Source organism: Populus alba, chromosome 14, assembly GCF_005239225.2.
Source record: "Populus alba chromosome 14, ASM523922v2, whole genome shotgun sequence".
Taxonomy (NCBI): domain Eukaryota; kingdom Viridiplantae; phylum Streptophyta; class Magnoliopsida; order Malpighiales; family Salicaceae; genus Populus; species Populus alba.
In genome coordinates, this window is record NC_133297.1 from 14,090,863 (window position 1) to 14,379,220 (window position 288,358).

The 288,358-nt window shown below is 32.2% G+C and overlaps 20 protein-coding genes and 6 non-coding genes across 34 annotated transcripts; 15 read left to right on the forward strand and 11 right to left on the reverse strand.

The window, feature by feature from the left end:
- Positions 1-839: 839 nt before the first annotated feature.
- Positions 840-12,412, reverse strand: LOC118040657 (kinesin-like protein KIN-12B). Of its 2 annotated transcripts, XM_035047652.2 has the most exons (18): positions 11,904-12,412; positions 11,209-11,346; positions 11,030-11,113; positions 10,806-10,931; positions 10,657-10,716; positions 10,514-10,567; positions 10,340-10,432; positions 9,159-9,254; positions 8,717-8,862; positions 7,415-7,564; positions 7,203-7,332; positions 6,770-7,124; positions 5,906-6,660; positions 5,705-5,803; positions 5,471-5,623; positions 4,599-5,399; positions 3,459-3,778; positions 840-1,435 (listed from the first exon to the last, which is right to left on the reverse strand). In XM_035047652.2, the coding sequence occupies exons 1-17, from the start codon at positions 12,216-12,218 to the stop codon at positions 3,464-3,466; spliced, it is 3,870 nt and encodes a 1,289-aa protein (XP_034903543.1). In that variant the 5' UTR covers positions 12,219-12,412; the 3' UTR covers positions 840-1,435; positions 3,459-3,463. The 2 variants fall into 2 exon arrangements, with proteins under 2 accessions (XP_034903543.1, XP_034903538.1); XM_035047647.2 differs by lacking the exon at positions 840-1,435 and having other exon boundaries at positions 3,303-3,778.
- Positions 12,413-20,253: 7,841 nt separating this feature from the next.
- On the forward strand, positions 20,254-37,856 carry LOC118040648 (stromal processing peptidase, chloroplastic). The gene is made up of 26 exons (XM_035047637.2): positions 20,254-20,537; positions 20,638-20,836; positions 21,008-21,260; positions 22,546-22,787; positions 23,942-24,140; positions 25,189-25,236; positions 25,393-25,500; positions 25,590-25,778; positions 25,889-26,188; positions 27,806-27,907; positions 28,434-28,568; positions 28,908-29,132; positions 29,696-29,899; positions 30,024-30,194; positions 30,571-30,720; positions 31,762-31,899; positions 32,043-32,270; positions 32,359-32,511; positions 33,112-33,238; positions 34,374-34,506; positions 35,015-35,135; positions 35,222-35,302; positions 35,622-35,723; positions 35,832-35,982; positions 36,294-36,440; positions 37,443-37,856. Exons 2-25 carry the CDS (start codon positions 20,646-20,648, stop codon positions 36,380-36,382), a joined length of 3,840 nt encoding a protein of 1,279 aa, XP_034903528.1. The 5' UTR covers positions 20,254-20,537; positions 20,638-20,645; the 3' UTR covers positions 36,383-36,440; positions 37,443-37,856.
- Positions 37,857-39,285: 1,429 nt separating this feature from the next.
- Positions 39,286-39,702, forward strand: LOC118040640 (cysteine proteinase inhibitor B). Its single transcript, XM_073404601.1, has one exon. It carries the CDS (start codon positions 39,286-39,288, stop codon positions 39,700-39,702), a length of 417 nt encoding a protein of 138 aa, XP_073260702.1.
- A 5,997-nt stretch (positions 39,703-45,699) lies between these two features.
- On the reverse strand, positions 45,700-49,269 carry LOC118040630 (peptidyl-prolyl cis-trans isomerase FKBP62). Of its 2 annotated transcripts, XM_073404258.1 has the most exons (13): positions 48,858-49,267; positions 48,672-48,758; positions 48,041-48,301; positions 47,871-47,945; positions 47,705-47,785; positions 47,432-47,626; positions 47,243-47,332; positions 46,958-47,133; positions 46,738-46,860; positions 46,501-46,647; positions 46,284-46,412; positions 46,047-46,166; positions 45,700-45,943 (listed from the first exon to the last, which is right to left on the reverse strand). In XM_073404258.1, exons 1-13 carry the CDS (start codon positions 49,054-49,056, stop codon positions 45,893-45,895), a joined length of 1,734 nt encoding a protein of 577 aa, XP_073260359.1. In that variant the 5' UTR covers positions 49,057-49,267; the 3' UTR covers positions 45,700-45,892. The 2 variants fall into 2 exon arrangements, with proteins under 2 accessions (XP_073260359.1, XP_073260358.1); XM_073404257.1 differs by having other exon boundaries at positions 45,700-46,166; positions 48,858-49,269.
- A 7,738-nt stretch (positions 49,270-57,007) lies between these two features.
- Positions 57,008-59,095, reverse strand: LOC118040620 (pentatricopeptide repeat-containing protein At4g14190, chloroplastic). Its single transcript, XM_035047594.2, has 2 exons — positions 58,677-59,095; positions 57,008-58,579 (listed from the first exon to the last, which is right to left on the reverse strand). Exons 1-2 carry the CDS (start codon positions 59,010-59,012, stop codon positions 57,440-57,442), a joined length of 1,476 nt encoding a protein of 491 aa, XP_034903485.1. The 5' UTR covers positions 59,013-59,095; the 3' UTR covers positions 57,008-57,439.
- Positions 59,096-62,698: 3,603 nt separating this feature from the next.
- On the forward strand, positions 62,699-74,723 carry LOC118040604 (importin beta-like SAD2). 2 transcript variants are annotated; one of them, XM_035047578.2, is made up of 22 exons: positions 62,699-63,002; positions 63,090-63,225; positions 63,320-63,407; positions 63,668-63,817; positions 64,651-64,813; positions 65,467-65,651; positions 65,738-65,911; positions 66,795-66,940; positions 67,404-67,527; positions 67,612-67,792; positions 67,988-68,147; positions 68,225-68,266; positions 68,518-68,636; positions 68,720-68,918; positions 69,513-69,644; positions 69,904-70,007; positions 70,164-70,343; positions 71,710-71,849; positions 71,985-72,124; positions 72,237-72,397; positions 73,595-73,721; positions 73,825-74,723. In XM_035047578.2, the coding sequence occupies exons 1-22, from the start codon at positions 62,913-62,915 to the stop codon at positions 73,983-73,985; spliced, it is 3,102 nt and encodes a 1,033-aa protein (XP_034903469.1). In that variant the 5' UTR covers positions 62,699-62,912; the 3' UTR covers positions 73,986-74,723. The 2 variants fall into 2 exon arrangements, with proteins under 2 accessions (XP_034903469.1, XP_034903474.1); XM_035047583.2 differs by having other exon boundaries at positions 72,240-72,397.
- Positions 74,724-84,673: 9,950 nt separating this feature from the next.
- Positions 84,674-87,319, forward strand: LOC118040595 (probable pectinesterase/pectinesterase inhibitor 35). Its single transcript, XM_035047570.1, has 2 exons — positions 84,674-85,800; positions 86,474-87,319. The coding sequence occupies exons 1-2, from the start codon at positions 84,738-84,740 to the stop codon at positions 87,145-87,147; spliced, it is 1,737 nt and encodes a 578-aa protein (XP_034903461.1). The 5' UTR covers positions 84,674-84,737; the 3' UTR covers positions 87,148-87,319.
- Positions 87,320-93,009: 5,690 nt separating this feature from the next.
- LOC118040588 (transcription factor IBH1) lies at positions 93,010-93,516 on the forward strand. The gene has a single exon (XM_035047559.2). It carries the CDS (start codon positions 93,010-93,012, stop codon positions 93,514-93,516), a length of 507 nt encoding a protein of 168 aa, XP_034903450.1.
- Positions 93,517-100,329: 6,813 nt separating this feature from the next.
- LOC118040567 (signal peptide peptidase-like 3) lies at positions 100,330-109,735 on the reverse strand. Its single transcript, XM_035047536.2, has 14 exons — positions 109,410-109,735; positions 109,139-109,297; positions 108,831-108,942; positions 108,605-108,724; positions 108,012-108,169; positions 106,159-106,338; positions 105,092-105,126; positions 104,825-104,981; positions 104,152-104,205; positions 103,955-104,047; positions 102,116-102,258; positions 101,529-101,599; positions 100,758-100,841; positions 100,330-100,644 (listed from the first exon to the last, which is right to left on the reverse strand). Exons 1-14 carry the CDS (start codon positions 109,551-109,553, stop codon positions 100,544-100,546), a joined length of 1,611 nt encoding a protein of 536 aa, XP_034903427.1. The 5' UTR covers positions 109,554-109,735; the 3' UTR covers positions 100,330-100,543.
- A 6,842-nt stretch (positions 109,736-116,577) lies between these two features.
- Positions 116,578-121,346, forward strand: LOC118040560 (protein CMS1). Its single transcript, XM_035047524.2, has 6 exons — positions 116,578-116,867; positions 116,944-117,139; positions 117,278-117,350; positions 120,530-120,579; positions 120,860-120,973; positions 121,105-121,346. Exons 1-6 carry the CDS (start codon positions 116,606-116,608, stop codon positions 121,247-121,249), a joined length of 840 nt encoding a protein of 279 aa, XP_034903415.1. The 5' UTR covers positions 116,578-116,605; the 3' UTR covers positions 121,250-121,346.
- LOC118041754 (small nucleolar RNA Z122) lies at positions 117,945-118,028 on the forward strand. Its single transcript, XR_004686368.1, has one exon. It is a non-coding gene; the product is annotated as a small nucleolar RNA Z122 (small nucleolar RNA).
- LOC118041749 (small nucleolar RNA Z122) lies at positions 118,197-118,280 on the forward strand. Its single transcript, XR_004686367.1, has one exon. It is a non-coding gene; the product is annotated as a small nucleolar RNA Z122 (small nucleolar RNA).
- Positions 118,449-118,532, forward strand: LOC118041742 (small nucleolar RNA Z122). Its single transcript, XR_004686366.1, has one exon. It is a non-coding gene; the product is annotated as a small nucleolar RNA Z122 (small nucleolar RNA).
- LOC118041767 (small nucleolar RNA Z122) lies at positions 118,735-118,811 on the forward strand. The gene has a single exon (XR_004686370.1). It is a non-coding gene; the product is annotated as a small nucleolar RNA Z122 (small nucleolar RNA).
- Positions 119,122-119,202, forward strand: LOC118041761 (small nucleolar RNA Z122). The gene has a single exon (XR_004686369.1). It is a non-coding gene; the product is annotated as a small nucleolar RNA Z122 (small nucleolar RNA).
- LOC118041738 (small nucleolar RNA Z122) lies at positions 119,570-119,647 on the forward strand. The gene has a single exon (XR_004686365.1). It is a non-coding gene; the product is annotated as a small nucleolar RNA Z122 (small nucleolar RNA).
- Positions 121,347-132,577: 11,231 nt separating the features above from the next.
- Positions 132,578-134,695, forward strand: LOC118040551 (pirin-like protein). The gene is made up of 7 exons (XM_035047513.2): positions 132,578-132,897; positions 133,044-133,093; positions 133,178-133,216; positions 133,304-133,332; positions 133,416-133,478; positions 133,597-133,700; positions 133,855-134,695. The coding sequence occupies exons 1-7, from the start codon at positions 132,689-132,691 to the stop codon at positions 134,336-134,338; spliced, it is 978 nt and encodes a 325-aa protein (XP_034903404.1). The 5' UTR covers positions 132,578-132,688; the 3' UTR covers positions 134,339-134,695.
- A 2,391-nt stretch (positions 134,696-137,086) lies between these two features.
- Positions 137,087-141,147, reverse strand: LOC118040542 (ras-related protein RABA5e). Its single transcript, XM_035047511.2, has 2 exons — positions 140,692-141,147; positions 137,087-137,749 (listed from the first exon to the last, which is right to left on the reverse strand). The coding sequence occupies exons 1-2, from the start codon at positions 141,023-141,025 to the stop codon at positions 137,430-137,432; spliced, it is 654 nt and encodes a 217-aa protein (XP_034903402.1). The 5' UTR covers positions 141,026-141,147; the 3' UTR covers positions 137,087-137,429.
- A 3,595-nt stretch (positions 141,148-144,742) lies between these two features.
- LOC118040532 (transcription factor bHLH128) lies at positions 144,743-152,634 on the reverse strand. The gene is made up of 6 exons (XM_035047503.2): positions 151,983-152,634; positions 148,536-148,855; positions 147,838-147,969; positions 145,508-145,573; positions 145,356-145,424; positions 144,743-145,187 (listed from the first exon to the last, which is right to left on the reverse strand). Exons 1-6 carry the CDS (start codon positions 152,365-152,367, stop codon positions 145,131-145,133), a joined length of 1,029 nt encoding a protein of 342 aa, XP_034903394.1. The 5' UTR covers positions 152,368-152,634; the 3' UTR covers positions 144,743-145,130.
- Positions 152,635-170,833: 18,199 nt separating this feature from the next.
- LOC118049884 (galactolipase DONGLE, chloroplastic) lies at positions 170,834-172,126 on the reverse strand. The gene has a single exon (XM_035060081.1). It carries the CDS (start codon positions 172,124-172,126, stop codon positions 170,834-170,836), a length of 1,293 nt encoding a protein of 430 aa, XP_034915972.1.
- A 14,447-nt stretch (positions 172,127-186,573) lies between these two features.
- LOC118040513 (uncharacterized) lies at positions 186,574-201,086 on the reverse strand. 3 transcript variants are annotated; one of them, XM_035047483.2, is made up of 15 exons: positions 200,394-201,086; positions 199,140-199,278; positions 197,877-198,090; positions 197,690-197,790; positions 195,575-195,696; positions 195,369-195,460; positions 194,474-194,579; positions 191,133-191,287; positions 189,935-190,062; positions 188,529-188,653; positions 188,021-188,118; positions 187,680-187,921; positions 187,199-187,580; positions 187,042-187,113; positions 186,574-186,947 (listed from the first exon to the last, which is right to left on the reverse strand). In XM_035047483.2, exons 1-15 carry the CDS (start codon positions 200,682-200,684, stop codon positions 186,923-186,925), a joined length of 2,292 nt encoding a protein of 763 aa, XP_034903374.1. In that variant the 5' UTR covers positions 200,685-201,086; the 3' UTR covers positions 186,574-186,922. The 3 variants fall into 3 exon arrangements, with proteins under 3 accessions (XP_034903374.1, XP_034903382.1, XP_034903371.1); XM_035047491.2 differs by having other exon boundaries at positions 195,402-195,460; positions 197,877-198,096; XM_035047480.2 differs by having other exon boundaries at positions 197,877-198,096; positions 200,394-201,085.
- Positions 201,087-214,169: 13,083 nt separating this feature from the next.
- LOC118040493 (vesicle transport protein GOT1) lies at positions 214,170-217,017 on the reverse strand. Of its 2 annotated transcripts, XM_073404321.1 has the most exons (8): positions 216,879-217,017; positions 216,708-216,762; positions 216,531-216,622; positions 216,346-216,426; positions 215,388-215,485; positions 215,224-215,299; positions 214,797-214,830; positions 214,170-214,574 (listed from the first exon to the last, which is right to left on the reverse strand). In XM_073404321.1, exons 2-7 carry the CDS (start codon positions 216,733-216,735, stop codon positions 214,810-214,812), a joined length of 396 nt encoding a protein of 131 aa, XP_073260422.1. In that variant the 5' UTR covers positions 216,736-216,762; positions 216,879-217,017; the 3' UTR covers positions 214,170-214,574; positions 214,797-214,809. The 2 variants fall into 2 exon arrangements, with proteins under 2 accessions (XP_073260422.1, XP_034903358.1); XM_035047467.2 differs by lacking the exon at positions 214,797-214,830 and having other exon boundaries at positions 214,201-214,574.
- A 22,981-nt stretch (positions 217,018-239,998) lies between these two features.
- LOC118040482 (uncharacterized) lies at positions 239,999-244,323 on the forward strand. Of its 2 annotated transcripts, XM_073404719.1 has the most exons (4): positions 239,999-241,688; positions 242,190-242,807; positions 242,856-243,775; positions 243,887-244,323. In XM_073404719.1, exons 1-3 carry the CDS (start codon positions 240,125-240,127, stop codon positions 243,740-243,742), a joined length of 3,069 nt encoding a protein of 1,022 aa, XP_073260820.1. In that variant the 5' UTR covers positions 239,999-240,124; the 3' UTR covers positions 243,743-243,775; positions 243,887-244,323. The 2 variants fall into 2 exon arrangements, with proteins under 2 accessions (XP_073260820.1, XP_034903338.1); XM_035047447.2 differs by having other exon boundaries at positions 242,190-243,775.
- A 2,108-nt stretch (positions 244,324-246,431) lies between these two features.
- LOC118040470 (mitochondrial import inner membrane translocase subunit PAM16 like 2) lies at positions 246,432-252,245 on the reverse strand. Of its 2 annotated transcripts, XM_035047435.2 has the most exons (6): positions 252,050-252,245; positions 251,074-251,196; positions 250,524-250,611; positions 247,517-247,650; positions 247,333-247,438; positions 246,432-246,610 (listed from the first exon to the last, which is right to left on the reverse strand). In XM_035047435.2, the coding sequence occupies exons 3-6, from the start codon at positions 250,579-250,581 to the stop codon at positions 246,459-246,461; spliced, it is 450 nt and encodes a 149-aa protein (XP_034903326.2). In that variant the 5' UTR covers positions 250,582-250,611; positions 251,074-251,196; positions 252,050-252,245; the 3' UTR covers positions 246,432-246,458. The 2 variants fall into 2 exon arrangements, with proteins under 2 accessions (XP_034903326.2, XP_034903317.2); XM_035047426.2 differs by lacking the exon at positions 251,074-251,196 and having other exon boundaries at positions 252,050-252,240.
- Positions 252,246-261,459: 9,214 nt separating this feature from the next.
- LOC118040459 (clathrin interactor EPSIN 2) lies at positions 261,460-268,916 on the forward strand. The gene is made up of 14 exons (XM_035047414.2): positions 261,460-261,754; positions 262,086-262,173; positions 262,284-262,335; positions 262,583-262,662; positions 262,745-262,823; positions 263,061-263,144; positions 263,241-263,386; positions 263,634-263,963; positions 264,650-264,685; positions 264,776-264,880; positions 264,971-265,173; positions 265,924-266,147; positions 267,032-267,932; positions 268,057-268,916. Exons 2-14 carry the CDS (start codon positions 262,139-262,141, stop codon positions 268,518-268,520), a joined length of 2,739 nt encoding a protein of 912 aa, XP_034903305.1. The 5' UTR covers positions 261,460-261,754; positions 262,086-262,138; the 3' UTR covers positions 268,521-268,916.
- Positions 268,917-278,684: 9,768 nt separating this feature from the next.
- LOC118040444 (uncharacterized) lies at positions 278,685-285,450 on the reverse strand. Its single transcript, XM_035047395.2, has 11 exons — positions 284,916-285,450; positions 284,672-284,766; positions 284,219-284,276; positions 283,384-283,578; positions 282,882-282,958; positions 282,219-282,301; positions 281,933-281,984; positions 281,474-281,542; positions 280,538-280,624; positions 280,375-280,436; positions 278,685-279,221 (listed from the first exon to the last, which is right to left on the reverse strand). The coding sequence occupies exons 1-11, from the start codon at positions 285,031-285,033 to the stop codon at positions 278,987-278,989; spliced, it is 1,131 nt and encodes a 376-aa protein (XP_034903286.1). The 5' UTR covers positions 285,034-285,450; the 3' UTR covers positions 278,685-278,986.
- Between the last annotated feature and the right edge of the window lie 2,908 nt (positions 285,451-288,358).

The window sequence follows — 288,358 nt, forward strand, 5'->3', positions numbered from 1 at the left end:
CCCTAAGTAGGTGTATAAGATGTGTGAAAAGGGATGATAGTTATTCCAAATAAAACGAGAATACACTCAAACCCTGCTTTTCTCCCTTTTCGGCTACACTTTTTTCTTGTTTTTTTAATGGGAGAATTTGAGGAGCATCGAATGCACAGGTTGGCAGGAGTGAAGTTCTGACTTGGCTGAGGAATGAAGAGTCAGACTGGGCTTTACAATCTCATTTCTCATCTACTTGATTTAATATATATATATATATATATATATATATATATATATATATATATATATATATATATATAAAACTGGAAAGGGAAATCTTTATATGGATAAGTGGAAGAATTAAGTAGTGGAGTAGATAGAGGCCCCATGGAGGAGGATACACGCAACTTTGTAAGGCTGTCAATAAAATCAAATTTCCATACAGCAACAGAAAGCAATCTACACTGTCATCCTTCTCTGGCAAACATGATCTTAACTGGTTTGAGCATTAATATGTTCATACTAGAGATTAAGATCGAATGCCAAGTTGAGTGTAGTTGATGAAGGCCATGCTTTTAAAACTAATGAATGATTTCTCAAGGCCTGCACAAACCCATATTTTTTTACCAAAAAACAATTCGAGCTCAAGTTAATTTGCATTCAATCTATGACTCAAATCTTAGACTAGATGAACTCTCGAGTATGATTTTATAACTATAACATATACAATAAATATGTCTTTCCTTGTCACTTAGTCATATTTAAAAAACTTTCTATAAATTTATAACCCAAATCTTAGATTAGATCGACTCTCGAGTAGGGTATTATAATTATAACATATGCAATAGAAATATCTTCTATTGTCACTTAATCATACTTGAGAAATTTTTATTTAATCTGCAACTCAAATCTTGGACTCGACGGACTATCGAATAGGGTTTCATTACTATGACGTATATAATAGAGTTACCTTCCCTTGTCACTTAATCAAACTTGAAAAAAATGGTGGAAAGCCATCAGAAACAGAATTATTAGACTAGGATGGCAATGTGTAGAGAAAACCAGCCTTAACATATAACAGGAGGGATAGTTGAGTTAACCAGGAGATCTTTTTTGGCTGATTGGTCAAATAAAAGACAGGAGCAAGGATCAACAAGAAAGATTGCAGAAATAAATGGTGCCAAGAAAGTAGCTGATATGTGCCTGAATTTCCGGTATCAGATGGATAGCGACGTCCAAGCAAATCATGTGATGAAATCTCGTAGGACATTTTAACCAGATTGATGCTTAGTAGTGCGCTGGGCTGGATAGATAGAAAGCAATTGGATGCAGTGTTTTTCCCATTTATTCAAGTCAAATCATCTCCCTTCGACATCAAATTTCAAATGATTAATGCCAGAGATTGAGAGGTTTCTCTTTTCCACAAGCGAAACTCCAAGAGTTAGCAGAAAACGACACTTTCCTGCAAAACCAGATAGTTTGGTGAAATTGCATCCTTAGATTCCCTCGCTGTTGTGTAGCCTCTTATCATCATCTCATCGCTAGTAAAATTAGCTGTATGTATAATTAACTAAAATAAGTGGTTACATGAACACCAGCACTTCAAATAATATTTAGGGTTGATATATAGTTAAAGAATTGTCACTTAATTGGGTTTTTCCTCCCCTCTCTCTCTCTGTATGTTTGTATTTTCTGATTTTCAACTAGTTTTTTTTAATTGTTGTCGCAATATCTCATTAATAACGTTAATCATAAATACTACTTATGTTTGGTGTTGGTGTTGGTGTTCATGTCAATCATTTAAGGGATACTTGGACACTTTATTGTGTAAAATAAAAAGGCCGGACAACTAATTGAATAAAATTAAAAATCAAATACTCAATTGTAAGAGTCATAAAAATTTAGGCACTCAAAATTACTTTACCCTTTTTCTTTAACTAGATAACAAACACATTACTAGTGCATAAATCAAGTCTCTACAGCACCTAAGATTGAGCTTTCACTGGTAAATCTTGTGATGTTTTCATGGAACAGCATGCATGGAGCTTTTTCTAATGAAAAGAAAATGATTTTCTTCGCTTAAGGATTGACATGATCTGACGCAAAAGTTGTGGGGCAAAAAATAAATAAAAAAAGAAGTCCTTCAAGCATCCCTATGGTTAGGAGAGATTGATGGAATGTGTTTGTTTATGTGGGGTTATTATTAATGATCATCAGGGGGGGTCCAATTACCAGGCTGTCAGTCATTCTCTCATGGGATTTTCATCCCTAATGTCTTCCTTTCGCTTTATGTCTCTTTCTTCAATCTAAAGAAGCACTTGGCTTTAACTTCGGTAGGTATAACCTTTGATGGAGGAGGAGGTGGTGGCGGTGGAGAACAGAAGCTATAATTTTGTTTCACCAAACATAACCATCGACCCCCAATCTTCCGAACTACTTTATGCTAGCCTAAAAGGTTATATAATATACTAGCCTAGAACACGATTCATCTTTTCAGAGTCAATTTGACGAGGCTATAGAGGTCTGAAACTCAAGTTTGCTTTCCAAAGCAAATACAAAAATGAGAGGGGTATAAGAGGTTTGTTTCCAAGCAGTTCCAAAAGGGAAATATCTCTGCGTATCTTTAATGGTAAATGTTATCCAGACGTCACTTTCAGACCCACTTCCCCCTCCTCAGATTGTAATCCTATCCAATCCTGTAGAAATGCATGGATTCGGATGCTGCTTGTTCCATCCGTTCTGGTTTAGAAATGGACCACGAGTATGGATAGATTCATGTCAGAGAGAAGACAAGGCCACAAGCTTCTTGTTTTTTTATGGTCTCCATGATATGATAGACTCCTCCCTCCAGCACTACCATGAAGGCTGCCTAAGTTGAAAGTAATGGCGGACTGCCTGTCTGCTTTTGCCTTTCGTATACTCAAAGGGACAACGGACATACTTCTCTGATCCAGTTAAAGATTGCCTCCTATCCTCTTGACATCCAAACCAAGAAAATAAATGATCTAAAAAGCTTGACTACATCATTATAGTTTCTTCCGATGCCTACTGTCCCTGCAGCAGGGGTCCACCGTGTCCAAAACATCCGAAACTCCCATTTGAATACAAAATAACAGTCTCCTTCCTTTCTTCCTTTCCTACGGCGTGTGTCCATGCGAGTCTTACGCCTTGACACCGGTCTGTGTTGACCGAACATATATATGTGCCTAAGTCATCATTACGGATGCCGGTTCTAGAAGGGATTTAGTTTCGATGAGCTAAAACGGGTCCTAGGAGGATCCTTACTGCATATTATGTGCCTACGTATGAATAAGAAATGCATGGAGGTGTGAATAAAAAGAATATATTCATTCAACTCTTGTGAACTTGCAAGGATCCGAATGGAATACAAGGCCCAGTATGAGAGCCGAGAGGTTGGCCCTCACAAATGGCAAAAACTAGCAGTACAAGTTTGGCTATATCACATAACAGTTAGTAATACGTACACTTTTTATATGTTGCATCGATCATAACCGGAAAACCATGATGAGGGTTCTGCGAGTTTTGACAATTCACCATCTTTGGCTTTATAAAATGGCTCAAACTCCTCTCTCCATTGCTGATCGCCTTCGCCAAGAGCCTCACCTGCATCATACTTGGGCATATTACAATCATCATTGTGAGCAGGTCGTATTGCTTCTTTGGGCAAACGAGACTCTGCCACTAGCTCCTTTAGAGAACTGATCTCGTTTTCATGTTTTCTCTTCAGCTTATTGATCTGTTTATTTGCCTTTACAGCTTCTTGCTCTGCCTCCATAGCTCGCCTCTGCCAAGAATTTTCAAGTTGAATAATGGTTAGTTCCATAATCGAAGTTCATGACTCAAGGTAGAAACTGGATTCTGGAAAATAAATGAAGTTCTGATTGGTACATGCAAACTATAGAGCACGAGACAAGACACATTGCTGATCAGCATTAATCAAGTGTACAAGTTTCCCCAACAGGAGGCGGTTTTGAAGCTTCATTTAGCTGAACAACACGCACAGGTGTTGAAAAGCCAAATATTGTTGAATTTGCAGGGGTCTAAAACAGATTCCACAAGTTCAAAATTATGCAATAATTCAAAATGTTGACGAGACAATCATATGAGTTTGGCATTCACGCTCAAAATGAAAACCTTGATCAAGTATTGAAGTAAAAGGAACAATTAGCAACTTGAGTAGGCAAATGAAGAACTAATGTAGCTTACTGCTCACCCTATTTAGTTCGTTTAGAGCTAGAGCACAATCATCAGTTAAAAGTGCAAAAGGTTTATGTGCATCATTTATGGTGTTAAAGGCATAATGAGTGTGAAAGTTCTTTTATCAGCATGGAAACAAGGTGCATAAAAACAATTTGATTTTTTACCATTTAGCCAAAAAAAATAATAATAATTGGAATGACATGACCATGTCAGTCAGGCACAATAAACCCAGAAAAGGTGATATGACTACTTGTAGCATCTTCTAAACCTTCCTTTACTTGTTTCCGTAAGCACGTGAAGTGAGACTTTCAGACTAGAGGATGTATCGCCCAGGGAATGATAAGAAAAATGATCTTAACAAAGAATACTAGAGTATCAAAATGTGGGACTGATTTGGCACTGACCTCAGCAACAACAACAGCTTCTTCTGCTTCTTTCAACCTCACCAGCAATTCACCTGCAGCTTGTACAGCTTCAGCAGTATCTCTCAGTTGAGCCTGAAGTCCCCTGCTTTCATCTCTAAAATATCGCCTCTCCTTTTCTCTTTCAGCTTTCAATGCAGAAATTTCAGCAGCAAGTGCATTTATGAACTTGGATTCGGCACCCCTAACTCCAGCTTTAGAAGCTGCTTTCTTGACATCATTTATTCCTTCTTGAATCTGCCTGTGCCTTGCAAGTAATTGAATATGTTTTTCTTCAAGATCTGCGTACTGTTCAAGCATGCGTGCATGTCCCTCCATGGCCATTTGCATTGCTTCATTCAGCTCTTCTGCACATTTCTTCTCTGTATCTAATTCCTGCTTCAATTTCTCATTTAGTGCTCTGTTAGCATCAAGTTCAGTTCTCAATTCTTCAGCAAGAGAAATCCACTTGCTCTCAGCCTCCATCCAGCGCATTCTCTCCATTTCAAGTTTCTCATCGGGACTCTCCTCAGTTGATTCCTGGATTGTATTAAGAGGGGGAGCCAAACTGGGCTCACATGTATAGGTCAATTTCAAAAGTGAATTTCTTTTTAGAGCAGATGGGGAAGAAGAGTCTATATAGTACTGTAACTGGCTTCTTAAATCTTGAATCTCTTCCAACAAGACTTCCTTTTCACCCAAATCATAGAAGTTTCGATAATGTTCTAGCTCATCCTGAACTCTTTTCAGCTCAATATTTGTCCTTGAAACTTCAGGGTGGTTCTCGTATTTCTCTTTCAAAAGCTGTAAATAAAAAATTATAAATATCTAAAAACTAATGAGTATATTTTAAAATCTGAGTAAAACAGCCATACCTCATGCTCATGCATGAGTGCTGCTAACTCTTCCTCCATGAAATCCTTAGAAGGTAAAACACCGTCCATAAGGCTCTCAAGCCGAAGAATTTTATCTTCCCTTGTCTGCCCTATTATGGCATTGCACTCTCTCTCATGCTTGTATTGCTGAACCTGTAAACAATGGCCAAGAAATCATTTCAGCAGTTCAAGAAAATAATGACTACATTGCTGTTGTCCAAAGTCACTACCTACCAGACGGTTGAGCTGCGTTATCTCAGAAGCTTGTTTGGCACAAAACTCTTCCAGGGCCATTTCTCTCCTGATGGCTCCTGCCAAAACCTTCTCCACTGCCTGTTTGTTAAAGAAACAATAAAATGTTATCCAGCCCGTTCACAAAAATAGGGAAGCACAATCATTAAAACCAAAACATCAAGATGAAGCTATCAAATGTACCTTCGGAACTTGCTTTTTGGGTTTATCATTGGACTCCGAGCCATCAACAGGTACTAACTGCAGATTGCTTTCATCTGCATCTTTCACCTCTAGTTGTGTTTTAGTTTTGCAATTTGCACACAACAATACTGTTTCTGATATCTCATAATCTTGAGGAAAAGTTTGCACGCCCACATCAACTCTGTCAACAAGCAGAATCGGCTTAGATTCTTCAGGCTTATAGGAAAATCTGAAGGAAGATCGCCTCAATACAGAACTCCTGCAATGACTATCAATAATTTCCATGCCACGATGAAGGCTGGCCGCTAAATGTTCAGTTGATGCAAGGACACTCTTACTGGTTTGAGGAATTAGAGCAGTTGAAGGTTCAGATTTTGCAGAAGATATACAGTTCTCTGGTCCTGACTTGCTTTCATCCTTGGAATCTTTCTGGGAAGCAGTTAACATTGATGAAGTCCGCAAACTTTTCCTGCTGACGTTGAGTCTAGGCGAAACACTTGGAGTTGGAGATTTAAGAATAGGGGACACTTCAGAAGGAACTACACTGAGGCTTGAAGGAGACACACAATTCCCTATCTCTTCTTGAGAACCATTAGGTTCGTCTGTGGTGGAAATGCTAGTGGAAAATCCACTTTGGGAACCGGAAGTGCAGGAGGACCTGACCTCCACCATTTTGTTTGGTGATTCTTCTGTTATCAATTTACTGACGGAGGACCTAAGAGTCCCTTTCTCCTCAGCTGGCTCCTCGCAAGATTCTGCATCAGGTGTGTCAACAAGTAAATCGGACTGGACTTTCTAGTATTTGTAACTGTTCATGTAAATCCATAAAATCACAACAAATATTAGTATTAATGTTGGAAAAACCTGATGTGTTGTTTCTAGCAGGTTCAGCACAACCCGAAATCAGAATTTCATGTTTTTCAGCTTGTTCAGGTATTGTTTCTTCCATGTCGACATCTGAATCCTCAGTACCTTGGTCTATGATAGATCTGCCTTCATCAACATAATTTTGATATGTTGTGCCTGCTGGTCCCAGACCTACTTGAATGCAGAGCTTTTCAACAGCTCCCTCGTCAATTTCCATCATCTCATCACCATCTTCATCTACTTGAGGTAATCGAGGAAGTGGATGGATAAGGCTTTTCAATATATTCAAACTTTTACGGGGATCCCAACCTGTTGGATTGTTGCTATTTGCTTTCACTCGGTGCAATTCATCCTGTTGCATTCATCCAGAGTCATGCATGTGCAACTATTGATGACACAAAAAAATTAATAATTGAAAATAAGAGTCTACCCTTAGCTGCCGTATTACTTCTCGCAAGTGATTCACATCATCCTCCATCTCCTCATTAACGACAGCCTTGTTCTTGACTGCCTTAGCCCGCTGTGCAAATCGCAATGTGCTAAAAGTTTCACTCTTACAACTGCATTGTTGATTCACATGAACTTCCATTATGAGAGAGAGAGAGAGAGAGAGAGAGAGACAGCAGTGTTTGCATTGTTTACCTTTGTGCTGGAGAAATAGCACACAACATAGCTAGTTTGGCATTTCCACCGAGTGATTCTTGCAATAAAAACGTTAACCTGGAGTCTCGATAAGGTATATGCCTTTGCTTTCCTGTCTGAGAAACCTCTGCAAGAATGTTTATCAAGTTCCTGCAAATATAATAAGTGGTCACAATTAAATGGAAATGTCTGTTGATGCATGGTTGGATGAACATGTTCATTAGAAATTGCACCTATAACGAAGCTCAAACTCATTTTCTGATGACCATCAAAAACACATCATTGAACAGATTGACAGAACAAAAAATGCTATCAGGAATTTTATCATTTAGCTGGAATCCCAAAAGCAGCCAAATAGATTATTCCCTAATCATATGTATTTGATGATTCTGCTATGTATACTGCATTTTGCTCTTAACTTCTACCCCCAGACCATCCTACATAATTCTTTTAAGCACTCTACAAACTACCGGTCTTGTTTCTACACTGCACTTCTTTGTTGTTGTTTTTTTTTTATCAACAAAGAAAATCCAGGCTGAGCTTTAGACAAAGCAAATTTTCATTAACATTAATTTCTCAAAAAAAAAAAGGTGTACAATTAGAGAGAAAGACTGCTAGCTAATGCTAACTATTTTCAACCCAATTTGGATGGCATTTTTTCACTCTGTCAATTTGATTGTTTATTTTAAAACCAACAGTTTAGTTATGGATTTGCTACAGATAGATTTTCAAAATTTCAGAATTTCTAAAAATCATAAAACTGAGCAGGACAGACTCCAAACCAAATCAAATGAGATCTCCTTTCTTTTAGTGATTTACTTAATCCTCGCATAGATTTGACCTGGTTCTTTTGTATTTAGAGAAAAAATCATAATAATTAATTTGGATGGTCCACAGTTTAGAGCACGGGCATTACAATCAGCTTGTCCTTGCATTGATAAGTCTTTTCTTTGAAAGTTTGAACATAACAATAAGCTATCAGTTCCTTTATTAAGTTTGTTCTTTATCATGAACCAAAACCTTTTTCATATGTGTGTATAAAATTTCCCATATGATCTATGTATCTGCTTCACATGGTAGCATAACAACATCCATGAGCAACAATTCTTTATAGAGAGTTTTTCTCTTTAATTTGTAGGTGAACTAACTTCGAACAACTTTTCAGAGGTAGTTCATACTAATATCTTTACAAGTCACAATTGTAGTACTAAATTAAAAGCTCAAACAAGTGATTTTACAGCAACTTGAAACTCAGCACATAAAAAAAAAAAAAGCAGTAAATGAGATAAGATAGGACCATACCCAAGCTGTGAGAGAGATCGGTTAATATTCCCTGCTTCCTTCAACCGATCCCCGGCGGCTCCAGTTAACTTCTGTCTCTCTGATCCAGCAAGATCAACAAGATTTATTCTACTTGTTTTCAAGCTGTTCATTCCACCTGCCATGCTCTATAAGATAATAGTTTAGTTTATTTAGAATCCCTCCAGCAGAAAATGCAAGACAAAATCAACAAAGAAGAAGCATGTTCATGAACCAAATATTACCAAACTTCACAATATACAAACGTTTTTAGCAGGCCAATATATTTTGGAGGAAAATAGAGTTTGAATCACACCTAGAGATTCAGAATCTTCTACCAGAAAGGGAAACACCAATAAAAGGAATGAAAACCTGACAACATACTTCATTCAATAGGATGAAGAATAAATAGCATTGATGCATATATGAGTAGTGAAAGTCTTACCTTGCACCGGGATTCAACAACACAAGTGAAAACACTATGTGAACGGGAACTCTCTGTATTTATACTGGTTGCACCAGTCCTCCTGTTGGACAGTCCCTGCAGAATTTATTTAGCAGCCATAAACACAACGCTTGGCTTCATTTTGAAAAAAAATAGAATTTCAAACTAGGAAAAAGACTTCAACAAGAACATGAAGTAATTCCTCCTTAAATATAAGACTGAAAGCAGTGATGAAGGTAAATAACAAACAGACTACAGTAAGATGTTTCTGTGCATGTCTTCAAGGGATCAAAAAACAAAAACTTGATAGTAGATATTGACAACTAGTCTTACATTGTGCACTGTAAGAACAATGCCATCAACAATTTATCTCCAAATCCCTTTTAAGAATGATAAAGCAAACCCACATTCATTTCTTAATAAAAACATTTTTTTACTGAAATTCAACTATTTTTCCAAATTCATTACTTCCTTGTTAATTCTTTCTCCTCAAAAGCAGACTTCCCTGCATAAGATGGCAGTAAAATGCAACAACATTCAAAAAACTTCTAAAGCCCCATGCATTTAAGATTTTGAAATTACCTGTTATAATCTATGGATTTCAGCCATTTTTCCTTTTCTGTTTTCACTCCAGGATGTAATTAGAAGTGAAGATGATTTTCATCCTCCTAAAAGAGTTGAAAAATTAAACCAGTTCTGGGACATTAAAACCACCATGGTCTGTAATTGAATCATTCTCTTCCTTATTTATGCTCTAGAACAAAAGGGACACAAGAGTTGTTCTTGCTCTAGCCATGTGTTTACAGTGAGGAGATCAACAAAATTCATAAGAGATCCTTGCTAGTCAAGAAACTATCTAAAGAGAAAAAAAAATAGCGGAAAAAATATCAGCGGAAAGACTCCCAAACTTTACAGTCTAAACTGACAACAAATCTTCACTTTGCTACTGTATAAAGCGAAGTCAACCTCAACATTTTTTTTCCATGGGAGCCTTAAAACTTGTCTCTGGGAACTACTATGCCACAATCAATATTTGTGAACTTCATATCAATTTGTGTAAGAGCAGTGCTTATAACAGCATGTTTATCTCAGTACAACATGTAAAGTAGTCTAAACATGTTTAATATTATACTTCACGAACATTCATGTTTCTTCATAGCAGAAGGAAATTGAAATCCAACCTTTATCAGGAGCTGAGTCACATCTTTCATTGTAAATACATACTCCTCTTTGAGATTTTCAACATAAACACCAGTTTGCATGTCTTCTCTTATCTGGAAAAGAAACAAGACTGACTAAGAAAACCATTTTTTATTTATTAAGGGCAGATTAAGATTCAAAATTTTCCTGTTTACCTGCAGGTTTCTTTGACTTGGATCCAGCAAATCTGTTATTTGTTCATTATAGATCTGCAAAAATTAGTTGAATAATCAACTGGTGTAAAATACAAGGCTAAACAAGCCAAGTGTACCAAAAGAAGCTTTTAGAATTACTTAACCTCAAGAAAAGAACAGCGACACTGATACTTAAGTTGTTTGTCAGTGTGCTTAATTTGCTCCTGCGAAGGAAAAAAGAGCACTGACAGTTATAATCTTCAACACAAGACAATCTTCAATCAGCTTGAAAATGAAAAGAATAAGTCTTCACCTCACTTATACGGTCAAAGAGTCGCTGAAAGACTCGGGGGGTCAAACCTTGTTCATCACTTGATAAAGTTTCATCTGACAACACATTGGCTGGGCCCCACATTGTGTATGTCTTTCCACTCCCAGTCTGAGCAATACAGTTTCAAGAGTAGAAAGAGCTGGGAACATCATCTTATGCAATATAAAAGAAAAGGCGGGAACTAACAGTACTAATTGGGAAGTTACCTGTCCATACGCGAATACAGAACTGTTAAACCCAGCAAGACAATTCTCCACAAGAGGGGCTCCTACAAGTTGGAACATGTCTAGCTGTGGAAAAAAATATCCAAGAAAACTTAAATGAGTATTTGATTACAGTGATCATCAATTAGTACACTGCAAAGGAACACAGATAGAGATCATACCTGGGTGGCCCCCGTATCGGCCACTGAGTCAAAAGTGAAGGTCTGTCCATTGATTGACAAAGAATTATTAGATATCTTCTGAACTATTGTCTCTCCTTCCTCCTCGTCCTTTTTTAAAGGCCGCATTCGTACTACTACCTGAGACATTTTTAATATTGTAACACTATGCTGCCGAAAACTGTTTAAATCTCAAATTCAACATGTAACCCAAGAAAATGAAAAGAATAAAGGGTGGTGATCCTAATGCAAATATTCTTACTCTTCCTTTGGCTAATAACAGATTATACTACATAAATTCCAGCCCAATCCGTTCCATCGTACGATTTGGAAGCGAATTCAAGCCGTTTCTCATCAGCCAAAAATTTGAAAATAAGTGAAATCAATCTTAAAACAAGTTTTTAACAATAAAACACTCAGATTTATAATCATAGATACCTTAAGAACACAATAAAAAAATAGAGAGCTAAAATTCTATTTAGTGGAATCAAGTAAAGTATTGTTTATAAAAAAATTATATAAAATTAACAGAAATATATAAAAAAATATTTCCATTCAGTTTCAGTTTCCAAACAGATATGTATAGAAACCTAAAATCGAAAAATAGCAATTAATTCAACTGAAACCAAAATTTTCTCAGTAACCAAACCAGAAACAAAAACCTAGGCGGTATTATTTATTTAGTAATAATAAATTACCTTGACGCCGGAATCGGAGAGCGAATTCTCCGGAAAAGCCTCGATACTAAGCTTGCGCTTGAGAGGATTTGAAGACGGAGGCCGCGGAGGCAAGGGACTCTTCAACTTGGCGGAAGCAGTAGACGGCGAAGGCTTTAGATCGGAAGTAATAGAGTTCGGATCCAGAGGCGGAGCGTTCTCTTTAGAAGATTTGGCCCTCCGCGAAGGCGATTGCGAGGGTTTCGTCTTGTGAGAGCTAGGGTTTGGTGACTGCTCATTGAGTGTTGTTGCTGCTTCTCTCAAGACCGGGTTCTTAGGTAGCATAAAGTGCTTCATCACTAAAGTTCTTAGAGAGAGAGAGTCAGTGAGTTCCGGTTTGGGCAGAGTAGCGAGAGAGGAGGAAGAGAGAAAAGAAGGGAGAGGGAGAAATGTAGCCGTTAGAGGAGGAGTTCGAATTTCTTTTTTTCTGGTTTCTTAAGAGAGGGAGGGGATGATTTTTGAATTTTGTTGGATCCAGAGCGTTGAAAGGGTGGGGATCCTAGGCACATATGACTAGCCTATTATGAATTATTTGTACGGTGCAGATGGTGGCCCCGTAACTTGATTCGTTTTTATGGATCCATGTCGAGATTTTGCATTTCTATGTTATCGAGAATAATATATAAAAGAATTTATTAATTTTTTAAAAAATATATTGGGTCAATATAAATGCTGTTCTTTTGAAATCATTCTAATAAAAATATAATTTTGATTAACATATAAGCTACCTTAAAAATAACTTTTCATAAAAAATAAAATCAAGATTCATATATTATATATTTGTGGTATATATATCTAATTTTTATTGATTTAAATATAAGTATAAAATAGAAATGTATAAACTATTATAATCTAACTTTTCTATGGTGTAATATATTATATTCATTTTCTCATAAATAAATAGTTCGCTAGAACTCGTTCCATTAAAAAATAGAACTTGGTTTAATATAAATTATAATTAGAATTTCTCAACGTTATTATATTTCGACTAGACAATTAATATTTTTTTTAATAAAAGGGGATTAAAATGTTATTCAAGGTTGTAAATATATTATATTAGTGAGAAAAAAATGTTTAGTTTATCATATAACAAAAGAATATAAAATATATATAAATATAATATTATTCAAGAAAAGTCTATAATGCATATAATTTTAAATTTATAATCATGCAAAATTAAAACTTATTTTTAACATAAATATAATAAAAAAATACTAGTATATTCAAACTTGAAATTAATGTAAGATAATAGTTCTAGCATGCATGTTAATAATATAATTAATTATGTTTAAATTAAAATTAAGAATGGTATGTACTTGTTAAAATACATTAAATTAATGAATATTTTGTTGTTGTGAATGATAAATTATTTGTCCTTAAGACTTTATTACTTTTCACTTGTGCAATTACAATATTTGCATTATATCTTTCAAGATTTCAACAACATCATATTGGTCTAGATGCATTTTTAAACTAAGGTTTTTGAACCAAAGTAAAATAATTTAATTATCTCTTAACAAAGTGAACCAAAACTCTAGACTTTTGGGAGGAAAGTAAAAGCATAAAAAGGAGAAGAAAAGCACCAAAAATAAGGTGATAAATAATATGTAAAAATCTAAAAATACATTTTTTTAAAAACTCTTTATTCACCTTTTTTTTTATAGAGGATTCTATAAGCTAAAAGTTGAAAAATTAATTCTGATAATAATCAAAATTAATTCCCACATTATGAATCTTTGATTAGCTATTATAAATTAAGAATTAAATTTGAATATAATGGGCTTAAATCTATATTTTTTAGTTAAAAAAAAAACTATCCAGATTTGCAAACAAAAGATTTTTAACATTCATGAGCTGAACTAGATAAATAATGGGTTGACCTAAGTCCAAGTTTCAATTGGCAAAAAAATATATTTTTATGGCCCGAAATATTATTTCACAATAAACTCAAACTCATATAAAATCTGCCTTAAAGACTAAGCACAAGTCAAGTAGTTGCGTGTATATATGAGTTTAAACTCAAAGCTCATTTTTCTTATAGCCCCCCCTCTAAAAGTTTGAGTGTCTTTTGAGCTCAATTTTAACTTTTCAACTACTTACTTTATAAACATTGGTTGTTTCTTTCCATTGTGAGATATAGGTTTTTTATAGGGTTTTTGGCCAAAACATGCAAACTAAAAGTTTTTTTAAATCAATTTCTCATTCACTTATAAATTACTTAAATCATGTTAATGTTTTTTTAAGATAGATTGTAAGAATCAAGGTTGGGGTTGAACAGAGAACATCTAGCCTACAATCAAGCAAGATCATTCCAAATCAATTCTATATAATTTTGTAACTACTGCATTGTTTAGAAAGATTTGTGACTGATGTTTAAGTTCAGTATAGTAAATAGCTTTTCTTTAATTATGTATATAAGTCAATTCTTATTGCATCAATAGAATGTGAAAATATACATTGAAGAATAACAATGTTATTTGTTTTATATGATATCAGAACATCCATTCTCGAAATAGCATATGATCCCAACTATGTCGTATTCCTCAAGTCATCTATACTTAACACTCATCTCATTTCCAGCAATAATAAACAACTTATTGCCATCAATATCATTGCCCAAATCAATGAAAAGCTAACACCATCCACTTCCCCTCAATGGCATGCTTAATTTGAAGCTCTTCTTATTGGTTATGATTTGATTAACTATGTTAACATCACATCTTTTTACTCTTATTTATTTGCACTACAACTACCAAACTAAACATAACCCATTGGGTTTAACAGGATAAACTTATCCTCAATGCCATCATTGCCTTTACACCTCTCATAATTACATCAATTATAAAAACATCACATGAGGCTTGGAAAAAATTAAAAACACTATTTTGTTAGCTATAAAAGAACACAGGTTATGCAACTTGAGGAGGAACTCACTTTGATTCAATGTGGAAATCAGTTAATCTTTGACTGCTTGCATACTGTAAAGGCTTTGGCGAATGAAATCACCATCATCAATCATCCAATTTTTTATGACGATTTAACCCTCTATTTCTTAATTGGGCTGAGGCCTAATTTTCCATGAGATGGTTGCACCGATTAGAGCATAAGAGAAATCACTAGTGTTTAATGAATTGCCCGACCTTTTGGTAGGTCACGAATCCTATTTGCAGCGTTTAGAGGCTATTATAAAAAGAATTGGCCTCCATGTAATCAAAGCCAAAGTCATGCCCGCCAATTAAATGGTCATTAGGGTGATCGACATCGCTTCAATGATGGGTTTTCCAAACCCAATAACAATAAAAAAAACGTTACACATCGCGTTGCCAACTTTGTGAGCAAATAAGTCATATCGCAAAGTATTGTCCTCAACTATAATCCAATGATTTCATAGCCAACTATGTGACCTCTTGTAATAAAAAAAAAATTACAACACGGCTCATAAACTTAGCGGCCTCTCACAATATAATAGATGATCTTACAAAATTTTCCATACACTTTGAATATGATGATACTGATAAAGTAATTCTTGGTGATGGTTTAGGTTTGTCTATGTCACATATTGACTATTTAGAATTACACACACCAAAACACACCTTTATCTTATGTGATACTCTTTGTGTTCCAACCTTTTTCAAAAATCTAATTTCAATTCATCATTTTACTAAGCAAAATAATGTTGTTGTTGAATTTCACCCATTTCAATTCTTTGTGAAGGACGGGATCACATAGGCGCTTATACTTCAATGAGCATGTGGAAATGGTGTTTACACTTTTTTCAGAATTAATGATGTCCTTTCCCCTATAAAATGGTAGCTAATGTGTATGAACAAACCTCAATTGATGGGCAACATAAGGATCCTTAAGCACTTATCTCTTTGAATAGTTCAACATTTTGTAAAGAATTTTTCTCTTCTTGTTACCAAAACAAGAATTATCTCTCAATTGTATAGTTCATGCTCCATTAAAAAAACACATTAACAACTTTTTCTTGCCAATAGTCTTCAAAGTCATGTACTGATTGAACTTATTCACACTATTGTTTGGGGACCTATACATTATATTAGAATCAATGGATTTTATTATTACCTTATTTTGGTTGACCACTTCACAAAATACATATGATTTTATCCAATGGCTACAAAATCTAGGGTGTCTACCATTTTTCCTCGCTTTAAATTTTTTGTAAAAACAAACTTCCAAACCAAAACAAAAAAATTATACTTTGATAATGGTGGTTAATTCATTGCTTTAAAATCTCTTTTATGGTATTGGTTATTATACTACTGCTCGCCCCCCCCAACACCATTTAACAAAATGGTGTTTTCAAATATCATTATTGTCACCTTATTTTGGTTGACCACTTCACAAAATACATATGATTTTATCCAATGGCTACAAAATCTAGGGTGTCTACCATTTTTCCTCGCTTTAAATTTTTTGTAAAAACAAACTTCCAAACCAAAACAAAAAAATTGTACTTTGATAATGGTGGTTAATTCATTGCTTTAAAATCTCTTTTATAGTATTGGTTATTATACTACTGCTCCCCCCCCCACACCATTTAACAAAATGGTGTTTTCAAATATCATTATTGTCATGTTGTAGAAATGGGTCTCACTTTTCTCCATGATGAATCATAATCTTTTTCATGTTATCCACATGCCTTCCAAACATCCTACTATCTAATCAATAAGCAACCCACTCCTCTTCTTTAAAACATTTCTTCTTTTAAAGCTTTGTTTTGGTCAAAAACCAAATTACCTTAAATTAAGAAAATTTAGGTGTCTTTGTTATCCATTTGCCCAACCTTACAACACTCATAAAATACAACCTAAATCCACACCTTTTTTGTTTCTCATGTATTTTCAAACACAAAATGCTTATAAATATCTTGACCTTAAAACTCATAAGATTTACATTTCTAGATATGTGTTATTCGATGAACCAAAATATACAAGTATTGTGTCTTTTTCTAAACAAAAAGGCCGCACACTAGAACCCTACAATGTTCCTCTATTCTTCAATTCCCAAGTCATGCCAGTGCCATCATCCACATCGTCTTCCCTATTGTCCTCATCCACGACTTTGGAAGGTGTAACCATTGTTGAAGCATCCTTCTCAGGTAATCTTGTCAACCCCCTCTCCATTCTTTTTCTAATTTAGATGTAAAGTAATATATCTCCTCTCTTTTATTCTATTTATTTAGTTTGTTTTAAATAACAATCACTTTGTATACATTTAGTTTTTGAAGAGATTGTTCTAAATTATCTATAATTTTTCATTTTTATGTTTTGTATAAATATATAAAAAAAATTTTGGTAATATTTCTAATATGTGTAACCTTATATAATATTGTTTTCCATTTTATTTTGTTCAAACAATTTCATGTGTATCTATTTCTATTATCATTTGATTAAGTAAAAATTTAATCTTAACAAACAAAGTCATTAAACACATTTAGGTCAAAAACCAGTGTTACAAGGTTAAATATTTTGATATATATATGTCTCTTAATTTTTATATTTCCATCTTTATTTATCATTAATGATATTTTATTTATTTATCTACACATATAATTCTAGATTTATTTGATTACATGTATGCATAGACTTTTTAATTTACACTTTAAAAAAATGATGTACAAAAATGCGTCATAAAAGCTTGCATACCTAATTGTTTTACATCAACACAGTTTCATTATCTTTTGTCAAATCAAGCATCAATCAAGGGAAAAAAATTCCCGAGGCATTGTGAGAAGTCTATATCTAGGCAAACAAAATAAACTACAAAATCAAATCTTAAATAAAATTAACGTGAATTGATCAAATTATATAAAAAAAGATGAGTGGCTAAAAGGAAAAAAAACATAAACTTTTCGCCTTATCATACAAATAAGTCCTTGATATTAGAAAAAAAAGGTATTGAATATTTGTCTAAGCTTTAAATTTAGTCCCCTAAACTCTAATTATCTTAAATAAGTGAAATTGAATTTTATTCTACAAAACCGAGCATTAATTAAATGTAAAAACATTTTTCTAATACCATGAGATCCTCATATACAAGTATGAAAAACAAATCATCAAGACCAATCATAAATCAAAAAATTGTTAAATGACCAAATAAGAAGAAAAAGATTAAGGGATCAAAGTGTAAAAAACCCTAGAAACCAAAAAAAAAAAAACACGGTTATAATTGATAGTGTTTCTTCTCATGGGCTATAGTTAAACAATGAGCTTTTTAAGTTTTTGTTAATTGGTTTGAAAAGGTAAAATGTTTGAAAAGATAACTACAACAATGAATAACACAGCGAGATTATAGAATAACAAAAAAGAAAAGGAAAACAAGGTGGAAAAATGTTGATCCTCGCATCTTTCGAATAAGGCGTTACTTTCATCGTAAATACAAGAGAAAAATGAAAATGAAAAGGAGCTGTGAGACCTGTTAAAGGAACAATAGTAAATAATTTTCTGAATGACGGAGCGTTCTTATTTTTATCTTTTAAAAATAAATATTTTTTTTTCTTTGAAATAAAATATTTTTGATGTTTTTTAGAGTGTTTTGATATATTGATATAAAAAATATTTTTTAAAAAATAAAAAAAAATTATTTTAATGTATTTCCAAGCAAAAAATTTAAAAAAATAACCATGTTATTATATTCCTAAACAAAACATAAGTTAAGATGCTAGAATATGTATTAATACCAAGAAAAAAGAAGAAGATATATTTAGTGCTTGTTTGAGATTGTGGTAGTGATAACGGTTCAAAGTATTTTTCACTTAGAAATACATCAAAACAAAATTTTTTTATTTTTTTAAAATTATTTTTGACATCAACATATCAAACGATATGAAAACGTAAAAGAAAATTTCATTTTAAGCAAAAAAATGTTTTTCAAAATTTTTCAGAACACAATTTGAACCACACTTCCAAAAACTCTCTTATCCTATCCTCAAATTATCATCAAACTCTCATCCAAACCCCTAAATAAAAACTTTTATGGCTAGTAAACCCTTGCCTTAAAATTTATGACTTTAAAATTATTAAATACGAGGACCTATTTATATGATAAAAAACTTCAATGGTCAATGTAATTGGATACCATTTGATAGATGAAGTACTCATTTCAAGGTTGTTTTTGTTCGGGGACCTAAATAAAAATCATGTGATTTTCAGGAGACAAACTTTCCTGATAATAATTAATATAGTCTAAATACCTCTAACAATAAAAAAACATACACCCACATATCAAGTACATGCAAAATAAACATCAACTAGTTACATGATTCGCGCGATGCTGCGAGTCATTTTTTTTGCATAAAAAATATATACAAAAACTAAGATTTAAAAGTCTTGGATTTTTCTGCAAAGCTATACCCAAGAATCCTGGGTTTGGCTGCATCACCTGACCTAAGAGTAATATTTATAATATTAATAATAATATTAAACTTGCATGACCCAAGTTTAAGTAAGCTTGACTGCAACACCGGACCCAAAAATATTGGATGTGGGTCTGGCTATAAGACCGTGTTATAAAAGTGTGATAATTAAATATATTAATTAAAAAAAATAAAGAAAAAAATCAACAGGAAGAAAAAAACTAATGAAGAAAAATACAAAATATTTGAATTAATTGGGTTAACCATTTAAATCAGGTTATCTCGTAAAACCTGTGATTCGCGTCATGAAAGTTTGATGATTAAATAGAACAAAAAAATTGACGGGTTTACCTAGAATTAACTAGGTTAACCCATCAAACCGGGTTAACCCGTCAAGCTCAGGATATGTGTCATGAAACTCTAATAATTAAATAGAAAAAAATTTAACTTTAACAAACTAAACTAAATGAAAAAATTAATTAAAAAAATTTAGGTTAACTCGTCAAATCAGGTTAACCCATCAGACCCAAAATTCGTATCATGAAAAATCTGATAACTTAATAAAAAAATTTAACATTAACAAATCAAATCAAACAAAAAAAATTCATTAAAAAAACAAAAAAATATTAAAAAGAAAAAAACAATTATATAATATAATATAATAATAATTATTATAATATAATATATTAATAAGTGAAGATATTAAACATGAGAAAATGAAAGATGTGGAAAAGCTACACTAATTTTCCCACGTCTTTTAAGTATTATTTAATATTCAAAAAGGTTAAGACCAAGATATAATTTCTGAATCTATAGGGACTAATCTGTTCATTATTAAGAGAATAGTGACGGAGCTATAATTTACTCACCCGAGGGAAAAAAAAAATCTACAAAAACTTCCCAGAAAAGACAGCAGATGCGGCCAGGTCGTCGAATGGAACTAAACTCCAAACTCCTAGCTATAAAATCTTTGCATGAAAAAAGAAATCAGCCCTTCACCACAAAAAATAATAATAATAAAATACTCTAATAAGTAGTAATACCCTAGAAAAAAAAAGAAAAAAAGAATAGAGGGAGCCAGAGCATTCCTTTAAGAGACACAGAACCACCCCAGCCCACCCCTAGGGAAAAAAAAAAAAATCTCAATCGGAGACTCCAAAAGGGATAAAAAGGAGTTGGAGAGTGAAAGACCTGTCAATCAATCAATCCTCTTCAGTGGGCAGCATACCATACGATAGGTATATCTCTCTGTTTCTAACTGCTATGGACTCTGAATTTTGTTCACTGTTGTTTTGCCGCGAATTCTGTAACTTTATCATTATTTTGTTTTATATACAGGTTTAGTCATGGCAGCTACAGCTGCCTCAAGTTCTGTATTGATGATGAACGTGCCTCAAACCCGTGCACCCCTTACTCCTCCTAAAGATGATACTCTCTCAAGGAAGAACCGGATAAACCTAATTCAGCCTCGTCGTTTCCCTTTGATTCGATTCCACCCCAACCATCATCAATCTTGGAATTCCGTTTCCTCCAAAAGGTAATCAACCGTTTCGATCCATTTCTTGGAACTTGAACTGTTATGTGCTGTTGAGATTTTACACTTTGTTACGATTTCGAGGTATTTGATGATGATGAGTTTATGCTTGTGAACATGTTTGCTTTGTTATCTGAAGAACAATCCTTTTCTTTTGTTTATGTTTTTTTTAAGGTGGTCACACGAGATTGCTACGGGTGGATCACGCTCTCTTAGAAAGAAGAATAATGCTTTGAAACAATGTAGTTCGTCTCTCGGCGAGAGAGTGGTCGGGGCATCTTTTCCAGAACAATTTAAGTGCATGTCTTGCTCCTTTAACCGTCGTAGAAGCCACTATAGCATCAAAGGATCTACACCAACTATACCAAGAGCCTTTGTTGATAAGTCTGCTTTTAATTTGTCTGGCCATTCACTTGATACTGCTTCTGTAAGTAAATTGCTCCCACACCGATTGTTGATGACCATCTGCCCTATTTTGAGGCATCAAAATGTTTTGTTTTTCCCTTCTAGTTGAATGAAGAAGGCTGTATTAAAAGGTCCAAAACTAGGAAAATAAAGCGTCTTATTGCTTGGAAAAATAGAGCTCTTTAGTTTCATTGAGTATCATTTATAGAGAACATTTAAGATCCCCCCAGAGTGGCACAAAAAGAAAACAAAATGCTGCTGTGTCCCACATCAGCTGCTTGAAAAAAAGAGGTCTTTGAGAATTTTTGCTTGTTGAGAACTTTTCAGTTTTTTAGATTTTTTTGGAAACAGAAAGTTGTAGAGAATATGTTTATCAATCCAAATAAAAATAGTTTTTTTTTTGGGAAATCGTGTTTTCTATGACACATTTGAGATTTCTATCCTCCTAGTGTTCTATGGTGGGTTAGGCTCGGACGATTGAGGATTTTAGGGCTTGGATTAAAGAGAAATGAAAGTACGGTTTGCCTATCGAATTGGGAATGCATATAAAGGGCTACTAGCTTCATTCTCTTAGATTCTCTGGGAATCACACCTAGAAAGAGAATAAACCTAAGCATCACATCCAGGATTCTTATAAATCACACCGAAAAGCGATTGCATAGCACAATCATGGAAGCATAATTGCTGGAAATTTAATCCATGAATCCTTCTTCTTCATATTGAAATATTACATAGCTAATGACTTTATATAGAGTTCCTAATACTCTCACTCCATGAAGGACGTGAACTCCTAAACAATAAAAAATAAAAATTACAATACCTATTAGGTTCATCTTGCATTAGTTCCCAGGAAAGAAAATGAACATAAGACTTTGCATCAGGCACTTGGTTCTGTGGCTTTATTCTTTTATACTATATCTATTAAAATTCAGTGGCATATGCATAAGTTAATTGATAAGAATTAAAAGGTTAATCCATCAAAAAAAAAAAAAGAAAGAAAAAGAAAAAGAAAAAGAAAAAGAAAAAGAAGAGGATTAAAGTAAGCAATTCGGGCTGGCTTGGATTGGTACAAATCTATTTGGGGAAGTTCATGCCATGTTTGAGCTTACTGTAATTGTTCTTTAGACTAGCTCTAAGCCAACAATCATAAGCTTTCACCTGCTCAATTGGAGCATAGGTTTTGCTTGGTGCTCTTACTGTTACTAGAGTGCATTCACTGTTATCTTAATGATTTGTTGTAGTCTTTTTACGCTAATGATGTATGCATGTTCTTCTGGATGGCTGATTGTTGTCTGCATAATTTCCAGGTGAAGCATGTTCATGTCCCATGTACATCGATGGGTCCAAATGAGCCACATGCAGCAAGTATAGGCTGCCCAGATGGTATTCTTGAGAGACAAGATTCTGATTTATTAGATTCGGAATTAGAAAGGGCAAGACTATTTGAGTTTTTGCATTCTGAACTTCCATGTCACCCAAAGTTGCACAGAGGGCAACTGAAAAATGGACTCCGTTATCTTATTCTACCAAATAAAGTTCCACCAAACAGGTATAGTTCATGCACTCCTGTCTGGTTTATGCTTTTCATTGTGTTTGCAAGGCATGCCACTTTAAGATTTCTAAATACTTATGGTTATTTTAAAAGATGGTGACTGCATGATAGTAGATGCTTGATCTATAGTTCATTCAAAAAACTTATATTCACTTCTTATAGCAGCTTAAAATATCATTAGACATTCCATTACATTTTATTTACCGTATGTCCTTATGAAATGATGTGTGAGAGGATCTGATGGTGACATTTGGGGCATGATTCAGAGGCGAACTCCTCAACACATGAAGGAAAAGATAAACCATAAATAAAAATTCATAATAAATAATATAACCTAGTGCCCTTCCTCAGAATCATTGAACAATAAGCATCTTTTTTTTATAAAAATAACTCTTCCATTAACATCAATTTAGGAAATAATCTTCTATCAGTGTGATATTAAAGATTAGTTTCAATATCAATAGGTAATTCCAAGACTTGTGCTTTTTGAGGAATTGGTTTGCTCCATGTATGCTTGACCATAGATGCTTTTCTAAAGTTCTCCATATGTTCATTCTCCTGTGATGCTGACAACTAACTTATTGTCTAAACCTTTTCTTCAAATGAGATGTGATTGCCATTTGGTGTTTTACTTGTGGAAATCTAATGGATTAAAAATGTGAAATATGTTAGCATGTCCAACAAAAACTTCTACTATGGCTATACATTAACTTCAATATCTCACAAGAGCAAAGCTAACGTTACAAGGAGCGTAAGGTAAAGCATATTGAATTCATGAACCTGTTGAAGTATATGGTAGTTACTGGGTTATGATACTAAATTAGTTCAGTGAATTTCACTTTAGCTTACCAAATGATATTGGAACTTATTACTGAATATTAGATTCTTGTTGCACAAAAGATGTGTAGTAATGGAATTTGCAAAATCATATTTGCTTTTTTTTTTTTTTCCTTCGCATTCTAAATCTAGAGAGGCTTGAAATCTTTTCTTGTTGTTCGTACCCTAAGTTTTTTTTTCCCCATCTAGTGAGTTATATATAGAAAGAGAGGATACTATCCATAATTGAGGCTTTTAATTTAGAAGGTGATACTTGGTGTGGTCAATACTCACTGTTCGTTCTCTCATATACAAACTAATTTTCAATTTGTTAGGTTTGAGGCACACATGGAAGTTCATGCAGGATCAATAGATGAGGAAGATGATGAGCAAGGAATTGCACATATGATTGAACATGTTGCATTCCTTGGAAGTAAGAAACGCGAGAAACTTCTTGGAACAGGTGCCCGATCTAATGCTTACACTGATTTCCACCATACAGTTTTCCACATTCATTCACCAACTAGTACAAAGGTTTGTCACATTTCTCAATTTTTGCTTACACTAACACTTGATTTAATTAATGGTTTTAATTTGGGCTCTTGACACTTTTGAAGTTCCAGTTGTTTCCCTTCACTCTGTTGTGTGTTTTTCTCATGATATATTTTTTTTTATCTGTTTTTTTCCTTGCAGTACTATGCTAACTTTTGATAGGTTCAAGAAAGTAAACAAGTAGAGTTTGAATATAAATAATTCTATGCCATGATGGATTAATATGAAAAAATAAAATCCATCTAGAGATTCAATGTGCTTATATAGCGGAAAAAGAAAAAGAAAAGTTAAAATGATATAAGGCACTGACTACAAATGCAAAGATGGTTTATACTAGAGTTGATATCTTATATATGAGCAAAAAGCAGTTAACACTACAAAGCAAGGATTACAACTACAAAACAAGGAATATATGCATGCATCAGACACTGCACAACAGTCATGTATACACATAGAAGACATTTTAACGGCAAGCACAAACCTGTTTGTTTGTGTGTGTGCATTTGCAGATTTGCTTCATCTGATTCTTATCAAGTTGCTCTGTTAATATATTTTGCATCTGCTGGAAGGAAAAAGGACTTCAGAACATGCACCCAATGCATCAAACTAAAGTTATATTTGCACATTGAAAACACTTTAAATCTTATTGTTCAATTTATCCTTTGCATGGCATAGTGTGCATTAAGCATTTGATGAAGTTACAAAAGCAAAAAAAATGTACTTTGGATAAGTTTCATTATTTTTGTGGTATGCTTGAATTCTAGTGGAGTTGCAAAGAGTTATGTAGACCCAATATGGTATACATGTAATGCTATAAAAATTAGTATCCACGCAACATGTTGAGAGGATTAAGGAGATATGTTAGCATGTCTTGTGATACAATATCTTCCTATGTGCCTATTGTAATTGTATTCTTGTAGTATAAACTACCTTATCTTTACATCTTGGTTTCTTTTGCTTGCTTCTTAAACTAGTACTTTTTTATTAAATTCAACATTTGGTATTTATTGATGCAAATGGTGCTTGCCAGGATGCTGATGGAGATCTACTCCCCTCTGTGTTGGATGCCTTGAATGAGGTACAAATAAAGAAATTGGTCGTGTATTTGAGATGCTTCCCTTAGTTTGGTAAAAATATATTTGTCAAGAAGACAAATGTTAGCTATCATGATGGCCTGTGGAATAAAGATGTGACGATTTGTGTTTTTATTTAACGTGTTTGTTTCATTGAACAGATAGCTTTCCACCCAAGTTTCCTTGCTTCTCGAGTTGAAAAGGAAAGGCGCGCTATACTTTCAGAACTACAAATGATGAATACTATAGAATATCGTGTTGACTGCCAGGTACAGACTCAATGGTGCCTGTATGTTGAACTAGTTAATGTTTGAATATTTCTGCTTATTGATGTTTGATGCTTTTCTTTTAAATGTAGCTGTTACAACATCTACATTCAGAAAACAAGCTTAGCAAAAGGTTCCCGATTGGACTGGAAGAGCAGATTAAGAAGTGGGATGCAGATAAAATTAGGAAATTTCATGAGCGTTGGTACTTCCCGGCAAATGCAACTCTTTACATTGTTGGTGACATTGATAACATTTCAAAGGCAGTTCACCAGATTGAAGTATGCCCAAAACTTTGTTGATCGTAATTTGTAGTAATTAAATAGTGTCTGGCTTAGTAACTTGGGTATCTTTCTTGAAAAAAGGACTATAATTACTTCTTGCTATGCAGAATGTCTTTGGACAAACTGGTCTGGAAACTGAGACAGTTTCTGCTCCTTCTCCAAGTGCATTTGGTGCAATGGCTAGTTTTCTTGTTCCTAAACTCTCAGTTGGTCTCCCTGGAAGTTCATCCCGTGAAAAATCATCTAGTTCTCTTGACCAATCTAAAATCATTAAAAAGGAAAGGCATGCAATTCGTCCTCCTGTGGAGCATTATTGGTCTCTCCCTGGAAGCAATGCAAATCTGAAGCCACCACAGATATTTCAGCACGAGTTTCTTCAGAATTTCTCAATTAATATGTTCTGCAAGGTATGGACAATAAGAGTAGCACCAACATTATGCAGTGTGCTGGTTGTTGTGCTGATGTTCTCGTTTTATTTTATCCTCCTATTTATAGGGGTGATGATTACTTTTGCTTACATCTCACCACGTTCTAACTTCAGTAAAAAGCATCATTTTATCTGCATAATACTGTTTCTGCCATCATGCACAAGTTGTGATGCCAAACAGTAAAATTGAAGAGTTGTTGGCTGTAGAGAATCTAGTCCAAATTAATACTCGAGATTCTAGTGACTGGGAAAGGGAATCTTGGCAGACAGTGAATCTATTGAGTTGTGTTTCTTTTTGGTTGTTTAATATATATTACCTTTGATGTTAGAAGAATAGCCAGACTTTTAACAAGGAAGGACTTCATTTGCATTGGTTTGATGCTTTACTCGAGACAGTGCTATGACTGGATCAATTTTGCATCATTTAAGAAACTCGTTTGACTGTATGTTTTGATTTGAAGTTTTAATATTTGGCTCTTAGGTCCCCTTGTTAAGTTTTAACATTTCATTTGGAATGTTTTTGAAGGAATGAATTGAATTCTACAAAATGGCAGTCTGAGTTGAAATAAAGACTTCCCATGTTACTTTTAATAGATTAGAAACAAAAAAAAGTGTATGTTTTGAATTTTGTAATGGGCCACTTTAAGTCAATTCATGAGTGACTAATCACATGAAAGTCAATTCAAATTGATTCTCATGGGAATTCTTTTTGCAATTTGTTTCATGATTTTGATTCCAAGCTGGGTTTTGTGAAAATTAAGAAGACTGTTGCTTATCCCAACAGACAATTCCTGACCTATAAAGAACAAAGTTCACTGTGAACATGTATAAAATCTTCAACACCAAAAGATATATAATCTTTGAATTTTTTTTTCAAGGTTTTCTAAGTTTGTTTCATGAGTTGTTTTTTCAGTAGCAAATGGCATCACTCTTGAAATTGGTCTCTTGATGGTTTCTAACTCCCCTTTGATAACCCAAGTTTACATGTATTAGTGTTGTGGAATTGCCAATTATTGTTGATTTCTTACAAGGCATGCCATGGATTTATGGCTATTATAGAGAACTACCTGTCAACTCCTTACAGAGGACACAAACTCAAGATTCTATTCATTCATACACGTGTCATATTTCAAACTGATGCCTGATATATCGATAACATTCTCTGTAATGCTGTTTGAAAGGGTAGTATTGTTTTCACATCTTAGTCAAAGGAAAATAATAATTGGTTACTAATAACCTAGCCTTCCCATGCTATTGTTTCTGTAACCCTTAACCGCTTTTCATGGTATGCTGTGTTGAAGAACATTTTTGTGTTCCCATAAACATAAAAACATGAATATTTTCTCTGGTTTCCTCAATGCAATTTAAGAGCTTCCCCAAATCTGGTTTGTCTTGAACACTTACAGTTAAATGCTGTTAAATTCTTTATCTGCATGAAGAAACTCATGCTTCCCTGTTTGGTTATATGTTTCTCCTGATAGTCTTGCCTAGTATTTTATGTTCTACATACAGAAATATTAGCCTTTGGAACGTGGGTTTAATTCCTTGTTTATTTTTTTGGTTTGGGATTGACATCATTCTCTGGATTTTTCTGCAGATTCCGGTGAGCAAAGTCCAAACATATGGTGACTTGCGTAATGTTTTGATGAAGAGAATTTTTCTATCTGCACTGCACTTCCGGATTAATACAAGATACAAGGTTTGTGCTTGTTATATTATATTTTTAAGCCTTTTGTTGTGCTTGTTTCTTCTGTTTCCTATCCTATTCTTTGCCATTTAATCTATGATTGGTTTGGCCTTTAATTAATTTCTCCATAAATATCAGTTTTAATGTATTGTGTCGCTTTATTTCCTTGTTTGTTTGGGCACTGCCTTTTAATGGCTTTTAAATGGGAGTTTAAAAATTGAAAATGAGTTTGGCTCCTTGTAAACACAGATTATGAATGGTGATGGTTTTATTGCTGACAATGCTTTAAAGTTTCTTCTAATTATTGATCATGAATTTAGCTATACTTTTGCCTAAATGGGCAGCATGAAAGTCTCTGCAAATTTATCAATTAAAATTTGAACCCAAATATATAGCAATTCTGCAGACTGCTGGTAAAAAATATGGAAGTTGGTGAATTGTCTATATCAGGCTGAATTCTGTTCTTGTAGTTCCACATCACCTAGTTTGATTAGCCCTCCCAAAGTGTTTTTTTTTTTTAATTTTTTGAAATTTTCAGAGTTCAAATCCACCATTCACTTCAGTTGAATTGGATCATAGCGATTCTGGAAGGGAAGGATGCACTGTCACAACTCTTACAGTAACTGCAGAACCCAAGAATTGGCAAAATGCAATTAAAGTTGCTGTTCAAGAGGTTCGTATCTTTCTGTTCTTACTGTCCTCACTCTTCATTATATAGGTAATGCAATTTCATTTAATATTTTTTTTTTCTATTTCCATTCTTCATTTTATTTCCCCTTATTTGCTAAATGCAGAACAGGCATTCTTTTGTTTGATAAGATTACATTAGCAGTTGCAACTATTAATAGTAGTCTTTGGTACGGAATGCATCTATTTGTGTATGTAAAAGATTCTAGAGACAGAAAGCACTGTGTCTTATTTGATACTGCTACTAATTCTCTTCAATTACATTCAGATCCTTTTCCTTTTCTTATTATTCGTTACAATATTTTATAGATTATGTTTAATGCAGGTTCGAAGGCTTAAAGAATTTGGTGTCACAAAAGGTGAATTAAATCGCTACATGGATGCTCTTCTAAAAGATAGCGAACATCTGGCAGCCATGATTGATAATGTGTCATCTGTTGATAATTTGGAATTTATTATGGAGAGTGATGCTCTTGGCCATACTGTGATGGATCAGAGACAGGGACATGAGAGTCTGTTTGCTGTTGCTGGAACAGTCACACTTGAAGAAGTAATTTTCACCCATAGTGACCCTAACTATTATTGCCTGTTGTGCCACACAAGTAACATGAGTGTGCTCATAATCCAGGAAGCCATAACTTCATTCATTGTCATAAGAGCTTATATTTTTTGTTGACTCTTACTGTCATATTTTATCCCTGCATCTTTTCAGCATGTAGCTTGAAATTGCTTTAGAATCACCATGCTATTATTGGTAAAGTGATTGATATGGAGCCATAGTTAGTATTGTGCCATAATCCAATATACTAGATAATTTTTCTAATGGTTTGATGCTTCACAAATTTTCCATTACCATTTATCAGATGCCTTGATTTCTTGTCTTCAACTTGAATTTGTATGTTGATGAGGTTTTCTAGGAGAAATATTTGTGGTTATGTTTGTTCTGAAGGTGATATTTTCCTTTGGGTAGTAGATGCTTATTGAATGTAATGCTTGTTTGCATAGACTAGTGTGCTTTTTGAAGTTGATAATGAGGATTGTTTTTTTATATACTATTTTGTTTGTGAAATTTATTTTTTTCATGACTTTTTCTAATTATCCTCTCTCTCATAGGTCAATTCTATTGGTGCCAAGTTATTAGAATTTATCTCTGATTTTGGAAAACCGACTGCACCAATTCCTGCAGCAATTGTTGCATGTGTTCCTACGAAAGTGTATTTTGATGGATTGGGTGAAACTGAGTTCAAGATATCATCAAGTGAGATTATAGCTGCCATAAAATCAGGATTGGAGGAAGCAATTGAGGCTGAGCCAGAGGTGTCCACATGGAACTTAGCATGCTTTATTCTTTCAACTGTTATTTGTTTTTGCATTCTTATACATAAAGCCACTATTGAAATAAAGTTCATTGGCAAGTTCAATTATTTGATTTTATGTGCAGCTTGAAGTGCCAAAGGAACTGATAACTTCAACACAGTTAGAGGAGTTACGACTACGACTCACGCCGTCCTTTATCCCTTTAGTTCCAGATGCAGATTACATGAAATTGCACGACCCAGAAACAGGCATCACTCAGTGTCGTCTTTCAAATGGAATTGCTGTAAATTACAAGGTATCCTTGTGCATGTTTTTATTCAGCTGGTTGCTCCGTTAGGCTGATATGTTTTGATGTTTCTGTAATATGCAATTGGAATTGGGTTCCTATTGTGTTTCCAATTCCTAGCAATTATACAAGTAATCCCTAATAGCCATCTGTTGTTGTAGTGTAACAGCGTTTGTGGTATTTCATTTTGAAGACATGTTGTATTTCGAGTTTACTCTTCACTGCAAAGCAAAACAATACTTCTTGTCTGCTCCATTTTCATCCTCATGTTTTGCAACTTGATGGAAGTATGATGATAAAAAAACCTGATGGATATATAATGAGAATATGCTTAAATATATCACCAACAAATTCATTTGTAGTTTAAGCCCATGCTGCTGTACAGATATCCAAAAGTGAATCCCGAGGAGGTGTCATGCGGCTAATTGTGGGTGGGGGCCGAGCAGCTGAAAGTTCTGAGTCAAAAGGAGCAGTTGTTGTGGGTGTTCGAACCCTCAGTGAGGGTGGTCGTGTTGGCAACTTTTCAAGAGAACAGGTTAGTGTAGTATTATATGTTATGTTTCTTTTTAAAATCAAATATTAGAAAGTACTCCATTGTGCTGGTTAGGCTATTAATTCTGAAATGAATTATGAATGTAAAAAATGTAAGTCATCAATATCATTATTACTAGTGGTGCTTGTCATCAATTTTCTATGATTAAAATTTTCAATTTTCATCCGAAAGATCTGCTGTACAAAACTCAGTTTAAATGGTAGTGCATGCTGGTTGTTTGAGACTTGAGGAAACCTTGGACAATCGTTTTGCCAAAGGAAATTGAACAGTTATGGTCCTATTAGATTACGGTCTTGGAATGGAGAATTTGGAGACAGCCCTACCCTTTATTGTTTTTGATGTAGAGCGTGCACTTACAAGAGTTGAACACATACCTTTGTTGTTGCAAAATTCCTCTAGACTTTTACAGCTTTGTGAAGCGAGATTGGGAAAATCATCAGGAAACTATGTAGCTGTTTAGATAGACATTTCAAGAAGATTATCCAAACCATAAAAAATAAAAAAATGGATGGTTGGGATTTAGAAACAACTGAACTTCAGGTGACAATTTTGCTTAGGGATGTTATCAGGTTACATATATACTCTATTTTCTAGAGAACAGATTTTTTTGAATTGTGGCGATCATTTTTTCAGTAAATTAGCTTTGATAAGGAATCATTTGCAGATGAGGTTTTGTTGCAGTTGTATATTTAATGATGAAGAATTTGGAGGGAAAACTTATGTATAACGTGTATTGTGTATATAATATGCTTGCATTTAAGAAAATTAGAGTTTGTAAACAACAGACTAGGAAAGTTCATTATGAGTATGAGAAGTTAATATTCTAAAGATAGAATTGTGGTCAAAATCTTAATTTATTAGGTTTGAATGTGTAATGCATGATGGGTTTTCAAATTTATAGAACTGCCACAACATTATGTTAAGTCAGTTGCAAGTTTACATGCAATCATATTTTTTATGCATGTTGGGAAGTTTTCTCAGCTATTTATTTTATCCTTGTAACGGTGCAATATGCTTCTCCAGGTAGAACTTTTTTGTGTGAATCACCTGATAAATTGCTCTTTGGAGTCAACTGAGGAATTTATTTGTATGGAGTTCCGCTTTACTCTGCGAGACAATGGGATGCGAGCAGCATTTGAGTTGCTTCATATGGTGCTTGAGGTAACCCAATCAACAACCAAAATATGCTAATTTGTAAATGTTTGGTGTTTCATTTCTAGGCATTGTTTTGGTTGCTTTTAATGGGTGCCACATTCTTGACTTCTGATACTGATATTTTGATACATGAAATTACTGAATCCCAGCATAGCGTTTGGCTGGATGATGCATTGGACAGAGCCAGGCAACTATACTTGTCATATTACCGGTCTATTCCCAAAAGCTTAGAACGTGCAACTGCTCACAAGCTCATGACAGCAATGTTGAATGGGGATGAGCGATTTATTGAGCCAACCCCACAATCATTACAAAATCTAACACTGAAATCTGTAAAGGATGCAGTGATGAATCAGTTTGTTGGTGGAAACATGGAGGTGTGTGATTATCTACTTGTTAATCCTGCATATCACATGTGGATACAAATATTTCATCACATAAAAATTGCATGCCTTAATTGTTCAGGTCAGTATTGTTGGGGATTTCTCGGAGGAGGAGATTGAGTCTTGCATTATTGATTACCTGGGCACAGTTAGAGCAACAAGAGATTTTGATCGCGAACAAGAATTCAATCCTGTCATGTTTCGACCATCGCCATCTGATTTGCAGTTTCAACAAGTAAGGATCAAAACATTTTATGTAACTTGAAAATTCTCGCATTTGAGAATTAAAATGTCAGGAATCTCCCTGAAGATTATTGTTAGTAGGGTTGAAATGAGCTGAGCTTGCCAACAACACTGCTCAGCTTGTTTGTAAAACAAGGCTTGTTTTAGAATTAAGGCTGAACCAAACAAGCATGGACTTGACCTGCTCAGCTTAAGAGCCTATCTATACAGATAAGAACCTCAATTCAGTCCTATGTTTTGACTTGTTGGAGATTAACAGCAAGTGAATTAAATAAGTTATGTTGAGTTGCCCATGTCAGAGTTCCAAAATTGAGCTTGCAGAGGCTGGTCAATAAAACATGCCAGTTAACGTGTGCGGAGCCTGTCCTTGAGCTGGCTTGTTGGAGCTCAATTTGAGCTTGAGCAAGTTTGAGCATTTGATCAATGTGACCTAGCTAATCCTGCAAGCATGTAGTAATTGGCTCGGCTCGGCTGAAGCCCTAACTTGTACCAGATATCCTAGTTTGGTTTTTTCTTTTTTAAGTTTATGGAAGTAACATGTGTCATTTTATATTTATATGATAATAGTTCCTAAAGTATGTCTCTTAAGCAGGTCTTTTTGAAGGATACTGATGAGAGAGCATGTGCATATATTGCTGGTCCTGCACCAAATCGTTGGGGTTTCACTGTTGATGGAAAAGACCTATTTGAGTCGATGAGTGGCATTTCAGTTACAGCTGGTGAGTTTTCTTTCTATAAGTAGAACTAATAAATTTGCTGCATGCATTTTGATTCTTGGAAACCTTCTTAAGAATTAGTAAATTTGCTTCTTGAAAGACTTCTCAAGAGTTGCAAGGGCATAATGGAATGAATTAAGAAATAAAAAAAGGGAAGAACTGTGTTGCAAATGCTTGGATAAGTTGTTGTCAGGAAGGATGGGGATAGGAAAGTATTCCTTTATTCTTTGTGGTGTCATGCTTCAGGTGCTTTTAGGGGAGTTTCTTTAGCTGATATTCAGCAGAATTGGGCTGCTCATTTATGATATTCATTTTGCTTTATTATTTTGAAGGATTACTTATTCTCCATCAAGCTTTTGTAGTTTTTTTGCCATTAATACATTCTTCTCTTATTTTAAAAAAAATATATATATTTGGGAAAAGTCCTTCATGTTTTACCCTTTATCACTTTTCTTGTAATCTTGTCCTGTATTCACCTGCTTATTTATTTTCCATCCTGAAATTTTGTCACTGAACAAGGATAGCCGAATAGCCTACCAGGGTAGCTGTTTTTAAGATGGAATTGTTTTAATATCTCTTCTAAAACCTGTATGTAAAATTAATGGTCATATATAATCATGTAAATAGGATATCTGTCTTAGTTAATTCACTGCATTTTTAATACAATATTCTTCGAGGACCTGCAAGAAATGTTGCTCACTTTCCAGAAGGCATGGATTGTACGAGTAACCAATCGGTTTGGTTTCCAATCTGTCTACTGAATTTTCATGTTGCATTTCTTTTGGATTGAAAACTGTTGATGTAGTCTGCTAACAGAAGATGGTGGTTGACAAGTTAATATAAAATGTATTATTCAGGTTTACCTTTCTTTGTGAATATTGTCTGTTTCTCACTTACCCGTTAACCCCTAATAAACTGAAGTATGACTCGTAGGCGGTGTTTGGGAACGCAGTTTCGTTTCCCAAAAATTTGATTTTTTTTTTTTAATGTTTTCAGATCTTTTTAATATGCTGATATTAAATATAATTTTTTTTTTTTAAAAAAAAAATTATTTTGATGCATTTTCGAGCGAAGAGCACTTTGAACTGCAACCGCTACCACTCCTAAACACCCCTGATAGCTGGCCAATGCTTTGCAGATGCACAACCAAATTCTGACCCACAGCAGATAGACAGTAAGGATGTCCAGAAGGATAAGCAAGGAAAACTTCGCAGTCATCCTCTTTTTTTTGGCATAACAATGGGGCTACTGGCTGAGATCATAAATTCAAGGTAATTTTTCTGACTAACAGTGCTTAGGAAGCACATGCATCTATATGATATCACTGCATATTTTAGCAATTCACCATCATGCATTCATCAACACGTGATATTCTGTTTCTTGCACGTGAAAGCATTCATCTAGAATAGCACCCGAGGGCATTTAGTCCAGTTGTTTTGTACTCTGTAAAACAGCTTCTCCCTAGGGATGAGGGGCCTTGCCACCCTAAACACAAACAAGTAGAGAAGTGTGTATTCATTTAATGCTACAAAAGTATTTTGGAAAGCTATTAAAGTTTTTACTATTGTACCATGGATGCTCTGTGCATTTTACTCTTTGTCAACACTTCTTTCAAATCTCGAGCACAGATTAATAATTTTCTGAAGGAGCCTTTCTTGAAGCAAGATGGGACAGTAATCTTTTAGTTTTGAATTATGCAGCCTGAATCTGAATTATTTGTAGCTACCATAGCTATGAATTATTATTTTTTTCTTTCAGCAATATCTCTGTTTTGTGCAGGCTTTTTACCACAGTCAGGGATTCTCTTGGGTTGACATATGATGTATCGTTTGAGTTAAGCCTGTTTGATAGGCTTAAGCTTGGATGGTATGTGGTATCAGTAACATCAACTCCAGGCAAGGTGGGGTTCATTTCCCTATATTTTCATCTAATAATCTATTTGTCTGTTCTGACTTACTCACTAGCTTTGGCTCTATTGACATGCAGGTACATAAAGCGGTTGATGCATGCAAAAGTGTTCTTAGAGGGTTGCATAGCAACAAGGTTGCCCAGAGAGAGTTAGACAGGGTTAGATATTATACAACTACTTGAATAATCTTTTTTGTTTTCTGTGATTGACAGCATTTGACTCGGGACATAGGATTCTAATCCATTGAAGCAAACATGTTTAATGGAAATAATAAAAAACTTTTCCAGATGTTTGTTGTTGTTACCCTTGTTAACAGCTTTTGCTTTAATTAACTTGTCAGCTGGGTTTTATTTTTCCTTATTTTGTCTTATTAGGGAATATCTAATTGTATAATGCGGTGGGGTTATCTTTTATATATGCTTGTATCTTATGTTTTCATGGATGTGTACATTTCTTTTTAACACTTTGCAATTACAGGCAAAACGTACGCTGCTAATGAGACATGAAACTGAGATTAAGTCCAATGCCTATTGGCTTGGATTGCTTGCTCATTTGCAAGCCTCTTCTGTTCCGAGAAAGGTAAAAAAGAATTATCTTTGAAGCTTAATTTTCCATCCTTCAGTTCTTGTCTTCTAACTAGAGAGTATCAACTGCATATGACCTGTTCTATTCGGTTTTGGGGTTCAGGACGTCTCATGCATTAAAGATCTTACTTCACTATATGAAGCGGCAACTATTGAGGACATATACGCTGCATATGAACAGTTGAAAGTAGATGAGGATTCTCTGTATTCATGCATTGGGGTTGCTGGGGCACAAGCTGGAGAGGAGATTAATGGTAAGTAACCATAGTCCACCGTCAAATGTTTCCTCATATCTAAAGTGTATTAGCACATTAATTTATATTTTAGCTGTTATCTCATTTTTCTTGGACATTCTGCACGAGGAACATCATGTCTTGTTTTTCCATTTCATTTTTGGCTTTTCAGTGGGCATATTTTCTATTAAATGCTTGCATCTGTCTCCTTTTCTTTTCCTTTTTCTCCCTTTCCCTCCTTTTTCTCTTAACACCTTTTGCTTCAATTATTTAAGATCTTTTCTTAAATTTCTTAAATTGCTCTCCCACCTGAATAACTCAATACTTTGCAGCTTTAGAAGAGGAAGAAACAGATGATGATTTTCAGGGAGTCATTCCTGTGGGACGTGGTTTGTCTACAATGACACGGCCAACTACTTGATCTTCCTGGATCTAACATGATTGACAGCAGTGAAATCATTTTCACCAAGTGTTGGAAGGTATGTTTCTTATTGGCTATAAATCTTATATAAATTATTTTATACAACAAGGCCTGTTGCGAACAGATATAGCAAGTTGCTTCTCTACATGGCTTTGGCATATGCAATGAAATTAATAATTTTGGTTCAAAGATCTGTCTGGAAATTCCTTAAAACATGCCAAGGCAGATGCACATGTATCATAATTGAGATTTTTCATTGATTGAAATGGGAGATAAGAACCTTGAGTTATTTTTTTTCCTCTAGAGTCTTGAAATATGATTCTCCTTGTGTGGAGTATGTGGGTTGATGTTGATCCACTTTGTTATTGACCACCAGCTCTCTTTACTAGAAGATCATGTTATTAAGGGTTTTCATTTCTGTTAATCATTAGGTCATATGTTAGAATTAGTGGAGCAGAGTTGGATGTAAGGGTTCTGATTCATTTCTGTCACAGGAGCTGGCAAAAAAGTTTGGGTTTCTAGATGGTGGTTCACCATTATCAGGACTCTTTCTGAGCCACACCCATCTACCTCCCGCCTACATACACTGTTAAGATCTGTAGCTCACTTGCACCCATTCCCACTCACCTGTTCACATCCACTTAACATATGCATCATGTTCAGGTCCCAGTGATTAACGGAGATGGTCTTTAAGAGAATCAAATGGTAAAGGTAGGGCTAACTCTAGCATGAAACAAAATTGACAATGAGAAAGAGAGTTGATTAGGATCTGAGCTGGAGAGGGAGGGGAAGGATGTCAGGAGAGGGAGGAGGGTTTGTACCACTCTGCACGCCTGTTTGATGAAGTTTCAAGTTCTCTTCATATTGCTCATGCAGTTTATTTAAACTGTATTAGAATTTCCAACATCAGAGGTCCATGGTTCAATAAAAGAATAGGATGCTGTATTTATTTAAACTGTATTAGAATTTCCAACATCAGAGGTCCATGGTTCAATAAAAGAATAGGATGCTGTATTTCTTATTTACTGCATGTTAACAAGAAGTCGAATAATTTCTGCAGGACTGTGAGAAGCTCTCCACCTGATTCAAAGGTCACACGTCTGCCGATCGACAATCAGGGCTGTCCCATAAAGCTTCGCCTTAGAATTCAGCAAAGTCCGGAACCCGCACATCAAAGTGGTTCAAATATATATCAAATCAAATGCCCAGCAGAAGCAGTTGTGGAATTCCACTAGCTGATAACGTTATTTTGATTACTAACAACTTAAATCATTGGGATACCAGAAATTGGACAGATAGTGTAGACTGTGTACAGCTGCCGTTCTTGGTCATTGGCCACTTGAATCTATGATAGTTTACAGCATACAGCGGTGCCAATTATTTCTAATGTAAACCAACAAATTGTGTGCACTTGATGGTATTTATATACTGCATTAGAGAAATACAAATCTTGGTGCTCGAGCTAAGTTTCTCATGTGTCTGCAAATCATGCACGCCATTTTTGTTTGCTGATGCAAGGGCATTTGACATTAGAGGTTCGGTAGAATCTGGCTTTTTGATACTCTTAGCTCTTTGGGAGCAAACGGTGAAGATTTCTTTTGGTATTTGTAGTCAAAAACATTCATTCAATTAAGTACCTACAATAGATCTAGAACTTTATCAATGGCGAAACCCTAGAAGATAGCTTAGAAAGAAAATGTGAGGAGCACGACGTATTGTGAATCAAAGGGTAAAAATGTCTTCCAAATCATTTTGGTATGGTTTGAAGGGTTTTTCAGTAGGCAGTATTGTGGGTGCTCGGGAGAGAACTCAACATATTAGCTAGCTCGAGAAGAGTCTCAATGAGAAGTCAGTCTTTGAGAAATTGGATATAATTCTTTTAATCATTATAAATTTCTTGTTTGAAATAAATGTTGAAAATTGCTCGATGGATAATATTCTCTAATCAACCCTTCCTTGTAAATAGTTTTCATTTATGAAAAAATATTTCAACAATATGAAGGAGAAAGAGGTATTTTCGATAAAATTTCAGCAATTTTATGTTCTTAACAACCCTTTGGCCAGCGCGATAACAATCATCATCTTCTCCAATGGTGGAATATATCTGGGGTACAGAAGAAAACTTTTGTGATATTTTATTAAATATAGAATAATTTTTTATTAGATATTAGAATTTTAAAACAGCTCCTGTAATCTTATCATATTTAAAAGAATTATAATTCATTTTAAATTATTATTGTAGATTGACAGTCTTCTGCTGCTGCTAATCCTATACTTTTCATTGGAAAGAATAGCAAAAGTCACCATCAAAGCACGTAAGCAAAATATAAGGCCAGCTGGTGACACTTCAGAATCCACAACACAACAACGCAGCAAAGCCCGAGGCGATAAGAATACACAGTGCACTTCCTTCCTCCCTCTCATCAATCCAAAACCAACCCATAAAAGCACAGTACCCACTAATTCGAAGCCACGAAAATTCACCGAATAAAAAAAAAAAAACTTAGTGTTTTGAGCATTTGAGTATAGGTTAGGCAAAAAGCGATACCATACCACATACCAAACACCCCTAGATTTATGAGAAAAACAGAGGATCCCATAAAAAACTCACACTGCCCTTCTGTCGTTTCTCCTGATTCCTCTGGCACATGCATCTTTAAATTACGCGGCACGCCGTTGGTGCATGCGCCGCTACATCACCACACCACCTTAATTTGCGTGTCACCCTCTTCCATCATCCCCACTGCAAAATCATTGCTACATGACAATCACACTGTCACACACCCCATCCATCCCTTTGCTCCTCCTCTATATATAGCTCATCTGGTACTCACCTTCTCATCAAACACAAATACAGAAAAGAGGAATAGTATATATATATACACACACACACGGTACCAGCTATGGCAAAACTTATGAAGTCTTCAGTTCCCTTCTTGGCGTGTTTTCTTGTTCTCTCCATGCTTCTTGTGTCAGGAGTGAGTGGTTATAGAGGAGGAATGGTGGGGGGGAGATCCGAGGTGAGTGACGTGAAGACTAACAAGCAGGTACAGGAGCTGGGGAGGTTCTCTGTGAAGGAGTTCAACAGGCACAGAAGCCTGTACTGGAACGGTGGTGGAGTTGGAAAACTGATGTTTTCTGAGGTGGTGGAGGCACAGAAGCAGGTGGTTTCTGGGCTCAAGTATTATTTAAATATTGTGGCCACCACACAGAATGGAGAGAAGAGCATGTTTGATTCGGTAGTTGTGGTCCGGCCTGGGCTTCGAGTCACGGAATTGCTTACCTTTGAGCCTTCAGCTAAATTAATGGTTGGAAAATAAAAACTGTCTTTTAGGGTTTGATTGGTTTATGAAATCCAAACTAAGATAATTAAATGAAGTTTTGGCGGTGTTCTATGAACACGAGTTAAGTGTACGTACTCTCTTTTATTTTTGTTTTACGAGGCTGTAATAACCATGTTTATATGTGTCGGAGCAGATGTATAATCTCTATGAAAATAAAATAAAAATAAAAAATCTTTATGCCCTAATCCATAAGTGGAACTTGGGAGGTTCTCTGTCGATCGTCTGCTCCCGCTTATTATTAATTAAACCAACTTGTTGCAAGCTGCTAGTTTTTCAGAGATTTTCCTTAAGTTTTAAGCTACAATGCATGGCTATATCTTCTGTTTAATTAACCTTGCATAGCATAGATCAACAAATCACATAACTATTATCAATTATTGCTCTAATACGGAAATAATGATCTGTTTTATGTGGATTTAACCCAAATTGCTGCTAGCCAATTTAAAATAAAATATTTAATAGATAATAATCAATATTTATTCAAATAATTAACTTATTTAGAAGACTGCTATAAAAATGAGAAAATCACATCAAATATATTTTAAAATTTGTGTTTTAACTCAAAATCTTAATTTGAAGTCATAAGTTGTCAATTGGACTTGTTTTATTTGATACCAAAGACTTCATAAAGATGAATACCGATTGATATGCAAATTAAAATCTTACATGCCTTCACAGAGCACGATCAAGTTCACATGATATTTTGTCATCCCAGTGGTGAAGGAGACAAGATGGTTCCCTAGACATGTTTGCTTTTTCCATCCACCGACGAGGTTTGAAGAAAATCTAAAAAACAATCAACATGTTGATGGATGAATTGAGAGTGAGATGTTGGATTCAGATTGCATGAACACTTATAAAATTATTTCTTTTTATTGACTTTATGAGACTTTTCAATTCTTAAATTTGCAAATTAGCATTAGTGTAGGAGGAAGATTGCAAGGTTGTGTATGGTATCTTACCATAATAGTAAATAAAAATGATAAAATGCAAGAGATATGATAAAGGAATTTGTGCTGCCCCCCCTACTTGGTATTTCATGAGGGGTTTTTATACCCATGAAAAATAATGATATAGAGAACAACATAAATGGTGAAGCATTATCTGACATAATTTTGAAGTAATTATATGAGATAATAACCTTTAATGGACAATAACGTTCCCTTTGAAGTAAAAGACCCTCATATCAATTATTCAGTGAGCTCAAACGAGTCCAACGTGATAACCACCAAGGATTGTGCATTCAATATATATACATTTTGTATTTGTAGTAAGTAGAGAGTAAACCAAGTTTGATCAATGGTGGTGTGTCATGGGTGTAATAGTTAGATTTAAGGGTATAAGTCTTGTCTAAGAGGACATGTGGTTGGTCCACTAAAGAGGGGATAAAAAGTCAGATCATCAAGGAAGGGATATGGGTCTAGACCTATTAAGGGGAGACATGTGGTCATTCCTATTGGGGGAGGAACATGTAAGTGGTCTCGTTAAGGAGGGAACACACAAGTGGTCTTTTTGAAGGGGGATAAAAGGTTAGTCTAGGGAGATATATAACTTGTTTAGGGGATATGAAGTCAATCCATTAGGGGGACGTAAGGTTGGCTTACTAATAAAAGGGATGCGTTGTCAATTCTATAAAAAAAGGGATATGCGTTTGGGTATCTAATCAATCTAGACATCCAATCAAATGCCTTTACCTCAAAATGAGATTCACTTAGTTTGAGATATAATGATTTTCTTAGCATATGTGATCTGAGTGTATCAGGTTTTTGGAAATATGAATCATCATGTTTGAACTAACTGGTTATTTTGTTTGATCAACCAAGGAGTTTTATAAAATGGTTAACGAGTTATTCAGGATGACTTTAAAATTTTGTTATGACAATTTGTTATACTAGGTGATTTGGTGCCCTTATACTTGGTATGGTGTAACCACACACCTATAAAGAAGTGTTTTTTTTATACCTAGGCAAGATGGATGCCTTTATTCCTAGACAAGGTGGCTCTTTGTACTTGTGAGTGAGCCTTAATTACTTGAACAAGGTAGGTTTTTGAACCAAAGGATGAATGTTTTTATACCCGAGCAAGATAGTTGATTTGAACAACTCATAAAGAATAACATATGTAAAAGCATTCTTATACCCAAAAAGGAGGATGTCATTGTACCCAGACAAAGTTATCCTTATACCCGGGGTGAATAATGCTTTAAGTTTGGGTTAGGTTATCCTTGTACCCAAATAGAGATCCAAGTGGACATCATATTGTGCCTAAGAAGAGAAGTTTCATCGAGATCCTTTTTGTTAGGGGTGGAGAATGTCTTTTTTCTTGGGAAAAGTTATCTTATATCCACGATAAGTGTTGCCCTCTAACTAAATTATCCCTCCATGATTTATTTTGAAAATGTCATTGTATTTGGGTTCGGTGTTGTCATAAGCCCAAATGGAAAATGACAAAAAAATATGTTGGGCAGAGAAACTCTTGCCTAAGGTGGATAAACCTATGGAGAAAATATCATGGAAGATATTTTATGAAGATCATTATATAAAGATTATTTTTTAAATATTATACTTGGTGATTAACCATGGAAATCATCATATAACGTCTATTTCATTAAGACTACACATGATAATTTATCATAGAGATTTTTGTGGAGATCACTTGTGAAGATCATAATAGATACTTTTCATGGAGACCATTATAAAGATTTCTCATAAAGTCTATACTTGGTGATTCATCATAAAAATCAGGTTATACCCGAGATGAGATGTTTTCTCATTTACAATGGAGAGTCGTATAGATAAAATCTCATAAAAAGCACATGTAGAGAATATCATGTGAAAAATAATGTAGTAGAGAATAACTCATGGAAAATAATACATGAAGAACAATGTATAAACAATATTTCATGAAGAAAATCTTATAAAGAACATAAAAGAAAAAATAATCATAAAGATTATCATACGAAGACAACTTCTTAAAGAATAACATATGGTGATAATTTTATAGAGATAATTTTCAAGTAAAAAGTATAATGTTTTCCACAAGATCAAGCCATGGACCTTATTTATCAAGCTCTTAATGGCGACTGGTTCTAGAAAGACATTTACCTTATTCAACATCTCTTCATCGAATCTTTTTAAGTGAGCCCTCATGCCCTTATTATCCTTTTAAATGATGACGAACAACTCAATAGAGCTTTTTTTAGATGAGATACTCATTGTAAAATAGGATATAATACTTACACAAAGTTTCTTAAGGCCAAGAATGGATCCGAGATCTAAATGATGATACCATGTTTAGACTAACCCTTTGAATAATGTGGGGAGAATTTTTCACATGGTGTCTATGACTTACATGATGAATTCTAGGCTACCATACATATTTTGCACATACTCTCTCAAGTCTATAAACTTATAGTAGTTTTTTTATGTTCATTTAGATAGAGATGACGTTTCTCATAACACGAGTGTCTAACATTTGTTTGGTTAATGGAAAACCCCGTACTTGGTAAATGTTATAAATCTCCATATTAGGGAACCATATAACAATAGATCTAATCTATTTTTAGGACACTTTTTTTATCCAAGCTACCAGAAAAAGTCCCCGATGAGGAGTGATGACTGCTTTTGTGACTATGACTGTATATTAATTTGTCTTTTGAGTTTTTTTTAATCACCTTTGGAGTATCCACTTAGAGAACATTCTCCATGACAACGACAATCACTTTTATAAGGGTTATGAGAGAAGTGACGCTCTTCTTTGCTTTTTACACTAAATTTTGGCATACCTCCTTAAATTGGAGTTTTTTGTGCACGCACACACTAGAAGGTGTAGTTGGTGGTGTTGAAAAATGATTCATTTATTGTGAAAAGTCAAGGTTGTTGATTATTCTCACGTGATGTGATCGTTCTTACTTGTTGGATTAGAAGCTGGAGATTTTGAGAAGTTAGAGCATTTATGATGGGAAGACCTGTAACCCTCTCATATCCACTAGTTTTTGGGTTGTTAAAAGAGGGAGATAATTGACTTTTTTTCAAGATCCCTACAAACGATGCCATTGATGGTTAAAAACTCCAAAATATCAATGTTTTTACAAGGCTAGTGGATGGATTGAGACATAAAGGCTACTAGACTTGGGTTTCATTAACATCTACAAAATAAAAATCTCTTATTAGGTTCAAAGAACCCTCTAATACTTAGGTTAGCACTCGAGTAGTAGGACTATTACCTTGAAAGCTTGTATGAAGCATCCTGTGAGAATAATAAATGGAGATGATAAGTGTAACATATGTGAAGGAATGTTTTTGTGTATAAAAATTAATAAACCCCTTTCATCTAGTACTTTATACGAGGTTTTTATTCCTATGAAACATACCAACGTATATTGAAAAGGGACATAGTGATAAAACATTGTCTAGTATAATTTAAGAGCAACTATATGGGATGATAACCTATAATAGGTGGTGATGTAAGGTAGAAAACCTTGTCATGTCAATGTCTTCTAAGTTCAAACAAGTCCAACATAACAGCCATAATTGCATGGACTCACGTGTTGTAGGAGGATTTGCAGTATATATATTTTATCTTTATAGTAATTGAATGAAAGATGTATGGTTAGTCTAGTAGGGAGGAGAAGCAAAGTTTGTCTACTATGAAAGGGACAAATGGTTGATCTCGTTAAGGGGAGATGCCCATAGTCGTTAAAGGAGGTCGTGTGGTTGGTCTTGTTGTGAAGAGGACGCCTAGCTCAATCCCATTAAAGAGGACCTACGACTATAAAGTTAGTCTAAAGAGATGAGCAGTCTAACCAGAAAAAAGTTATGTATATGCAATCTTAAACATTAATTTTTAAAAAACAAGAAAGAGCTTGAACATCTAGTCTTTGAAGCCTTGGATTGTCCCTCGTTGTGTACTTTCTTGGGTAGTTCTCTAATATTTTGTTTTACGGATTTTACTTGGATAAATCTCATGATTAAGGGATATAAATGTACATTTTCAATGTAGAGTGACATACTCTCCTTTTACCTCAAGGCTTTTGTATATATTTTTTAGGCACATAAACAAATATAAAAATATCAATATTTAAATCCTCTTGTTAATGTTTGAGGAAGATAATTGACCATTTTTAAATCCTTTATCTCTTTAGAATCAAGATGGGCTTAGGAGAGTCATTTATTTTTTAAAAATAGATTGGTTGATATAGGATGAGAATCTATTTTGAAAGTGCTAATTCATATTAATTTCTCAAATATTTTTTACTATATAGATTAGCAAGATTCAAGGCCTTTCTAGTTACTAAATTTCCCAAAATATAGATACATTCGACTTTATAAACCAGAGGTTTAATGGCAATTTTTGTAAATGAATTATTAGAGCTATAACACATTAAAGCATATAATTTAGTCAATATTATCTTTAAACTATCATGTGGTCAGGACATACTATCTTTCTTTTTTATTTGTCCTTTAATATTGACTAGAAAACCCTTTAAAAATACTCATATTTTAGTATTTTCAATTGAAATTGAAATTTTTCATTAAAGCTAATGAAAATTAAACCCACTTTCACAAAATATTTTCAAAATTATTTTGAAGTTGGAAAGTATTTCTTTTATTTTTTGAACAATATAAAATATAAAAAAAATTATAAGAAATAGAAAATAAGATTTAATTATCTCAATTTAAAAAAAAAATCCAAAAGAATTTACATGCATAATATTAGAGTATGATTCACAAAATTCTTGTATATGTAGCATCTCAAAATTAACCTATTTTAAGCTTATCATGAAAATATTTTGAGAATAGTATCCAGACAAATCAGATTTTTTTAAAGCTCCCAACAAAATTTGGGATCCTTCCAAAAAAAAAAAAAATTTGGTAATTAATGTGTTCGTTAACTTGCCAAATCAAGACCGAAGACCCGCTAAAGAACCGGATGAAAGATGAAGCAAAATAAGAAACACCATTGCATGATGGATTTACAGAAAAAAAAAGTTTCTTTATTACACGCATCACAACAGGGATACATGATGGTAACAACTGACCAGCTCAGCGCCAATTCAAGAAGCCATTGTCCATTTACTACTTAGAACAAAATGCACACCCAAGATTCTCTTCCTATGCATGAGAGAGGGAGAGGGAGAATTAAGGGGAGAGGATGCAAGAAGCTGTTAAGCCTTGCTATCTATGGTCATTGGCATTGGATCCTGCTTTGCTGCCATCTGCATTTCCATACCAAACACCGCACACAAGAAAAACAGTCAACAACAGGCACAATGTCACCATAACAACAGACTTGAATAAATTAGGGTTTGGCCTATTTACAGTTGAATTTGTTTGCTCTAACTTATTCATCTTCGCAAAAATGTTGCTATAAAATTGTGCTTCCTTCTTGTTGTACTCTCTCACTTTGTCCTTCAGGATCTTGTACTCCAGCTTGACGTCCCGGTTATGAGAAATAAATGGCAATTCAAGATTGGTCAATTCCCAGCTAACGAATGGCAACTTCAAAGGCAGAAGATGGCACCCCAATTCTCAGGGTCAACCTCAAGCGGTAGCTCACCTATTGTCAGGGTCAATTTCAAGTGCCCTTTTAATGTCTATCTCTGCCAGGTCCAAATCGACAAGCTGTATATACGCTTGAGCCCTCCTATACAAGGCTTTCACATTCTGACCATCAAGCTCTAACACCTGGACAGACAAATCTCTTCCAATGTTAGCATGTATCCTCGAGACAACTATCGAAGGATCAAAATGATTGTGAATGTAAGAATGAGACCTTGGAGCAGAGCTTCTCAGCTTCCTTGTAGTCCTTGAGCTTCAGCTTGCACGCTGCATTGTTAAGCTTGCAGGAAATTTTCAGCACCTTTGATTGCTGCTTCTCCTCGTCAGTGAAAGACGAGTCATACTCGATAAACTTTGCTGCCTGTCGCACATCAATTAACATTCTGTCAATGACTTCATTACAATTGGACACCATCTCACATATAGCAAGAACCTGCTGCCCTCAATATACCTTCTCATATCTTCTTGAGGCTCTTTCATATTTGCCAGCCTTGAACCATGCATTCCCTTCTTCTTTCTTCTTCCACGCAGCTTCAATCTTCTCTTGTGTATTCATATCCCAAGATTCCTTTTCCTATATCAAACCATTCACAATTTCTTAAATCACCATCAAGGCGACAATTTTTTTAAAATCAACCACATTAAGGAAATCAGAGATATACTACACCCACCTTGGTGAAGGAGATCATCTCAACTTCATAGTGCACTGTTGCATTGACAGGAACAGTAGCCAAGTCTTGTTGAGATTCAGATCGGCCAAAAGCATATTCTGGTTGAATTGTCACCAGAGCAACCTCCCCTTTCTTCATAGTCTTTACGGCTCTATCTAGTCCATCAATAACTTGCTCTGTAAGGGAAGCCATTTCAAATAGCAGTTAGTATTAGAGAATGACTACAAAATTCATAGAAACTTCACTAATGGAGGGGAAAAAGTGAAGCCATTCAAATTATATTACCTTCATCTATCTTGAACTCAAATGGTGGCTCCTCTTCATGGCCCTTCTTCACAAAGATAGTCCCATCTTCCAGCTTCCCAATTAGTTTCACTGAGGGGGAACAATAAAGATCATAAAGCACATATTAGAAAAACAAGTTGAGCAAGAACCATTCAGACTTCAGTCATAGAATATTATTGTAAACATTACCTTGAACAACAGTCCCGTCATCAGGTCGTTCATAACTTTCTCCTTCCTTCAGGATCTTTTTCATGACTTTCTTGTCCTTCATAACATCAGACACAGTCTTCCAGGAAAGCAGCTCAAGCATTATCTCAAGGGTAGCATTCGGAGGAACAGCTCCTTCATCACCTGCTGCTGTCCTGCCATTCTCCCCAAACCCATCTGCAAAAAGAAACAAACGATTAGTAAACCATCATACCATATGATTAAATAATGGATCTAAGAAGGGATTGAGCTTACATTGTGGTTTCACCGTCAGCAACACTTTCTCCCCTTTTTTCATTGTTTTCACAGCCTTTGCCAAGGCGGGACAGAAATAGCCTACACACGGAGAAATGCCATTTAACTTTCTTCCAAAAATGCATTCAACGTAACGAAGTACATAATTGTGAGAGAGGAGACGGACCTTCTCCAACAGTGAATTCAACTCCATCAGACTGTGAGACAACCGTGCCATTTTCAAGCCGCGCTTCATACTTAACTGCATTGAACAGTAAAACAACCATCAGGAAACAATGAAAAAAAAATCCATCCAGGCTTTGCATGATATAAGGTAGCAGCAGATACAAAGCGTACCAAATACTTCATCGAGATCTTTGGGATTATCCCATTTTTCTCCCTCAACAATTATTTTCTTGAAGATTCCTCCATCTTTGCATATGTCTTTGACACTTGTCCAAGATAGCAACTCCACATCAAACTGAAGAGTAGCATTGGGAGGAATAGTTGGAGGAGAGCCAGATTCACCATACGCCAACTCTGGAGGTATAGTGAAAACAGCATTCTCACCCTTTTTCATAGTTTTGATGCCCTCATCCCATCCCTTAATTACTTGCCCTGAGATGAAAAACCGCCATTCCACAGTCACAAGACAGGCAATAATAAATCTAATTAAATGGAAAACAAGAGCAAAAGCAAATTGATATCATTAATCCTAGTTGTTATTAACTCCATCAACATAGACCACTCAATTCATTTTTAGCATAACACACCGGCAAAAAAATCAAGATTCATGTAATTCCACCACAACAACAAAATATGAAATATAATCGATCCAAAGTGTTATTTAAAATGTTAGCTTATTAATGTAATTCAACACCTTTTTCTTGAGATCAAACAACTTCCAATACATTTGAAATGTTTAAAATACATACATACATATATATATAGGTAAATAGCATATAGCAGTAATAAATTAATTGATTACCTTGGCCAAGCTTGAACTTAAATGGAGTCCCTCTCTCACGGCTCGAATCAAACTGGGTTCCATCAACTAAAGTTCCAGTGTAATGCACTGCAAATTGAGCAAAAGAATTACTACCAAGCATCCACTACCAAATCAATTGATTAGTGGACACTACAGTCGGCAGGTAAGGGATAAGTAGGTAGATACCTTCAACTTCATCACCGGCACTGGGGGTATCCCAGCCTTCACCTTCCTTAACGAGCTTCTTTTTCAGCCCATTTTTGCCAATCTCCTTCTCTTCACCCACTTTGATAACAGCTTCATCTGGGTCTGGCATACCCATGTCCATTTCATCTTCGAGTTCCATGTTATTGCTTCCAGTTGGGAACTCAAAGTCTTCCTCCATCTATCTGATCTCAAGCAGCAGTTAACGTGCGACGAATAAGAAGAAATGGATAGAAACTAATTGGAGTTTAAGATCTTGAAGCAGAGCAAAGCAATAATATCGTTTGCTTGTTTTTGCTAGTGCACGAAAACGCAACAATGGTGTTTGTAGTTTTATAGTATATTTCGGGGTAGTTATGTCTCTAGAGACTTCTCATGTCTAACAGGCTCGGGATGGTTCCAGAATTGTCTCGTCTTCTCCTCATTTTCAATTCAGCAATGTTCCATGCTTGGGCCCGTGTGCTGCAAACCTTTTTTCTAAAAATAAAGGAGAAAAATATGCTATTCGGGATACGAACATGAGTGCATGAAGTAATTGCCCAAAGTTATTTTTTAAAATATATTTTATTTGAAAATATATTTGAATAATATTTTTTAATTTTTTTTTTAAATTGATATTAGAATATTAAAGTGATATAAAAACACCTAGAAAATTAATTTTAAATAAATAATAATAATAATAATAAATTTTTTTCAAAAGTACTTTTAAAACACAAAAATAAACATGATTTAAATATATTAGTTTTATTTTAATTAAATAATAATAAAATAGATAATGATAATAAATTGATCAAATTAAAAAAATATATATAATAACTTAAAAATGTTTTTTTTCAAAAGGAAAAATATAAAGTAGCTTAAATATAGAATGATGAAATTGAGTAAATAAAATATTAAAAAAAAGCTCTAAGCCAACACAAGCTAGCATAACAAATATTTAATTAGTTAATAAAGGGCAAAACAAATCAGGTTAACACGTCAAACCTACAACTCGTGTTATGAGATTGAGATAATTTAATAAAAAAAAAATCAAAAAAAAACCACAAAGCCTATTTTTTTTTTATAAAAAAATATCAAATGATGAAATAAAAAAAAATAAGTAAAAAAAATTAATATCAACCCGCATTAACTTTTCAAATTCATAACTTGGGTCATTAAATTAGAAATATTCATATCTAGAAAAAAAAAAAAAAACCATAAAGCCCAATCTCTAACCAATCAAGTATTGAGGGATACAATTGAAGAAAAAACTCAATTATACAAAAGGATCCAAAATTAAAAATAACAATTAAAATAATGAGGATTAAAATTGAAATAAAAAATAAATTAGAAGAGAACTATATAATTTTTTAAAAGGTGAAATAAAAATAAAATGAGTTCAACAAAAGAAAAAAAATCAACAACGAGAACTAAATTGGAAAAAAATATATATATTATAAATTAGGATTGAATGATGAAATTAAATAAAAATTTTATAAAAAAATAAAAAAATAAAATAAAAATCAAAGTTTAAATACCAATAAATAACTAAGAGGAAAATTCTGAAATTTTGAATTACTAAAGTAAATTTCAAGAAGAGAAGAGGATAAAAAAAGCTCTGTCAATAACAAAATTTCATGTCATTGTCACCACACTTTGGTCCAACAAGAAGAATACGTGGGTGTTTGGATATGCTGTTGTGGTTGCGGTTAAAGTTAAAAGCTGTTTTAAAATGTTTGGTTAATGCTAAACATTTTTTTTTTACGTGGACCCCACTTCAAAATTGAGGACCAACCTCACTTTGTGAAAAGCAACTTACCATTGCTTTTTGTTGCTGTGCTCTCCTCTTTCTCTCACCAACACTATATAACTTTCCCAACGTTGTTTTTTGCCATGGAGCAAAAATAGAAATTTTTAATAAAATGACAATTATTTGTCAAAAGTAACTGAAGTAAGCATGTTTTTTTTTTTTTTTAATAATAGTATTACTAAAATAACCTCTTAAAAAAATCCTTTTTGTGCATAGGCTGTGTTGTAATTTTTTTTTTAAAATGCTTGAATACCTTTAGGATTGAATTTTTTATTTCACCCCTCATACTCATATATATATATATATATATATATATATATATATATATATATATATATATATATATATATATATATATTACATTTACTTGTGTTACCTGGACTATTAGTTACTTATTTTTTATTCTAATTTTGGTTTTTTATTTTAATTAATATTATTTTTTATTTTTTTTCAAATAATTTGATGGGGCACTGAAATTTTTTTATTAATATACAAGGATTATTCAATTCGTTATGTAATCATAATTATAAAATAACAATGTTTTGCCATTATATATATATATATATATATATATATATATATCTTTTTAGGTAATTTTACTATCAAACCTCATACAAAAAACATATTAACCAAACATAAAAAACTGTATTTTTTGAACCACAATTTCAACCATAGTTTTAACTAAGCACATCAAATTTTAAAACGAACCTCATAAAAAGCACTTTTTATTAAACTGCTTTTTTCAAACCACAACCACAAAAACAACCACAACACCAAATAAGCTTAAGATTCCAACGATACAATAGGAAGGATTTTTTTCGTTATTATTGTTAAGAGGCATTCGCTACTTGAAGACCACATGTGTCTCCCAAATGTTGGCATGCCAATCATTTTTTTTATTTAAATAATATTTATATTTATTAAAAAATCAATTTACCTTTATTAAACTTGATAATAACAAAAAAAAACAATAATAAAATGATGAAAAAGTTCCTAGACACAAGTTTTAAAAATGTTGCTTCGAATATTAATTAAGTTATTTTACTATAATTTAAAATTAAAAAATAACTAAAAAAACCTCTAGATGCTAGTTTTAATTTTTTTTAAAAGATAATTAAATTATTTTAAAAATGTTTTAATTAAATCATTTTACTATATTTAAAAATGCAAAAAGATAATTTTTATGACCAAATAATTTAGTAGTGATCAATAAATCTTTTTAAAAAACAGAAATACTCCCAACACCTAGTACCTTGATTTTTTTTAGAAAGATAAAATAATAATTATATTATTAGTATGTGTATAAGTACAATGAAAACTCCATCCGTACTAGTTTTTTTGGTTTATTATTTAGGATTTTAGAAAGAAAAAATAAACAGGTAGGATCAAGCCCAACCCAAATTGGCTAATGAAAACAAATAATTTGGGTCAATGGCTCGTGAATAAAATTGGATTGTGCATTTTCCATATGGGTAATTGTGACCATGAATTGTTTGTTGTCCAAACCCATTCCAGAATAAATGGTCTAAATGGTGTCAAAAACAGATGACGTGTTGAAAACGGGTTTCTAGGTCAAAGTAGGTGTTTTGGGTAAAAAAAAAAGTTAAAAACAAGTTTTGAGATCAAAAGAACACCCGCTTGTCCCACTCATCCTTTTGTTGATACTATAAAACGCCTCGTAAGCCATGATAAAAGCTTGTTATCGATGAGTTTTTCATTTGGAATATTAGGTTCATTGGTAATTCAGTTATTAAATTTACTTACTGATAAAAATATCAATTGAATATCCACGCTAAAAAAATTAACTCGGTGATCATTTTTTGTCGATCAATCCTTCTATAAATATTATTGATGGAATACCCATTGATAATGGATCGTGTATCACCGATGAATCTACTATCAAAATCACCGACATAAAAATATTGTTAGTGAATTCATAAGTCTATAGCAAAACAGTTCACAACTCTTTGTAATTCTCCATGGAAAATGAGCCTATATTACTAATAAAAATTTTATGTTCATCGGTGATTTTGTTTGTATTGCAATAATTTGTTTTTTTTTTTTCCAGTACATGCTTATTTGGATTAAACAGTTTGATATTAAACAACTAAATTAAATTGAATAACACATTATATATTATTAATTTAATTGTAAAATCAATTACAAATGTCATTAGACATTAGAAAAAAGTTGGAGTTGCAGGGGGAGGGGGAGGAGAATCTTCTTGAGGTCCATAAAAGGGAGGATAATGAGTTGACATGTATGCCATCATCTACTCCCATTACTTCCTACTGCATTATTTGTACCACGCCTCCAATTCAACCCTCAGATTGGCCATTATAACAATAATTTGTTCTTGAATCAACTCTTAAATGGCTACACATAACTGACATGAACTAAATTATGGGGTGCCTAGCATTAGCACTAGGACACTACAACTTGCCCTTATATCTCAAATCATAGTCATAGAGATATTGTACACTCAATTCTTATAGAGTGCACTTGTTGCTCTAGTCTCCAACCATAACTTTATATCGTATTTCAAATAGATTGAAGGGTTATATTTGTGTTTGTCGTGCATGTTGGCATTATATGTTTTGTAAAAAAAAAGCAAGTTAAAGATGTCGACAAAAAAATATTTGTTTAAAAAATTATTTAAAAGGTTTCAAAGTTTACTTACGCCTCGACTCGCTTGCTCACAAATTGTTGCACTCTTTTCTGTCTATCCTCCTTTCGTATATGTGTTTCCATATATAACTCTATTAAGGTTGGCTCATGCCCAAGTTGTGTAACTTGCAAAATCAATCATCAGCTAGACTTTGTCACAAATGATCACTAACATTTGAAGAGAAATACTTAAAAATGAAGCAAGCACTTACTAGGTATTTTGCATAATTAATGAAACAAAGCGATTATTCAGTATACTTTTGAATGGAACCGTAAGTCTCATTGTTTCCGTTTGATGAACCACTCTATGACCGCTTTTTAAAACCCTTCGACATCAAGAACTCTAGATATCTCTCTCAATTACTCTTAGTGATGTGAGGATATATAAAATTCTTTCACACCTTAAAGTTATTTGACTTGGTTATTCTCTTAGTATAGATGTTTGCGTCACACTAGAAATCACGTAACCTGGTTCATAAATTTATTAAACAAAACAATATAACAAAAAATAATATTACAATTTAAAAAAATTATTTCACATAATAAAATTTATCTAGTTGCGCTGTTGTTTTCCAAGATTCACTGGCCACCCCAGGGTTTGAAGCATCCCACCAAAATTTTTCCTTCTAATCATTTTTGTAAAATAATTAGTTTTTAAATTTTTAAAATATATATATTATTTAAAAGTATCAATTATTTACCTACTAATCTTAAACATACCAGCCATGCCTCAAACGTAATCATCCATTTAAAATGATCTCTTAATTGACTCCATTGAAACAAAAGCATTTTTATTGACACTTTCATTGTCAATGTTATCGTACGAGCACATTACATATTTATGAACCTAAAAAATTGATCAATGAATGAAAAAAAAATAATATAAACACTTAATAAATTTATTAATATTATCTTAAAAGAAATCTTATATGTTGTTATCTAGCTTCCATTCCATTAGCATTTTTAATATAATTTTTATTTCTTTTTAATGTAATTTTTTAGTAATAAAAAAAATATTTTTTAGCTATGTAATGTTGTCTACACGTTGGTTCCGAAGGTCTACAAACTTCAAAGAGATTATTAGAAGAGATAACAATGATCTATAATGAACTGACATCAACAGTCCTTGCATCAAATTTGAGACCACCTCATTCACCTTTACAAAATTGAATACAAGAAGTTTACTTGCATAAGTTTGTTACATATGAACAAATCATTATAACCACAATTATTAAATACTATTAATTAGAATAGTATTTTGATGGATTTTTTTACTTTTACTATTCAACAATATAATTTTTTTTTTTCTAGTTTCATCCTTCAACGTTATATTATTTTAAAAATTATGCTTCATGTTTTTTTTTTTTTATATTTTTTATATTGAGTTATATGTTGGTCTCATTAATTTATTTATTTTTTTTTCTCGATTTCAACCTTTAACATTAAATTTTTTAGAAGTGAGGCTTCATAGTTTTTTTAGTTTACTTTCTATAGGGTTATCACAATCTTATAACTCAAGTTGCGAGTTTGTCACTTTTTTTTTAATTTTTTTTAAATTTCATCATTAAATATTGGGTTGATTAGAAATTGTCCTTTATAATTTATTTTTTATTTTGCTAACACTATCTTTTTTCTTTCTTTCTTCGCTCTTCTCTTCTTTTTTTTTTTTTTGGTTTTTTTAATTTTAAATTCGATTTCTTTTCAATTTTAGCCTTTAACATTTAGTAAATTAGGAATTGAGTTTCATGATTTTTTTTATTTGTTTTCTATTAAGTTATCATGATCTTATGATCCATGTCGTAAGTTTTCCAGGTTAACCCGAATTGACTTGTCTTTTTATTTTATTTTATTTTATTTTATTTGTAATTGTTTATTTTTTAATTTAATTCTTAAAAAATGGATTGGTTTAGAGTTGGGCTTTGTAATTTTTTATATGAGGTAATCATTTTTTCATGACTCAAATTGCGGGTTTAGTTAGTTGCAATTTGGTTTTCGTGATTTTTTTTTCTATTTGCTTTCTATTATTTTATCATAATCTCATGACCCAAATTATGGGTTTGTTATGTTAACTTGGGATGTCTCATATTTTTTTTGCTCTTTTTAAAATTATTTATTTTCAAATTTTATCCTTCAACAATTGATTGATTTAGAGTTGGTTTTCATAATTTCTTTTGATTTGCTTTTTATAGGGTAATCTCATTTTCATGACTCAAGTCACGAGTATAGTTGGTTGAGAATTAAGTTTTATGATTTGTTTTTCAATTTGCTTTCTATTAAGTTAGTTTAATCTCATACCTCGGGCTAGGATAACTCGAGATGACTCGAATTATTGTTTTTTTTTCATTTTTTTTAATGTTTCTTTTTCAATTTTGTTCTTCAATAATGAATTGGTTGAGATTTTTAGGTTTCATAATTTTTTTTTTCCGATTGGCTTTCTATGGTGTAATCATGCTCTCATGATTCGGGTCGTGGGTTTAGTTGATTGAAAATTGAACTTTGTGATTTTTCTTATTTGTTTTCTATTAAGTTATCCCGATCACATGTTTGTTGGGTTAACTTGAATCGACTTGCATTCTTTTTAAATTGTTTTTTTTTTTTTTGTTCTTCGACAATGGATTGATTTGGAATTAATAATCGTAAATTTTTTCATTTTTTTTATATGGGGGTAATTCTATTATCCCAACTTGGTTCATGGGTTTAACATGTTTATTCAGGTTGACTCAAGCTGCTGCTTTTTTCTTTATTATTGTTTTTTAAATTGATATTTTTTTTCCTTCAATATTTTTACTTATTGAAAATTAATCTTCCTATTTTATTTCGCTTTTCTTTTGATGGTATCATTACTCTCATGACTTGGATATTAAAACTTTTAGGTTAACTAGATTTAATCTAGATCAATTTGGTATATTAACGTCTTAATATTAAAAAAAATAATATTATTTGATATATTACCATCTTAATATTTAAAAATAATATTTTTTAATATACATTAAATTTCTAATTTATTGTTAATTTTTTTTAATTAAAAAACGTATTGATCGGCGTCTTTACATTTTTCTATAATTTAGAAAAAAACATCTCACCCACGTCTTAGTACGGGCCAGGGATCTAGTTTATATAGCCTATGTCTAATCGATCTGCATAGAGCATTTATAGCAAGCTCTTGGTGTCATGATTCTCCTATCCCGCATCTTGAATGAAATTGCATGGTGTAAGTTTTGTAAGCATGCTTGCTCTCTCCAACAAAACAGTAGGGCATATTTTACAAGTCCCCGCTAACAATATCGAGTGTGAATCCCAAATTAGCAATTGACTCACGAATAAAGTACAACACAGATACAGGGCATGAGCAAAGTGGCTAGCCTGTATTGGTGGTTGAGATTCACCTTCTCCATCTTGTAGCTGTGTCAAGTCTCCTGGCTGGCTAAACTGTATTGATTGTTTTTTTAGGTTGCCAGCCCCGGGCGACTAATCTGGTGGTCATCCCGGGTCGCATATTTGATAATGACAAGTAAAGCTATTAATGGATGTTGCTACATACACGGGAACTCGAAACCAAAACCTCATTTTAGCGAAACAAGCTCTTACCACTTGAACCAACCTCTATTGGTAACTGTATTGATTGTTGTATTGCAGTGATCATATGGGACAGTACTCCTAGCAATCAAGCGTAAACTTCTGATAGAATTAAAAGTTATAGTGAGTGGGAGGGAGTACATGAAGGGAGTGTGATGTGTGAGCTTTCTGGCAGTCGTTTCCATGAAGGGAAATTGGAGGAGGAAATGGAGCATAGTTACCCAGCGTGATGCTCATATAATGAACGAAACTTGAGAGGGTAGCACGCCTGGCAAATGCTCCTCTCCTCCTACAAAGGAAGATAGCTCTATAATGGCATAACCCTCTCCAAGCATACTGTAATAGGAGATCATGACCAGCTTTCCAATCTATAAACAAACATGTTTGTCGAAAACGCACCAGGTTTACTCTCACATGGCATGGTCAACCAGCCGGTAACAACGAGAGCAGTAAAGGAAATTAAGCTCATAGGCATTGTTTCATGAAGAAAATCATGGGGCCTTTTTGGCACCAAGTAATACAACGCTGCATTTCACTGAGCTTTGCTAGTCACTAAATTTATGAAATCGACATATGTCCACCTTTTCTTTTCTCTAGCACTAGGTTCAAGGGAAGAGTAGCCCTCTTCACAGCTTCTGAGGAAGCTTCCCTTACCAAAAGCAGAGAGAGCCAGAGGATCGGTGTTCATTTCTACACGTCTATAAAGAAGACCCATCTTTCTCCACATCTCTAAACACTCTTTTCCATCAAAACCTATTTCTTCTGCATCAAAAAGAATTCCAAAAGTGACTATATCAGGTTCCACACGAATTTCTGGTAACTTAGAGAGCAAGATCCTCAAGCGGGTGAAATCCTTCATCTTCAAATATGCTAGCAAGATAATGTTTGCAACTGTTATATTCCAACAAGCCTTTGCATCTTCCATCTCCCTAACAACAGCATCCATGCCTCTTCGACTCAAAAGACAAGCATGGGAAAGGAGGTGTAGGCACCAAACAATATCAGTCCGGCCAGTTATAGAAGTAAGATCAACAGCCAAGTCGTGCAGTCTCGAGAACATGTAGTTTGCAATATAAACCCCGGCTAATTTCCTAACCAAATCCTCCTTTACAGTGATTTTTGAGTTCCATGCCCACCTTAAAATCTTCTCCATCTTCTCCACAATCCCGAAGTTTGCATATGCCTCAAGCATCGAAATCAAAGTCGAAGACTGCAACTTCATCCTTTTGGTTCGCATAGACTGGTAAACCCTTTCCATTCTTGTCAGCAATCCACCTTGCGCAAACTTTTGGATAAGCAAATTATAAGTATAGCGATCAGGTGAACACCCATCAAGCTCCATCTTCTTCAGGCACATAACCATCTCATCATACATTCTATACTTCCCATAAGCTTCGATCAAGCCATCATAAGTATCACTTTCTGGGCTCAAATTCATTTCATTCATCTGATTAAGGTAAAACAAAGCATCATCAAACTTGCCATTTCTTGCATAACCATGAATTATAGAATTGTAAGCCTCCAAGGAAAGGCAGAGACCAAAACTTTTCATTTCCATAAACGCAGTAACTGCATCTTCCATTAGACCCTCTTCACCTAACAACCCTATAATCTTCTCATAATTGAATTCATTAATTCTTGTTTTCTCCACGTCCCTCCACATATGAAACACCTGTTCAGAAAACCCACAACAGAAAGAGAGAGAGAGAGAAAAAAACAAATTCAATTTTCCTTGCTGCTAAAAAAAATGAAAGAGCGAGTGAGTGTACCTGAAGAATCTGATTGGATCTTGCAGAAAGTTTAAGGAATTTGATGACAGACCAGAAGTGATCTTTGGACCAGTCTCCATCCTGTTGAAGCAGTTGCAAAGGGTTTTGGTTGTTGTTAAGGTTGTGAAGCAGGGACTTGAGCCTCTTGTGTTCATGGAAGCTGTCAACAAGAAGAGTTGTGTGTTGTGTAGAGTAGTCCTGGCCATGGCAGATGGTGGCATGGGCTGTTGGGTGGCGAAAAGCGAGAGATAGAGAATGGGTAGTTACTAGGGTTTTGAAGTTGTTGAATTTCCATGTCCACGGTGGTATTGAATTGTTTTGGAATTTGAGTGCCATTTTAGGTTCTTCTTAAGAACAGGTCCCGACTCTGCCAAATAAAGGAAGCCCGTTTTCTGATTGTAGATACCCGAATAATTATCGTCGAGTTCATGGAATATATATATATATATATATATATATATATATATGAGGCTGCTTTTGTTTTGTCGGTATGAAAATGTTTTTTCAAAAAATTAATTTTATTTTGTTTTAAATTATTATTTTTTTATTTTTAAATTGCTTTGGTAAACTAATATTAAAAAATTTAAACAATTCTTTAAAAATAATTACTATAACTATAAATTAAAAAGATAATAAGAAAAATGAAAAGGAAAAACCCACCTCGTGATTGCATATCAATTTATTTGGTCAAAATTTGTCTTATGTTTATAAAATTTAGTGAATCTACTGACTAAATTATATTAAATTATAATAAAAAATTTATTTCATTAAAGTTTTTAAGGAAATAATATTAAAAAAATAAACTCATGATTAAATAAAAAAAATGGGTTTTTTCAATAATGGATAATAACTTTCAAACATATTTTATAAAGTTTTAAGAACATAGATGTTAAGCAATTTCAAAATATTTTTTATTTATTAAATATTTAAAAAGGTTATACTGTTTTTCTAAAAAAAATTACATATTTAAAAATAATAACAATTAATATTTTATTTTAAATATATAAATTATAATAAATTATTAATTGAATTTAAATTATACTTGAAATTGAATTCAATTACAAGTATAATTTAGTTCCAATCATGCTGTTAAAGTTTGATGAATAAGTATAATAAAATGAAAATGAAAATGAAAGCCTACGGTCTCTTTATCTAGATAAAAGAATTGATTTATCTATTTTTTAATTTTATTTATTTGAGAGTATGGTGGCTTTTTTTTAATGCTTTTTAAAAATATATTTACCTTGAAAAATATTAAATTTATGTTTTTTTAAGTATTTTATTATTATTATTTTGATATGACGATATTAAAAATAAAAAATATTTAAAAAAATTATTTTAATATATTTTTTTAAAAAACATATTTTTTACTTGAAGAATGGTAAAAAACACATTTCAAGTCAGTTACACTGCCCTTGTGTGAGGACTTATGCTCACAAATATGCAATTGCAGCACCGAGGTTCGTGGTCTACTGGTACTCGTTTCTTACCTCTACATTCTATATTTGAACTTTAGTACGCATATCTGTCATTTTCGTGATGTTTTATTTGTTTATTGAACTTGTAATATATTTAATAAATTCAGGAATTAATCATGATACGTGTAAGGTGGCTTAAATATCTCGGATTATAAAAAAAAGAAAATGCAATTGCAAGGGAATCCAGAACAGATTCAGAAAGCATTATTATCCAAGTAACATTCCTTATTTTACCAGAAAAGTGGATTACTAAACGGTCATAATTCAGTAAACTTTGATGGACACTTGTATTTGGAAGTGGCAAAAACCAGTCTTTCCTCCAATAGGACTGTTGAAGAATTCAGCTTAGATTGTTCTCTCTCGAAGCTGTCAAACTTATAAACAGAACATTCTCAGAAGTCATCAAAATGGATCATTAAATTTTGTCCTTCGATTTGCATGAGAAGTTGGAGCAGCCGAGTTTCTTGTCATTTTCTCAGCTTGGTTTTTCTTGCTACGAGCCCAAGACAGCCATGGTTGTTTCTGCACTGAAACAAGCTTTAGAAAAATCGCACTTTCTTAGCTGAAAAGGTCAACCCGGAGCTCCATTGAAGAGACTGGTAGAGGTGGAGCAGGAACTGTATACAAAAGAGTTGCAGCAATTAAGAAGCTGAAAGAAGCTAACCGAGCAGAAGAAGAAGAAGAAGAAGAAGAAGAATTCCGAGCAGAAGTTAGCATTATCGGGAAGCTTAATCACATGAACATGGATCCTTAAGTGCATGGAGCATGGATCCTTACCAGAAAATTCGACTTCAAATGCACTTGATTGGGAAAAGCGGTTCGCCATTTTTGTAGGCAAAGGAATTGCTTTGCATTTTAAAATTGTGTTTTACTTTTTAAAAAAATAACAAATTAATTATTTTAATGTTTTCAATAATTTTGACGGGCTAACAAAAATAAAAATAATAAAAAAAGTTATTTTAAAGTAAAATATATTTTTTAAAAGAATTATATATCATAATAGCAAATACCCATTCATGCGAATTGTAAATTGATGAAGTTGAGATACTTAAAATTAGGATGCTATATATGAGATATAAATTATATCATTTAACAAAAAATTAATAGCTTATATATATATATATATATATAATTAATTAATTAATTTTCCAACTTATTTTTTAATATCATGACAGATATCTAATATATATTCCAACTCATTTTTCATTTCAACCTAACATTAAAAAATAATTAATATACCAATGATTTACATAAAGTAATTAACATGCCAATGACATATTTATAACAAGATCCGTGGAAGTTTAAGTTTAATATATACTTAGGTTACAGTTCGCGCTTTGCTATTAGTAAGATAAAAAAAAAATCAATGTAAAAAGGAAATTAAATTGAAGATTTGAGATATGAATGTAGGTTAAGACACTTGATCTTGTTATACCAGTTATGAACTGATTGGTTTAATAATTTTGTTTGCTATAATTAATTCTTTATTTAATTAAATAATAATAAAAATAAGCAAACATATAAAACTTGTTAAATAAATATTATATAAGGTTTCATAAAGAAAACGCTACTAATATCAAGAGAAAAATATTATATTCTTTGTCGAAAACTAAGTAAAAATTAAACTCTATTCTATTAAAAATATCACAAATTTTTTTTATACTTTATTTATTTTAAGTAATTGCAATCAAAATTGAATACCCTCCGAGCAGGGCATCCCATATTTTATTTAACTAATTTATTTTAATAAGTCTAAATTTAAATTAAAAAAAATAAAGTTAAAAAAGAGTTAAATGCTTGGAATCGGATGGCTTAACACACCTAGCCCATTAAAAGAAAAGCACATGCACTTGCGCTTACAAGGTTCCAAAACACAATAATTGAATTTTCTTGTGAAATAAAACCCATTAAAATTAGATTTTTTTTTTTATCTCTAAAATTAAGTAAATTTCATTAATATACTTTTAATCAATATCCTTTCTCTTATTTTTTTAAATTTTGTAGTTTTTTAAACAATAATTAATCTTTTGAATTATTTCTATATTTTTATAATACTTCAAAGGAATTATTATAATTTATCTTTAAATTTTAGATAAATAAATTATGTTTTCAAGAAGTAAAATATTTGTACTGCTCTTCTTTTATTTTTTATAAGGACATTTAGCTTTCTATCTTAGTTTTTAATTAATATTAACAATTTATTTTAATTTTTGATTTCATATATATTTTTTATTTATTTTATTAAATGTAAAATATATTTTTTTACTTTAGAAATTAATTTAAATTCTATTATCATGTGTGTTTGATACATATTGTTTTTTTTTAAATATTATTTCATTAAAAATATATCAGAATAATATATATTCTTAAATATTTTTATATTTTTAATATAAACATATTAAATGTTTTTAAAAATATTTAAAAAATATTAATTTAATACTGAAACAATTTGAAGCGGTGAAAAAACAAACTCACATGCATGTCGTAATTCATTGTAGTTAAACAACCGTAAACCCTAATCATTTAAATACAACATTCACTAGCTGTCTCTCTCCGTAACCCGAACACGCACGCACACTTTCTCCTTCTTCTTCTCTGCATTTCCTACCACCCCACACTACTAAAGCCTAGCTGAAGGAGAAGACGGCCTATCCAGCTAGGGTTTAGACATAACCAAAAAAGAAAAAAAATCCTGAAGATCGATAATTGCTTATCCTTTGATCGGTTGGATAATAATAATAATCATCATAATAATAATATGGATCTCCCTAGCCTCGCTGTTGTCCTACAAGCCGCTCTTAGTCCCAATCCCGATGAACGCAAAGCCGCTGAGCAAAGACTCGATCAGGTTCAAGATTGAATAATTGATCAATTCTAATATTTCTTTATTACCTTTGCGACAATCAATTCAATTAAAGATGTGTTTTGATTGCAGTTCCAGCACACTCCTCAGCATCTCGTGAGATTGCTGCAGATTATCGTGGACAATAATTGCGACATGGCTGTGCGTCAAGTAGCTAGTATTCACTTCAAGAACTTCATTGCTAGGAACTGGGCACCCCATGAGCCTGGTATGCTATCCTCGTCGGTTAATTATACCAGCAGTTTGTTGTTTTTGATTAGTATATGATTGTTATTGCTTGGTTTTGTTATTATTTATTGTAGATGAGCAACCGAAGATCTCACATAATGATAAAGCTATGGTGAGGGATCACATCCTAGTGTTTCTTGTGCAAGTTCCACCTTTGTTGAGGTATAATTGTGTGATTTCTACTGTTTTATTGATTATTCTGATTTTTACATGTTGGGAATTTTCTCTCTCTCTCTCCTGAATTGCAATTTCTTGCCTTTAATTCGTGTTTTGTTGGATAAATATGAACTCCTGAATTTTTATTTTTTAAATTGTCAAAATTCAACTTTGTTTGTAGAATGTGTATTGGAATTTAGTGGACCATTGTAGAGGCTTTTCTGATTCTTCTTCCTTTGTATTAAACATCATGCCATGATGTATAGGGTACAACTGGGCGAGTGTATCAAAACAATGATCCATGCTGATTACCCAGAGCAGTGGCCGCACCTTCTGGATTGGATCAAGCATAACTTACAAGATCAGGAAGTTTATGGAGCTCTTTTTGTGTTGAGGATTCTTTCAAGAAAATACGAGTAAGGATGTGCTAGTTGTTCATGTTTTGATTCGCTTCCCAGATAATGTGCCAATCACTAAGCTTTTTGACCTTTTCTCAAGTTCTGAACATGCTTGTGGTTCTCTTTCTTCATTTCATAAATATCTAAACATTGATGTTGGGATCATTTTCCACAAAAAAATAGGAAAGACATAAATATTTGCATATGGCCTTTGAGCTTGATATAGCTCAAATATAACGACCCGGTTTTGAACAATGGGCCTGTGGTGCTGATGAGAAGCGTGTTCATATAAAATTTTTTTACCTCTGTATCTTTGCACGTCATAAAAAAAGAGTCATTTCTTGGCTGACTATATAATTGGCACAGATACCTGTGCTTGATAGTTAGTTAGACTGTGGGGTTTGGTTTTCCCTAATTTCATCAGTGATGCTGTTTATTATCAGTGAAAAGAATCTTTCCCAAGCAATAAATTGTGGTATGGGAGTCTTGGGACTGCTTTTCAGCCCTCGCTTTGGATTTCCAGTAGTGTATTGCAACAGTGTCTGGATGCTTTAAGTGAGCTGTTGTACCAATTTGACTTTGGGATTAGAAAAAACGATCCATTTAAGAATGTTGTAAGAAAGAAAATGTCACAATAGGGTTTGTTTTTGTTAGAATGCTTTGGCACCCATCGTATTCTTCCATGCAGTGAGGACATTACAATGTGAGTTTGGTTGAAGAGCTCAATAAATTGTCTGATTGGTGGAATTCCATTTGTAATAATTTTTATGTCAATCCATATTCACCTTCTTATCTGGGATGCACTACATTAAACATCCATTCTAATATTACCGAACTTTTTTTTTTCATAGGTTCAAGTCGGATGAGGAGAGGACACCTGTATATCGCATTGTTGAGGAGACATTCTCTCATCTCCTCAACATATTCAACAAGCTTGTCCAGATTCCAAATCCTTCTCTGGAAGTAGCAGATTTGATCAAGCTTATTTGTAAAATATTCTGGTCATCTATATATGTAAGTTCTTAAATGGTAGTTACAATAGTGAACATATGTAAATTCCATTTAAGGACTCCTTGTTTATTGGATGCTTCAGTATATCTATCATGGGGAGCATAGTCTAATGTGCCTTTTGGAGTCGCGCCCCCCCCCCCCCTCATTTTTTTTGGCTACTTGACTTGCATTTTGCTCATATTATTGAGATGTTCTGTAAACCATGCTGAAGTTCCCCTCCATGTTCATCCTTCAGTTCAGCTTATGACAATTATGAAACTTGTTCTCCCGTAATGTTTAGAGCGGTCTTGTACATGTTGTAATTTATACTCATTCAACATGTACTTTAACAACCTACTGCTGTGCTAGGAGAAGAGGACCTAATGTTGGCACTCTTTGCATATGGATATTAGTACAAAAACAGTATGTTTAATACTTTTCTATCCTGTTTTAGGAATAAATTAAAGTTTGATCATATCCAATTTCTACCTCCGGCATTCATAAGACATTAAGAGGTTAGGATGCTGTCAAATGATACATATGTTATTTGTTAGAACTAGGAAATATCCTAGTGTTGTATGCAGCTTGTTTTTGTAGAAAATTTCTCAGACATGGCTTATTACAGTATTTTTGATGTTATGATCTACAAGTTTTAATTTATTGTCACTGATCATCAGTTGGAGATTCCAAAGCAGCTATTGGATCCAAATGTCTTCAATGCTTGGATGGTTCTTTTCTTAACTGTTCTGGAGAGGCCTGTTCCTGTTGATGGCCAGCCTGTGGATCCTGAACTTAGGAAGTCATGGGGATGGTGGAAGGTGAAGAAATGGACAATTCACATTTTGAACAGGCTATACACTCGGTAATGTTTTGGTGTTTGAAATAAGCTTAGATTAGTTGGGATTATCATGTCGTTTATTGTGTCATGACCATTTTAAACACCTGTAGGTTTGGAGATTTGAAACTTCAAAACCCAGAAAACAAAGCTTTTGCCCAATTATTTCAGAAAAATTTTGCCGGGAAGATTTTGGAGTGCCACTTGAATTTATTGAATGTGATCCGTGTTGCTGGCTATTTACCTGACAGAGTTATCAACCTAGTTCTTCAGTACCTAAGTAACAGGTTTGTACAATATGCTTTCTCACACCTACTGCAGTCATATTTTTGTTCACATTTTACATCCCATTCCTTCTTTCCATTATCATATATATCAGCTCCCAGTTTTTAAAAACTCTTTTTGGCAGTGTTCCAAACTAGTTTGTTTCTGCAAACTAGCTGGGGTTGGGAACTTGGGATTGAGGTTTGTTGTTGTTGAATGCACCTATTTTGGGCAAGTTTGAAATTGAGGCTAGTTGTTGTTGTCATTTGCATCATTTCAGGTGTGAATGGCACGTCTGCTTAAAACCCAAACTGATGCACTCATGAGAATTCTTTTTTCTCATGGCCTTTCCTAGGGTTTGACTCTGTTTTTTGATAGTATCATTTTGCTCATCTTTTTACTGAATTGTTCTTATTTTCCCCTTTTTTTTGGTATGGTAATTCTTAAAGCATTTATCATTTGATTGCAAGATGAAAGAAACTCAAGCTCATGTACACAGTAGAAAAATGAACATGCCTTGGTTTCTAAAGCACATGACTTTTATGCCTTTTGCATTATTGTGACAAGCTGTTCACCACTGTTTTATCAATATTTTTTGTTGGGTTTGGCTAATGGGTGCCCTTAGGGCACTTGTTAAGAGGTTAGTTATTATTAGTTTGTGGTAGTTAAATGTTGCAACAATTAGAAAAATTTGAATTCCAAACTTTTCATCTAATTACATCACAAACCCAATGCTTAAGATCCAAATGATGCACTTCTCAAACATGCAACTAGCTACCAATAACTGGTTTCATAACAAGTTCCAAGGGCACCCACTGACATCTTCTTTTTTTCAATTTTGTGCACTGCTGCTATGGTGTATTGTTGAAGGCTAATGTTGTCACACTGATTTTTGCTCACATGCAGTATCTCAAAGAATAGCATGTACAATCTACTGCAACCAAGACTTGACATTCTTCTCTTTGAGATAGTTTTCCCCCTTATGTGCTTTAATGACAATGATCAGAAGCTCTGGGATGAAGACCCGCATGAATATGTGAGAAAGGGTTATGGTGAGTATCAAAATCTGGATCCATTGCTTGAAAGACTTAAGTGCTTTGGCATTATTGTTGGACTTGTGGGAGGCGCTGACCCTGCCATAGAATGCAATAAACCATTTGGTTAGAAAAAGACTCGAGTTTCAAGTGTACTTTTGGGCTCCAAAAACATTTTGAATAATGTTTTGGAGAATTATTAATTTGATACTTTCAGAGGTGCTTTTCAACATGAATTGATAAACAACAAAAATATCCTTCATTTTTTTTTAATAATTAATTAACTGTAGTAATTTGTTAATTAATTTGTGTTTTTATTTTCTTTAAATTTAAAATTGACGCGTTACCAGCAGCATTACCAAACACTTTCATGAACAAACAGCCACAGCCACCTTTTCTCCATAAACATAAAAAGTCTACATCATTCCTTAAAAGACCCTGAGTTTTAATGGTGATTCATACATGGCATGCCTTGTTTCAGATATCATTGAAGATTTGTACAGTCCAAGGACTGCTTCCATGGATTTTGTCAGCGAGTTGGTTAGAAAACGTGGGAAGGAGAACCTTCAAAAGTTCATTCTATTCGTTGTGGAAATTTTTAAGAGGTATCTTTCATTTTGAGCTTTGAAATAGTTTGAAATGTATTTGGATACTTAATGTTTCTCAGATTGATGTTTTCTTTTTTGTAGATATGATGAAGCACCATTGGATTATAAACCCTATCGACAAAAGGATGGTGCTCTACTTGCTATTGGAGCACTCTGTGATAAGTTGAAACAAACTGACCCATACAAATCTGAGCTGGAGCGTATGTTAGTGCAACATGTTTTCCCTGAGTTCAGCAGCCCTGCTGGCCACCTTAGAGCAAAGGTTCATTGCTCTTTTAGCTCTTTTTTCTTTGGAATCATTTTTCTGTCTGGCATTTTATATTTTAGCTATACCCTGCTGTTATTGGCTCTGGTACTTGAATGTTAATTGCGTTTCCCAGATTGCAAAGTCTATATGTTAGTTCATTAAGAGTCCGCTTATTCTTTATTTATTTATTATTATTGGTGTTGATATTAGGCTGCATGGGTTGCTGGACAATATGCCCACATTAACTTCTCAGACCAGAACAATTTCCGTAAAGCTTTACACAGTGTTGTTTCTGGGTTGCGTGATCCAGAGCTTCCTGTGCGTGTTGACTCAGTTTTTGCATTGCGAAGCTTTGTTGAAGCCTGCAAAGGTATGAATCTGCTACACTCTCTAGCTCTCTTTCTATTTCTATCTCTATCTTCTAAATGAATTCCATGTATGACTCAGATTTAAGTGAGATCCGTCCGATTCTTCCTCAACTTCTTGATGGTATGTGATTATACTCATTGACAGTTCATTTTGGTTTGTGATGACATTAATTTCTGAAGTCAGTTAAATAGAGCTGGCTTCTCTTTGTTCATAGATCTTTTTTTTTTTACCAGTGTCACTGCTTTTTTTGTTGATTTTTTTCCATGCATTCAATTCTACAGTTTATTAATAGCATTTGACCAATTAGCCTTTGTTAAAAAGGTTCTAAAAGTGCTGATGTGACTCATTTATTTTTTCTTCCTCCCATCCAGAGTTCTTCAAACTAATGAATGAGGTAGAGAATGAGGACTTGGTATTTACTCTGGAAACTATAGTGGATAAATTTGGTGAGGAGATGGCACCCTATGCTCTTGGATTATGCCAGAATTTGGTAATACTCATCTGTTCTTATTACATGCTACAGTTGTTGGACATTTGTGTCTGACTGAGACTGACATTACACCTTTATTTCAGGCAGCTGCATTTTGGAGATGCATGAATACTGCAGAAGCTGATGACGAAGCTGACGATCCTGGTGCTTTAGCTGCAGTTGGTTGTTTGCGTGCAATAAGCACAATTCTCGAGTCAGTCAGCAGGCTACCTGATCTTTTTGTCCAAATTGAGCCAACTTTGCTTCCTATAATGCGTAGAATGTTGACAACCGATGGCCAAGGTATGTGTGCATCCATTGGCTTGTCTTGTCTTGTCTGAATGGAACCCATTGAATTCTGCAATGACTGCTGCTTGGAATACTAGGACTTGCTTGTATCCTTGTGATATGCTTTAGTTAGTATAATTTTTAATTTTTTCTAGTCATTCTGGTTCTGCTTGCCAATCTGGCTGTCTCAGATCCAGTGAGATTGGTTTGTGATGCGGTTTGAAGGCCAGTTGAGTTCTCTTTCTCCTGCTCACTCTTGGCAATCCAGTCTTCTTTCCTGTTACTCTCCTGGGAATGAGACACCTATGCCTTGTAGCATGTAAATCTATATCCTGTGTTAGGTTGTCACTTGATTGGAAAAATACTAAAGCAGGACCATAAAGTGTTTTGAAAACTTAGACTTTGCAATTGAATTCCCATCTCCATGTTTTTCCTTGAAACTTACAAGAAGAATTTTTTTTTTTCCATGTCAAAAATGTTGGAATTAAATCTACTCTGGGCCTAAATCTCTGGTTAAAGCTTAATTGTCTCTGATGGCATGATATTGATTGAGCCTTTTGTTCTATTGGTGAACTTGTGAAATTGAACTCTTTTTATATCTTTCTGCAGAGGTGTTTGAAGAAGTTTTGGAAATTGTTTCATATATGACCTTTTTCTCTCCGACGATATCTACAGAGATGTGGTCTCTTTGGCCCTTGATGATTGAAGCACTGGCAGATTGGGCAATTGATTTCTTTCCTAGTACGTATTTAGTTCATTGACTTCTTCTGCCACTCATAACATCTTGGTAGTTAATGCTGTCTTTGGTTTTTATACCCTCATTGATATGATTTGCTAAATGTATTAGGAAATTAATGTTTCTAAACTGCTACCATTATTTACTAGCTTGAACAAGATAACAAAATCGAGGGTTTGTGATTGAATGAATTAAATTTGTATTATGATGCTTTTAAATTTTTAGTCCTTGTGACAGTTCTCATGCTGTTATGCTCTACTGCAGACATTCTGGTTCCCTTGGACAACTATATATCCAGGGGGACTGCACATTTCCTTGCATGCAGAGAACCAGATTACCAACAGAGTCTTTGGAAAATGATTTCATATGTGAGTTATTCTAGAATCATTAAATGCTTTTCTTTTTCTTTTGCTAATTGTGCAATTGAAGCATGCAGAATGAAGAGACTATTTTCTTGAACATTCTTTAATTTATTTTATCTACTTATCTTTGTTTTTTGGTCTATGTTTTTTGTTCTTTTGCAGATCATGGCAGATAAAAACTTGGAAGACAATGACATAGAACCAGCACCAAAGCTTATTGAAGTGGTTTTTCAGAACTGTAAAGGGCAAGTGGATCAGTGGGTTGAGCCATATATGAGAATCACTGTTGAGCGGTTGCGTCGAACAGAGAAATCATACTTGAAATGTCTTCTTATGCAAGTGGTAAGGAATTATAATGGTACTTTACAAATCTTTGGTGCATATCTTTTCCTTTTTTGATCATACTTTACCCCCCGAACTCCTTTGATTATACTTTTCCCCCTGAACTCCATATCTTGCTCCTTTTTCTCTTGGGGATTGCTTATTTCCCAGGCTTGACTTTTTCAAGTAGTTTGAAACTTTGAACATTCATCTCGTACTAGGTTTGAGTAGGAAGTCAGTAATCCTAACCTTGACTATGAGCAGACAGGCCTAGAGTGTGTGTGATTGTGGAACAGGCTTGTGTTTCACACTATAACTAATCATGTAAGGTTTTTTTTTTTTTTTTTTTTTTTTTAATTAGGAATTTTAGGTCTTTATTGGTAAACAGGAAGTGTCGGATTTTGGGGTTTGTTATGATAATGAAGGTAATTTTTGATTGGTACTTAACACTCTTTGGAATAAACACATAATGTTGCTTTGGCTATTCATCATTATTGATATATTGGAAGCTGGCTTGTCAAGGATTCTCCATGGGATAATGGATATTGTAATTTCATGTTATTTTATCAAAGATCCATTTCTTGAGAAATTTGAGATTGTTCAGTCCACTTCATTCCCAGGGAATCTCTGCCTCCGATAACCTCTTATACTTTTAAAATTATGTTTGTCTTTGAATGTGTTCTCTCTGTGTGACCGAGAGTCAGTCAACCATTGCTGGTGACACCAAAATTTTCATTTGACAACCTGAACTATCCCTTCTAACTGATAGATTTATAAAACAAGGGACCTTTTAAAATTCCATGTCACATGTATTCTTGATGTTGGGGTAACAGATTAATCAATATTCTACAGAGAACATTTAATTTGTTATTGTAAGTTTCATACTACTCAGTTTCCTAGTTGGTAGGAATACGGGTTCCTGTTGCAACTGGATGTGTTGGGTTAGTTCCATTCTTGGTGGAGTTCACTTATGGTTCTTTGGGTTATATGTTATAACTCTCAAGTTTCTTGAATTGCCTGAAAAGAATGATTTTGTGAACTGATTAATCTTTATCTACGAAGTATCATCCCACACTTGCTATAAGCATGTGTCACAGATATTGCACCTTTTTTTTTCTCTTTCTCTTGCATACAAACCTATACTAGGCCATTCTGATTTATGGCTGAGATTTGGCTTCTGAGAGATGGGAAATCGAATCTGACATTCAGATTTATTTGATGTTCTTTTAAAAATGTCTTATTTTGAGGTAGCTAGTAGTTAATGCTTTTGGTAGCTTAACAAGGTCACTCCCTTTTAAGTGAATTTCTTTTTTGTCTGTAGTAGGCTACCCATTGTATTTGAATTGAGATTTTGTTAAAGGGATACCCTTCTGAATTTTCTGTGCAGGTTGCGGATGCTCTTTACTACAATCCAGCTTTGACCCTCAGCATTTTGCACAAACTTGGTGTTGCTACTGAGATCTTCAATCTATGGTTCCAGATGTTGCAGCAAGTGAAAAAGAGTGGTGTACGGGCAAATTTTAAAAGGTAACTTTTCTTAAACTTTTATTCTCTATCCTTGGGCTTCATATGACCTGTAAAGTGGAGGTCTATTTTTCTCCTATTCTCATTAAATGGTTTCTATGATTGGGTGGAGCATACTTAGTGATTTCTGTGGTGCAGGGAACATGATAAGAAAGTTTGTTGTTTGGGATTGACATCACTACTTGCTCTCCCGGCGGATCAATTGCCAGGAGAGGCTCTGGGGCCAGTTTTCACGGCCACTCTTGATCTCCTAGTTCAATACAAGGATCAACTTGCAGGTTGGACTCTGTCTTTCTCTCTTCTGCCTGTTTTTTCCCACTGCCATGATCTTTCTTCATTATATGTTAGGTAGAATATTGATATTCTTATGTACATTATGTGTTGGGACAGAAGCTGCGAAGGAGGAAGAAGCTGAGGATCTTGGTGATATGGGTGGTTTCCAGACTGATGACGAAGATGATGATGGTGATGGGTCTGATAAAGAAATGGGAGTTGATGCTGAGGATGGGGATGAAGCTGATAGCATTAAACTTCACAAGTTAGCTGCACAGGTGTGATCATTTCTCATATTTCATTCTTAATGAGAATCCATGGCTTTTTAACCCCATATTTTCTTCAGTATGCTTGTGATATTGGTAGCCTTGATCTATATTTTGTTTTTATTGGAAATGAATATTAAGCATACTGTACATATTACTTCCATCGTAAAATCCAGTGTTCAAAAGAGAAATCAATTTACTCCCCCTATCCCAAGAGAATGCATACGTTCTCAATTAAATCCAATTTGAATTGCATGTCCTTTCGGAAAAAGTCAAAGCATGTACTCTATCACCCATGTACTCTATCACCCTCAGTTCCTGCATTACCCCTTACATTTCCCTCCTAATTTCTTTCATGGTCGCACTTATAAAAGCACATTATTAAGTGCACGCTGGCAATGCAAGTTGATTCAATGATTCTCCTCTGAGCCTGAACTTTTTCTAAGAGAACAGCATGAACTTCAATTGTTGAAAATCTAAAATTTTGAGGTCAAAGATCCATTGTTTCCATTCATGATTTATTCGTTAGGTTTTCTTTGTGATATGTAACATCACTCTTGGAAAACCAGCAATTGGTTGACGGTATGGCCGCCGCCTTGATATAAAAAATTTCAAACTGGTATTTGGCTGGTTTTTTATGAGCCCAATCATTTCATTATAACACAGTACAGCAGCTTGCCAAGTACTCTGAAGTTTCTCCAGTGCCTGTACCCTTGATAGTCCACGATGAAGGTGAAACAAATGGAGCCAGCTTCTCTTATATCTGCTTGCCCATTTATATGAATTGCATGACCAAAATGTTGCCATGGCCCATAAGTGATCTAACCTTGCAATTGATTTCCTTATGCGATCTCCATTCACTTTAAGCCATATATATACCTTGATTACTGTATCACATGTGAACTTCTGTGTTGGGATTGCTAATTTATGCCGATTATATCCTTTTCCATTTTGATTTGCTATGTTATTCAAGATGCATTGAGCTATAACTTGGTAGCCTGGATGGATTTTACATGAAATCGTTTTCAAATTTCTCTTCATATCAAACTAATTTTTAAAACCTTGGTTTATGGAGAAAGCTGAGTTGGTCAGTGAATTCTGATTGAAGTTTCACTGAACTGCTTGTTTCATGTTTTTCCTCACCTCTTTTATACTCGACACATTCTTGAGCATTTTACTCAATCATCACCTGCTATGTGTACACCACAGGCAAAATCTTTCCGCCCTCATGATGAGGATGACGATGACTCTGACGATGACTATAGTGATGATGACGAGTTGCAATCACCGATTGACGAGGTGGACCCTTTCATTTTCTTTGTGGACACTATCAAAGGCAAGGGAACCTCTTTTGCGATGGTACATAAGAGAAGATGTAAGACTAATTCTTGGTGCCATCTAACCATGAACTTTTGTTGTTTTTGGTTCTGTTGAATCAGCCATGCAAGCATTGGATCCATTAAGGTTCCAGAACCTTACACAGACACTTGACTTTCATTTTCAAGCGCTGGCAAACGGTGTTGCCGAGCATGCTGAGCAGAGGAGGGTAGTGATTGGAAAAGAAAAATTGGAGAAGACGTCTGCTGCCAGTGCTTTGTAATTTAGTGGTTGGAGGCCTTGTGGTCAAAGTTGTTCATTGCTGTCCAGTTCATGCATACTGCATTGGAGTCATTGCCATTCTCATTAAAGCATTTTCTTAGTTCAATGGTCACAGAGGTCAGTCAGACCTGAAGAATTTTCAGGCTGAAGTTATGGTGGAGCTTTGCACATTTGAGTTCCCAATTAGTCTGCAGATTGTGGGATAAGTGGGCTGTGACTTTCTCTGCCATGGGTTCAGGTTAGTCATTGTTTGGTGAGTCTGGTCAATTCTACTTCAGAAGAGGCCTGTCACGGCTAGTTTGTGTTACTCTCTTTGTTTCTCCTGTTGTATTTTTTGTTTGGGCTTTGGGGGAAGAGATTCTTTTGTTTTAATCTCCTTTCCACTCTCACCTCTTCCCGGGGTTGATTTGAGACCCCATTGGCCCGCTTGTGTTTGAAATCAAGAAGTACCACATGCATAGAGTTCATGTCATAGGGATGGGAATCATCTTGGAGCGGTCGACCTTGTAATGATAATTTTTTCTTATAAAAAGTCGCCAATATTCATTTTTTTCTAGCCTTCCTATTTTTGTCCCATTTTGTAACGAGTATAGTCTACATACATTAAGAAACATGGATCCGCATGGGTTTTTGGAGTTTTGGGGCTTACTGCAGAGGCTTTCCAAGGGTAGCTCGCTGCTGCTTGTAAAACAGTTAATATTCTTTATATAAAGTGGTCGGAAGAGAAGATTGGTTTGTATATGATGCTCATCTTCATAAATCATCCTGGTTAAACCTAGATTTCTCTTTTGCTGCCAGCTTGCATGGTCTTGGTATACATGGTTTCCTGGTTTGTACCGTGCCTGTGCATTTTTTTTTTTTTTTTTCTTTTGGTAACTCGAGGTGTCCGGGCCAGCTTACGCGCACCACAACTAATCCCCGGGCCCACTAAACATCCTGCAAGCCCAGTAGGCAGGTAAGGCACCGCGGGGGTGACAGACTGGTACTCTTGAGGATCGAACTCGGGACAGTCGCAGGGCAAGTCTTGCAGTTGACCACTGAGCTAGACCCTCAAGTGTACCTGTGCATTCTTGCTTGGGAAGATGATTGTTGCTTGGAAACCCGATTGAAACCGTGTTTTTAGAAAAATCAATTTTATTTTATTAAAATTTAATACGGCTTGTATGTTTTGGATCATTTTGATGTTAAAAATAATTTTTTTAAAAAAAAAAAAAAAACATATTTAGTATATAAAAAAATTATTTAAAAAATAACATTTACCATACGGTTAAACAAACGTGCTCTGAATTAGTTCCACGGATAAATGGCTGCCGGCTGCATAGGAACTAAAGAAAAAATGGCCTTGCAAGGTTTAAGTAATCATAGTCTGCCATTTTCGTAGAATTAATTCTGAGGAATCACGTTTGAATGTAGCTGGGGGATTGGATTGTTACAACTCTGTGGAAGAACAAGAGGAGAAGAAGCTGAATAACATGGTGGTTACATGAATAATTCAAACTATATTAAGCTTACTCTACATGAATTCAAAAATGAATTTTATACTTAATCACGGAATTTTTTTTTTTTTTTTTTGTAAAATATGAAATACCATGCTTTCCTTGTATTAATTCATCTTGTGTACGCCGTAATATATTAGAGGTGATTACGTGATGAGTTCAGCCTCTCAATTATGACAAACTGTTTCAACTCACTTACAAGTTAAATCTTCACTTTTGTCACTCATAAAGGGAGAAAGAATAAATAGAACCCAAAAAAGAAAGAAGATGAACAAAGAGTCAAAGATGACATAAATGTCAAGGACTGTTGATTAATGCACTATAAATGATCAAAATCATCACCCTTTGTGACATTTCTTCTCATTTTTTTATTTTCCTGTTTTAAAATTCTGATTAGTGGTTGCTACTGCTCGGAGAGGAATCTTCATCACCAGCTACCAGAAAGTGATTAATGCGAAAGATGATTAGCCAAGACAGCGTCCATCTGTCTCGTTATCATGAAACAACGACAACCCACCGACCCGATCAAAAATCCCTCTTAGCTAGAAGACAATCTCTAGGGATTTGATGTTTGGTAACACTGTGTGGTAAAGAAAAAAAAGGGTGCCTTGAAATAATAAGAATTTAGAATTGAGCAAGGCTTGCTTCTTCATGCCCTCAAGGCAATGCTATCCATGATGGACCTCTTCTTGTTTCTGTGTTCTATAGAGTGGTAAGGACGTTGTTGATCTTTCCTTTTGCTGATCTTTCCATGATGGACCTCTTCTTGTTTCTGTGTTCTATAGTGTTAAGGACGTTGTAGATCTTTCCATTTGCTGATCTTTCCATGATGGACCTGTTCTTGTTTCTGTATTCTATGGAGTGTTAAGGACGTTGTTAGTGATCTTTCCATTTGTTCGTCGAATCTATAGAAAGAAAAACAAAAAACCCTTCGAAATATACTTTTCGAAACCTTAAGAGGACAACAGGTTGACTCTCCCGAATCCATATATTCTTTGATCTTTCTTCCCTGGGAGGGAAATACTTTCCCTCCGTGCCTGCCTGAAGTTTGCAATGATACAAGCACAGATCATTGCACAACCATGCAAAGGAAAAAAAGTTCGAGTACATGCCATTGTATACATGAATCAAAGCTCTCATGATTCATAAAGATATTCTCTCAACTGAATGTGTTCAAAGATTTGAAAGCTAATGTCCTCGGAAATCAACTTCATTAATCATTCACTATTCTCTTTGTCATACATAATCTAAACTAAACCTCATGAGATTTTTCAATAAACAGCCAAGGGACAACTTTTAATCAACAGCACTAACCAAGTTATGGTATAGCCCTGTTCAATCGACGATCTGAAAAAAAAAAAAAAAAACCACTCAAACCCACAATTTACGCTATTAGGCAGGGGGGGGGGGTTTGGGGGGTTAGAAATGTCACAGAGCTGTCGGAACATTATTGAATATTTGAAAATCTCTAGGGCCTAATGATATTCTCTAAATTCTAGTAAGAAAATAAGGCTCAACTTCAGGGATACAGTGAATTTTTAAAAAATTTCAGCCCATTCAACCATGTCCATGGGTTGTTTACATGAAGGGAAATATTAGATAATAATATAAATTATATTTTAAAATTTTATATAATAGTTTAAGCTATAAAGTTGATATAATTTTTTAAGATGGTATCAAAACCTTGATAATCAAGCGGTTAAGAATTCAAATCTCACAATCTCAATTTACTTGAAGAAAATTAAGTACAATATAATATAAATCTATGTAAATTTCAAGTCTTAAATTATATTATAAAATTTTACCTAACAGCTTAAATTATATCATATAACCTCAAAAACCTGTATATAATTTTATATGATATTATGTCGCCAGGTTTCAACAATAGTACTAAATCTTTCATAATACTAAGTTTCGATACACAAAAAATGGCTGAATTAAAATGTTGGCAAGAGAATATTAAATGGTAGCAGCTGCTGCACACACAACTAGAAGCTTATCTTCATGATGGAAGGTAAGCTCTCCACATTTAAAATTAATTAGTGCATTTCAAGTCATTTTTTGTATCAAACTCAGCGGGGTGACTTTTGCGTTGGAAACAAGTGACCTAAGAGACGTGATTAGATCCCACCAAATGTCCGAGAAAGACATGCACTATAATGATAAGAAATAAACAGCCATGCAATGCTCTACAGCAGGACTTTTTGACATTAATGTTCCCCCCTCTCCTCTGGTTTCCCACTGACACGGTCAAAGGTTGTTTAACTTCAACCTCATGTGTTGCCTCCATATCTGATATTAAATTACGCATGCATTAATTAGCTGAATTACGTGTTTTCTGCTTTCTAATTGGCTCAGCCCAGCATTAATCATCTTTGAAACCCTTGCTTCCAAGTAACTCATGTTAGAATTGGCTCTTTGCGGAGAAGGATAAGGACGCGATGATTAATGGTTGGTATGGTGGCATGCTTCTTGCAGTTATATATCATGCCTTTCTATTCAGGATTTCTTGGGGAATTTTCTTTTCCATGGCTTGATTTAACTGGTATAACGATAGCAGTGGTCCAAATGCTTTTCTTTCCACTGGATTAGGGAAACTTTTCTTTCAAATTTCCTTCTGTAAGACATAACTAACCACATCAGATATTATTCCCCTGTTAAGTTCCCAGCAGTATCTGCAGAATCATCCAAATTAATACTAAATCAAATCAGTAGAAATATTTGATATTTGAAGTCCCTCTTGCCAGACTGTTCACTTTTTGTTTAGCCTATACTTGCCCGGAACCCTAATCTTGTTTTAGACACTTTGCCCCGTTTTTCCTTCCTTTCCTCACTGGCTTGACATGTATCACTATCGAATTTGAGTTTTGAAGTGAAAATGCGTGGTACGAAATAAAGCACTTTGAGAAAACAAGTTGCATGGTGAAAATGATGGGAATCTCGATTTATGGTGATAGGGACATGCATGCATGGATTGTATGCTTTTACTATCACTTCTTATTTGGCACTGTGATTATAGTTACTTTTCAAATAATTTTTCGTGTTCAAAATATATATCAATAATATTTTTTTATTTTTAAAAAATTATTTTTGACATCAGCACATCTAAATGATTTAAAAACACTAAAAATATATTAATTTAAAGTTAAAAAAATAAAAAAAAATTTCAATTTTTTCAAAAAACGCTTTTAAAACACAAAAACAAACAAGGCTCTTTATATTTTACTTCGAAAGCCCATCCTGCAAGTGTAATCTTACTAAACAGGCCCTTGAAATTTTTTAAAAATATTTTTAAAATGCGTAAAAATAAACAAGGTTTTTATAATTTACTTTGAGAGCCACCTTGCAGGTGCAATCTTACTAGATAGGGGAATTGTAACAGGAGAAAGGGCACCGCCTTTCATAATATCTAGAGATAAGGATTTCAAATTCCAACAAATAACTAAGGATTTAAGCCAACAAAATATGACCATTAACACATCTTTCTAATAGGAAAGCTCCTCCTTTCGAGTGTAACCTTCTACCTAATAACGAGAGGAAAAGGTGATCAGAAAGATCCAAGTTGGATTATCAAAAAGGCAAACTTGCATTATTTCTAGAGACAGCTTAATAACAAGACATGACTTGAAAAAGATTTCACAAAGGAAAATAAGATAAAAGGACTCATCCTAGAAATAACCCTCAGTTCATAATTTCTTTTCTCATAAAATGTAATTGGTTGTCTCAGTAGTACTGGCCTGGCCAAGACATCTACGCGATTGTCCAAGCTTTCTACACACACACACAAATTTTAAATTAAAATAGGTAGTTAATATATATTAGAACTTTAATGAATGGATAAGTTTAAAACTTAATTGAACTTGTTTGGACAAGAATTGTAATATCTTACACTGCCAAACATTATAAACACAGGTGAAACGTTAGACTAGTTAAACAATATTACACGTGACATTATCAACTAATCGAAATTAATGTAGATATACATATACAAACATAGAAACAAAAGGCAGAAATTTCATGTTGTGATAAAAACAAGCTAATAAAGGAATAAAATGGGAATATCTAATATTCAACCATCAATCCATTCAAAAATTAGTAGATCTAGATAAAAACAAAAAATAGTTTTATATGATGTCAAAAAAACATCTCAACTTAAAAATTTAAGTTGTTAGATGAGGTTTTAAGATATAATTTATATTATTTCTTAACACATAACGAGTGCAATCCTGCATTAATAATTAATTTTGAAGTGTTTTCATAAATCGGTGGAGTTTTGCACTAAATTTATTTTTTGAGGTCAATTTGTTAATTAAAATAGGCTAGTTGAGTTTCTAGCATGGCTTTGAATCTTTGTATTTGGCGTTGTATCTACCGAGCCACCCCTTTGCTGGGTCTGCTTTTCTTTGATATGATTTCTTCTTTTTTTTAAAGAAAAGTCTAACTATTCAAACCTGTGTTTGGGGATATATATATATATATATATATATATAACAAATTGAAAGCTATCACGATAATGATGCTAACCAATTGCATACCACAATATTGCTTTAGTGAAGATAAGGTGAAGGACTTTAATTTGGACATAATAATAAATTGATACATGCATGTGGCCTACAAGATCGTTTCAATATTTCTCTGTTCGTGGCACTCATCTCTTCCAACTAAGCACTTGATAAATAAATATATAAAATATATGCTCTCTCTCTCTCTCTCTCTCTCTCTCTATATATATATATATATATATATATATATATATATATATATATATATATATATATATGCATGCTAGCTAGTATAATCTATGCATGATGAGAATTTGGAAGTTCAAAAGTCCAATCGAGTAGCACAAACGAAACAAACTTTGCTCTTGATTAATCACGAGATAGATAGATTCCTATATATTCTTGCATACCAAGCCTTTTAAGTTTTCTTTCGTTAATGGGGACGAAATTTGAGCACTTTAACCAGTTTACATTTTTCGGAATGATAAAATGTTATTTCGTATCATGCAACCTCAACTCAAGACCATTAAACAATCCAAGTTAATTTTCAGGCCTAGCTAGCTAGTACCTTGTTTTATTCTTGTTGTTTTATTGATGAAACTGAGCTTAATTAAGAAGCTTGGACAAGAAGAGAGAGAGAGAGAGAGAGAGAGGAGAAAGACTTGGCACCATTATTCCAGAAATCAATCTGGACAGTCCACAGACAATATAGAACCCCGCCCCGCCGGTGACCCGAATGGATGCTTCTTGTGAGTGTAATCGTGGGCAAAAGTAGGTTAGCGTTTCTTCATCAATTGTTATCAGCCAGTAATCATCCATAAATAGCTGATGACTTTGAGGTCAACTTTATAATCAAAGTCTGCATTTCTTCAGAGAATATGAACCTCTGGTTCTTAATAAGAACAAATGGTGGGTTATGGATAATTAATTTATTAGGATAATCCATTACATGTACACTACGTTTCCCTCCTTTCGTCCCAATCAAGCCACATTATCGTTTTCTGTCAACTTGAGACTTAAGTAGGTCTCCTAATCAAACACTCCAAAAAATATAAAGTAGGCGGCTAAAGGGACTCGTTACTAGGGCTCCGATATTTTTAGCAAATTACTCTAATTTTCGTGTACTGTGATTTTCTCTCGAGCCCTTTCATTCAAAGAAAAGGTGTTCGATATTTAGCAGGCTCTCCTTTTCAATTTAAAAACTGGATGCAACATCGTTAATGATTTCTTTCGTTAAGGAAAAGCTTTCTAGTTGTAAAGGGAAAAAAAAAAATTAAGGAAAGTACAAAAGATAGTCCATTAGGATATGGCTTTTAAAGCAAATTCCAAACCAGTAAAAACAACACTGGATAAAAAAAAAAATCGAAGCTAGGATAAGAATGGTCATTTCCATATATAATAGTAGCGTGAAAAGAGCTTGGGAGAACTGATCCTATTGCTGGTAGAAATGTGTTCATTAGTAAAACCCATATAATTTATCTTTAAATTAAAATTAAAATATAGTTGTTAAAAGAACCATTTTAACTCAATAGCTTAAACTATTAGGTGAGGTTCGAATATATAATTTATATTATTTTCTAACACACCATCTCAAGTGAAAGTTTTTTGAGCTTGAAACTTGCATAGACTTATATTACTTTATACTTGATTTTTATAAAATAAATAGAGATTGTGAGATTCAAACTCGTGATTGCTTGGTCATCAAGGCTCTGATACCTTGTCAAAAAACTATCTAAACCCAATAGTTTAAATTGTTAAGTGAAATCTCAATATATGATTTATATTATTTTCTAATAATAATGGCTTATAATTGTTGAAATGTTGAAAAATTAAGTATTTGTTGTTGTTGTTATAAGAGAAAAGTTGAAAATATTTTCTAGTTGAATAAGAGTCAGATTTTGATGCTGATGGTGTTCTTATTTTGGAGTTTAAAGATATGATAAAATTAAGTCACAGGCAGCATTTTTCTATAAATAGCTAAAACATATATTTTACAAATTTAGTTCAGATATGATGTTGTGATATCACCTGTCGAAATCTATAGTTAATACAAGTTTTTCATCATATTTCTACTCGGTGAAGTCATCATATCCTAATTCATATTATGAGACATTGCAATAGAAAACCAAAAAAAAATATTTTTAAAATAAAATAATAGATGAATTCCATGATGGTACATATAATATAGGCTAAGATATATCTGACACCTATGACCCCATTGATGCCATCATATATGGCTCCACGTATAATTACATAAATAGGTCTCACATCTCTATTAGCAAATTAATCTAAACCTTAACCACCATATCTCAATCCATATTACGTCAATCCATGGTATCTTAGTTCATCACAAGCATTATGATTGTTTTTTTTATTGTATTGTGACTTATTTGCATTAATGTAAGTTTAACTAAATTTTTAATTATACTATGAATTTTATTTTTATTCCATTTATTGTTGTCGATAAAGTAATTTTAAATATTATTGTATGTTGTGTGTGTGTGTGTATCCTACTATTTTCAAAATATCTAAAAATAATTAATTAAAAAACTATTTGGATAAAAAGAAGGATATAAATTAATAAAAAAAAAACATATAATGAACAATGAATTTTCCATTGTTGATTATAAATATTTCATAAATCAACAATTCATTGCTGGTTATATGCAACACATGTGTGTAACATATAATCGGTAATGGGTTTTTCTGTTGTTACTGAATAATAAGCAATGAAAATTTCATTTCTAATTATAAACAACGACTAATTTGTTGCTGATTGACAAATCTACAATACTATGTTGATTTCATTGTTTTTTTTATTTGATAATTTTAGTTTTATCTGTAACTAATCATGTAGTTGCTAATAGCTCTATTTTTTTAGTAGCAAAAGATGCAATAGTTGTCAAGACTTCTTCAATGGGAAGGATCTGTGCAAGGGTATCAACGGTACCCTGATGAGGATGATGCTTGTGGTGCCTTTGTTCAGGCTGCAATTCTTAATGGTGAGGGTAATAAGTCACAGGCCAGTTTATACTTTGGTTTGGAGATCAATGGCAGAGTCATGACTGTATTGATTTCGAAGATCGAACACTACCATCCCCACCAAGAAAGAGCAAGTTTTCTCCACCAAGAAATATTGTATTCAAAGTATTTATTTATTTTAAAATAAAGAAATGAAAGAGTTCATTTTTTTTTGCTGTGAACTCAAAACTGAGTTTTTCTTTAGTGGAAGTTCTATATTGACAAGTCAAAGTCTGGACATGTCAAATAATTTTTCTGACGTAAGAAAATGCACAAGTTTGATGGATAAGCTAAAGTTTTATTAGAGTATTCTACGTGTCTTGTTTCCTATAAGATTCGTGAAGTCTTCCTTTCAATGGAGGGCTCCATATCTTTTCTTCCTAACAGCGTGCGATGAAATGATGGACTCTTTCATACAGCAATGGATGCCATAGAGTAGGGCAGAAGAAGCACAAGCTAGCATTCCAAGTGGGACGTCAGGGTCAAGTCGGTAATTAGAGCTCAGAAGCTTTCCACTTGTTAATTCTCTAGCGGGACCGAGAATATGTCCAAATTAAACTTAGAATATGATGTTTGAGATTTTTCTTTATTTTATAGCTTATTTTAAAAAAATAGTTAAAGACTGATTATTGAATTCTTCTTGCATGAACCGAGGAACCAAACAGCAGGCAAGCTAGACGAGAAAACTGGGTTCTGATAATTTTTCATCATAAAAGATAGAACATCTTCCCAAACAATAAAAGTAACACAAGAAGCAAGGCCTTAATTAGAGAGCTTGACGAGCCTTCTTTTTGCTGGCTAATCCTCTGACCCATTAACATATTGACTCCAAAATCATCCATGTATCTTAGAGAACAGTTCTTCTCTTAATTTAGATAAAAGTGGAACTTTATTCCAAGAATAAGCTCATAGATCCCAAGAGCACAAGAAGTCACCAAGAACTTGATCAAATGCATCCCAAAAGGAACAACAGCACTCAAGAAAGCCAAACAGCGATCACAGATGTTAACATCTTTTGTTTTTATCAGCTACAGGTGACTCAAGAGTCGTATTTCTGATATACAATTATTAGTCACCGAGAGAGTAATTGAAAGAAACTAATATTGAGACTAATATACAAACTTGAAGTACTCTTGAATATATAAATATATGATCGATCTGAGGTTTAGATTATTTGATTAATAATACCATGTTAAAAAACCAACTAGTTTTAAAGAATATAATATAAAATCATTCCTGGAATTTCAATTGATAAGTCTTCTTTTTTGTTTAACCAAATATAAACAGAACTCGACCAAATGATCAGAAGTTGACTTCTCCCACCCTTCAAGCTGTGAGGTTATTAAGAATGGTCCCTGCTATAAAAAGTGTTATTCACCGTGGTTAATTAATTTCTTCGCACTTTCTGGCAGCTAAACTCACTTCCTTGATCTAGGGTTAACTGCAATGGCATCGCGTTGGAATTCATTAATCTGCAATGGTCCCATCATCAACATCACTAAGCCAGCAATACTTCTATATAATGGCAGTAAAAATTAAAAAAAAAAAATGGAGCTTTTCGAAGCTTTTATTCCCCTAATTGATAATTAATTAAGGTGACCATGACATGAATTTTTTCCGTACAAGAAGGATGCTGCTGTAGGGATGGTCACTCCTATATATACTATAGAAAGTCTGAGGTATTCAAGCATCCATTACGAATCTCTTATCCTAACAAGTACAAATAAGTACACAATGCCAAAATTCTTCGATGCAAATCCTAGAGACAAAAAAACCTCGTTCATGGCGGCCTTATCAATGCTTCTTATCATCAAAATCCTTTGCCTGGCTACTTTTGCAGAAGCAACCACTTCAAAACCTTTGCCATCTCACTTCGCAAAGTTGTCTAGGTCAACAACAGCACCCGGAGCTTCACCATCCACTGATACCTCTCCGTGTAGAGGCACCCCTTACAAAGCAGCCTGCCAATCTCTCCTCCTGTCATTGAATACCAATAATAATGCTGATCTTCCTAAAACCTCGAAAGAACTCTTTGATTACTCAGTCCATTTCACCTCAAGCCAAGCTCACTCAGCCATAGACCAACTCGCTACCACATTCCTTGGCCAAACCTACCAGGAGATTGACATGACTCATCTGCCTGGTGGTGGCATGAGAGACTGCATGGAGTTGCTTGATGATACCTTGGACCAACTCTCTAATGTCATCAATCGCAAGAATGACCCTACCCACACCCACAACGATGTCCAGACATGGCTTAGTGCTGCACTTACCAATCAAGAAACATGCAAAGAAAGCCTGCTTGAAAATGTTAAAAAAACTCATTTAGAGAAGTTTGACGTATTAGATTCCATGGCAAAAAACTTAAGTCAATTTATAAGCAACTCTCTTGCACTTTATGTGTCCAGCTATGGACTCCCTAGTACTAGTCCTCGTGGTCGGAAACTGTTGACGGACCAAAGTAATACCATTAATGATTTCCCAAGTTGGGTATCCCTGTCGGAAAGGAAGCTTCTAGAAGCTTCTGTAGGAGAGATAGAAGCCCATGCAGTGGTGGCAAGGGATGGGAGTGGGACCCATACCACCATTGCGGAGGCGATCAGGCAGGTGGTGGCTTCTCTGGATGGTGAGGGTAGAAATGTAATTTACATCAAAGCCGGGACTTATAAGGAGAACCTCAACATCCCTTCAAAGCAGAAGGACGTGCTTTTAGTTGGCGATGGGAAGGGTAAAACGGTCATTGTCGGTAGTAAAAATGCCGCAGATGGTTCCACAACTTACGACTCTGCCACAGTGGGTACGTATTTTTTATTACGTACTTTTGAAATGTTTTTTTTTTTCCTTAACAATTTTACATGTCTGTATAAAAAAAATTTAAAAAAAAAATCATCTATATCATTAACCTAACATGCTGGTGATTTATCTTGATAATCTAGAAAATAAATTTTACCTCTTTTATTATTTAAGTTATATTATTATCTGTTTCCGTTGAATTTATGACAAAACTATGAACGAGACTTTTTAAAATATTAAATATATATATATATATATATATATATATAAATGTCAGATAATCTTCATTTTATATTTGAAGCTTTTTTGTTACGTGGAAGTAATCTTAATTTTATAAAATATAATTAATAAATATTTTTTAGATTTTTTGTTTGTTAGGTAGAGGTCTTGAATCAATATTACCCAAAGTAACTCTTAATTTAAACCGACTCTGCTCTTATCTTGAATTTTTGGATGCATGGTATCAAGAAAATTCTGGAGCCAAGACAATAATAATTTTGAGATTGATCAGCGTGCGTGGGGATGGGGATGGGGATGACAAAAGTCATCTCCTTCCCCCCACCCCAACGGAACTGTGGGACGCATGCATTGCATTATAATTAACTGGGCATTAATTGTTGATTTTTTGCCATAATTTGTTTTTTGTGCAAATTAAATATGAGTCCGTGCTTGATTAGGAGTGATGGGGGATGGATTCATCGCGAAAGACATAACATTTGTGAACAGTGCCGGTCCGAGCAAGCACCAAGCTGTTGCCCTTCGAGTTGGCTCCGACAGAGCGGTGATCTTCCGATGCTCCATCGATGGTTATCAAGACACTCTCTATACTCTTTCCAAACGACAATTCTATCGAGAAACGGACATTTATGGCACAGTCGATTTCATTTTTGGTAATTCAGCGGTGGTTTTCCAGAGCTGTAATATTTTTGCCAGGAACTCCGGCAAAGGCCAGAAAAATTATGTGACGGCGCAGGGTCGCACTAGCCCTGATCAAAACACAGGCATTTCCATACAAAACTGTAAGATAGAGGCGCAGTCGGTCACATATCTTGGTAGGCCATGGAAGGAGTACTCTAGAACAGTTGTAATGCAGTCCTTGTTGGATGGTTCAATAGATCCTGAGGGCTGGTTTCCTTGGGCTGGTGGCTCCTCCCCCAAGTCAATCTATTATGGTGAATACTCGAACTCAGGCCCCGGCTCCTCTACTTCCGGCAGGGTCACCTGGCCCGGTTATCATAGCTCGCTTACCTCCGAAGAAGCTCAAAGGTTCACGGTTGGTAGTTTCATTAGCGGGAATGTTTGGCTGCCCCCCACCGGAGTTGCTTTCGATTCTGGGCTGGGTGGTGGTTAAGGCTCGAAAATGGAAACTACGATGGGGTCCAAATGTGTTATTTTATTATAGCTGTCGTCTTTGTCCTATCTTCTCTATTATCTTGTTTTTGTTTTGTCAATATGCAAAAATAATTTTATGCCCAAATGTAATTCTCCATGTTCAAGTAATAAAATTTCATTTTAAGTGTAAAGATATATTAAAAAATAATATAAATTATATATTCAGAATTTACCTATTAATTTAAACTTTTGAGATGAAATACTTATTTGATAAAGAACTCTCCATGTTCAATATATTTCTCGTTCCTAATGGTTTAGTGATGCGACCAATCGAATAATTTAACAAGTGATAAATAAAATAATATGATAATTTAAATATTTAGTATATCATAATATTAAAACTTTCTTTCTAGTCCACTGGAATATTAAAAAAAAAATCTTTCATCCAAAAAAATAAAATATTTTCACACTAATAAGTTGAAGAATTTTGCATGAAAGTGATATATTTAATGATTGTTTGGATAGCAATTACTGTTCAAAATATTTTTATTAATTTCAATTAAAAAATAATTTAAAATTTTTAAAAATATTATTTTTATTGTCAAAACAAGAAAATTAAAAAGCATGACTTTACGCTAGAGTACAAGAGAAAATATACAAGTACTTTGAAAAAAACAACTAAAAAGCAATTAGAAACACATCAATCTATTTGATGTTCAAATCAGCTAGTTATAAAAGAGAAAATGAAATAAAGGAAAAAATTGTGCATGTATCTTTCATAATGATGTGTTTGTTTCAGCAATAATGTATATTATGATGAGAGGTTTGCCTTTCATTTCTAAATTCCTAGCTCTCTTATTTAGACCATTAGTGCAATGGCAGCTTGGTAATTTTTCTGTTGGGAATTTTATCCCACGTCACTAAAAGTACTCCAAACTATTATTTCACTCCTAAATTAGTTAACTTATCACTTTAACCCCTTCTTTTTCCATTTTTAACAAATTAATTTGCCTTTGCTGCTCAGGCTACTGCTATTATTAATCAATTAGTGTTTTATATTGTGATACAGTTACTTTAAAAAAAATTATCTGGAAATGCATCAAAATAATTATAATTGCTTTTATTTTTAAAAAAATTATTTTTGACATTAACACATAAAATTATCCAAAATTATATAAAAAAAAATTTGTTTTTTTTAAATTAATTCAAAAAAATTTAAAAATACTTTTACACTCTGTATTTGTTATCCATACGTTCTTTTGGGCAGTTTGCTTTTATGGTTTTTATCTCTCTTCCTTGCATTATATTAGCTTTGGGTCTGGGCCTATGGCCTAATATATGCTAATTCCTGGCCCATTGGCTTACTTGCCTTGGATGACCTGTGATTATAACACTGCGTTTTCACTTTTCAGTTAGCAGCCCAATTAAAAACAAAAATTGGAGTTGAAGCCCAAGCCATACAGGATAATAGAAGTCCATGGGCCAATTAGCAGCATACACATTAAGAGATCCAGATGATAGAATTATGACCCAGTTTTGTTTTATATATAGTAAAAGACACATCCAGAATTCTAAACTTTAGGGTTTATTACTCTTTTATGAGCAAAAAAATTAAAAAATCAATTAAAATAAAAAATTAAAAAAAAATAACTAAAAAACTGAATTATTAAAAAAATCAATTAAACCGATTAAAATTTTAAAAAAAATCGACCGGTTCCATTCGGTTTCAATTTTATAAACTTGAAACCAAAAAAACCAAACAGAACCCAAACTGAAAAAAACGAGTCAAACAAAAAAATCGAGTTAAACTAGTTTTTTTCATAAAAAAACAAAACCGAACCGGTCGGTTTAAATCAGTTTCTATTTTTTTAAAAAATAAATATTCAATTTAATTATTATTTTTTATATATAAAAACTACACCGAACATCCTTATCACACACTAAGTTTTGAGAAAGTAGGCTTTTGAATGTGGGGTAGTCATAATTGTTTTTTTATGGGGTCAATCAAAATTATCTTTTAGAAATGATTTTCGTGGATATAATTAAAAACGATGCACCTTGTGATTTTCGTGGATATAATTAAAAATTATGAAGTAATATATGTTTAATTTGTTTTGAGAATTTTAAAAAAGACTTAAACCGTCGTGATTCAATTTGTTAGGTTGGCACATAAAGTGTTTTCTATATATAAATCAAAATGCTTGAAAAATAGAGAAGAAGAAATAGCTATTGTCTTGAATATTTGTTATTATAAGAAAACATGGCATTTGATTTTGAAAAAAAAAAAAAAAAACGACTTAAGTGATCTTATTACATGTAAATTTAGTAAAATAAACCCAAAATCCTCCATTATCATAATATATACCTCAAAGAATTTTCTTTTTAATCATCAATATAAATTAACAACATAATAAAATAAAATTACAAGGAGACAGAGATGGGGTAATGTTGATAGGCATGCTACCTCATCAACATGCCTATTATATATGTGGAGATTATGATGTTTCTAACATCAATGCTGTAGCGCCACATGATGAGGCTTGCTTTGGTGAGGAAAGAGAAATTTCAAAAGAGAAGAATTAGAAGCCAAATTCATTGAAAGAGAAGGCATCAAATCATTAGGGATTAAATCCAGCTATTATTCGATGTTTGATACGAGTTTATTATTAAATTATATTGAGAATTGACTTGATAAAAATCATGTTATTTTATTGATCAACTCACAATTAAATTGATCAGATCAAATCTAGAATATTTGATAATCTAATAAGATCAACTCTAAATATTTTTAAATTTTTTTGTTCAAACAACATCAACTTTTTAAAAATTAAAAGCATAAACAATATCACTACCTAATAAATTTGGGTTAACATGTCAATTAATGAATTCACCGTCCAACCTATTAGATAGCCTTAAATATGGTCCAACATTGAATAATACTATTAAATTTAATTTTTTTGACGGAACATCAAAATCATAATTAGACATTTAGCTTAAAGTTCACAATAGCTCACACGACCATGTGACAACGGAAGCACTTTTGGAGTTTTATTATATAGTAGGATAGAAGCATTTATGCTATGTATATGCTTTGTAAAGTAGAGCGAGAAGCACCAAAAAGAGGGAGAATTAACTATGTCTTTTGATTCTATTTGAACCTATACAAAAATAACTCGATCGACCTAGATAAAAACAAAGCCGCAAAGAATCCCTTGATGAAGAAAAATGGTATTTGGGGGATTATAAAAATTAAAAAGAGCCTCACTTACCCAATCCACTCCATCTATCACGGTGATGGTGTAGTCAAGAGTGCGTATATTAATTAGAAATAAACCTTGAAATATTGTATCAAAGAAAGAAAATAATGGATTTTGCTCTATTTTTTTATTCTCTTAATGAAAAATTGTGTCTTTTACTTTGAGAATTATGTATGTTTTCTTTTGGTATATTCACAGACAAATTATAGTCCTGTCAGGTTAATTTTGTTAGTAGCATCAATAATACTCTGTTGATTTATTTTATTTTTTATTTTTTCATTGTAATTTCCTTGATATATACCATAAAAATATTATTATTAAGGTTTATCAATGGATTTAGTGAGAGAAAGTTTGGTCGGTAAATATCACTGGAAAAATTTTATTGATATTTCCACTTGTATTTGTTAATTTTTTAATAGTAATTTAAGATGAGTTAAATTATCTATCCTCGCAAGCTTTTTAGTTTAAGTAAAGAAACAACTCCAGTTTTCAATACTCTGTTGTCAAAAGAAATTACTCTTTATCAAGAATAACATACAAATTTTAGTTTGTAGTTTATTTTTATTTGTATTTGTATTATCAAAAATAAAAAGTTGAGTAAACCTGAGAAATAATATTGCAATTACAGTACTCGAAAGCAAGTAATCAAAATTATTTTAACTTCAGATGATTGATCATTTAAACTAGAGATCTCATAAGAAAAACAGAGAGAACACCGGTTCAAATCGAACTACAACTCATCAACAACTAACAAATAGTTTGAAAATGTACTTTCAACAATATAACGAGATACCTATTTATCTTGTCGGGATATAGATGTCTTACGAGGAAAGGCAGGGGCAGTCGACGAGCAATTTAGCAGCATATTGAGGTTACTAATATATATATATATATATATATATATATATATAGACGAAGAGGGCTAAGACAAATAATCAACAAAAAGCATCAATTGACAAGTAAGTAATCAAAGATTAGATAAGGGGAAAAGGTTCCCATTAGACAAGTGGGTAACTGAACCATGTGCGATCATGTGGTTGTTGGCCCTTGGCGGCCCCACCAACCCTATTCCTTTTTGACAGGGAATTTTTTTACCCTTTTTCTTAAAAATAAATTTAAAAAAAAAAAAAAAAAAAAAAAAAAAAAAACAAGAGCCAGTTTGCTTTCTTTCTTTCGTGTTGGCGAGTGCACTCAACGCTTGGTTCTCAAAGGCCTAGAAACATGGCACGTCTTCTTCCCAATTCAAACAGTGGGGGCTCCTGGCTGAATTTCGTTTCCATTAATAAAGCAAGAGGGGCGGCACGTTCTTTACATGGTTTTTATTACACGGCGGACATGGCGTGAACCCCACGTCCCCTAAGGAAATAGAGATACGGCACACTTTTACTATGGCCAAAGATGAACTTGGTAAGAAGGCTTGTGAGAAGCCACGAGAAATTTTTTTTTTTTTTTGAGTAAATAGATTAATAAGGATGTGTCTGATTGAGAATATCAACTTAGTGTCGATGTTATAGGTCGAAAAATCATTTTAAATTATTAGATGAGATTACATAATATAATTTATATTATTTTTTAATATCCTCTCAAATAAAAATTTTTAAACTAGAAATTTGTACATGATCACACTACTTTGTGGTTAATTTTTATTAAATAAACGAGGATGATGAGATTTAAACTTATGATAACTTGATCATCAATATTTGATACTGCAAAACCCCCGAATAAATCATATTATGTTAAAGAATCATTTCAATCCAATAACTTAAGCTATTAAATAAGGTCATTAAATATAATTTATATTATTTATTAATAATATTGCAAGGAAGCTAGTTTAATAATAAATTTATTGATAATGAAATTTAACAAAGGCTTTGGATTAATGGTGAATAGGTTTTGTTGTTTTAATTTTGTTATTGTGGAGGTTTGAATCCTAAAAATATGATAAGAAGGATATTTTTTTTCATATATAAAAATATATACATCCATTTAAATATAAATGATATATTTAAAGCTCGATGGAAGAAGGATTTAATATTAGGGTGATGGAATCTATTTCAAGAGTACTCTAAGAGCCAGAAAAAAAAAATTATCGATGAAAAAAATTATTTAGGTGCCGAAAACATAAAGGCTAAAATTCTCTCTAGCCGTCCAAATTCAATCCCTTCCACTCTCATCTAATATTCCTTCCATATTAGCTCGCTCGCTCTCTCTCTCTCTCTCTCTCTCTCTCTCTCTCTCTCTCATCTCATAATTAGCTCTCCATACCCATGGAAGAAAGCCTTCTCTCTCTTTCCTCGGCTTTTTAGAATATTAAGAGCTGATTTGTGTGCGAGTGTCAGAGATGGAACTTTGGCTTTTGTCCTTTGGAAGCAAGAGGCCCCCTTTGTGTCAGAAGAAAATCCTAACATCCAATCTCAAATGCTCATTTGTCCCTCTTTCACCCCCATAAAGTGACTTGTGTCAGAGTTAGTTAGTAGTTAGTACTAGGATTTTCCGGATAGTTCATTCACGGTACTATACAGCTCCTGCTGCTATAGTTTCTATATAAATTCCTGCTATAAAACCCTAATATTGCCTTCACTGTTTTCTCTGGTTTTTCTCTCCTTGAAGCTCGGTTTACAGCCATGACTTCAAAGCATGTAACAGCTACAGCACACATGGGGTCGATTAAGAACAGGTTTGCCCGTAGATTTCTCAGATCCCTTCTGAAAGTGAAAAGGAGTGATAGACTAGGCACTGGTACCGGTTTCCGATCAAATGATGAAGAGATCAGGAAAAGGAATGCTCGGAGAATAAAGACCGCTGCTTATAGATCGATGGCTCGTGTAGTTGGGCCAAGAAAAATTTGGAGTCGAGCCCTTCTTTTCAAGCTTAGAAACCGAGCCAGAATCCAGGGAGCTGGTTTGAGAAAGAGATGCGTGGTTTCTAAGAAGAAGAGAGTTCTAAGAAAGGAAAATAAGGTGCAGGTGATCTCAAGAGAGCCCAGCCGTGCTGATAATCTTCGGAAGCTTGTTCCTGGAGGGGATTCGATGCATATTTGCAGCTTGTTGGATGAGACTGCACACTACATAAAATGCCTCGCTACTCAGGTTAAGGTGATGCAAAGTATAGCCGATCGGTTCATACTCTGAATGATGATCAGATGATGAGTTGCATGCATGGTAATTAGAATTTATTGTTTTTATATACATCAAAATCGAAGTAGATATCGTAAAGAATAAAACTACCATGTCATGTTCTACAAGGAAAGGATCCAGATGATGAGTGTGTAAACAGGTAAATTCTCTAGATCTATATATATATATATATATAAATCACTGTACAGTAATATTTTTCTGCATCTTGATGACAGATGTTAGCCAGATCAGGGACCAATCGTACCAAATGGTTTTTGTTTCTTGTGCATAAATATATTATCTGACAGACAGGATATCGCTTATGTTTTTTGTATTTTCTCCCTCTCTTCCTGTCTGCAACATAAGCTCAAACTGCATCTTCACTTTTTTTAGATTTCTGTAACAATTTTCCATAGCTTGCACATCAACGATTATATATATATATATATATATATATATATATATATGCAGGCCGATTGTAGTGTATAATGTTGCAGGTGGCAACATAATAAGGAACCTGTATATGGGACCAACCAACCTATCAATTTATACTTTCTATTAGAAGATCTGATAGTGAAAAACTTGTTTATAAAGTTAAATAATTATCTAAATTCAATAACTTAAGCTTTTAAATGAGATTTAAAAATATAATTTATATTATTCTCTAATACACCTCCTTAATTGAAAGTTCTTTGAGCTTAAAATTTAAGCAGGTTTATATTAATTTGTGTTTAATTTTTATCAAATAAATAAAGATGATAAGATTTGAACTCGTGACATCTTAATCATTAAAGCTCTGATATCATGTCAAACAATCATCTCAATCCAATAACTTAAACTTAATATTAGCCAATATCAGCCAGGTCGTTGATTAAAAGATATATATATCTATATATGCACAGTTTTCACATCCTGTAATGTTTGATGGATGATTCGAACAATTTACAGGACCCAAACCTAGATTCGTTCAATAACAATGATATTGTGTGGACGGGGAGCTTGTCCAGAGTCCACGAATTTACTAGCGAGGGGTCAGTCGTCATCCAAAAAGAGCAATAATAATTACAGAAACTAAAAGGGAAACATCTGCACTCATCGATCCTGCGCTGTTCATCATTTCAACATTACTAAATTTAATTTGTAGTATTTTCGACTATATATTCTACCCTACAGTAACTGCAGAGAGTGCGAAGCAGTTAAGATCTCAATTTCAAACTTTGGAGATGGTGGGATATGAGATTTACAGATGGAAAATGACTAGTTTTTATTCTACAGTCGAAATCCTGTTCAATATGAACAAGAAGCAAGTTTCTACATTAATTAACAAATTAATTGGAGATAATTATACAAAGAAAGGGAGTCCTTGTGGGTTTAGCAGCTGTCCAACTGTTTTGGTTACATATCAATTCTCCAAATTTAATTTAATTTAATTTAATTGATCTAAACTTCCTGCCAACCATCAACCATGCACTAAGATGTAAGCTTTTTCATGAATATTCTTGTATCGACATGGATATCAGAGCCTTCTTATGTAGAGCTAGGCCTCGAAAATACCTCCTAACATATATATATATATATATATATATATATATATATATATATATATATATATATATATATATATATATATATATAAAAAGAGGAGCAAGATGAACCACAACTAACTGCGATTGTGAATAAGTACGCTGTCACTCTCGTGATCAAATTTCAAAGCAATTCTTTCTTAACTTTATGCTCAGACAAGCATTATATACATGTAAGAAGTGGCAGCTAGAATCTTAGCAAGTTTTGTTTACAAAAATCCGTTCATTATGTAGGAAAAAAATTAAAAATCACGGTGATATATATAGTTTGATGACAAGAATTGCATGGTTTCCGTATTTTAAATTAACTTAATAATACACTATTTTTTTAATTAGATATATGGGTTGCACGTGAATTATTCGAATATTCAAAATATTAAAGAATACAGCATCCATGACTTAAAATAGTTTGAAGAAACATTCAAAGTCTTTTATTTCTAATAGCTAAAAATATTATGAAAATGATAGGAGATTTTTTTTCCCTCCAAATTACAGAGGAACTGGTGAGCAATGTAGTCTTCTTTTTATTTTAATTGAATCAAGTATAAAATTTGAAAATTATAATCTAAAAAAAAATTGGATATTGAATCTGAAAAGTAAAAGGAATATAGGATACATAGTATAAATGGGGAAAAAAGTTTATATTAGGAAACACATGTTATGAAATGAAAAAAAGAAAACAAAAACATATTAAAAAAGTTATAGGAATTATACATGTATTAAATAAGTGTATGATGATTATTTAAACAATTTAAGAGTATTATAGTTTTTTAAAAGTATTTAAGGTATTATCTTCGATCAAAAGTTTCTATAGAGTTTGTTCTTTTATATAAAATTATAGTTATGTCATAAAAAGTTATAAAATAAATTTAGTGAATTTATTAATATTCTTATTAAATGTTTACACACACATGTTTGTTATAGAAAGCACAAAACCCATAATAATAATTATTTTTTAAAAAAATGGTGTCCTCTCGGGTTTTTTGTTTTGTTTTTGTTATATATATATATATATATATATATATATATATATATATATATATATATATATATATATATATATATATTACAGAACTATTTTAGGGTTGTAATCGTTACCTTTATTCTAGGGTTGTAATCGTTACCCTTACTATTATATATTGCCCTACATATAATTTTATTTTTAATTTATTTTATTAAATATTATTTAACTTTTACTTAATTTTCAAGCAGCCATATGACATTCTTTTTATGACATAAATAAGCAGGTTTTTTATACAACCCTTTATAATTTTTTATTAAAAAAATAGTTGTTTTTTTTATGCATATCTATTTTTATTGTCATATGATTAAATAAAAAATAGATTTCAATAAACAAAGTTATTAAACTCAACCAAGTTCATGATCTGATTTGTAGATTTGACGGGTTGACTTTGATTGATTTAAAACATCATTGTTTTGCTATATAAAAAAATATATTAAAACAACATCATCTTAAAAATATTTTTTAAATCAAACCAAGTTATGAAAGGGTTATATTGGAACTTTTCAGGTAGTTTGGATCATATCAAATCAACTCCCACCTAATTTAGTTAGAAACTCGGGTAAAAAAAGAGTCCCAATCTGGAGGTCTGCAAAATAACCCATTAAGTCAGGTCAAATTTGGTAATACTATCAAAAAATTCTTCATGACAATACACCAGCAATGTAAAATTGTTAGAAAATGTTTTTAATTAAAATGTGATGATGATGAGGTGTTGTCTAAGAAACAAATATCCTAGTGAAAAAAAAATCATAAAAAATAACGAGGTATTTTATCCTAATTTCAGATTATCCGATTTGCTTTATATTTTTTTTTATTACTTTTTATTTTTATTAAATAAATAAGATATAACAAAAAAAAAGTTGTATTTCTTTATGGATAAAAGATAATAAGAAAACAAGGGATCATGCTAACAAATTATTAATTTCTTTTAGAGAAAATTAAATTATTACATTTAAATAAATATTTACCATATAATTAAATAACAAATTTAAGCGTCACACGAGTTTGGTTATCTTGAATGAGTATGTTAGTATATGGGTTTTCTAAATTGATCAGATTACCGTAAAATTTCTTGGGCTAAAATAACCATTTTTCTTATTAGGTCCAACCTGTCATATGTGCACATCCAATCCATTTGTAAGTTTGATTTGCTTCATCTGTGAAAATCTAAATAATTCATTTAATATGTGAATACTTTAAAACTAGAGTTATATAGGAGTTTTCTACCTCCAAATTAAATTACATAGGTTTTTAAATCCTGATATTAAAAAATACATGTTTTGCTGATAATTATCATAAATTCAAAACTTATTTAAAAGAAGATTGGGTTATCAATCAACCTCTAGCTTATCAGATTAACTATTTTTATTAAAAGGATAATATTTTATTAATATTTTTTCTTTACATTAACTTGACTAAATTTGGAAATAAGATTTATATTTTAGACAATTAATTAATTTTTTTATTTTAGTAATTTGATCTATTTTTCCTAATTAAGGTGATTAATACTTACTAATGTTTAGTGCTTGATAAGTTAAGATGGTTGATAGTTAGTATATGCAAAAAATCACCTTTTGAGGATATCTTTTTAAAAGAAAAGACAACGATATTTTAGAGAGATTTTAAAAATAAACATGTAGTGAAAATTAGAGATTGTAAATCTACTTTCAATGAAAGATTCATATGGTTTTTTTATAGCCTATTAATTATTTGCCACTAATAGTGATAAGAATATCAAAAACCAATTCAGAAAGAATAATTAATGGTTTTTTATCATTGTTCCCACAAATGATGCCATTGATAATTTTCTAAAAAATCCAAGTAGCTTAAAAGCAAGGCTTGTGTCTTAAATAATCAGCTAATATCTTGGTTCTGGTAATCTAATCCACTTGGTTAAGATGGTTGTTAATCGATATCTAGTGCTTGGGAAGCTAAAATGACCTAAGATTGACACCTATAAAAATTTTATTTTGATAGATTTAGGGACTTTTTTATATTTAAGTAAGTATATTTTTTAGAGAAAAAACAATGATATCTTAGGGAGAAATTCTAAAAATAAACATACAATTGAAAATGGAGATTGTGAACCTACTTTTATTGAAGGATTCATAGGGTTTTTATAGTGTGTAATTCTTGTCCTAATAATATTATCGAGGAAAAATATCTTTGACACATTCATTAAAGATTGATAAATATCCCATATAAATTATTATTCAATGATAAATATCTCTTACATATCATTAACAAGAGATAAGATGCATGCTTTTTTAAATATTTTTATACACCTAAGAGTGTAGAGAAATGAATATTATTGGCCTCAACATCTTATGTTAAAGATTATGAGGAAAAACAAGCGGAGTATTATGGCTCAATATGAGACCTAGAAAGATTGTTTGTTCTATATAAATTTGAGCTGAGAAAGATGTTGAGTCTAACAGTACATAGCTGAGTTTAAGGATGCTAATTTTAGTAACTTTATCAGATTCATGTGTATTTGGACTCAATGTCTTGTTAAATCTGACAACTTAATAAAATATATATATATATATATATATATATATATATATATGAACTCTGTATATAGTTCATCCCAATAATATTAAATTATCAAGTCCTTGAATTTAAGCATAGATTTTAAGCTAAACAACATCAATAAAACACGCTTATCCAAAGGTAACACTGAACTCGAGACCTCACCTTTTTCCAAAGAGTAGCACTTTGAGAAGAACTGTTTTTTAAGCTCTACTTGAAAAGGAGATGCAAGCATGCATGGTTAATTAATTTGCTTAAATAATACCCTTTTAACTACCATCCTAAACCATGGCATTACCATGGGTTAGAGTGGGGCCCAAGGATATACAAGCCCCCATGTTCAGACAGAAAGACAGATCCAACAAACATTTCTCCACCGCAAGTTCACAATCCGTGATGCCACAGTTCAGTTCAGCGTATTGATTGATGGAATAGGGAAACCTGCCAAGTTCAACTCACGGGCTACCCTTATTTCCCATCCCTATCCTCCTCCTTTTCCTATATATAATCGAACCAAAACCGCCCCAAGAAGCAACAAAAGATAAATATAAACAAGAAGATCAACTGTCTCTCTGCCTGGTTTGTATTCCAAGAAATGGAGAGAGTCCAGAAGCTCTTTTGTGTGGCTCTATTGCTTGCAGTACTAGCCATAGCAAGCAATATTGCGAATGCCCAGAGTACCATATGCAAAATGCCTGTTGCTGGCCTCATGGCATGCAAGCCTTCTGTAACTCCTCCTAACCCCACCGCACCGTCGGCAGACTGCTGTTCGGCCCTCTCGCATGCTGACATAAACTGCCTTTGCTCCTACAAAAATTCCAACCTGCTCCCTTCCCTCGGAATCGACCCAAAACTTGCCATGCAGCTCCCTGGCAAGTGCAAGCTTCCTCACCCTGCTAACTGCTAGACTACCGATCGTAATCGATCCAAGGATATGTATCATGTCATAGACGTCTGCCAAAAGAGAAGATCATATATCAAGGAAGAGTATAATAAATCAGCTAAACTTCTATGCTCCTCTTGATCAGCGCTTTAGAAGTTGGCTAAGTACCAGCTAATTATCCTCCTGATTGTGATTTGATGTAATTCCTTGTTTGTTAGTTGATGAGTGTGTATTAAGCTTAAGTTAATCCAATGTTATCGTGAAAATTTGTGTCAGTACTGTGCTTGCTATCCACTGCTTGGTGCTTATTATCCCATGGAAGTCCCACTGCCTTGCCGTGCTTGGTCACTGTCATCTACAAGGTGTAAGAAGGGATCTATTATTGGCAGGAAAAAAAATATTTCACAATATATATATATATATATTGTGAAATCAATATTGGTAAACAATCCCCTACGACTAAGATTGAACATACACAAGGACAATGATTGAAACTAATTAATGGCAAAAAATTCAAGTGCTCCATGACCTAGGAACTTCTTTTTTTATTATTTTTGGCGATTTTAGGTTTTCTATATCCTGCAAAAAGCAAGGAGCCACAGGAATTGATCACGTACAAGAATTGCAAAATTCTTTTCATATGAATATTTCTAGGCTCTTGTAATTATCCTCATGGTGTAGGGAAAGTTGTCCTGATGTCTGAATTGATTACATGGATCATATCACATCAAATGACAGTTCAGTTTTATATTTTTTTAATTATTTTAATGTGTTAATATAAAAAAATATAGAGAGAGAAAAATAGATTCTTTGTAAACAAAATTAATTACGATTTTCTTTATCATATATGTCACAATATATCAAGACTGGCAACAATTGTAGAAGTACATACACGTGAATTAATTACAATGGAATATTTCAATAAGAAACGCAGTTAGACGTTCAGCCCGCTTGTACAGCTTCAGGTGTTCTAAGCGTAATTTCCCTTGCAACTTATGAAGAAATAACTGGTCTGCAGCTTCACGCATCGCCAGAAGAAACCCTTGATGAAGCTTCTTCAGAACTATAATTCCAGAGGTTTTTCAGCTCTCCTCGCACTAAAGCCAATAGGACACAAGTTCCTGGTAACAAAGTGAATGGAAGCAAAGTTTTGTGATGAGCAAATCAGAATGAAAATGCAACAGCAAATCAGAATAAATATATGTCCAGAAAGAAAATGCAATCACCCAATTACCTAGAGTACAAGGAACAAGATAGAGGAGTGCAGGTTGACCATGCCCGTTCATTAGATATAAGCCCAGGTACGTCAGGAAAAGACCTGAAACAGGAAAATCAGTGTCACAAAGGAGACAGATACCATAACACCAAGGTCCTTCCTCCACTCCCACCCCCCCACTCTACACTTTGACGAGTAAGAGAAAGGGTACACAAACTGAGAACCAAAGAAACTTGAACTCTGTTAAATTCTATACAAATAACAGATCAATTACAGTATTGTTTACAGGTATGTGGATTTCGGTGGTATATTTTCCACAGCTAATGATTGATGATTGAAAGAATTTCCACAATCAGTTGCAAAGTAAGAAAACACTACACATGTCAGTACTTAAATATCAAAAACTTCAGGTGCTTGGAATTGTTGCAAAGACCTGATTTGGACAAAGGACTGGAATCAGAATTCGTACTGCTCAGAAGTAACAAAATACTCTTGCAACAAAATATGGTAACATGTGCTGAATTTTGACTATCTATTTGGTAAATTTAAAACATTTACACCAAGGTGCCAACTAGCTTGGCTAATAAATCACTTGGTGCCATCCTAAAAAACCTAGGATTAAAACCTAATTTGCACTTGGGATAAGAAAAATATAGGAGGGGAAGGAGGGGAAGTTTACCCTGCTGTGTAGTGTACTCATTAACCAAAATAACATAGCATTGAAAATAAATTCACTGACATAATTGCAACTGAATTGAGATACAGCAAAGATTCTGCAAGAATGCTCACCGACTCCATAGCCAACTGTCAACCAAATAAAATATCCATTTGCTATACCCTTCTTGTTTGTTTTGTCGTATCTGAGACAAGCAACAGAAAAAAAATATGCAGCGTACGTCAGAGAAACTGTCCCACATCTAATAAATACAAGAAAATATACAAATATAGAATATTGAGAACGGGCCACCCATAACAAGGCTTAAGTCTTTTGGATAAGTCTTGTGGATAGAACTCAGACTCAACTATCTAATTCAATAGCATAAGGGAGAAAAATGAGAAATTGCCATAGAGAAAGTATATAGCTAAATACTCTACACACAAAAGGTTCTCTTTTGCGACCTCTGCATGACACAAGATCCAAAAGACACCGAATGACAACCATAGAAGGCTTTATAGAAAATTTTGAAAGATAATAGAAGAATTAGATCAAATTTAACGCATTACATATGGAAAATGAAAAAATGAATTCCAATAAAAGTAAAATAAATTTATCACATCATTTTTCGAGAGGATTGCACACCTTTCACTACTGTAAATTTCTCTGCAATCACTGTGCTAATGCACAATTTAAAAGCTATGTGAAGTTAGCACGCTACCTGAAAGTAAATGATACAAGCAAGCCAGGAAAAAGAATGTCGCCAAATCCAATCATGTCATAACCACCCCAAGGGTCAGCAAATCGAGGGATTCTTAAAAGCATCGGAATAGTTTCCCCGCCACTGTTGTCACCTCGAGCAACCTAAAGAAAGAGAAGGTAACTCAATACAAAAATTCATCCAGTTATATTCTAACAAACCCACCCATTTATGTCCCATCACAAGTTCTCAAACAATTTTACTGTTGAAGATGTATTCATATCAATGGAAAATTTATGAAGCAAAGAATCAAGGAGCAAACGGCAAATGGCACAAAACAAAAATATCATTAGTAACATTTTTACAGAATCAGAAGGGCTTCTTTGATATATGTCTTTGTGTGTCCAAATGTTGTACTGACTAGTGGAGTGCTGTAATCATGGTCTTCATTTTTCACTCTTAACTTGTCTATAGTAAGTCACATTAGATGTTGTACAGACAGGTATGACCATGGCCCATTTGCATGTAATGGACTAAAATGCACCAGTATGAGATTCAAAAACCTATTAATCAATGACAACAGCTGAGAAGGAACAGGGAAACAACAGTCTCTCTTTCACTTTCCTGAGCATTTAAGGCAAAGGCAACTCCAAGAAAAAGGAAGCAATGGTAGAAGAACGGGTGCAAAGGCGTATGAATTTGAAGGAAAATAAAAAGGAAGAGATGTGGCGAATTTCTACAATTGAGTTCTAAGAAAGATGAGACTGCTAAAAAAAACAGCCAAATGTAGGGGTGACAAAAGAAAATAGAAAAAACTTGTGCTTTCCAAGGGCAGATCCCTCCATAGCAATCATTAGCTTTTGGCTAAATAAACTTAACTCATTCCCAAGATGTTAATCCACACAAAAAAAATACCCAGCTGCAGAGAATACTTTGAAAGAAACTATACATCAGCGTAATATAAACTCAGTCATGATTTTGCATCTCCCCAGAGTACAACTCAACTCAATCCATTTAGTCATGTTTAAGGCTAAATATTTGGCAAGCTAATCCAACATCTAATCAATTTCCACCACTTCCAGTGAGATCATTTTAGGTCTACCTCTATCATTCTCTTACATACATTCAACTCAATCCAATCCTGCTTCCATGCTATATTGTAAAATGACCAAAGCATCTCAACATTCCTTCACCAACTCTTCCTTGACAAGATCGAGCACCATCTCCAACTTTTATCGAATGGATTCATTTCTTATCTAGGCGTTTCTTGAATCATTTAATATTCTCATCATAGGAACACCAATTACATAACATGTTGCTTCACCACTGTCTAACACTCACTGCCATTAAGCATTGCTGGCATAAACAGAGTCTCGTACATTTCATCAGTCTAACCTTTTCCGTAATAATGCAACTTAAGTGCAGTAACAGTCCATTAAATAATCACCCTTTAAATGACTCCACAAGTATCATTTTATCCATATGTACTTCCTTTTATGTATAATGCAACTTAAGTGCAGTAACAGTCCATTAAATGATCACCCTTACACATTGCAACTCTACATCAACCAATCTTACAAAATTCACAATTGCTGAACTTTAAACTCTCCATCTTCTTTACACTGGATCAACAAACAGAGTCTTCCCTGCATTTGGTCTCAATTTTAAGTTTACGTCATTTTCATACATCTATCAAAAACAAAATTTTAAGCACTATAACCACAACTATCAGTCTTTTTCAATGACGTAAACTTTCCATGTTCAATCTAAAAGCAATGCAGAATGTGTATGAACATACAGCAATGATGTCATAAACAACACAATGGTAAGGAATGTTTAACATACAGCAATAATACTTACCGCAATCATAACACTCTGATGGAATATTATTGGTGACAGAAAGACCCAAAAGATGTCATAAACAAATGCACAACAAAGAAGTACTGTAGCAACCTGAGTCACCATAGAAATATCAGATAAGAAAGAAAAAAAAAAAGTCAAGCAAATGCCATGAATGAACAACACCATGAATGCTGACAAAATAAGAGCAAAGGTACCTTAATATTAGGTAATCGAGCCACCTGCAAGACAGTTATCATCAAGCAAATGCCCTGACAACAAAAAAGTCATTATTTATTGAAGAGCAGGAGAGTAAAAATGATCTAGACAATGTACAAACATCCTCAACGGGTCATATATAGAATATATTGCATCAAACCACTAGTTCCTAAGCATTAAGAGAATATGTCCTTGTTCTTTTATTTGAAAATGAACACATGCTGGTAGCAAGAAAACTAAAAAGCCAAAAGCCACAAAATAGGGAGGCTTCCAGATTTATGGGCCTGAGACCATCCGTTTACAGTGATCCCAAAATGCAAACCACAACAGATTCTAAGTCAACCCTCGTGAAGATGAAGAGTAAGATCTCAACTCCACGTCATTTTGGCTACATGATCAAGAAATGAATATTTAAAACCATCACAGCATAAGAACAGTCCTGAACAAAAAATTGCACACATGCTTTACGCAATGAAATTGAATTGCATCAAATAAATAATCCAGAGGATAGACCAGACACATCAACCAGATATGCAATTATAACTTGAATGAGATGACCTAATAATCTTTCTAGGAGCTTGGTCAAACTTAACAACTAAAGTTATTTCCACACAATATAACAATTGATCAATAAACTAACCTTGTTTACAAGTATTAATAAATGAAACTTACAAGAATATCCTGCCCAGCCCATGAATATGATGCCTGCCGATTTGTAGCCCAGAAAATAGCAAATGCCACACAGCAGAATAATACAATAAGTGATAAAAGAGAAGTTTCTCCAAGAAGAGGTAAATTTAGCTTCTTCCGTCCACAGTTTTTGCATATTCTGCTCCACATATAAGAAAAGTGAGTAGCATGAATGCAGTGTATAACATAAAATCCACAAGCTCACCAGTTCACAAATTAAGAAAAGCAAAAAATCAAGTACCAGTATACCTTAAAATAACTGTTGTTATGCAATTGTGCATCCCCTGAAGAAAAAAGAAAATACTTCAATAAGCATGATGCAGAATTAGTTGCTGCCCATTAAAAATGTTTTTAAAATTAAATGAAAAGAAATGTGTATAAATTAATTTGTATACAAAAGAAGGATATTTTATTAGAGGAAAGAAAACTAATACTCAAAAGGAGAATACAACATCCTATCAAATAACAAAATGAAACAGCTAGTTTAGAATAACAAAGCACTTCGAACCCTTTGCATATCTGCTAAAGCCGTGCCACCGTATCTGCTAAATATTAGCAAAATAAATGGTTTTCAGTGAGTTTACATGCAGTTGTTTTCTAAGATTATTTAGAGATAGATGAAGGTAGTTGGGAAGATGAGGAAAAAATAAAGAAGAAAGAAGATAAAGAGAAAGAAAGGTTTTGAAATGAAGTAACAGTTCATTACATCTATCAGTAGTTCATATCTCATATATATAAGAAAAGAGTATAAAATTACTTTACTACCCTTGATTCCACTCTATAAATAATAAACGCGCCTAACAACATTTGCACTTAATGATTCAGACAGATTATGGATAAGAGCTTTAATCAGTGTCCATTGCATTCTAACATGCATTAAACGCACCTAACAACATATGCACTTAATGATTCAGACAAACTATGGATAAGAACTTTAATCAGTGTCCATTGCATTCTAACATGCATTGGCCATGTGTCAGCTGAGTGTCTAAAATCCTAAAAGAGAAAAGATATGTATTTTTCAACAAAAATGAAACATTATAAATGCGCCAAGAAAATGGAAAAAGCAATTTTCCTTCTTCAAACCATGGGCAGAGAAGTGGAAGTATGACATGCAGGAATTAAACTGACCAAGCACAGCTTCAGATCCACTCTATTATATCTTTCTGTCTGTTATTCTTTCAAAAATGGTACCATTCCCAAACAATAAGCTCAAATTACAGTTTCATGAAATTTTCAGTTGGAGTTCATCAAATATAACAAGCACTTGTTTCAATGCTTTAATATTAGCAATTCGCCAAAAAGGAAATTTGTACCTCAATACCACCAATGCAGAAGAGTACGATCAGCAGCCAGACAAACCAGCTTGACATGAAGAAGTAAAGTAGCAACAAAAATGCAGATGCTGTTATCACAAAAACTACTGCACTCTTCACATCAATATCAAGGAAATCTTTCTCAGCGTTGTCTTTGAATGCTGAGACATTGGAAGTTTCCTGGCCAATGAATGGGGGGGGTATTCAAATACTTCTCGACTAAGCATAATTAAGCAATAACAGAAGCATTTAAAAAAGAACAGGAAAAGGAATATACATGCATACATAGACACGTATACACACACGCGCATGTGTGCACGCATGTCAAGGAGATCAAGAACATAAATAAAGGCAAGTAAATGTCCATGAAGATTTTGCTTCAGGTGATGGAAATACCCATGTCTCATTCTCATTCCAATACACCTTTCTTTCAGTGGCATTCTACCCATAGGTGAATTTATAAGTATCTAAGGTGTTCGGGGATATTTTGCGAAGCATAAAGTGGTACCAATGCTTTCAATTTCTATGGCTTAAAACACGTTTAAGAAAATCTAAGGGGTACCTGCTTCTTTAATCCTTTAACATTTTCTTAACTCGATTTGATCCTTTCAACTTCAATTTATCCTAGTTAGTTATCTAAGCTACATAAAAAAATATAATCAAATACATTGTTCCACAATACCCTCTCAGTATCTATTCCAATCGACATATCACTGGTTAAATAATATTTGTTGAATATTGTACTTGATTAGGAATTTTTAAATAATTCCAATACTGAAAAGAAGAAGAATTAAAGTTGGAAGACTCAAATGAAAAGTGCAAGAAGAAAAAGGACTAAAATCTGATAATTTCATTTCCCAATCTCTTGACTGGCAACAAAGCCAGACCAGAACTGCTTGGGAAACCATTTGCAGCGAAAGCCAGTTTACAGTGTGTGTAGGGCGCAAAAAAACAAGTTTGGCTAGGAAAGAAGAACATGGCTTACACCTGCAAAAGATTTGGTTCACCAAATGGGGATATGAAATTTGGTTCTGCAGAAAAATAAGAATCAATACAATAATTCTGGCTGGAAGTGTTTCTCTTTGTAGAAGTGAAACAAACTAAATGTGATTGGTAACTACAATAGGATGTTCTGTAGAGTGATTCCCATTTCATCCAGTTCTATTCAATTCAACAATGGAACAAGTGAACTTCTATTTGTAGAACCATCTCATATCTTTCTTGTTTTGGATTCACAAAATCAAAGTATTTTCATCAAAAGTGTTGCCAAACAATGATCTTTTAATAGAAGCATATCCAACAAATCCCAATTACTTGTTCCAATGCATGATCCATACACATTCTAAAGTTAACTTCAATAAGTAAACACTATCTTACTGTTCACTATCAAAATGTCCCATAAAAATAAGAAAAACCAAATTAATATGCATCAAGTAGCTTGACAGAAAAATATATCAAAAAACTAGAAAGGTGAAGAATGATGGAAAATATAGACTTCTAAAATGTAATAGCAGATCCCCAATATGTTATTCACAACACATATATTCTTACTGGGTGATGGAAGAATTTAAAATGAATTGATCTGTTTACTCCTTGATTAGTCCGTAAAGAGAACATCTCTACAAGAGAATTTATGGACTCATATCACGACCATTTATTCTCACCTGACAAACAAGGGCTTTCCAGTTCGCACTAGTTACAGGACATTTACTTGCTTTAAGCTATTTTTGTAACAATGGCAATCCAGCTAAAAACCCATCCCATAGACAGGGAAAAGAAGAGCAAAGAAAGGGGATAAAGATGCCAACAACTTGAGTGTAGACTTGAAGACACAAATAAGAGTGCATGTTAACCTTTGGTGACAATTCATTATAACGCTCCTCGGCCTCCTTAGAAGCAGCTATCTCAGACCAAAGTGAAGCACAGACAACTGTTCCAACGGCCATCATCCATAAGAATATCACTGACAAATCCATTGGAGGTCGAACAGGTGCATAGAACAGAAGCTCCACTGTATTATGAAAATCCATATAAAGAATTAGGAGTGGTATACATGCTGTGTTTGTGTTGAGTGAGGGTTTGGGTGGGAGCAGAAGGCAGAAAGAGAGACTGCATGTTGTTTTTCAAATTTTGAAGGGCAAAGAACAGCTAAAACTAATGTGCTCTCATGCTTAATTCAATTTATTAACTATGCCTCTGTACAATCATTGACATTATATAAAGAAAAAATAAACATTATAACAGTTCTGGTGCAAAGCCTAAACATGACCGTATTTCCATTTTTTCTACCTAACTAGTGATCTTCACCCATCACCTCACTTTCCTATCTAACTCATACCTACATGCAACACAAATCATCCTGGCTTCTTTTGAAGGTCTCATAGTGTACGACATTGCTAGATAAGCATACATAATCATGACAAAACTGTAAGAACTCAATGGTCACCTTTCTGTCCATCCACAATAGATCTGTTCAGAGATTCACCCCCTGACTTTGGAATCAGTACAACGGGGATTGACACATCTTGGGCAGAACTATCCTTTTCACAACCCATCTCGGCAAGCTCTAAAAGAATAAATTCAAACACAAAGAAACATAAGTTACAATCAATTCAAAAGGCAGGATAAATGACCAACTCCCCAACATTCCAACAATCTAAATAAACTACAACCTTCTTTGTTATTTATCACCAACAGAGCTGCTGCACCTCCGGACTGAGCAACTTTAGCCTTTGTTGTGAAGTCACAGTCACCGCGCACAGCCATGGCAACAGAACCAGATAGCTGCAGAACAGGAAAATAGCCATACCATCCTTTATAATTCAGAAAATTTTATGGATGAAGACCAATAGAATTGTGACAATACACGACTCCCTCCCTCAAAATTTCATTATTCAAAACCTTATGACACCACCAACTACATTTTCTATTCCCGGTTGAAAGCACTCAGATAGGCAAAAGAGCAGCGGAAAAACCTTACCTTGGAAGAAGAAGGCGAACAGCTATTTAACGGATTAGAGAAAACAGCAGTTAATCTGACACCATTTCTCTCCTCTTTTGGAAGAAGAGCTCCAAATCTTGCAGTTATCCCGGTCAAAGTCTCACCTCCGGCACCATTAACCCAGTTCTTAACCTTGACCTACAACATTTTAGGTCAAAAAAACAAGTTCCATAACCAAAATTGTCATTTGCATTTATCAAATTTGAGACCGAATTCAGAAAATGTGAAGAAATCAATAATGCGAGCGAACCAAATTGTACGGATGGTCGCAGGCAGGGAATTTGGGGGAATCGCCGTCGTGAGAAGCTTCCTCAGCAAACGAGAAACCGATCAGAAAGAAAATGCAAAAGAAGATTGTGTGAAGAGAGCGACTTCTTCTTGAAGGAAAAGCCATGGATGGCTATGAAAATTGAAAATGGAAAACCGGATTTGAAATGCAGAAATTAAGATATTGAATCTTTTTCTCTCTTTTTCTTGCTTGTGTTGAAGAAGAAGGAAAGGGAAAGGGGAGAGCGAGTACTCGGTGAAGGAAAAATAACGTCTTGATATGACGAGACACGTCTCATGTTTGATCTTCTTGTTACGTGTTAATTATCAGACTAATAGCATCCCACTTTGCGTGCACAAGGCAAGAGACAAAGGTGGGTAATTTTGTTATTTATACTGTACTTCTAAAACTTTTTTAAAAGTTCCTGACGAAACCCTAATTTAGAGTATATTTATTTTTGTTTTTTACAAAAAAAAAATTAAAGATTTTTTATTTTTTTTTTAATTTTTTTTTGTATTTTTATATTGTTTTAATATGATAATATCAAAAATAAATTTAAAATAATATATATTATTTTGATACATTTTTAAACGAAAAATACTTTAAGAAGCAACTTCTATCACAATATCAAATAAGCTCTTAGTCTCATTTTAGAGAGTGTTTGAGAATGTGATAATATTTGTTTTTGAAAGTGTTTTTCATTTGAAAAAATATCAAAATAATATTTTTTTTTATTTAAAAAAAATTATTTTTGATATCAGCACAACAAAACAACTCAAAAACAAAAAAAATTAGTTTCAAACAAAATAAATCAAAATTTTAATAAACATGTAGGCAGCTGCATTTCCAAACACATTCTTAAGAGGTTGCTTAGTGTTGCAATTATACCTACTTACATTTTGGCGCATTTAAAAGTGTATTTGGCATGAAAAAAATGTTAAATTAGTTTTTTTAATATTTTTCAGTGATTTTAATATGTTGATATTAAATAAAAATTTATAAAAAAATTATTTTTATATATTTTCAAAAAAAAAAAAATATTACAACACAATACTAAACTCATACTAAATCTTAAACATATAAGTTTTATCCTGAAATATTGCTTCTTTTTTCAATAAAATACATTGCTAACATAAAAAACATTAAAAAAATGACAAATACATTGCTAACATGTTTTTCAATAAAAAAAAATATTTTTTAACCATGAAATTAAAATATGATGCATATTGAATGATACTTTTTTAAAATATTAAGATAGTAATATATTAGATAAAAAAAATTCTAAATATTAAAACGATGATATATTGAATTGACCTAGACCAACCCTAGTTAAGTTGTGATATTCACAATTCAAGTCATGAGATAATGATACGCATAAAAAAAATATATAGAAAAATCATGAAACTTAATTTCCAAACAACCAGTGTTAGAAGATAAAATTTTAAAAAATCAATTAAAAAAAAAGCAGCTTGAATCAACCTGAGTAAATTAGTCAGACTCGCGTCACAAGTTATGAGAACATGATAACTCAATGGGAAGCAAGTTGAAAAACAATCTATACAACCCAACTCTTAATTAACCCAATGTAGTTGAAGGATGCAATTGAGAGAAAAAAAAATCAAGTTTAAAAAAAAAAGACAAAAAACCCAAGTCAATTCATGGTATTCCGTCAAACCTGTGATACGGGTTATCAAAATGTGATAACCCCATAGAAAGCAAGTTGAAAATCATTACAAATCACAATCAACCCGATGTTAGAGGATGAAATTATAAGGAAAAAAAATTAATTTTAAAAAATAACAAAAAAAGACTTGCATCAACTCGGGTTACCCTAATGAACTCGTGACAAAGGTCATGAGAATGAGATAACCTCAAAGAAAGAAAAATCAAAGAAATTATGAAGATCAATTTCTAACTAACTTAATTATAGAGGGTGAAATTAAAAAAAAAATATTTAAAAAGCAACCAATGAAAGGACCCAAGACAACTTAAGTTGTCTCTCTAAACCTATAAACCTGAGTCATGAGACTGAGACAACCCAATAGAAAAAAAAAATAAAAAAAATATGAATCTCAATCTCAATCAACTCAATATCAAAGGATAAAAAAAAACAAATCTATAAAAAAAAGGCCCAAAAAAGCATGGGTCAACCTCAACAAACCTTTCAAACTTCCAACCTAGATCATGAGAAAGAGAATAAAAAAACACAAAGTTAAGTTTCCAACTAATCTAATGTTAAAGGATAAAATTAAAAAAATAAAAAAATAAGGCCCAAGTAAACCTGAGTTAACTTGACAAACATGCAAGGTAGGTTATGAGACCGAGATTAACCTATAGAAAAAAAAAATCATGAAGCTTGGTGCCTAATAAACCCAATATTGAAAAAATAAAATTGAAAAAAAAATAGTTGGTAAAAATAGCAATAAAAAGAACGATGATCATATTTGTAAAATTTAGCCCAAAATCCTTAAATTTAATGTTTAATTGTGTATTTCCTAACCAAAAATAATATTTTAAGAGAAAAGGTGTATAAATAAGGGTGAAATCCCTAGTTAATTTATGAAAAAATCTCAGCTGAAATAAGAAAATAATTCTTTCTTTTTAAGACTAAACATACCGCCCATTAAGGAGAAAATATTGAAAAGCATTTATTTTCTCCTCCATTTTTCTTTAAGTCCTCTTAATTTATATGATATGGGGTTAGAAGTTTGGAGGTTTGAGAGAGATAATGTGCAAATTTTGGAGAGGAAGAAGGAGTCCTCATAATCCTTGCAAAAGACTGATTCATTTGGGTTATTAGATAGTGGCGAAATGATACTTTTACACTAAATGCACTTAATTTCTTGAATTACAATGGGGGATTGAAAATCTCAGTTTTGGGAATTATAAGGGTTCATGTAAATTTTTATATGAATGCCAAATTATGTAAGTTTTAATTAACTAGGTTTTCAATGGCATGGTTAAGGACTTAATCGAGGAGTTAAAAACCAATTTTGGAAAATTAAAGCCTTAAATGGCCAACTTTGACTAGGTATTTTAAAAGGTTTTGGAAATTAATTAAATTGTGTGATTTTTTATGAGATTATTGTGTGATAATTGAGAAGGACTCTATCTAAAAAAGACTTTGTCACAAAAAAAAAAAAAAAACTCCATTTTACACATATATGATTAATGGAACAATATTGAAATGACATTAAAACACACAAGGTGTTATAAAATTGACACCCACAAAAATTTGGCAATTCATTTTGGAGAGTTCTATGGGTGGAAATCAAGGTGGGAAAAGAGAAAAAAAGATTCATCAGAGCTAAATCGAACCCCTTTATCGACATGCATTGCACATAGAGATATACCGCGTTAAGATGATTCAGATGAAACTAAGAAAAGGCATGAACAGACACCTTAGGCCATTGCACACGCTGCCCAAGTGCGACAACTAATTAGTACTTAAAAATATATTTTTATCAAGATTTTATATCATTATTTTGCACTTGAAGTATCAATAACTCTTTAACTAAAGCATGTTTTATAATAACATATATAATAATATAAGATACCTTTAATTTATGGTAAATGTTCATCTTAAATGCAGGCCTATCACATAAATAAAAGGATTGATTAAATGGTTAATTTAGATTTGTGTTATATAGCACTTGGTATAACAAATGTTTGGCACTTTCATAGCCGGTATAGTATAATCTACACATGTCCTACGAAAAAAACTTGATTTGTTGTTAACATAAGTTAACATCATGAATTCCTGACAATATTTAAAAGTATGGTGTTACTAAAAAAGATAATTAATATGATTAGTTTAAAAATTTATAATGAACTATTAAGGATAAATCATCCGATTGGAACCTCCTTTGTGTATGGTTTCTTGATTAATAAAAAGAGTTTATACTATACTTATTTTTAATACTATTAGTAGATCCTTTAACCTTGACAATTGTTTTATCATTGTTTAATTCTTACATCAATATCCCATAAAATTCTCATAAACTCTTTTATTTTATTAAAATATATATTATTTATAATTTATATAGTTCACTTCCCTGTGGTTCGATCCCGATCTTGCCGGATTATTTATTACTTCGACACTCCTGCACTTGGGAAAAGACATCAATCTTTTGGTCATGTCAACAACCTCTACCACGAGCTAATGACTTTTCCCAATTTCTCTTTTCCATTCAAAAGAGTCCTTGAATTGGCAAGTTTCAATTTCATCTCTCAAGCTTTAACTATTTTAAATCAATGAAATATTTTTTCTATATTAAGCATCAACAAAATGCTAATTTCTTTTCCGACAGCATGAAAATCCAATGCAAAGCTAGCTAAAGCAAACAATCAGGTCCGATTATGGATCAAACAAATATAAAAGGGATGAAGAAAAAAAAAATTGACCGACCAAAAAAATAACAAAAATGCCATATAAAAATAGCTAAAGAAATTGAAAATTTTACATAAAATACCACATTTCTATACTGATTTCTACCATAGAAAAAGTCATTATGTTTTTCATGTTTTAGTATTTGTTATAAAAAGGATAACATAATTTGTTAACTCCATCTTCCATTAAAAATCAATCAATCATACCATCTTTAGTTATTTTTATTCTTTAATATACTTTTTTCCCCAAATTAATTTGTTTAAGATTGACGATCAAGTATGCATTACATTAAATATTTCAATATAAATTGGTAAAAAAATACATGTTTTAGTTGACAAATACAAAAAAACTAAATATATGTTGGTTTAAGGAACCGAAATCGAGTAAGCTTGGTTGAATATTAAAACTATCATGATACCACACATGAACATTAGCTTCCAAAGATATTAAAAAAAACCTAATTATCCTAAAGAAATTATTGTTAACCAAGACTCAGAATATTATTCATCACAATAGTATAATGATAAAATTGCTCATGACAAAAAAAAAAAAACCCTTTAAACTAGGCATCATAGAGAATATAATATTTTTATTATGACACATTTATCTTTTACAAATTGACCTAGGGTTAGATTAGTCATTTTTATTTTTTTACACATTAAAATTTTTAATTTAACTCTATAAGAAAATATTATAATGCCTATTACTTTGGGGCGTTTTGATCTTTTGTTTTTCTTTTTTCATAATAATGTCCTTTAAAGATAGAATTAACATGACTCTTTCGCAAAGTTTTTTTTTTAGTTTTTACATTGTTTTTTTTTTCCTGTAAATCATAAGGTTATTGATGAGTGTTATTGTAATATACATATATTAAATATTATTAAAAAACATGATGATGTGGGAACGTGGAAGGCCTTCATGTTGTTTGGGCAGCGAGTATAGCCTATTTTGCTACTAAATACTACTTTCTAAGACGGTGTTTGAAAGATCTCAACGTTCTCAATGGGATGAGGTGGCACGTGACCCTAACCCTTAACAGGTGTCATGTCCCCGACCATTTTTCCTTTTCTCTCTCCACCACCTCAAATTTAGTGCCAACTCGTGTAATTTGTTTCTCCTTCATATTTAGTCCATGTCTTTTTGATTATTATTTTCTAATTTTGAATAATTTATACAATTAAATATATATTTTTAATGTCAAATTTACCACTTTTTAATCTATAAATATTCTATCAAATTGCAAATGGTTTTCTATTTCACCCTTATGATTTTTTAATTTTTCAAATTTGATGTCTATTTCTTTTGTTGTTATTTGTTTTGTTTGAGATAAATTTTAAACTTTAACCAACAATCACCCACTTCTCCACCAATGAAATGCAAGGCAAAGCAACCAATGGTGGATGCTAATGTTTCCATCAAAGTTTATAAATAGCTTGAGTTAATAGGTAAACAAAACAAGTAACATTTTCTTAAACTTAACACATTTTGTCCACATTTATTTTCTCAATTCGGGTGCATATTATTTTTATAATACATGTACTAATTTAAGCATTGGAGAATCCTTTATTTTATAAAGGATTTGTTATTTAGAAATATTTAAACTTAAATACAAAGCCCATAATCAAGCCTTATCTTGGTCTATAATTGCAACTTGTGAAAAACCCATTATCTATATGAGGTTTTTAACAACTTCATCATATCTACAACAATGTTAACTATGTTCGAAGACATCTAATAGTCAAGACAATGCAAATTTAAGTGATATATATAATAGAAAAAACAAAATTAGAAATAGAAAACATCAATACAAAATATGAAAGTCAAAATTATAGAATAGACTTTCACGTATCATAAAAATCATACTCAATCTTTTACTGAAGAGCAAGACTCGGTGTATTAAGAATTGTTGCAGTGTGCCGATGTTTTTGTCGTTTATAATTAAAAGGAAACGGTTGATATTTTGTAGGTAAAATGATATTTTAATGGGGTTTATTTGACATTATCAATTTGTGTGAGGTAAATTAGTTTCTTCATATTTTTATTGCACAGTAGAATTATTAATATACTTTTTAAAACAAAAAACTTAGGGGAAGTAGGTGTTTTTGTCTCCTTTTTTTCAAACAGTGTAATTACTTAACCACCCTTGCAATTTTGTTTTTCTTGAACTTTGGTCCATATGTGTTTTCATCATTTTAATTTAGCTTTTTTATAATTATTAATTATAGTTAGAGACATTTAGGTCTTTTAAGTTTATTAAAAAAATTATAGACCCGTGCAAATGCATGTATTATTGAATTAGAAAAGCCTGTACACTTTAGATAGCGTATGTGAGCTGCTATGTTCACCAAACAATATTTTTCACAATAGTATCGTGAGCACCACACCAATATATTTCCAATGGGTACATTGTCCATGCTAAAAGTTGTAGATTTATTTTACTTTAAATTGTTTTGTTTTTTATATTTTTCAATCATTATAATATATTTTTTAAAAAATATATTTTGAAAAATAAAAACAATATTTTAATATATTTTTAAATAAAAAATACTTTAAAAAAATAATTCCCAACTACATGTACCAAATAACTGCCGAAATAGATGCATGCGATGGTCTGTAAACAATTTTCTAGGAACCTATTAAATTAAAACAAATACAGAGGATGGAGTAGACCTAGTTACTATAGTACGAGGACCATGTATGATTTTTGGGTTTCAAAGCCAAACTAGAAAACCTAATACTATAAATACGTACTTATGCTAAGCCGCAGGCAAAGAATCAAAATAAAGAAATGGGAAGCGGGAAACCAGAAAGACACTCAAAGACAAAGGAGAAGAAGGGGTTATCTCTCAGAAACCCTAGTAAAAAAATCAACTCTAAGAAGAAAACGGGTATCAACAAGAAGACTGACCAATCCAAAAACGAAGAAAACCAGAACAAGAGCGAGGCTTCTACCCCAGCTTCAGCTTCCCAGCAGCTTAGTTTTTTCATAAACGAGTTTCAATCTGCCAATGGGGTTCAGCTTTCATCTATTGAGCTCGAATCAATTAAGGGTATTTCATTTCTTTTGTTTTCTTTTCATTTTTTATTGTTTGTGTTTGTTTGGATCCTGATACATTGATGATGCAGAGACCTGCTTTGTTGAGTTATCTCAAGAATCGGGTCACGATGTTATGGCCTTAGGGAGCCACATGAAGGCGGCTTTTGGCCCATCTTGGAAACAAGTTCTTTGTGAAGGGAAGTTGGTGGAAGGCATTATTGATCCAGGGAGTCCTTCTGTTCTTATTATTTCTACATCTGCCTTGAGATCTCTAGAACTTCTAAGGTCCGTTGTGTTTTTTCCTGTTCTCGCTAATTAGATAGATTTGAATTTAGCTAATTGATGTTAAGTAGTTTCTGTAGTTTTGAACACTTATTTTTTGAAAGCCTAACGTATTAACAAGTGAAAATCTTCTTTCTCTAGGGGTGTGCGCTCTTTGACGAAAGAATGTCATGCTGCGAAGCTATTCTCCAAGCATATGAAGGTCGAGGAACAGGTTATTTCTTGGTCTTTTCTAGCTCTTTATTTTTATTTTTGAATGGATACATATGTAGGTTTCCCTTTAAAAATATTCCTCTGGTTGATATTTTTTAATAAGAAATGTTAAAGCTTTATGATTTTCTAAGGAAATAGATATCTTTCGGTTTACATATTGTTTATGGTGTTTGTGAAAGTATCAGTCATTTTTCTTGATGTTCATATCCATGGATTTGTTGATTCTTTTTGCTCTTGAGCTGTGACAGTAGTCTGGTTATTACTAGCAGAAAATGGCCATTTCTGTTAATATTATATTGTTGACTATCCACTTCTGATTCGTTATTTGGGTTTTCACATGATTATAAGAATATGTTATCTTGCTACTATACACACGAGCTGTAAGTTTCATTCATCAAGTATTTGTTGAAGAAGAGAAGTGAAAATACTGTCTTACTGCTGTTACTCTTTTTCCTCTTTTATCTCGGGTTCCTGCTGTTTTCTCTTTGGGTTTTCCATTAAATTTTGCAACAATAATTGTGCAATTTTTACTTTAAAACATATCTAGATTTTTCTCTTTCTTTTTTGTTTCATCATATGTTCTCTATGTTGTGAAGTTGGGAAACGATGAAAGTTACAACAGATTATTGAAGGAGCTATCGATGCTGAATAATCATTTGCACGTCAGTCTGATCCTGAAATCACACTTATCATGACTATTTTTCTACTTTTTCATGCTCATTGGGATTTCTACGTGTGTTTTGATTCCAATCTACTTTAATGACCTCCAATGAGTCCGCAATGTCTGTTGTGAGATGTCTTGGTTTGTCATTTTTTACCCTTTATCATATGTTCACTTTGTTGTGAAGTTGGGAAACGATGAAAGTTACAACAGATTATTAAAGGAGCTATCGATGCTGAATAATCATTTGCACGTCAGTCTGATCCTGAAATCACACTTATCATGACTATTTTTCTACTTTTTCAAGCTCATTGGGATTTCTACGTGTGTTTTGATTCCAATCTACTTTAATGACCTCAATTGAGTCCGCAATGTCTGTTGTGAGATGGCTTGGTTTGTCATTTTTTACCCTTTATCATATGTTCACTTTGTTGTGAAGTTGGGAAACGATGAAAGTTACAACAGATTATTAAAGGAGCTATCGATGCTGAATAATCATTTGCACGTCAGTCTGATCCTGAAATCACACTTATCATGACTATTTTTTTACTTTTTCATGCTCATTGGGATTTCTACGTGTGTTTTGATTCCAATCTACTTTAATGACCTCCAATGAATCCTCAACGTCTGTTGTGAGATGGCTTGGTTTTTGATTTGTGATTTTTTCTATTACTTTCCTTTCTTTTGATTTTTTTGATGGCTTGGTTTGTGATTTTTTTGATGGGTTTGGATGTGATGCCAAAACAGAATATCAGAGGCTTTCAGCACTGGTGATATTTTGCACGTCAGTCTGATCCAAAATAAAAAAATTTATGCACTAATTTATCTAATTTTCACAACTGATCTCAGTCTGATCTGAAATGAAGTATTTTATGCACTAATTTGTTTATTTCACTACTGGTCTCATTAATCTTTTTGTTGATTCATGCTTTAGCACTTCCCTTTTCTATCATCATTCTCTTGGATTTTTGTTCCTGTTTTGAATTTTTGAAGTCCAGTCTCATCCAAAAATCTCACTGTTTTTATATTTATTTTTGTTTTATTTTCTAACTTCACTTCTGTCCATCAGCAATAAGTCCATGGTAAGATTGCATGATGTGTTTATTTGCAAGTTCGGGTATGATGACAAAACAAACTGTCAGAGGCTTCAGCACTGCTGAATTGTTATTTTGCACGTCAGTCTGATCCGAATAAAATGTCAGTGGTTCTGACTTACGTTGTCTGTTTCCTATGTACTCCTTTATTTCTTTTGAACAACTGGTTCACTGATATTTTTTGTTGTATGAATCGCTTTTTGCAATCTGTTTCTTTTTTACCATTCTGTCAATTTTATTACTGTCCAAAGTCTAGGTTGCGAGTTGCAAACAGACTTTGAAAGAATTTACACCAATATTTGACCTCAAAATGTGCCCCTGGATATTGTTTTGTTTATATATCTATATGTTTAATTACGGTTTTGAATTTGTTTTTCCCATCATTTTAACAATTTTTGTGATTTTTGATAAATCTTCATCATTTTCTGCGAGGTGAATACCTTTTTTTTTTTTTTTTTTTTAATGTTTGGGAGATGATGAGAAAATTAATCAGAGGCGCCAGCTCTGCTGAAATTCTATTTTGCACGTCAGTCTGATCCCAGAACATAGTTCTCTGTTTCTATCACATACAATACCATTCTTAAACCAAGGGACAAAATTCACTCTGTGGTCACTGGTATTTCATATAACTGATAACGGGATGTTGATAGTTTCGTCATTTTCTTATAGGTACATTACCAAATCAGTGGTCACTTTTTTTTTTCTTTTTTTGTCTGGCTTCCTGTTCTTCAACAATGGCATCTTCCTTTTCTTATATTTTTCAGTATATGTTCAATCTGCTCTTCACTTCTTGATGCAAACTCGTATAAGCTTAATAAAAGTGGACAAAAATGATCTTTTCAATTTCTTTTGGATGGCTCCTTAGTTATGACATGAAATAAGAGAGTTCTCTTACTTTTGACTGGAGTTTTTGTTTCATAACATGTTTAACCACAGCAATATAGAAAACCATCCAGGCCGTTCCTTTCAATTTCTGATGCTTTATCGTCAGGGATGATTATCTAAGGGATAATAAGTAAAGGAATATATCCTAGAACCATGGACATGGAAAAGGAAATAGGGAGATACCATTGAAGAGATTTAGTTTCTGAGGTTCAAATGGGTGGTTAATTAAGAGGCAAATTTCTTACACGTCGCCTGGGACAGGCTACCTATATCTACAAATCAAGGATGCTCCACTCTTATAAACAGAGATGAAAATGCTCCTATCTATATGTTGGTGTTCAAGAAAATTTCTATAATCTCTTCAGAGAAAAGCTTCTGTAATCTGTTCGGAGAAGAAATTGCTTTCTTGCATTCACTATTGGATGCATTAAAATTTCTGCTTGCATTCCATATTCTAGGTCTCTCATACCACTTCTGTTTTAACTGTGATTTTTTTTAATAACATTTATTTTCTTTCTGAAACTTCTATGGTCAATGCAGGTAGCCATGTTGAAGAAGCGTGTAAATTTTGCTAGTGGCACACCCAGCAGGTGAGTCATCCATGTATTATGTTAAATGAGCAATATAGGAATAGGAATCATACCAGTTTTGTTTGTTAAAAAACGTTGCTGACAGTCATGATCTGTAGAACATTATGGCCAAGGACACCTTATCGTTCTATGCCATAATATTTTAAAGGGTGGTGTTTTCTTTTTTTCTCCTGTTACTAACTACATTTCCATATTTCTAACGGGGTTAAAACATATTAGCTTTCAAATTTAATTAATAGAAATGAGTTCCTAATAATTCTTTCATCTTTACTATTTCAAGGATAAAGAAGTTGATCGACATTGAGGCACTGGGGCTTTCACGGTTAACAATGATTGTGCTCGACATGCACGCAGATGTCAAGGGTTATTCATTGTTTACCCTTCCGCAAGTCAGGTACAATCTGGTTTTGATTCTCTCTAATCTTGTTTGAGGTGATTTTATTTCCAACAATTTGTCTTATGAACGTCGCAAACCGTCGACCCTCCCCCTCTCTGTTCTCTTTCTGTATTCATTTTATTTGGCAGAGACGAGCTCTGGGACTTGTATAAAGATTTCTTCCATCAACGACTATTGCAAGGCCATCTACGCATCTGTCTGTTTGGTCCTATACCAAGCGCAAAAGGTAAGGAGTTCAAAGGTAAAAAGGAAGAGTCCCTACAGAACAAGTAACAGAACCACAGTTGCAAAGTTTGAGCTGTGTATTATTTTAAACTTTACTGGATCTCCAGTCGCTTCCATGAAATGTTATACCAGCTTTATCTGCTCAGTACTCAGAACTCCAATTTCCCATCACTTCAGATATGGAGGGAAAGAAACTTCCCTCCATTTATTTAAGCTGACCAGTACATTGTACTGCTTGGTGGGGTGAGACAACGTGGATACATCATTCTACATCATGTCCAAGGTTGGCTGTGACAAGATTCCAACCCATTTTCATGGTTTCTTGCTTATATATATAGATGCCTCGAAACCAGGGTAGCAAAAACTGAAAAGTAATGGAATGGCACTTTCACGTTAGCATTCCCCAAAATATTTGGGCAAGGCATGCTCGTCCATGGAGCCCAAAGCCTGGATCCTCACAAGATTTGACTTTAAGAGCCTCAAAGTCAAAGCAAAGTGGTTAGATTGGTCACTTCCCACTTCTATATGTTATTGTGGAATCACCAGCACAGCTTCTAGAAGTTGACTTGGGGTGTTTCATTATGTGTCCGAGGCTATTTGTTTTTTAAATGATTTTTTTAATTTTAAATTATTTTAATACGAGGTAACATATATATTTTTAAGCGAATTTTTTCATACATATAACAATCCTTAACAAACCTTCTGAAGTGATGGTCACAAATAGACTTCTCACATCAGTTTATTGCTGTCTAGAAATAATGAATTAAAAAAATAGTAGATATAAGGCAGTGTTTGGGATTTGCCTGTAAGGATTGTATGTTTGACTTTGATGGATGCTAAGGTCAATCACCAAGGTGATTTCAGTAAATGACTTTGCCTATAGTGATTATTCGTGATGCTCAACGAATGATGTTGTCACCACAATGGATAAAAGCTTTTATCCATCAATGAAAGAAAAGAAATAGAAAAGTCATTTAAAAAAAAGAAAGAAGGGTTCCCCCCCCCCCCCCTAAAATAGGGTTATTTTCAGTAAATGACTTTTCTATTTCTTTTCCTTTGGTAATTTAGCTTTTTTTCTTTTTAATTTGGTCCTTCAAAGTTATGCTTTCTTTATCCTTTACTGTTGGTTCTCTTCGGATTGCATTGAGTTGTCGAAAAATGTTCTACAGTGATATCAAGTTATGATTTTGCATGATAAAATTTTAAATTGTTGTGAAAAAATAAATTAAAAGAATGAGAACGAAAATTAACATTGATAACAACTAACATCAAAATTATGGATTCATTAAGTTTTTGTATTAAAACTTGATTTTAAGATTATAATAAGTTTTTCAATTTAAAAACAAAACTTCTAATAAAAAAAAAAAAAAAGGATGTATTAATAAGAGAAAGATATTTTGATTAAATAGACACCCTTTTAGACTTCAAATTAATAACAAAAAAAAAAAACTTGGATATTAATTTTAGTTTCTTTTAAGATTTTATGCAACAAGCAACATATATATATATATATATATATATATATATATATATATATAGTTTAAAAATACAATATTAATAATAAAAATTATAATTATATTTTAAACAATTATCTTTCTTATAAAAATTTTTAAGTGCATCTACCTCTCATCTTTGGTTTGCATTAATAATTCTTTTATAATTTATAATTTTTTAAACTTATTATATTAAACACATTGTATATTCTTTTTAATTCTCAATTAATGCCCCCACCCCCCAAAAAAAAATTAATCCAACCCACAACATAACATAACATGTTTAATTGGCTAGTAATTGCTAAGAAAAATGGTAACACAATGTTAATGCGCCAGTGGGTAAGGTTTTAAATGTCCTTCCCATTACATCCTTCATAATTTTGAATTTCTTCTTCATATTTAGTTTAATTTGAAATATTTATAATTCTAATTTTAAGGGATCACATGAGAACCTATTAATTTTGAGAAGTGTGAAGTGTAACTCAATTGGTCAGGTTCTAAGTTTGTTTTTTAAAGATTATCAATTTAAGTCTTATAATACTCGAGGCTACTTGAGACTTATATGGTCATTAACTTTAAGGCTCATGTGATTAGTTAAAGTGCGCACAAACTAGTCCGGACACTCACGTTAATAAAAAATATTATTAATAAAAAAAAACCCTATTCATGATTTTATAAGGATTTATTTTGGAGGGGAAATCTAAATTTTATGGACATATCTCCCGCCCTTAACATCAACGTTGATGTTTTCAAAAAGTTTCAATATGATCCCTTAATTTTTAAAAGTTTAATATCATGATGTATGATGATTTGGGAGGAAAAAGAATAAGAGAAAACATGAGAAAGTGAAAGAAGAAATGATGTGACAAAACGTGATTTACGATATATTTATCACATTTGATGATAATTACTGGATTTATTAGTTAATAAATACTCTAATAATTATTATTGTATCATCAAATGTCATAAAATTCACATTCCATGATTTGAAAACCTTTCTACACAATAAATACCATATCATTTAGTAAAAAAAAAAATTGTAAAACATTTTAAAACTCCTAGCATTGCCCTTCTAATTTTGAGGGATCACAAGAATAATTAACAATTATTTAAAAAAAATATATTTTTCTTACTACTCAAACTCCTATTTTATAACTATTTAATTTCGATGGGAAATCTATAACTTTCATGGACATATCTAAAAAAGGAAGATTATAGGTCGACTGATATGATATCCATTAGTGGTCAATCATGACCATTAATCATCCTCTTTTCAATTTTTAAAGATTTTGAGCTTTTTTGGGTAATATCACAATGCATGATGATATGATAGGGACCAGAGAGAGAGAGAGAGCATTCATTTAGGTATTTAATGGTCATGGGCTAAATTAGAAATTTTTGGAAACACCGAAGTTGGAATTAGAAAATTTAAATTATAGATTAAATATAATTTATCTCTTTTCTTTTATTTTTTCTGAAAAACTTGTCTGGTATTGTGATAATAATTATTATTTAAAAATATATTAATTTTATTTTTTAAAAATTATTTTTTAATATCAACACATCAAAATAATTTAAAAATATAAAAATTAATTTAATAAAATAAAAAATTAATTTTTTAAATGTTTTTAAAAATAATTTTAAAAAACAAAATCAAAAGGTTCAGAAATAAAGAGTAAAGAATATAAATTTGCGCCATCGGCAAACTATGCATGAAAATGTTTGTTTTTGAGGTAGCTTTTGTAGTTGTAATTTGAAAAAAAATAAGTTTTAAAAAAGTGTGATTAACTGAAGTTAGTTGGATTTAGATACGTGTTTTGTAAAAATTATTATTGAAGTTTATGTGCAGCAAAAAACATGTATAAAATATTTGGTAGTTGTTGTTGTTTTTTACTTGAAAATACATTAAAATAATATATTTTTATTTCTAAAAAATTATTTTTGATATTAGTGCATCAAAATGATCTAAAAACACCAAAAAATATTAATTTGAAGCAAAAAAAATAAAAAATTATTAATTTTTTTTAAAAGCGCTTTTGAAACATAAAAATAAATAATAATTTACAAAACTCAGTTAAAAAAATATGTAAAAATTGTTTCACAAAAACTATATTTCAAAATTAAATTTTTAATAGATCCCTCAATATAAAACATAGTTTTTATATTTATCAAATACCTGGCTATTTTTATTACATCACAAATATAAAAACAAGTGCTAAACGAAGCGTAAATGACCACGTCAAGCCTCATTATTGGGGAATTTATTGCTTCTATAATATTGCCGTCCGGCGGCCGTCATTTATGGCCCAAATTTTGGAATGCTGGCCGGGGTCGAATCTAAAGGCATTCTTCTAAAGCATGCACATTACCCTTTTATTATAGAAACTAAGTTATACATACATTTTAATTCCAGCTGGGGACGATTAAAGAGGTTTATTTATTTTTTAAAAAAACTTTTTAAATTCAAATTTAAGGAATAGCTAGCATTAAGAAAATTAATTTATTCTCTTAAATGTATCAAATCAACACAGAATAAATCTTTGTTTTGAAGAACCATGTTCCTCTATATTTATTGAGAATTTACAAGCTTTAAAATTAATTTCAAATTCTAACATAATTTTAGGAGTATATCCTAAAGGGATGTACCTCTTAGTTAAAGGATATCCTAAGCCTACATGTTCTTAAGATGAAAATAATTTTATTTTTATGATGTTTGGAAAATATTAATTTTTTTTAATTATGAGTATATGAGTCAGCTTAATATTGATTAATTTCTTGGGGTTCTAAAACTAACAACCAAATAAATTTTCAATAACCCTAAAATTTATGGTATTCAATCTAATAATCTTGAGAAAACAAATTTAGAATCTAACTAATTAAATTATACTTATTAATTAATTAATTAATTAATTAATTATATATATATATGCTATTTGACATTGATACCAAACCATTAATTTATGTTTTTTAAAATGAAAATAAAAGTTGTGTCATTTTAATCTTTATATATATTTATGTATAGAATCGTGCATGGTCTTGTACTCCTACAACTATGTTGGAGCTAGAAAAAGAAGGTTTCACGATTTAAATGGTGTGAAGCTCGCTCACAACTTCATACCTTGACAAGACAGAAAAGACCTGCAAGATTTTATGGGAAAAAGAAGAAGAAGAAACATGAAAGAAGGGTCCTCGAGAGTACTTACTTTCAAATTGTATTTTGTTAAAAAAATATATTTTTTATTTTTTAAAAAATTATTTTTGATATTAATATATTAAAAAAAATATGAAAATATAAAAAAATAATTCAAATTAAAAAAAAATAATTTTTTTAATTTTCTTTAAAGTATTTCTAAAACGTCTAAGAGTAAACTTAGATTGTAATGATGATAGAACGATGACGTATTTCTTGGGGAATTATTCCCTTTTCACGTCTTTTCCATTTATGTGGGCATTTGAGGCAACATGGCCACCGCCGTCTGCGTGATAGGGGGGCCATGCTCATTCTTTTCTTAGATAAAAATTAATGGTGATAATTAGTTAAATAAAGGAGACAAGTCTAAGCTCCCTTGCTAGCGCAATGCTTAGCTATGATTGATGTCATTTGGATTTTGTTAATCTTGATGCGATTTTCATGGTTAACTTATTAATGTAATGTTAATTATATTTTTATTTCTATTTTATTCTCATTTAATTTTTAATTTTTTTAAATTTAATTTTTAATTTTTAATTTTTTTTTCGATTCCACACTTTGTTAAAATTTCAACTATTAAATCTAATTCTTGTTCTTTAAATTTTCATCACAAATAATATCTAAAATGGAGTAACGGGAATTTCCGATGATTTTTTCTTTCAAGTATAATATTAATGACATATTTGTTTTAGTTGATTTTTGGCGAATATTTTTTTATGGTTTGCGTGTTATTTATTTTTATAATTTAAATCATATTATTAAACAATCTGATTTTATTAGATCTAGTGAGTTAATAATATAAGTACATGTTTTAAATACTTAAAATGTTTTGACCAACCAATGACGTAGCGCCGATAACCAACATGGTCACCACCGTGCATGTACCACTTGGCCGTCTTCGAACTAGAAAACCATAAGGTCCCTTTCTGATTTTCTTCAATAAAAAAATAATATGGGAGGAGAAGTCAAGGTTCCTCGGCAAGCGCAATGCTTAGGTATGGTAGATGTCATTTGGATATGGTTAAATCAAAAGAGGATGCTTGATTCTCCAATCAAAAAAAAGAAGAAGAAAAAGATAAAAAGGGATGATGCCGTCTTTTGAACCGGAAATTCCAGCCATAAAATCCTAAAATAGAGCTTTCTTAAAAAAAATAAAAAATAAAATATAAGACATAAGGAAGAATACAAATTTATTTTGGAATTTAATTATAATTGTTTTTTAAAGTATTTTTTATTTAGAAAATATATTAAAATAATTTTTTTTTTTTTTTAAAAATTATTTTTAAAATCAGCATTTTAAAATGAACTAAAAACACTAAAAACTATTAATTTAAAGTAAAAGAAAAAAAATAAAAATTTTTAGTTTTTTTAAAAATGTTTTTAAAACATAAAAATATACATTATTTTTTAAAAAAGAAAAAGGAAAAAAGAAAAAAGAAAACAGCTGGTAATGAGTCACCAACCATGATCCCTTTGCCCTCCTTTTTCCTCTCTTCTTTTTTTTTTGTTCACGCTAGGAGGAAGATTCCATAAGAAAATTATCGCAAACATCTACTCTATTATTATTATATTTTATCGTTACTATAATTCTTTTTTATCGTTTTCTCTTATAATATATACTAATAATACATTATTGTCTAATCCACGGAATAACAATAACCATTGATAAGATAAGGACGATGGAATCACCCATCTATCACTTTCAATACTAAAAACTAAACATCATAATCAAGAAGGAATTTTGAAACAAATCTATGATCCTAAAATACAAGATTTTGATAATTTTAATACGTCAAACATATAAACACGATAAAAATATAAAAAGAATACATATTTCCTTCCATAATTAATTAAATATTAAAGTATAATTGTCTGAAAATCTTTATATTGTCCAGAATAAAAAGTTTTCTAATTTATGCCAAATTTTAAAATTATTTTGTGCAGATAAAAGACAATAGATTTTTTATTAATATTTTTTTAGCTAAACTAGGAACTCTTTTATTCATAAACTAACTTCTACATCTCCATCCATCATGAATATGCTTTGCCCCACTATTATTGTTCAATAGGCTCTAAATATTATTTGTCAATTAATTTAAAATCTACATGACGTGTGGGTTATTTTAAAAATATTTTTCTAACATTCTTCGACCTGGCTCATATGACTTAGTTTGAAAAGTGACATTATCTTTATAGAGTTGAGAATATCTAGTGAATGAAAATACTCAAATTTAAATTAAGAATACAATATATGAATCATAGCGGTCATATTTTATAATTAAGTATCTTCTTCTATGTATTACAATGTAATGCATCTTGATAATAAGCACTTAATAAACAAATAAATTTTGTGAATGAACTTCCAATAAGTCATTTAGGTCCAACATTATATATATCTCAATAGATATTGAAAATAATACTTTATATGCATAAAACATCACTTTAGTCTCTAAGAATAACATAAAAAAAATGTATAGACAATCAACTAAAAGAAAATAAAGTTAAACATCAAATGAGTTAGCTAGACCCATATTATCCACTTGATCTTTATATTGTTTTGCCTGTAATGCTTTAGTTATAGAATCTACGATCATTAGCTTAGTGCTAATATGCTCAATGAACACTTCATGTTCTTTCACTTTCTATTTTACAGTGAAATACTTTATGTTGATATGCTTGTTTTGGCTTCCAATCTTATTATTCTTAGAGAAGAAAACCGCAACGAGTTATCATGATATATCTTTATTGGTCTTGATATGGAATTGATAATTTTAAGATCAAAAATAAAATTTCTTAACCAGGTTGTATGTGTCATTGCTTTATCATTACATTGCTTTATAGCATGTAATGATAAAGCAACAATAATTTGCTTAGTATTTCTTCAAGATACAACTCTTCCATCAAGAAGAAAATTGTACTCTGCAGTAGACTTTCTTGTGTCCATGCAATCAACAAAATTCATGTTTGAAAAATCAATTACCTCAAGGTGATTAATATATCTCTAAGTCAACCTATAATCCTTAGTTTCTTGTAGGTATCTAATCATTTTTTTAGCAGCTACCTAATGGTCCATTATTGGATTACTTTGAAACCTTTCCAACATTTCTACTGCAAATACCAAGTCAAGTTTTGTACAATTTTATATATACATAAAACTTCTAACTAAAAAAGTATAGAGAATGTTACTCTTTTGTTATTTTTCCAATGTGTTTTGTAGGCATTGATTTTGATTGATTTTTTCTTCTTTAACAATGGGTGCTATTGAAGGTGTACAATTTCACATATTGAATCTTTCCAGAACTTTTTCAATATAGGTCTTTTAAGACAATTCTAATGTCCTTTAGAGCGCTTCTAGTTTCCTAAATAAATGCCTCATTCATTTCTCTTCTATATGTAAGGTCAAATCCAAATTCACATATTCCAATGCAAAGTGGATATTTTCCTTTCAATTAACAAAATTATCACCTCAAACATAGGAATACTGGACTTATCAATAAAAGCAATAGGAAAAGCTGCAATAACCAAGAAAATATTTTAATGCTATGAAACAAATATTTTATCTAAATTAACCATTGTCAATTTAGTAGTAAGTTCTAACCTTGATATAGGCATAAATTGCATCATACATAGAGCTTACTAATTCTTTAATAATAAGACTAATAAATTAAAATACCAGGAATAAAATTTATTCACATTTAAAGGTTTAAAATAAAATTCCTTAATGTTGATTTATTATCTTATTCCAATTAAACTATAAGAATAATAACCTCCCGCGAGGACCAAGTCATTATTTTTTTAATTAAAAACAAATAAAAAAATAAGAAGAAAAGCGAGGAGAGGAAGGGAAATGAAATTGTTGGTCATCGATCCCAATTATGAACAGAAGAGAGGGGGGGCCAACGGAGGAAAAATTATTTTTATACTTCTCACTTCAAATCTCCATTATTATAACTTGACTTGTTAAAGGCTATTGACTTTATAAATGGGTCTTTAATGCTTTTTAAATTTGAATCTAGCATGAATACTTGTACATTTGGTCAACTTAAAGATCGTGAGACAAAGATTATATATATATATATATATATATATATATATATATATATATATATATATATATATATATATATATATATATATATTACGACAGCATGAAATGGCTGCTGCTGTCATGATTTTATGATGACAACGACATCCAAATTCCAATGCAGTAATCTTTAATCCAGCAGGTAACAATTTGATCGAAGAACAAATATGCAAGCAGTTAATTTCAACTATTTTCCATTCAAAATATTGTCCTGATTCCAACTATATGTGCTAAAAAAATCCTGAGAGATTAAGAAATAAGTGTATTTAGAAAATATTTAGAATTTCTTTGTTTTAAATTCACAAATAACCATTAATCCTGGTCTATATTTATTCTCAACATTATCGATAGACAATACCGATTTTATTTTTAACATTTTATTTTGAAAGATTATGATTTTTCTAGATTATTTGTATTTCTTAATAAATATCAATTAATTCTAAAAAAAAATTATATATAATAGAAAGATATCATATAAAAAACAGTATTTAATTGCAAATTTTTTATTATAGTTGGTAAAATATAATAAATATTATTTAGACAAAAATAAAAAAAAAAAAAATTTGCACGAGGCATTAAAATTATGAAACTATTTCTGTAGAGAATGTTTTTTAGCTCTAAAAATAACAGAAAGTTAAAAATATAAGTCACAAAAAATACTCTCCAAATATTCGATCATGTGTGTTTGTTATTTTTAGTGTAAAATATTTTTTAAAAGTTTTTTTTATTTAAAAATATATTAAGATAATTTAATTTAATTTATTTTTTATATTAGAATTTAATTTATTTTTATATTAGCATATCAAAACCATAAAAAAATAAATTTAATATATTTCAAGTAAAACACACTAATAAACAAAAGTTATTACACTCACAAACCCAAAAGAAAACCCTCTAGATTTAATAAAAAACTAAAACAACATTTTTATGTCTAAAACACCCTTTGTTTGTATAAAACAAATGCCACTGCCGGGTTATATTTACTATCATTGAAAGCAAAAATTTATAAACTAGTATTTACGGGATTTTTAGTATTTTCACACTTGTTTTATCATTATTATTATTGTGTTAGCTAAATTTTTTTTTAGTATTTTAATAAATATAAACTATTATTAAAAAGAACAAAGAGATGCTAGTGGTTTTTTTTTTTGTCCTCCAACTTTTCTCTTTTCTCCCCTTAAAAAATCATGCTAGCCATGTAAAATTTCAATGTTGTCATTTGATTAATTAAGATATCAAATTTGGTTTTTATTATTTTAATTTTTAATTTTAACTTTTTTTTCTTTTTGTAAAATTTTATTTATTTTTAATTTCATCCCAATTTATCATATGTTATTTTTTTCCAATTTAGTCTTTATTTATCTAATTGTTTTTTTAATCATTTTGTTAAAGTGGTTTTTCTTTTCAATTTTACCATTCAGTCATAAATTTTTTTTAATTTTTTATTTCAATTTTTGATTTTCATTCATTTGATTGTTGTTTTTAGTTTTTTTGTAAAATTGAATTTTCTTTTTAATTTCCCCCTTCAATCAAAATTAAAATTTTTTTATGTCAATTTTGATCCCTATTCTTTCAATTGTTATTTTTTTTTATCTTTTTTTAATAATTGAAGTTCTTTTTTTTTTTTTTAATTTCAGCCTTCAACATTTGATTAGTTAGGAATTGAGTTTTATAATTTTTTTTAAATAAGATGTTTCTGATCTAATGACTTGGACTACAAGTTCAAAAAATTAACGCGAATCATTTTCTTCATTTTCTTTTATATCTACTTATTCTGATTTCATTTATTACCTATCTTTTTTTATTATATAATTAAAATAAAATCAATTTATTTAATTTAGTCAAATCTATTACTCAATTCATAATTTTTTTTTCATACTTTTAAACAAGTTGGCAACACCTAAATATATTTTTTTACATAAAAAAAAATAAATTTAAACTCATTGCATAGCGGGGTCCACAGCTAGTTAGTTAACTAAAAATGACCTTTATTTTTTAGGGTTATAGTATAAAGTTGCGTTGGAAAAAGAAATGGAAAAGCGAAGTGCTTTTTATTTATTTATTTAATTTATTTATTTTGTAAGAAAAAAGAAGGAAATTCTGTAAAGCAGCCTATGTGCAAATCGCAAGAACATCACGATGACAAGAGCTTGACATCATCATCATATTTGGTCTAAGGAGAGAGTAGAAGAAGGATATCCCCACGCCTCCAAAGTCCAACCTACTTCGGGTCACAGATACAGCACGAGCACGTGTTTGAATATTATCTTTAGTCCCTGTATTTTACCAGAATCAAAACTCGGTCCTTCACCTTTGAAAACCTACATCTTAACTCCTCGACTCTTGCTGACCCTAGTTGCATTAAAACAATTTTCGGATTTTTTCTTGGTTAAGTTCCTAACAGAATACCAAGGAGCAGAGGAAAACGGAGATGCTTTAACAAGATAAAGAGCAGGCCATCAAGAGTTAAGGGACTAGATTATAATTTTTCAGAATTGAAGACTAAATTGTAATCATGTTCAAAACCCAAGGAAGAAAGAATAATCTATTTGTGGCGTGTCTGAAAGCAAACAAAGCCGCTTGCTCCTGCTATATATATGGATGCAGAGCAGGTTCTAATTTCTAAAGAAGCTTACAAATAAATCCAAAGACACGAACAAGAAAATACAAACTGATTTTCTTTTAGTGTTTCTTTTTGTTTTTTCGACTGCTTGTAGTAAATGCGAGCTTCTTTTTATCGAAATTTTCTGAAGAGATTATATCCACCAACTACTACCAAGGCTAGCAACAGTATACACCGTATCAGAAATATCATGTCTGAATCAGATCAATCCATTGGTTTCGACACACCCAGATTGGTGACCAAGAAGATCCTGGCCAAGCTCCAACATGAAGGTGATGGTGCTGTTGTTAGAAGAGGCATTGGAAGGTACTTCCTTCTTCTTCTTGGGTTTTTTTTTTAATATCAATCTTAAAATATTGCATGGCTTCCTGTTCTTGATATATTCCAGTTTTGGTTTGCTAGTTTCTTGATGCATTTCTTGGTTCTCTTTGTTTTGGGAAATTGATTTTCAGGAGTGAACAGAAGTTACTGGATCCTTTTCTCATGCTGGATGAATTTTCAGGTTAGTTTTATGTCAATGTCTAACCGGTTTAAGAAATTTTGTATGGTATTGAAATTATAAGGTGTTTGGTTGCTGTTGTTGCAGTGTCTCCTCCTGCTGGATTTCCTGATCATCCGCACAGAGGTTCTTGAATTATTCCATCACTTTTAATGTTTTCTTTTTCTGGGTTTTTTTATACCTCTAGTGATTTTTTCTTGATGTGAATTGCAGGTTTTGAGACTGTTACATACATGCTGCAGGTAAAATTGTTTTCGGTTAAAAAACCAGATTGTTGGAAGACTGGATATTTAAGGAACTGATGTTTGGTTTTTGTGGATATCAGGGAAGCATCACTCATCAGGACTTTGCAGGGCACAAGGGTACAATCCATACCGGGGATGTGCAGGTGAAGGATTTCAGATGGGGCAATGAATCAGTGCATTTCATACCGTTATAAATTCTAGGTTTTCTTCTTCTTTGTTTCATTTGATTCTTAACTTCTTCTTTTTCCCTTCACTTTGCAGTGGATGACAGCAGGAAGAGGCATCATCCACTCAGAAATGCCTGCCGGAGAAGGTGCTCAAACGGGCCTGCAGCTGTGGATAAATCTATCTTCCCAAGACAAAATGTTAGAAATCTCTAAATTACTCTCTTTTCTTTTCCTTGGTTTTTAAGGTTTTCCATATATTTCTAATGTTCATCTTGAAAAACAACAGTGTTCAGAATTTTTCTTCTATATTCACCATGCAGAGGATGCTAATAATCCGAAACCTATTTGACAGGATTGAACCTAGGTATCAAGAACTTTTAAGTGATGACATAAAAAGAGCAGAGAAAGACGGGGCTGAAGTGAGAATTATAGCAGGGGAATCGATGGGAGTGCGATCTCCAGTTTATACAAGAACACCAACAATGTATTTGGATTTCTCTCTGAAACCCAGAGCTCAAGTGCATCAAAACATCCCAGAATCATGGAATGGATTTGTGTATGTTATTGAAGGTGAAGGGGTCTTCGGCAAGCCAAGTTCTTCACCCTCAACTGCTCATCATGTCCTGGTTTTAGGTCCTGGAGATGGTTTGAGCGTGTGGAACAGATCATCTAAGCCATTGCGATTTGTTCTGATTGCCGGACAGCCAATTAACGAGCCCGTGGTTCAGTATGGGCCTTTTGTGATGAACACAGAGGCAGAAATTGATCAAACCATTGAGGACTACCACTACAGCAAAAATGGGTTTGAAATGGCGAAGTTTTGGAGATCCCAATGATCAGTGGGTTCTGCAAACCATGGAAGCACATTGCTACTGTTTAAAGAAGAAGAAGTTGGAATAAATGAAGGATACATCATCTTTATCTGTCTCGATCTTTCAGTATCTCCATTTACTCGCAGCAATCATACATGGAAGCTGAAAACGATGCTCTCTTTTCTCATTGGGAGCAAAAAAGAAAAAAGAAAAAAAAGCTTCTAGCAGAATGGAAGGTGCAGCTGAAGAAGCAAAGATTGCTATCACTGAAGTCGTGATGGGTTAGCTTATCTTAGTTGATCTCTTTATTATTAATCTTTTTTCAAATTTGATTTTTCCCTGTTAATTACATTTTATAGTGGTATGTTGATCTGTTGAGTATTTTTTTTCTCTTTCCACATTAGTTCATGACTAGATGTGGACCCACGCTACATTGCGGGACATCATTGATTTTTTTTTTCTATAAAAAATCACAGATATGTGTTGTAAGCATGTTTTAAATAAATAAAAAATTAAATAAGTTGATTTTATTTTAATTAGATGAAAAAATAAATAATATTAATAAATAAATAAATTTTTTAAAAAAGCGACCACAACAACATGAGATTTTGTATTTTCAAGAGCAAAGAAATGATATTCAAATTTTAGCCGCTTAAATATGAAAGGAAAAAATTAGATAAAAAGAGATAAAAAAACAAAATTAGTGTGAGTTATACCGACTTAGCATAATAGACATGTAACTTGGATAATAAAAAGCGAGTCAACCTGAGTTAATCTATCAAACTCATGTTTTAGATCATGAGAATGAGGTAACCTGATAGAAAAGAAATTAAAAAAAATTACAAAATGATATTTTTTTAAAAAAAATTGAATGATGAAATTAGAAAAAAAAATAAGCAAAAAAAAAATGTTACATGAAAAAACCATGAAGCCTAATCTCTAAAATATTAAACATTAAAGGATGAAATCGAAAAAGAAAAGCAATCACATAAAATGATAAAAAAATGAAAATAAAAAGAATGAGGATAAAAATAAAAATAAAAATAAAATAAAATCAAGGATAACTATGAATTTTTTATTGGAGGGTGAAATTAAAAAGAAAAATAACTTTAACAAAAAGACAAAAACAAATCAAAAGAATAGGGATTGAATTGGAAAACATAATATACCATAATTTTGGATTAAAATAAGAAATTAAAAACCAAGAAAACATTTACAAAAAAACCAAGAAAAAAAATTAAGAACCAAAAGAATAAGGAACAAATTGAAAAATATAATATATGACATTGGGATTGAATGATAAAATTGAAAATAAATAAAACTTTTACAAAGGACCAAGAACAAAAATTAGAAATCAAATGAATAAGGTTTGAAGTTGAAATACCAACAATAAAAAGAACTAAACTATAATTTTCAGAGAAGAAGAGAAGAAAAAAAGCTTCATCAGTTATAAACTAATCTTTCATCACCGACATGTGCCATACCAACAGAAAGAGGATCCGGAAGCTCTTTCAATGACAAGACAAAAGGCTCTCCTAAAATGAGTGGGCATCGCACATGCCTGCAGTTTTTTACAATTAGATAATAATTAATTATTCTCAAAACACAAAAATTCTCTCGATGAATCTGGTATTGACAAAAAAAGAAAAGGAGTGAAAGGACCAAAAGACCCCTGGATGCATTGTTTATCTTTTTTTATTTAAAAAATAAACTTGTCATTTTACTATATTTTTAAAAATAAAAAGATATAAATATCCATGTGTTCCTGTTTTAAAAATGAGGACTTGTAAAGTAATTAGGTAATTTTACTTTTTTAAAAAATTAAAAAGACATTTATACCTCTGATCAACTCTTTAATAACTAACTAGTCATGTCAAAATACAAAATAACCCCAACACAAAAAGCATTTTATTTTGTTTGAAAAAAAAAATTACACTATAGCAATGAATAATAAAATGTATCCGAGCCCACAATAAATTTGTTATTATTTTTTTTTTTTTTGGGTGTTGTGACTTGTGATAGCAGTTGTGCTAGGATTGAGTTTTTCTTGTGCTTTAATATCCCAATAATTTATTACCTATTCTTCATAGAGGAGCCTCCTATCTGCAAGCTAGTTGCCTATACTCACTTTATAAATAGTATTTTTGGAATTGTAATAAAAATATATCAAATTTATTGTTTATATCAACACATTAAAATAATTTAAAATTATTTAAAAAATATTTTTTAAAAAATACAGTTAAACCACAAAACAAACACTATATAAGCAGCAAACACACTAGCACAAGAACCAATACAGAAAGCTAATTTAGCAAAGCTTGATGTGGTAATGTGTGAGACCTAGGGTTTGGTTGGCTAGCTAGGCCAACAATATGTTAATTACATGGTCACGTTATGGCTGTGATATTTGGTTGCCAGGCAACCAAAGAAGTTCACAATTGTCTTGAGAGCAACTTGCAATGCTGCTTATTGCTTTCTCAAGTCACTGACAAGCAGAAACCAAAGTTCATTTTTCTCAGCTCCCGAGCGTCGTCATCTTACATCGGAGCAGAGTCTGCCATGATAGAGCTATGAACAAGGAAAGGTTGGGCACAGATTATTTATGATCACTTGGAAGGGAACAACAGTTGCAAGACCTTCACCACCCAAAAAAGGTTGCTTAATTTAAACTAACTGGCTGGCTGTCCATCTGAGCCAGGGTCCACCTCCTTCCACAGACCAACTACAAGTAATCCATAATTTAATGGGACTTTAGGAAGAAAAGAAAGAATCGAAAAGCAAATGGATCAGGATGCATCCCTGCTGCTCCTCTTATGAGAAAGGATGCAGTTGCTGGTAAATAGAAGGAAAAGATTTCAAGAGCTACAAAGGATTATGACTGTTCGCTTTCTTTTGTGCAATTACATGACTACTATCTAGAGCACAAAGAGCTTGACCCCTTTCTTTTATCTTGAATTAAACAATTTCATTTCTATAAATATCAAGTTATTTGGCAATTAATAAAGCCCTGATGTCATAACAATTAAATAAAACAAACCAACCATCTGAATTGAATCAAAGCAACCATGTAAAATCCCGTAACTTGTACACTTGTTGGAGACGAGAAGAACTGAGATCACCTGGAGCAGCAGGAAAAGTAGCTCTGAGCTTGCTTGGAATCATTCCCATTATTAACAAGGGTTACCCTATCCAGAGACAATTCAGCTTTGTACGTATCAGAATTCAAGACCTTCCTGCTCACATTGTTGTATATCTCTCGAATAACAATCTCAAAAGCCTTTTTAACATTTGTTGAGTCGAGGGCAGATGTTTCCATGAAGAATAAGCCTTCTGCTTCTGCGAGGCATTTGGCTTCCTCCACACTAACATCCCTGATATTCTCCAAATCACATTTGTTTCCAACCAGCATCCATGCTACAGTTGTATCTGAATGGGCTGCAGAATTGTTTCAGTTAAGTTCAAAAGGTGATTTTAAACCAAAAGGCATTTGTGAAAATCTAGGGCCACGATCAGGAGGCAAGTGATTCCTTGGAAGCAAATAGATATGCAAGATATACATGCAAAGGATAAGGAATACTGCTGAATCTTGAGACATTTAGAAACCATTAACAATCAAACATATTAACTCTGTCATTTCTAACCAATCCCAGACCAAGCTAAAAACATCATTTATTGCCATGCACAGAGAACAATTGATAATAACAGATTAGTTCTCAGATTATAACAGAGTGCTCAACATCAACAACGTTAGGGGAACTAAACAGTAATGGGACTGCTTAAAAAAAAAATGCAGTTATTGGAAAGGTGCATTGACCTTTTGAGAATTTCGGATGACTAATCGTTTCTCGCTCAATTATTCCCACCACTTAGAAGCTCAATGCTCAAAGCACTGCATGTTCATTCATTATTTCAAAAAACAAAAAGGGTATGATATGAACTCCAGCACACTTGGGGACATATGCTATTTCTATACGCCACTTAAATGCAATGTAGACTGCACAAGAGGAATGCTATTCATCCCAAAATATCCATCTAGAATGAGTTCCTTAACAATATCAACCACTTAATAGTTGGAGTTGTATGGGAGTCACTAGTTAGGTCCATCCAATTTACTATTAATTTATTCACGATACTCATTTGAGATGCATATTTGCGGAGGTTGTTTGGCATTGCATTTTAACCTGCGTTTGATTGTGTTTCAAAAGTGTGTTTGACATGAAAAAACATTAAATTGATGTTTTCTAAGTGCTTTCAAAAGATTTAATGTGCTGATGTCAAAAATTAAAAAATAATCTTTTAAAAAAATTATATTGATGCATTTTCAACAAAAATGACACATTGAACAAAGCATGTGATTTGCAAACACTGACATAATATTAATGGACAAAACAATGTATATATTTACAAGTGTGCCATTGTGAGTGTTTATGTCTATTCATGTGGTAGATTTCATGATGTGTACATTATCCAATACAAAGTTGTGAACATAACATCACTCATAGACATGATGATTTTGGTCATACTCATATGTAAGGACTGAAGGAAGAATCAGGCTTCTTGTAGAAAAAGGTATCGTGTTTAAATAGGGATGACAATTTAATCTGAATCTAATGAATACCAATCCGACCCGAATTGGTGGGTATTTTTTGGATAGTTACCTTACTTGATAGATAATGGGTAGGGTATGGATATTGTCAAACCCGGCCTGAAACCGGCCCAAACATAACCCAGAATACACACACACACACACACACACACACACACACTTCAAATATACATATTAACTATTTTGTTTTTTATTGTACAATAAATAATAGTAGATAATGGATATCCAAATGGATGCCTGAAACTTGATGAATAGTTTATGGATATTTAAATTTCTTACCCGATGAATAATGGGTGGGGTATAGATATCAAGAAATCTGACCCCAGGTACCCATTGCCATCCCTATGTTTGAACTTGAGTATTTACAAGTTCTTTTGCATGAAAAAAACTTGGTTTGCCCCCATCCCAGCCCTTTCTGTATTTGATTAGTCTTTTCCATCAGTTGAATAGTTTTCCAAAGAGACAGGGATTTACCTATTCCAACAGGATCCTAACTCTCATCACTAAATACTCTTTGAGCTGTCACTTGTCCAGTATAATCTTTTGATGCTTTCAGGTTTCTGCATATATTTATCAATTAAGTCATTTCAGATATGTTTGTTGGTTTATCCTAAAAAGATTGCCTGAACTTCCCTTTGCATAACAAATACATATGCTTTATGGTATGTTGAAGAAATGAACATTGTGGACAAGACAGTAAAATACAACTGCAAGAATGCAGCATTGACACCAACAATATTACTGATTAAACTACAAGCAAGGCCTCAGGAAGATAAACCCCCAATATAACCTAAAAAAAAATTAAGCAAGCCCAGTTAGGATTAAAGGCTGGGCTTGGTTGGCATGCACCCATGGCAACCTGGCCAGGTTAAAGCATACAAACTTAAGCAAATGATGATCATAGTAATTCGATTCCTAAGTAATATGAAATCAACTTCAACTTTCTCATCAAAATTACATAGAGCTAATCAATTCGTGAGGTAAGATTAACTGTGCAAAACGATTAAACACAGTAAGACCAATTTGGATGCAATCCCAGAATTTGGCATGGCATCACCAAAGAAGCTAATCATAGACATTTTATGATTGTAGTGCCAAATGTATATACCAAGATCAGCCAATTGCACTGCAATGCAAGATGCTAGTCATCATATGTGAAAATAGAAACAGATTCATAGTGCATAAAATCACCAATGAGGTCCCACGAAATTCTTTCACCAGCCCATATTTTTTGTTAAACCGAACCGAACTATTAATCACAGCAACCCAACATAGAAATCGTAATAAACTGCTTTTATATTTAAGTGTGTTAGTATATACTTTATACTCATTAACCCTGCCCTCCAAAAGGGGGAAAATTATAGTCATCATAATTTGAGATCTTGCACTTCCAAATCGCTAGTTAGCATAAGGAGTATATTTTCCAATTTTTAGCAACAAAATAGCAAACTTATAGCATTCAAGAAGTTCATGCCATGCCAATACCATCCATAAAGTAAGCAACTATGAAAAAAAAAAAAAAAAAAGCACAATATAAAGATATTGCAACAAGTTCTAAGCTAAAAAACAACCATCTTTAGTAACTTTTCTAAAGGAGATCAATTTATAGCTTTCTTCTAACTTAAGTCTCGTTGAAAAATCCATCATTCCAACTTCAGATCTAACTACAACTAGCCAAAAAACCAAACCTTTTACACCACTAAATACTTTTGACCCAACAAAAAATGGGCAGTCATCAACTTCACAAAAAAAAGAAAAAAAAAATACTTACTTTTAAGCTCATCAAGCCATCGACCAACACTATCAAAAGTAGTACGGCGACTGATATCATAAACAATGAGAGCACCGACAGCACCTCTATAGTAAGCGGAAGTAACAGCCCTAAACCTCTCTTGACCGGCAGTGTCCCAAATCTGAGCCTTAACTTCTTTTCCATCAATTTCCATGCTCTGGGTCTGAAACTCCACTCCTATTGTGGCTTTTGAATGCAAATTGAACTCATTTCTTGCATATCGAGAAAGTAGATTTGATTTTCCTACTGCAGAATCCCCAATTATCACGATCTTGAACAAGTACTCCTCTCCTCCTTCCTCGTCTGATGACATGTTTGCTTGCCGTTTCTGTGATAGCTGCGTGGGTTTTGAGGGAGGGAGGGAGGGAGGTGGAGATAGAGGCGTCTAAATGTGCGTTTTTAGTCTAAGCTAAAGCTGGCACAGACAGGCTGCGCATGTTGTGGACTCATCATATCATTTATTTATATTTTTTTAGGGACTTTTTTTTTTTCATGTTTCTTTGTAATAAATTAAATCAAATATTTAATGATATCATTTATCCAACTTTTTTAAAAAAATCAAATACTCCCATGTAAATTATTTTACCTTTCTCATATAAAAAAACGCAAGTTCAGATTTATTTGAGATGTTTAAAGAGAGTTTTTTCTCTATCAATGTTTAATTAGAGAAAAGCTACCTAATATACGACTTATTAAATTTTTTGAATTTAAACTTTTAGACCAGTATTTAAATTTTTTATTTTTTTTAAAATATATTAATTTGATTTTAGGATATTAAGATTATTTGAAAAATAAACTTAATTTGGTTTAAAGAGTATAATGATTCAAATTTCAAAAATATATATATTTAATTTATCACATAAGCTATCAAGTAACAATCTATTTTTTTTTATGAATTCAAATCTCAAGAAAACAAATTATTCACTAAATAAATATAAAAATATTAAGATTATTCAAGAAAAACCTTCATTTCAATTGATATATTAATTTTATAATACATTAATCTTGATAGATAAATAAAACAAAATCGTTTTCAAGATTTTCATTTACCATGCTTTTATTTTTTTTTTTCTTTATTAATATCACCAATTATTAATATTTAGGGGGGGGGGGCTTGGGAGGTGTGGTTGTGAGTCATTATTGGCCCATGATAGATACTGTTTGTTTCTCCTTCACATTTTTTGGCCGTGGGTTTTTAAATCCAAGCCTCAAAAACATTTCAATTTCATGTTCCGCGAAAATGCTATTTTTCCTGCACCCATAAATAATATAGATTATAATAGTTTTTTTTTTGCATTTTAATACTTTTTTCTTTGGTTATTGAATTTTTTATTTTTAATTTAGTTCTTATATTATATTATGTGTTTATTAGGATTTAGAATTAATATTTTATTTTAATTTATTTTTTATATTTACAAGAAAAAATAAAAAAATGTGAGGAAAACATTGTTCCTCACATCCATAAACATAAATAAGATTACAATAGTAATTCATAATATTTTGTGAATTTATTTATTTATTTACATTTTAATTTTTTTCATTTTTAATTTAGTCATAATATTATGTTATGTATTTATTGGAATTTAGATTTAATATTTTATTTTAATTTATATTTTATATGGTTATAGCAGCAAAAGTTATTTAGAAGAACCAAATGGTTGATATGAGTTTTTGAATAATGTATATATGACTTGTATTTTTCTTATACTGAAAAAAGTCATTTCAACAACTTATTTGTATTTTTATATATTTAATATTAATACCTTTTAAAAAAAACTATTGAAAAAATTTGAATCAAAATTTTTAAATAATTTATTTTAATATTTTGACTCTTTTGATAGCTAAGAAGGAATAACTTTTATTTGATAGAAAAATAATTTTGGCTCATCATTTGGTGCAATATTACAAAAGAAAACCTAAACAAATTTTTTTTAAAAATTTTTAGATCTTCTGTCTCTCTGGGAGATGCCCTTATAATTTTGTTAAAAAAATATCTCAGTATTTAATTAGTATTCTGGCATCACGGTGTAATTTATTTTGTTTAAAATAAAGTTAAATAAAAAATGATTTTTTTTAAAAAACTAAATTATTAAACTTTGTGGAGTCAATAACTTGATTTGTGAGTTTGGCGAAATAATCTTTGTTGTCCTAATTTATGGGTTTGAAAGGGTACTTTTTTTTTTCTTAAGTGAATTTGATTTTGTGATTATCTATTTTGTTTTATTATATAATTAAAAAAAATCATTTTATAAAATATTAGAAAGTCCATTGACATGTTTGTGGGTTTGGTGAGTTTAACTTTTTTTTTTTTCATTCATCCTTCGATATTGGACTAATTAAAAATTAAATTTCATAATTTATTTGATTTTTTTATGAGATTATTCTTGCCTAAAAAATAATCTCAATATTAGGTTTGTGCTCTATGTTTGTTATTATCTAGTTGAATAAACAATAGTTTAAAAAAAAAAAAAACAAGTTATTAATCCTAGTGAAGTTATGATTCAGTTCACGGGTTTGACATGTTGATCCAAGTTATCTTATTCACAGATTTGACAGTTTACTCAGAATCCGATATGTTTTTGTTTTTAGTTTTTATCCGTTATTTTTTAATTGATTTTTTTTATTTCATCTTTCTGGAATATAAGATTGGTTGGAAAATAAATTTCATGATTTACTTTTGTGTGTTTTAGGGTTATCATATTCTAAAATAAATATTTATTTTAGGGTTGATATTTAATTTTACGAGTATCTATTTTTTATATAATTAAATACAAATAATTTATAAAAATAATAAAGTTATTAAACCTAATAAAATCTAGTATCCGAATCACAAAATAACTAAGGTCAATTTAATAAGGTATAGTGTTTTTAACCGTCATTCATGTTAGATCAGCTCTCCCATGTGGTTTTATTGAAAACTTGAAATAAACAACGTCGAGACTAGAGGTTTTCAAATTGATCTACTTTTGTGAGGTTTAATGCTACTGTTAAAAAAATCCATGCACTCTTGATATTCTTTTTTAAGTTTTAAAAACAATAGTTTGCACGGGAGCATCAATCAATTCAATCAATTATTTTATTAACTAGCCCAATTCCCTTAGGGACATACGATATGAAGGCTATGATGGTGGTGTCGCATTAGGAACAAGTTTGATCTTGTGATTTACAACATGTCTTCGTGGAAGCTTTTTTGGCATGTTGTACCGTGTTTCTATAAAATTTAAATTTTTTTTTTAAAATTTAATATAATTTATATATTTTGGATCGTTTTAATGTATTAATATTAAAGATGATTTTTAAAAAAATAAAAAAATATTATTAACATGTATTTCAGTACGAAAAATTATTTAAAAAACAACAGCTATCACATTGCTAAACATACTCATTACAGCAAGACACATGTTGATGTTTGACACGAGCTCTAACTTGGATGACAAACAATGCGAGACATGTTGAGACATAGCAGGACTGGTAGCAAAGGTGCTGGTAGTTTAGCAGTTGGTTTGTGGGATGTGATTTTTACTTAGTGCTCTGAATGTTAAAATATAAAAACTTAACCAAGCACTGGTAAACAACGTGAGTAACTGTAACTCTTTTAAGGTAGCCAAATGCCTCTTCATTTAATTAATGACGTGCATGAATAAATTAACAAGATTGTAAATGTTTCTATCTTAACGTGGTATGGTTGTTACCCGTGCCTGCATATTGAAGACCTAACTGACATGTTCAGGTATTCCGAGGAGAGCTCTGTGCCGGCTTGTGTGTGGCATTAAATTTCCAAACTCAAACCACTTGAACCTCAGCCATTCGGTGGAACAAGAAGTTCCAAGGAATTCGAAAACTTTATGCGAAACATGGAGCAATATTTCAATATGGCTAAGATTGGAGTTGATGCACAAGAAAACATCACAATAATATATTTACCTGGTGACGCAAAGCTGTGGTAGATGACTCAGATCAAAAAGGAGCTAGGATCTAGCAATGTCTATCCCTGCCAGGACACTAAAGGTAGAACTCTAGAAGATAGAAATGGCCAGGTTCAAATATTCTCTCAATCCTCGAATTAATACCAGGCAAAACTTAAGAGGGAAATTAAACAGCATTTTACATGCATGGTTTCTGATGGACTACAAGTCAACAGTATTACTTCACTATATACAGCTTAGAGTTTGATTCCCTAACGGTGCAATTGTTAAACTGAAATTTGTTAAGATAACATCAGCCTGCCTGATTCTATGCCTTCAAGATCCTTGAATCACAATCTTGTTTCATGAATTTGTCAGGTCAATGTTTTGAAGATTTCAGCCAGAGAGCATGGTACTCTTAAGAGACCGTGTAACCTTACCGTGAAGTGAAAAATTTTCATTCAAAAAGCATAGATTTTGCCGGTCGATTTAGATCTCCTTTGTTGGCCAATATCATTGGGTTGATTGTTTGCATCCACAAGTACAACCTTCCAATTCTTTGTGGAGTTTCTGTGAGAGATGGGCAAACAATATCAAGTGAAGATTAGGGAAGGACCAGCAATAAGTAGTACAGCTATAGCATCTATCAGTTTGATAGACAGCAAAGAGGAGAATAAATACGACCATTTGCAATTGGGATTTTCTTTTTGTTTAGCTATCATTTAATGTTCTACTCACCTCCACTTCATTTTGAAGGCCCTTTATATGCTTTACTGCCAACTCCAACATGTCTGCATAACTTGTTTGCTGCAAGTTGTTAAAAAAATCAACATACGCCTCATTAAAGCCAGATTGCATGATGTGAAAAGAAATGAATAACACATTATTACCTTATCCATGTTAGGAACGAGGTCTTGTAGTGTCTTCAGCTTCCCACTTATTCTGGTTCTTCTCTCCTGATTTAGATGAAACATAAGACGATTGAACATATGCATGCATGCATACTCAAATAGCATTTTATGTGCACATATTAATAGTGTATTTTCAATTAAGTTTGATGCACCTAGGTAGTACCTAGAGTCCCAGACCCATTTCTCTCCTAACAAATGGAGTTGCAAATTGTAAGTTTGCAAGACAGGTTATCTGTATTTCTTTTAATCCAATGCAACAACAATTCAAGATATGTAAGCAATGAAATTTTGCTATCAGTAAAACATGGTTTCGGTAGCGCATTTTGCAAACTAACATTATCACCCAAACAGACAAAAAAATTGACATCCTTGTTCCTTCCTTAAACTTCCCACTGACCCCAGAAAAGAGGGGGGAAATCCTCCTGACTTCTATCTACAGCAATTAATTAGTACCAACATCTACAGTAATACAGCATAACCCAATTATGAAATGAATGAACAGAAGCACTAGTATATTGTTGCACGGTTTAGCTGTGATGCATGCATTATAACCAGACTAATATAACATAATTATATGCTAGTTATTCAGCTGATCTAAAAGTCCATCAGAGGGTGTGGCACACACTGACTACCTCTCTCTCTCTTGAACGTGCAAGCAGGGACACATACACGCTCACGCTTCCTGTTATGGCATCTGTTTTTTCAGTTGCTGCCATTCACTCTTGGGCATTATTTGAGGACTTGTTGTCTTGTAGACATCAAATCAAGGTAACCCATCTTCTTGTTATGATGCAGGCAGATTGGATCAACTCCTAGATAAGCTATTTCAGCACCATCCAAGCACAAATATTATGACCTGGAAATTCTATCCCTGCATACACTTTTCAAACTAACATGTAAAATTACAAATTTGAAGGCCACCCCCTAGTTGCTTATGATTATCTTTTACAACATGATTCTTTGTTTCATTGGTTATCCTCTTCTGCCTTCCAATAAAGGGCATTATCTGTTGTGATGAAAGTAGGGTTCTGCTTACAGGGTAATCTAGAAATGGTCTTCCTCTTCAGTATTTTGCATAAATTGGTCACTCCTCACGACTCAAATCTGCTACTCGCACTTTTGTGCTGATGAGTTTCCCTATTGCATCAGCAAATAACTGCAAATCTCATGGTAAAATAATTTTCTATAAACAAACTCTAATGAACCTCTGGGGAGAATCTTCAAGAATGTACATCTCTTCATAATCTTTTAAGCAAAGTTCATCTTCTCAATATGTTGGTTTTATTAGAGTAAAGGGAATGCAAAGAATGTAGAACCACGTCTTTGCCGTTTGATCAAATGAGAAATTGGCCTTGTTCTTCTTGGGTGGAACCAAAGTGGGTGTATTGGCATCTTGAATAGGAAAGTGGCAAGCTGTAGGGGACTAGGAGTATGCAGCATGTACAGCAGTCCCTTTATTCTTAATACAGTGCATTTAGCAGGCGAGCTATAAAAGGTTTTTCCAAGCCAAGTCTTTGGCTTAAATAGAAAAGCTTAGTTAATCATGTTACTGTGCCAGCATGATCTCAAATTAGAAACAAACCTACTTAGTATATTTGTCATGAAACAACCTTGTTGGTGCCTGCCCAAAAACCACCTTGAGAAATATGCAAAATTAACATCACTTTCCAGGTGTTTGTTTTTCCTTGTCATTACTTGCACCACACTACGCAATTGGGTGATTTGATTTTTTTTCCAAAATTCTCACGTAGAATCTTGCTCTCACTTTGAGAAAACTATTTCTATATCAAGCCCTTGTGCAAATTGAAGCAAGAAAGTGTCGAAAAAGAGTTAGAAAGCATGGTTTCAAAACAACATCCTGCTTGTTGGACAAATATGAGATTAACAAATAAATAGACTGCACACTAAACACTGTTCAGGTAAAACAATAATGCATGCACTTTCTGTTATGTTACGAAGCTACATCATCTATTAATTAGATATCTTAACAAGGTTGATCAATTCTGCTAGTAAGCATCTGAAAATATTTACTCCTGTCACAGTATTATTTCTAAAATGTTTATTCTGTTACAAATGAAACCAAGGAAATCACATGTGCAGGTCATGAATGCAGTTGCACGTATCAGAAGTTGGACAATCACTGGCAAACGTATGCTATAAGATGATGTTTAGGACTGTAATGAAAAAAGTCAGTTCAATTCACCATGATCCCATTTGAAAAGTGGACTCAAATTACAAATAATGCATGAAAGGAATCTTTATGCAACTTCTATAAATCCTCTCTAAAAAGTTGAAAAAACTTTACTAACCCTCTCAGCAATGCTTCTAGGATGAGTGGCACATCCACGTTTCGCACGGATTTTGCAAGGAACAGAGTCTTCAGGAATTTGTAGCAGCTTCTCCACTGTTGCCATCTCAAGACTTGTCTGGGGCAGGCTAAACTGAATGCGGAATGAGCAGAATGACTCAGATATATGGTATACTAGAAAAAACAAAAAGAAATACTGCAAAATATAAAATTAAGCATAATTTACACCAGCCAAGGAGAATTGCCTATTATAAAAATTATAAAAATAAACGAGCTGAAATAAGGTTTGTCATGCAAATGTCAGGCTAAGGTTACTTCTTGTTGTAAAAAATGAGGTCAGCAAGTCTTAAAATATGCTACAAGTAGGTGTGAGTTCAGAGAGCGTAGCAGACTATACTATGATTTGAGAAAACAAGTATCCATTTGAAATATGCCATGTACATGCAGCAATTTGCTCACAACTAAACAAAAATATGTTTTGGTAGGAGGTTTGCAACTGTCTAAATCTAATTGTATGTATTTACAATTACCCTTAGCTTATATGTATACAAGTTACCAGAAAATGCAGGGGCGTGGTATGGACTTGCAAATGCATGTGTTTTACATGTTTATGGGATGTCGAGGCCAGAGAACAAACTAAATCATCCACATTTCCATGAATTTCCTGACATACAAATCTTCAGAAAAGAGTTTTAGTACCTGAGTTTCTAACGCGTTGAAACAGTTATAAATGTCTCCATCTCCAGTCCTAGCTTGTTTCGAGGGATGGCCAGAAAATACAATGGAATTTGGAGTGTCCCAAGATTCCATACCAAAGCTAGCTGCAGAATAAGAATGAGTGGAGTTCTGACTGCCATTGTCAGAGCCGATGCCTTCAACAACATTCTCACTAACTTCAGATATCTGAGAAAGAGAGTCTTGTCTGGTGAAGCTCAATTGAGATTTCAACCTTGAGGGGCCACCACCAGAGCCATTGCGAGAGTTATAGCCTCCAGTTCCCCTTGTAATTGAGAAACCTCCTATTTAGATTGGCAAAAGAGACAGATGATATTCAAAACCAAAAATATAAACTCATCACAGGTTGTCTAAGCCTCAATCCTAAAGATAAGAATAACAATATAACTTAGGCCTCACTTTCAGATGTATGAATGGAGTTTTTTTGTTGGATATAAACTGCATTGAAAATTAACTAGGACTACTGTAACTGATGCATATAATCTTAGTAGGAGTTGTACAAAATAATTCAGTCACTTATTTCCGCAACAAAATGCGAACAATAAATTGACAGCAGTTTCAGATGTAGGAATACTTTTTTATATGTGCTTTTACCATATCCTTCTTTCTTCACAAGAGCCAAACATTTCCAGCATCACCTTTGACTTTCCAACCCGGGGTCTTGCAAATGGAATGCAAGACCATTTGATTAAAACAACTCTTATACCATGTTAACATTTTAAAAGTTCAAGAAACAAATTATGTCAACAGATAACTTCTGATTAGATATGCACTTCAATTTCATTACACTCCATTTTCTTTTCTAGTCCTTTTCTTCATCTAGTGAATTGGTTATCGGTAAGATGAATGGACAAATGAAACCAGCGCAGTTACACACAGAAGCACCAAAGAGAAACAGATTTATTGTGAGCCGGCGGTGGTGATCCATAGGCACATTGCAGAGTATGTTTTTGCAATCCTTGCTTCAACCGACATATAAAGAGTTTAGAATAGTGTTATAAATACATTTATAACATATCAAATAAATAAACTTAGTGCAGGCTCGTGACCTGATTCTTAATCTCCCTTCATAAACTGACATGATTTCAGGGAACATATTTATTCATAAACTTTATTTATTTTTTACTTTCATTATAATTTCCAGCCTATAAATGAAGCTTTTCTTTAAGAGGTGCCTCAAGATTGAAAATAGGTAAATTCTAACGGAGATTACATATCATAATCCCACAACATCATCCCTCAAATCCACTTCGACATGTCTTCCAACAACCTGTGGCTGTTGATGAACAGTTCCAAATATCATTCACACCTAAATCAACTATCTTAGCAGTACGGTTTCGTATACAAAAGTAGCTATCATTTTCTTTGTTCTTCCTTTTATTTTCCCTTCAAAAAACAAAAGCAGCCGCCTCAATTATGGCTAAGACCATATCTTTATCAAGTCCTCGTACTTGATAACATTTCGTCCTTTAGACAGAACTGAGTCATCGCCAGCCAGGACAGTCTGTCCAAGTTGCTCCTCGGCAACACCGACTTTGATGTTTTATTTCTGTCCTTTGTTTTTTTTCTTTTCTCATAAAGAAGAAATAAATAGAACATGGTCATGGCCATAATTGAGAAATACATTCAATCTAAAAGCCTTGTTAATTCCTTGTTGTAACAATTAGAGGTGTTCAAAAAAACAAATCAACTAAATGAAGAGAAAAAACCGATTAAACTGATTTAAAAACCATAAAATCCACTTGGTTTGGTTTTGGTTTCGAAAATTAAAACCGTTTCGTTGCCAACCTATCTACCCACTCTCAAATAATTAATACAACTTTAACTTTTTGTGCAAACCTCAGATCAGTTGCCAGCTATCCACCAATTCTCAACTGGGTACGCCAACAATAAATTGCCTCACCATTTTATGCAGGAAAAAAAAAAAAAAAAAAACCCGACATCCTCTGTTAAAAAGGAAGACCCAGTTGAAACATGCATGCTACTTTGGAGACCCGGATGAGAAGACTGATGGTTTGAGGGACTACATTGTAAATCAATTCATAGTTGAGGGACTAACTTGAGATAGTTTTTCTGATGGAATCTATCCACTAATATTCTACTCTATAAACATACTCTTGGAATGCATGTTTTAATGAAGGGAAGGGGCTCTGAACCTCTGTCTCGGTGCATGCACAGCCATAAATAACGTCCATCAATGTCTTGGTGCACGCAAGAGAAATAAACAAAAGAAAACAGAGTCTCTCCACCAACTGTAAACTTAGGAAATAGCAAGCCATTTTCCTCCATGGCTCCAATCAAATGAATCCATGAACTAATTAATAATCCATACGCTGCCAAAAAGGCACACATACCCTAACCACCCTCCATTCCCACAAAGTGCACCCGTGGATATTAATATAGAGACAGAAAATATTCATTCACCTTCAGCAAATCAAACTGAAGGTAGTTTTGTCTTTGGGATATATTGCAATTTACATTTTTGTCAACGCTCATTTACCAGACTAATAATAAAGAAAGAAAGAAAAAAATCCAGAAATAATGGTAAAAATTACAGGCCAATTTGTGAGGCACTCCTGTCAATATTGTTTATTGAAATATTATGTGGAGCTCTCCTGAAGTTTGAAGATTAAGGGGGCAGTAACTCAAGACTTATATTTAACAAAAAAAATTTTGCAAAAATAATAAGATATATTTATCAATTATATTTTATAAAATGAAGATTATTCTCATTTAACAAAAAGAACTCTAAATGCAAAATCAAAATAGCTAAAACTCCCACTTGTCAAACATATATAAAGAATAAAAAATATATTTTTAAAATATTTTAAAAGAAATGGTAGCGAATAATTAACTTGAGTTGCTTATAATTAGCTTTCAAGTACAGTATTGTTGAGTTGCTTATAATAATTTTTACTTTAAAATATATTAACATAATATTTTTTTATTTTTTTTCAATTTATTTTTGATATCGAACCATCAAAAAAATATAAAAAATTAATTTCAAAAAAATAAATAAAATTTCAAAAAAAAATAGAAATAGAATTCCACAACATTCCCAGGCAATCTCTTGCTAAACAATAAACATAAAAGGAAATTGGTGGTAAGAAGTAAAACCCTATTTAAATGAGGAGATGCCTTATTGACCCGGTAAAAAAGGACACAAAAGTCATTGCAACCTATTGAAAGTGCCTGCTGTCTAGTCTACTCTATCCACCAAGACCAAAGATTCCTCCCATTTTCTATCCTTAGCTTTTTACAAGGTTGTCATGAAAATGAAAGAAACCAAAACAATACATCCCAAGATCAAGAATCTATCTACTCCTGTCCACCGTATTAATCCAATCCACAAAGATAAAGACTGATGGTATTTATGTATTTATTTTAAGGAAAATATGTATGTCTATTTACCATTTTCAGTGGCGAGATGGCTTAGAAATCCAGCAGGCGAGCTCCTCTGCCGCACCAAAGATCCAGCACCGTGTGCTATCTCATTCAAACCGTACGACCTCTGCAACCCCCCGCCGCCGCCACTTTTGGGTGCTTTTCGATCGCAGCTGGATGGGTTGACTTTGCAGGTCGACTCCGAGGTGATTGAGGATGAGTCCCCAGAGAAGTGTTGTTGACGGCCCACGAGGGGAGTTGATCCAAGACCAGAGAGTTCACGGTCAGCCCCGATGACTGAATCAACTGCTCGGGTTAAAAAAGAACCCGGGGCTGAACCATACCTTGTTAGCCCACTTGGCAGATTGGATTTTTGCGGTGAAGAAGACGACGACGACGGTTGTTGATACATGATGCGTGCTGCGCAGGCTTCTTCCCGCAACTCCACTGTAGGCTGCTACTGCTAAAAATAACTATGGTAGTTAAAAATCTAGAGAGAGAGAGAGGGGATAATATGGGAAAGGAAAGTTTGATTTCGAGGAAAGGTTTGCTCGTCCGGGAAATGTCCAAAGAGTAGTTGTTGCGTCACCCTACGGAGCCTGAGCCTGAGCCTGAGCCTGAGGTGACCTTTTTGTTTTGTAATCTAGTGCAATGTACAGTGACAAGCAACTTGTCAAACATGTGGGAACCTTTACTTTATTTTTTTTTTTGTTTGTTTTTTTTTTTTTATCATTATTCTTATCATCAAGTTGCTGGTGCATTATAAATTTATATCCACTACTTTGGGATTATTTTATTTTTAGAGTGTAAAATTTTCGATTTTTTATTCGAGTGCTTTTATTTTTATTATTCTTAAATCTCTCTAATTAAGTGGTTTTGGTATTTTGACGATTTTTAATTGTACTTTTATTTGTTTGTTATTTGAGTTTATATATTCTCAAAAACTTATTAATTAAGTGTTTTTAATTTTAGTTTATTTAAATGATCGCAGTTATTTTGTAAAATATTTTTTATTCGAAAATATATTAAAATAATATTTTAAAAAAAAATATTTGTTATATCAACACATTGATAAAAAAATACAAAAAAAATATTAATTTAAAAAAAATAAAAAATAAAATTTTTAAAGATATTTTTAAAACACAAAAACAAACAGGGGGTTAGAAACAAGGAAATGTCAACTTTACATTTACATATACATACATAAATATATATATATATATATAGAACATATTTGATTAAATAAATAAAAATAATTATTATTAAATAATAATTTATTCAAATTAAAACTCTACCAGAGTAAAATGAAACTTGCTAAGGAAAAAAGAAACTCGAATTTACTCAATTTCCTCAGCTTTTTACAAACTAAACAGATTTATACCTCTAATGTTAAAATATAAAAACATAATCATTTTTTTAATCTTTTAAAATTTTTCAATAAATGTTTTGAAATCTATGATCTTATTTACTAAGAAAAATATAATCTCTTCAAAGAAAACAATATAATGAAATCTGCATCAATCTTCGTCAAAACCAGAGAGTTAAGATTCACAAAAGGAAAGCCCCATGTAAACATGCACAGCCTAATTAACCAGCATGAAACCTAAAATTTGCTTATTTCAGCAATTATATATATATATATATATATATATATATACACACACACGCAAAGAAATATTAAAAAAAAAATCCAACAACTTCAATTTATTAAATGAATTTGGTCACGTAAAGAGCATTTTTTTTTTTTTTTTAATGATCGGGGTGTCCGGGTCAGCTTGCGCGCACCACAACTAATCCCCAGGCCCACTGAACATCCTGCAAGCCCAGTGAACAGGTAAGACACCGCGGAGATGACAGGATACACAAAGAGGGTCAAACCCAGGACGTTCGCAAGGATTGAACTTGCAGTTGACCACAACAGCTAGGCCCTCAAATGTGCGTAAAGAGCATTTGTTGGTATTGAAGTAAGAGACCTAAACAAGGAGAGAGGACATAAAGTATCGAAAGGGGAAGACGAAATTCGACCGCCAATGTAGTGGATTTACAGCATATTATATTATATTACTATAGAAAACACTAAAAAGCGACGACAAATTATTGCAGCCTGCATCATTCTTTGCACACACATAATTCACCATTGATTGATTTTCATGGTGGTTTTTTTTATTTTTTTTACTTTGATCATTTAAGTTTTTTCTAATCGTTTAAGTCATTTTATAGCTAATTTGATGACCAATTTATTTTGATTTGTTAAGCAAGGATATGGTTGAAAGATGAATGATCAAAATAATAATAAAAAAAGGAGGAAAATCTGGTGGCAACTTTAAAGTTTGTGCAAAAAGTTTACTTGGATCCTAATACTTTCCATTTTTTTTTTCCGATGCCTTTGGCTTTTAAAATTTTCATTTTGACCCATAACTTTATTTTTTAATTTTAAATCCTTGGTTAATGGTTTGAGAAAGTAGAGAGAGTTGCAAGATTTTGATAATAATAAAAAAAAGTTTTAATTGACATAGATTTAGCTCATGAAAAAATAACTATTTTCATATTAATGAGTTTCATTTGATGAGAAGAGATCTTACTTGGGTGTTTTTTGGCTTTCTCATCACATAAAATGTAGATCTGAACTCATGAAAAAAAAATAGTATTTTTTTTACATTTTTAAATTGATTTTTAAGTTATTTAAGGTCATATAAGAGTTTACCAGGGTGTGTAAAATGTTTTATAGGTGGTTTAGGTCAAAAATAAGTTTTCCGATAAAAAATCAAGGGGTGAAAATCACCACCCCTGATTTTTTAGCCGCTGTTATGGCTAGATTTTGAGGAGAAGCAAACGACATGTCACTTGGTTTTTTTTTAAAAAAAAAAAATGGTGAACAACATGTTTGTCACTACTTAAAAAATAATAAAAAAAAGGTAAAACTTAACCTAGGTGTGATCTTTTAAGACAAAGTCTGTTGAGCTATTTAGGACAGGCCTGCATATCTAAGATATTTTTTTAAAAAAAAAAATTTCATTTTATTTTTGTTTTTTAAAATTTATACGCCAATGTTGAGTTTTTATTGGCTTTTATTTTTTATTTTGACGTATTTCTGTGATATCTGTTAATGTAATACAGTTTTATATTTACTTAGTTTATGAATAAAATTTTAACATTTTTTTCCTTCTACCCAGGGGCATTATTTATATGTAGCCTTACTTCAATTTATTTCTTTAATTTACTCAATTGATTTCTTATGTGTGTGTTTTCTATTATCATTTTATTAAATAAAGCATTAGTTTCAATAAACAAAGTTACTAGATATAATTGAGTCTATGGCTCGTATTTCAAGATTAAATATCTACTTCCATATCTATTCCTTAACTTTTTAATTTAGTTTTTGGTTAAATATTGTCTAGTCTTTGCTTGATTTCCATATAAAATGATAATATATTTTTTAATATGTGCAACCTTGCATGATATTGTTTTTCTTTAATTTTATTCAATCACATTAATATATGTGTCTATTTCTATTATCGTTTGATTAAATTAAAAACTAATTCTAATAAACAAAGTTATTAAATACAATCGGGAACATGACCCGTGTTGTGATATCAAATCTATTTTTTAATTTTTTTTCAATTTAATCACCCGTATTGTGATATTAAATATCTTGATTTTTATCTATTTTTTAATTTTTCTAATTTAGTCTTTAGCTATCATTAATATTTTTTTCATTTATTGATACAAATAATTCTTGTTTTTTAAATTAAACGCACACATAAACTTCATGGATTAATATTTTTTTATTTAAAAAACCACTTTGGAAAAACTTACATATTTATTTTATTGTTGAGAAGAAACAAGAGTAAAATAGCTAGTAATATCTTCTTCGTATGTAATTTATGACATTTCCTTTCTGTTTTGTTAATGTTTAGGTGTTTTTTTTATTCCTAGCATAATTAATAAAAATAATTTGGAAACTATCGAAAGAAAATGAGTGAAATAATACAATTCAATTAATTGAGTTATTACGAGTAACACAACGAATTAAAATTTCATAGGCTGGATTGCATGGAATCGCACAACCTATTAAAATTTCCAAGAATGTGCTTTTGAAAATAGCGCAACCCATAGAGAAATAAATCTCGAGGGTTGAAAACTCTCACTAACATAACCCTTAAAAACATACACCAAAAAAAAAAAAAAATTCTCAAAGGTTGTGCTACTCCGAGAAACACAAACTTTAAGAATTTCCAGAGATTGTAACATTAACAAGGAGGGTACGTAGAAATATTGAAAAAATGATTAAATTAAAAAGAATCATAAAAAAACTAATTAGAATTTTTAATCAATTTGGTTTCGGTTTTATAAGTCTAAAACTAAAAAACCTGAACTGGGCCAAACCAAAAAAAACCAAGCCAAACTAGAACCGGTCGGTTTGAATTAGTTTTTGTTATAAAATAACCAAACCAAATTGAAATTGGTCAGTTTGAGCCAATTTAAGATTTTTTTTTAAAAAAGTGATTTGATTATTTTTTTTGATAAAAATCGAACCGAACAGAAAATGATCACCCTTATTCACAAGTAATGTAATCTTTGAAATTTATTTTTTGTGTTTTTGTAAAATTACATATTATAAACAAATATATTTTTTTTATAGAGTATAAATAAATAATAAAAATATATATGACTTTACAGAAAAAACAATTGGCACAATTTTCTTACAATTTTTATTTATTTATAATTTTACAGAAAAAAACTTGTCTCAAAATTCAATTTTGGAAAAATGACACCTTCTAATCATGTTACATGTCTTAACTTCAAGATATATTGAACAAAATAAATTATTGATGAGAGATATAATAAATAAAAATTTTCAACAATCATAAATATTGTTGGATCAATTCATGCGTTAAAATAACTTAGGTTTTCAAGTTTTGTATATTATATCGATCCGCTTTCCTTTTGGTCCTTAACTGAAACATGGGCTAATGAATGCGACTAGCCCAATATTCCGTGGGCCTCAGGTCCACAATAAAGCCCATTAAATATGCGAGGTGTTAATAGAGAAGCTTGAACAAACTTAGGGTGGGCCTCCAATCTAAACATCTTTTATAAACTTTGGAGCTCCCACCATCACAAACACAAAGGTGTATATATTGATTGAATCATTCAAAGTACCGTGAGCTCATATGTAACCCTCTTCTCTATATGTCTATTTGACAAAATAAATTAATAATTATCTATTTAAATAAAGAAAAATATTGTTAAAAATAACTAAAAATACATGAAAAATTGAGAGATGTATACAAATTAAGATATTTGGTTTTATAAAATAAGATATTTACCCGTTTATATCTACTAAAATTGTTTATTAAAAATAGTAAAAGATAAATAAAAATACATATGAAAATTAGTGAATAAAAAAAAGATATTATGTAAGGATGGACAAGTTAGAAATATTATTTCAAAAAAAAAATTTATAAAAAAAATTCTACCTTATTTTTTTAATAAAAAAACCTTTATCAAAAAAAAGTTTTCAAGACCCGTGGTCTAAGTCATGAGACCGAAATAAACTAATAGAAATGAAATTGAAGATAACTATAAAACTAATTTTTTTAGTATAAAAAATAAGGTAGAATGATAAAATTCTGAGAGAAAACAAGGAAAAAAAGGATCCCTAACTGTATTAACTCTTAAAACTTGTGACTTGTGTTATTTGATTGGAAGCATGACAAATAAAAAAATTATGAAGCCCAATCCTAAACAAATTAAATGTTGAATGATGAAACTGGAAAAAAAAATTCAATCACACAAAATAAAAAATAGGGTGAAGATTGAAATAAAAAAAAAATTAGAGGGTATCAATAAAATCTAAATTGGAGGGTTAAATTGAAAATAAAAAAATTTTAATAAAAGGGAAAAAAGAAATCAAAAGAATGAAGGCTAGATTGGTAAAAAAAATAAAACAATATAACTTTGATTGAATGATGAAATTAAAAACCAATAAAATTTTAACAAAAAAAGCCAAGAAAAAAAAATATAAAAAAAGAATAAGGGGCGAATTGAAAAAATAAATAAATTGTAATTTAAAAACTAAATTGAATTTTAAAAAAAAAAAATGGACAAAGGACAAAAATAAGCAATCAAAAACCTTAGGGCAGAAATTGAAAAACAAAAATAAAAGAGAACAAACATGCACTTTCTCTTTAAGAGAGAGAGAAAAAGGAAAAATAAAAATAAAACGACCACCAGTGACAAATCACTCATCATCCCCTGTCACGCATCATACCAGGATATAATATATCTTTAGTCATGCTATAATTTATGAAATTTTAATTTTTTTAAATTATGGATATTTTTGAGTTATGAATAGAAAGTAAAGTAATAAATGATATTGTGATAAATAGTTGAAAATCTGATATTAAACAATATAATTACAACTTAAACTGAAACACATAGGTGTTTTACTCTAGTAATGATTTGTTTTTGTTTGAAACTTACCTTCCAAATCATGATAAATATGACAAGTATGATATTGTGATAAATATTGTTTTACTCAAGACATGATATTTTGGTTTTTGTTTGAAACTTGCTTTTTAAATCATGTAAGTTCTTAAACACACTACTAATAAGAAAAATATGTTTTTGCCAAAATAAAAAATAAATAAAGAAAGAAAGAAAAGGGAGTTTTTCCTAAAAAATAAAAATTTCCTCCTGAATTTTAATTATTTAAATTCTCATGAATATTTATGTTAATTACCCTTAGTTTTAAATTTCTTTAAGATCACAATATTAATAAAAACAACATGTTTTGTTGAATTAAAAAATAGATGCATAAATAATTCTTTAGTTATGGAGATTTGCTCTAGAAAAACTCATTTTCTTATAAAAAATTCAGTTATGCTATAACATAAAATATATATTTAGTCATGCTATAACATAAAATATATGAAATTTTACGGTTTTAGTGTTTTTTTGAGATTAAGCATGGAAAATAAAGTAATATCATGATAACTAGTTGAAATTTTGATAGTGGACAAACAAAATATAACATAAAGAGTAGTATTTAGTCATTGAGGTAGGAAGCGTAGTTTTGAAACTCGATCTAGCTCGGGATCCGGCTAAGTTGAATAAAAAATAAGGAAAGAAAAAACTTGTTTTGACTCGGCTAATTCGACGAGTTGTCCCGGCAAGATCCGGTCAAAAATCCGATTACAATCAGTTGATTTTTGTGTTTTTTTTTTTTAGTAAAATGACATTTTTTAATTTTTAAAAAATAATTGACCCGAATAATTTATTATCCGTTCAAAACTTCAAATTCGGGTTAGTCGGTCTGAAAACTAGGACAGAAACCTATGCTACATCCGCATCGCTGTTTTGGGCTTGAATATTTCTTTCTTTTATTTCTTTTTCTAAACATACGCAATTCTAACTTTTTTTTTGATAGAATATATGCACTTAAAACTAGGTAGGGGTTAATTTCCTTTTTGCCATCAACGAGGTTCTATAGAACATATTTATAAATAAAAAAAAATATAAAAACAATAGAACTTACGATGAGTTATTGTAAAAATCTAATTTATTTTACCAAACAATTTTAATTGGTTAGTACCTTAATTTTTTTTTTATTTGTGATTGATTGACACAATAATGTGATTGGCTTGGTTGACCTGCCAGGCAGCCTAGGCTTGGTGAAAATGAAAGGACAAATGCAATAATAATTTCTTAGAGCTCAGATTTATGAATTTTATGGCTTGAAAGGACGCATTTGTCAACCTCATACACCCAAACTTTTTTATTTTGTTTTTTAATAAATGGGTAGCAATAAGTTAATAAAGTCGTAGGGTTAAAAAACCCCTTATGTATGGGAATATATAACAGTGGCAACGAGCATGGCCTTTTGACAATTACCGTACGGCTTTGTCCCATTGTCCGAGAACTAAAGCAGCCAAATTTTGACTCTAGGCTGCATTATTTGATTTATAAATGATTGATTTTGTTTTTGTGTTTTAATAATGTGTTTAAAAAAAATTAATTTTTTTTAAATTAATATTTTTATATATTTTTAGACCATTTAAATGTAATGATGTTAAAAATAATTTATTAAAAATAAAAAAAATATTATTTTAAAGCATTTTCAAATAAAAAACACTTTAAAAAAAACCATTACCACTCTCTCAAATATCATCTAAGATAAAATAACATGAGCACCTATATAGTATAAAAATTGAGGTTCTCGATAAGTTTTTTTTTGTTTATTTGTACAGGATGAATTCTACATAGAAAAAAATATAAAATATTAAAAATATAAAATCGAGAATGAATTCATCTACCATATAGCTTAAATATTTTTGATGTACCCACAGTCAATCAAAAATTTCAACATTCTAAATGAATCTATCAAATGCAATAAGAAAAAAAAACAATTAATATGCATCAAAAAGATAAATTTAATAAGCTATCGAAAAATTAATAAATACAAATAGAAATACCAATAACCAAAATTCCATTGGTAAATTTTAATGAGATTTACTGACAAAATATTTACTTGTTATGTCCCTTGAATCAATGAAAATTTCTCATTGGTGTATACTGAGGGAATTATAATGGGAAAATAAGGAATGAAAATAAAAAATAAAAAATGTCATGAAATGCTTATAAATTGTATTAAAAAATAAAAAAAATGTTGTGGCATGCTTATAGATGGTATTACCGATGGAATAAATATATTAGTAAAATCCATCTATAAATTCATCGGTTGCATTTAAGTTATGATTTGACGAGTGACCCTCTTCTCTTCTCCTCCCCTTTTTCTTCCTCCATTTTTTTTCCTGTAAAAAATAGTAGATCCCCCCCCATTTTATCACAAATCAAACTCCCATCTCTATTTTAGTTCAATTTCTTTTAAGATTCCCCACATCTCTATTTTGTCAACTCAATTTTAAAATGTTAATTTTTATTGCATATTTTTTTTTTCGAATATGTAGTTTGTTTGTGTGTTTACTTGTTTTATAACTTTTCCCCATGAAAACTTGTTATATGAATGTATGATTTGTACATGTTAGAGTTTGTTTGAGTTTTTAAAAAATTATATTTGTTTGTAATTTGATGAAATTGATTTGGATTTTGTGAATTAGTTATTTTGTAATGATATAAATAATGACTTATTTAATGGGCACGTTTTGTCAATTTTAATATTGAGTTGAAAATTTAGGTAAATTTGGAGGAATTTAAATTTATGTAGATAATTGATAATGATTTAAAAGTACTATTAAAATATATTGAATAAGTTTGAGTTAAACCAATGTTATTTAATTTATTTAATTCACATAATTAATTAATATATGTTATTACCAATATTCTATATAAATTTGATATAAGTAATGGATGATCATTTTTGGATTTATTGAGTTTTACCTAAAGGGTTGCGCAGGATGGATTATTATAATAGGATTAAGGGTTTTATTAATTATGCACATCCAAGAATATTAGTAGAGGCAATATTAGATGTCAATGTAAGAGTTGTAAGAATAAAAAAGTTTATCGATCCAGATATTGTAATGATGCATATTCTACAAAAAAAATGGTTCATGAAGAAATATTTGTGTTTGTTTATACACGGAGAACCATATATTTCTTATGAGATCATGGTAGAAAGGATGGCTGAGCCAACTTCTAGTTTTAGCAACGTACATGAAGTTGTAGATGATAATAATAATCATTATAAGAATATGGTTATGGATGCAATGATAATGAATTAGGGTTATGCAGATGAATATTCAATCATAAATGAAGAACCAAATGCAAATATTACCAGGTTTTTTGATCTTTTGAAAGACTCTGATGAACCATTATAGGATGAGTGAAGACATCATTGTAAATTATTGGTCATTGCACACGTACTCATCATTAAGTAAGATCATAGGTAGAGTGAGGCAGGTAACGACAAAATTGTCAAATTAGCGATAAGCATATTACCTAAAGGAATAAGTTGAAAGAGAATTTATATGCTGATAAATCTATGATTAAACACTCAGCCTAATATACTATAAAATTAACGTATGTCCAACCTTCTGCATGTTGTACTACCTTGAAAAAACAGATTTTACCGAGTGAATTATTTTATAGGACCTTCCTTATTGAAAGACTAATATTTTTTTGCATACAAATGGCTACCAAAGGTGAGGGTTTTGAAGTGAAAAAAAAAAAGAAGCAACCTTGCTTCGATGGAGGCAAAGGGTTATTGAAGGCATTCCTAGTTTTGCAGAGAAGGTCTTGCATAGTGGATGGAGGTGGTTGTGTCATCGAAGGTAGAGAAAAGAGGGGGAAATGGAGGTCGACAGAAGAGAGGAAAGAAAAAAACTAGGTAGAGAGATGGTTTTACTTAACCTTGACTTCTGATTTCTTCATGCCTGTGGCATGGAATCCACCTCTATTTATAGAAAATGAAAGAGGAATGTTGTCTTTAATGGTACCAAATCTTGGCCCTCGATTTTACACAGAATGATTCCAATCATTTGTTCAAAGTCGCCATCATAAATTGTTAAAATTGGCTGCTAAAGGCTGGTCGGTTGGCCATTTTAGGGCGATGTCGCGGAGGTTGTAGAGACAATTGGTTGGTGTGACCTATTTTGGGGTGCAGTTCAATGTCAACCCATCATAGTGGTTTGGTTGAGAGATGAAGTGATAAATGCCCCCTGGCATCGTGATGGCTGTAGAGACAATGACTGGCGTGACTTATTCTGAGGTGTAGTACAATGCCAACCCATCATGGTGGAGTATGGTTTGTCTGGTTTGGTTGAGAGATGAAGCAGTAAATACCCTTGAAAAGTAGCCACCCAAACAACTTTTTCAGGTAAAAAGAAAAAGACAACGAACAATAACTAGATGATACGTCCAATTCCTTCTTTTTTTACTGTTAAAAAACAACATTGTTTTGACATTAAAATAGGGATTTTGGCCAAAGTTTAATTTGGTCATTCTTCTTTTGATTTCTTTCAATTTTATCCTTAATTGACTTCAAACTTTTAATTTAATGCAATTTTACCCTTATTAAATTTCAAAATCAGCCCCTAATTTTAGTGCCATTTCAGTTTGGTCCTTGGTCTTGAATTTATGCAATGAGACCCTCAATTGTCCATTAAACTTTCAATTTTCTTTAATTTTACCCTTGCTTTTCGTTAATTGATTCCTTATAGTTCGATGCCTTTTTTTTTTAAACTTCTAATTGACCATAAAACTCTAATTTTCTTGTGATTTTTCCCCTAAATGCAATTAAAATTAGTCTTTTAAAATGCCAATATTCTCAATTAAATCCAAATTGGGCTTTCAAACTTAGTTTTTCACCAATTAAACCTTTAATAAAATTAATTTAACCAATTTAAAGTATAATTATGTGCCTGCACCTAATTAAATCCTTCAATTGGACTCAAATTAATTTTTAAACATAATTAAACTTTAATTTAGCCTATTAAAAATCTAATCATGTCCTTCGCCTTAATTTTTAAGTAGATTCGTCCAATAATCATTTAATTTGACATTGAATTTACATTATCTCTCCAGTTGTGGGTGTAATGGGGTATAATTAGGCTTTCAATTTTTCTAAAATTGCAGTTTGATCTTCCTATATGTTTGAAATCCTACCCCAGGCAGCTTTCCCCGCGTTGTCAGTCTCTTTGCTAATATTATTTAATTTTTTTATTTTTATTTTGGAAAGAAAAAGGTGAATTTGAGGAATAACCCTGAAATGAGTTATGACAGCAAATATGAAGCCCTAAATCTCAAAGAAACAAAATGTTAAAAGTTGGAGTTGAAAAAAATATTCAATGTTAAAAAAATGACTTAAAAAACAAGATTAAGCTCACTTAGGCAAACCCGCCGGACACACGATTTAGATCATGGGACGACAATAACCTAATAAAAAGGAAAACAAAAAAAATATAAAGCTCAATTCCCAACAAATCTAATGTTAAAGATAAAATAAAAAAAATAAAATCACTTTAAAAGAAAGATAAAAAAAATACCGATGTCAATCTGGGTAAATGTTGTATATTCGTGACCCGGGCCATGAGACTAACATCACCGCATCAAAAAAATATTATGAAGAGTAATTTCCAACTAACCCAATATTAAAGGATGAAATTTAAAAAATAAAATCAAATTAAAAAAAATATCTAAAGAAAAAAAATATCAATTAAAAGAATAATGACCAAATTTAAATTTAAAATAAAATGAAATAAAATGTTGAGGGATGAAATTAAAAAATAAATTCAATTAATAAAAAGATAGAAGAATAAATACCAATTAAAAGAATGCATATAAAATATGATATAAAACTCAAATGAAAACAAATGTCAATGGAAAAAAAAAGAATACATAAAAAAAGGATTAAAAAAGAGCAATAAAAGAATAAGGGTTAAATTTTATATAATAAACAAATGACATGATAATTTTTAAATTTTCTTAGGCTAGTGCAATTTTCGAGAAAAAGATAGAGACAAAAAGGGAGGATAAGAAAAAACCCGCCAGAACCCAACCTTTTCACAACTACAGACACATTTTAGTTCACCAAGAAAAGAGTGGTGTGACACTTTCAATGATGTTGCAAAGATCATTGTTTGACAATCGAGATACAACTCATGTGTCGCTTGAAGGCCGTGAAAGCCTCCTACTCATTGGCAATCTTTTTTCCTTACTTGTTAATCTGAATGCCTTTTTAGCTTTAATTTTGGTTTTTTATTTTTTAATTATTTTATGTTTGCTAAATTTACTTTAAATTTTCAAAAATAAACATCAACTAAGCATCAAAGTTTACCTAGATGTCACGGGATCCTCGTAAATAGCCAATAAAAGAAGCCCACTTAACTATTTAATTTTAAAATTGAGTAAAATTTTCAAACTGGAATGATTTGCTGGTAATTCGCATGATATATGTGTTAAAGTCATAGTTAGCTGCGGAAAATGCTTGTTCATATTGAAATGTTTGCGGAAAGAAAATAGAACTTTAACCAACCGTGTAATTAAACAAAAAGCTACATGTGTTTCTTGCCAGCTGTGGACTTCTATTATGGCTATGTTATTGGGAAGGACAGGCTTACGATGAGTGTTAAAATTACAATAACATGTCTTTTTCTTTTTCTTTATTTTATCGTGATGATCTGTTTTCTATTTATTTTATAAATAAAAATTCACTCTATATAAATTCAATTAAATATAATTTTTTAAAATCTATTTTTAAAAAAATTATAATTAAAAACATTTTGTTTTTTTAAATCCCGGCCGCGAAAGCTATTGTAACATTGCTAAAGTACCATGTGCTTGTATCTTAAATCCATTTCGGGCCTTGATATAAAAATATCACTACTTTTATTTTTTTCAAAAGAGTAATAATTAATTTCCTTTTACCACCTCCCATTAAAAAAAAAAAAAAAGCATCACGTTAAGATTATGGCTGTTTACCCCCTCCACCATGCCATATTTTAAACGTTTTCACATTTATCTCTCGGAGCTCCACATTCTGGCAGAGTAAAAATAAAGGGAGCAGGTTTGCTCCCTCTTTGATCTCAGGTTCAAGTCCTGGAATTACTCATATGATGGCCACTAGAGGTTTACATGGTCGTTAACTTCAGGGCCTGTGGGATTAGTCGAGGTGCGCGCAAGCTGGCCCGGACACCCACGTTAAACTAAAAAAAAAATAAAAATAAAGGGAGTTAACTATCTACTAGATATCCCTATAATAAGAATTTGAAATTAATTTTTTTTTTTTTTGTGAGTTTAGGTTTTAGCCTTGTGCAAAAGCACACAATAATTCATATATTATTTAATGTATGAACACCTTTTCTTGCTCCTACCAAACTCAAATAGAAGAGGTGAGAGTGAATAAGAAGGATATATATCCCAATCAAAATGATAGAAAACAGGGCCCGCAGGCAGATCAACATGGAAGCTTTCGTTTATTTAACTAGTCCAGCAATTAATTAGCAATAATTTATTGGACTAATGGCCGGAAATTAGTTAAATAATTAGCAAGTTATGTATAATCAACACTATCGGAGCATATGTTTACTTACATATATAATTAATTAATAATCTAACCTTATAATAATATATTCTAGCCACTACTTGAACAGCACTTATATTGCAGCATTTTGATTGTTGACACTCCAAGATTTTATGGGAAACATCTCTACATTTTCTTCGTCGACAAATCTCCACTATAAAGTCAAGTCAAGCAAGGAGAAATTAAGGGCTGCCGCTCAAGTTCATCATAAGGAATTATCATTATTATTATTATTATTATTATTATTTGTTTTAACATGATAGACCGGTCAATCGTTTAATTATAATGTGAATTAAATGGATACCGTCAATGTAAACACATGCACAGCTCAACGAAAACATATTTATGAAAAGAAAAGCGAATTTCTGCAAGCTACCCTTTAGGGAGTAATTATTATACTTTTTTTTTTTTTTTGGTGTTATTCTCACCTCCCCGTTGTTCATGACTATTATATATATATAAATAAGAATTTAATAAATCCTCCTTGATCCTAATATTTAAACTTATAAAATAAATCATATGTATTTATATTTAACATGTAGTCTGGATATTATAGATGCCTGGTTACTATATATGATATATCCTCGATATATATATATATATATCATTTTTTTATATTAATCGTAAAAAAAACCTCATTGTGCGGAAGAATCTAGAAAGAGTTGTGTCTTTAGTTGACTTGTCTTAAAATATTCAGGTAAGCCCTAGGTATATTTTCTAAAATATTCTCCGAGGAAATCTTCATATGGATATTATTATTTTTCACTTGTAACTTTCTTAAGGTATAACATTATTCTAATTATGTCAATATTATATTCGATGAGAAATCTCTCCGTACATAGAGCCTATTTAATACTATAATAATAATTTTTTTTATTTTTTTATATATCAGTACATTAGAATCATAGTTGGAGTCTTAAATTTTGTTATTTAAAAAAGAGATTTTAATTAAAACGTACAAGAAACCACCATTGAAATCAAGCAATAATGAAGCAATCATAACAGTGAGTCTTGACTTTAACGTGGCCGGTTGTTGTTGTTAGTTTGGTTGACAGAAATGTATATGTGAAAAGCAACACTATTCTTTTGCACCATTATTCTCAGGAGAAGCTTCAATGGGTCAACTTTCCCCATGAAAAATAGTGAATTTCTTGGGATATGATGACTCCAAAAGGTTGAATTCTTGCATGCATTGCTCTGAATATTGTCCTTTTGCCTTTCTAATTGTCTAGCTCGGACCGTCCATCATTCTTTCTTTGTTTTCGGTGGCAAGATCTTGGAAAATCAACTCACCACTCAACTCGGCAGCTATATAGAGGAAACCAGATAAGATACTTGCTATGTTGGTTATATCTAAATTATTAAATTCAATTCCAATAACTTAACGCAACTGGTTTAAAATCTTATAAATACTCAACTTATTAAGATAATTTTCTTTTATTATTATTGATATTAGTATTCGATCAGTTTATATGTATTTTAATTAATTTTATAAATTCTGAAAATAACAACTATATAAATCAAAACTCACACTTATAATTACTATGAGTTGAGCAACTCCTTATAATTTTATTAATAAACAATTGTTTATGTATACACACATTGTATTTCTCTTTTTCTTTTATCTATCAATCCGTCAAATCCAAAACCACCACCTACTACATTAATGTTCTCTTTGTGTGTGTATAAAGTTTCTTTTCTCTTATTATATACAAATTATATCATTCAACAACTTGCACGAATTGTATATCTAGAATGAAACTTATATCTTATGATCCGTAGCTATCAATATTATTTTTTCCTCGCTCTTAGCAATATTTCAATTTGAATACATGCTTGTATGCGTGTGGAGCGTGATTGATTTTTTTAGCTTTTATTTTTTTTGATTTATTTTCATTATCAGTGAAATTGTCATTCGGAATTTGATTTTTTCTCCTTCTTTTTCAATTTATCTATGAATTTAGTGACCGAATATATTAAATAGCCACTCAAATCAAAGTCTAACCTATTAGGTGAGTACAAAAAAAAAAAAATTATATTAATTTACCAGCTTGCTCTTTTCAAGAAAAGCCATGAGTGCAGGTTCACTACTATTTTATATTATTAGTTTTGACATAAAATAGGATAAGAAATAGACCGTTTCTCATCTTCTCTGCCATTCTCGGCTATACACAGAGAGAGAGAGTTTCTAGGGTTGGTTTTAGGAGATGAGGAAGCGAAGTAGAAGGACAGGGGTAAGGGGTTTTTGGGAAACAAAAAAGGTGCCAGCCATGTCGAGTCAATCCCTGCCGTGCCCTGCCCTGCACGCTGGTTTGAAAATAAACGAATTTCAAATTTCTTCGTTTTCTTCTTTGGCAATCCCTATGCTTTGTTTTCTATTGGACTCACATCGACAATGAAAAATCAGTGGCAAATTCCTCAAATAAATTGGTTTTTTCAAGATGTGTTTTTTTTCTTCAGCAACTGGTTTTTGTTGTTGATATTAAAAAGAATAATATATTTTTGAAAATAATTTTATATTATTTACATGCAACTTGGATTGCGGCACAGCAAATTTATTTTCAGAGCATTGCCTGATAGTTATAAATCTTTAATGCTTGCTAGCTTCTGATCATAAGAATTTTGTCGTGATTGTGATTGGCGTAGACAACAAAATCATAGCAGTGCCAATTGTGCTTCCTTTGATGCCCTGATGGAATACAAAGAGCGCGTTCCAACATCATGAGGAACACACACGCAAGCTTCATGGAAAATATGCCAAAGTTCAGTCAACAGTACTGTGGATGCTAAAAATTGACCCTTCAAATCTTCATTTTACTCGCAGAAAAACCATAATTAGGTCGGATGATCACATTTTAGTGGCCCTTGCATGGTTTTAATTTGGAATCTCACTGGCAATCGTGTTCATCAGGGCTTAATTTCCCCCCGAATGCTCTAATGATGCTGACAGCATGCATGTACCTTGTGGTCTTATGACTGAAGGTGTTTATTGTTTTGGCTTTAGGAAAAATATAAAAGTCGTCTACTTGCATGGCGAAAACAGCGATTCTTCTATAATATCATCTTGAGGTTTTTCTTAGTGGTTTAAAGGGTTATTTGGGCTGTGTGTTAGTACGTAGAATAGAATCAATTTTTAGTATTTTTGTGATCGATTAACACGGGTAAATTTAGTCTTTGGGTTGGTGAATATATATATATAAAATAGCTGTTCACAGGGTAATCACTATAGATCTTTGTAGGGTTAATATCACACAGTTCTCTCGACAGCTAGCCCATTAATTATTAGTTAATGTTCGTTTTTTTTTTCTTCAGCACCTGATACATACATATATAGCGTCGTTTTGTGCTTCATCATAGTGATGCTCACATATTTGCTAGTCTTGGCTCCAAAAATCTTAAACAAGCTGTCAATGCCATCATTGTTGAGTAAAAAGTGGGTTCTTCGATTTCAAATTTGGAGATGATTTATACAGATGATTATTGCATGAGCTTTCCAGGGAGCATGAAGATTTCTCGGCAGCATTTCGGAAATTAAAAGTGACTCCATTTATACATAGCCATTGAGTTCCATCATCAAATTTCTGTTAAATTGTTTATAGGTTTTAATCATCATAAAGTCTTGTATATTTTTAGACCAGTGTGAAATGAATGTGGCTAGGATTTGAGATCCTTTTCTAATGAACATCATATACAATATTCTGTCAATCCAAACCATTAATTCGAAAATTATTCATCTAGTTTGTGGTTGGTTTTTCAAATAATTAGGTTGGCAGTAGTTAATTTATGTTCTTTATGGGAAGGTCAATGGCCACCCCGAGCATGCAACCTGCTAGCAACAGCTAATCTCCTTTGTTTCCTTGCTTCCCATTTTTGATGGAAATACTTGATCCGAAGGTAATTAACATTGACTTGAGTAATTAGGTTAGTTTTACCGACTCAAATCCGTAGGTCAATGGAAGGCTTAATAACTTTTTAGCTACACAGTAGGAAATAATTACAACTGAGAAACTGTAACTTTTGTGCTTAATATTTTAATTACTAGATAGAGTTCCGAGCTCGAGACATCTCAGCAAATACTAATTGAGCTATAACTGTTAATTAATTAGCCAATAGGCAAGTTACCTAATCGTGTCTTTATGAAAAGGGTGATTCTTTTCCGAAGTCAAGCGCTATAAAGCTGATAATTGAACTCAAAGTGGATTTTGTTATTATCTTCAAAATCCACCGAAAATGATGTGCCGACCAAGCTATCCAAGTCATGCTTATGACGAGGAAAAATAATTCGTCTTAAAATTAGAACGAACAACTAACATCTTGGAAAAGAAAGGATCAGAAAAGAGTGGGAGAGGAATGAGTGTAGAAAATCCAGAATCAACATAAAGCCTTCATGATGGCAGGTTAGATCTTAAAATCTCCACTCGACATTAATGTAGATGAATATTATCAAAATCCGATATATGTTTCCGAACTTTCAGCCTGTACTAACCCAGAAATTAATGTTCTACCTTGTATATGGTCTCAAATCACATTATTCATGGCTTACGCTTCGTATCATCGAGTAGAAGTCTGAAAATCAGAAATGGTTTCAGTAATTAATCTCTCTAAATATTACCTTTGACTCTAACAATATCACATGAACAAATTAAAGAAAAACGGGTGCTTGATTCTTTAATTAAGCACAAGCTTCTTTCAAAAAGATACAAAGATTTTTCGCTGAAGTACTACTAATACATTGATTCTCATTCTTTACAGACCATGAAGCTCCTCTACCTATAAAAATATGTGCAGGGCCAAGGAGTTCATCAACCCTAAGATATTATCATCTATCAAGAATTCAGACGTTCTGAAATAGGCTTACCAAATTGCTTGCAGCATTCCTCAAGGGCTCCATGTTAGTATTTTGGGCCCTGCTTAGTATCGATTCTCTAGCTCGAATGAAAATATTTTCTTCATCTTTTCGAACCTGATCTCCTTTCTTTGGACATTTGAGCAAGCTGATATAGGATCCCAAGTCATGAACACATGAGGGGTTTTGCATGTTGAAGAAGTCGAGGACTATTTCAACTCCCACATGTGCATAACATGAACAACTCCATGGAAACTCGTATCTCCCTCCTAAAACCCTAAAATTTTCGTTGAGAAAAACCCCTGGTAACTTTGTGATGGGGTCATTAACATTTACAATTCTTAAAACTCTTACTCCTAACTCCTCACATCTCTCCTTGAAGCCTAGGTTTCCTACTCTTGGCCCTCCGAAAGAGAAAACCGTTACTGGTATGTCCAGGTTCGGGCCTAGCCTATTCAATCCAAGCTCGGCAATATCATATGCAAGAAGAAGAGCCAGTGAACTTCCCATGCTATGCCCTGACAAGGAAATGCTAAGTTCCTCACCTTTGTACCTGTTTAAGAGCCTTGATACTTCGGATAAGAGCTGTTCGCGGCAGCTTTTTAGTCCGAACTTGTCATCACTTTCATTTGAAGTGTACAGGCTCAAAAAACCAGACTCTACTTTCACGTCTGGGCGTGTATTATTGTGGTCTAGCTTTGCTGGGGTCAGCGAGCTCATGAAATTTGCAATCCACTCTGGGTTTGTCACTGTTCCTCGAAATGTAATGACTATGTCTCTCCTCCCGAGTCTCGTAACTGCATCATCTGAAGATACAGCTACATATCCAACCCAACGCCCGCAAGAGGGTTCATTTTGGATTGGAATGTTGACGTCCGGAGTGGCGTAGATGTACTTGGTGACTTCGTAACCGGGATTTCCCATTCCAACTTCTCTAAACAAGTTCTTCTTGCCATACTTGCAAGTCAAGTATCTCTTGGAGTTGGGGTCGAGATCAAAGGCCTGATAACAAGCAGTGACAAATTCCCCATATCGAATGATCTCTTGCCGGAGAAAAGGGTGCAAGGGTTCGACAAGGCCCTCCCAATTGTTGCAACCTTGAACCTCCCTCCACATGTGAGCCAAAGTAGAGGTTCTAGTAGAGCTAGTTTTGTCTAATTTTGTCGACATGGTTGGTGTTATAGAAGAAACAACAAGCGACTGTGATATAGACGCAGTGGTTTCAGCAGTGCTCTTATTGGGCAAACAAACCTGCCCAATAAAATGAGACCGGGGTACCATGCTCGCTGAATATGCAACATGGTTTACACTTGGATAATTTGGCATCAAAATCTTGGAAGCCATTAGAGAAAGAGAGAGAGAGAGGGAAGGAGGAGGACAGAGGCCTTAGCTATGGAGATTATGTCATGAAGAGAGTAAGAAAAGTGGACATATATATATATATATATATATATAAAGAGAGAGATGAAACAGATAAACAACCACAGAAGGAAGGAAATGGAAAAAGAAAAGAAAGTAAAGGCATGTTTGGCGAGTGTTTGACTGAGAATCATCTTTTCGAAATTCCAAGGTTGTTTTTTTTTTTTTTTTTTTTTTTTTTTTGTGGTCGGTTGGGTTGGATTTCACACACTCATATTTCTTATTCATTCCTTCGTTCCTTAGCTGTATATGTTGATTGAGGATGCGAAGAGGTAGCCGGAGCTCGAAAATTGAAACCTCCATATATATCCCTAATTGAGAAGTTGATTTCCACACCTCAAAAGAAAATATTTTTTTTGAAAGAGAAAATTCTTACTTTTGGTACAAATGGTATCTCTCCTCTTTCCGATGAAAAATCTTTGATTGATTTATTGCGTATTGATTGCCTCATTATATACCTCATTATATATATAAATTAATTTGGGGGGAAAGTATTTTAGCAACAGAAATTACTTTCCTTATTTTGACCCTACAAAAAACAATCCATTGACCTAATAATTAAGAGGTAATTCATTTTTTTTTATAAGAACACAATAGCCATTGACAAATTGATTACAACCAAACTTAAATTTTTACTTTCGTTATTATTAGTTAAATGACTTAATTAGCTTTCTAAGCAAAACACCATTAACTTTTATTAAGAGGCTTTTTAGATATTTTTATTTTCCAAGCATAATTAAATTACTAAATTGCCATAAAAAGCAACAAAAATAAAGCTTCCTTCATTGTCTTTTTATTTTGATTTTTTTTTTTATTATAATCAAGTTAGTTTAAAGATAATGTAGCCTTTTGTAAATGTAAAGTATTAATAGAAATAAAAAATGGTTGACTAAAGTATGAGAGTGTCCTATCATTTATATTTAAAATCCAATTTAATTCTATTTTTTATTGTTATTTATTTGTTTTTTTTATCTTCTTTTGATTGATTTAGTCCTTGAGCATAAGACTTCATTTTATTATTATGTCAAATTTAGTTCTTATTCTTTTGATATTTTTAAATCCTTTCACTAATTAAATTTTGTTTCAATTTCACCCTCATCATTTGATTTGATTTTATTTTTTTTTCATTCGAATCTAGCTCATATTCTTTTTACTTATGTTTATTTTGTTTTGAATCTTTATTTTATTGCATTTTTTATTGGGCCATGATTTTCAAAAATTAACAGGAGTTGACTTTAGCTTTTTTAGGCTCTTTTATAAATTGATTTTTTTAAAAATTTTATCATTCAATATTTGATTTTTATGAAATTTATTTTCGTGCTTTTTTTTGCTTTAATTTCTATAGAATTATTTAATCTTATGTCTATGGTTATGAGGTTAGTAGGTGAACTTAGGTTAATTTGAATTTTTTTTATTACTTTTGTTTTTTAATTCCATGCCTTAATTTTTTTTTGAGATTTTTTCTTCGTTGATTTTTTTAGTTTGCCTTTTACACATTCAGTCTTGACCTCATGACAATAATCACTAAGTTAAAAGGTTAATATTGGTCGATTTTGGTCTTTTTCTACATCTTTTTTATAAAATTTTTTTATAATTTTATCTTTCAATTTTTTTTTTTTAAGAGTTAGTCTTTGTGTTTTTTTTTCTCACTTTTTTTTTCCTATGATGTTATCCCAATCTTGTTCTCATGGTCTTTGAGTTAGTGGGTTAACCTTGGTCAACTTAGATCTTTTTTCTTCATTGTTTGTTTTAGAATTGTTTTTTTAAGTTTCATACCTCGACTTTTTTAAGAATTTTGCTTTGTTATTTTTTTAGGTTTGCCTACTGCGCAATAAGTATTGGGCTAATGATCATGATTATGAGTTTTGAAGGTAAATACGAGTTGACTTTTTTTTTAGGTCCATTTTCAAAAAATAAATTTAATTTCATCATTCAACATTTAATTTTTTAGGAAGTGGTCTTTTGTGTTTTTTTGTTCACTTTTATTTTTATGGAGTATTTCAATCATGTACATATGATTGTGAGGTTAATTGGTTAATATGGTTTGATCTAGATCTTTTTTTTTTTTTTTTTAATTTCATCATTCAATATTGAGTTGTTTTATAATTAAACTTCATAATTTAATTCAATTTGTTTTTATTTGTGATTTTTGTTAACCTTATATTGGCACATATAATTGTTTTGTTTGGTTAAATAATAAATTAACAAAAATAACTAAAAGAGGTAGTGTTTTTAATTTCTATGTATCACCTCTTAAAACACCATTCATTATAATAGTGCTTTTTTTTTTTTTTTTTTTTTATCTTTTTGAATCTATGTTTTTTTTTTTTTTTTTTTTTCATACTTTAACACTTGATTTACTAGAGATTGAATTTCATGATTTATTGCGTTTGTTTTCTATGTGGTTTTCCTAGTCTCCTGATCAACATCACAAGTTTGGTGAATTAATTTAGTTGACTCGATGTTTTTTTTAATTAATATTTTTTTTAATTTCATTATTTAGCATTGAATTTATTATGAATTATACTTCATGTTTTGTTTTGGTTTGCTTTGTACAAGACTATTCCAGTCTCATGACCAAGGTGAGTTTTGCAGGATAACCTAGGTAGACTTCGGTTGTTTCATTGTAATTTTTTTTTTGAATGGATTTTTTTTTTCTAACTTTGTCCATCAATAATGGGTTGACTGAGAATTGAGCTTTATAATTTGTTTCAATTTGCTTTTTTATGGGGTTATTCCAATTTTATAACTTGAGTTGCGGGTTTAACAAGTTAACCTAGATTAATTCGGTTTATTTTTTTGGTTTACTTTCTATAAAATTATCTTAATCTCATGACCAGAGTTATGCGTTTGGCATGTTAATATAGATTGACTTGGGTTTTTTTGTGTTTTTTTTTTAATTGGTTTGTTTTCAATTTCATACTTCAACATTAAGTTGATTAGAAATTAGACTTTAGATGTGGTCATCATGATCTCAACACCCAGGTTGTTTGTATGGCAGGTATACTCAGGTCATATTATTTTTGATTAATTATTTTTCAATTTTATCCTTCAACATTCAATTGATTGAGAACTGAACTTCATAATTTATTTTGATTTACTTTATTTGGAATTATCATAGTCTCATGACTCAGGTTGTAAACTTAATAAGTTAACTTGGGTTGATCATGGTCGATCCAATATATTATCGTCTCAATATATTTATATAAAAAAATTTATTTTGAATTTTTTTAGTCAAACTATGTTCTTGCCGCTTATTTAGGTTGTATTTGAACTATCAAATTAATCAGGTCACTGAATTAACCCCCTAACAATTTAAATTATTTCCTACTAAAAAACCACTAGCAATTATTGATTTTTTTTATTAATTTGTTTTTATCTAATTCACACCCACACCGTAACATTGATAAACAAGTAATCACCTATAAGCAGTAGAAGTGCATTCAATTACAAGGTAGGCTCATATCATTTTAAGGATACATGATGTGCCATAAATTATCTTGCACAAATTTCATCACTTGCAAAAAAAAAAAAAAGGTATAGAATGGGAGAAGAAAAAAAATCTCCATTAGATTTGATGAAGGTATAGGTACTTCATGGAATATAATTTTTGTTTAGGCCACGAGCCAAAACATTTTAAATATTGCAGGTGGAGCTAGTGCTTTGTGCACGACAGGCCACATTTCGTCTTCTTCCTTTTTGCTTATTTTGAGGCCACGAGCTTCTACTCGTCTGCTAAAGAAGGCTTTGATACCAGAAAAGGAAAGATAGTGTTGCCCTAAATTTTTAAATAGCCAGGAATCTTCTTCATCTATGGAGTTTATTTTTCTGCTGACTTTCAAGGTCTGGAGGCTCTTCGTTCCTTTTGTGCTGTGTCCTATAATTTAAAAATAACACTTCTTTTTGTATAGCTTACACTCGTGCAATTTTTAAATATTAACAGGTTTATATATATATATATATATATATATATATATATATATATATATGTGAAATTATCCAGGTGGGTGGACAAGCACTTAGCTGCAGACAAGTAGATTTGTAAAAAATATTAATTTGACATTGAATAGTTCAATTCTAAGTTTTCAAGTGAAATAATCATGTTTGTAGGTGTGGTTATGATTATTTTTAAAAGTGTTTTTTACTTGAAAATGTATTAAAATAATTTTTTTAAAATTTTATTTTTTGATATTAACACATCAAAATGATATGAAAACTTAAAAAATATTAACTTGATGTAAAGAAAAAAATAAAAAATTTTAATTTTTTTAGAAATGCTTTTGAAATGAAAAAATAAATAGGAAAGACCAGTAGATTGTATTGTTTAAGTCCTCAATTGAATGGTTTTTTTTTTTTTTTTAAAGAAATTGATGGGAGATAATTTTCCCCCAATTTCTTTAACGATTTTAAATTGGAAGCATTTCCCATTAATGCTTTATTTTATTTATTGCTATATTATTTGTTTTTTGAGCAATTATTTTATTTGAGGCACGGTTTTGGGACGTGGAGATTCAACACGGAGAGCAAATCGTGGGCCTTTAGGCTTTACACGTTCGGATGGGAAGCGAGAGCGAAGGCTTTCCTCTAAAAGGCGTCTTGCTTTACTTTTCAAAAAGCTGTTGTAGAGCGAGGGCCTGGTTGACAATTCTTGACTGCTATTAAAATAAACCTAAAAGATTTGTTTATTTCCTCACATCCTCTCCCATAACATTAACATTAACTATATACTAAAAGTGAGTTTTTTTTTTTTCCTTGTAACGTGTTTAGTGTTCATAATCTCACAGAGGATTAGAACAGTTATTTTTTTAAAAAAAAAATTACTTTACTCTTTAAGCTTTTATTTTACACGATTTAGCCATTTTGAAATCACATTAGCATTTAATTACATATTTGTTTTAGGGGGAATTGAAAGATAAAAGGAGTGAAAAAAGTGGGTCATTAAAATGGTGCCTTTTAAAAATTTCTTAGGTAACCGATCTTAAAAGTCAATTATAATATCAAACTTTATTTTTTTCATTTTGAATTCTTTTCCCTTGTTTAATAGTGCATTTTGACACTAAAATTAACATTTTATTGTTGAAATGTGGTCAACCGATAACTTTCATACTCCTATGTTGTTTTATGGCAAGTTTCTTTCTTCTTTCTCAAACTCGAAAACTAAAAAATAAACAACATAAATTTTTGGACTAAAATCAAAGTTCTAAAAGCTTTGAAATTGGTCATGTGTTTTCTATGTTTTAGATTGTTATCCTCTCTCTTTTTATCTTGTTTCTCTACTAATATTTAAAACTTTATCTTATAAAATTAGATCATATAAGGATTCAATAAAAGAATTACGAGGCTGAAATTCAAAGAACAAAAATGAAAAACAAATTATGAAACTCAATCTCTAATAAACCAAGTGACGAAGGATAAAATAAAACAAACATAGATTTTAAATAAATCAAAGGAAAAAAACTATTAAAATGAATAATATTTTGTAAGGTGGTGCATAGTAAAAACACAAACTCTTTTAGTTTTCTTTTTTATTTAATTGTCCCCTATACTAAAATACAAAGAAAAAAAAATTATAGTTCGGACCCTAAACTTATTTTTATTTAAGATATTTGATCTATATAATTTTAAGTTTTGGTCATAAACCTTTAATTTTACCATGATTTAGTCCCTCAGTGTTGAGAGAAGAGAGAGAAAAATCATCAAAGAAAAAAGAGGAGAGAGAGTTTTTGACTGGCCATATTTTGATTACAAAAAAGTTAATCTTGGTGTAAATGAGTTTGCTTTAAAGATGAGACTTAGATGATTCTTCCCTTTAACCATGTCAAAAAAAATAAAAAATAGATAGGAGATTGTTAAGTTTTTTTTTTTTATTTCTTCATCAAAACAAAAAAAGAAATACATGAAAAAGGATAGGAATTTGATTAAAGAAATACTTTTTTTTTCCATTCTTAATTCAAATCATTATTTTTATATAAAACAAATATCAATGTTAACACTTTTTTTTTTTTTTGCATTTAAGAAACCATGTTTATGTCAAAAAAACAGTTCAAGAATAAAGTGTTGCATTTAAAAAAAAGATATTATATTAGAATTTAAAGTGTTGCATTTATATGAATTTTATAAACATCTATTTTCATTCTTATAAGATTAAATAAGATAATTCTTGAAGAGTATATAGCAAAACAGTTCCTATTAATATTAACAAAAACTCTAAAAGACATAGAATAAATATTATACACTCTGACACAAAAACTATTCATTGCTACAATGAAATTGCTTTTTCTCACCTCAAAGAAAAGATATAAAGCATTTGTTTGAGGGTAATTCAATCTTTTTTCATGACATATTAATCATTAAAGATTATCTGGAGGGTATATGCATCTTTTCTAAATTTTTAAAATAGTAAAATAACTAAATTTTTCTTAATGTAAATAACATCAAAGTTTTTGACTGAGATTGTTTATGTCGTTCTGCATTTTAAAATACAGCAGAAAGAAATTTTCCCCTTGAAATCAAGAAAAAACAAGCCATGAGTCCAGGGGTATTTTTGCCATTTCACTTAGGGTTTTTTATGCTTGATAAATTAATATTTAAATCTAAAAAGTTGTTGGAGCATGTAATATACAAGTTAGTACATGGGTGGTGCCCACACCCTTTAGACAGTGCGTGTGGCACCTCCTAGTGACGAACTTAGAAGTGTTGGTACATCTTTTTTGTGCTACTGCGGTGCATGATAGCGATGACATGGTGGTTTGTCGCCTTCTTCTCTCTTTCTTCCCCAAAAGATTACAATTTTGCCCTTTTTTTGGTATTTCAATTTCAATTTCAATCCTTATTCTTTTGATTTCTTAATTTTGTTCTTAGACCTTTAATAAAATTTTGTTTGTTTTCAATTTAGTCCTTCAATTCTAATTTGCCATATATTTTTTTTTCTTTAATTTTCTTTTCTATCATGTCATTTCAATCTCATGACTCAAGCTATAGGTCTTGCGGGTTAACACGTGTTGGCTCGCCTCTTATTACCTAGGTTACATATCTATCATGCTATAACAGGTCGACTCGGGCTAATTTTTTTTTAATTATTTTTTTATCCATTTCCATACTTTCAAAGGTTTACTATTTTTTTTTATGATCTAACTAAAATAAAAACAACATATTAAACTTGATCAGGGCTGTAACCTGAGTTATTTATTATTATTTTTTTATTTCTTTCAAATACACTTGCGGTACCTCAACTATCATTGCCTTTTTCTTATTCTAATCTTGGGTGAATTTGTTTTAAAAAATATTTATTTTTAGATAATATTTCTAATACGTGTAGCCTTACATGATATTTGTTTTTATGTTTTATTTTGTTCAATCAATTTCATGTGTGTGTTAATTTTTATTATCGTTTGATTGAATAATAATTGATTTTAATAAATAAATCTAATAAACATGATCAATTAAATATTTTAGATTGCGAAATCAAAAATGTTGATTGACATGTATCTTTTGATGTTTTAAGTTTAGTTTTTAGTTATTGTTAATGGCTTATTTATTTATTTATTTATATAAATATTTCTTGATTTATTTAATTAAATTTTTTCATAAATTTTTTGATTTACGCTCATAATTTCTTATATAAGGAAATACATCGGAAAAATAGCTAGTACTACAACTATTTTTAAATAGTTCCTTTTAAAGGTAGTCCTAGTGGTGATTATACCTTTTAGGATGCTTCTCCCATCTCTAATCATACATGCCTTCCCGTCCTAGTGCTATTTTTATTGTACCTTTCATCAAAAATATTATTTATTGAAATATTATTTGTTTCTCTTTTTTAGAGTTTTTTTTTCTTTCAATTTCAATTTTATCTTTTAAAATTAAATTTATTAGGGATTGAGTTTTTTATTTTTCTCAATTTACTTTTTATAAGGTTTTCATAATCTCATGACCAAAATTGTAGATTTGACAAGTTAACTTAATTAGCTCAAGTCCTTTTCCTAACTAACTTATTTGCTCAATCTCACCCTTTAATAGTGAGTTGATTGATATTATCTTAGTTTGTTTTCTACAAGGTTATCCTAATCTTATGACTTAATTATGGATTTGACAGGTTAACTCTAGTTTACTCAAGTTATTTTTTGTGTAATTTTTTAATTCATTTTTCAATTTCAATTTCAATTTCAATTTCATCCTTCGACATTACTTTTATTGAGAATTATACTTCATAATTTATTTCAATTTAATTTTTATACAGTTATCCCAGTTTTAGACCTGGACCGGATTTGACAAGTTAACTCGATTGACTCAATTTTTTTTTTTTAATAATTGACAATTCCCTCTAATTTTATTCTTTAAAATTAGGTTGATTGAAAATTAAACTTCGTTATTTATTTTTATTTGCATTATATGGGGTTATCTCCATGTCGGGTCATGGTTTTAACAATTAACTCGGGTTGACTCGAGTATTTTTTGTGTGTTATTTTTTTAAAATTTTATTTTTCATAACTCAATTGATTTGAAATTAGGCTTCATAATTTATTTTCAATCGCTTTCTATTATATTATCTCGGTCTCATGACCCGGGTCACAGGTTTGGTAAGTTAACATAGGTTAACTTAAGTCATTTTGCCATGTTCTTTTTTATTTTTAATTTTTTTTCAATTTTATCATTCAATATTAGATTTATTGAAAATTAGGTTTCACAATTTATTTTGATTTGCTTTATATGGGTTATTATAATCTCATAACTCAACATGCGGATTGATAGGTTAACTTTAGTTTACCAGAATCAATTTAATATGTTGTTGTCTCAATATTTATATATATAAAAAATCTTACTTTAAAAATTTATTTTGAGTCAAACTTTGTTTTTTTTAATTATCTGGGTTATTTTTGAACTTGTTAAGTCAACCGATTCACATCGAGTTATTCTTTACGTGGTTTTATTTTTTTTTCACTAGAATAGATATTAGCCATATCTAAATTTTTTTATGTAAAAATAATATTTAATCTAACTTACAGTGTGTAGCGCATGTCAATTGTACAAACATGACTTATTTTTAAGAGTGTAATCGTCTTATATTTGACAATTTTTGACGGTCGTGTCATTTTTTTTAAAATATTAATGATAATAGAATTTTTTATATATAAATAAATAATAGCAAATTTAATAACTAGGTACATCATCATCAAAATGTTAGGGTATATCAGGTCCTTTAATCTTTAAACGTTATGCGAGAACTATATAAAAAAAAAGTAAAAGTAAATATTCCTCTTTATAAAAATAGTTTTAGACGTAGTAGTTTTCGCATCATGCATGAAACCACTCTAATGTTAGCATAATCTTAGTGTTATGTAATATTTCCACTTAAGAATATTTTGTTTTTTTAATAAAAAAATGGAGTGTCATGATTTTCGCTTAAAGTTTGTAATATTTTATTTCAGGTTAGCTAAAGATTCAAGAATCTATGGTAAGGTCCATTCCTAAAATCCCCAGTTGTCGCCTAGCTTCGTGGACTGGACTTGTTGAATTTTGACCGAATACTTATCAGAAGAGAATGACTGAATTAACAAAATTAAATAATTAATTACTTTCTAATGGATACAGCCCAGGATGTATTATAATGCCATACTTGTCGTGCGATGCTGGGAAGTAGTTTGAAAATACTCTTCTTCAAGGCTGTGTTTGTTTTTTTTAAAAAAAATTTCAAACTTTTTTATATTTATTTATTATTAGGAAACTGAAAAGTATTTTTTAATTTATTTTTCATTACAATATTAAACATTAAAAAATAATTTACTTTTTAAAAATTTATTTTTCTAAAATTTATTTATTTTAAAAAAATACTTTTCATCAAATAAACATGTTAAAATATCTTCTTCATCTAGGAAGTAACAAAACTTGCATCCAATTCTCTGATACCTTTTTTGAATTCCTGAAGTTTTGGTCTTCAGATCACCAAACTCCTCGGATTCTAACTACAAGTAAGAGCACGCTTGGCAGAAATTCTTAGCAGTGGAAATGGTCTTCTTCTCCATTGCATCTAGCCTTCCTCATCGCCACCTTTGGTTAAGAAAGCATAGAATCATCCCTCTGCGTTTTCTTGGAAGCTGCCATAGCCCACTTGGCAGCTCAGGTGTGTGAATCCATGGCAATCTCAAGGCCACTTTCGGTGAGCTAAGAGTCTCAGATTTTTCCAAACTTCAACGGTGTCTTCTCCTCCTCTTCTCAATATCATTAAGACTTCAAAGTTCGGGCGTCATGGAGGATGGCCGCCAAGATGGTGGCCCCATAGGGCGGTTGCTCAGGCTGGCAGATTTTGAACAGGAAATTAGGTTGGAATATATACTGGTCACGCCCACAAATATTTCAACTTTCAGGTCCTCCCTTTTCCTAGGCATCGATCGAATTCAATGAAGCATCATTGTCCTTCCATACTTGTTAGCCACATTGGTGAGTCTGGCATCAAAAGATTTGATTTAATCTCATAACACTTGATGATAAAGTTGGGAGAAACTTTAAATTGGTTTTGAACTTCACACAGTTGTTTCTAGGTTTAGGTGTCTAAACTTATATAATTTAGCTCTGTTACAAAAACAAGTCCTCTACTAAGATAAAGGATCACCACCAGAAAAATAAATTATATTGACGGAATATTTCATCAAAAAATAAGCTTTTCATTCGTCGGTAACATTATATATAGATTTATTGACAGAACAATTTTGTTGGCTAGTGTCGCGTTGATTATTTTAGATCTGTTGATAATCTTGCTTTTGATGTAATCACTGATAATTATACTGATAAAATATGTGGCAATTAATTTTTATTTGTCTATCCATCAATAAATATTACCGACAAATAACTCGTCCGCAATAAATCTCATATTTTTATGTTTAACATGCCTTTTTTTTTATTATTGTTAAACTATCTTACTAATTTATTCTTTTACACTCCCTTGTGAAAGGATTTGGTTTCGAAGCCTGAGAATTCTATTAATCCTAAGTACTCTATCTCCATCATTGCATATATTTATATAGAAGGTCAAGAAAAAAAATGGCACAACCAGAAATAAGTAAATTTATCCGGTATTTAAGAAAAAAGAATTTTTCCTTCTAAAAAAATATTTATTAAAAGGATATTTTTATATCGACTCAAAATAAACTTATATGATTTTGTGTAACAAGCTAAAAGGTATTTATATAAATAATTTCACTGGCTCTAAAGTTAATGATCATATAAGTCTACAGTGACCCTGAAGTTTGGAAAACTCAAACTAGTAACCTCTAAAAAATAAACCTAAAACCTAACCAGTCCGAGCCACCTCAACATGTGTATCTATGTAATATGACTAGATTCTCATTGTCTATTTCCATATTGCCACCCCAATATCTATATAAGATGTATATTCCAGCCATCTAAAGTCGTTTATATTTATGTGAAAAAAATTGAAAAACTCAGTCTAATCCCCCACTCTCCACTCTCACTCCCTATGTTCTTCATTTCTTTTCGACACTATTGCTTTAAAAGTTCATCATCTTCCATGACAGGTAATTTGTTCTTTCATTTTAGTTAATCATTTTCATTTCTTAACAACTTTTATAAAATTTGATGCATCAAGGAATTATTTATTCAAGTTTCTTTAATAGCCCAATTAATAAAAATACTATTTATTTTCTTTTTTATATATTTGATTATGAGTTTTAAAAATAGGAAATTTCTTGTTTTCTGTACATTTTGGATTTGGGTTTTGATCATCAAGTGATAATATGTTATTCTGTGAAATTGGCAATCTTTTCTGCCCTTTATAAAATTGGCCATGAAATTGATAGCCTTTCACTCGATTATATTGAGCTAATAAGGTAAGACTACTGTAGAATAGCTCTTAACCATGGAGGAGGGATCGCATTAGATCTTGAATGCTCTGGATTTGGATGTTTCTGAACAAGTTTTCTTCCCTACGAATGATTTTAGTGAGGAAAAACAAAAAGATTCTATGCTATCCATCCAAAAGTGTTGAAATAATTAAAATTAAATATAAAAAACGTTTAGAATTCTGAAAAATATGTATATTATGAATTTATAAACTTAACATACAAATAAATAATATATATATAGATTAAATTGAAAATATTATTTTACTCTTAATAATTAAAATTATATAAATATTATTTAATAAAAAAAAAGAAGAAAGAAAGATGTGACTTAAAATAAGTAAAAGCAAATGAACACCTATGCCCCATATCTCAGCCACCGAGGAGACATCCCTGCTCCACTCACAGTTTGTCCATATTCTGACTCCATGGTTGACGAGCCACTCATGGGGTGGGAAAACACCTTAAACTTTTTTTTTTTTTCTTTTTTCTTAGCTGAAGCTCCGACAAGAAAATCAAGAAATTGTTTACGCTGAATATGGGGGATGAAATCATAAAATTCAGGAGACATTTTAAATTAGTATTCCAATTATGTTGTAGATTCCCATCGAGTAGTCAGCGGAATCTCCTCTTCTCTATTGGTTAATGGGCAAAGAAGATGCCTCTGCAATAAAAATGACAGCATTTTTGTAGGGAACTTGACATTTTTCAGAAAAGAAATTGTAAAGAATTTACGTCATGTTTGTTTGCTGGAAAGTAATTTTATTTTAAAAAATAAATTAGAAAACACTTTCCAGTATTTGGTTATATCATGGAAAATAAGCTGGAAAATAACTTATTAATGTTTTATTTTTCTCAAGTTTATTAAAATAATGAGGAACAAATCTTACAAATTAAAAGGTTGAATGAGAATGAAATTGAAAAAAAAATATATAATTTCATAAATTATATCAAATAAAATAAATAATAATCAAAATAATAGAGATCAAATCTAAAAAAAAAAGATGAAGAAATTAAAATAATAATAATAATTAACATTTCATAAATTATTTCAAATAAAATAAGTAACAATAAAAAAAACGAGGACTAAATTTGATCAATAAAAAATTTCAAAAAAAATAATAAGGAAAAAAAAAATAACAATTATAAAAATGAGGACCAAAGTTAATATAAAAATTAAAATTTAAGAGATGAAATTGAAAAATAAATATTCAAAATAAAATATATATAACAATCAAAAGTTTGAGGATCAAATTTGATATAATCAGCAAATAATATGACATTTCTCAATTTTTCACTACTTTTAAAAAATGTTTTCCGCTCAAAATTTTTAAGAAAACAATTTCCTGGAAACTAAACCAAATTTTTCTTTGATTGGAAAGTGTTTTCTGTTGATTAATTTTTTTAATGGTAAACAAACACAATAAAATTTAAAAAATTATTTTTCAAAAATTATTTTTTAGAAAACAAACATAATCTTAGACAGTTTTCTTTCTTTCTTTTTTTACTTAGTTTTTGTTTCATTTTAATAGAAAGATGATTTTCATGAACAAAGAACAATAACAGAGTGAAAAGGGCCACCTTACATTGTCAAGTAAATCTAAAACCTAAAGAACTAAAGACCTTGGCCCCATATAGCTCAGACCAGCAAAAGCCCCAACCAACCCCACAAGACAATACAGATAACGACGAAGTAAACAAAACAAAACAGTTTGCTTTGCCATGTGTAGTAGCATAACAAGCATTGGTTTGGCCGGAGTTGCCTCCTGCTAACAGATGCTTATAAATTCTTGGGCATGTTTGGTTTTCTTGTCTTCTGCTGTGCTCTGACATCAACATCCCCTCCCCTGATAGGTCTTGACCTTTCCTTTGTAAACAACAAATACGTATATATAGTAGCTGGTTCATAGGTTTCTTAAAAGGGAGTTCATAATGCCAATCTGTATGTTTTTTCAACATTATGTATATCGTTCCTAGTTTTTTGATTAAAAATAAAATTTAACATGGGAAAAGAGCTTTTCCTTGAAAGCAGGGGATATCGAAAGCAAAACGATTTTCTTTTAAAAAGTCACGTTCTCAAACCTTAACTAGACAACTTTTTTCAGACAAAATAGCTAAAAGATATGCTTTAAAAGCATGACAATAACAAATATCCAATAGGCTCTGCGTCGCATCATGATCTTCGATCTTTCCGACCTGAGCCATCATCTTTCATTAGTGGAAATGCATGGACTGGGCCCTTTTGAATGATTGTCTCAATTAATTTGAGGTCTGTCTCAAAAAATAATACATACATGAGGCAACTTTAGAGAGTAAAGAAACAGAGAGAGATGTGTCTAGAGTGCAGTTGGCATTGTTATCTAGTGACGATCTGTATTGTAAAACACTTTTCCGAGCAATGCTATATGAATAACCGGATTTTACAAAGAATAAAATAAGAATCCAACATCTTGATGAGGGAATACTTTTTCATTGCCAGAACAATTCATCAATGTATTAAGACAACACTTACCATTTGTCCGTCCATATATAACAACTTTTAAGCTTAGTTTCTGTAGAAATCATATTCTGGTTTAATCATTTGTAGAATGGTTACATTGTTAAAAGTTTGAATTGGAATTTAGAATGCTAAACAGCATCTGCTATACAATCTAACAGTAGCAAGGAACAGGAGCAGTGCTATAGAAACCTCTGCTGTACAAATTAACCATGCTAGTAGATCTTGGTTATATCTTTCCAAGTCCAGGGTCTAGTTCATGCAGACCCACTTGTCGATACTGGTTGCATCTTTCGGTTAGCTTACTCAACTAGATATCAGACTTGCAGCTCTGGCCCAGGATGGCAGAAGAACAAATGAATGCAGTCGAGATCATAAAAGAGAATTGCAGTTTCATATCACTACAATGAATGTATGTAACTCACATGATTTGAGATACGTCAAGCATGCCTTTGTCATTTTGAGATTCCAACACCTTTTTCATGGCATTGTGACATCTGAAAAGTATTGATTTGGTCAAGAGCATATACTTCAATCTTTCCGGGCACAAATATTTTAAAAACAAAGATACAGTGGGCATACCTCCAAGGTAGATGATCAAAGAACATACTTGGTGACACAACAATATCTTTAAAGACATCTCTGTTTGCTAAATATGCTTTATAACTCCGTACACGCTCTTGAAATCTCCAGCCCTTCCATAATGGCATACTGATGTGCCTTTGTTGGGGTACCATATGAATCACCAGGCCTGGTAGAAACATCTCTGCACGATCCCCTGCTGATCTATTTTCAGATCTGGGGACAGTTTCCAAAAATTGTGATACAGGATCGTCCAATGAATTTATGACAGAAATGTCATCATAAAATGGATCTTCAATATTGTCATTATCTGTATCACCGCCACTATTGGTCCTGTCTGATTCTTTCCAGAGAGAATAACTTTGATTCACCTTGTTGCTTCCTGCAGCAAGAAAATCTTTTAGTAGAACAAACTCTTGAATGCTTACATAAAAAAGTGTGCACATCCTTCATTATAGTGAGCTGGATAATCAATACTAACCCACATAGACTTTGTGATCCAGTTCATCTACTGTGGAGGCTGCAGAATGTAGCTCTGATGGATCAGCTGCCTCAATCTCCCCCCTTTGATTCTTGCTCACACAGAGAAATTGACGAGCTAGCCTAAAAATCAAGGCCGTATCAGTCTTGGAATCCTGAGTGAGTGCCACAATTGCAGCAGCACGAAGCCGTAGGACTGATCCAACTGAAAGCCGTGCAGAAAATTCATTGTTGTGTACAATGCTGCAGAAAGCTCAAAACTTACAACAGAAACATTTGATGAAAGACAAATGGTGAAAACTTGCTTTGGAGCTTCTGATGGCATGGAGGGCAATTAATTACCTTGTAACAAACTCTGAACATGCCTCTGCTATGACTAAATCCACACATGGAAGGGGTCCATACGCATAGACATGTAAAGCTGGGTACTGGCGATATAGCTGGTACACAGAAAAAAGATAAAGTGAACAAATAAATTAGTATTTCATAAAAATAAATAAATAAACAATTTTTCAATGTGATAAAAAAACAACTTGGTATTGGGATAGTGTGTGGAAGATCAACCATGTGTCCTCGCATGTTTTAGTCCCTAACCCAATGGAATTAGAGGTTCCAATTCAACAAAAAAGGTGGGTGCTAATATTGTTTTAGATCCGTGGTAGAGATGGTTTAGCTAAAAACCAGGTAATAGCAAATAGTGATCATTGCACACCAAATAAAGAAAAATACCACATTTTAGCAGAGGATCACGCACATATTTTAACATATAGAAAATCAAATTGCTTTTAAGTATACACCCACATCTTAAAGTACAGAAGATAATAAAATTGCTTCATGTAAGAAAACATACCCTCAGTCCTAGCAAAGCAGCAATGGCACCTCCTAGGGAATGGCCAACTATGCGCAGACTATATCCATCACACTCACATCCAGCTCCCAGCAATGAGGAAAGGAAGCCAGAGCTGCTTTCTGATTCTGTATCTCCATACAAGTTGCAAATAGATTAAAACAGGCATATATTGCCAGGATAAAGAAGTGCAGTACGTAACTTCAATTGGCAATTTGTAATGGTCTGTTTCAGGTGAATGCAAAATATACTAAGCACAGAAAAGAATTACAAAAGCTAAATAGAGAATAAGAGATCCTCCAAAAATGAAAAGAAAAGAGTCATCATCATAATAAACCAGACCACTCCTGCTGAATATCAGTTATGGAAACCCCATAAAAGCACGAGAAGCATGAAAGCTCAAGAAAGAAAGGAAACCTATCCATAACAATTGTCTCAAAATGCACCGGTCCTTAAACATTCCACATTATGACTGCATATATGACACAAAACCATTCTTTCAATTTTTTTATCCTTACCGAGATGAACAAACAAACATGAGCATGAAATTCACAAATCTTCCATAATTGTACATACAATTTTATGACAAAGGCAGTTTGTACCCATTTAAGGTAACTGGGGATAACAAAGGTCCACGACAAGAAAAACAGCCCAGCTTCCACACCAAATAAATAAATTAGAACAAAAATAAATCACTATATATGAATGGACAGGTAAGATCATTTGACCTCACCAAAATTTTGGAGAGAAAAAAAAGCATTTTGATGTTAATTGAGTAAAAGATAGAGAAAGAGAGAAGATGAGAGGTGAGGAGAGGAAAGAAAAGAGAGGAAGTCAACCAGTAGAGATACCAAGAAAATTTAGTTTCAATAATTTCAAAAGCTATCTGAAAACATAACAATAGGTGAAGCTTAATGTTTACCAATGATTATTATTTTTCCACTATAAGCTTTACAGCGTGTAAATGAACGGACAAAAACTTCATGAAGCTTTATGTTACAAATTCTCTAGTGAGAATGTGAGATTAAATTTTGGACATTCCACTGCTATTTTATTGATAATCAAGGCACATATGAGTAATAAAAAGGAAAAAAATAAAATGAACCAAAGCCACACAGCTTTGCATATCATAGAAATTAGTTGACATTCCTAACATAACTCTATGAAATATTGAGTGCTTGTGACACATCAACCCTATCAAAATTCAAGTTTAGGAAATTTTCCATTACTTGAAATGTGACCAACTAGGTACTTCTACAAAACTGAAGGGCCTGGCTTAGACAACAGAGAACAATAGATGCATGAGCGTGTTATGGGATTTGTTTTTAAGACAATTTGGTCAAAAGGACTGATTTAAAATTTAAGACAAGAAAAGTGGGGTAGTGAAGCAAAAAGAAATCATTGATTACCATTATTTGCAAGATTTCCTTCAAGTTGCATATAAAGATCACGTGCAGCCTCAACTATGCCTGAGTGCCCATAGTGTGGAAAAGATGATTCCACATTTCGCTTCACATCAGGGCAAATATGGCTGCTACTGTAAAGAAGCAGAAAAGAAAGTTTCAGACCAGAAACAATTTTTTCAGTTGGGCCCAAAAAGCCATAATAAAAATGAAGGCATCAATTCAATTAACAATTTTCAACCGAACAATTAAGAGAGTACTATTAGCAGGACAGATTCTTCTTGCGTTAGACAAAGAGCTTCTGGGAATTTACCCTAAGAAGCAAAGATACCGATAGTTAAGGTACCACAATGATGCAAAAACTTTAAGTTCCAGCCGTGCACTCACAATAAATAGAAGCTTAGAATTCAGAATCAGATTACTGTTTATAATTTTCCCTTACTCTTTATGATAAGAGCTAAAATGAGAAGTAATCACCTTTCTTATTATGTATCAAATAACTGACAAAGAATACAGCGTATAGAATTGATAATCCAGTAGAACAATTTATTTTGATAATTAGTCACATGTAACTACAGTTCTCTGCAAAAGAAATGTAGAAGCAAGCAAAAGAATGAGTGTTTCACTAATCAATTGGGTTTTTATAGCATTATATAGACATAAAGAAGTCTGGAAAGACTGCCCCACCCTTTCCTCCCCTACACCCTCCAAAGAAAGGTTTGGGGGAGAAGACAGAAAAGCATCCAGAAGGGGATGGGATGATTTCTAGACTCAATTGTATCAAACAACTTCTAATCAAATGCAATTGGGAATTCAGAGAAAAGTCAAACAAACAAAATCCCAACCCCTGTTACTTACCACAATAAAGTGGTGGTAATCAATATTGGTAAGTTGTCCTCAGTGTTGTCATTAGTTTTAAAAAATAATCATAATTCAGTCTCTGTTCTGCTTCTTTCATAAATAATAATGGTTTTGAACTCCAGAATATATTTTACTGAATCTTCAATTCAATAAATTTACAAATTATTTTAGCAGAGATGGTATAAATAACTAAAAGCTAGTTTTTGCACAATACAATTGATTAACCAGTGTGGCATTAGTATGGTGAAATTCATGTTTTATTGACAATTCTCACATAGAGGCATAAATTCATGTGTGTGTGTGTGGAGAGAGAGAGAGAGAGAGAGAGAGAGAGGGAACATGCTTTATCAAACCATCCAAGTCTTCTCTGGAAAGGAGGCATTCTCTTCCCAAACCATCTGTTATGAGGTCTTCAGCGGTCTCAGTTCCTCGTACAGAGATCACTACAGATCTTAGATGGCGTAGAACCACAAAGAAATATGCAGCTTCACATTTTTCCTGAATAAAAATGAAGACGTTTAACTGCAGGGAATCGATATTTAGCATTCCTTACAGTGCAAAATTGTGGAGATTGTCATCTATTCATATATCAACAATGAGACTTTTGTAAATCATTAGGTAGAAGCAATCTCTCTTGCCTCTTTAAGTAATTTCATGCTGAAGTCCTTGCATTATTTGTATGCAGGATAGCAATCCTTCAGTGAAGAGGGTCTTCTAAAATTTATTGATTATTTTACACCTACAGTAATTCATTAACATTTTTTATATAATAAATACTGACCGCACAAAAGCCTTAACATTAGATGGAACCTTGGCTTTCAAATAAAAATAATAAAAGAAAAATAGTAAAATGAAAAATGGCCATGCCCTTCATCCTTGTGTCTTCAAAGAGTAAAAAAACTAACAAAAGAAGATCCTTAATTTCTACCTCATATAAAATCCCAAGAACATTACCACTTTGCAAAATGCAAAAACTTGAAATTGGAGCATTATAAAGTCGAGAAAGATGGGAGAAGGTGATGTACTTCTTTCTCTTAGCACTATTCTCCTCTATTTCTCTCCTGTTAGAGTAAAAACCCTAATCGTAATCCCTAATTCTCCAAACCTAACTCACCATAAATACTTAGTGAGTCTCCGGTTGTCTTACACCAATTGGTATTAGACCTAATGCGATCCCCCTCTTTTTATTTCTTTCCCCTATAAAGCATACATAATTTGCTTTTTTCAAAACTAAGTTTTTCATATAACAATATGTATTCTCGAGTCAATGAATGAATGCTATGGGTGGAAATCTAAAGAAATCTTATGACGACCTATTTAGGCGATAATCATGCTAAGATATCTCGTGACAAACTAATCATTCAATCAAATGCTATTTTATTAGTCTAGTGAATCAAGTATTGTATCCTATCACAATGGATATGCTCCGTCAACTTTTTGTCTTTATGGTTTGTTGGAAAATATAGTCATGTTTGAACAGTTTTTCTTTATTCTATCAACATGAATAGAGTGCCTTTTCAGCTATGCTTTGCTTTAAAGGGAAAATATCTACAATAGATGTCCTGAATAGGACTTTTTTTTTTTATAACAACGAAGAATATGAAACTTTAGTCAAGAAAGAGAAGCCCCTTCAAACAACAATCGCAAATCAACTGCTGAAGCAATTGCAATTATTGACAACACTTTAGGGAAACTAGGTTCCTACCTAGAGGGATCAAAGTAATCCGTATGTCATGAAGAATGTGAAGTGAGGAAAGTTGCAGCTACATGAAATCCAAAAAAGCCACAACTAGAGTAACATGTACAAGCACCACGAGGTGAAGTTAATAAAGTTGATGGAGACACTATTCAATACAATGGAAGTAGAAAAGCTAAAAGATAAGTAAATTATTGATAGTGAGAGCACAATATAATTTTTGGCTCTTTTCGATTTTATAATACCAAGAAACATCGAATTTCAATTCATTTCAAGGTCTTGTAATTATTTTAGTAAAGGTGAGATCAATTCAAGAAATCTCCAAGGTTCCACATTTTGCATGTTCCAAGTGTGAGAAGCTTTATATCACAACACTTCAAAACTCAAGATTGAGTTTTCTCTAACCACTAGTAGAATGATGTAGCCACCAAAAAGAAAGAAGTTTTTGAATTACCTCATTTTGATTTTCAATTCTCTATATTCTAGTTTATCATGTAAACTTAGTCCATTTAGGAACTTTTTCTTGCTTAGGAATCTTATAACTATTTAGTTTTGTACTATTAAAGCTTTTGGTACCTATAAAAGGAGCACTTATTCTATGTGGTAGGAAGGATTTTGATAATGGAAGTATGAATTTTGGTCTAGTTTAAGGTTGTGGCCTTAACTGTTCACTCTCTTCCCTTTTCTTTAAGCAATATTTTCCTCTTACTTTCTTCTATTTCTTTCTTGCTACAGTAAACTCGATTTCTATTCACTCCTACAGTAAAAATCCTAATTTCCTATATCACAAATTCTCAAAACCTAGCTCACCATATCCTTTATGGGGCACTCATCCAAAGTAGCCCTACATCAGGTACTTAAATAGATCTTATGCTATTATACATAAACCATTTTGAACAATCTTCCATGTAAGCTATATTAAACTACTCCATATTTGTGGGTTAAATTGGTTAAGAGTTCAAAGATGGAAAACGTTGAACCATTGAAATACTTGATCAGGGTGCAACACTAAATACAGCACTGTTTACATTGAATTTGGAGCCCAAAATGACTTTAAGGTAGCATTTGGTTCACAAAATCTGACTTTTTTCTCTGGAATCCCTCCCAGGAATGTGACAGAAGACAGATCCTTGGGATATGAAGTTTCTGCATTTGGTTGGGAATCTGAGAACTTCAAGGAAAAGATTGTTTTTTGCATTTGTTTTTTCATAGGAGACCCTAAAGATACTTAGCATAAATTACAATCATACCCTTGTTATCGTTATGGTTTATTGAATTATTAAGTGCAATGGTGAAGCTAAAAGTGCTTTTAAAGGGGGCAAAGTATACATGAACATGCAATTAACTTTTTCATGAAATTCAACTAATCATATGAGAATATAAAAACTCAAATTAGTTAATCGATATATGTGAAATGGTATGTAAATTATAAAGAAAAATAAATTAGAAATAAAAAAGAAATTGAGTGTGAAGAACAACATATATTTATGACCATATTAAGCATTTCAAAAATGAATAAGCAACAGTTCAAACCGTACTAGATTCCATTATTATGGCAACAGGAGCAGTAGATAATTATAAATAAATTTTTAAAAGATGTCAAAAAAACATAGAGATTTAGTATTAGTTTTTACCAAAAGCTATCCTTATTTTTCTTTTAAAATCATACTCACTACATTCATATTGAGGTGTGGGAAATAAAAAAAAACTAAGTATATTATTATTCTAACACTGAACAATAAAGATATATATCTGTCACAATATTAAAATTCATTTCCCAAGCACTTGCCCCCAAAAAAAGGGGGGGGGTGTACGAGGGTTTGGAATATGAAATTTTTGAGAAAGTTGGATTCCAAGGACAAACCGAACACATTAATGCTTGGAATCTCACTTTGCTATCTAATTTTGGGAAATAACAGCCACCTAACATAACAAACCATGTCCAAGCAAATTTTCTATCAAAGTTAGGATAAGAATATGAATTTCACCTGACAAACACGACCACGTCGAAGAGCTTCTGGGGGTAAATTAGTATATTTTAAAAAGGCTGCTGCATGACCCCGCCACCAGTTATCTCCAGAGAGAGAGGGCCGCCTGAGAGAAGAAAAGGCATTCATGTATGACCAATCTGAGAATGGAATGATCTCTTGCCCTTGCACATAAGATGGCATACAGTGTAATTTGCATAAAGGCACATGATTGACTATTTGCAGGTTTGTATGTATGTATGTATTACTTGCCCTCCGCCTAAAAGTTTCATCCTGTTCTTCTTGAATGTGACTTCTTTCGAATAAATTCTTACATTCAAGTACACATTAACAGTTTACATTTGCAAAGCTACACATGTGATTTCTCTTATTGGCCCCAATCTAAATTGGCGGGCAATATCAACATTCGACTTCATTTATGTATAATAAGGAAATGTAAGGACATTGAGATAAATAACAATCAACTGGAAAACCAGAATTCATAACATGCAAGGCTAAAGTTCCAAGGATTGTCTAGGGTATGAGTTGCTTTTCCTACAGCAGGTTCAGTCCACAATCTCTCACGTACGATTGGGAACATGGAAAGGAGTAATATCCCTTTCATTCAAGTCTGGGTTTCTTTAAGGGAAACAAGGAGGAGGACTATTCCGTTCTTTCAAGCCCAGGTTTCTTTATGGGAAACAACAAGAAAAAATCCTTGGGTGTGAAAAGTCATGTAACCTCTCTCACACAAACTAAATTCCTTGCATGAATATTAATGTTTTGATCCGTAAAACAAAATCCAACAAAAGAAAAGGAAAAAGGAAACAAGATCCAGCAATTTCCATTAATATAATGTAGATGTATGTCAAATTAATATACATGCATTAAGCGAGATACCCTTTGAATAAATGACCTGTTACGAGTCCATGGAGTCAAAATCCCTTGCCTGTAGAGCCATGCACAAGGAAAAAATACAGTATGTCTTCCAAAATCAAGCAATGGACCCTGTAAAACATAGCAGCTTTACAAAATATGCCAGAGTAGTCTTCACAAAACTGAAAACAAGGACAGAAAAAGAAAGCATGAATTAAAATTAATTAGAAAGTTGAATCACAGTACAGTGTATGCAGCTTCAGCAAATTCATGAAAAGCAAAGGCCTCCTGAATCGTTTCTCTAGGTGCTTCTACCAATCCATCGTGAGATTTAGGGGATTCGCTATGCCTCTGCAACAAAGCTAGACCTGCAGAGATAGCATACCACATTTAAGGTAGATTAATGAAAGGGTAATAGAGAACAAAAATAAAAAAACAATAGACAGAGACTTCAAAGTGTAGGCAACAATCTACACCAAAGAACTGAGCTGTCCTTTTCTTATAGTGAATTGTGAATGAACAAGTTAACAGATAGCAGCAGCAGCAACAAATGGAGTATTTAAATAGCTTTAGGGCTCATTCGTGGCACATAAATATTAAAATGGCAACTTGACTCATGCGGGATTCACTCACTAATCAGGCCAAGCAGACACAAGTCCTAGAGAAACAAGCAAGCTCTACTTTCCCAAAAAAACAAATGGTTCACTGACAGGCCCACAAACCAGATTGGACTTCAGGGAAAACCCAAATCAACTAACCAAGAGTACAGCAAAACTTAATCCATCAAGGTCACCTGTCAGTATGAGTAATGCCAATCTTACAAAACAAACCATAAACACACGTGGAAAAAATTATTTAAGAAGTTAGCTCACGCATCAAATACAGAGGTTATTATAAACACAGAAATGTCATAGGTTCCATAACATGGCAATGACAAGGTGTATGCCTGGAAGCCTCATTGGACACCATGTTTGCTTGTAAACAAATTTAGTGTGCAAAGCATTTTCCATTCAATATGTAAACCAATATCAAATCCCTTATAAAACTGATGTGGGAATACCCGTTCAACACCCCCTCTAATGTGCAGGCCCCTTACACAACCAAATAGGATCTTGTTGTCATGATTGATTAGACTGGGACGAAGTCACAAGTCATCGATATAAGCATTTCTAATGCCCATTAAATAAGTAAATTCAAGTAGTTAGTGAAAAACAGAAAAGGTAGGACATGAAAGAATATTCAGAATTTGAAGACCAAGCATATGGGAATGTGAGTGGTGTGTGCCTGCATGTTAAGAACATGCATCTTCAAATAAAAAAAACAATCTGGTTACAGAATCTCTGCAACAGTAACTCTGCACTATCCCTATTTAGATGTCCAAAGATTTGAGCTTTTAGAACAACTGGTCCCATTAATATTTTAAAGAGATAGCTATTTCTTTTCCTTTCTGTTGATTAGATGCTTTTTAGAATTTTAATACAGTTTCTCTTCCAAAACTTAATTCAACTAAATGCAAGGTAAAAAGCCAGTGTGATGGGAGAAGGCTGCAGTCCAGTACCATTTCTAATAGCCCAATTAAAGAGTGAAATTTTCTAGTTTATTATGACTAACAAAGTCAAAGTTTGGCAATAAAATGAATTTTAGGAACAAACAAATGAATCAAAGCTTTAGATCTGATAGAGAACACCTTGAGCTTTAACACAAGTGGCAAGAAAAAAATTCAGCACTCCAAGAGGACCATCCACTTGGTACAACTTCCACTGACATTTAGCCATATGGACAAATTACCAATTTACTGACATCTTTCTTGTATCCATTCTTTATTTTCCTAAATCTTTTAAGTTAAGATTTTATTTCATATATATGACTCAATTTCTTTCAGAATATAGTACCCCAGCGGGCGCTCCTAGAGTAAACTTGAAGACATCACAGGAAAGTATAGATTTGAACAATACTACATGCAAAACCAAGAGAAGAAGGACAAGATAAGAGAAGAAGTTTCTGCAAACCAAGTCAAAGTGCTACACGGTCATGTACCACTCAAGTCCCATGGCGAAGCACTTTGACTTGTTCAAAGTATAGATTTGAACAATACTACATACAAAACCAACAAAAGAAAGACAAAATAAGAGAAGCAAGTGCAAACCAAGTCAAGGTGCTACACCATCATGTCCCACTGATGAACTAAAGATTGATTTGATTAGTCTTTATGATTCCATCTTAATTAATGATCTCTAGCTCTCAAATTGCTGACCCTTTTAGAGGAGGAAGCATGCCTAACAGCAGTTCGTATTAAGACAGAGATTACAGAACACCAAGAACTCAATATGCAACATGCAACTGCATGAGGTGAAAACAAACCTGCCAGAAGTTCTAAATGTCCAGTGCCTGATGCACGATAGGCAACAAGATCACCCAATAATCGTGCTACTGAGTAAACTTCATCTTCCTTGGACACCCGCCTAGAGGAATTAGAGAAAGAAGTTGAATATCAGATAGTTGATAAAAATTCAAATCTCAGAGGTTAATCCAGTGCAGATAAAGATACATGTATTTGACACGCCCCAGACAGCACAAAGCCTCGCGAATTCCATGGTCAAACACCTCTTGATAGTGCGCCTTCCATGCATCATCTTGGGTTTGATAAAAAGACCTCCATCTTAGGACCGCAGGTCCCACAAAAATATGGATTAGTGGAATAGTACAGACTGCGATAACAAATGAAATGAGTAGTTTTGTCTTCCACTTGTCACCATTTGAAGCTGTCCCTGCATGAGAAACATTTTTCAAAAAGAACTCAAGTCTTTGCAGGAGAACAGAAACAAAGAGTCATTAAATTTGTTTATGAGAAATGCACTCTAGTATCTACTAGGCTAAACCCTTGAATCTGCGAGAGAGCTCCAAAAGCCAAATTTTGCTCATCGAAAAGGCTAATGAAAAACAAAGTCATAGGTGCAATTATAGCCAAGAAGCCCTGACTAAATGGAAACAGAATCCCAATGAAATAGAAACAATCAACAATGATAAATTGAAATAAACATGAAATGATCTAAACAAGAAATTTTTAGCATAACAATACAACTCCAAACTTAGTAAAGCTAAATGGTTAATGATGGTGGGACTAAATATCTATATGCTCGACTAAATCAATGCCTCTTCACAACATCAAATCCTATAATGTGCCACCCGTGTCCATCAACAATTCCAACACAGACTCAAAATGCTGCAATTACCAACTGTATAACTCCATTGCCAAGGTAGCAGTCAACACACTATAACTAGTTTATGCATTACTTATGCAAAAGTGCAGATAAAAGAACTACCTCCAAGTTTGGAGAGAATAGTGCACGGGGGTCTTCAAAATTTCTTGCTGCATTTAATGAATTATTCCCCAATTGTTACCCATACTAACATGGCCTATAAACAATTGCCTTGGTTTTTTTTTATACTTTGACTTTAGGCCTTCTAGTTCAAGTTAAAAATTATCTAGATAGCTTCTCTCTTTATGAGCCAATTTCATTTTGGAAGACCCGATCCATTAATCTCTGTTTCGCTCTAGATTGCATTTCCCGTCTTGAGTATGAATAAAATCAAGAGTTTTCAACACCTCCTACTGCAGATACATGAACCAGAAAATGTAGATTTCAAATTGTAGATTTTGGAAATGATTGAGCCGATACTTAACAGGTGGAAGTACAGTGACACTAATAATGAGATAAAGCAGAAACAAGCATTGCTACTGATGCAAATCGATTATTCACAAAAGATAATAAATACTATAAAAGATTAAAAACAAACTAAGTCAATGTACCTGGTTGACATTCACTTGATGTCTCATCATGAGAGATATATTTAGCCACATTAAACACAAGGTAAATTGCAGTTGAAATTTGCAGCAGAGTCATTACCAATGCAAAACGACTCCACCAAAGCCATCTTTTGTACCTCAGCTGTTCAACGATAAAAAGAATTATTAAATTGAGGTAAAAAGCAAAGCAAACTAGCAAAATGTATTAACGTGTGTTTGTATGGTCAAAATAAAATGTTCAAGCACATTCCCTACTTTAATTTTGCATCATAACAGTGTTACCAACACTTGAACCTAGCTGAAGAAATATGCTTTGAACAATTTACAAAGAAACCAAAAATTACTAAATCCCATTTTTCCAAAAGTCAATCCTTAAAGACTTAAATCATTTCATTTTTCTGTTTATTAAAAGGAAAAGCTTGCTATCCTTTTCCTCCCTAAATCACACAAGGAAATTTAACAACAAATTCTCGTTTCATTGGAAAACCTGTTATTCAGAAAAAAAGGGATGACCAAGACACCACAAATACTAAAAAGCCTATCACATGTGCTCCAAGTAACAAAACAGTTCCAGAAAACAAAATCGTTGTTCTCACCACTGTTAGAACACATGACATGCAATGATTTTAAAAAGGAAATTGCCACTGATCCAATCGTGGGGAGTAACTCATGTAACCAGATTAACTGAAGCAAACTAGTCTTCTCTGGTTTATTTTTCTTTAACCTCTTACCTCTTTGCAAAGAGGAGAAACGTATTTCACATTTTTTCAGCCAGTTTCAGCTTTGCACTGAAAATCCATGTTGTTCCATTCCAATTCTTATATTGTTCACCTAATCTGACCTAAAAGTTCTAACAAAAATAACCGTAAAGATTGAATGCACATTTCAAATACAAACCCAAAGAAGCATCTCTCCACCCATCCAGATGCTATCTACCTAAGGAACCAAAAGTAAAATATAAAGAGTAACTTAACATGCATCCTTGCCATCCAGCTCTTAAACATGCAATCCCCTATATACAAATTTAGTCAAAAAGGTGAGAAAGACAAGCCATTTCTAAAACCATCCAAATTCACTAAACCAACCATCAAAATTCTGCAACCAACTGAACATAACACGTACTGAAACCCAGTCAAAACTAATGCAAAAGACTCGGCTGAAATAAGCTCGACAAACAAGAATTCTAATTACCAGAAAAATAGTTAAACCCTGTAAAAGAAAAAAAAATTTCTTAAAAAGAGAGAGCTGGGGATATACCCGTCTTCGAAGACGATTAGTGGAGTCGATAGCAGAAGAATCAAGAGGAGAATCAAGAATGGAAAAGGCAGTAGCCTTTTGTGCAATCCCAGACTTAAACATGGCAAATATTTTGAAAGCAGCAGCCAAAGACACCATTGCAACGGGAATAGTTATTCTGTTAAGTTCACAACCAGGAAACACAAGAAACAAAAGAACCCCACCAACAATCACCACAGCTAGATTTGAAAAACCCAACATTATCGTACTTATTCGCAAACTGTTCACCATTGAAGAAACCCACATTGCCATTGCCTCTCAAGTTTCAGGCTTTATTCTTTGGAAAGAAAAAGGTGGGTTTCTCTGAATTGCTGTGAAAATCGTCAAATCAAACGGTACCAAACATGAGAAAAGGAGAATTTGGGTATGCTACGACACATGTTTGTTCGCCGATAATGCAATAAAAGTCTTCTCTGATTTTTCTCTTTGAAAAGCTGACCTGTTTGTTCATTGTTGTCTGTTGAATTGATTAACCAAAAAGTGAAAATTGATTCGTCAACTAATTACTAATTAATAAGCTAATAAAAATTCTACGAAAAAAATAACTTTCAAGAGAAAAAGAAGTTTCTGGGTTTGGCGTTCTAGTATTGCCTTCGGTTTGTACATAGACTAAATTAATTGGGAGTTGGTTTTAACTTTTAATGTCATCAACACCTAAATTTATGTAATTTTAACAATGGAAGATCACTCATGCTCGCTTAGGTAGGGTTCATTTATGAATTTTAATTAAAAATAAAATAAAAAACAAAGGATAAGATATTATTAGTATATTAACATGTGTTTTGTTGTGAAATTTATTTTTTAAATGTAAAAAAAAATTAAAAGTGTATAGTATTCTTTATAATGTTATTAAATCTAAAGTTAAACTGTTCTACTTAGCTATTTATTTAATTTAAGTTTTTAATTAAACTATATAGGAATTAGTTTTATTCAAATTGATTAATTTTATAAGTCTAAATACAATTTTGATGATTCATAAAAAAAATATGAGTTAGCTTTTCAAAAAAATTTAAAATGATAATTTTTAAAAAATATATTAAAATAATAATAAATTGAATCTTATTTTCTAGAAGTTAATTACATAAAGAATTACATGAGATATATAGCTAGTAATGTTGACGAGTAGTGTTATTACAATTCCACAACTTGTTATTCTCACTCTATTATTTATTAAAATAGAATAAGTTCAGTTAAAGTATGTGTTATAAGTAAATCTTAAAACGATGGGACTTTAAAATAACCCTACACACACAAGAATTTTTAAAAAATAAAGGTCAATAAAAAATTCTTTTCTTACAAATAAAAAAAGAGCTAATAAATATTGTTTTTTTTTTTTTTTGTATTTATGAATAAGTCAATCGAAAAATCTTGATAGAATGAAAGGATATTTTTTTATGAATAGGTCAATATAAAATTCTTTTTTTCACAAAGAAAGTTAAGAGTTTTTACCAGTTTAATTTTATTTTTATAGACCAATTCGAGGCTAATTTTAGTTGAGACATTGATTTGTTTACATTATAAAGATATGTATTATTTTTTTAGGTTAAAATATGTTTGAAATGATTTTTTTGATTAAAAGAAAACCTCTACTTAATTTTCCAACCACCTCTTTAATGATAAAAAGAACATTGTGCAAACAAATAACATGTTATCCACTATTTTTTCTTAAAAAAAAAAAAAAAAAAACAGAGAAAAATGGCTAGACATGTGAGCTTGGACTTGTAGTCTCATGTGCTAGGCCTTTTCTTTAAAAGGACTAGATGCAATAAGCCACCTAGACCTAAACGCTTAATCTATATTTTTTAAGCCTGATATAGGTTTTGTTTTCATTTTTTTTCTATCAAGTTTTGTTAAAATAAATAACTTAAACTTATATTTAAATATCATTTTATTAAATATTATTCAATTTATATTTAGTTTTTTCAATAAAATTATAATTTTTTTTCTTATAAAATTATAAAGCCCTTCATTTCTCCAACCTTCCGTGATTTACCTTTGTTTTTATTTCTTAAATATTGTTTTTTTGTTTTGTGTGCAATTTTTTACTATCATAATCAAGTCCATGACACATATGGCTAGTTAACTGGTCTTAATAATAAACATTGTTGTCTAAAAAGACTTTTACAAAAATCAAAATGACGGCAGCTTGAAAAATTCTTTTGAGTCAAATACAATTTTAAATAGAATAACCAAGTTGTGTTTGGATTTACTAGGTTAAACAGATCATATTAGTCAAACTCTAACATGGTTTTATTTGAACTTCTGGCCATATAAAAGGCCATGTCATAGGGCCATGTCAATTAATAATAACAATAGGAACTATGTTAGCAAATTATTTTGTTTTGTTTAAATTTGAATTTTTATTTTTTCTAAAATCTATTGACATATAATTAAATAAAAAATTTTAAAAGCATTACATGACATAGATCATGTTGTTTTATATATATATATATATATATATATATATATATCTTTTAGCTATGGGGTTTCATGTTTGGTTATCAATGATGACTCTTTTTAGCCTTTACTAGATAGATGGCCGAGTCAAATTAATTTTATTTTTAATGTATAAAAATGATGCCTAGATTATGATAGTGTATTTAAAAAAGTAAGAAAATTTTGGGACTCGAGTCATTGATTTGAATTGGTTCAATAATTTTGGTTAATTTAATAATATGATTTAAAAAAGTTAATGACTAATTGAAAAAAAAATTAACACTTACCAATATTTTGAAAAGATATCTGCTAAATATTTTTAAAAGATCTCAATGATCTTATTTGATAAGACAACAAAAATTAAATGAGAATAAAATAACTTTACAATGACAAAAATGAAAGAAATTTAAAGCTCAACCAACAAAGTAAACATTGAGAAATGAACTGAAAACAAAAAATCAATTTAAAAAAAAAAAAAACTAACTCGAGTCAACATGCCAAATTTGCAGCCTAGTAGTGAGACCAAGGTACCTCCGCACAAAAGAAAATGAATAAAACAATGGAGGTCAACTTTCAAAAAAACTAAATGAGGAAAGACAAAATTAAAAATATATATATATATCAATATAAACAAAAATCTAAAAAAAGCTCGAGTCAACTCAACTAACTCACAATTTAGGATATGAGATCAGGACAACATTATAAAAAGAACAACAGAAAAACCACAAAACTCAATGATCAATAACTTAATCTCGAATGATAAAATTAAGAAAATAATTTGCATAGTAAAAAGTTGATATTTTTTATTTATTTGGCGCCTAAGATTATTGATTAACTTTATTAAGTCAAGTTTTCAATTTTTATTTAAAATTTTTGTTATTTTTTTTTTTAAAAAAAAACCTCAACAATGTTCACATATTCTTTTTTAAAATTAAAAATAACTTTTAATTCGGCTCACAATAGAGCCCGAGCACCATAACTAATAATAATAATTAAAAGAGATGGTGAATTTATTGTTCGCCACCTTATATGACATTATTTATTGGAACAATGTTTTGTATTTTTTTGGTTCTTTATATTTTTTTCATTGTATTTTTTTTAATTTTATTATTTAATATGAGGTAAATTAAAAATTGAGCTTTATAATTTATTTTGATTTGTTATTTATAGGTTATCGTGGTATAAAAAAACATTTAGACATTGAGTTAGTGCTTGATTTTATAAAACAAATTGGTTTTATTAGATTGAAAATGTGGGGACTCAAATTGAAGGTGAAGAAAAATGGTAGCCTTGTTTTTTCAAAAAACTATGGTGTTTGTGTTTTTTTGATAAATTTTGCTCCAGATTTTTTTCTAATTTTTATTTTTGATTCCTTTAGTTTGTGATTACATGCTTCTCTTTCAAATTTCAATCCTTGAGTTTGAAAGATAAAAAAAAATCATAAAAAAATAATGAAGGAAAGAGAAAGAGATTAGGCTATCGGATTTTGGTGAAAAAATAGTTAAATTTGATGTTTAGGTGTTCTTCTTTGATAAGAAGAATATCATTGAGGTGTTTTTGAGATGTTATATTGACATAAAAAAATAGATTATGGCTGAGAGATTTTTTTCCATTTGATTTTGTGTTTTTGAATTGATTTGGAGTTTTTTAATTGAAAATTAGTTTATTGAGACTATAAGAGTATTTTCTAAATGTTTATATGTTAAAATATGTTAATTTTTTTTTTTTTTTTTATGTCCAAAAATCCCTAGCCTGATTTTCCCATCGCCTCTCTAGTGATCAGACACTCTGGGGAATGGACAATGGGCATGTAAAAGATGTATTGTCTGCTTCTTTTATATATATATATATGGATGACATATTATTTGTCCAAATAAAAAAAATAAAAAAAGGATTGAGAAGTGGGCTTGGATTGAAAGTTTAAAGGTCTTGGCATGTTGGTTTCCCATACCAGCACAGTTGATCTTTTTTTAAAATTCTTACAACATTTTAGATGTAATTTTAAAAAAATTAACTAATTCTAAATATATTAGTATATTATTTTTTCAAATTCTTAAATTAATTAAAAATATATTTAGATAATATATTATTCAATACCATTCAATTTTAATTTGTTTTCAAATACAATTATATTATTAGCAAGTATTTGTTTTGTACAACCCATCATTGATCTTTTTTTTTAAAAAAAATTTTATTTGTTTGCTTTACCGCAAGTTTCTATTTTTATTACTATATAACTAAATAAAAAATAGTTTTAAGAAAATAAAGTTATCAAACCTAGATAGATCTATAACCCGGATCTTGGATTTGGTGAGTTAACACGAGTTTATCCGAGTTGATTTAATATGTCGTTATCTAAATGTTTTTTTAAAAATATCATCTTGAATTATTTTTAGTCAACATATGTTTTTACTAATTGTCGAGGTTGCTTTTGGATTTGTAGTTGACTGTGTTACATAAGGTCAATTTCTACAAAATTTAATTTAAAAATCAGACAAGATAAAATATCAATTTATTAGGTTTCAAGATAGAGTTGGTGGGTTAGATTTATTGACACCGCTAAAGAGTTTTCCGGAACAACGTGCAAGCATTTTTTTATTTTTATGTTTTTTAATATACTTGCATTAAAATTATCATAATGTTATTTTTTTTTAAAAAAAATGAGACTTGAGTTTAGAATAATTACAATAATGATAAAAAATTTTCTAAGAAACAAATATTTTCATAAAAAATTTCAAAAAATATAGCACGTTAATGAGATAAGAAGTTTTAGCTAGAATGATATTTTTTATCAAGATTTTTTTGTGTATATATTTTAAATGCCTTTTATTTTTATTAAATAAATAACATGGGGCAAAAATTTTTTATTTTTTCAGGTTGAAATCAAAGATATTAATAAAAAAGGAAGATTTTTACTAGCAACTTACAAAAATGGTTAAGTTTAAATCATTAATATTCTTATAAACAAATTTAGCTCAATATAATTAAGTGAGAAAAAATAAAAGGGTTCTTTATTAGTTTTTATTTATCTCAATTACATGACTTAATATTTAGTTAGTGTTAAAATATCCTTTTAGTATTTATTGGTATATATAATCTTCAATCTATTTTATTAAATGCATGCATCAGATTTTGAGTTCATAACCATATTTTTTTTACTACTAGAAAAATATATTAGCAATGTTGTCTAAATATTTTTTTTTATTCAAAATATTTTAATCCAATATATAGCTTATTGCGGGCAATGATTTAGTCAATCCCTAATTAGAAAGATAGATCCTTTACTTTATTACTTTAGTGTGTGTATCTATTAAAGTACAAAATTCAAATTGTAGATAAAATAAAAATATTTTAAATGTTATATTGTCTTTTTTGTAGAATATTTTTAATTTTCTCATCGTTATTTTTAAGCGAACATGAAAAGGAGTTATTTTAGAATGTAAGTTAAGGCATGTGTTAAATATGGTCATATTAATTATTATAGAAAATAATAGACAGGAAATAATAAGTTATAAAATTAGAATAATTCATTATCCATATTTGTGTGTGTGTGTGTGTGTGTGTATTGTACACAACATAAATGGTTGGTGCCAGATCGAGGGCTCCTGTCATTAAGAAAGTTTTTATTATTTGAATTCAAATATATAAAAAACATTTCTTAAGTGCATTAATTGTATACCATGCATACGAACACGTTATCTAAGCATTGAATTTTTTTGTTTCTCTTCCGATAAATCAAACCGTTGAAGTAATTAAAATGTGACATCAAGACCATTAAAATCCAATACTAGTTAGCAGCACAGGATTAAATAGCGGCATGCACAGAGCCCAGAAGCCACGCAAATCCCTAGATATTTTCTTCAGGAGATTAACCTAGCTTTGAAAACTGAATCAGCTCTACTGATTTTTCCTTGGAAACTGTCAGCTTGTCAACAATGATTTTTCCTTGGAAAGGTGACCCCAAATCCAGAATTTGTAGATATATATGATCTTAATTCGTCATAATTAGTTAACAACTGTGCTGTTGATGCCTGATGAACATGGCAAGGGCCGAAGTAGCAAAACGTCCTCGCAAGTGCGGCGAAGAGTTTAAAGGATACCATGCAGGAAAGAGTTACAGGAAAATCAAGCTTTCATAGCTAGATTCTATTTACCTAATTTTTCTTTTCTTTCATGAAAACGTACAACATCTGAAAACACACACACAGATATATATATAGCTTCATCGATCACAGAGTCATGACTTCTACCACTAGTACTGCATAATTTGTATCGATCTCGTGTTGAGGCCATTAGTTCAAGAGGCTTAAAGTACTCAAGGATCTGGTGGGAGAGGCTTTTCGCTGCGGGGATTGGAGGGTTGGAAAAGAGTGGACATACTTGCAGTTGGGGCAAGAAGGAGAGGATTTGGAGAAGATGACAAGAAGATGGCAATTCAAACATGCCAAAGCTACCATGTTGCTGTTGCTTGAGGCATGGTTCTTGTTATTAGAATCTTCAAGTGAACTAGTGGAGCTGCTGCATTCATCAGGACAGTTTGGCGCCATTGTCGATGACATATTGAGCTCGAGGTCTAGCTTTTGGTTCTTGGGCCAGTTCCAACTCTTTCTCAATGTTTTTCTGTTCAGATAATACATTCTCCCTGACTGCAGAAACCACAATTTTAGGAAATATCAGACTTTGAATTGACAAGAAAGCACATGTGCTTCATTATCGAAGTGTGTAGGCACTAAATTATGCCATATCAGCATTTTTATAGCTAGGAAATTGTACACTAAAGCAGAATTTAGACAGTGATCTGTGTGCGTGTCAAGCAAACAATATACAGAAAGAAAGAAAGAAAGATATACTTCAAGATCAAGGCATTGCTCGCAATCCAATGGTAGCGGGTCTTTAACATGAAGGTCGACACTCGCTTGGATCGGTGGTCCGTTTTTGAGCAGCTGATACTGATCAGAGAAGAACTTCCTCTTCCTGGAAGGGGTGTTTTCAGATTCTGATGATGATGAGCTATTCCTACCTTTTCCGAGAACAAACTGTGCCGGAGCTAACGACAGCTCTGTGATTTCCATTTTATGTATATATCCACCGAAACGTTTTGCTCCCTTCTCAGTAACTTCCTTCTACTTCTGCCCTGTAACTTGGCTCTGCATCCTTTAAATCAATTCTCGAGGTCGAGGGAGGAGATAGAGAGTGAGACGAGAGGTAAAGACAGGAGCTGATTGAGGAAACTTTGCAAAGAAACAGGTAGTGCAGGCAGAGAACATCGCCAGTACTCTTCTCTCCTTCGGGTTTGCAAGAACAGGATTCATGCAGGAGAGGCGTGTCTACTAAAGAGGGTCCTTAAATTGCTTCCGTGATCATACCCATTATTGAGAGGAGGGCAGGCGAAGCATTAAAGGTGGCGAGTAGATGCCAACTTTAATGCCCCAAAATCCATCTCTACCTCTCTAAACATTTAAAACGAACCTACACCTGATCGATACGTGAAATCCAATTTCATGGCCGAGTTAATTTCTCAATTTTAAGTCCACATCTAACTTTTGTATTCTAAGTCCTACGTTAAATTTCATAATATATTGTATATTGTATTCTAATGTTTTTGTGAGCATACTCTTTGTTTTTTTAAACAACTAATATAAATTCATAATTAATATACCAGGTGGATAGGTGGAAACTGATATTTTTTAAAAAATAAATTAAGCAATATTTTTTAACATAAAAAAAATGGTCAGGGTAAGTGGAACTCTTTGACAATGCTATTATTATTTCAACATAATAATTACTTCTAATTTCCCGCTTGGAGTTTCATCTATATATCCTTTTAAAGGAATATATATATCTCCCATCCATGCATTCACGTGGTCGAAACGACCTCGCATTCACATAAACTTAGAATTAATGGTTTATACCTTACATCCATCACTAATTTCCCAGAAATTATTGCTGCGTAATCTTACTTTTCTTCTCATGGCTGGCTGGACCCATAATTCATTACCTTTTGCCCTAACCCTAATAATACGAATAATATATATGCAGTAAACGAGGAAGCAGGAAACGGCAAGTATGGTGGGTGCGTATCGTACACATGATTTAAGCATTGCATGCAGTACTTTGGTATCTTACAATTCCTAGTTTCCAACGTTAATTTAACCTCATTAATATTTATCATGGTCAATGACAAATTAAGGAAATATATCAATTAGCGTGTAACATGTGTATATATATATCAATCACAGTGAAACATATGTAGATGTTTTTTTCAAAAAAAAAAAAAAAAGTTTGAACATGTTAATTGTTGACTAAAACAGAAATAAATTTTAATTTGATTATGGAATCAGATTGAAATTTGATGTTTACATATAAATTTTCCTTTTTATCAGACACTGTATCAATCCAACATTAATGTATCATCTCATCTAGTTAAGCACACGATATTATTCAGATTTTAATCATCTGACACTCACTTCAGTCCATTTTAAAGGGTATAACTCAATTAGTCAGGTTCTATATTTGCTTCATAAAAATCACTGATTCGAGTTTTACAAATTTTAAAATCACTAAAAACATATATAATTGTTAATTTCAGAACTTGCAAGATTAATCGAGGTATACACAACCTTACCCAGACACCCACATTAATAAAAATAAAATTCATTCTATGCATATAATTTATTTAATCACGATATTAATTGTTAGCCCGGAGTGATGCTAGTTAGTGGAGTGATTAAGAGCTGGGAATTAACAAGTGTGATGTTTTGAGCGATCTGGAGCTGTTCCAACAAACAATAATAAATAATGGAGCGCCTCTCACTTGCAGGTTGTTGGGGCATGAACCCTATTTAATGGTGTTTTTAATGTTTCCTTGCTGATCTGTACCGACAATCTTTCCCCTTCAGAGTATTGAATTGAATACCCCAGCAGCATTGGATTTATGGCCGCCCTGGGTTTAGGAGGGTGTTTCTAAAGTATTTGTTATTTAAAAAATATATTCAAATCATATTTTTTTTTTATTTTTTTAAAATTAATTTTAATATTAGTATATTAAAATGATATGAAAAAATAAAAAAATAATTAATTTAAAACCAAAAAATATAAAAAATCTTAATTTTTTTTTTTAAAAACTTCTAAAATCCAGAAACAAACACTATATATAATTTCTCCTACCACTCATGTCTATCTGACATACCCATAAACATGTAATGCCTTCTCCACCTACCGCTGTGTTATGCAATATATTTGTGATAAAATGCATCTAATTAATCTTGAACGCTACCACACTTTTTAGTTCTCCACGAAAAATTATGATTTAGAAACTTCTTCTAGAAGGATAACATGGATTCTATTAAAAAATTATTTTAACTTAATAGCTTAATTTGTTAGGTGAGATTTTAAAATATAATTTATATTATTTTTTAACACTCCTTTGAATAAAAACTCTTTGAATTTGAAACTTATATAAGACTACATTAAATTATGCTTAATTTTTATCAAATAAATAAGGATGGTGAAATTCAAACTCATGACCACTTAATCATTAATGTTTTGATATCATATTAAATAACCATCTCAACTCAATAATTTAAGCTTTAACATGTTAATTCTTTGATCAGTTTTTTAATTTCTAATTGTTCTCTGTTCAAAGGGCAACAATCGATTGCCAATGTTAATTTGCAAAATCGAAACAAAATGGTTTTGAGAGACTATTACGAAAACAAAAAACTTTTTTTCCCTTTGAAAAATTACTTTTTTTTACTTGATAATTGGCCATGCTATACGCAAAATCTCCATCGTGGAGAATATCCCGGCAAGCAAAAACATATATATATATATATATATATAAAGAAGCTGAATCTATGCTTACAAATTTTGTAAAAAATATATATAAAAAAAGAAGTAAACAATTTTTTTTGTTCTTCTTATTCGACTAGCATTTTGGAACAAATGGAGTAGATAAAATCCCTTTTATATTTCCACTATTTAGCTAACCTTTTTCTTTTGATTGGACTTTTTAACTAATTCTGCAAAATTTCTCCGAGTATCTGAAATTAAATTGAAAAAAAAAGGTACAAAACACTTGCCCTCCTACACGAACACACACACACTGATCCTGTGAACATATATATAGTACATGGGAATTGATTGCTCTCGCATGAAGATAAACTCTTCCTTTCTAAAGTTATTTTATCGGGCAGCAGAGATACGCATTCAAGTAATGAATGCAGAAGTTTCTCATCAGCTAACTAAAATATGGTTGGCTCTAATTAAGACCAACTTCATATTTAATAAGGTATACTTAGGACTAATCCATATTAATGTTCAACAACCTTAACGGTGTGTTATGGTTTAGCCTGCTTAATTATAACTCAGCCAACCTCTCATTAATGCCTGCCTCTAATCCATTAACTGTATCACTCACACGCATTCTTGTGAGCCATTTCATCCCCCGAACTTGGAAGAAATATCTGAATAATTTTCATTTGATTTCGATTAGAAAATCTCAATTTCACTCTAATATTTTAGTGCCGTTTATTTACACGATTGCGAGAGCGTTTTAAACAAAACAAACTCTTGCATGTTTGATAAATTAAAAAACAGGATCTATTGTTCATGCACCTTGCCTTTTACTACTTTTGCAATGTAGGGTTAATCGAAGCAGCTTACACTTAAAATCGAAGCAGCTTTTACCTCGAAAATTGGAACAGAGTTCTCGGATAGGCTACATCAAGACTAGCTATAAATCTCATAGGAGATTTGAATTTCATTCAAAAACGATTTTAAAAAACTATTTTTTTAATTATTTTTGTTTATTTTAAGTTAATATTTTTTGGTGTTTTCATATTATTTTGATGTGGTGATGTAAAAAATAATTTTTTTTAAATAAAAAATATATTATTTTAAATATTTTCAAATAAAAAAAACACTTTAAAAAAATAATCTCTACCACATTTTTAAACACACATTACAGGATTAGCATTAGGATCGTATGACACCGGTGAGATCAACAAAATAAGAGTAAAACATAAATTAGTCCATCTGTTTTGTGAAACGAAAATGAATTAATTTATAACCTATTTGTAAACTCAATTCTTAATATATTTTTACTTGAGAAATGAAAAAAATGCTATTTATGTTTTATAAAATAAATTAATAAATACATGAACTGATAAATTAAAAGAAGTTATTAACACTAATTAAATATTAAATATTAAAACGAAGAGATGATCTTTATACTAGAAATAAAAGATAGAAGTACATTGAAATGTTTTACACTTGCTGTTATTTTTATTTTAAATTATTTTATAAGACAAATCAAACTAATCTTTTGAAAAAATCATCAAACTAAAGAAATATAAAAAATAAACAATCAATATTTAAAGAATAAAAACTAACTTGATAAAAACAATTAATGGAACAAATTGGCTTTCATAAAAAACACATCACCTCATGTTTATTTTTTTTTTCCTCAAGAGCGGATGATATATATGTCTTGTGCTCTTATTTTTATTTATTTATTATTGTTTAGTCAACAATAGATCTCTTGTAATGGCAAGCAACTTGTCGTGTACTAGGTTGCTGCCTAAGAGTGTATTGAGTATTGTGGTAGCTATTATGGTTATGGTTTGAAAAAAAATATTTTTATAAAAAAAGTACTTTTAGTTAAGGCTGGTTTAGAAAAATATATGTTTGATTAAAACTGTGGTTGAAATTAAAATTGAATAAAAAGTAGTTTAATGTGTTTGGTTAAAAAAATGCTTTTCAAACTAAGATTATAAAATAATTAATATATATATATATTAATATTGATGGTTTTTAATTTAAATATTATAGATTTAACTACTGTTATTATATTATGAAATAAATAATATTGATATCAAATATTTTTTATTGTTTGATCAAATTCTATAAATGTTATGTCATTAAACTCTCGCTTTCTAATTTTTCACATAAAACACAATTAAAAAAATTATTTTTTTTTAATTAGGTCAGACCCGATTCAATGCATTTAGTTTTGAACCGAACCTGGTTCGGCCAGAACAGTAGAGAGAAAAGCCAAGCGTTTTGCCCTTGTGTTAACACCCCTCCCCTCCTCTCCACCAAGATATTATATGCCTCTCTTTATCTCTTTTCTTTTATTAATCATACCTCACAATAATATTGATTTTCAACACGGCGACCGTTTTCTTTTCTCTGTTCATTGATGATAATGACACCAAGCATTCAATATTCACAAGAGGCTGGAGGAAACTCGATTGTGGCACCCATATAGCTGTTTTTTTAATTATTAGTATGGAACAAAAACACAGCAAAAAACATAAAAAGTTGCTTCATCAAAACCTGTGAATAAACTTTATTTTTCATAGGTCCTATAAATCAAATCACAGTTGCATATTTATAACCAAACACTAGTTTTATTGAATTTAAAAAAAAATGCAACAACTACTAATTAGCTAAATGCACTCTAAAACTCTACCACCATTGTGGTTACAAGAAAATAAGAAGAGTTTTTTTTTTTTTTTTTAAATAATCTATTTTTCAATTTATTTTTTATATAAAAACACCTTAAAAATCTCCATAAACCATTTACCAACCTCAAAATCATTAAATTTTTTTTTTTTTAATGAAACTAAACTTATTTTTTCAAGCATGTTTATAGAAACCAAGATCGATGAGTTTTGTTGCTTAAAAATGATTATTCATCAACTTTCTTTCGTCTTCACTAATTTTAGACGATTTCCTTTCCTTTCTCAAACTCACTGAAATGTTTAGAAAATAAACTTTATTAAATATAATTTTTTTTAGTGAATTTGAAATTAACCATGAAATTTCTTCTTGTTTTACTCTTTGATTCCCTGATCTTGAATTTTTTTCTTTTCTTTTCTCAACAACTTTTAATAAACTAATCATTAATTTGAACATAAAAAAAATTTAGGATGAAAATTAAAAAAAAAAAAAAAAAACAAAAACTTTCAAGTCCCCCCCTTTTCGTGCATGACCTGCTAGAGACTTTGCTAGTTAAATCTTAAGCACAATGAAGTTGAGTGTGGGAAGTCATGAAAGAGTTTGATTCTCAAGTTTTTATGTTTGACTCCAATACCAGCTGCCTGGCCATAGTGGTGTTGCCAGAAAGAAGTCGGCTGCGAAAAGTTGGGTAAATTAAGGGCATAATGGCATGCAGCCATGGCAGGGAGTTGTCACTTCCTCTCCCCGCTTGAATAGTGTGCTAAACCACAGCTGGGGTTATCTTCAAAGGCACATAGAATATCAGAGACTAGCCGTGGCTTAAAGACATTAAGCAAATGTACATCACCAAACCAAAATGCATCCAGTAGAAAATAAGAAAATAAAAATGATATTTGTTGTTTTTGGCGAGTGTTGTATTACTTGACGGCAACTGTACAAATATACTTGTTAGAAAATCATTTTATTTGCAGAACACCACTGCACCGTCCCGAAACAATGGGTCAACTAACCAGAAACCAAACCCGTATGACAAATTAAGTCTTTGAAAAGCTTATGGCAACTGTCGAAATGGTTCTCTCTTTCATGCAGTGATGAATTGCTATTTTCTAAACTTATGAAACTACTCTCTAGTTACCTCTTGAAATAATACCAGAAGAGAAACATAGTCGCTGCATGCTTGGATAACAGAGTCAGATCTCAACAAGCGTTTCAAGCAGAGCCCCTTCTCAAGTGATCAAGAAGCTGCAGTAATTGCATTAATGTATATATTGGTCAGTTGTAGTAGAAGAATGAACTGGTCTCATGATAAAGGATGATAAGTAATTTTCTTCCAAGTCTAATAAAGATACATCAGGGTGAAACGAAGTTCAAGTACCACAAGGCAAAAAGTTTGATTGAAAAGCTTATTTTCATATTTTCTCCCTAAACATAAGGACTAGAGTGCAAATAATTGGGAAACTTAACTCTGAAATGGTTTTCAGTCAGCACTCTCAACCCTCTGAAAAGAAGATCATGGAAAATCTTTTCAAAGCTAAGAATGTACTAGGTTGCTATCAATAAGCAATAGAAGTCACCGTAGTCACATAACAAACTATTGATGAGGTGTATATACATTGCCAAATACTTCAGGAAAATAAGAGCTCTATAATACAAAAGCAGGAATCGCATTATGTATAAAATTTCAGTAAACTGTGTAATTTAACCCTCCAAGAAAAAGGACTGGTAAAGTAACCTATAGTTGATGTCACATACATCCAAAAATAAATTTGATCAGGTAACAAGAAGCACGCATTTCATGCAAGCAAAAATCGCACAGGGAAAAGTCATCAGTTGCAAAAGTAAAAGGCTGCAAAGATAACCTGAAGGTTGAAAAGGCATCAAAAGAACTCACCGTTATAGGATACTGTATAATCCATCCAACAACAGGAATCTGATAGAGGAACACCTTGACAGAAGGCCAAAAGCCACTGGAAGAAAAAACAGCAATGCAATAGTTCAGCCACAGAAAACAGAAATAGTTAAGTTCAGAGCTTATGATAAAGATAAGAAACTAACCCAAATAGAGCAATGCAACTATATATTTCAAAGATAATTCCAACTACTGGCCACCGAACAAATATGAAAAAGAGCCCCAGGAGAAAACAAACAGAACCCTGCAGAAGAAAGAACACTTTAAAATAACATCTATATGCATTTCCAATTCCGTCTGTCCTTACATGGTATAATTCTGATTTCTTACGCATGGATATATCTCTTCTCAAATTTAGAATAATCAGTACCAATCTAGAATTCACTACCAAGTTTTATATGATGCAAATTTCCATGTTGTTATTGGAAGAATGGGGGGTAATCCAGACTCAGGAGCACTTGATTACATCTTGGCAAAAACATTATTGGCCGATGAATAAAAAAAATGGAAATGAATTTCAACAGAGTACTACACCAAGTAAAAATGCAAATCTTTTAGATATCAAACGGTAAAGTTTCAGTTTTCAGGATGAATCATTTCAAACTCCACCATTCCCTTTCTCAATGAATGTTAAAACCCCCTAGAGTAAACTACATATAATAGATAGTACATACAGAAGAGGGATGCTAGGTTTCATAGCACTTGAAAGGAAAACATCAATCTCTTGCCCATGAATGCAAGATAGAGAAAACAAAAAGGCCTTTTCACATTAATCTAGTAGAGGACATTAAACGTGGGCAGCAACTCAGCTTTAAGAATGTTCCTTGGCCATGAAAGTGAATGCAAGATAGACAAAACAAAAGGTTAGCTCGCATCAATCCTATAGAGCATGTTACTTAGCAGCAGGTCGCAATGCAGCTTTAAGGATTTTCCTTAGCCATGAGAATCAAGCAAGCATGTTAGATATTTTCCAGATTGCAAAGACGCATAAGGTTTTCCACTTACTTTCAGCAAGGGGAGTCCGTAAAACATAAAGTTATAAGATATCATGTGTTAGCAGTAAGCAAGAAAAACAATAAAAAAGATGTTCCTATTGATCGATACCTTATAATTAGCTCTGTTAGTAAAGAGCTTCCAGGTAGAACGCCAACCAAGCAAAATGGCTACCCCAGATAACCAAAATATCTGATGACAGACAGACAGAAAAGAATTAAAGCAAGAAATTTAGAAAATCTCTGTCAAAAGTAAATGTTTAAAAAAGAACAGGGGAAAAAAAAAAACAGCCTTACATTCCCAAGGGCAAGCAAACCTCTATCAAACAAGAGAAGCGCACCAAGAAAGGTAAAGAAGATGCCAAAGCCAATGAGACCCAATCCAATTTCTGCAAAACAGTAGCTGAATTTTATTTCTCGAGAACAATACAACTGCGAGATAAAATTCTTATTAAGTAGAAAAGGAGTACTCACTCTTCTGCTCATTTATTTCATAGGCCATCTTGACCTCAATCCCACTCTCTTGAGTCTTCACAGCAGATAAATCAAAGAAATTTTTTGAAAATAAACAAAACAAGAAGAAGGTTTTCGGTCATTTGGGAATTGAAAATAAAATCAAATAAATCAAATCCAGAGAGGACTTACCTCTCCGGTTAGCAATTCACCACTTTCAATTCGTTATCTCTTTTAGCCGGAGACGACTGTCTATGTATTCGAGTGCTGTGAGCCCGACTCAATTCCCAGAGCCGAGGGGAATATTTGCGGAAAACGAAAAGAGTTTAGAAAGAGGTCAGCCCTGAGCCCATAATATTTAAACACCAAAGCCCACTAATTAGATTTTCCTTAGAGATTTTTTTTTTCATGAGTGTTTTCTTTTCTTTTTTAGTTTATATTTATGAGTACAGTAAAGATTATATTTTAAAGTTCTTTTTTATTTGAAAATATATTAAAATAATATATTTTTATTTTTTTAAAATTTATTTATGATATCAACAATTTTAAATAATCAAAAAACAAAAAAATAATAATTTAAAGCTATCACATTAAAACAATTCAAAATTACTAAAAAAATCAATTTAAAACTAAAAAAATAAAATTTAAAAGTACAGTTGAACCACAATGTTAAACACTAATTAAGTATGATTCGGCCATTTGGCATATGATTTGGGCTCAATAAATATGACCCAACATTTTTTTAAAATGACCTAGTTAGTATTATAGCATTCATGGGTTGAGTCATCACAATTTATCTTTTACATCTACAGTTTCTTTAACAAACATAAATCTTCATATCTCGAATTCAAAAAATTTAAAAATAAATTTGACAAACTATCTAAGCATAAGACTTTTAGGCTTCCCTTGTTTTCTAAAAAATCATTTCTTTTTGGAAAATGGTTTAAATGGAAAATAAATTATAGAAAATAGATTATTTGTTGATGTTTAACAGTGTTAGCCAAACTAGATGAATAAACTTCTTTCCAATGGGATCAACCACTGTTTCCTTCGCTGCTTTCCTTAGTCTTGCTTCTTAATCCTGGAAAGAAGAAAAGGCTTGCATTCACCCGTTCAATCAGTTCTACCTTGACTTGAAACAGACATAAATTGAAAAATATTTTTCAATATTTGACTATTCCATAAAAAACAAGTTGAAAATTAAAATTTTAAATATTTTTCTCAAGTTTATTAAAAGTATTGGCACCAAAACTAACAAATGAAAAAAGTTGAAAGATGATGAAATTGAAAATAAAAATCTAGTTTCATAAACTATTTCAAAACAAAATACCAATCAAATAAAAAAAGGATAAGAGAAAAAAAAATAACAATAAAAAATAAAGATCAAAGTTAATTTAAAAATCAAATTATAAGGGATGAAATTGAAAATAAAAAAGTAAAAAAAAATTCAATGCAAAATATATAACAATCAAAAGATTGAGAAACAAATTTGATATAATCAACAAATAATAATATATTTTTATTTTTTACAACTTCTGAAAAGTATATTCCACCCAAAATAAAAAGAAAAATATTATTTTGAAAATCAAGCTAAATTTTCATGTGATTGGAAAATGTTTTCAATTGATTAATTATTTTAATGGTAAATAAACATGAAAAAGTTTAGAATTATCCTCTATTAGTGCTTTAGCTAACTAGGTTAATTTGTTAATTTTTTTATCGATTGATCATGGATAACCCTTTTCTTTTTTTCCATTATTGTGAGTTTCAATAACAATATCATGTTAATAGCATGTACTTTTATATTTCTGACAACTATCCTTACAAGTTGATAAGTCAAAGTTTTTGACTCAATATTTTGATGCTTTGAAAGAGTTTAAAACCCAATTATTTAGGTTTGTCTATATGTTAAGCCCAAGCTATTATGGATCTGAAGATTTACCAGATCCAATACATTTAGGTTTAGCCAGGTGATAAGCCTAGGGTGTAGTGGATCTAGCTAATTACTAGATTTATAATACTTGCGTTCAACCATATGCTAAACCCAAGACAACATGAGTTTGGTAAGTTGTTAGACCCAATATACCTGAGTTCAGCCAAGTGCTAAGCCTAAAGTGTCATGGTTCTAGCAAGTTGCCAGACCCAATATACTTGGGTTCAACCATATGCTTAGCCCAATTTGTCATGGGTCTAGTAAGCTACTAGACCCAATATACTTGAGTTCAACCAAGAGTTGAGCTCAAGGCACCGTGGGTCTGGCACTTTGCCGAACCCAACAGATATAGGTTTAATTACATGCTGAGCTCAAATCAACATGGTTCTGACAAGTTGTTAGGCCTAATATACTTAGGATTGACCACGTGCTAAGCCCAAATCAATCTGGGTGTGGCAAGTTGCCAAGCCCAACACACTTGGATTTAGCCATGTGTTGAGCCCAAGTCAACATGGGTCTAGTAAGTTGTTAAGCAAAACACACTTGGATTTGGACATGTGTTAAGTCCAAGTCAACATGGGTCTAGCAAGCTGCTAGACCTAACATACTTGGGTTCAGTCATGTGCTGAGCCTAAGTCAACAAGGGACTTGTAAGTTACCAGACCCGACACACTTGAGTTCAACCACATGCTTAGCCCAAGTTAACATGGGCCTAGTAAGCTGTCATACCTAAAATACTTGAGTTCATCTAGTCATCATGAGAAAGAGGTTAGCATTTGAATTTTATGGACTTGATCCATGATTGACATATTGTCAATAATCTCATACTTCAAAAATTTTAAAACAAGAAAATGTTTAGAACCTGTTTTTCCTGCTTTTAGTGTGTCTTCAAGGCAATCCAAATTTCTTTTGGCGACTTTAATTTGAAGAAGATGTCATAAAGTCAACTAATCAGAGTATTTAGAATATGCCATCGACAAAGTACTTCATCTTTTTCATGTTTTAGTCTTTCAGTCTTAACAGTAGCAGATTCATTTTCTTGTGGTTCAAGTAGTGCATGCAGATTCGGGTCAAGAATGTAGTAAATCTTTGAAGTAAACAGGAACACCATCTTGTCCATCAACCTTGTGTAATTCGTACCATCAAAATGATCTAGTTGAATTTTGACATCCTTAGCAACCCTGATATTGTAATTCATATTTGTCTCCATCAGATTAAACATCTTAAAATTGTAAGAAATATTTAAGATGGAAACAAATATGAAGTTGGCGTGAAAATATTGTCTTTAAAGTGTTTATTTGTCTCACACAGAGACAACATCTCTAGGATACAACTAAGCCCTTTAAACCTCTAAAATACTAAGAAGATAAGACCAAAAAAAAATATACTTTTTATTGTGTTTAATTAGTTTTCTGTGTAGTAACAGGTTTTTATAGACTTAAAACAATATGACTTTTCATGGAACTATATGATTGTTCATGAAACAGTATGATTATTCATGAAACATTATGATTATTCATTCAGTTTTATCTCAACAGTCACAAATTAATCTCATTGACATATTAAGTTCCAAGTGTCATCTTTTGATATTATAAATATCTATATAATAACATTAAAAAACCCATTAAAAGAGTCCTTCCACCATGATTTAATTTACTACACAATAGAAACACTCATACTTATATACATTAGGAGGGAGTGTTTTTTTCCAATATAAAATATGTATCTTTTCTTTCTTTACTCATTTACAAACTACACCATATGTCAAGCTAGCTAAGGAAAATGCTCTCGTAGTATACAATAACTACCTTGCTTTGCTTACTGTTCATGCTAGCAAACATTTTCTCGTGATATGAACATTGAATGAGGGATGTTGGACAAACATGTTCACTGCTGGGACTATTTCATACGGATGCAAAGGAATTTTCATTTACCAACAGAGCCTAGGATAGAAATGGGACCAGGAATATAAGGAAGCCGAAGCACTTTCCTTAGCTGAAGAAAGAATCACGAGGCAAAATCAAGAACATATCAAAGGGAAGATTTCATGCAATCTTCGCCTTCAAATCCTGATCATGATTGATTCTCATGCAAAATAAGAGTCCACGTTTTCATTATGTACTGCTGTCTTGGGAGGTTAAATTGTATTTTTCATGCCTTAATCTTCTCCCACAAATCAAGCAAAAAGATATTAGTGGCTAGCACCTTACCCAATTTCAAGCCTAGGTTCATCCCAATCTTCAAGAGTCGATTCTGCAAGATTGATAACATTTTGGAAGGAAATTCAAAATTGGTCTGTTGTTGGCTGGTTGATAAATAAACAAGGGAGGGGGCTCTATAAAGAAAAAAAAAAGGAAAAACGAAGGGGGAGCAGAAATGAAAACACACAAAGGCAAGGAGTGAGATGAAGAGAGACGGTGAGTAGAGAAAAGGAAGGAAAATAAAAAAGGGAACAGGACAGTGAGACACAAAAGGGGGAAGAAAAGGAAAAAAGAGAGGGAGATACAGAGAGAGTGACGGAGGCAGACTAAAGAAAAGGGAATAGAGGTGGTGACATCTTTTTAAGAATTTGTAGCATTGGTCTTTTGTCAAACCAAGAAGTTTCTGCTCTTCAATACCAGGTATGACGCTTTTTACTTGTTTCAGCTTATGTTCTTGTTATGCACTGTTGATTCAAGAATTTACTGTTTGCTAGTGGTATTGAATAATGTTGAAAGCTACTTAATAAAGTATCATTACAGTAGGAACATAGAAAACACTAGACTTTCGTAAGCTCACCTGTAACAAAAAAAAAAAAAAAAAAAAACAGATCCCTTGTAGATACTGAATGCTACAAAAGGAAACAACAATTGTCCAGTGTTTGAATGTAAATGTAGGTAATGGAAAAATAAGGAACTGTAAGGGGCTATGATTCGTGAACTTGGGGGTGTCTTGAATAAAGATTTGCGATTGTGAAGCAAGATTCAATTTTTAGTTCTGCGTGGAACAAGGATTTGACAATTTTTCTCCTCTAGGATTGTTAGTCTTGTAATCTCCGTTTGCCTAGAAACATAAGAGGGAGTAACAAGCAAAAAAAAAAAAAAAAATTGATGGGGTCAACCGTTTTGTACTTCATGAATGCAAGATGAATATTTCATTCGGAGACTTATGGTTTCTTGCAAATATTCTCATACCTGCAAAAGAGAAAAACATAATAGGTAGTGAGGAAAAAGCCTTGGGTGGTTACTGTTTTTCATTTCCACCATAATAAGAAAAAATAAAAAATATATAATAAATTCTCATCCTTTGAACTTGCACGGCCAAGTCTTAAAAAAAAAAAAAAAAACATTATTTTTGCATTTTTTTTATCATTGTACAAAAAAGTAAATATTTTTAAGCATACAATTTAATAATTTAGGTCGGGTCAACGTGATCTCATTAAAGTCTATAGAATAATAATGATGACAATCAGGTCCATTTTTAAACTAATCAAAATTAGTGGGTTTAAAACTTAATTTAATATTTTTGTTTTACATCCTTACATATCCAATACCCACTACATGTCTTTTTTGAAAGGACCGCTGTCTAGATTTTAAAATCAAATATGAATTACACTTATTTTTAGCAATCTCGAAGGAAATTCCTTCTTAGAACTTAATGTCAAGATCTTTAACAAGTCTTCTATTTTAGGGATCAATGTCAATTTTTTCCCAAGATAACTAGAAAATTAAAAAAAAAAGGCTAAAAATAATTAAGATGGCAATCAAAAAGACATATTTAAGATAAAAACACATAGTAAAGGTAACCTTTCATAATAAAGAATGTTGTAAGGGTGACATCGTTCTTCCTTTAAGCATAACTAACCCCTTTACTGAATCTCTGAAACTAGTATTGACTCTTAAGATCCCTGGTTTCCTTTAATTATTAGGTAGCGACTCCTAACTTTCCATGATGCATATTTTTAGCCCCCGTCGCGACATCTACCGAGGTGCGACATCACATCTTTTACCACCACCCCTATTATAGATCTTCACCACCACCTAAAGCTTGACCTCCTTCACACTACTACACCCCCCCTCCCCCATCAACAACCTTTACTTTCTCATCTTCCCCAAATTTCATCATCCACCTACAACATTAAGCATCCAATAGATTTAACCACAATCATCTTCATACTTCCAGCCATGACTACAACAATCTTCCTTTTAATTTATCTAGCCAACAATAACCACCATTTAACTAAGTAGTAGCTATCAAAGTTGGACAATAGCAGTATCTCTCAAACTTGAAACTTTAAAGGAGTTAAGCTCCCTCTACAAGCATTCATTTTATGCTTTGCAAGCATAGAATCAAAGAGGGAACATATTAGTTTCATACTTGATAGGATTTTTCCCCAGAAGCAGTCGCAACAATACACAACAGTAGAAGGAAAAGACATGGTTGGACTGAAAAATAGAAAGAAAACTGAAAATCCAACAGAGCAGAGCTCCCTCTATAAGCATCTATTTTCTACTTTGCAAGTGGAGGATCGAAGAGGGAACAAATTAGTTTGAGACTTGATAAGATTTTTTCCTAGAAAGAGCCACAACAATACATAAAAGATAAAGGAAAAGACATACCTAGATTGAAATACAGGAAGAAGATTGAGATTTCAACAGAGTAGAGCTCTTTCTACATGCATCCATTTTCTTATTTGTAATTAGGGAATCAAAAAGGGAAAAATATTAGTTTATGACCTAATAAGATCTTGCCCTAGAAGCAGCCATGTCAATAAATAGTAATAGAAGAAAAGGACAAACCTGGACTGAAAAACAGAAAGAAGACTGAAATTTTAATGGAGTAGAGCTCTCCCTACAAGTGTTTGTTTGTTACACTATCAGTGAAGAATCAAAGAGAAGATATATAAGTTTTAGATTCACTAGGTGCTTCTCCTCCAGTAATGATATTGCATGATTCCACGTGCTGGTAGCGATAGTGTCGCGCAGTTCCATGAACTACAAGGATTACCTCGGTTCTAGTAACTTATCTAGTTTGTTCCAATAGTCCCTAGACAACCACAACAACCTTGAAAGGTTGGTTCCTAACCCTAAACTATTTTTTGATAAATTGTTAGTTTTTTTAGACTAAATATTAATTATGTTTGGTTTTGGGACTGTTTGATGATGATTTGTTATGATGCATGTTTGATTGTGGATGATGATAAGTTTTCTTTTTTTAATATGAATGAGTTGTTAGGAAAATAATTATCAATTTTTTTTTATTTTATTATGGCCAAGTTTCTAAAAAAATTCATATTTGTATTTTAATAAAAAAAAAATGAAAGACAAGAAAAGGACCAAAAAATAGTTTACATGATTTAACATCTTTTTAAAATATCAAAGATTTAAGAAAATTAGTTTTATATTTTTGCATACCTTGTGGATTTAATAACATGTTTATTAAAGTTATGAGAACTTGGCCTATATTTAAAAAACATCAAAAATTTATTTTAGTTCTTTTAATTCCCAAGATTATGAACTTATATGTATGATGTTTTCTCGATATTAAAAAGGTAGTTTATTTTTATTTTTATATTTTTAGCATTAGAATGGTTAGGTTTGACTTATAAAGCAATGGTTCACTTTATTGGTGTGGACCGACTTTTGAACTATAGGCAAACCAATAGATAGAAAAACACAACTTAACAAAAATCAGACTAAACAAACAATACATTTTACCTTAGGGGTGATACGTCCTCTCTATACACAATCAGTCTCCTTATCCAAACTCTGAGACTAGTTCGGGTTCTTAATGACCGAAATACTAGGTTGCAACTCCAAACCTTTTTAACTGAGAAAGGACAATAATTTCTTGTTCTTTCACCCACATCCCGATGATCCTGATTCGGGTGGACGTTTGTTGCAACTTTGTTGGTTTGTACATTAATATACATCTTTTTATCCTTTAAATTATTTATTGCTTATTAGTTTGTGCATTTTTATTATCAACATGCATTCTTTTTACACTTAAATATCTTATATTGTGCATGCATTTTGAATATAGATTAATACCTCATGCATCACTTGCTTTAATTTTTTTTAAAAAAAAAAACACACAAGCTTCTAAGTTAGGTGGGGGATTAGTGGTTTTCTCTATGACTATAGGTTAGGGTTCAGGTGCATGAAACACTTAACTTGTATTTGAGTGTCTGCTTAATAATTGTGGGCATATATATCTTAATCATTCCTTGCAACGCTCTCATATTGTAAGAAAATTGTCACTGGATAGATCTGAAACCCTTCGAGACCAAGTGAAAACTTACCCATGTTCACTTAAGGAATATAACCTATCCTTCAAATGTATGTGACATCTATAAATTGCATGAAGGAAAACTCCACATTGAGCATCCTAAATTCTAGGGCTTTTAGGTGCCAAATGGTCATCACATAAATTCTACGAGAGTTTGGATTAGTACAAATTAACTAAGATGAATATAAATTCCCTTGTCAATGTAATAAAACACTAGATGATAACCATTTTCACCCTTTGAAGGACAAAACTGCATTTAATTTACCTTTTTTTTTTCACAAGCATGTCATATTTATTGGTTTTTGCAACATCGCACGTCTTTTATTTGTAGAAAAAAATATAAGCCTGCCAAGATCTATAAGAAGCAAATGAGGGACATAAAAAGAACTCAGATTGGACAAAGTCAAATCAATTCCTTAAAGGTTGAAATTACCCAAATAACAAGTGCAAGTTGGTATCTTTGAATTGAAAAAATGATTGAGAGCTATTGAAAGGGAAGTTTTGCATGGTCTCTGTGATGCTATTGAGATGTGTCTAGTGCTTGATGTCGTCATTACTAAGGACTTGAAGGTGTCCTAATTCGACAAGTTCATTGGATATCAATGTCCTATAATTCATCTATGGTTTTATTGCATTAAAATGGTTGAGGTAATACATGATGAAAAGTTATTGATACATTACTTCCATGAAAGTTTGGGTGGACTTGTTCTACATTAGTCTATAGGCCTTGGTAGAAACTAAATCAAAAGGTGGAGTGATTTTATCACAACTTTTACTAAATGGTACAAGTTAAACCTAGAATTGGCCCCTAATGAATGTCCTTTCAAGAAATGGAGAAAAGTGTCGATGAAATTATTAAAAAATATGCTCAAAGATAGCAAGGACATGTTGTTTAAGTTAACCCTTCTCTGATAAAAAAATAAATAAATGATCTTCATATTTATGAATACTTTCAAAGCTTCTTATTTTAGATATATGGTTTACAATACCTCAAAACAACTCTTAGATATGTTGGTTATAGCTGAAAAAATTGAGAAATCTATAAAAGAATGAAAGATCCAAGATATAAGGATACCATTAACATTTGTTGAAGAGAAGGCAATTAATATAAACTCACACATCAATAACATTCATAAACATGGCCCACAACCTTGGTCACATTATCTAAATTTTTCTAAAAAACCTTTCTATCGCAAAAATCAAACATCATCACTAGCTCTGTTTCAGCACGAGCACCGCCTCAAAACACATAAGGTTTAAGTTGTAAGGGGAAACATTGTGAACAATCTTGTTTTTTGGTCTCTCTCTTTAACATTTTCCAACACCTTGTAAACTCCTATTTGATAGCACCCCAACCCCATGAACACATCCACCATCTTTCCCTAAATGGTGCAATAAAAAAAAAAATATGAGTATAACCCAAGAACAATAGGTCATTACATTGGACATTGTGAAAGGTTCAAGATGCAAGTTAACAACATGATTCAAAATGGGTGGTTGTTTTTTAGGAGAAAATGGTGAATATAGCTTAGTCACAAGAGTTTTGGGGATTGCTGAATAAGGCAACCCAAGTATGAAGAGATTTAGGCCTCGTTTGTTCGCTGAAAAGTATCCTTTTGGAAAGTGGTTTCCTTAAAAAATGGATTTCTGGAAAGTGAATTATTTTTCAATGTTTGGTAATGTCATAGAAAATGTATTAGAAAACACTTTTTAATGTTTTATTTATTTTATTTTATTAAAATAATGAGGAAACAAATCTTACAAATTAAAAAATTGAATAAGAATGTAATTGGAAAAAAATCTAATTTCATAAATTATCTCAAATAAAATAAATAACAATCAAAATAATAGAGATAAAATCTAATAGATAAAAAAGTTACAAATGAAATTAAAAAAAATTACAATTTCATAAATTATTTCAAATAAAATAAAAAAACATTTAAAAGAATGAGAACCAAATCTGATAAATAAAAAATTTTAATTAAAAATGATAAGAGAAAAGCAAATAACAATCATAAAGATAAGAACTAAAGTTGATATAAAATCAAAATTAAATCAAATTCTAAGGGATGAAATTGAAGAAAAAAAAGATTCAAAACAAAATATATCGCAATTAAAAGTTTGAAAATAAAATTTGATATAATAATCAAATAACATGATTTTTCTAATTTTTTTCACAACTTCTGGAAAGTGTTTTCCACCCAAAATAAAAGGAAAACACTTTTTCTAAAAACCAAGCCAATTTTTTATTTGACTGGAAAGTATTTGTTGTTGACCAACTTTTATAATGACAATTAAATATAGAAAAGTTTGAAAAGTGATTTTTAAAAAACCACTTTTCATGAAAAACAAACGAGGCACTAACTATGCATAGAACAAGCAATTAATTTCATAAGAGGATGGGTGAAAATGTGCAATTTAGCTTTTGATGAAGTAAACAAAAGAACTCATGACTGTCAAAAGATGGATGTAGAAACTTTATAAATGTGGCTACGTTATTCATTTAAAACTTTGTCAATTTTGGAATGGGATTGCATCTTTCAATAAAGAGAGTCTTTTTCTATGTCTTATTATTGTTATAAAATCAAGATATGTTGTTGTGAAAGTAATACTTAGCATTTTATTGTTGTCTATGATTGAATAAACATCATGCAAAATGCTAAAAGGGTAACCCTTTTGAAACTCATAAAATTGATTCTCATGGCTGATCTCATGGTTTTATTCAAAATATTTTAACCATATCAGTTTTGTAAAGAACCTATTTGCCAAAATAATCTTGAAAAATTGAATTTACTTTTTTATTTCAAAAATAATTCAATGTTTGATTAAAACAGTGTTTAGACACCTTTTTTGTAAGATGGCAAACAAATCATTCAAGCAATTCTCATTTTAAGATGACAACAATTTTGAACCAAGACAAAAAAATAAACATCTAATGTCTCTTAGGCCATATTTTAGCAGTATACATAATCGTATCTAGTTTTATTTGCTAGTCTTTGATTCATAAAAACAAAAGTTTTATGCAAAAGTTTTAAACCATTACACTAAATGAGGACAAAATTTATCGATTCTATTTACATGTGCTTGCAATGGTGAAAGACCAAATTTTTATCCCCTCGTGCTCTAAAAAATATATCTTATGTGGTCCCCATTTGAGCTTAAATAAGTTTTTTTTTAAGAACCATGACTAGGATCACAACTCACACTGAGACGCAAACAAAAATTCAAAGATCAAAGACTGAGGGGGTTGTGAAAAAGCCAAAAAGTCCAAGAAATTCTACATGTTGTGGGGCTTGCTCAAATGAAAGACAAATATGACCAAGTCAAAGTCAAAACAAAATGAGGAAGCCCCACCAAAGCAAACAAAAAGGGCAAATCAAAGAAACACAACGAAGTAATAATAATAATAAAAAAAAAAGATAATATGACAGTGATCCTAAGTCTTTAAGAACCTTGAAACACTATTTGAGCCTACAAATCCCTTTCTTTCATAGTCAAAAGCCATAGCAAGCTTTACATGCCTTTTAGAAACCCTTTTCTAATTAAGTAAACAAGTAACTTGGACTAATAAATGAGGTTCTAAAAAATTGTGAAAGAAATTTCCTACAAGAATTATGACATTGCAAACAAAGCTACTCATTATTATTTATGCTAATAAAATAAATGCTAAAAATGAGATAAAAAAATTTTCTTAAACAAAAACTCGAGTCTCTTGCTTTGATGCCCATAAAAACAGAAAATCACTTCTTCATATACCTTCACCAATTTTAATATTACCAGGATAAAAAATCAAATTATCCTTTTTCTAAATATTAAACCGACTAGGAATTACAAGAAATGCAAAACAATTTTGTTTTAAGCTTAAGGGTGTGTTTAGTATTGCGGTAGCTGTTGTGGTTGTGGTTTGAAAAAAAAATTGTTTTATAAAAAGTACTTTTAATTGAGGTTGGTTTGAAAAAATAAGTGTTTGGTTAAAAATATGATTGAAATTGAGGTTGACGAAAAAAGTAGTTTAATGTGTTTGGTTAAGAATGCTTTTGAAATTGAGGTTATAAAATAAGTTTAAAAAATATATATTAATATTGATAATTTTAAATTTAAATATTGTAGAATTAATTACTCCTATTACATCATGAAATAAATAATACTTTATATATAAAATGTTATTTATTATTCTATTAAACTATTTATAATTCCATTACGTACAAAATTCATTTGATAAGGACTATAGGTTCCATGATTTTTTGAGCGTGCAACAAAATCAAGTAAAATATCATCAGAAACAAAATTAGAATTGCGATCAAGTTTCATAAATGATACGTCATCGTGCGATGTTCTTTTAAATTATGTAGTGTTATTAAATAATATTAAACATTAGTTTTTTGAGTAAAACATAATTTTAAAAAAAATTAATTTTTTTTTACCGAATCGGACGCGGTCTAATGAATTCTGCTCACGTGAATAGTGGAAAAAATTCACCCGAAACTGTTCACGTGAACAGTGCCAGGTGAATGCTTCTCGCATTGCAGGTGAATTTAATTCACTTGGCATGGGCACTGTTATGAACAGTGCCCAAGTAAATAAAGAGAAGCAGCTCCCAGCTGCTTTTGCAAAACCCCGGTTTGATGGGAAAAATTATGGGGCCCACCAAATAAAAAACCATTTTTCTTATGTTACCAAACACTTAGTTTACGCGGTTAGCTTTAAAAGCAAAAGTTACCACGTAAACAAACACCCACTAAATCGGATAAATTTCTATCTTTAAAAATGCAAAATTTCATTTAAGTCATGGATAGCCCAGATTTGAGCTAACACTTCTTTCTCAACTTTTGCCTTGTCAATTCTCAACCAAAAACACATAAAAACTGCATCCTAACATTGAATGGCATGTATTGGGGTTATCATCAAAGAAACACTTTTAAAAATTATATCTCCTGATGTATTTACAACAATAAGACTAGAATACATACAATCTTTGAAATTTCATGATTTGTATCCAAAATAAGAAAAAACAATTTAAAAATCATTGACTGAGTTTTTAAAGTTCTTAGCAAGATTGACATTTTTTATAAGTCGTCTTTGGAAAATTGAGTAGCTAGTGGAGGCAATGTTTTATACTTTATAAGGAGTAATGGACAATATCTACATCAGCTGAGGACAATGTTGCTCAAAAGCAATCTATGATAGTGAATTATTTGATGAATTTTAAAAGCAATTCTGAGTAACGTTACACTTAGAAGGCATCTTCATGGCTAAAAGTCCAGCTTGTCCTTTAAAGGATGGTTATGATGCATAAAAAATGTTATCACATGAATGCATTAGTTAGGAGCGATTTACAACAATAATTGATAATAAACGATTTGATAAACTCTTTCAGAGAAATGAGAACAATGGAGCTCTGCTTCTCCACCAAAATAAAATGAGTGGGTAATAGTTCAAGCATAAAAAAATTAAGGGGCATCATCTAATTAGAGGACAACATCATAACTAAGGAAGTTTGTCACTTCTTAAAAAATAGTTAATTGAGCAGAGCTTCATTTATCACTTAAAGACCCAAGCTTTTTAAAAAATAATTTGTTATTTTTTTAATTGATAAAGGACAAGAATTTTTTATTCTTTCCACCTACAACTCGATGATCGTGATCTAGAAAGATGTTCATCACGACTCTGCACGCATACAATAATTTTTAAAACAACTCAATAATGAAGATTTGAAGTTGTTACTTGTAAATCTCGATCTCAAATAGTAGGAAAGATGGGATAAGATAGAATCTAGATTGGGAGAAAGATATTCTTTATTGTTTAACTCGAGATTATTGAACCTTTAAAAAAGAAAAAAAGTTATATATAAGGGTGATTATAATCTTAAATTAAGCATGATATTATAATTTTAAAATACATGTCCCAAGCGTTTATATTCCAAACGGTATTGAGAGGGGGGGGGGGGCAAAACGAAGTAAAAAAGGCTTTGTTTCACCATTGTTGTGTAATCTTGTTGCCAATTGGCAATATCCTTCTCATCTTGCAAGAAAGTTTGAAGTCCCTATCTTTAATCATATGATGAAAATAAAATTTTCATTAATTCTTTACTCTTAATGCAGGTAGTGCGCTTTTGACTGAATTTAGTTTTAACGTAAAAAAAAAATAAAAATCTACAGGAATACATTGTTTATTTGCGTTTAACAAATATGTGACAAACTGGTAATCGTACCAATATTCTCTTCTTTTATATGGTTAAAAAAAACCTTTTTTTATACAGAATCGGGAAATGTACCATATAAATAGACCCGGGCAGCAGTCAGCAGAGAATATTTGATAAAAATAAAAATAAAAAATGGTGGCTCCTTGCTGGTTCGATGAATAAGAAAATTTAATTTGCAACGGACTCATTCAAGCAGAACCTGAACACAATGAATTAACATAAATGATGATGACACCCTATAAAAAACATTTTTGAAACATAAAAATAAATAAGTAGACAAATCAAATGTTACCTCAAGGAGATTTTGACTCTCTAGTAGCTTATTCATTCGTTACAGAACTCCAAGGAGAGTTGTCTTTTATGAGTGTGTAAGAGAGACAGAGAGATATTGTTGTGTAGGTACTGTGTTTTCTCTGGGCTTTGTCGTAAACTTTGTTTGGTATCATGTAATTAAGCAAGAGCATCTCATTATAAAGGACAAAAGTTTAGTTATACAAACTTAATTTGTAAACTCTTCGATCTAATCTACTCTTTTTCTTTAATTTGGAACTGTTGTCTTCTAACCGGAACACTTGCTTTTTCCTTATCCCAATCAAATAATTAATATATAGTTCTCATTTGAAATTTCTACCTTCCCTCAACAAATAGAAGATAGAAATATTTTCCACGGGTTACGAAAAAAACAGAGAAAGAGGCAGGAAGATGGCCAAGGAGGAGATTAAATTATAATGGAATAGATAGGCATCTAGCAAGATAAATATAATAAATAAATAAAGAGAGTTGTGAACATGGCATGCCCTCATCGTTAGCCCTAATTCCCAGGCATTAATTTCATGTCATGTTTATTTTTATATTATAGTTCGATCATAAATAAATAAAATATATCTATTTTATACATCACAAAGATACAAAACTATATTAGCTTAAGAAAAAAGTTGAAACACAAGTTATTTCAAGAATACTTTTATCGTGATTAAAGAAAAAAAAAACTGTTATGTTGTCTACGATTCTTTTTTTTTTTTTTTTTTTACATGGGTGTCCGGGCCAGCTTGCGCGCACCACGACTAATCCCACAGTTCACTGAACATCCTGCAAATTCATGACAGGCATGCACGGTGAGGTTTGAACTCAGGATGTAGAGGAAAGGAATAATTCCCTTCAACCACTGGGCTAAGACCTTAAGTTCGTTGTCATCTATTTTCATTGATAATAAAGTAAAGGTATATAACTGTGCCTATTCATAAGTTAAAAGAATGATTCATTGATAATAAAGTAAAGGTATATAACTGTGCCTATTCATAAGTTAAAAGAATGATGAATCCTAGGCCCGTTGCAACGGTTAATGACAAGGCATAGCAAATTAAATATTTGGGATTAGGAGAAAAGATATGCTAATTAAAGGCTCAGTTACGAAATCTAGCATATCTCCGTGGTTCGACTGATTTTGCTTGCCATGTGACCTGCTTGTCAAGCCAAAATGCAATAATTCGAATGAAGTTCCGATATGTGAGCTTGAAACCTGTCTAATGGTGAAACCTCCTCGGAATTACTCAAGAAATGTGTGGTTTGCACTTGAGGTAATGGTTAGTGGGGAAGGGACTTGTTCTCTTTTTTTATATTCGAGTTCGATTTTTTGTGTGCATGTCTGTCATTTTTATGATATCTTATTTGTTCATTGGACTTGCAAGATATTCAGTAGACTTAATGATTATTTGTAATGTACATAAGATAGCTCAAATATCTCAGGTTATTAAAAAAATAAAAAAAATATGTGGTTTTCATTACTGATATATAATTGACAAAATGAGATAAGACATAAATATGAGGTACATTTTTTTTCAAAATGATACCACAAAAATGACCTAACTCACACATTTAGTCAAGCATTTGATTCTAATGATGGATTAATTAATCTTAATCTCTAATTAACTAACTTTTTTCCAGTAAGTTCAAATGTCATTGTCTTAGTTTTTGTTGGCATGTCGCTTTGCCTCTGAAATGTCAAGTTGAGATGAGGAACAATCTAGAGAAACAATTAAAGTCAATCAAACAATTGGAGAGCAGATTAATTTTGATAATATAATCTGTGATGGGCTCAACTTGATCTCTCTATGTGTGTTTAAAATTCTACATTCGTGCTAGACCATCTTCATCTGTTAGCTTTTGAATAATTAGAATGGATCGAACACCACACAATTCAGATATAATTTCTTTTTAAAGCTTAATTTGATTCGCATGTTCCCAACATGTTCCGATCGGATCTTGTTGCTTGTGTTGTATTAAATTTCATTAATAAATAAATAAACAAATTAATAAACGTGTACTATCTCTGGATAGCGAGAAAACAAATGAGTTTGATTATGAACCTTGTATCAATTATTAGCTTTTTCTCGATAAAAAATTTAATGGATCTTGTATTCAGGATATATACGCATTAGAGTTGATTATTTTTTGTTTGATTTGGTTTTATTAAAAAAAAATAACCAAATTAAAATTTAAAAAAAAAAAAAAACGAATCAAAACCTGCTCAAACTGATCTGTTTTGGTTCGGTTCGGTTTTTTATGGAAAAAAACCCGGTTTAAACTGGTTTGGCTCGGTTTTTCTAGTTTTGTTCTATTTGGCTCGGTTTTTCCGGTTTGGTTGAGTATGGATTCGGTTCGATTTAATTTTTTTTTTTTTCAAGCTTAAAATACCAAAATCGAAACTGAACCTGTCGGTTTTTTTTTAAATTTTAATTGGTTTAATAGATTTTTTTTACGATTTAGTGTTTTTGGTTATTTTTTTTTATTTTTTTTAGTTTAATTGATTTTTTGATTTTTTTAATCATCCCTAATACACATTGCACCTTCATAATCATAATCCTGACTAGCTGACCAATACATAATCCTATAAAAATTGTTGGATTTAGTGATAAGATTTTTTTTTTTTTTTAAGCTACAATTTTAAGATTAATGTATATTCTTTTAATGTATCTATATGACAGTGTGAAGGATGTATTTGAAGATTGTTTTGAAAAAAGAAATTTAGTCTTGATTATCATGTAAATTATTCTAAGGTTATAAAAATCGTTCCTGGCCTTATTAACATCTATTCCGATTGTGTCAGTTTTGACACTAGTAATGGAATTATTTTCATATTTACTTACTTTTATGTTTTTCATGAAATCTAATTAGAGATGCATATTGGTAATCATTAAATTTCGTATTTGAGTTTAAGTTTATCCTAAAGATTTTAGATGGTAATGGGTGACTTGTCCTCAATTTAATTTATACATTATTCTTCTATATATTATGTATTTCTTAGATTTGGGATTTTTCTCTAAAGAAATACATCATTTTGAATGGTTACATATATAAAGTAGATGAACAAATTAACAAAAATACAAACTAAATTGTAGCCCAAGATATAAAACATTGTAAATTAGAACAAGAACATTTTATAGTTATTTTCACTTCTCAATAAAAACAAAATGCTTTGCTTATGAGGGTAATATATTTTTTTTCACATGACACATAATGATTAAAAAAAAATTAGTTTTTTTTTTAATTTTTTCATTACAATAAAATGGCATAAACTCCATTAAAATAAAAATTGATGTTCGAGGGCTTTCTAGTCTTTTCCTTTTTTTAACACAATTAATGACTTGATTACCCTTAAATCAAAAAGGTACAAAGTTAGCTCTAAGGAGTTTTCCTGTCTTTTCAGTTTAGTTTTTTTGTTATAACCAGATTTACTTAAGAATGATTTGATAATTTAATTAAAATAAATATTATTCAAGAAAAAAGTGATTAACAAGTGCAGCATTATTCATTGGTTATAGATCATCTTCTATGATAATGTTGGAAGTGTCCTGACATGGTCTTCACAATGGTCATGCACATGAGTATAGCGGCTTAGAGGTTGAGCTCCAGTAGACTTTTTTCTTCTCCTTCTTTTCTCTACCTTCTCCTTACCAAAGTATAAAGATGTTGTATAACTTATTTTTTGTATTTAATTTAATCCTTATTATTTTTATTACTTTTTTTTTATGTATTTTTTTTCTTCAATTTTGTCTCTCATCATTTAGTTTTATTTAATTTCTAAATCAAATTTGATCCTCGATCTTTTTATTGTTGTTTATCTTTTGTAGCCTTTACCTAATTGAGTTTTATTTTTAATTTTATCTCTTAATATTTGATTTTTATTTATTTTTATATCAAGTTTAATCTTCATCGTTTTTATTACTATTTGCTTTATTTTTATACTTTTTTATTGTATTTTTAGGGTTTATCTACTGTGAGGTTAATTTCGGACTCATGACCAAAGTAATAAGTTTTAAAGATTTACACATATTGACTTTGATTTTTTTTTAAAGGTCTTTTAAAATTTTATTTTATTTTTAATTTTATCCTTTAACATTTGATTTATTATGAGACATCTATTTAGTTAAGCTTATTAAATATTTCATCCTTCAATATTTTTTATTTGAATTATTTAAATAAGTTAAGCTTGTTAAAGATCAATGACCCGGGTTTCAATTTATTTTTTGTTTTTAGAGTCGTTTGCATCTACTTGCATTATTATTTTTACATTTAAAAAAAAGGGGCTGGCCAACTGCTTAATAGGAGCCCTTTATTTAGTTAAATACTATTTAATTTGATAAACTTTACACTTAAGCGACATAAATAATTATAGAACAAAATAAAAATTCACACAACATTACGTATGTCGGATGATAAAATACGAAATGCATCTGGATAATTTGTTGTCAACTTCATGGCATCCATCTTTTGATTTCTTTATGCTAAGATAAGTGAGAGAGAAGATTAAATCATTAAAGGCGGCTAGATGTAGGTTCGTCGCGGCCCATGGCTGGACCAGATCAGCGTGAATAAAGCAATTTAATTATATGTTGAATAATAATAATAATAATAAATTAACGATTAGAGTCCTCCCAATATTTTTCTCAAAAGACTTTATTTTTTGAAAGAGTCTGTCGACAACACGTCTGTGATAAAATGAATAAAATGCTATAGATTTCCAAAAACTTTATGCTAAGCAATTCAATGACTTTTTTTTATTATTATTATTAATGCTAATGTCCAGACCAGTTTATTTATATCTTGATTAATTTATAAATTTAAAATTAATAATCATATAAATTTTTAATATTATCACATTAACAACTATAAAATTTAAACTTAAAATTATTGAAAAACAAACATTTTATTTTAAAACTTTTATCTAAAAGTATTTTAATGACTTTATTCAACATGGCGAGGTGGACTGAAGATGAGATTATGAAATAATTATTCGCCGATTATTGGTGGCGGTGCTAATTGAGAGAGATTATGGAGATTTGTTTACTGATTAATGAGCAAATGAAGTAGGGTTGGCCATATCCGGTTTCGGTTTCATCCAAGGATCTAGTGCCCGTTTACAACAGTGATGAAATTGAAGTTTCATGAAATTTTAATTTTTAAAACTTTCTTTTGATATTTTGTTATATTGATATTTAAAAAAAAATTATATCTTCAAATAAAAAATATTTTAAAAAAATATTTCAAATGTAAATATTTATATAAAAAGTATAGTTATTGTTGTTTTTCAAAGTGTTTTTATTTAAAAGTGTATTAAAATAATATTTTTTTTATTTTTTAAAAATTATTTTTGATATTAGCATATTAAAATAATTTAAAAATACATAAAAAATATTAATTTAAAAAAATAAAAAAATATTTAAATATTTTTAAAATATAAAAATAAACAGTAAAATAGAGATTTTTTTCGTTCTTCTTTGAATCTGACGGTGCTAATAAATTTAATGCTCTTCGTTTTCGAACATTTATTTTTCTCCTCTTTTTTTATTAAGAGAGACATTTACAGTACATCTATCAACGTCATGTCGTCATGGATTCTCATCTACACAAGTGTGTATTTTATTTTATTTTTTCAGAAAACATAATGCAATATGTCCCGCATCGACGCTGATTGGAGGTTTGATAGAAGAGTAAAGCATACGATATGGGATGTTGTTTAAGTTTGCTTACAATATATATCTTATGATTTAAAAAAAAAATTAATTTAATTTTTTTATATTTTTAAGTAGTTTTAATAGGTTAGTGTGAAAAATAATTTTAAAAAATATTATTTTAATATATTTTTAAATAAAAAACACTTTAAAACAACCTCTATCTTAAAACATTTTAATTTGCCTTCCCATGCTCTTAAAACCTATTAACCAGTCAATAGAACAACCTCTATGAAGATGATTCACAAGCAACAGGTGTATTTATATATATAATCCAACAATTCATTAATTATATACTCACAATAATATACATTTAGACGAATTTTCTTCTCTTTGTTTTTCTAACCAGTAAGAAATTAATGGCTTAGCAAGAGACCAAAGGGCAGTAGAGAAGGCAAGAAGGGAGTGGCTACACGACGGCGTCGGCAGAAATATTAGCTACTTCCACCCTTCCACGAACTAATTAAGAAGGGAGTGACAAAAAAAATTATAATTTTGTTTCTTTCCCTCGCCGCCTCTATATCAATGCCAAAACTTAGGGTTTCATTAACATTATTAATTCCTTTTATTGATACTTAAAAAAAAATTTAATTAATGTAAAGTTTAAAGTTTAAATAAAATTTTAAAACATCATTTGTATTATTTTCGAACACGCATCCAAGTGAAAGCTCTTTAAATTTAAAACTTATACAACCCCACATTAACTTGTGTTAAACTTTTTATCAAATAAATAAAAATAGTGAGATTCAAACTCATGAACACTTAATCATTAAGGCTCTGATATCATATCAAATAACTAATATACAAATAATGCAGAACCAATAACATGAAATTACTTACCTAACTATTAATTAGCACAAAATCACGTATACACAATTAATTAATTAACCTAAAACCAAACTGCATGTGGTTTCTACATAAAGGGAAAAGCACAAGAACAGAAAATGGTTATGGTATTAGGTGAAGATGACTTTAAAGTTTAAAAACCTATCGCCAAAATTGAAATCTTGGGACATTATGATAATTATGTCCCTAATATTGTTCGCTTTTCCACTTCGTCGTCTTCCACTAGCCAGCCAGCCAGCCAGCCTCCAGCAGCCCTCCTCTCTTCCAAGCAATATGGCAACAAAAAGGGGAAACAACATAATAGATAATGATTATATTTTTGTTCATAACCCTAACAACTCACGCCCCAAATTCAATACTCAACGCAGAAACAAAATGTAGACCTTTACTAGAAGTGCTCCATCTTACGGCATTGACTGCTCATGAGCGAGATCTGGGAAGGTGATAATAATTTCGATATACGTGAAAAATGTTCATATAACTTTTTCTTTGGTGTCCTTTTATATTCAAACATTATATTTAGTATCTAAAAAGATTGTTAATTATTCTGCATGTACGTACCAAGTTGATGTGAAGGAAAATCGCCCGAGAATAAGATTTAATGTCGATTAAAATATATAAACTAGGTTATATATTCACTAAATTAGCTGATGAACTGATCAATTGTTGCTAGCGGGTGGATTTTTCATCATTATCGTGCTCATTGATGACAGCTGTGTGCATGAACTAGGACGATGACTTTTAAGCAAATGGGCATGAAGGTCGATCGGTGACGAAATGGAGACTAGATATATGTATTGCCATGCCCCCATGTGCTAGCTTGCCCTCTATAATTCTACTGCTATTTTGGACTTCCTCTTGTTTAAGGATTTTAATGGAAATAATTGAAATTGGTAAATGTCCCACAAAATTAGTAAAATCATTCAATTTTGCTGTTTGGATTAGAAAAATACGATGAAAATATTGAATATTGTTAATGAAGGGACAACTTAGCTACTCTTGTAACCAGCTAGCTAGCTCTGGGTGGTTTTCAGAGCAGCGGGAACGTGTTGATGTCAAGAGAAAGAAACTTGCATTACTATTAATTCTTGCAAGAAATGAAAATGCTCTGAGAAATCAGAATAATTAAACACGTTCTCTTTTTTACACCTTGTTTTTTTTATTCTCTAAAATAGTGTGTAACTCGGAAATACCTGGAAAAGCTGCATGCAGTAGCATTTATAGAGATCCACATGCAATCGATCTCATAATTGAGAAATCACATGCAAAATTGATCAAAATATACCATGTCCAAGTCAAAAAAATAAAATAAAATCAAGTGTTTGTCTAGTGAAGGGAAGGTGCTTATAATGTGGCCTAGATATGAACGTGTAATGTTGAAGAATTAGGAGAGATTTGCAGCTCGCAAACCGGCCCGTTACAGGCAGTAATGCATGTGCACGTCTCCGACTAGATCTTCCCGTTCGTAATTAATATAATATTAGCGCAAACAAAACAAAAACAAAGAAAGATGAAATTTGGTTATCAGATAAGCATTTCCGGCAAGGATTCAGACCATGATTTCTTGAGTGTGCGGGCAGGAAGCATAGAGGAGCTTCCTGCTGCCTGCCTTTTTCACAACTATATATTAGATAGAAGGATAGCAAATCTATAGATTTCGAGGAAGAACGGTATTTGATGAATATTGGAGTGTTTCTATAGAAATATTCGAAGCTCGTGAATCATAAGATGATGCTAGGGCAGCAGCAATAAACAATTGAACAGGGCAGAGGAGTGGAATTATTAAAAAAGGACTCTGAAACAATAATGAGATTAACTTGTTTTGTACCATGTTATAGATTAAATTAAATGAGTAGTTGGAAATTAGTGCTGAACAAATAGAGAAATGCAAGAGATCAAAGCAGTGTTTGATTTTATTTTAAAAATAAAAAGTAATAAAAGACCAGCTAGAAAAACCCCATTTGCTAGATTATTCTAGAGACCGATTGTATCGGTCGGTGATGATTCCTCTCCTTCAACGACTACACTTGCTATAAATACTTTGTATTCCATGCATGCTTTCTCATCTACACAGACAAAATCACTGAGTTTTCCCTTGCCTTCTCTTAATCCAATATAAAGAGAAAAGGTGTAAAAGTCCAACACGTTGCCGAGAGGTGGTGGAATTTCAGGGGGAAGAATGACAGGTTCTAGCGGCGGCCCCCTTTGGGGTCGTCTTTGGCCTCAATTGGCCGTGGCGTTGGTTATTCTCTTTGTTTCAAGCAATGTAGGTTCAGTCTCTGCAGATGCTTATGTTTATAGTTCACCACCTCCACCTTATGTATACAAGTCTCCACCACCTCCATCACCATCTCCTCCACCTCCTTATGTATACAAGTCTCCACCACCTCCATCACCATCTCCTCCACCAACATACATGTACAAATCCCCACCACCTCCATCTCCATCTCCTCCTCCACCATATATCTACAAGTCACCTCCTCCACCTTCTCCTTCCCCACCACCACCGTATGAGTACAAGTCACCACCACCACCATCCCCATCTCCCCCACCACCTTATGTCTATAAGTCACCGCCTCCACCTTCACCATCACCACCCCCACCTTACATCTACAAATCTCCTCCACCCCCTTCACCATCCCCACCACCCCCCTACTATTATAAGTCTCCACCACCTCCTTCGCCATCACCACCCCCACCTTACATCTACAAGTCACCGCCTCCACCTTCATCATCACCACCCCCACCTTACATCTACAAATCTCCTCCACCCCCTTCACCATCCCCACCACCCCCCTACTATTATAAGTCTCCACCACCTCCTTCGCCATCTCCCCCACCACCTTATGTCTACAAGTCACCGCCTCCACCTTCACCGTCACCACCCCCACCTTACATCTACAAATCTCCTCCACCCCCTTCACCATCCCCACCACCCCCCTACTATTATAAGTCTCCACCACCTCCTTCGTCATCTCCCCCACCACCTTACTACTATAAGTCTCCCCCACCACCCGATCCTTCACCACCACCTCCGTACTATTACAAGTCACCACCTCCACCTTACATCTACAAATCTCCTCCACCCCCTTCACCATCCCCACAACCTCCCTACTATTATAAGTCTCCACCACCTCCTTCGCCATCTCCTCCACCACCTTACTACTACAAATCTCCTCCACCTCCTTCACTATCTCCACCACCCCCTTACTACTACAAATCCCCACCACCACCCAAAAAATCACCACCACCACCATACTACTACAAGTCACCTCCTCCTCCCTCACCATCACCGCCCCCACCATACCACTACAATTCTCCACCACCACCGACTCATTCACCACCTCCACCTTATTACTACAAGTCACCACCACCACCCTCACCATCTCCTCCCCCTCCATACTACTATAAGTCTCCACCTCCTCCTTCACCATCTCCTCCACAACCATACAATTACAAATCTCCTCCACCACCTTCAAAATCTTCTCCACCTCCTTATTACTACAAGTCTCCACCACCTCCAACTAAGTCCCCACCACCTTCAACACCATACTACTACAAGTCTCCACCACCACCTAAAGCTATACCTCCTCCATACTACTATACTTCCCCCCCTCCTCACATCCCTTACCCTCACCACCACCATCATGACTTAATTGTCAAGGTGGTAGGAAAAGTTTATTGTTACAGATGTTATGACTGGGGATATCCAATGAAGTCACATGATAAAAAGCATCTAAAAGGTATATTTTGTGTTAAAATGATTAAGCATTTCTAATATTATTTATCTTAAACTTGCAAATTTATTATGATTCATCAAATTTAGTTTTGTTTGTTCAATGAAATGGACAACACTAATTTATAGCATCTTCATGCATATTTTTGGCTTGATATTGGATATCATACATATATTCACTATGTTTCTATGTACAAATGTCTCTAGGGATATATGATTAATCCATTTTTCAAACAAAAATAATAGTATTTTATGGAGATCAATTCACTATTGAACACAATTTAAACTATGGATATTAATTATTGAAGTTCATTCGCACAAACATATAAATTTTGTCAGCATATTTCCCAAGTTTTAAATTTTCACTCCAAACATTAGACTATGTTATCTTAGCTATGACTTAATAACTTGAAAAGAACAAGGATATATATATATATATATATATATATATATATATATATATATATATATATATATGTGCTCACTTTCATTATTGTGCGTGGAATAGGTGCCGTGGTGGAGGTAACATGCAAGGCAGGTACTAAGGAGGTCAAGGCCTATGGTGAAACCAAGATCAATGGAAAATACAGTATTACTGTTAAAGGCTTCAACTATAAAAAGCATGGAGGAAATGCATGCAAGGCCAAGCTTCATGCGGCACCAAAGGGTTCATCATGCAATATCCCAACTGGCCTACACTGGGGTAACAAAGGTGCCTCCCTTAAGGTGAAGTCCAAGACAAAGTATGAAGTTGTGCTCTCAGCTAAGCCATTCGCTTATGCTCCTAAGACCCCTTATAAGGAGTGTGAGAAGCATAAGCCCACTCCGGCTCCTTACTATTACAAGTCCCCTCCACCCCCACCTCCTGCTTACATATACAAGTCACCTCCACCACCTCCACCAACCTATATTTACAAGTCTCCACCACCCCCATCTTATCTATATAAATCACCCCCTCCACCAACATATATCTATAAATCACCACCGCCACCAACTCATTCCCTCCCACCACCATATTACTATAAATCACCACCACCTCCTTCACCATCCCCCCCACCTCCATACTATTATAAATCTCCACCACCACCATCTTCATCACCACCACCACCCTACTACTACAAATCACCTCCACCACCGGTTCACTCTGCTCCCCAACCTTACTACTACAAATCACCACCCCCACCATCCCCATCACCTCCTCCACCATACTACTACAAATCACCTCCCCCACCGGTTCATTCCCCTCCCCCACCTTACTACTACAAATCACCACCCCCGCCATCTCCATCACCTCCTCCACCATACTACTACAAATCTCCTCCTCCACCGGTTCATTCCCCTCCTCCACCTTACTACTATAAATCACCACCTCCGCCATCTCCGTCACCTCCTCCACCGTACTACTACAAATCACCTCCACCACCAGTTCGCTCCCCTCCCCCATACTACTACAAATCTCCTCCTCCACCATCACCATCTCCTCCTCCACCCTACTACTACAAATCACCCCCACCACCTGTTCACTCTCCTCCACAACCATACTACTACAAATCACCGCCTCCACCGTCGTCGTCTCCTCCTCCACCCTACTACTACAAATCCCCACCACCTCCATCCCCATCTCCTCCACCTCCATACTACTACAAATCCCCTCCACCACCCGATCCTTCACCACCACCTCCATACCACTACAAGTCCCCACCACCTCCTTCACCATCTCCTCCACCACCCTACTACTACAAATCCCCACCTCCCCCCTCGCCATCTCCTCCCACCCCATACTACTACAAATCCCCACCCCCACCATCATCATCTCCTCCCCCTCCATACCACTACAGCTCCCCACCCCCGCCATCCCCATCTCCGCCACCTCCTTACTACTACAAGTCTCCTCCACCACCATCCCCATCTCCCCCTCCTCCATATGTCTACAAGTCCCCACCTCCCCCTTCACCATCACCACCTCCTCCCTACTACTACCATTCACCTCCCCCGCCGATGAAATCACCCCCACCCCCGGTTTACATTTACTCTTCTCCACCACCACCAATTCACTATTAGGCACAAAAAGCTCCGTAAATCACCACAAATCATGTAAGTAAAGGTTTTTCTTACTCAAGCTCATCATGTCAAATATTAATGCCAAAAAAGTTGAAGATAGTATAATGTAATTAGTTCTCACTTCCATTTGTACTTGATTTGCAGGTTTTAGTTTCAGCAATGTAATAAAAGAAGGCCGGTTCAAGAGCGAAAAGAGTAGATACGAAGCATCCTTTCCAAATCCATTCAATAAGTGTCTAAATTTTGCAACAAAAATACTAAAAAACTTTACCATTCTCTCAAACTTCAACGTGGCAATCTTGCATACCATTATATTGGGCCCCGCTGCAAAAGGTTCCCTTCGAATCAGGATGAAGAAGTAGACCGGGATTTGGAAATAAGCTTTCGCAGATTGTTTTTATTTTATTTTAATTTATTTTATCAAATTATTATAGGGGTTCCATTTAATTTATTTAATAATGTATTTTCGCATAGCCTCGTTTGTTTGGGCTTCTATTTATTGTGAGCAAATTGTGGTTTCTGGGACCTTCTTGTGCTTTGCACCGTGGTTATTGGTATAATAAAGGAGCGCTCCTTTTCAACTTATGCATTCATAATTGGTAGCATAGTAGGAGCAGACGCAAGGTTTATCTTCCTTTTGCCCTCTGCAAATCAGACCATTCACTTAAAATAGAATGTGGGCACAAACAACTTCAGTTTACCAGCAAAAACAAAAATCAAGAAGAAGAAATAATTAAGGCAATCATCTCTCATCTGCCAAACAATTATCTATGCATGTCCTGGTGTTTGATCAGATTATCAAGGGCTGTAGCTAGTAGGAGTCAGCTATAGCGGCTGTCTGCTTTTTTCTTAGCTGCCTCGTTCTTTCTGTTGATTCTTTCAAAAGTGAAAACTGTTCATGAGAAATAACAAGCCTTTATGAATGCATGTGTTGGACCCATAATCCTTTCGACACTAAAAAATTAATAGGGCATTAAAATTAAAATCAAAACGAAAACCAGAGGAGCGGGTGGTTTTAGTACTGCTACTGTTCAGTAAGAAACTGGAGAAAAAGTTCATGAATGTGCATGGAGTGCGTGGTCTAATCAGTAGAGACTTGCTGCAACTAGACGAAATGTGTTCGGATCCTCGGAGGAACTTAACAAGCTAGGGTTGCAGAAGAGCAAGTCCTCCAAAATATATATTTCTAGTCTTCCCTGATCATATATATTTCCTCCTGTTTCGTTACGTTCTTCAACAGTGGATATACTATTACTACAGCATGACAGAATCAAAGCACATGCTTTCGTCGTTTCATGACGGGACATTCTTCTTTTTATTAATTTTTAGAGTTAATTATAACTTTGTCTCTCTAGTTTAATATTTAATAGTAGAACTAATTAAATAATCTCAATGAAATAAAAAAAAAATAGTAATTGAATAACCCATTCAATATCCTCTATATTTAATAAGAAATATGATATTTTCTTGTATATATATTTACAAGTTGTGGGATATATGTGGATCCCTTTAGATTTCCCATAACCAGTCTTCCATGGTTTGAGATTCACTGCATCGAATCACATCAGTTTTTTCATCAATGAGAATCCATCTTATTTATAAAAAAAAAAAAAAAAAAAAAAGATTCCATACATTGTGATCCGTAAGAATCATTTTACAAAATATTCAAGATTGGAACTTGAACCCCAAAACCTCCCTATATCATAAGTATTTATCACTTGTGTCAGCTCAAGTGGATTTAAAAACATAGAGATTAAACTTATATAAAGTTTCAGAAACTATTGAATTTTATTAAATTATTGGGGTTAAATTACGGTTAACTCTTCCATCAGTGGAGCAGGTAATCTTGACTGTAGAGTTGATGAGGTCAGCCCATTTGACATCAAAATTGAGATAAATATAATGATTTGATTTTTTGTCTTTTATTTGCATTCTAATTGATTCTAATCTTGCATTTGACAAGAAGATTGGGAGAAAGTTAATTTTTTATTTTTTAAATCGAGATTATTGAGCCTTCCTTTGAAAAAAAATAGTTATATATAATTTTGTTCTTGATAATTAAGCATGATATTATAATTTTAAAAAACATGTCCCGACTGTTTGTATTTCAAACGGTGTTTAGAAGAGAAAAACACAATACAAAAGACAAGAAGCAAAACAAAGTAAAAAAAGAGACTTTGTTTCACCATTGTTGTGGAATCTTGTTCCCAATTGGCAATATCCTTCTCATCTTACAATATAGTATGAAGTTCAGATCTTGAATCATATGGTGAAGATAAAATTTTCATCAAATCTACAGGATTACATTGTTTATTTGCATTTAAAATATATGTTACAAACTGGTGATACTCTTTTATATTGTAAGAAAAATTCTTTTTTTATATGGGAATCGAGAAATGTGCCTTATAAATAAACTCGGGCAGCAGAGAATATTTGTTATGAAAGTTAATAAAAAAGAAAAAATGTTGGCTTCGCTTAGGTAGTATTTGAAATAAAGTTGAGTCTTTTAGAAATTAAAAATAAAATTAATTTTTATATATATATTTTTATTGTTTTAATGTATTATATCAAAAATAAAATTAAATAAATAAAATAAAATATTATTTTAATACATTTCCAAATAAAATAAAAACTTTAAACTACAATTGCTACACACTCTCAAAAATTCCATTAATTTGCAACAGACTCATTAAAGCAGAAGCCTGAACACAATGAATTAACATAAATGATAATGACTTCCCATAACTCCAGAGCTCATTCTATAATTGTTCTCATAGCTTATAGGAGTACATACAAATCCTTTGCCTGAATCAAATGCCATCCCTTCCTTGCTTGAAGGTTCATCAAGAATTTTGAGCACACAAAGTCCTCGCATTTTTAAAAAGGTATTTAGGTAACAGTTCAAGTATCCACATTGCCAAGAAAATTTGATTGCTCGGAAATTAACAATATAACATTGCCTTATTTTTCCAATCTTTCGAGTATCATATACAGTAATGTGATTCCAGCTTGATTTGAATAACTCTATTATCTATATATTGCCTTTCGAATGGCAATCACTGGAACAGTGAAAAGATGCAGAGCAAATCAACCAGCATAAAGTCTCCTTTTCTGCTTCTGTAAATCTAAATAGTTAAGGATAAAAGACTTCAAATAAACTAGTTGGTCTTATATGAGCACCCTCAGAGAGGAAAATACTAATGAGTATTATCCCAGGTTCAATTTGGGTTTTAGAAATTCAAGGAGTGTTTTACCCCCTAGTAGCTTATTCATTATACGTGAGGCAAAAACTATTTGCAAACAATACATCAATAGGATGACTTTGCTACCAGCAGTTCCATCCCTACATGTTGATTAATGGTGAACCCAAAACTGAAGGCTTTAGTTATCTTTGGAAACTACATGATTAATTTACCACAAGATGTGATCACATGTTTCAATGAACATTTGAATCCAGAAGATGAGACACTAGCTTAAGAATACAAATTCTATCTTTCAGAACGTCTCACTGGAACGAAATAATTATTGTACAAGGGGCAGTGTGTGCAAAGGACGATCTCTACCAGATTCTCAAGTAGGGGTACCCTCACCTTTTCCTTGATGTACAGCCTCTAAACATTCCTTTGCCCTATGAACCTTCGATTGAATGTAAAAACTTCCATTCTTCGAGTTTCTCTCGAACAAAGCGTCGTACTTCTGCACAAGCAGAAGAAACATGTTTCAAGACCTATTCCAATTATATGCAGATGAATGGACAAGCAAAAAAACACCAACCTTCAATATCTCCTCCCAAGAAGTTTTCTCAGTGACACCAAGAATCTGCCGAGCTTCTTGTTCCGTCATAACTTTGCTTCCTCGGCGGATTGTGTTTTGAATTGTTTCTTGGGCAACACCAGATTTTGAAGCATCTGCATTACACCATGCATGTAGTCAAGAGGCTGGATAGAAATTTGTAGCAAATAAAATAACTGCCATTCAATTTAGTGCATCTCTAGCTTCTGCCACTCCATCAAACATGGCAGGGTCAGATGATTAGGAGAAAACCAACAATTCTTTTCTCATAGCCTTCAATGAGGTCACAATGGGATGTATCATGGAAGAAAATATTTTTTCAGAGGAAACCTCAAATTAGCCCCCAACATATTACCAATTCTCAATTGATCCCAAAACAGAATTTATCAATCAGGTCCCCCACATTTCAGATATTTCTCAATCGGGTCCTTTTATCAAGTTCTGTTAATTTTTTCATTTATTTTATTTTTCCAAAACAATGTTGTTTTATAGCATAAAACTAGTTATTTGACCTGTATTTCCCCGCGGGTTGGTTAAATTTTCTTTCAACACAAAAAAATGAATATGACAGCATTTCATATATGTTTTTTAAAATAAAAAAAAAATCTCAATCATAAATTTAAAAGTTTATACATGCATTTAATTAAATAAATTGTGAATTATTTGTGGAACCACATCAAATTAGAAAGTTTGATTCCTAACCAACCATGCGATCCAAGTCATGGACTCAATCAGGTTCAAAAAAATTTTAATAATTTTTTATTTAACTATATAATAAGAAAAATAGACACTCGCAAAATTAAGAGCCAACTAAATATAGTGTCATTTGTTTAAGATCACGATAAACCAACAAATATCGAATCGAAAAAATTATGTTGCCTAATTAAAAATAAACAAAATGTTAAAGGATGAAATTGAAAAAAAAAATAAGAAAAATCAATAAAAATCCAATTATGAAGGATCAAATTGGGAGAAAAAGTCCGATAAAAAAAAGAAGAAAAAAGGACGAAAAAAGGCCTAATCATATGAGCCTGGTTGGCCCAACGAGTCTGGGCCTCCAAAAAAAGGCCTTGGCTCGTGAGCCTCGAGCAACCCACGTGTCTAGGCCTCCTTAATTATTATTTTTGTTTTTTATGGGGCAAACAATTTTATTTTTTTAAAAAAAAAAAAAGCAAGCAATTTGGGCATCAAAAAGTCGAGGCAAAGTCAAAAAATCCATTTTCAAGCATTGTTTTTTACCCAAAAACACCTTGGAGACTCAAATAAACTCGTTTATACCTTCAAATAACCCAAAAAAAAAATCCTAAAACAACAAATCAACTCGAAACCCAAAAACTTTCAAAGATTAGATTTGATGTTCATTTGAAGGAGAAATAACATCCTTGTGTAATTCCTCTCATCAAATGGAACCCATAGACACCAAGATCAACCATTTTTGTGGTCAGAATCATTGTCAATTGATATTTTCTCTCTTTACCACCGGAATATGGTGACTTTCTCTCTCCTACCTCAAACCAAGGATAAAAAATAAAATAAATGAAGTTTTGGATCAAAAGTGAACTTTGAAAAAATTAAAGGGATGAAAAATGGGTGTGTTGCATATTGAGAGGATCAAAGTAAACTTTTTTAGTCAATTTCAAAACAGCCACCTATTTCCTACGTGGTTTTCATATTGATCCTCTTCTTTCAATTCTACCATTCCTTTACAAAATAGAAGCAATTGAACTTCAATTTGGCCATAGAAGTACGCAATTGATGAGGAAAAAAAGTTTGATAACTAAAATGAAAAAAAAATAATCAATTGGGAATCTACTGTAAATTGTGAGGGGAGCTACAGTAGTGTGAGGAACAGCATTTTCCCACGCTTTTAGTGTTTTCTTAATATGAATATTATGGAAAATATTAACAAACAATGAAAAAGTGACCCAATTGAGAAATGATTGTAACATTTGGGAGCCAAATGATAAAATCTTTTGTTATGGGATTCAATTGAGAATGGTTATATAGGTTTGGATTTAAATCAGGGTTTCCCATTCTTTGCCAACGAGTTAAAAAGCGAATACATTCTAAAAATATTGGCATCAAGGGGCATGAGTTGAAAAAACCTCGTTGAAGATAACACCAACATTATGGAATTTTATTTTCAAGTAACTTGAATAAGAGACAGAGACAAACAGAAAATGATTTCTGCTTCTACCAAAGCTTAAAAGCAAGCAAAAAAGTCAAAAACAACCAGAAGAATAAGAAAGGAACAGGTAGTGAGAGAATCAAGCGGAGAAGTGTATGCGTGGTCATATAAGCCTAAGCAGTAAATGCAGAATTGAGAACCACAAGACTTGCAACCCAATTAAAAGCAATGACAACCAATACATTCCCAAACCAAATTCGACTTAACCTCCTGTATTAGATAGGACAGATTGATGGTTATGAAAAGAATTGTTTGGGAAAAAAAAATAAATAGCAACCTGAGCAATTCCATCAATGAGATCACTTGGCCAGGACAAAGATTATTTAATTGGGTTTCAAGTTTTTTACTTTAGAAGTTCACAACTACAGTTGATCGAGCAGCAAGAAGCGGTACTATGAAGTAACACATATAGCAATACATTATTCATCACCTTGAACCTAAAATGATCAAACCATAACTGAAGACTTTGCAAAAAGTGTTATGCACTCCAGTACATATTTCATTAACAATTAAGGTTCTCATTATCAGATGTAGCTTAGGATGTCATTTTGTTCACTATCAGACTTGTCAAAAAACTTCATAAGCCCATCATTAACCTTTCTATATCCTAATATTGAAAGAATATGCTGCATGGATTACAACCATCAACAAAAAGGATGTCAATGAAAAACATAAAAGCTCTCTAGAATCAACACTAAAACAATCTTTTTTTATTCTCTTTATTTTTTGGTTGTAAGGAATCCAACTCAAGAACAGATAGAAAAATGCCAGCAATCAGGTATAATGGAAAGAAAGTCTTACTTGCAAGTGCTTGACGGTATGCTTGAATAAAAGCCCTGCCTAATATAGCAGAGCCCATCACAATTAAGTTGGCAATAATCTTTCCTGCCTGTGAAACCGAAAGTATGCATTACTAACACTTTAAATTTAAAAATTTAAGAGCGTTATAACAAAAACTACAAATATGTCAATCTTTATAGGTGAATCTGTCTCTTTCAGGCATGTCCAAATGGAGAGCGCCTGTGCACATTAACACACTCTAACAAATATGATCCGACTACAATAACCCATGCCTCTGACCAATTTAGGCAGGCTAGGAAATCGATTAACAATAGGCATGGTGTTCCTTAAAATTCACAAAGGCAAAATATAACTAGTAAAATAGATAATTTGGTTTTGAAGTTTGGAGGATGCCTTATCCTCCTGCTCTTCTACTTCTAAACTTTATTACAAGTTCCTTCTTTCATGTATATATATAGAGAGGGGGGGGGGGCAGACACTTGACAAAGTGCATAACTCATGTGTACCCAACAGCAACACATGTTTGAATGCTTATAGCTAGAAGACTCACAACAGTAGTCGATGAAGCAAAATAGGGACTCCGAGCACAATGATACTCCACACCTAAGAGATCTACTCAGGAAATCCATCATGACATCCAAATCCTTTGAGGATGTCTTTGGCGGGGTGTAAACTGTTTTCAAAAAATTCCTTAAATGTCAGGAATACAACAGCCAGGAACAAAATTTCAAAGAGCCACAAAAGCTCAGTAAAGCCTCTGTGATTAGCTGGAAATTGCCATTTCAGAATTCAATTTACTCAGACCAACATCATATATATATTGCATGAGTTGAAGAGATATCTTTTAATCTATTTGTCCCTCGAACTAGATTAATATGCTCCTTGCTAGCAAAGTCCTGATATAATTTCCCTTGATCAAGCTTTCTTTCTCAAATTCATGACAAGGAAACCTCCTAAACACCATAAAAAACTAACGGTGCATCAGAAAAATTGTCTTAGCACCTGCTATTTCACCTACTACTATCAATCTTAACGAAGGACAAGATTTTTTGACAAACTTCTGTGGACCCCCATCTTTAAATCCCACATAATCTTAAAGAGTCACTGATAAGAGTGCCAGATCACCTCACGTTAATCTTCTGCTAAAAATGCCTCCTCAACTTCAGCAATTTAGGAAACAAATGTGGAAAAGAACCTCTTGCAGGAGCCTCAAACAGAGACAACTCCGTCCTCAATGTGACCCACCTAATCTCTCATCTCAGTAATGCACAAGTATTTCCTATTTGTTTCTTTCCATCTTCAACAATTCAAAATTTAATGGAAACACAGCTCGCAAATTGTCCCTTCTCCTAATACACTAATGTATGATCGGTCATTCAATTGATTTTCCCAAAGACAGCTACTAATTTTATGTGATTTCAAATTAATTTTTTCAATTTTATCGAAAAATCTAACAGCATTTCTATTCTTGCATCAAACTTTATTCGTATTAAACAAGAAAATTAAATAAGGATGAAAAAACATACCATGGGTGTGGGTAGCAGAAGAAATTTGTATTTGTATTGATAAATGAATATGAAGATTGATGGAAGGATCTCTTTTCAGTCCCGAGAGGTTGATTGATTTCTAGGGCTTTCTTCTCTTCTCCTCTTCTCTGTGCAGAGATCAATAAATTTTATTTTATTTCCTACTGTTTAATTAAATTTGGGACAGTCCACGAGTCAGAATATGGTTTCTTCTCGAAAGTTCTCTGCCGATCCTTAGTTTTTTTTTAATTTTTAATAACAATACATGGAAAAAAAAACACTTAAAAAAATATTTTTTTCAATATTGTTTTTAAGCGATATATATATTTTAATATACATTTAAAAACAGAAATTATACATTCTCAAACGAATGGTGTTATTTTTAAAATTATTTAAACAAATTAATCTTGATTAATATATAAATTAATTTCCGATTTTAGTTTCTTATTTTATTTTAAATATTTTTTGTTGATGCATGCTTAATCATTATTCAATAAAAAAAATGTTTTAAGGCTTCTATTTTTGGAAAAGAAAAATAATTTTAATATCCACCTGATCCTTTTTTTTTTTAGTGCTTTTTGAGAACGAGTTTGTGAGAATTCAATGCGGAAGTCATGCACAAATGCCCTAATAATCTCCCCGTGAAGCTTTAAGCATAACCCACAAAATTATGCTCAACAATTTTCACACTCCACAATTTGTAATCCTGTCTTAATGAGCAGTTTACTGTTTATTTAAGTATTAAACAAGTTAAATCTCCTTTGAAATCGAAGCTGGCTACAAATAATTTTTTATGAAATTTCTAATAACCATATCAAAATGCATGTTACAGTATAGGTGGTACTAGATTATTGATTCGTGGTATACCGTGGATCAAATTATTTTTTCTAACTTTAAAAAAATTGTAAGAATGTCATGAAGTAAAAATAAAATGATGCTCGATGGATAAAATACTTTTAAATTACTAAATTGGTGATATATAAAACGATATAATTAAAAAAAATTAAAACAGCAATATATTCGTTCAACTCGAGTCAACCACGATAAATCTATAAAATCTGTAATTTGAAATATGAGACAATGATAATCTTATAAACTTGAATTAAAAGAAAACAAAGAGCCCAATTCTAGTGAACCAAATATTAAAGATTGAAAATTAAAAAAAAAATCAATTAAAAAAACACAAAAAAGCTATATTTAAACAAATAAAAATATCATTAAATAAGCATATCATGATTATGTTTCAGGAATTGGTTAAATTTAATTCAAAGCCAAATGTAGTTTAAAAAAAAGCTAAATTTAACAAAGAACAATAAATAAAAAAACTAAGGATAACTCAGATTATTTTAAAAATTAATAAAAGATCTATAAAAAAAATAGAGTTCAATCTCCAGTTAAATCAAATGATAATGGATGAAAATAATTAAAAAAAAAAACATGAACTTAAAAGGAGGGGAAAAAAACTTAGGCAAAATATCAAAAACTTGGGTTAATCTCTCACATTTACAATTTGTTAAATTCTAAACCCGGGCTCAATCAAGAAGTTTAAGTTAATGCTGAAGGATGGAATAAAAAAAAACTATCAATTTAAAAAAAAATCATAATAAAAAATAGAAATAAAAAATTAAGAATGGTGAAATTATAAAAAAAATCAAATTTAAAAATAATTTCAAATAAAATAAATAACAATAAAAAAAATAAGAATCAAGTATAATAAATAAAAAAATTAAATGATAATGAAATGAAAAATAAATTAAAATTTTATAAATAAAAAAATATCAATTAAAAAGAATGAATGAATAAAAATTAATTGAATGGAAATTGTGAAATTTTAAAAGCACAAGCATCAAAATTGAGGGGATAAATAAAATAAAATAAGATAAGGAATGCCAATCAATTCCCAACCAAGGGAATTATGCAACACGCATTGCCCATGACAATTTGGAAAACACCAAGTAAAGCCGTCATTTGCTATCGGAAGTCGTTGCATGCGCTGCTTGACACAGTGGGCAACTTACTTGTCAACAAGTGTAATGTATGTTCCGACCATCGTTTTGAAATCTGACCCGGTCAAGTGATCGGGTCACGGGTTAGATGGGTTGACCCGGTTCAACCTAAAAAAAACAGAAACATAGAGAAGACAAAGAGACTTGTGATCTTCCTCTAGCAAAAGGGAACTTCAACTTCCCCTCACCATAGGTTGTTAATCCAACCAACAAATACAAACCCAGAGAAACCAGGACGAACAGACAAAAGCCACAAAGAAGGGGAGAAACACAAATAGATAATACAAAAAAACACATATGAAAAATGAACTAACACAGATAATACAGAAAGAGACCAAGAGGAACAAGAATAGAGAGAGACAGAGGGAACAAGAGAAATAAAAAACATAAATAAAGAGAAGACAAGCAGAGAAAAGCAGGAACAGAGGTGAAGTGAACTAAAAATAGAAGTAGAGGGGAAGAAAGTAACATTGGTTAGCCAGCCTTCCATCACCATCGCCTTCGTCTTTAAGTAGCAGCTCCAGGTAAGTCTTTCTTTCTCTTTCTCTTTCCCCCGCTTTCAATTCTTAATAATAAAACAAACATGGGTTGTGGATCATAAGGAACAACAAACGAAAGGCCTATTGTCATGATATATATATATATATATATATATATATATATATATATATATATATATATATATATATATATATATATAAAACAGTATGTAAGAAATGGTTACGGTGACGAATCTAGAAGGTGATAGACTAGTAACAGTGGTTGTGGCAGTAAAGGTACTATGATGGGGGATCGTGAGGTAGCATGTTGATGGTAGTGTAGCGCCGCACCATATGGGAGATTCAAACCTTTTTCGCAAAGATCAATGGTCAGACATTTGCTGCTTCTCTGCTCCTCAACTGAGTTTCAAAGACAAAGAGTAACATTAATTAGGTTTATTGCTTCGTTCTTCTTTTGTCTTCAGTCTTTAGCATTTTGGCATTTTAGATAGCAAAAAATGACGGCGTTTAATGACAGTGAAAATAAAAAAAAAATTTGACCAGGTCGCATCTGGGTTTGGCCGGGTGGACCGGGTTGCCCCGGGCCAATTCCCGAGCGGGTTTTTGCATTAACCTGGACTGGTCCTAGGCCTAGGTCGACCGGGTCCCTGGTCGACCAGCCGGGCCGGTCCAAGTTTTTAAAACTCTGGTTCCGACCACTTTTTTTTTAGTATTTTTTTATATTTTATTAAAATATTATATTGTTTTTCAAATCACATTATTATCACAAGAAAACTGGTTTAAAACTAATTAGGTTCCGTTAAGTTTTTTTTATTTCAAACCAGCAAAACCAAAATTATGACTACGATGAATAGCTGAGCAATCAATGCAAAAGAAGATATTGTAATTGATGCTGAAAATTAAGAACTTGGGAAAACTATTGAATCAGATAAAAAGAAATTGAAGGAGCAGTAAAATGAGCCCTTAAAATGACTCGAAGCAAATTCAAATTCTTCATCTTCCAATTTTTAATTTAAGAAACTCAAATAATTGAAAGAAGAAAAATCATCATAAATTTAATCACAGCGGCAAAACTTGACTATTTGCAATATCAACTCACAATTTGGTCACTGTAAATTGATTTTTTCTTAATCTAATTTCTCTCTGCTCTCTATCGAATAAGGCATGCATTACAACAAATATTGTTTTTGACAAGGAACAACATGGAAGACTAAGTGAAATTAAAAAGATGTTTGATATTTGGTAATAGTTATTTTTTAAAGTATTTTTTATTTAAAATATATTAAAATAATTTTTAAATTTATTTTTGATATCGATATATCAAAATGATCTAAAAAATATATAAAATTCCTAAAATTTAAATGGTAAAAAATGCGTTCTAGCTAGCTTATTAGTACTTAAAAGTGCATGTTTATCAAGGGTTTATATCATCATTTTGCACTTAAAGTATTAATAACTCCATAACTAAAGCATGTTTTATAATAACAAGTCTAATATTATAAAATGCCTTAATATATGGTAAATGTTCATCTTAAATGCAGGCTTATCACATAAATCAAAGGATTGATTGATGAGTTCAAGTATGAAAATTGAAAGGACAAAGAGAGGGCCAAACTTAGAAAAAGAGATGTTGGTGCAGTCCAAACTGGAACACTGTTCAGTAATTGGGTCATATCTCAAGTTCTAGATGTCCAAATGACCTCAAATTTTTACACAGATTCAGTAAGGCATAGGCCTACAACTTTCATGTTTTCATCAAGATCTAAGAAGGCCGTTTTCAAGTCCAAATTATAGCAACAACAAAGAAGTCCGAATTTGTCCTGCAGTCCAAATACTGTTCAGTGTTTGGCCCATATCTGAAGTTCTAGAAGTCCAAATCACCTCCACTTTTTTTTCTTGGAAATCTGAGTCAATTTCTTACAACTTTCATGCTTTCAAGTGGACCCAGTTTTGATGCTAGCATTTTCGTTTTATTTAGACAAGATGATAAGGATTTTCACTAAGTCAAAAGTTGGCCACCCACTCAACAATTAGTCATCAAATCAATAATTCCGAATTTTGGCCTATAAAAGGAGGCATTTGCCATGTATTTGGGGGCTTGGTTGTTCAGATCAAGTTCATGCTTTTTATTTTATCTCTTTATATTTTTGTAATTCTTAAGTTTTGTTTTCATTAATTTCTTGTTTATGCTTTTCATTTCCTTTCTTTTCCTTAGTGAACTTGTACCTTATTTATGTTCTTGTTTTGTTTATTTATGTTTCTCTTCTTCATTATGTTTAGCTAAGTTTATTATGTCAAGGTGAAAAGGTTACACTAATGGTGTAAGAACAAGTATGGTGTAAACTCAATATAGACCTTAATGTTTAATATTAGCATATCTTATCTTTTTATCTTACTAATTCTTAATACCTTGCTTATTAAATGGTTAATCTAGATTTGTGTTGTATAATACTTGGTACAACGAATGCTTGGCACTCTCATAGCCCAATCGTATGGTATTACATACACCTGGGCTATGAAAGGAACTTGATTTGTTGTTAACATCAGTTAACATCATGAATTCCTGACAATATTTAAAAGTTTGGTGTTATGTAAATAAGATAATTAATATGATCATGTTAATAATTTATAATGAACTATTAATGACAAATCATCCGATTGGAATCTTCTTCGTGTGTGGTTTCCATACTTAATATTTGATTATACTATACTTGTTTGAAATACCATTGGTGGATCCTCTAACCTTGACATTTGTTTTTATCATTGTTTAATCTTTACATTAATCTTACATCTCAAAGTTCTCATTAATTTCTTCCTCTTCTTCTTTATTATTATTAGTACTACTACTACTACTACTAGTATTATTATTATTATTATTATTTACATTCTTGTTATATTTTATGTACGTTAAGTATGCTCTGTGTTTGATCAAGGATCCTGACATTGTTGGTCTTGCCTTGTTCATTTGCATCGGAAATCTGTTTATATTATATAATATATCTCTTTGATCTTTTCATAAACTCAGTATATAGGCTGGAAACCTGTGACCCGATCTTTTAGATCATTCTCAGGTATAACAACGCCACGTACTGAGTATTATTATTATTATTATTATTATTATTATTACTGTTACTATTACTATTACTATTACTATTACTATTACTATTACTATTATTGTTATTATTATTGTTGTTGTTGTTATTGTTGTTGTTGTGTTGTTATTTATAATTTATACAATTAACCTCTCTGTGGTTCGACCCCGGTCTTACCGGGTTATTTATTACTTCGACACTCCTGCACTTGGGAGAAGACATCAATCTTTTGGTCGTGTCACTAGCACTTTCTAGATCCAACTAGTTATTTAACTCACATGTTGTTACAAACTGTAAATTGTTTTTTTAAAAAAAACTTATGGGCATGCAATATATTTTTTAAAACAATTCGAAGTATAAAACAAAAGACTCATGCAAGAATCTAATCAAATAAACAGATAATTATTTATGTAAATAAAAAAATTATTAACAATAACTAAAAGAAAAATTAAAAAAACTGAGAGATAGATGTAGGTAAGAAATTTGATCATGTAAAATAAGATATTTATTCGTTTGTGTCAATTGAATTTGTTTATTAAAATGGATAAAAGATAATAGAAACATAAGCAAATACGGAACTATAAATATTATGCAAAGCCAAACATATAAAAAAATATTATTTAAGAATAAATATTTTTTTATAACATAAAGCTCACCTATATAAATTAAAAAGAATTATTGAAAAATTAAATACAAAAAAATCATTAAAAAAAATTATTCAAAGAGATCTACAAAAATTCATGGTCTAAGTCATATGACCAGGATAAACTGATAGAGAAGAAATTAAAGATAACCAAAAAATCATTTTTTTTAAAAGTTATGTTTAATGTTAAAATTGTAAAAGAAATTGAGAAAAAAAGAATCTCAAATTGCATGAACTTGTTAAACTCATTACCTATGTCAATAGATCAAAAATATCACAAATGAAAAAGCTATAAAGCCCATTCTCTATCAAATCAAAGGCTAAATGATGAAACAGAAGAAGAAAAAACCACATAGATATTATGACTAAAATAATAAGGAAGAAAATTGAAATAAAAAATAAATTAGAGGATATCAAAAAACTTTTTATTTTCTGGAAACCACTTTCCAAACTTTCATGTGTTTGTTTGAGATTTAAAAAGTTGGTCAACGAAAAATATTTTCCAGTCAAAGGAAAATTTGGCTTGATTTCCAAAAAAGTGTTTTCCTGAAAAATTTGGGCGAAAAACACTTTCTGAAAGTTGTGAAAAAATTTAGAAATGTCATATTATTTGCTAATTATATCAAATTTGGTCATCAAATTTTTGATTGCTATATATATATATATATATATATATATATATTTTGTTTTGAATATTTATTTTTTAATTTCTTCTCTTAAAATTTAATTTTTATATTAACTTTGGTTCTCATTTTTATAATTGTTATTTTCTTTTTCCTTATCATTTTTTATTGAAATTTTTTATTTATCAAATTTGGTCCTCATTCTTTTGATTATTACTTATTTTATTTGAAATAATTTATAAAATGTTAATTATTATTATTATTATTTTAATTTCTTCATCTTTCATTTTTTTTAAAATTTTTAGATTTGATCTCTATTATTTTGATTATTATTTATTTTATTTGAGATCATTTATGAAATTATATTTTTTTTCAATTTCATTCTCATTTAATTTTTTAATTTGTAAGATTTGTTCTTTATTATTTTAATAAACTTGAGAAAAATAAAACATTAATAAATTATTTTTTAGCTTATTTTCCATGACATAACTAAATACTGGAAAGTGTTTTCTAACTTATTTTCCATTACACTACCAAACATCAGAAAAATAATTCACTTTCTCAGAATTCACTTTTCAAAAGAAAACTACTTTTCAAAAAACAAACGGGGCCTTAAATTAAAAGTTTAATTTAAAAACAATTAAAATTTTAAAAAATAAAAAATAAATCAAAAGAATGAAAGATAAATTGAAAAACAATAAAAAATATAAACTTTGATTGAATGATGAAATTGAAAACCAACAAAACTTTAACAAAAGAGCCAAAGGGAAAAATTATGATTAAAAGAATGAGAGAGAAAATTGAAATAAAAAATAAATTAGAGGATATCAAAAAAATTAAAATTGGAGGGTTAATTTTAAAAGCAATTAAAATTTAACAAAATGAAAAATAAATAAAAATAATGAGGGCTAAGTTGAAAAACAATAAAAAAACATAAACTTTGATTGAAAAATAAAATTGAAAACAAACAAAATTTAAACAAACGAACCAAGGAAAAAAAATCAAAAAATCAAAAACATAAGTATTGAATTGAAAAAAATAATATATGACAAATTGTAATTCAATGACTAAATTGAAAATAACTAAAACTTTTATAATAGGACCAATGACATCAATAATCAATAAAAAAACTAAAGGACTAAAATTGACAAATTCAAATGAAAGTGGACAAAGGTGTATTTTCTCTGGAAGAGAAAGAAAAGAAGGAAGAAAAACAAATAAATGATCCCCGATAAGAAACCAATCATAATACGTTGGCACACGCCGCCTCATAAGAAAAAGGACATAACAACGCATCTAAAGACACGATGGGAAAACATATTTGCTCACCAGATGGGTCTATAAGAACCACCCAAACACTACAGACAATATCTACTTGTTGGCAAGTGAATGTGACGTATCAATACCTTTTCGAATAAAATAATTGCTTCTTTACATAAAAAGACAAGAATACCCTTCATATACATGAGAATAATAATAATAATAATAATAAAAACCACACTAAAAGTATATAAATGGTTCTAGATGCATGCCTTGATTTTTATCTTTTCTAAAGGTATAATAGTATTTCTACTGTATTTCAAAGTGCAAAAAACCAAAAAAGCTCTTGATCAGCAATTTGTATTTTGTGACTTCCGAGATAAATAAGTATTTTAATTATTTTTATATTTTTTGAAAAATACTAAAAACCCCTTGGACAACAACTTAAGAAATTGTTAGATCTAGGAACAAAACTGTATTTTTTTAATGTGCAAAAAAATAAAACATACTAATATTTCTCCAAACAACTTTTTAATGACTAATGAATTAATTGTAAAGATCAAAACATCCTCAATATAATTATACTTTTTTTTTCAACTAAGGAGGAAAATAATAATTTTATTGTAGTAATTTTAAACTGTGTCTATTATTGGAATAAAAAGACCAAGCCATTTAAAGATTTTGTTAATTAATAGCTGAGTATTAGCCGTAACGAATTACTCCATCACAAAAGCTTTTCTACTACCCAACCTATTATATGAATAGGATAAAAAATTATAGCTTGAAATCAAAATCCTTACGAGAAAATGATACTCTTTGAAATCCATATCCCGTATTAAAAACTCATTTTCTTCTCTTTAAAATTTTAAATTGATTGTCTACTATAGTATTTCTTAAACCTGCCTGGTAGTAAGAACGTGAAAAAATAAGTATTAAATTGAAAAGTCTAAATTAAATTTCCCAAAGTCTCAAACTTAAATCAATCTTTTGAATTGACAAGAAAAAAAGAACTATAAAGAAAAAAAGAAAGAAAAAACAATGATGGTAGATCTACGACTCTAATACTAGTAAAACATGCAAAGACAACTTTCCAGCTCTTCAATGTTATCATTGTACAAAAAAAACCCCAGAAAAGTAGCTTTTTTTTTTTTTTTTAAAAAAGAAAAGTTAAAGCAATGATGAGAATAACACAACACAGCAGTCGTAATTATTTGAGTAACAAAAGGCTTGCTAGTAATAACAAAAAATATCATAATTCTGGATAATTAATTCCCCTTAATTCTCTCCATGTAAGTTGCGCTGTCTTTTTTTGTTCGATTCCTCTCTCCCGATTTAAAGCTTCGACAGACAGAAGAAAAGAAAACTCGTAGCATAAAAAATAAAAATAAAAATAAAAAACCAAACCCAACAACTCCAACAGAGGAGCTTTGGCGTTTGTCCCTCTCTCTCTCTCTCTCTCTGAATTTCCGTAGAGCATAACGGAGCTGACCAGATCTCATTTCATCAGGCCGGAATTCAATTCTCTTCTTCTTTTCTCCACCTCATCGGACCGGATCTCATCTTTTCTCGTTTTTTATTTACGTGAGCAGCTCCTTTACTTCTCTATTCAATTCAATTCAATTTGATTAGATTTTGTTTTTGTGCTACGTTTCTCGAATTATCTAATATATCAGATCTTATTTTTAATTATTTCAATGCTGATTTTTTATTTAGATTTAATTTCTTCTGGTTTTCTTGCTTATAATCCACATTGGATCCTTTAATCATAATATCTGTTTTTGGTTAATCAATATCTAAATTAGTAAGCAAAAAATGAAATTGTTTCGATTTAAATTCAATTTCCTTTTATGAAAACCTAATCTGTAGTTCTCGTTTCATCGTTGATTCAATTAGCTTGTGATTTGGCCTGTAGGTAAGGATTAAGATTAAGATTGGCATTGCGGTTCTTCAACTATTCTGCTGATAATGAAGAAGGTCTTTGGTCAAACTGTCAGGGACTTGTAAGTCTGCAGATACCTAGTCTTGTGATGTCCATTTGGTTTGGCTCTTGTTACTTGTTTTCAATGACATTTACTTACACTGTATTTTGTTCTCTATTGTTGTATTGCAGCAAGAGAGAGGTTAATAAGAAAGTTCTCAAAGTTCCTTCGATAGAGCAGAAGGTAAAATTTTCTCTTGCCCTTTTCGAAAATGTGAATGTAGACTTAAAAAAAGTGATTCATTTCGATGTTATTATGTGACGTTGTAGTTTGCTGTTGTTTGCCAATGATAAAATATTGTTCTGTGATTATTTAAATCTTATTTGTCAGTGAATTGCTTTTTAGACTGTCCTTAAAAGCAATGGCATTTGATCTCAGTAGTTAGCGAAAGTCTTATTAGGAAATAAAATTCTTATCCCTTTTTCTTTAGGTTCTTGATGCTACCAGCAATGAACCTTGGGGTCCACATGGATCACTGCTTGCAGATATTGCGCAGGCATCAAGAAATTAGTAAGCTTGATCAATTCTCTTGTGGATGTTTTCCAATGCTTGTTTTCATACAGAGGAATTCATTTTTAAATATCTCATGCAGTCATGAATACCAGATGATCATGGCAGTTCTCTGGAAACGAATTAATGATACTGGGAAGAATTGGCGGCATGTCTACAAGGTATGCTTTATCTTCGATGAATTTTGTTGATAAATGGTGTTTGCTCATCCTTCTTCAAAATGTAGATTAAATAATTTCAACCTGTTATTAGTTAGATGTGTGATCTTTAATTTTGTTATGAATATGGACACAACTAAATGATGTGTAACATATATTATTAGCATGTTCCATATTTCTGCTCTACTCCAACCATGGTATTTTAACTTGTGACTGAAAACTATGTGTGTTGGGTTTCAGGCTTTGACTGTTTTGGAATACCTGGTTGCTCATGGATCAGAGCGTGCCATAGATGAGATTAGGGAACATTCTTATCAAATAACGGTAATTTTCTGCTCCTTAATTCTGCTTGGTAATGGCACGTGTGTTTCATGCTTCTATGATCACCTGTAATAGTATTTCTCTTCTACTATGTTGCAGACATTGTCAGATTTCCAATATATTGATTCCAGCGGAAAGGACCAGGGTAACAATGTCAGGAAGAAATCCCAGAGCCTTGTGGTCCTGGTGAATGATAAAGAAAGGATAGTTGAGGCTAGACAGAAGGCTGCTGCTAACAGGGATAAGTGAGTTTTCTCCTGAACCTACACACTTTGATGCATCTTGAATGTACAACTATTTTTTGGAACTTCTCATGATTTATGGTGTGGTGGCATCAGAAAATGTTTGATTTTTAAGGATATCTAGTTTGCAACATGATTCCTATTTCAGAACACAAACAACAAGTGATTGAATGGAAATAGAACCCTTTTCTGAAGGATTCCTTGATAATCATTTATATTTACAGTTGTATTCTAACTCTTTATTTGGTAGGTTTCGCAACGCATCACCTGGTGGAATGTATAGACCTGGTTCTTATGATGATGACGGTCGCTATGGAAATAGGGATGAAGATCGAAATGGATATGGTTATGGAAAAGAAAGAGAATACAACTATAGGGATGATGAACGGTATGGTAAATATGGGGACTCGTATGGTCGTGATGGAGATCATAATGGTGAAGAACGGTATGGTAGGGATGGATATAGGGATGATGACTATCAGGGAAGAAGCCGAAGCATTGATGATTACGGTTCAAGAAGCAGGAGCTCTGATAGAGATAGAGATCATGCTTTTGATGATGATGGTCAATCCTCATCTCGGTATTGTTCCAACTTTTCTATAGAATTCTTTATTACTATTCTTTAGAATTTTTCTCAATAAAAAATGAAAGTTATTGATACATTATCGAATGCTTTTGTAGTCAATTTTAAGAAAGTAAAAGGTTCTATTTCAATTTTTTCTTTGTTTTGGTATTACATTCAAACTAAATTGCAGACACAACAAACTCCTAGAGAAAAAGGAGTGAATCATTGAATTGGACAATCATGCATCTCAAGACAATCAAATAAATTTAGAAAAATAAAACATTTGATGATTATTACTGTTAAGGATGCGGAGAGTGAGAAAAAATCAGGAACCTGTACCTTTTTTAGCAGACCTTCTGGGGCTATTTCATTTATTTAATCTTTACACCTTGAATTGTTTCATAACTTAATTTGGTTATTAATCTAAACATGGAGAAAGAAAGTCTATGATAATCAAATGGAGGGTGCTGGCATTGGGGAATTCTATATAAGAAATTATTTTGGAAAAAGGTAGCCTTTAAAGAAAGGATGCAAATGAAATGACCCCAACTTGATGCATGGGAAAGAGGATACATTGAACTGTACTATGTTAAAATGTTTGATATACAGGACATGATTGTCTCTGAACTTCTGCTTTCCCTTGTATGTCTTTACTATATGGTTGACCTAGAAAACATGTCTGAGCTGTCTCATTTCTGCAGTGGCGCTAGAGCTGATGATCAGTCTCATGACGGAAGGTAAATTTCATTTGATGTTTTCTGAATTGTTGGTTTAGGTGTGTATAGAAAGTTGGTAAATGATGTAAGACTGAAATGATAATGTCTCAGCATTGCTAAGCGGCTTGAGCGAAAATTTTCTGAGCAAAATATTAGTGGTCCACCCAGCTATGAAGAAGCCTTAAGTGAATCCCGAAGCCCTGCTCACAGCGAAAGGTATTGATTTTGTACAACATATATTTAGACTGATCCTGCGTTTCATCACTTTTATTTGCTTGGTTAAATTGGATGAATTCTTGATGAAAGGAATGGAGAAGCTTTAGCAGCACCTGCTCCTGTAGCTTCTTCTCCACCAGCTCCTAGATCTTCCTCTCCACCTGCTTTTAATGCTGCTTCTCCACCTCCAAGCAATCCTGGGCAAGAAAACACTTTTTTTGCGACGCCTGCATCTCCTGCAGACCAGGAAGTTGAGGTGGCCGATGAATTTGATCCACGTGGTCCTATTTCAGGTACACTAAGTCATGTATGTTTGCTTGTCCACTAATGTCAATGTTCTAGTGTTTTGTTGTAATGCACAGTCCTTTACTTGCATTTGAAATCTTGTTGCATGCGGTGAGATGGAGTTGCCCATTAAGTATACTGGCCAGGGTGTCAATCCATGTTGGATTTAAGATTTTGAGGCAGTCCTGAACTAACTGTCAGAACGAGTGTGATGCTCATTTATGTGCTGTTAATGTTATGACTTATGTTGCAAGTGAGTTGAAAAATCAAGTGCTCAGGCTAGTCACTGAAGTGCCTGTCTGTCTATCTGAGGGCTTGCACATGTTCAGTGTTCTTAATTTTTAGGTGTTTGGGTCATTATGTTCATTGCTTGGATGAACTTAAGTTCTAAGTGGAACCAAAATTATTGATGGAGTTAAGTTCCCTTAATTGCTATGGGCCTGTGACGCCTGTCTGTCTGTTTGTGGGCTTGCACATGTTCAGTGTTCTTAATAGTTAGGTGTTTGGGTCAACATGTTCAGTGCTTGGATGAACTTAAGTTCTAAGTGGAACCAAAATTATCGCTGGAGCTAAGTTCCCTTAATTGCTATGGGTGGTGGTCGGGTGGAATTTGATGTAGCAGTGGAAAAGGAAGGGAAATTTTACGAGGCGCAAAATTTTATGAGGCATGGAGATTGGGCCTTGTGTTATGCCTGCAACTTATGCAATTAACATGCATCATTTCTGGAAACTGATGCTTTTCATGTTTCTTTTGACAGCTCCCCCTACTGCCACATCTGTTCAAACTGCCTCTGCTTTCACTCCGACTTCGAACAATGTGGAAATGGACTTACTTGGCTCTTTTTCAGATGTGTTTACTCCAAATCCATTAGCCATCATGCCAGTTACTTCTGCAACAACTACCTTTGAAGCTGATTCCCAAACAAACTTTTCAGGATCCACGTTTGCTGCAACACAATCACCATCAAATGTTATGAATCAGGTGAGCATAATTTATTGAGGTTAGAAGTCTCTAAATTTCCTTTTCTTGTAAACCAAAACATTCCATATTTCTTGGGTTGATTTATTATGGTCAAGGAGCATCAAACAACCCCCAAAACACATGGATGCACTCACCACCCCTGTTGTAACTCCAAAACACTTGCAGATGCACATACTTGTACGAACAGAGTCTCAGTGATTTGGATATCTTCCCTGAAACTCTATGATGCTCCATTGCATGCATGTTTGTGATTGTGCAATTCTGTCTTGTCCTTCAAGGATGTATTTCTCTTGACTACAATTTTCTTTGGTTGTTTCTAAACGCTTTCTGAAGAAACACATGTTTTAGTAGAATTCTTATGGGAATTATTACTAAAAAGAGGAATGCTGCTAATATTTGAACATATACTTGCTGCTACATCGACTTGTGTACTATTGTCCAGTTTCATTGTTTTTTCTTTTTTGGAATGCCACCCAATTCCCATATGTATAGAACTGTTGGACACTAGTAATTCAAGTTGAAGGGTTTAGGTAACAAATGACTTGGCAAAAATAAATAAACAAAAAGGTGTTGTGTAGCATTTCATAATTATCGTAACCCAAAAAACTAACATCACATTCATATTTCTCAGGGATTTGAGACTAGATGTGAATGCTTGAATATTGTCTTCAGTTAACTAACCTCTGCTTTATGGTTGGCTTATAATTTCAAGGATGATATTTAATGCAATTCTAGGTTATATTTTCAGATTAAAAGAATGTGCAAACCACCACCCTTCCCTCTAACATGGTTTTGCTTTTGTCTTTTAGTTTTAATTAGTAAAATTAAGATTCAGGTGTCATGGCATAGCAATTGTGATCTAAAAGGACATACCTTTGATGCAGGCTTTTGAAGATCCATTTGGTGACTCTCCTTTCAAAGCTACTCCTACAGATGCTTTCTCAGCTCAACAGCCCACTGCTTCTGCTGCCCCTTTCCAGCCTACCATGAATCAAAATACAGAAATGCCCAATGCAGTAGCACCACCAAATGGTGACACATTCTCTGCCATGACTTATTCAGCACCCAATGTTCAACCTCCTTCAACAAATCCACACTTTTTGCCTCAAGAAATGTCAAGTTCTCATCCAGAAACTGATATTCTGGCAGACATCCTCCCACCATCTGGTCCATCTGCTGTAGCTTCACAGGCAGGTTTTTCACTTCCATCTGGCCAACATCCACAGCCAGGTGCTAGTGTGTATGGGAACTTCAATTCACCACCAGGGAATATGGTATTGCCGGCAGCGCCCCACATGGCTCCTCAGGGCCAGCAATTAAGCAGTGCAAACTTCTTTACACAGGGAGGATCCCCAGCTCCTATCCATTCCAACATGTCTCTACAACCTCCGACCGGGACAGTGGTGCAGTTTAATAATGGAAACTTAGTTCCACAACAAGGTTCTATGGCTCCAGTTCTCTCACAATTTTCTCATCATACACCGACGGGATCAGCACCACAATATAACAGTGGAAGCTTTCTCCCACAACATGGCTCTACTTTCCCAGTTGCTTCACAATTTACTTACCAAACTCCATCTGCTTCATCTCCTCAACATAATGATGTCCTGGGTAATTTGTTTTCACAAGGGCCAAACACTTCCATGGCTTCTCAGACAGCTCTTCCATCTTCAACAGGGTCACTTGCTATAGTTCCTCAACCATCCAAGGACAAATTTGAGACTAAGTCAACAGTGTGGGCAGATACTCTGAGTAGAGGGCTGGTCAATTTGAATATTTCTGGACGTGAGTATATTCCGTATTTAAAAGCAAACTAAACATGTTGGATGGACTTCTGGTGTTCAAGTCCTAATTTATTTTTTATGGGAGTTGACTTGGTTTTTATATAATTTTGATTTTTCATATGCAGCTAAAACCAATCCATTAGCTGACATTGGTGTCGATTTCGATGCCCTTAATCGCAAGGAAAAGAGAATGGAAAAACAGCCCATGACTCCAGTTGTATCTACTATCAACATGGGCAAAGCTATGGGATCTGGTACTGGGTTAGGCCGAGCTGGTGCAGGTGTTCTCAGGCCACCTCCAAACCCTACGATTGGTTCTGGCATGGGAATGGGTGGGGGCGTGAATACAGGCATGGGCATGGGCATGGGTGGTCCAGGTTCAGGCATTGGCATGGGAGGTTATGGAGGAATGCATCAACCCATGGGTGGTGTGGGTATGGGAGCAGGGATGAATGCGGGCATGAATATGGGAATGATGCAAGGTGGCCAGATGCCTCCTGGATCAGCCATGCCTGGTGGATATAACCCCATGATGGGCTCCGGTGGTTACCCTTCCCAACAACCCTATGGTGGTGGTGGATATCGATGAGATGGAGCTGCCTTGTTGATGTGTTAGTATACCTGCTGATTTTACAAGGTAAAAGGGATGGCATCGCAAACCCAGTGTTACCATTGCCATGCTATTTCTTGTTCCACTGGATGATCTAAAGATCTATTTTTGATCTCGATGGCTGGAATATCCTGATGTGATTACGTGTATTCATCATCCTTATATCTCACATACTGGTTGAATTATTGTTCATTTTGAGCCAGAATATATTGATTAGATGCATTGCTGAATTTGTAATACGGCGAGGTAACCTTTCTCAGGCTGTCGTCACCCCGTTCTCCCCACTTGGGAGTATATACTTTTTTGTAACTCATCCGAGATGATTTGTACTGTTTGGATACTGAATGCTCAATAAACCTGAAGAATTCATTTGTATGCCTTGCGTTTTCAATGCCCCATCTTGTGAAATCGGATGAAGACATGAAATCAGATGAAGACATTTCTTGTTTTAGACCTTGGTTCTTGGCTTTTTTTTAGTGTTTTTTTGTTTGAAAATATATTAAAATAATATTTTTTTATTTATAAAAAAATATTTTTAATGTCAGTATTTTTAAAATAATTTGAAAATATATAAAAATAAAAAAAATATTCTTAAATTTTTTCTAAAATATTTTTAAAATACTTAGCACTTATAGTTTTTGTGGAATGGATGTCTCATTTATTAATGCAGAGGGTAGTGTATTGTGGTAATTGTAATCTGGTGAGAAATAGTTTGGTGAACTACTTTAGAGTTTAGACTGGATGATATATCAGTAATTAAAAAAATATAAATTCTATACCATGAGCTAATTAATTATTTAAGGACATATTATCCTATGTTATATAATTTTTTTTGTTTTTTGGTTAGGGGCTGGCAAATTCATTTAGTTTTTGTTTTAGAGGTAGAATTTTTTTTATATAGAAATTATTAGTCATTACATGAATGAATGAAGCTAAATAGGTTTTTTTTTTTTTTTTTGCTTTTTTATTACACAATTTAGTTATTTTATTGCCCTTAAAAGTAAAAACATAAATAAATTAAAAGACCACAAGGCTTTTTAGTATAAAACCCTAATTTAACTAAATAAAAACACATTTATGTTTATTCACACCAATTTTTTTTAAACTTGCTGAAATTTTAACAGAATTTCTCACATACCGAAATGTTCCATGTTATCGATTATACTCCAAATTCACTTTTTATATACAATTTTCAATTCTGATTCAATCATCCTGGATCTCACCACACATAATGATACTTGTCATTCTAAAATTTAAACCAAACATTTATATTTATGTCACAATGTTTTCTAAGGAAGAATAAAATTTAAAACATGCTGAGAAATAATATGACATTAATAATTTTATTTGTTCATAATCAAATATCAAAATAAAGTTCAAATGTTGTTAATATATAATTAAGTAACATTTTAGTTAATATCAAAGTAATACATGTTTATTTTTAATCTATAATAACAAAACATGATAAGTAAGAAACTAATGATGAATTCTTTTCAACATGGAAAAAATGATGCAGCTGAGCTAAAAGAAAATGAAGGTTCTAAGCAAATATATTGCGATATGCAACATTCAGCAACATATCATGTAAATAACATAATAGGCATATTTATGGACTAGTGGGATAGATCATGCTAGACCAACATCTTGGCAATAAAAAGCCATAAATTTCAATTTAATTATTGGATCAGGCTTAATTTTTTTTTTTCCAATTGATTCTCAAAGCTTAGTTCTATAGTGAGATTAGCAAGCTTGCACCAACCCCTCTAGAAAACCCCTAAATTAGGCCATAAAGATGTTGTTTAAGTTAGTTTTGTTATTTCTTCTTGATTTTTTTTTGTTTTATATTAATTTTGAATTTCTTGTTATTTTTCTTTTTTGTTTAGGGATTTTAATCTTCCTTCCTTGTTAAGGATGCTTTATGGCTTACTTAAAGAATTGTAAACATCTTACAAAGGAGAATACATTGGACTATATTCTTAAAAATAAAACTATTAATTAAGATTCATGGTGTCTTAACCTAGTATGTCACACTTTATATTTTTTATGGATGTCTTCTTTGTTTAATTTTTTTTTTGTGCACTTCCATTTGCATCACTCAAACTATGGTTTTTAGAGAAGCATATGATTGTCAACATCTTTGCTTAAACATCCTCCTTTTGATACAAGGTAAAATTATGGTATGATGAAAAGGTTTTTTGGATAGAAGTGTGGGTTTATACAATAAAATAAAACATTCTAGTCCAATTAAGTGATCAAAGATTGTTCATGGTGATGAATCCATTGAGGTAATGTTTGGTATGGTGGACAAAAATAAACTTGACATGATAATCTTTTTTTTCCTAGAAGTTGTTTAGCGCACCTTTAGATAGTATAAAAAAATCAATTTCTGTCTTATACAAAGTTGTTCTAATAGAGAGATTTTTATCTCACTAGAGAGGGTAAGACAAGCTTATCCAATTATCTGCATAAGGGTTCACCTGGGTTGATTTGAGTCAACATAAAAATAAAAATGATTATTATCATAGTTTTGAAACTCGATTTAATGGTCGACATGAGGAAAAGCCCGAGTCACAAATTAGATTGATTATTGACCCGGGTCAACATAATGATAAAAGTGGTTGTTATCATAATTTTAAAACCCGACTTGGGATCAATCGAGGGTAAAGCCTAGGTCACAAGTCGGGTGGACCGTTGACCTGAGTCAATATAAGAATAAAAATAATTATTATCATAGTTTTTAAAACCCGACTCGAGGATCGAACCAGGATGAGGCCCACATCACGAGTCGGGTTGACTATTGACCTTGGTCTATATAAACATAAAAATAATAATTATTATAATTTTAAAATTCAACTCAGGGTTCAGCCTAGGGTCAACCCGGGACCTGGCCCGGATCACAAGTCAGGTTGACAATTGACTTTGGTCAACATGTGAATGAAAATGGTTATTATCATAGTTTTAAGACATAAATAAAATGTTAACCTGGGGTAAGGTCCAAGTCACGAGTGGGGATGATCAACCTAGGTTAACCCGAGGAAATATAAAAATAAAAATTATCATTATCATAATTTTAAAACTCGACTTCAGAGTTGATTAGGACAAGGCTTGAGTCAGTAGTAGAATAGATTAACCTGTGTTGATCTAGGTCAATTTAAGTATAAAATTAATTATTATTATAGTTTTGAAACCTAACTTGGAGGTAGGGGTGAGCATTGTCGGTTTGGTCCGGTTCTGGATTAAAATAAATAACCAAATCAAATTTTTGAACCGAACTGAATCGAAAATCGGTTCAAACCGACAAGTTTCAGTTCGGTTCGATTTGATTTCCCCCCCTTCCAAACCGGTCAGTTCAGTTCACTAGCTTGAAAATCTATGAAATGATGTCTTTTCTGTATAAGCTAAAATACACAACTTTCTCCCTGAAAAAGTATGAAATCTAGGGATTTATTCTAACTTCAAGACAAAGCAGAAGTAGTTGCTACCGTTTCGCGGGCTTCCTCTTTTTCCGAGTATGCTTGAAAGGTAACTCGAGAGTAGAAAGAACTAGAATAGAGCATGACAGAACAAAACTAGTAGCTTTGAGCTTTCAACGACCGGGAGAAGGAAAACAAAATCAAGATTTCACAAAGCCCACTGCCCTATTCTGAAGTTTTCCTCTATGTCGGTGCATCGAGACAGGGAGATCATATTGAAAAAACTGATTTTCCTCTCCTCTCCAGTTGAAGTAGAAGCGAATGAAAGCCTGGCTATAACGAATAGAAAGAGTGGATTGTTAAACTCATTGCCCGTCCTCCCTTTCCTTTCAGTAGCTGCTTGTGTGTGTGCCTTTATGGGGGGTTGCTGGTTAAGATTAGAGAAGGAGAGGTGCAAAGAGCAAAGCAAATGGAGGGGCGGCTGTTTTATGTTTAGGGAATGCTCCTTTAGGTTTAGAGTTAGAAAAAGCTATATATTTATACTTTTTTATTTTTTAAGTGTTGGCTTGGTTAAACTAGTTCAGTTCAGTTTGATTCAATCGGTTTCAGACTTTTGAAACCGAAACCGAACCAAACTGGAATTTTTTAATTGGTTAATTTGTTTTTTTTTTCGGTTCGGTTTTTTTGATTTTTTTATCATAGTTTTAAAACCTAATTCAAGGGTCAACCCAGAAAGAGACCCGAGTCATAAGTCAGAAGGGTTGACCCAAATTTACAAAAAAAATCAAAGTAACCTCGTTTTGACAAAAAAAATAAAATTCAATGAAATTTTACCCATGTTTTATCTCAGGTCAACCGTGTCATTGGTCAACTTGGGTTTTTGAACGAATCAAGTCAAATCAATTCTTCATTTATTTTTTTCTTTAACCTGAACTGGTCCAAACCTTAGGTTAACCTGATCTAGGTCCTAGATCAACTGGATCCTACCTATTGTCTACCAAACACAAAATAAAACAAATGATCTAGTCCAATCCAAAGCATATCAAACATAAGATAATACAATTATTTATCTCGTCTTGTCTAGTCCAATCAATATTGTCCAGCATATCAAACACTACCTTACAGTAGTTTCAATTAGGGTGAGCAAAAAAACTAATCAACTAATTAAACCAATAAAACCGACAAGAAATTAACAAAAAAAAACAAACCGAGAAAAAACCTGAATGAACCAATTAGAAAAATAAAAAAAATTCAATGCAATTCAATTTTGGTTTCAAAAGTATAAAACCGATTGAACTAAATTGAACCAGTTCAGTCATAATTAAACCCTACTATAAAAGGCACGCATGTACAAAAAATTCTCTTTCTTTCCTCAAACTCTAACCCAAATCTAGCCACCCCCTCTCTCTTGCTCTCTTCATCTCCATGCTCTTTCCTCTGCCTACACCAATACATCTCCTCCACCAGAAATCCGACCAACCTAATTAGTATTTTCTCATACTTGAATTCATTCTTTATCCAATGCCCAAAACAATTTTACATGTTATATTTTATTACTACTTGTTTTTCTATGTTCCCTATGTTTCAAATTGTAAATCTATCTCTTACAAATGTTGTTGGTACTCGCAGGTCCAGATACACATTGACGTTCCTAATCAAGATTTTCTAGGTGAAATGAAGTTGGATATTTTACAAGGGCATTCATTTAACAGCCACTTCAAGTTTTATGAGGATTATTTCTTAGACATGTTAATTTTTCCTTCTGTCTAGGAGGATTTATTCTTGTAACAGTAATATCTTGAATCGCGTGATATGTTCTTTATTGCCTTTTTCAGATTCGAGATTCGGTTCCATTTCTTTGGTCTTAGGCAACAACAAACAAATAGGCTTTTGTACTCGTTAGCATTTTAAACTTAATTATCTAAAACCTTGATTGAACTTCTGCAGAATCTGCACTACTGTCTTTGAAATATGCAACAGTGGTGGTTTGCAAATTAAGCTTAAAGAATCATAAAAGCTTTAAAAGCCCATCAAAAGCCCCTAAAAATCACAAAAGCCCAAATAAGTTTATAGAAGTTTTCCAGTTTTTCACATCAATTAACCGAACAAAATAAGATGAACCAGTTTTGGTTTTAAATTTCCAAAAACAAATAAAATCAGTTCGGTTGTTTTATCTAAGCAAAAACTAAACCGAAAATACTTACCCCTAGTTCTAGTTGTGAACAAGATTCAGAGTCTGATTTGCTGATAAAGCTCATGACCCAATGCACGATCCTATGAATTCTGCAGATGTATTGATTTTTATTTCTACTTTGCTGGAGATTGTTGTTAAATTCTCAAACGGTTCACAATGAATAGAATAATTATGACAAATTATTGTAGGTGATTGACGTTATTTATAGAATGCTTTGTTCAATTGACGCGGTGACATGGCGGGTTGCTTGCTCTTTTTGGCAACCCGGGAAAGCCTGCTTCTTAGGGCGTTTTGCATGGAACTGACAGGTGGCTCTTCTCATATTGGCCACCCTACCAACAGCCAACAGGGTTTCTGAACTCTGTCACGAGAACTTCTTATGGCTTGGGGGATGGGCCTTTGTCTGGTCATGGTGGAATCCTTTTCTTTAGTGGGGCATGGGTCGTTGACATTTCAAGCCACCACTATAGTCTATATGTATAATTTCACTATAGTTCCTAAAACTTGTAAATAAATAAATTAGCACACTATTTATATTTCCATTCCATTTTTCCTAATCACCCTAATTACCCAAACAGGCCCTCCTTTGACAAGCTTAGCTGGTGAGAGAGATGAGGAAAAAGAAGACATTACACAGGCAGCCTATTGTGGAAGCATCAAGGAAGACAGACCTGCTCGGAGATGTAACTACAACTTGTCAGCTGTGGCGTGAATGCATATAAGAAAACACACCAGCAGTTACTAGCTTGATGGCCCTGCATGACAAAAGAAAACAAAATACTTAGCTGCATAACATGATACAATATTGAGAAAAGATTATCACTAATCACTGTATTGTTTCATCTACCTAAATTTGTTGTCATGATTGCCAAATTCCTTTTATTTTCCCTTTTGCAGACAACCTGCAATCTTAGGGGGTGGGGGTGGGCATTTTGAATCACGAGAAGAATCAACTAAGATTACAAATTGTTTTTTCTGCACGGAGCATGCATAGCATAGTTTGAACTGTACTATTCTACAGGGACCTTAAGAATCAAGCTGCATCAAGCCAGGTGTAAATGCATTACGCACCTGATGTTCTAGAAGCTCCTCTGGCCTTTGTTTTCATCTCTTGAAAGTTTCAATGACCTCAGCTTGGATGATGACCTAATTGAATGTATCAAAGGAGCCTCTTCCTCTTCCTCCTCGTCCTGCTTCTCTTCCTCATCATGAGCATCTTCTCGATCTGATCCACTAATTGAATCCTCTTCTTCACTTGAACTTTCCTCATCAAACAATCTCTTTCCCTCTATGTTACCTCGCTTCCTTGGACAACCACTGCGTCTCCTCTCTTTCTCATCTGCAATGTTCTCTTGTTATTAGCACCAGAGCACATTTGCAACATAAAAAAGTTAACTTTACATGTTCATTGTCTTGTCTTTGTTGTTCTATGTATGCCTGTTCGAAGTACTCATAGGCAACAAACACTCACATCCATGACACAAACAAATTACAGCTTGTCCGCTTTGAACAGCAAATGAAGGACTTAAAACATCTTTGAAAAGCTGCATAACTTGAAACCTTTCTTGACAAATCAATAAATGGATGGTCATGGAAAAGAAAATTCAAAACCAAGAAATCTATATGTTGTGGCTCGTTGGTATTCAAAGAATCAAAATTAACGGTTACAGGATCAGCTTCAGATTAAGAGGACCCGACCGCTGATTGGTTTTTTCTCTCAATAAAGTGACATACTTCTGTGTCATGAGGGACAGTATCTTGTTTGTGTCAGCCCTTCTACTTCTGCTTTTTTCATTTTCTTTAGTTTGTTGTTTAATTTTGTATCTTACTATATTCTTGTAGTTTTTCCTTGTTTTTTTTATTGGTAGTTCTCCTCTCTTTCGACAACAGCTTAATATCCATGCACTTCCATTAGCTGCTCTTGAAATTGATTGTATTTAGCATGGAAGTCACCTCGTTAATTAAATGCTGTCCTACCTCATTGAATTGCATGTTCCATGAGTGAGAACTCTACACGAGGTTATTTTGTGACTGAAAAAAACATTCAGTTACCTGTGTAATCCCAATATCACCTTTTGCATTCTTGCCAGTGAACTGGTTTTAAACTTGCCTTGTCAAACTGGACAATATTGAAAGTGATCTAACCACTCTATCACATCATCTTGAAGTTTACAGTAAGCTTCATTCTTTGATCTTCAAGAATTTCATTAAAGTCGTGATGGGCTAAGTTTTGACAACCACTTACAAAATGTTTCGTCAAGTAATCTGCAGTCAAGAACATATTGAAAACTGTGTTTGTATTTATGAATAGATTGGCTATGAGAAAAATCATGATTGCAAAAACTGATGTTTTCACAATTCCATAATAGTACTCTTGAACGATCCATGTCTTCCCTATTGCCGTTGTTGAAAATTTTTCTCTGAAATCCATGTTATGCCATTAAATCATCTGTGAATAGTATTCTATTACCACTTAAGATAGGAAAAAAAGTGAAACACAATCTAATATGCAATTAAACCCTTAAGAACGGCATCTGAATCCATCAAACAATAATCTCCCAAAGAGATGCTATAAATTTATCAGTGGAAATTAACTCATTTTGCCCTTGTGTGTTCATTTATAAGCTATAAAAACTAATTGGAATGAAGGTGGATGTCCAAATATACAGCTACCCTATATCCTATTCCATCAGGTCTTTTCAGGCTATCTAAAACAACCATAATAGGCTATCCAATCATTGTGATGAAGATTAGAAATAAGAATTTCATTGGAGTCTCTTTCACAACATTCTTCTATCTTTGGTTTAAGACACTTGTGCAACATTTTTGAGAACCTTCTGTTTGCTCTCCTGCTCAAGCACAGTCATTTATAGTTGGTCAGTCTGTTTCCTTTCCTTTTCATGATGCATTCCCTTTGAATTTATATAGGGAGCTAATTTGGTTGGGATTGATAGCCTTGGCATGGATGTTAGAATTTTCTCTGGGGTGGAAGCACAAACTCATCGATTCCCCTTCAAAGTCCGAGTAAGTAATCTAATGCATAGTTGAGATATGTAGAACAACAGATAATGCCTTATCCAGGCTAATCAGGTAATAGATTTCCAGATGTGAAAGCTTGGCCAATGTATAATGTAACTGTCCAAATTGTCTAGTTCCTGCCATTGTTGAAACAGAATGTCAACTATGCTGGATAAGGTGTTTATATATATATAGCAGTGCTATTTGTAAAGGTAGTCACTCTAAAACCAATTTTATTTCGAGTTGTATTTGTTCATGTTTAAAGCATATCCATATCTTTTGAATTTGGTCCATAAAGTACAACAGTTCTTTTGTGATAGCGTAATAGTAACTCACGTTCATTTCAAAGATGTCCCTCGATATTAGTCTTATTCTCTCTCTGAAAATTTCTAATCACTTGATGCTCTTTGTGAAGTGTCCACCACTCTCCCCTGACCTTTGAGCACTTCTTTAGAATTCATTATAATGGTACGATCCTCTGCCCTCTGATTTAAGGTTGTTTCTCCACATGTGAGCTCCTTTATATGAGAGGCACTGAAAATGTAACTGGTTGAAGAAATGGATGTTTCATGTATCAAGGGGAATGTGTGCTTGTATTCAAGTGCATTTGTTGCAACATTTTTAGTTATGCAGGAAAACTTGAACTCAATAACTTCACAAGCAAGAAACATTTAAGTTTTATTGGTGCCTTTGGAATTAATAGAGGCATCCATTGTTCTTGAAATTGAGCGACACGCTCTTTGGCGGGTCTTGACACCAAGTATCCAGGATAAAAGGTTACACTTTTGTTGATTTTTTGTCTATATATAATTTGCAGGCTACCTGTGAAGTTGCTGCACAAAAGCAGATGCATCAGCTGTTGTTCCCTCGGTCTCGCCGAAAAAAGTTTAGAAGTCACGAAGATGAGCTTGGGGACTCCAAGTCACAGTTCTCTTCTTGTAACTAATCTTAATGAGGGCTTTATTCATAAAATAAAGTGCAGGCTTGGTTCTCTTTTTCCCCTTTGTTTTTAAACCAAGTGGAGATTTGTCAGCAACAGGTTGTGCTAACATATTTGTACATTATTTCAATAAAGGACCAGAAGGAGCTATTTTGTTCCTCCAATATTGTTAACGTGGCAGAATTTCTTTAGCCCCGCACCCCAATCGAACATTCTTTCAGATTCACTAACAGTCGAGTTTTCTATTATGCTGGTATGCGTGCGTGCATGCATGGTGCATTCAAGCTTAAGTTTTCAACATTCTCAAGAAAAAGGAAAGGTAGGTTTTCAAGCTCTTGAGGAGAATCTAGGGGCGGGGAGGAGGGAGAGCGGTTGTGAAAATCTTTGGCTTTGCGCTTGCGATCTTACTGTTTAAGCTTTTAGCCACTTCTGGTGAAACCAGGAAGCAAATCTGGAGAAATCGGTATGCTTATCTTACTACTGTGCAGTTGCCCACCAAAGTAGTTTTTCAATTTTTTAACAAAAACCATTTGTCATGTTGGTGAAACAAACCCTAACACGTTATAAATATTAAGAAAGGTTAAAAATATACTTTAAAAAATTAAATGACTGGTGATCACAAAGTGTAATACAACATAAAATGAAGAACTGCAATTATGCATTAAAAAAAAAAAAAAACTTTGAAGCTGTAAATTGATTATTGATTGTCCCCCTCCTTTTCTGCTACCCAACACCCCAACTTAGCCGACATCTACAGTATTTTGGAGCAGCAGTGAGACGAGTGCCCTTTCTCATCCCTGAAAGCAGATCCTGAGTCGTGATTTCTAGCCCCTGCAACTTTTCCTATGTTCTCATTTTCATTTCTTCCTCTGATACCTAATTATGATTTCTTCCCCCATGCATCTTTTCCCGCATTCTTGTTCTCAATGTCTTGCCCATCTCCAATGCCGGTGCTAGCAAGATCATGCTTGCTGCTATCCCCGGTTTTTGAGCTCCCAAGTATAGTTTTTTGACCGCGGTTTCCAGAACAAGCCTCCTCATCAAAATGTTTACCGCTACACTCAGCGTCTTCATCGGCAACATAAGCACAGTGTTGATCCTCTTCCTTGTCACCCCTGCATAAAGAACATAAGAGTTGGGCACGTGTAATATGGTTGGCTCAAACAAGGGAGAAAGTGACCTATCATCATATTACCAAAGGATGAGATGAAGAACACGTGAGAAGAGTTAATATTTTTTTTTTTTCATTATCGCACACCAGAGTGAAATTTCATGACATCAGATATTTTTTAACTGCATGCTAGCAAGCCATTTTCCAAAACCAAGTTGTCCATGAAAGGATGGTGATTGATGAAGCATTTCAATACCAGTTTTATTACATTATTAAAAGAGCAGCAGCATTCGTCGTTTTTGTTCCTTTGGACAGTGACTGATTCCAAGCAGCAAACCCAACTTCCAAAATCGACTGTGCAATATAGACTGTGTTCCATGGCGACTCCACAATTGTGAAAACATATATTTTTGACTTTACTCGACTTTCACAAAAACTCTTTCTTCTCACTGTACTGAATAAGCGACACTAAACTTCATCATTCACAGCAATTTCTATTTCAAAAGAGCACAACTTGGCTGACAATCATTTGCAAGGACTCGAATAAAAAAGGTATTTAACCCAAAAGCCTAGAGCAAGATGAAATGGCAATAAGAGTACAGCCAGAAAATCCCAAACAAAAAAAAAGAAAGAAAGAAAGAAAGGAAGAAAGAAATGAAGAAAACTAACAGACAAGCAGAAAACTAAAGATTCTACTGGAATTGTGCATTAGTCTATCCTCAGAGCATTAGGATCACAAAAAGTAACTTGCAGCGAGGGGCCAAGAAAGGTAAAATGAATAGAGCATGCTCAACATGACAGAAATGGGAATAGCCTAGCCAATAAAATATCATCAGGTCCATTTCATCCTTAAACTAAGCGAAGCTTGTGTACAAACCTAGCATAGCTAAATATTACTCTGTTTTGAACCTTGCATCAAAGTCAGGCAGACCTACTTCATCTGAAATACTTTCCGTGATCTAACCTCTGGAATCATAACAGAGTTGGGCTATGTAACGACATACAGTTTATTCAAACTCAAACTTCAACTCATTTGCTAGTTAGTGCACCTGATAAAGGAGCTTAGGTAAGCATCAAAGCCCAGAGTGATTTTTTATTATTCATATGAATTTATCACCTGCAACAGAGAGAAAGATTAAAAAAAAAAAATTGCATACCCCGAATAAACGACCAGCCCAACAGCAACAGCAGTGAAGGCCAAAAAGTACATCCAATCAACCTGAACAGTATAGACATCAGAGGGAAAATTCGAAGTGTAAACATTTGGGCGTGCATAAAACTCGGATTCTCGTATTCATACAACGTTATTAGTTAACAAACCTTCTCATGGTAAGCAAAGATGCTAATCACGACGGCCCACATGTCTGATGTCAGCAAAGACAAGTTGAGCATTGTGGAACCACTAATCTGTAAATAGCAGGAGTCAGAATATTAAGGTGAGCACATGCATGCACTAGTATAAATCATCCATGGGGTCAGCCTAATTAATACTTGTCCTCGAGTGTTGAATAAAACTCTGTTTGGAATATCAGACTGAACTACGCATTTGTCCAAAAGTTACAATTGCAGGTATAAAAAGTTAAAATTTACAATAAATGATAAGAGCCCCTCCTGAGCTCATGAAAAACATGTAAAAAAGACAAGGACTCTCAGAAGTTAAGACATAAGATGAAGGTGATGGCAGGTTGACAGTCAAGAATAAATTTTACGTTGAAAATTGGAAACAATGAGGCTAGCAGTAGCGACACCACAAGGTCCTTGACAGCAAAAGAGTGCAGGTTTAAATAATAACAAAAGCACAACTGATACATATGGATTAGCTCCTCTCATGCTGGCACCAAACTGTCATAGATTATGGAAGTTGAAACTGTATTCATGCCCTATTAATGGTTGGCTTGGCACCATCTCACAAAGCATTATATCGGTGCTAATAATTGATGAATGATAAAGTGACAAAATGAAAACACTATTAATTTAGAACGTGATTAAAGACTGATAGAAAGGTTCTAAGTTAATCATTGATAGTGTATATGTGGGATATGAACAGATTTCAATTAATATAACAAGTGTTTTAGGTGCTAAGAAGATTTTAATCTGATACATATAAGATATAAAATTTGAAAAAGAAATTCAATTCAAAGAGGTAGCTCACAATCAACCATCATCTTTCATACTCCAATTTGAAGTTCTTCATTCCAATGTCTGGCCATGTTCTTACAAACTTTTAGTTAGTCCTAAAGTAACTCACATCCATACCTTAAGCAGGATCGGGACTAATGAGTACAACAGGAACATTGCCACTGCAAATCCAAAGAACGGAAGAGCCTGAAACCAAAACCATAAAGCAAACAAATGAAATTAAACTCTAAGCATGAATAAATTTCAAAACTTCTATATGTATTAAATTCATGCATTAAATTTAAAGCAAATCAATTATCCCATTGATACTGACAGGATATTTAAACCCCACCTTCATTTTCATATCTTTCTCTTGAATTTTTTTGGTCTCAGCCATTTTACTGATGTGTTTGAATTGATTTTAGTTAAGCATCATCTAACACCAGGAGTAAATTACAAAGACATCTATACAGAACTATTAAACCATCAGTTACCAAGCTATCATTCTATTGTGATTGGTGAGTAAAGAGAAAAAGAATAAAAGAATAAATGCAAGATATAAATGCTTTGGAAGAAGAGAATAGACAAGAGCCATACTGCCCCAGCTGACCAGTGAATAGATTTAACTTCATTGCGCTCCAGAATACTTCTGCAGTTATCACTAAGGAATAAAAATTGGAAAAAAAAGAGAGCAACAATTTACCAACTTGAACCGCACAATCAACTTAACCAAACAATCACAAGTTTTGGATATCATGAAGTTTTAAAGTCGATCACTTAAGAAACAATTAAAAATTTTATACAGAATAAAATAAGGTAGCTCATCAGTAGAAAAGCTGATGTTTCTCGTAGCTATCAAAATGAGTCATTAAATTAAGGATACATTTGAATGGCACTGATTATGGCACCAAAAAATCCCAGAAGCGACATGAGCTCAACTCTATCAGCATTTTTCACAAGAAACTCCTGCATAACAGATGGAAATAAAAATTGGATAAATCATTTTTTAACAGTGCAAATATAACAAATTTATATCATTGAAACATATATTACTTTAAAGCCCCCTTGAAAGAATGAATAAAAACTTAAGACTTTAAATTATTCAATAGAAGAATTATTTGCAATCCATAAGTAAGAAACCATCCAATGAATATCTGGAGAACCAACTTCAAACCTAAACCTCAAATAAAAAAAATCAAGCTGTAGCATGAGGATAGAAAGTGCGAATTAAGCTAGCTTTCTCTCCCTGTTTCTCTGTGTTTTTTCCTTTTTTTTTGGTTGCCTTGTTTATATGTAAAAGTTTCGCAGCAAATATCAAGAAGAGGGTAACAGCTACTTACCTTGCCTCCCAAGGTCAAACTAAAAACCAAAAATAAAGCAAAAATTGTCATCATTGTACACACTATAATCAACTAGAATGTCAGTAACACTTTTGTGAAAAAGTAAGCTCATGAGAGAACAACTGCCAAATGGAAGCAGCATTGAGGATCAGAGAACATGAACCAATATTCAGCAAGACAAAATTATAGCATGCAACTTGGCTTACCTCACTGACATTACTGATAGCATACAGCGTTGCACCAACAATAACAAGAGCATCTCCTTTACGAGGGTTGCTCCCTCCTACAAGAAAAAAGCCCACTTATTCAGAGATGATCATTCAATACAACGAGAAAAAACTTTAATGGAAATGGATATGAAATACTATACACAATAACATGGCTACAGTTGCATCTTGAATCTTAAAGTTTAAAGTAGAGACAGTATCTCCAGCACTGGAGAATTTAGGCATACAAGGTAATTGATAATACCAACCTTGCCTGGTTTCCAAGCAAGTGAAACAATCAAGACACCAACATAACATACTATTTTCAAGGACGGCTATAAGGAAATGGAAAAATTCCCTCCAAAAGATATATTATGATTTACCATTGAGTATAAATGATGGCCTAAGGTTATGGAACAAACAACAACCAAACACTAATGAAAATTGAATGAAAGAGGCAGGACAAAATTATGGTAAAGTGAATGAAACAGCATATGTTTACCTGATCGATCACCAGCATGAACATCTGAAAAAACAACCATAACAAGGCCTGCAACACAAACTACCACTCCAGCTATTTTCTTGAATCTGTACTTTGTGCTCAAGAAAAACCAAGTAAGAACCATAACACAAGGGATTGACCAACAGTCCAGCAGCATGACACTTGTGATCGGTGTGTACTGATAGGCCTTCACCACTGCTCATGAATGAGGATAAGATCAATTATCATAAACATGAATCACTTTAACAGTCACAATTCTCAGTTTACACTTTAATAATGAAAGGATTAGGTAGCATTTCTTTTTGAAAAAGATACAATGCAAGTGCCAGTAAGGTCAGTGACATCAAGGTAGAATAACTTGTTCTCATTTATCAATTCACTAATTCTTTTAAGAATTGTTTCAACCATATAGCAGAACAGATTATCAGCAGCAGAAGCAACTCTGTACTGCTGAGAATGTGTGAGAAGTAACCAGCTTCATGATTGACCACACCACAAGGAGCAAAATGTCTATTTAAAGTACTTAATGCAATTTCATAGAATCACAACTAGATGCTAATCAGAGAGAATGAATGGGGCTTCAGTGAAAAGACCACCAATACCAAATTGATTATTTGCTTTATAATAAAGAGATATGCAATTTCCTAGCAGGAAGTTTACATCTTTAGGATTCTCTAATCTGTAGATACTAAAAATACAAGATCGGTTAAAAAAGATTGAAAGCAAATGAAAAAAAAGCTGTTGTTACAAATGTTTAGATTAAAAGTCAAAGGTAGTGCAGAAAATACAAGATCTAAATACCTAGTCAGTACCGCCACTCAAGTAATATACTCACCAAGAAAATTGGCTTCGACATCCACCAATGAAAGAATCGCATAGTAGTACCATTTTGCCTGCACAGATTCCAAAAAGAAAATTCAACAACATAAACATCTCAAATTAAAATTAAAATTAAAATGAAGGAAAACAATGAAAAAGATCATTGAAAAAAAAGTTTCAGCCCAAATTCTTCACTATCAACTCAAATTGGTTTATATTGCATCTGCATCAATATTCTACTCAGAGGAATTATTTCATCAGGAACTCTCCTATCACCTCAAAAAATGATCAATCGGGATTTCTCTCAGTTTTTCATGTCCTTACTTTCTTACACCCATCCACTGCATCCCAAATGAGTTAACTTTTAAATTACATACTTGATAACTAACCAATTGCTTGTAGTCAATAATTTGGGGGGGGGGGTGTTGTGATAAGGAATTGGATTTAAAGGCGAAACAAAGAAAATCACCTTAAGTGCTTGCTTCCGGTAAAACATAACACTTCCATAAACAATGGCCAAGAAAACGTAGTTGAGAAAAGACTGAGAAGTCGGTGCATTAATTCCTGAATTGAAATGGCAAATATATACAGGGAATCCAGTTAGAATACTACTGTATCAAAAACACAAAAAAGGGGGGGGGGGAAGAAGAGCAAGTGAAGATATAAAAATTAAATCTTTAATGAGCTAATGAAAGAAGAAACAGGAGTTGCACCTCTTCTAGCAAGTTCAGAGGATGAAAATCCAGTAGAAGTAATAAGGAGAGAGAGAAACTGTCCCAACCCAAGAGCAACCAATGTTTTCGTTGTACAAAACTCCTTAAAGCTCAACATTTTTTTTCTCTTAATATCTCTGTTAAACACAAACACATAACATTCTACAAAAAATTTCCGAAAACCCAGTTGTGTAGTTCAAGAATAAACAAAACCCAACTTTGTAATGTCTTAAAGGGATTGAGTTGGCAAAAGAATATGAACCCACTTCAGGTTTAGTCTTTTTGATGACGGAAATGACAGGAAAAAAGGGTTGATGGTTGATGTCTTGATGATGATATTGATAGATACAGAGTGAGTGACAGCCATCAACTTGACAGTGAAGGTGGAAAAGGAAAGTTTGCTTTCTACATGCAATTTGATTCCAACAAAAACAGAATCAAGATCAATCAACGGCTGTTTGGAGTTCCCAGATTCTATGCGGAACTTGATTCCAGCAGTTGAACTTTGGAGAGAGAGAAGGAGAGGGAGGGAGACGAGAGGTTCGGCAATTTTGATGGCCAACTTTCTTCTTATATTTATTATAAATAGCTGCCCGCGCTGCCGGTCATATAAATTTTTTAATATAAAAAAACATAAAGATGTTGCTAATATGTTTTGTTGTGAAAAAAAAAGTTTAATAAAAAATTGATTTGGTATTGATTTAATTAATTTTATAAATTCAAAATAATCTGAAAATTCATTAGAATATAATTTAATAAAAAAATTAAGGAGACATGTTCTTGGAAAATATTAAGATGAAAATATATTAAATTGATTCAAGTTAACCTCGGATTAATTTATCAAAATTTAAATTTACAACTCGAATCATAAAACCAAGATAATCTCATAAAAAACAAATCAAGATTAAATATGAAACTCAATTATCAAAAAAATCAATATTAAAGGATAAAATTAAAAAAATCAATAAAAAAGACTAAAAAACAAACAACTTTAGTCAACTCGGGTTGACCCTTCAAAACTGCAACTCGGGTTAAGTGACTAAGATAACTCCATGAAAATCAAGTCAAAATAAATTATGAAGTTTAACTTTTAATCAATTCAATATTGAAAGATAAAATTAATAAAGATTAAAAAAAACGCAAGTCAACCCATGTTGACTAGTCAAACTCGTGACACAGGTGATAAGATTGGGTTAAACTCATAAAAAGTAAAAAATAAATATAAAGCCTAATTTTAAATCAATTAAATGTTAAAATATGAAGTTAAGAAAAAAAAACTAAAAAAGGACACAAAAACTTGAGTTAGCATATGACTTGGGATAAACAATTTCAATATTTAAGGATAAAATTAAAAATGATAAAAAAAAATAACATGACTCAACTCAGGATAACTCGCCAAAATCGTGACCCTGGTTATGAGACTAAAATAACTTTATAGAAAGCAAAACAAAAAAAAATTATGAAATCTAATTCCAAATTAACCAAATATTGAAAGGTAAAATTAAAAAAATTAAAAAATAACAAAATTTTTTAAACCTGAGTTAACCTATCAAATCCATGATTCAAGTTATAAGATTGGGGCAACCTTATAGAAAGTAAACAAAAAAATTACCGAAGTCAACCCGGGTTAACCTGCTAAATCCGCGATCAAGGTAATGAGATTGTGATAACCTCGTAAAAAGAAAACCAAAATAAATTATGAAACTCAATATTTAATAAATGCATTGTTGAATGTTGAAATTGAGAAAAATTCAATCTAAAAACTAAACATAATAAAATTACTTTAGTTTACACATGTTAACCCGTAAAACACGTAACTTGTGTTATAATACACAAATAATTTCATAGAAAGTGAACCAAAATAAATCATGAAACTTAATTCACAATTAACTTAATGTTGAAAGATGAAATTGAAAAAAACAAATACCAATGAAAAAAAGATAAAAAAACTTGAGTCAACTAAGTTAAATCACCAAACTCGCAACCCAAGCCATCAAACTGAGATAACATCATAAAAAATAAATAAATAAATCGTATAATTTAATTTTCAATCAACTCAATGTTGAAGTATGAAATTGAAAAAAAAATATCAATTAAAAGAAGATAAAAAAACCAGAGTTAATCAAGTTAACCTGTCAAACCTGTGACACTGGTTATGAGACCAAGCTAACCACATATAAAGTAAACCACAATAAATTATGAAACTCAATCTCCACTAAACTAAATGTTAAAGTATGAAATTAGAGAAAGAAATATGTATTTGGATTAAAAAAAAACACTATAAAAATAGATGGTGTTTTGAGGTGGTAAACAACATCTCTTTTAGTTTATACTATAGTAATAAAAAGAAAAAAGAAAACTCTAGTAAATTGAGTTAACCATTTATAAAGCAAATCATAATTAATTACAAAGCTCAATCTTCAATAAATTAAATGTTGAAGTATGGAATTAGAAATTAAATATAGATTAAAAAACAAAGAAAGAAAAAAACACAATTGAAATGAGTAGTGTTTTGTGAGGTGGTGAACAATAAATTATAATACAAAAAAACTCGAGTCAACAAAATTAACTTATCAAACCTATGAACTCGGGTTATGAGACCGAGCTAATCAAGCATAAAACAAATCACAATAAGTTATGAAGCCTAAAATCCAATAAACTAAACATTGATGTACGAGAATATAGAATATATATATATATATATATATATATATATATATATATATATATATTAAAAAAAGGAAAAAAAAGCTATTAAAATAAATAGTGTTTTGTGAGACGATAAACAATAAAATCACCACCTCTTTTAGTTTATACTATAATAATAAAAAATATTATTGAAATAAATAGTGTTTCGTGAAATGGTTAGTAATAACATCACCATATCTTTTAATTTATACTATAATAATTTGTTTATATTTTCTTGGAGTATTTTATAAATTAGTCCCTCTATTTTTTTAGAAATAAATTAATTAATATCTTTTATTTTAAAAGTTAATTTTTTTTTAATTTTTTAACTAGTATCGATCACATAATTTAATATTATTTTACTTTAAATAATATCTTTTTTTTTTTAATATTTTCATTAATTGTTTTTAATTTTTTTTAAAATATAAATAAATTGAAGAAGAACATAAAATAAAAAAAAGGATTAAATTATTAGTTTTTGAAACAAGAGAGACTAATTGATTTGTTTATAAAAACTAAAGTGACTAATTTATAATATACTCTATTTTTCTCGTATGAATTGAATAATTACAGATTATTTTTTTGTAATGATTTTAAATATGGGTTTTTGTCACAATTTTGATTGATCTTATAATACAGCATCAATTATTTAGATGAATAGAAAAATTATACATATACTAAGTAGAAATTGTTAAAATAATTCAGATCAAATATATATAAAAAAAAAGGCTAGAATTCTCAATAATCTGTGTTTA

Coding starts and splice junctions, on each gene's coding strand:
- LOC118040560 (XM_035047524.2), top strand. CDS start 116,606: ATGGGAAGCGGGAAACCAGAAAGACACTCAAAGACAAAGGAGAAGAAG. Junction 117,351..120,529: donor ATATGAAGGTCGAGGAACAG/GTTATTTCTTGG, acceptor TGGTCAATGCAG/GTAGCCATGTTGAAGAAGCG. Junction 120,580..120,859: donor GCTAGTGGCACACCCAGCAG/GTGAGTCATCCA, acceptor TACTATTTCAAG/GATAAAGAAGTTGATCGACA.
- LOC118040657 (XM_035047652.2), bottom strand. CDS start 12,218: ATGAAGCACTTTATGCTACCTAAGAACCCGGTCTTGAGAGAAGCAGCA. Junction 5,624..5,704: donor TAACGCAGCTCAACCGTCTG/GTAGGTAGTGAC, acceptor CATTGTTTACAG/GTTCAGCAATACAAGCATGA. Junction 5,400..5,470: donor CACTCATGCATGAGCATGAG/GTATGGCTGTTT, acceptor TTTTATTTACAG/CTTTTGAAAGAGAAATACGA.
- LOC118040648 (XM_035047637.2), top strand. CDS start 20,646: ATGGCAGCTACAGCTGCCTCAAGTTCTGTATTGATGATGAACGTGCCT. Junction 29,133..29,695: donor GAACAGTCACACTTGAAGAA/GTAATTTTCACC, acceptor TCTCTCTCATAG/GTCAATTCTATTGGTGCCAA. Junction 35,136..35,221: donor TAACATCAACTCCAGGCAAG/GTGGGGTTCATT, acceptor ATTGACATGCAG/GTACATAAAGCGGTTGATGC.
- LOC118040620 (XM_035047594.2), bottom strand. CDS start 59,012: ATGGCACTCAAATTCCAAAACAATTCAATACCACCGTGGACATGGAAA. Junction 58,580..58,676: donor GATCCAATCAGATTCTTCAG/GTACACTCACTC, acceptor TTTTCTGAACAG/GTGTTTCATATGTGGAGGGA.
- LOC118040604 (XM_035047578.2), top strand. CDS start 62,913: ATGGATCTCCCTAGCCTCGCTGTTGTCCTACAAGCCGCTCTTAGTCCC. Junction 64,814..65,466: donor TATTCTGGTCATCTATATAT/GTAAGTTCTTAA, acceptor ACTGATCATCAG/TTGGAGATTCCAAAGCAGCT. Junction 66,941..67,403: donor ATATGTGAGAAAGGGTTATG/GTGAGTATCAAA, acceptor GCCTTGTTTCAG/ATATCATTGAAGATTTGTAC.
- LOC118040640 (XM_073404601.1), top strand. CDS start 39,286: ATGGCAAAACTTATGAAGTCTTCAGTTCCCTTCTTGGCGTGTTTTCTT.
- LOC118040542 (XM_035047511.2), bottom strand. CDS start 141,025: ATGTCATCAGACGAGGAAGGAGGAGAGGAGTACTTGTTCAAGATCGTG. Junction 137,750..140,691: donor ATGGCTTGATGAGCTTAAAA/GTAAGTATTTTT, acceptor ACAATTCTGCAG/CCCATTCAGATACAACTGTA.
- LOC118049884 (XM_035060081.1), bottom strand. CDS start 172,126: ATGGTACCCCGGTCTCATTTTATTGGGCAGGTTTGTTTGCCCAATAAG.
- LOC118040532 (XM_035047503.2), bottom strand. CDS start 152,367: ATGTATCAACAACCGTCGTCGTCGTCTTCTTCACCGCAAAAATCCAAT. Junction 145,574..147,837: donor CTAGAAGCATTGCTGAGAGG/GTTAGTAAAGTT, acceptor CATCTAAATCAG/GAGAGAAGAACCAGAATAAG. Junction 145,425..145,507: donor TCGTTCCTAACATGGATAAG/GTAATAATGTGT, acceptor AACAACTTGCAG/CAAACAAGTTATGCAGACAT.
- LOC118040459 (XM_035047414.2), top strand. CDS start 262,139: ATGAAGAAGGTCTTTGGTCAAACTGTCAGGGACTT. Junction 262,174..262,283: donor GGTCAAACTGTCAGGGACTT/GTAAGTCTGCAG, acceptor GTTGTATTGCAG/CAAGAGAGAGGTTAATAAGA. Junction 263,145..263,240: donor AACATTCTTATCAAATAACG/GTAATTTTCTGC, acceptor ACTATGTTGCAG/ACATTGTCAGATTTCCAATA.
- LOC118040444 (XM_035047395.2), bottom strand. CDS start 285,033: ATGTTGAGCTTTAAGGAGTTTTGTACAACGAAAACATTGGTTGCTCTT. Junction 282,302..282,881: donor CTATCAGTAATGTCAGTGAG/GTAAGCCAAGTT, acceptor TCTGTTATGCAG/GAGTTTCTTGTGAAAAATGC. Junction 281,543..281,932: donor TTCACTGGTCAGCTGGGGCA/GTATGGCTCTTG, acceptor TTTTGGTTTCAG/GCTCTTCCGTTCTTTGGATT.
- LOC118040513 (XM_035047480.2), bottom strand. CDS start 200,684: ATGGCAATGTGGGTTTCTTCAATGGTGAACAGTTTGCGAATAAGTACG. Junction 194,580..195,368: donor ACTCCATGGACTCGTAACAG/GTCATTTATTCA, acceptor TTCTTCTCTCAG/GCGGCCCTCTCTCTCTGGAG. Junction 186,948..187,041: donor CTTGACGTATCTCAAATCAT/GTGAGTTACATA, acceptor ATCCTGGGCCAG/AGCTGCAAGTCTGATATCTA.
- LOC118040588 (XM_035047559.2), top strand. CDS start 93,010: ATGACTTCAAAGCATGTAACAGCTACAGCACACATGGGGTCGATTAAG.
- LOC118040493 (XM_035047467.2), bottom strand. CDS start 216,735: ATGGCCTATGAAATAAATGAGCAGAAGA. Junction 215,486..216,345: donor CTAACAGAGCTAATTATAAG/GTATCGATCAAT, acceptor TTTCTTCTGCAG/GGTTCTGTTTGTTTTCTCCT. Junction 214,575..215,223: donor TTATACAGTATCCTATAACG/GTGAGTTCTTTT, acceptor CAATTACTGCAG/CTTCTTGATCACTTGAGAAG.
- LOC118040551 (XM_035047513.2), top strand. CDS start 132,689: ATGCGAGCTTCTTTTTATCGAAATTTTCTGAAGAGATTATATCCACCA. Junction 133,479..133,596: donor TCCATACCGGGGATGTGCAG/GTGAAGGATTTC, acceptor TTCACTTTGCAG/TGGATGACAGCAGGAAGAGG. Junction 133,701..133,854: donor CTATCTTCCCAAGACAAAAT/GTTAGAAATCTC, acceptor CCTATTTGACAG/GATTGAACCTAGGTATCAAG.
- LOC118040567 (XM_035047536.2), bottom strand. CDS start 109,553: ATGGCTTTTCCTTCAAGAAGAAGTCGCTCTCTTCACACAATCTTCTTT. Junction 109,298..109,409: donor GCGACCATCCGTACAATTTG/GTTCGCTCGCAT, acceptor AAAATGTTGTAG/GTCAAGGTTAAGAACTGGGT. Junction 102,259..103,954: donor ATCAGAGTGTTATGATTGCG/GTAAGTATTATT, acceptor CTCTTTCTTTAG/GTTGCTCGAGGTGACAACAG.
- LOC118040595 (XM_035047570.1), top strand. CDS start 84,738: ATGCCAAAATTCTTCGATGCAAATCCTAGAGACAAAAAAACCTCGTTC. Junction 85,801..86,473: donor TTACGACTCTGCCACAGTGG/GTACGTATTTTT, acceptor GTGCTTGATTAG/GAGTGATGGGGGATGGATTC.
- LOC118040470 (XM_035047426.2), bottom strand. Junction 247,651..250,523: donor ATACCGTCAAGCACTTGCAA/GTAAGACTTTCT, acceptor GGTGTAATGCAG/ATGCTTCAAAATCTGGTGTT. Junction 246,611..247,332: donor GGCTGTACATCAAGGAAAAG/GTGAGGGTACCC, acceptor TAAAAATGCGAG/GACTTTGTGTGCTCAAAATT.
- LOC118040630 (XM_073404257.1), bottom strand. CDS start 49,056: ATGGAGGAAGACTTTGAGTTCCCAACTGGAAGCAATAACATGGAACTC. Junction 48,302..48,671: donor TAAGTTCAAGCTTGGCCAAG/GTAATCAATTAA, acceptor TTTTCATCTCAG/GGCAAGTAATTAAGGGATGG. Junction 47,946..48,040: donor AGATCTCGATGAAGTATTTG/GTACGCTTTGTA, acceptor TGTTCAATGCAG/TTAAGTATGAAGCGCGGCTT.
- LOC118040482 (XM_035047447.2), top strand. CDS start 240,125: ATGACAGGTTCTAGCGGCGGCCCCCTTTGGGGTCGTCTTTGGCCTCAA. Junction 241,689..242,189: donor TGATAAAAAGCATCTAAAAG/GTATATTTTGTG, acceptor TGCGTGGAATAG/GTGCCGTGGTGGAGGTAACA.